Below are 288358 nucleotides of genomic sequence, written 5' to 3'. Positions count from 1 at the left end.
TGACTGAGTTTTACTATCCCCTGTACATTTTTATTGGCCTGCAAAAAACAAAAACAAAACAAACAAATCCTTTATATTTTTAAATATTAACATTTTATTTCACTTCACTTTAATTTTGAAAAATAATTATTAAAAGACTGGTCTAGCACACCCCCTGCCCCTCTTTAAAGTCCCCTCTGCTTGCTGCAGGTATCACGGCGACAGAAAGTGGAATGTCAGCCGTCAACAAGCTGCGCATTTTAAACATGGTATCAAGGGAGTTTTTCCTTCCCACTGTTGCCAAAGTGCTTGCTCATAGGGGGTCATATGATTGTTGGGTTTTTCTCTGTATCTATGAAGCGCCTTGAGGCGACTTATGTTGTGATTTGGCGCTATATAAATAAAATTGAATTGAATTGAATAGAATATCAAGTTAACAGTTCAGCTGCATTTTTTAATGCAACTTCTGCAGCTTTACCAAGGAGGTTTCCTGTATAAAACAAACAATTGTGGATGGAGCAACTACAAAGTTCACTTTTCTTGATGTTGGAGTTTGTTGATTAGGTGGTTTGATGAATCCAGCCAACAAATATCTCCCCATTAACTGCAGCAGACCAATCTCCGCCTCAACCCAGTATCACAGAGAAATGTGTAATAGACACATCTCACTCCCACTTTTTCCCATAAAGGTTTTAATGGTGATTACAGGAATGGTTCTGCATGCTAGGAAAAAAATAAAAAACCTCTTTCTAATACACATGTACCGGTACTTAAAGACTATTTAAATGAAGTAGTTCAAGCTCTGTTGAAGGAAAAGAGACAGAGTCAGTAATTAAAAAATTCAATTCAATCAGGAGGACACATTTGCTAGCTTTTGACCTTCTGTTGGATTCTGGTCTTGGAAGCTGTTGACGAGCTGCCCTCCATGGATCACTCTGCAGGTCATGCCCTCATATGAACCCTTGATCATAATAATAATAATAATAATAATGGATTGAATTTATATAGGGCTTTTCGAGACCCTAAAAGCGCATTACAATTCCACTATTCATTCACTCTCACATTCACACACTGGTGGAGGCAAGCTATAGTTGTAGCCACAGCTGCCTTGGGGCAGACTGACAGACTGTTGACCATGTTGGCTGGGATGCTATAGTATCAGAGGAGTTTCTCGGTCCACACTGTCAAACACAACTATGACGCGTAGCACTGCGGTCTAATCTGTGCTTGATCAATTCTGTCGGAAGCCTGCTTGCTCATCCCACAGTAGCGACCCGATAGAAGACCTTGTCGTTCAAGGTTCAGCAGCTCACTGCTGAACGACATTTCAGACACTGAGATTCACCCTATAGCTGTCAGCGATCATGGTCCTGTATCTTTAACACTAATGCACAAGAATAATACTACGCCAAGAAAAAACTGGAGATTTAATATATCACTACTTAAAGATGAACACTTTATTAAATATTTTAAAAAAGAGTGGACTTCATATTTGGACTATAATGACACTCCCGAAACATCAGCTTCTGTTCTATGGGAAGCAGGGAAAGCTGTGATGAGAGGTAAAATAATTTCTTTCTCATCACATAAAAAGAAAAAAGAAAACAAAAATATTCAGGAATTAGAAAAAAACATCAAATCACTAGAAGAAGCCTACGCGTCCCACCAAGATCAGGAAACATTGAACAAAATACGCAAAACAAAACTAGAATTAAATGAGATAATTGATAAAAAAAAACAAAATTCTTAGTACAAAGACTACGCCTACAAAATTATGAATATGGTAATAAATCCGGTCAATTTCTAGCAAACCAGCTAAAAATAAATAAAGAAAAAACAACTATATGTGCTGTTCAAGATTCATCTGGGAACACAATATATGATCCGATACAAATAAACAACATTTTCAGGGATTTCTATAAAACGTTGTATTCACCACAAATAAACCATCTAAAAAAGAAATTGATCAGTTTTTGGACAACATAACTCTTCCAAAATCATTGGACACTCAAGCAATGGCACTGGATTCACCACTGACACCAGGTGAACTCCAGGAAGCCCTGATAAGTATGCCCAATAATAAGGCTCCAGGTCCAGACGGCTTTCCTGCAGAATTCTACAAAGAATTCTGGTCGATTCTAGCACCAGTTTTCTACAGAACGTTGTTGGAAATTAAAGAAAAGGGCAGACTTCCATCAAATATGAATTCTGCAAACATTAATCTCCTGCTTAAACCAGGCAAAGACCCTGTATATCCCTCAAGCTATCGTCCAATATCCCTTATAAATGTAGACCTTAAAATAATCTGCAAAGCTCTCTCAAAGAGACTGGAGAAAATAACCCCCCTCTTAATTCATCCTGACCAAACTGGTTTCATAAAAGGTAGGCACTCATCAACAAATACACGTAGATTACTTAATTTGATAGACTACTCATACAGTAAAAACCTAGAAACTACAATATTCTCTTTAGACGCAGAAAAAGCATTTGACAGAGTTAACTGGAAATTTCTATTTGCAACTTTACACAAATTTGGTTTTGGATCCTCTTTCATAAACTGGTTAAAAATATTATACAATTCCCCAACAGCTTGTGTTAGAACAAATGACCAGACATCCTCCAGCTTCTGTCTCTTGAGGGGCACCAGGCAGGGATGCCCACTCTCCCCTTCACTGTTTGCAATTTTTATTGAACCCCTAGCAGCAGCAATTAGACAGAATTCAGTAATTAAGGGCATAAAATGCAAGAACGTGGAACATAAAATCAGCCTTTATGTGGATGATGTGTTACTCTTTCTCCAAAATTCACAAACCAATGTCTCTGGGGTGACTGAATTGATAAACTCTTTTGCAAGAATATCAGATTACTCAATTAACTGGTCAAAATCTACAGTTCTACCGATTAATTGCTCCCTCCATAATTCCTCTTCTACACCACTGCAATCGGGAAATATAAAATATTTAGGTATTAATGTTTCTCCCAAGCTTGCAGATCTAACTAAATTAAACCATATCCCAGTTTTAAAGAAGGTAGAAGATGATCTGGCTAGATGGAAATGTCTACCCATATCACTCATGGGAAGGGTTGCCGCTATAAAAATGATGGTCTTACCAAAAATAAATTATTTATTCTCAATGATCCCAACTAAACCGCCACAAGATTGGTTCAGATCTCTAGATTCATGTATGTCCAAATTCCTTTGGAAAAATAAACCCCCACGTATAAGCTTAAAAACACTACAAAAGACCAAGGATAAAGGAGGACTAGAACTGCCTAACTTTCAGTACTACTTCTTAGCCAACAGGCTTCAGTTTATCTCAGGATGGCTAAAACACACCCTCTTAGATGAACCTTGGCTAGATGTAGAACAAGCACTTTGCAATAATCTAGAGATCTCAGACCTACCATTTATCAGCTCAAACATCCAACGACATGAATGCTTTAAAAGCATCAACATCAGCTCTTCTCTGACAGCATGGTGGGAGTTTCTAAAATTGACGGCGTCTTCATTAATCCCATGCAAACGTACACCTATCTGGAACAACCCTGACATATTACAAAACAATAATATGATAAACTTTTCAGATTGGAGTGGTAAAGGAATCAAATATTTAGAACATATACTAGAAGGAACAGAATTTATTTCATTTGACGGACTAGTTACACAATATGGGATCAACAAGAAAAGATTTTTAGAATATCAACAAATTAAATCCATAGTAAAAAAGAAATTTAAACCAGGTCAAGTTGAACTACAAACACCACCAAGTGTGGTTCAATTTCTTACTCTTAAAACCCCCAAATTACTATCCAAAATATACAGAATGCTTTCTAAAACAGATGAATCAATATCACTTCCTATTGCAAAATGGGAAGCGGATTTATCAGTTAACTTAGACCTAAACTTCTGGTCTCAGATTTGCTTAAAAACCTTTCATCTAATTAGAAATCCCAGTCTTCAATTAATTCAATACAAAATATTACATAGAGTGCACTATACAGGTCATCGGATGTTCAAGATGGGCTTTACGTCTACCAACAACTGCTCACACTGCCAAACCAATTCACCGGACAATTATATCCACGCTCTTTGGTTCTGTCCACCAGTTCAGAAGTTTTGGCGCGAGATATGTGAAGACTTATCGAAGTGTCTGAAATGTAACATTCCAACTTCCCCCTTAGTGTGTTTGTTGGGCAGCTTAGATAATGTCACTTCAGAAAAGAATATCGCCCATATGGTTTTCACTGCCCTATGCATAGCCAAGAAAACAGTCCTCATGAACTGGAAAAATAAAAATAATCTTAATTCTAACCAATATAGAAATTATCTATTAGATTACATTAGTCTTGATACAGCCTCTGCCACCACATCAGATCAATTGCTCTGGGCTCCTTTGATCAGCTCCATCACCTAGTGGGGGTGGGGGGTCATAGTTTGGTCCCGCCTTCACTGTTGTGATTGGTGTGGGGGTAGGGACAGGCTTAGGGCGTCGGGGGGTTCCCCGGAGGCATCTTCCTTGGGGGGCTCAACCCGGGGTAGCGGTCATGTCCGGTTAGGGGCTCTGTTGGCTCTCAGGTGACTGTTTCCTCGCGGCTGCGTGCAGCGGGGCTAGGGGAGGGTCTGTGCTGACGGACGTGGGTTACTGACCTGGTAGCCTGGCTGCCCCTGGGTGGGTCCGGGATGGGCGTGAGGTTCTGGGGGCGCTCCGTCTCTGGGCTGGGGCCCGGGCCAGGCCTCGGGGGCTTGGGTCCTGGTTGGTGTGTTGCCGGGGTTGTGGGTGGGTGGGTGCATGGGGGCCCAGCCCTGGAGCAGGGTGCCGCCGGTGCATCGAGCCACCTGGGGGGCTCTTCAACTGGTGGGGAAGATCGTCACATCTTGCAGGAGCTTTCCTCTCCTCAGGGGCTCTCTCTGCAGGAGGGGGAGATACAGGAGAGGTGGAGGAAGATCTCAGCCTGGGTGTTTATTGTCTTATGTAGTCTGGAAGATGAGTGGATGGTGGGGTGGGTGCGGTTTTCTCTGTGGTGGGGTTGGGTGGACTGTCCCGGGCTCTGTGGGGCCGGGAGGCGCTGCTGCGCTGGGCCCCGGTCTGGATGGGCCTGGGCCCCCTTTCCCTGGCGGGTCGCGGAGTATGGGGGTGCCTACTGGGGTCAGCGGGGGAGCTGGCCCCAGGGAGGGGTCACTTGCCCCCCCCCCTCCTTCCTCCCCATCTCCAGCTGCCTCCCTCTTCCCGCTCCACCACAACCACCCACACATGCAGGACCTTGGAGTAGGGGTATGTCACCAGGGGGGTGTCTGTCCCCACGTTGAAGTGAAAATAAAATAAACAATAAAAGGTGAATCAAATGGACCATTACGGCAAGGCTGGGATGGTCAATTTGGTAAAGTAAACCCGTTGGGCATCTTTCTTTGCCTTTAGACAACAATTCTGATGGCAAAAGAGCCAAACGGGACAGGCAAAAAAAAAAAGAAGAAAAAAAAAGAAGACCTTGTCTGTTACTGACAGGAGTGCGATGGCCCTGTAGTTGTTACAGCTGCTGAGGTCACCCTTCTTGGGGTGGTTACTCCTCTTTTTCCCCCAGAGCTTCTAGACGAGTGTATACAGCAACTCCACTGGTGCTTCCAAATCTGCTTTGGTATATCGCCAGGTTCAGCAGCCTTCCTGTTCTTCATTAGGGTGATGGACTTCCTGATCTCTTCTCTGGTTGGTCTGCTGCAGTTAATGGGGAGATATTCGTTGGCTGGATTGATGTCTGGTGGATTTGGTGGTGCAGGTCTCTTCAGGAGATCCTCAAAGTGTTCAGACCATCTTTTCATCTGCTGCACTAGTCCTGTGATGGCCTTTCCCTCCTTGTCCTTGTTCTGGCTTGCTGTGCTTCCCACACAATTTCTTGCTTGTGTCGTAGAGCTGCTTCATGTTATCATTGTATGCTGTCTGTTCAGTGTCAGCTTCTAAGTCCATCTATGTAGTTGTTCTTATCCATCCTAATTAGGGCTGCCACGATTAGTCGACTAGTCACGATTACGTCGACTATCAAAATCATCGACGACTAATTTAATAGTTGACGCGCCGTTTGAAGCTTTGTAAGATCCTAAAAGACGCAGGAATAAGTAGTAGGATTTAAGAGTGTAATAACGGACTGAAACAGAAGATGGCAGCACTGCATGTACAAGGATGCCAGCTGCCGTTAAACCCCGAAGAAGAAGAAGCTGTGTCCCACAATTCATAGCGCAGCCCTGCTCAGTTGTCAACAATGGCGGCAGCTAATTAGTTTTAATATTACTCTTATTATTCTTTCTGGGTCACAAAATAAACGTTTAACGTATTTTCAGGCAAGAATGTAGCTGTGTAAACCTCAAATATCTGCTCAGTTTGTCAAGACACCACATATTTTCAAAAGCGCTCCGACGTTTTCGGAGACGTCTGTTACCCACTAGCTCGATAGCTCACTAGAGCCCGTGAGAACACTGGACTCACGGCAAATCGTTTTCAAACCCACCGCCGTCTTTCGCTACTCAGGTTAAACATGATATATAAGTCACTTAGATAACTTAAAAATGTTATTGTTTGGCTTTTTTCAGTATTTCATTTGTTCCTGAGTAAATCAGTTTGGCTGAGGTTAAAGTTTTTACACAGCTGAGTAAACGTCAAACAGACAACTGATTATCAGAAGTGTGAGATGCTCAAGAATATACTCCGGCGTCCTGTTATATTTTAGATAGCAAGGAGTTTATTAAACTCCACCGAAACAATCTGCAAATTTCATTAAAATTTAATAAACTATCATCTTGTCTTTATTTTTAGTTAGCACATACCTTAAACACTTAAAGCTGTAAGCTAATGATAGTTATATAAGAGCATTTCTTTTTTTCAGATAAGTAGAGACTGTACTGGGGCTTAGATCATTTTAGTAATTGAGTATCTATTATTGCATCAAAAATCGAATAAGAAATACTTTTGTCTTATTAATGAGCAGTAATAAATATTCAAAAGACAAAAAACAGGTCTTTTAAAATGTTTAAATAGTTCACCTCCTCATAAGACCTTAAATATCTCCAAAATATTGTATATAACCAGATGCGTATCTTAATGATCTTAAAGTATGGTATCACTGTATTAGAGCACTAACTTACAAGAGCCAAGATATACCAAATTGAATCAAAAACTGTGACCCCAAAACTGTGCTATGAACAGAACCACAGATTTTGTAAACTGATCCATCCCCAGTAGATGTCAATAATAATAATTATAAATAGTAATTTAGTGTCTCTAAAGTTAGAAATATCCTGTCTCAGAGTGACGCTGAAAAACTAGTTCATGCATTTATTACTTCCAGGCTGGACTACTGCAATTCATTATTATCAGGACGTCCAAAAAACTTGCTGGAAAGCCTTCAGCTAATCCAAAATGCTGCAGCAAGAGTCCTGACAGGGACTAGAAAGAGAGAGCATATTTCTCTTGTTTTGGCTTCCCTTCATTGGCTTCCTGTTAAATCCAGAATTGAATTCAAAATCCTGCTCCTCACATACAAGGTCTTAAATAATCAGGCCCCATCTTATCTTAATGACCTTGTAGTACCATATCACCCTATTAGAGCACTTCGCTCTCGCACTGCAGGCCTACTTGTTGTTCCTAGAGTATTTAAAAGTAGAATGGGAGGGAGAGCCTTCAGTTTTCAGGCCCCTCTTCTGTGGAACCAGCTTCCAGTTTGGATTCGGGAGACAGACACTATCTCTACTTTTAAGATTAGGCTTAAAACTTTCCTTTTTGCTAAAGCATATAGTTAGGGCTGGACCAGGTGACCCTGAATCCTCTCTTAGTTATGCTGCAATAGACGTAGGCTGCCGGGGATTCCCATGATGCATTGGAGTTTTTCCTTTCTTGTCACCTTTATCACGCACTATGTGTTGATAGACCTCTCTGCATTGAATCATATCTGTTATTAACCTCTGTCTCTCTTCCACAGTAGGGCTGGGCCATATTATACCATTCACGGTAATACCGGTATAATGTTAGGCAACGATAGGAAAATGAAATATCGCGATAGAATATGAGTAAAACGCGCATGCGCAGTGCCTTTGTTTTCATACGCACATGGCCGATTGTTGAGTGAAACAGATGAACCAGAATTGGTTTGTAAAAATGGTGCAACTTCAGTGATGTGGAACTGGTTTGGTGTTTGTCCGTCAGATACAGACAAAGCACATTTTTTTGCAGAATGTGCAAGCGGCCATCGTTATTGTCGTATTTGTCGGACTAAGATGCTCTTAAAGCTGGGAGTAATCTGGGTCCTAAACTCCGTCTTTTTCATGTCAAACAACACTGCAGCATCACTGCGAGTTAAAAACTGTCTAAATTCTTTCATCTTTAATAAAAACAATCAGCATTGCTGCTTTACCAGGTGTAACTATGAAGTTTAACTTCCAGGCATCCATGAAAACAAAATTTATTACATTTAACGGAGTTAGAAGTTAGCAGGAAGCTAGCGGAAGTTAGCTCGCTAGTTTCGCTAGTTACCTAAGCATGATATAGCATGTTCTGACTGAGAGATTTCTGAAAAAAAATCAAACGTACAGCTCTGCTATCACTTCCAACATAAATGAAGACAGGAAACTAAACAGCAGTGACGTTTGTAGGGTTACTGAAGTTGGGCTAGTTGGTATATAATGATGTGCTACGTGATCGCTAGCGACACAGCTATGTTAGCATAACATAAACAGTGAAGCTGGAGGACGAACACTAACACTTTTCCACTTATAAAAGTTAACGTAAAGGTTCCTCATGGTTAGAGACAAATGCAATCACATGGCAGGATGCTGTAAACGGACCAAACTTCAGTCAGGAGAACAACTGAGATAATCCATCCACAATACGAGGTTAGTCATTAATATACTGCAACAACATGGGAATAGAGCAGCTGCCAGAGAATTCAACATTAATGAATCAATGGTACAGAAGTGGAGGAAGCAAGAAGAATGAGTTTAATAAAGTTTGATTTATCTGACTGCTTTGTTTCGCTTAATGTGCCTTATAATCCCGTGCACCTTATGGTCCGAAAAATACGTACTGCACACTGCAGTTTAATGTTGCAAATCACCTCTTTTTAACTTCAGTGGATATTATACATGGTTATGCTCAGGATATGTCAGCCCATTTCTACTGGAAATGCCTTTTGGTTAAACTTTCAGCAAGGAATTTGCATTTGCACTGTTACATTTTTATAAAGCTTTAATGTACATAAAAACCAGCTTCTTGTTTAAGTGAAAATAAATGGAAGGTTGTCTTTTTGTGCTAGTAATGTTGTGGAGTTGTATTTTGTCTCGCATCAATTATATCGTCAGTTATATCGTTATCGCAAATTTTCAAATATATATCGTGATAAATATTTTTGGCCATATCGCCCTGCTCTATTCCACAGCATGTCTTTTATCCTGTCTTCCTTCTCTCACCCCAACCGGTTGCAGCAGATGGCCCCGCCCCTCCCTGAGCCTGGTTCTGCCAGAGGTTTCTTCCTGTTAAAAGGGAGTTTTTCCTTCCCACTGTCGCCAAAGTGCTTGCTCATAGGGGGTCATATGATTGTTGGGTTTTTCTCTGTATCTATGAAGCGCCTTGAGGCGACTTTTGTTGTGATTTGGCGCTATATAAATAAAATTGAATTGAACTGAACTGTGTCCAACCAAACAACCCTCAGGACAATGGCTCAGAGTTTTAATGGCCCATGTACATTTTTATTGGCTTGTGAGAAAAAACTTCTATTGCCATATTTTTTAAATCTTGATGCAACTTATTTTACATAAGTCACAAAATAATCTGGGGTATAAACAAACGGCTTACGTAATAAGGACATAAATTTGCTTTTTTTGGTCTCCAGTGAGCTCCTCTGCAAAGGACTGGATTTCTCTTCTACGTCCTAACACTCAAAATTCCAGTGGTGCAATGAGATAAAAAGATGTCACTCAAAAGTTCTCCTCATACAGGACAAGTTACGCATTGATTCGTAGGTTTAACACAAATTACTAACAACAGCCATAACTAAATTATTTATTGTGCGACAATAACTCGACTTCGTTTGTCAACTCTAACTGTGAAATAATAAATAAGCGATCAAGCTAACAAGCTAGTCGGGTAACATAGTGCATCTTCCACACGCCAGCTGCAACCGACCACAGACGTCAGCTATGGTTTTACTGGCCAGCCAACGGTCTGTTATCCCTTGGATCGTTTAAGCGCTTATATCACATACCTCAGTCAATTACACCACCAAAGGCAGCTTCACGTATCACATTCTTGAGAAGACACAGGATTTGCAATAAATGATAATGTTAGCAATCTAACTGGGTTAACCACTTACCGAAACAGGCTAACAGTTGGATGTGAGAGGTTCCCGAAATTTTTCCTCAGTGTTCTGTTTGGTTAGGTCGTTTCACAGCTTTGGAAAAGCTCGCATTGTTAGAAAATTGCCTTATTCATCAAACCAGTGCTAAACACAACCTATTCTGTGCATATCTGCACAACAGTTTTCCAGCTAGCGGTTTCAGGAAGATATCATTGTTCGAAAAGCGGAAAGAACTCGTTCGGATTCGGAGGAGTCGTCGCGGTCTTCTTCTTCTTCTTAATATTTATTGGTTGGCAAGTAGCGAAATTCTTCTTCTTCTTCTTCCCCTGTTTTTTTGGCGGTTGGCAAATAACTTCTAGGTGCAATACCGCCACCTTTTAGATTGGAGTATAGCACAGAATCTATAGTACCGCCAAATACATTTCTTTTTAAAATTCCCGTCTCCTTCAAAAATGTAAAAATATCAGCAAAAACTATATGCCCTGAGTCTCTTTGAAAGTCTCTTTGTTTCTTTTTGTAGTTTATTAGATTTTGGGAACATTTTTTAAAATCTTTTGAAAGCCTTATTCTGTTGTTTAACTGCTAATGTACATTTTTGTGTCCACCATGCAACAAATCCCAAAAGGTTGATTCTTTTCATCTGGGCATAGTGTTTTCAAATCAGAAACCTTGGAATGTTATAGGTGACTGAGTTGATCATACAGACAATTGGTACACCAGGTAAACCATATACAGACTTAGTGTAGATTCCCCTGGTATGAGATGTGGTATGAGATCCAGTCAATAGCAGTTTCTTGTTCTAACTGCTTGAGACAATCTATCACCTTCTTCCTGTAACCACTTCCTGGGTCTCGTTTCAGGGGCTCATAAGTATTTTTGTCACTGAGCAGTGACAACATTTTCTCATGATAATCTTTCTGGTGCACAACCGTGCACCTACCCTTGTCTGCCAGATAATGTTATTGTCATTATAAGTGATGTGAGTGCCTTCCTCCCCTCCATGTTGATGTTGGATGCTGGGGGCTTAGCATTGCTGAAACAGGCTCAAACTTTCGTCTGTAGTCCAACTTACTTACCTGGATGATTGAGCATGTTATTATAGCTATTGTATTTTGATAACTGTTTAGGTATTCAGATAACTATTATTATTTTTTAGACACAGGAGAAGCTTCAATTAGTACACCCAGTTATGGAAAACAAAGTGGGGTAATTGCTGCAGTTTAGAACAGGTTTTTGTGTCCCAAGGAACCCAGGATGTTGTCCGGAGCATAGAGCCATAGAAGGTCTTCAGGAGTGGGCCCATCAATCCAAAAGACCTGAGCCCCTGCAGCAGGTACAGCCTGCTCTGTCCTTTCTTGAGGTAGTCCAGTATCCATGTTGTGAGATGATGGTCCACTTCTGAATTCTCCAGTTTGTCCTTAAGGACTGTGGGAATAATAGTGTTAAAGGCACTGGAGAAATAAAAGAACATGATTCTCACAGTGCTCCCAGCAGTCTCCAGGTGAGAGAGGGAACGATGTAGGAGGAGAGTGACAGCATCATCCACTCCAATGCCAAGTTGGCAGGCAAACTGAAGTTGGTTCAGTGATGAGCTCACCAGGGGCTGAAGCTGAGCCAGGACCAACTGATCCAGGGTCTTCATCAGGTAGGATGTCAGAGCTACTGGCCTGTAGCCTTTGAAGTTCTTGGGACGTGGAGTCTTTAGCACTGGTACAACACAAGAGGTTTTTCCAGAGCTGTTGAACTCTCCCCAGCCTCAGGCTCAGTTCGAAGATGTGCTCCATCACCCCACACAGTTGATCTGCGCAGGACCTGACAACCCTTGAGGTGATGCTATCTGATGCAACACCAAAACCTCCGCCCCAGAGGGCGGACCCTGGGAGCACACCAACAGACACTCTCATGTAACGTGACAAATACACATATTATACAGCTTATATGGCATTCTCTTAAAATTATGCATGTATTAATAAATTAAGCACTTTATTTTCTTTAGCAGGCTTGACGAAATCGATAAATGTACTCACATCTCTTTAATGACTTTTTGGAAGAATTTAAACATACCTTCAATCATCCTTACACAAAGGAGGATGCAGCCAAATGCTTATTAAACTATTCCAGCAACAACACTGCTGAGCTGATGTAGCTGGGAAGGGTCTGATTAACACAATGGAAAAGCGACAGATGCAAATAATGGCATGTTTATATCGTGGCTCGTTGGAGCATTTCCTTGCGGCTTGTCCATCTCCACTAAATGCTGCCTGCAATACTGTGCAGTTAACACTGTCCAATCGATTTCAGTGCAGAACAAAACGAAATGAACTCTTTCACCATAGGCTCCCCCAGCCTTTGAGCCAATTGTCCAATTACTTTTGGTGTCTTTAAAAAAAGGGTGGCACATTTTAAGGACCTGAATCTTCTGAACTCTTCATTCCAGTTTAAAAGTGGATACCCTCAGACGAAAGGTGAGATTCTACATATTATGTCCATGTCAATTATATAACAATAATTGGAATATGTTTCAGTAAACAGGTAAAAAAAACACAGTTTCCAAATATATATGGACCTCATTTTAGGTCGAAGCACATAAAATGCCCTCCCTGACTGTCGGGTATATTTTTTACAATTATAATTATAACTAAATAATAATAATAATAATAATAATAATAATAATAATAATAATAATAATAATAATAATAATAATAATAATAATGTTAGACTTAATCAAATTAAGTCACATGATATTTTCATAAACAGTTATATTTTAATAAAAGCGTAATAAGGATAAAAATGTTGCAAAATATGTCGATGACTGAGGCTTTCTGTGAAAACGAAATCAGTCTTTTTTTTCTTTTATCACGAAGTAACGGAACCGGAAGTATAGCCGGGTTGGTTGTGGGTTGGTTGTTAGGCAGAGCATACCAGGTTGAGTTGGTTTGTATTATGACTTTAATGTGGAACATTAGTCGTGATGAACAGAGTTTCTGACTCTATTATGATTATGCTTGTATAATATGGAGAATGGTGGATGTTTCTTTCCCTTGGTGGATACATCTAAAGGTAAGACGTCGTCTTAAACAAGGGAGGTGCAACCAAATGCTGGTCGCGTTAGCTTAAATGAGCTTGCAAGCTACTAGATTGAACCGCTTCTGGTGAAATATTTTTCCAATCCTGATACTAAAAATAAACCTTTTTGCCACTCTAAGCAGGCGGACTGCGATTTAAAAAAGTATTACTTTGAAGTCAGCCGGCTACGATGGTTAGCAAAAAAGACAATAGCTACATCACCTATCATTAAAAACAGCTACGATGAATCATTACGTGAGGTGCTTGTTGCAGGTATCAAACAGTATCACTTGGCATTACACGCCATAACACATTTCGCTTTAGAGAAGAAGACCCTTAAGCTGTCAGCAAGGACAAACCTGACAATACACTACAGCTTTTCATTAGTTGCAGTTAGCGTCGTCTAGAAGCTCTTTGCAATTACTGGATCTTCTAATGTAAGATTAGGCCCGCCGCATACAATTTGAACTATTCAAAACCTAACAATATGTTATTAATAGTTTGACGTTTGTTTACTAAAGTTACAAAAAATCTTGGTGCTCTGGTCCTGATCCTTTATTGGACGTGTTAACGTTGGTATCTCATTCAACCTAGTTTGAGTGTGTGGTTGTTTTGGCCTGGCTTACAGCTCTTATTTACATGTTGAAATTATCAACATCTTTATGTTCAGTGTTAATATCACGGACATTCAAACTTCAGTTTTTGTTTGTTGGTATCAAAGTTCAAACCCATTTAAAGAGATTATTGGCAAAATGACAATCTTTGTTTTAACTGTTGAGACTTTTAAAGCCTCTTCAGCCAAGCTGAGGGCTATACTGTGAAGCAGGAGTTGGGTAAACTATGTGTGTTCAGTATATTTAGGGTATCTCTCCATTGTCTGGATTCACATATCCTAAAATTGATGATCAGGATAACCGATCACACAAAGCTGGTTATCAAGTCACTGTGTTAACGAAGGGTCTCCCCTGTGCATTCACACGAAATGTGTGGCACTGGCAGACATCTGACCAATCACAAAATAGGCGTTTCAGGAATCTTGTGACTCTTCTTCCATAGAAGATTATCCCTCTGAGTGATACCTATACTTTAGATATGTTATCAAATTGCATTAAAAATCTTTATCATAAAAATATATCAGTAAAATGCATCACTGTTTTTAAAAATGACGAGAAAACTCTTTACTTAATCTGGTGATTTGGCGCAAGCAATAATAATTTTAATTCTACTTAACAGTTTTATCACTGAGTGGGATTTTGCTGCCATTGATGATTTTTAAGGCAGCAGCTGCACATTAGAGCTCTACATCTTTAAAATAGATCCATTTAAACATTAAAGTTTACTGTCCCACATCAAACAGCTAGCTGTGTCCTCAACCTTTGATCGGGTGTAAAACAGCCTGTTTCAGTTTAAGTGTTGTTTTCAATAAAATGCATGCTCAAAAGAAATGTTTTGTCTCACTCCCATCCCTTCTTGTTGCATGTTGAAGCTCTACTTGGAACCTTGTTAAGATCCAACCATGCAAAATATGAAAAAAAAAAACCCCTACTTTTTTTTGCCCATTTTTCAAGTGGTTAAACTTTTGATCTGGACTGCATAAAGAACAAAAACAAAAGATTGTATAAAATACAATATTAGTCCCTTAAAAGCAAATGCTGCCTTGGCAGAGGTTTGCTTCTTGTTTTAGTTTATTGTATTTATTTATTTAAACTGTGAAAGTTGGAAGTTAAAGTGGGCTTTGGGATGTGTGAATTGAGCTTAGTTTTTAAATATATCAGTTTTAAAAGATTGAGCTGAAATCCTACTTCTAGACTGCAACATGTAATAACAATTTCTTTGCTCTCCTTAGGGACTACTTTGCCTACCTTGGACCTGAAAAAATAGTCATCAAAAGATGGAAAAGGTGACACCTCTCTTGTCATCAGTCAGAGCTGTAACACTCTCAAACAGAGACTGATAAGAAAAGAAAAGGAACCCTTTGGCATACAGGCAAGAGGGTGAGAAGATTTCCAAAGCGAAAAGACACACTTAGCCAAACAGAGGAAATGGCATTCTTGGACAATCCGGCCATTATCCTGGCTCACATCAGACAATCTCATGTGACCAGTGATGATACTGGAATGTGTGAAATGGTGCTAATAGATCAGGATGTTGATCTTGAGAAGTGCCAGCTTTCTCTTGTGCCTGGTAGCAGCTTTGGGTCAACTGGGTCAGGCCTCCTGAATGAGGGGGGCAGTAGTGTGACAGACAGTCATCCCTGTGACCTCTCTCAGTCTATGGACATCACCTCCAGCTGGGACTTTGGCATTCGTCGGCGCTCCAACACAGGTAAACTCATCTTCAGACTTTAGCTTGTTAGTTGGGCCAGCTTTCTGTCAGACCTCCCTCCTGTCATTATGGTGGGAGGCAGCCAGAAAGCCTGTTCTGCTGCTGTTTGAAGGGGTTTTGTGTGGCTAATCAGGGCCAGTGGTTTCACTGAGTTAAATTGTGTGCAGCGCATGTGAAAAGCTTGGGATTACACTGTGGTTCATTGTGCATTTAAGTAATTTATATGATGTGACATATTGCATTAAATATGGTTATGGAGATGACAAATGACACAGCAAAATGAATAATCATTGACTATGTGTCACCCAGCTTCCGTGTGCTCCAAAATCAAGTGCCTACTCTATATAAAACCAAATTTCTGCAAACATTTGATGACAAAACCATGATGACAAAAAGTGAGGGAAACCCACTACTTCAGCAAATGTGGAATTTATTTTTACATTTTCAGTTTTCATATTGTTGTTCTTTGTTGGTGTTATTACCATTACTACTGTGGCTCCAGTGGATCATGGGCATGAATGTAATAGTAATTTGGCACTTTTAATAATGTCTTTAAACTTCATTTTTCAGGATGGAATGGTGATTCAGCATACGTTTTTAATGACTTACCTAAAGACTTGTAGCGAGTTTTACATTGTCATGGACTGAGAGGATGTTGACCAATAAAGAAGCTCAACTGAAATTTGTAGCTGCCCACATGCCCAGGTCAAATGTGGAAAATATCGCTATGGTCAGACAAGACAAAGCTTGAACTATTTGGCTTGCAAGCAATTCAGCTCAATTTTATTTATGTAGCACCAGATCGCAACAACAGTTGTCTCAAGGCGCTTAATATTGTAAGGTAAAGACCATCCCAATAATAACTTAGAGTTTTAGGTCAGACTACAATAACCTCAGTTTTTATGTGAATTTGGAAGCAGAAAATCAGGTCATCCAGGTCTTTATGTCTGTAAGAAATTCCTGCAGTTTAAATAATTTATGTATATTATCTGGCTTCATGGATAAATAAAGTTGGGTATCCCTGTGGAACTCCCTAGGTAACTTTAGTGTGTAAAGAAGACTCCATTTGCATTAACAAATTGGAGTCTGTTAGCTATGATTTAAGCCACTGCACTGCAGTACCTTTAATACCTACAGCACGCTCAAATTGCTGTAATATTATATTATGGTCAACAGTATGGAATGCTGCACTGAGGCCTAGGAGGACAAGCACAGAGATGAGTCCACTTTTTGTCCACATTTGTAACCTTCACTGAAGCTGTTTCTGGGTTACTGACCGCTTAAAGGCCTGTCTTACGTACTCAAGTCATAGAGATAGGTTGATTATGTTTAAGCTTAAAGCATTAATTAATGGTAAATAATGCTTCTTTGAGTAGTCTTGTAGGAATGGGGTCTAAAAAGCACAATTTTGGCTGCAGTGCTGAAGAGAAACCTAGGATGGTTCTTCTTCACTCAGTATAGAATAGTAAGATCTTCCAGCTTTACAGAGGGCTTTTTATAGAGCAAAAAACTAATCTTCCAGGCTAAAGGATGATCTTCTAAACGAGTGAGTTGCAATTTCCTCTCCAGCTTATGAGTTATGCTTTAAGGTGTGTATTTGAAAGTAAAAGGATGTGTGTTTTGAGGAGAAAAGATGAGGCTTTTAGACCCAAGAGCACTGTTCCAACAATACTTGTTTTTTTTTTAAAAGTCATTAAAAATATAAACTGTACAATCAGTCCACAGTGGAAAAAGAACAGTCCATCCATTTGGACTGATCTATTTTCTGCTAGGTCTAGGCTACCCCTGCAACCAAGGCCTCCCTTTACCTGACCACCTCCTCTAACTCTTCTGGAAGGAGTATACCAAGACGCTGCCAAGCCAGCTAATCTCTGGGTCATACGTCTCCCTTGGGGCCAGACATGCTTTGGACACCTCCTCTCAGAGCCTTCCAAGAGACCTGAATGCCTGAACAAGCTCAAGTGTCACCTTTCAATGTGGAAGAGCAGCGGCTCCACTGCAAGCCCCTCTCAAGTGGCCAAGCTCTTCAGTCTATATGAAGGCTGAAGCTCTGCTCTGCCATGATTCATGAACAAGATTGTGAGATATTTGAAGCCCTCCACTTGGGGTGGTAATTTATTCCTGTGCAAGAGTGGGCTGAGCAGGGAAAACATTACATAGGCTGTTTTTGTGCTTATGTTTGACTAATGGTGTGTCATCGTATTGCTGTAATGCAAGAATATTCCACTATAATACTGCTACTCCTGGCATCTTGTGGCAATATATTCACACTGCGAATTACATGGCTGCCATCAATGACAATAGCTCATTGGAAAAAAATGACTAAGCTATCCTTAACTTTGTTTGCAGTAATAAATACTGCTGCCTCGAAACTGCTCTCACAGATGAAGTTCTTTCTTTTTTTTTGTTTGTTTGTTTTTTTGACTCAATAGTCTCAGAAACACAATTGCAGTAAATTTCATTGAAATAGTGTGATATAATTTTGAGGCTATATTGCCTACCCGTAGTTTCACAAATTGTGTGTCCGGATATTTTGTCCTGTGTAAGAAGTTTGTTGTGTTGTCCTTATGTGGTTAGAATCACAGTAAAAATTGTGCTAATTTAATACAGGTCCTGTCTAAATGTGCTCTTTAGTGCTCCTGCTAGCCAGTATAAAAGCAATGTATTATATAATTTGAAAAGCCACAGCTAGTGTTGTGGTATAAGCTGAATAAAAAATAAATAAATAAATAAATAAATGAATAGATAAATTTCATATCATGTGTGAAATTTAGTGTGCTACCAAGCACTGAGAAACTGATGGGACAACAATTCTTCCGAACCATGCTTAAGTTCATTTGTCCTTTTTTATATTTTGTTAATTATTCAAATGGATGAGTAACACAAAAAAACAACCCAATAAAAAAGTTTTCACTCTCAGTTTCAAAATTGCTGTATTTCTACTGTTGGAAATTACATTCAGCACTATAAACAAGACCAGAATTTAATAGAATAATTCACCATTTAGATTTGATTATCTTAAAGCACATGCTCTGTTTTTGCTTGCCATTTAATTACTGTTAAGCAATTAAATGGCAAGCACCCATCAGTATTTTACACTCTTAATGCAAAACGATGATGGTGCCCTCCTAACGTATAGAAAGCATCTCTACTTGTGCTTCCAAAACAACTTTGACCCAACAGAAAAAAGGGACTTCGGGGCTGGGGCTGTTCTGCTGAGTCCAGCAATGGAATGCAGGCAGTAGATCTTCTGCATCCCATGGGTGAATGGTTGGGCTTGTTGCTGAATGTCTTAGTTAATCTTAATGGGATATGAGATGAGGACCTCAGGAGTTTTGGAGGGTAGAATGACTCGAAATAATGCTGCGAAGGGTGCTTGGTCTCCAGTGTTGTCTATGCGGGGACATCAGAATCCAAAATTGTTAAAATAATCGATGTAATTAACTTCATTTGACAGTGGTATTCATTTTGTTGCTGATTGGGTCATCAGGGATATCCTCAGCTGAGACTATATGCCATGGAAAAAGACTATCTGGCTTAACAGACCTCTCTAACCCACGAGTCTTGCCACCCACCAGAATACAGACTTGGTTGTGTCATGTTCTTCTATTATCCCTATAATCCTAAAGTTTGGTGTTATAATCTAATCTAATCAGTCATCAATTGAGGGTGTTGGTGTACTATATTGTTTGTTTTGTAAAAATTGTCTATAGTGAGGTTAAAGTGAGTTTGCAACTACTTTCAGAAATTTTATTTGGAAGGAAAAGTTGGTTTTGGTGAAAGAGGGAGTCCAAAGGTAGACATTGTCTCCTTTTGGCTCCCTTGACTTTTGTATTAGGTTTTGTAGAGTGACGGGGATGGTTTTGGGTTGTGGGTCGAAAGCTGCAATCCTCTGAGACTTTCAGCCTTGACACTGGATACTGACCTCTTGTGGCTCTCATCAGGACTTCACCAAGATAGCTGTGACAAACCAGTGGCTGCTGGTAAGACACGGATTAACAACCATGCAAGTTTTATTTTATGCTAGCCCTTTTTGAACTGCTATACTTTTTTGTGTACTCGACTGTATTTAAAGGGTTGTTCATATTATTAAAAAGATTTACATGCCAGATAGTCAGTGTAGCTTCATGAAAACTGGTCTTTTTCTTTAAAGGCTCAATTAGTGGTACTCTATATGGACAAAAGAAGTGAGTCACATCTCTTAATTTTTTAATTCAGGGGTATAAAATTAAGCACCTAGTCATTCTGAAAGCCTTTGACCCATTTCTCTCAAAAATGTTTATTCTAAAGAGCTCACTTAATTGGTTCTCAACATGGTACTGATATATCACCCTTCCAACATTTATTACCACTATTATTGTGGACTGTTGAGCTGCCTTGGCTTACCTTGGACATAAATTGATCTCTACTGTACTAACAACAAAGGAGCTTGCCCTGCACTCATGTTAGACTACCACTCCTTGTTCTTACTACTCAGAAACAGACCACTTACAGAAAGGGACAAACTGTAACTAAGATGGTTACAGTCTGGCCAAAAGTGGCTGAGTCTACCCTTAAGTGCTGTTTTGCCCGTACTGATTAGAATCCGTATCATCACAAAGCTACCCAGGGTTCCCACACAGAAATAGAAGTATATCCCTCTTCAGTATAAAAAGTTGCATAGTCTGTCACAATATAGAACTTAATAGACGTATACCAAAATAAGAAAACTTTGAATAAAGTTTGGATAAAGGATGACGTTTGTCTCTTGCTGATAGACGTACCTTGCATTTAGATTTTGCGGCACTCTAGCCCACAGATGCAGGTACAAAAGAGCACTGCAAAGAAAAACTATACATGACAAATTGATAATGCCCTCCTATAACACAATCACCTACGGAGCCCGTGGCAAAGAATATGTGCAATAACTGATCACATGAGCACAGACAGTTCCCGTATTGTCCATAATGCTTTACTCCCTGATGTATTAAACCATTTCTATGCCAATTTTGACAGACTCAATACAGAGACTCCCATCAAAACCCTGCCACCACCAGATGGCCATGTACCTCTGCCCTCTGAGGTCAGGTCCTCCCTAAACAGAGTGAATTAACACAAAGCTGCTGGCCCTGACGGTATACCAGAACCCGTGATCAGAGCATGTGGCAGTAAGCTGGCTGAGGTGTTTATTAACATCTTTAACTTGTCCTCAAATGCTTACAAGTCGATGAAGGTTAGAAGGGTGGTGGATCAGTTCTCCAGCTAGTCCAGTCTTGGGAAAGATCCTGAATCCCCAAGTTGTCCCCGATGCAGTCATCAGAGTGCGACTGTTAGAAAGTTAAACATTTGTAGATATAAAGGTGTTTGTTTGTTTTTTGGTTGTTGTTTTTTTATTTAACCTCTGTTTAACTAGGAAGATCCCATTTTGATTAAAAACCCTTGAAACCTTTCAAGGGAGACCTGGCCAAGATGGGCAGCAGCAAGTATCACGCAGTTACAAAAATGACACAATCAAACACACACAACAACAACAAAACACACATACACAAAAATGCAAATGAAATTTAATTAAAATGACAAGCAATCTAATTGAAACAGTTGCATGTTATGGATTAAAAACACTTAATGAAAATAATTTTGTCATTTTCCAGTCATTCTGCAGCTCGTTCCAAGCCAAGGGTGCTAAATGGACAAAAGCTCTTTTGCCAAGTTCAGTTTGTGCAAATGGAACAGAAAGCAACAAGTAATCTTATGGACGAAGAGAATAACGACCAGCATGTTTCATTGCAAGGAGGGAACATGTATATAGAAGGCAGCAATCCAGTTATTGCTTTACATCTAAAGCTATATCAATAAGAGTTAAAGGTTCTATCAATGTGTGAGAGACTTGTGGTAAAAAGCTCAGAGTAAAAACGTGCTATAGAAGTAGAAGTAAATTTACTTCACTTTGCCCTTAAACACTACTTAATGATTATAGCTCCGTACCATTACTACCTCTTTCCTTTCTAAGCTGGTAATGAAATTATTTCACCTTGTCCAGCAAATGCAGAGAAAACCCGGTTTTCGTCAACTGCAGAAACTGAACAGGCAACAAGCTTTAAATTCCTTAATCTATGTCATTTTCTATAGATACACCTTCTGTCTAATACAAAAATGTCAATAATCCCTACACTTTCTGAGGAGGTTGAAAAATACCTTGGTAGCATCTCCTACTGCACTGTACAAAGCATTATAACATCTTGTATAACAGTGTTGTATGGTAACTAGGCGACCGTTGGTCAAAGGGCCCTGCAGTGGGTAGTAAAAGCAGCTGAGCAGTGTTAATAGTGTAACTGTCAGCAACTTGTCATCAAAGACATCTAAAAGTGTTGCATCCGACATGAGTGTAACTCTGTCTCTGACCATATTTCGTAAGTATTTTATCAAATGGACTCTATTAAACACACATTCATACACTATATTATACACAATGACTGAATCTGAAACTGTGATATGCCGCCACTTCAGCAATAACAGACTAGCAATAAGTTACTAATCCTATATTTTATATACATCTTATTCTGTATTTTATTGTATGATATTGTAATGCATTTGAATTTCCCTCCTTTTTAAATCTTTTATCTTATTCTGTGTTTTATCTTACTTTGCTTTCTGCACAGTAACATACAACAACATATTGCAAATTTCATTATACTGGCTATGCTTGTTACATGTGTAATAAAATGGTAAAGTCAACTGAATCAAACTTTTGGAGAGCAATGACATCCTCTGTGGTTGGAAATAATGACTGTTCAATGATCTACATTCTATAGAATCAGTTGTTTACAGGAATTTACAATAATTTTCATGATGTGTCGTAAATGATGATCTGTTGTCTGTTTAACTAAGTTTTAGTGACTCTGTTTTTGTATGCAATGAAGTTAATGACCAGCTGTCCTTTCTTTGTAGCCCAAAGACTTGAAAGACTAAGAAAAGAACGACAGAACCAAATCAAATGCAAAAACATTCAGTGGAAAGAGAGGGCGTCCTCCCAGTCAGGTACTGTTCCTAGTCATTTCTAAATACCTTTACTTTTTTAAATTTCACATTTTACAAACTTTGTAACACCATGTTTTACAAACGTTGTTTTTGCTTGTCATTTATATCCCTTAATGTCATTCTGATTACGTAGTTTGCTGAGGATCTGCATGTTCAAATGATTTTGTCTAAAATATGACATCAAATATTCTGTTGCCACAGGGCACAGACCACTTCATTAGTAATATATACTGAAGCATTTATAGAAGAGTATCTTAACATTTTAAGTAATCAAAGACAAAAATCTGTCTTTATTGAACCTGAATCAGTAACTGAACCAGTGAAGTGAATGGCACTTCTATACAGTGGTGTGAAAAAGTGTTTACCTCTTTCCTGATTTCCATTTTTTTTTTGTACGTCACACTTAAATGTTTCAGATCATCAAACAAATAACACAACACAGATAACACAAGTAAACAAAATACAGTTTCTAAATGAATGTGTTTATGGCAGAGTTCTAAGACGAAAACCACTGCTGAGCAAAAGGAACATAAAGACTCGTTTCAGTTTTGCCAGAAAACATCGTGACAATCCCCAAGACCTTTGGCTAAGTGCTCTGTGGACTGACTAGACAAAAGTTGAACTTTTTGGAAGGTGTGTGTCCTATTACAGGGTGGTGGATCAAAAAGTCATACACAGTTTCAGAAAAGGAACATCTTACCAACAGTAAAATATCATGGTGATGTGATGGTCTTGGACTGTCTTGCTGCTTCAGGACCCATAAAACTTGCTGTGGTAAATGAACCATGAATTCTGCTCTCTACCAAAACATCCTGAAGGAGAATGTCTGGCTAATTGTTCCTGAACTCAGGCTGAAGCACAATTAGGTTCTGCAGCAGGACTATGATCTAAAACACAACAGTAAGTCCACCTTGCTGTTGTGAGACTTTGGAGTGGCCTGATTCCAACTGAGATTCGGTGGCCATAAAAAGGCGGTTCATGCTCGAAAACCCTCCAGTGTGGCTTAATTACAACCACTCTGCAAAAATGAGTAAGCCAAAGTTCCTCCACATTGCTGGAAAAAAAATCATTGTCAGTTATTGCAAACATTTGATTGCAGTTGTTGCTGCAAATGCTGTTGTTGTGTGGCCCAAACACTTATTAGGTTTAGGGTGCAATAACTTTTTCACACAGGGCCATGTATGTTTGGAATTGTTCCCCGCTTAATAATAAAAACCTTCATTTAAAAACTGCATTTTGTGTTTACTTTGGTTATCTTTGTCTAAGATTGATATTTGTTTGCTGAGCTGAAACATTTAAGTGTGACAAACATACAAAAAATAGGAAATCGGGAAATGGTCAGATGTTTTTTCACACTGTATCAACACGAGCTGTTTGATAAAATCTCCTTAAATTCTCAGCAAAACCTCTAAGATAATGTGTTTAGATTCAGACACAAAAGCTCTTTAGTTGACAAAACTCCATCAGTATACGTTAACTCTTTTTTTTTTTTCTTTCTTCCTGTTTCTGTGTGTTCTGTCCAGTGGAAGATCTGGGGTCTCTGTTTGAAAAGCGCAACTTTAAAGACAGGCCGCAGACAACTGGAACAAAATCCACTTTGTCACTGAGGCTTGAGCAGTGTCCCCAGCAGCTCAATAATCCCTTCAATGAATACTCTAAATTTGATGGCAAGGTGAATTATTCAACATTTTATTTAGGTTTATTTGGACATTAAATAATAGGATTTGAATCCAGTTTTGTAGAGTGGGGAAAACCTTTGTCTTCAATTTGATTTTCTTCAAGAATTGATAAGCTTTTTCTTTGTATAGGTTTTTCCATATATCATGATAGTCAGGACAGTACTCAATTTTCACTCAATTCAGGTTGAAAATTTTGTTTCTAACTAAATAAGCAGTTATAAATTTTATTGAAGTTATTACCCAAATAATCACAGCACAGTTTCAATCTAATTGTGTATTTATTTCTCCTTTGGCATTTGATGGTAGAATGCCACAGTAGAAATAAATAATTTCATTTGTCTGGTAGGACTTATAGGATCAGCTTTGTGTTTTGAAGTCTGCCTCAAAGGCATATGGTGCTATCAAGCATTCGCAGCAGGTGAATCTGCGCAGCCACAAAATTGACAGACATACGAACGTGCTTGTGCTAATGATCTAATCTGATGACAAAATGTACATCACTTTGACCCATGCTGACTCTAGCAGCCTTGTGGATGTGGAAACTATAACTTGCCTGTTAGTGTTTATTTGAAAAACAATAAGTTAATATTTGTCTACGTTTTGTCTGTTTGTTCGATGTAATGTTTTGTTTTGTTTTTACTGCACAATCCTCTCTTCACTTTTAGGGCCACATCGGCACCACAGCTACAAAAAAGATAGACGTCTACCTATCAATGCAAATGACTCAGGAGAAAGTACATCCAATGACAGTGGTGACCATCGCCAATGCCCGTGTCCATGACCTCATTGGACTTATCTGTTGGCAATACACAAGCGAGGGACGAGAACCCAAACTCAAGTGAGCACAAAATTGCTAAAAAAATAAAACTGCTACATTTCACAGGATGTCTTTTTCTTTGTAACACACTTTTTCTGTCTCTCTATATCCAAATCCTTCCACCGCATATCCAACAGTGAAAATGTGAATGCTTATTGCCTTCACATTGCTGAAGATGATGGCGAGGTAGACACTGACTTCCCTCCGCTAGACTCCAATGAGCCAATACACAAGTTTGGTTTCAGCACTCTGGCCTTGGTGGAGAAATACTCCTCCCCTGGCATCGCTTCCAGGCAGTCACTGTTTGTTAGAATGTAAGTATGAAATGAGTGATATATCACTTATAACAACAAATGGTGGAAAGCTGATAGAGTTGTCTAATTATAGATACTTACATAAGTCTTGCTAGGACTAAGATAATGATTTCCATCTATGAATAAAACTACATTGTTGGGACAGCACAAAATGACATAAACAACCAGTTTGGCTCTGTAGGTTCACAGTCATCCAGGTAATGGTAGCCTTAAGAGCTAAACAGGAAGGCAACTTAGGTTTTTTTTTTGTTTGTTTGTTTGTTTGTTTTGGTTTGGTTTTTGTGAAGACGATTCACCTCTCAAACAAGAGGCTTCTTCAGTTTTAAAAGTTGACAGCCAATATATTTAAACAGTAGTTGGGTTGTCCCATAGGAGGTGATTATTGACCCACTATTAATCATGTGCATAATCACATAAGTTGTGAAAAAAGGCATGGGTCATTAGCATCAGGATTTTGGGTAAAACCACTGTGAGACCTTGCCTTGTCCTGTCATGTGACCTATCAAGGTCACCTAACGCAACTTGAGTTTAGAACAACGGTTAGCATCCCCTTTTTAGCTGTTGGCATGGTGATGTTTTGTTTTTTATTTAGAGATTTAATGACCTTTTCTTCAATTGTGATGTTGGATGGAGATGGTCTTGCACTGGAGAGGATAGCTGAAAGCTTCATCCTGATTTCCTCCGGTTGTTAACAACAGAAACAACAATAAGTATCATTAAACTATGAGGATAACCACTAATTTTCTGTTCACAAATTTATATAAGACTGAGGTTATTGTACTTGGCCCTAAAAGTCTTTGAAATATGGTATCTAACCAGATGCCGACTCTGGATGGCATTACCTCGGCCTCGAGTAATACTGCGAGGAATCTTAGACCCTTTTTTTTTTTTTTTTTTTTTTTTTTTTAAATATGAGCATGTCATTCAATGCTTATATTAATCATGTCTCAGAGTGATGCTGACTTCTTTGAATTCTAAGCTTGACTACTGTAATTTCTTATTATCAGGATGTCCTATAAACTGATGTAAAAATCAGCTAATCCAAAATGCTGCAGTAGGAATACTGGCGGGGACTAAAAAGAGAGAACATATTTTTTCCTGTGTGGGCTTCCCTTCATTGGCTCCCTGTTAAATCCAGAATCAAATTTAAAATCCTTCACCTCATACAAGGTCCTGAGTAAACAGACCCCATCTTAACCTAATATTCTAATCACACCAATTAAGCCCTTTGCTCTCAGACTGCAAACTTGTTGTTCCTAGAGTATTTAAAAGACGAATGGGACGTAGAGTATTAACTTCCAGGCCCCTTTTCTGTGGAATCAGCTTCAAGTTTGTATTTAGGAGATGGACGCCCTGCCTGATTTGGCGCTATATAAATATTTCCAGTATTAAACGATGTTAGGGTGTGGACAAGTAAATTTTTACAGGCTGATTATTTTGTGCTGCATTTAAATAAATATTTGAATATTTGGCAACAGGAAGGCATTTGTATACAACAGTAATACTGTTTAATTGCTAAAAGTAAGGTCTATGATAATAATTTCTCCAAAAACTATTTAAAGTAAAATGTTCCAAATAAGGTAGTTGAGATTAAAAATACATGAGGTGGCTATTCAAAACAAACAACATATTGAAACTTCCTGCTGTTTGCAAATTGAAAGCAGAACACAGTAGATTATTTATTCAGATTACAATCTTGTCTTCGTGTCTTCAGCTTAGCAGTTTGTGCTAGCACAAAAAGCAGTACTCTGATACTCGCATCTTATTGCTATGAAACAATCAGAACCATTAAATGTTGCTTAATGCATTCTTAATTATTTTCTATTTTTCTATTTTAGAAATGCTGCTCATGGTTTTTCTCTAATTCCGGTGGACAATTTGAAGGTGACTATGAAGGAAATTCTCCAGAAAGCTCTCAAGAAGAGGAAAGGTTCACAGAAAGGCTCGGGTAATGATGTTTGCACCATTTATTCCCTTCTCTCTTTAATGCAAGGAAGACGGTGTGCTGTCTTTTTATGATCTGTTAATCATAAAAGTGTGCTGTTTTCCTTGAATTATCCATAAATATAATCCATAAATATAATCTCTTTTGGATACATTGGGCATAATTCTACATCTTTGTATTTTGTGTCTGAAAATAGTTTTTGGCATGTTTTACTATATACCTCACATTGCTAGATAAGGAGTGATTAACCTACAGACTGCCTAGATTGTAACTTGACTTTCCACTCCGAGTGCCTTGTACAGATACAGGCCCTTAGCAAGCAGTGGCAGTTATGAGAGCTGAGTGTCAGCCATTTTCCAGGCACTTCCCAGATGCTGGGAGTCCTCCCTCCTTCTCCTGGGACATCTCTGCTTTCTACTATGAACACACTTTTCATTAAGTTGCAGAATGTTACCAAGTGTGTGTATGTGAGGATAGCATGTCAGTGATGGAAATAACTATCTCTTTTCATCAGCAAGAGTTTTGTTTCTGAGAGACAGTAATTTTATTAACTGTGTTTGATCTAAAGAAGTCAAACCAAAGAAGGTTCACATTACAGGAATTCAGAGGAGACAAAGGGAATGGCTAGAAATTTAATAATACATAGAATATCTTGGCTCTTAAGAGGGAAGTTTGGTGGAGTAGAGCTGCAGTGACCCTAATGACACTGGTCTCTAATTAGTGACAGCAACCAGTGGTTGTAGAGCCTAAAACGTTTCACTTTTGACACATGAATGAATATGCATTTGACAATTTGACACATGAGACACGCAGACTTCAGGAGGAGTTACAGTATCTGATTAGTCCGAAAGTCACGGGCAAAGGAGAATCCCAGATTATTTTGGATATGCTTCTTTTTTTTAAAAAATATATATTTACATATCTACAGTTCCAGTTGTTACCAGTAGCTTTCCTATTAGTTAACATTTCATTCTACTTGAACAACTGCAGCACAGTCAAACAATTAGTCTGGCACTAGTTTGAAAGTAACAACTAAAAACAAGACCCAAGTTGTTGAAAAATAACTTTCTCATAAGAGTTTTGCAATATCAATAAAAGTTGTCAGTGCTGTGTTGATGTAAATACTCTCATTCTCAAACAGGGCCCTTGTATCGTCTCGAGAAGCAGACCGAGCCAAATGTAGCAGTAGACCTGGACTCCTCACTGGAGAGCCAGAGTACCCTGGAATTTTGCCTGGTCAGAGAAAACAGTAAGTGATCTTACAATGACTGTTGTCATGAGACCTCTAGACAGCAAACCTCTTGCATGGACTAAGTAAGGTACATAAAAAAGTTATTATGTTTGGAAAGATAAGTGTCTGGACTTCTTTAAGTTTCTTGACGACATTTCACCTCTTGTCTGAGAAGCTTCTTCAGCTGGCTTCTACACACCTTGGCTTGTGTGATTAGGCAGAGGACCCCAAGAGGGTCCATAACCCTTTTGGGGAAATTTCCAAATAGGGCTTAAAATCTGGGACTCTCCACCAATTGCTCTTAGAACTGAAGAAGCTTCTCGGATGAGAAGACCTCTTCAGGAAACTTAAAGAAGTCCTGACGCATATTCTTGATGCCAGAATATGTCAGGTGTGTTGTACAGCTTGCTTTGTCCTTTCATATGATATAGTACTCTATGTGGTTTCTTTAAAAATAATTACACGGCCAACTTTGACCTTGGGCACTAACAGGAAGGTCGAGGTCAGACGCTTAGCCAACCTAGGTACTCATTATCCCCCAAGTCATACTATACTGTGAATTTTAAAGTCAATTCATGAAAAAATACAAAATGTAAACTGATTTTCTGATTTGGTGTGATCTTGATGTTGACCCAATTTTCACCTAAATTAAAATACCTGGAGTTGGTGTGACCTTGACCCAGTTATTATCAAAATGAAATCAGCTGGAGCTATTATTGGTATCTACCGTCCCACAGAATAAAAAAAATGATATTTTGAAAAATGTGGACGCTAGACTGCAAACAAACAAACTGATTACATATTTCCTTCCTTCTGGAAGAGCAACATCAAACTTTAAGTATAGCCCTTGCCCTTCAGGGGTAGTTGCACTCTCTGAGTGCTCTTGTTTTCTTTCTGTCTTCAGGCTCCAGAGGTGAGGAGAGTTCAGAGGAAGACCCTCCTATTGACATCACCACAGTCCAAGACATGTTGAGCAGTCATCACTACAAGTCCTTCAAGATCAGCATGATCCACAAACTGCGTTTCACCACAGATGTCCAGCTAGGTACAAACTGCTTGATGCACGTTATCCGCTTACAAGTTGTAGTCAGTATTTTTTTAATTAAATTCATTGTGTGCAGCTTACAAAGATTTTTTTTTTTAATGGATTTTTTATGATTATTTATACTTGAAATACAATGGATCCCTATTTCTCCACAAAGAATGATGCATCTCATTTTTAGTGATTTTTGAATAGCAGCTGTATTTTTTTTTTAAACAATGAATTTAAAAAAAAAAGTTTTTTGTTTTTTTAAATTCATTGTTTAAACCTTAATATTAAAACAGTTTTTAAAGAACAGTCGAAACAACTAGAGGTAACAAATAAAAAACAAACAAATGGATTGCAAGAATTTATTGCAATTATGCAATGCGTGGCTACTGCAGCATTCGGCAGCGCCAACAGTGAATGTGTATCATGTATGAAATACATTGACCATCATGTTTTACATATGGGTATCTCATCAGGGATTTCAGGAGAAAAACTGGAGATTGATCCTGTCACCAATCAGAAAGCCAGTACTAAGTTCTGGATTCGGCAGAAACCCATTTCCATTGACTCGGACCACCTTTGTGCTTGTGACCTTGTGGAGGAAAGAAGCCCTAGTGAGTGGAGCACAGAAACATTAGGTCACCCTGCACATGTCAACACACTATTCATGTACTTAAACTTTCGTTACCTTTAAGGTTTATTTTGCTTTTATCCATTTATCTACATCTACACTACTCAAAAATTAAAGGAACACTGAGTTCCTTATCCCAGAAGTCAGTTAAACTTCTGGCATATTGATCCGGTCAATTTAAGTAGCTTACGGGGTTATTGATGCATTTCAGCTGTTTTGGTGTTAATGAAATTAATGAAAGGTGCACTAGAAGGCCAAACCATACTGACATTCTTGGTGACATTCAAATAGTTTCATCTCCTGCTCCTATCCTGCAGTCAGCCCAGAATGGTTGTTGGACAAGTTTGTTGTATCATTTTGGTCTAATGAAACATGTTTTTCCTTTACAGGTCATGCAATATTTAAACTCACTTATCTCAGCAATCATGACTACAAGCCTCTCTACTTTGAGTCTGATGCTGCTACTGTCAATGAAATAGTGCTGAAGGTGAGTTTGAGCTGAATGTCTGTGCTGGAACACATTTCTGTGAGGACAAAGATTTAACAGTTTTGATTTAATACCTGCTAAATATGGCAAAGCAGGAGTGGCAAAAGAGACTAAGCAGATCAGAACAATCTCTGTTATGTTAAAAGAACGAGTGTTTACGCAAGTACAGTTTAATGTACGCATTTCCCTTGATGATTTTCCTTTTGTTGGTCAGCTTTGATTAGATTGCAGTACCCTTCAACTCGTTAAAACAACTGCGTCGTTTTTATTTTTAGATCAGAACGATGGAAAGTAGCTCTGTTCCAATGTGTCACCATCAAATGTGAATGTACACCATGAGTACAAAGAGACTCGCATGTCTGTAGTTGCTGATGTGTGACACTCTTTGCAGAGATGCTGCACACAGGCAGTGCTTCGAAATATCATGTTTCATGATCCAACAGGACAAAACCAAAACTTATATCCTCGTGCAGTCGGTGAAATGGCTCAATGAGGTCCTTGCCAGTGCGCTCGAATGGAACATCCATTAATAGGAAAGGCTAGTTGGTGCTATTTAACATTCTGAGCAGGATGCACACAAGCAGTGCACATCTCTTCAGATACCCAGCCACTAGAATTGGGTCATAATTTGGTCCAAAGTTTTAGCATACCACAATTATTTCCCATCAAAAACTGTTCCTTTTCAGTGCGAGTGTCAGGACTCAGTTGATAAAGTCTGTCCCTTGTCTCTCCTGTATCTTTTGTGCTATGGACACTACATATTCATAGCTCTTGTTAGTACACCTCCAAACATTGCTCTACCAACCTATTAAACCTGGGTCAGTCAACTAGGAGCTATTTCTGTTAATTTTGCCCGTGTTCACCATGGGATATTTGTAAACGTCACCACGTACGCTTCAACCCACTCTGCTTCCGCCAAAGCCCCAGGGCAAACCAGGTTCTGTTAAATCAGCGTCTGTGTACAGCTCGAGTCAGTCAATGCCGGTTGTGTTATACGGCTGACCACATGGATCACCCAACCTCCTCAGGTGGCTGTCTGCATTTCCAACACTCCTGGACTGATGTGTGCGTGGCTTCCTAAGAGCTGGAAGAAGTGCTTGTAACCTGTAGGTTTTGAGGAGTGAAATGCATGAAGGGTTAACGAGAGTGCCGTTTGGTAGCTTGGGTTGGGTTGATGGGGCAGCAGGTAGTTTTCTCTTTGGTGCTGGCGCTGATTCCTGCAACCTTCAGCCTTTTAGCATAGGCAAAGGGTCAGTCCTCTGCTTCCAGCCTAGAGCTGCTGAAGCAAGGGGGAAATAGCTGAACCAGTCCAGCAGATCTGTCCTTGAAAGTAAATGTTTACTATGACTGCCTGTATTCTTTCCATCTTGTTCGTGCCAAAAAATGCTTTTTTGTGACTGTGTGATTGTTGGGATTTGAAGAAATGAGAGCAAATTATGCGCTTTTGTTTTATGCCGCTAGAAACAAAGTGCGTTAAGATACAATTTTAAAATGGATTCTTTGCTAAGTTGTTTTGTGACACTGTTTAATCCCCTGAGTTTGAAACACCTTCAGCTAATACTGAAGACCAGTTATTAAAGAAAGAAAGAAAGAAACAGCAGAAAGTCTGGATCCTTGGAAAGAAGATGTAAAGAAAAAAGGGGTGGCTCAATAATTTTTCACAGTACTGTAGTGCAGTGTTTGAAATGCAAATGAATGCATCACACAAATCTTTTAAGTCAATTCATAATTAATGCCAGTTTTTCCCAATTTTTTTCAGATAAACTACATCTTGGAGTCCCGGGCTAGCACCTCCCGTGCTGATTACTTTGCCCAGAAACAACGAAAACTGAGCCGCCGGACCAGCTTCAGTTTCCAGAAGGAGAAGAAGACTGGGCAATAGACGGGCTCCTCTGCCACCTGTCAGTTCATTCTCTCTATATAGCCTTGTATATGGAGAGCATCAACCTAAATCTACAATCCCTATAAAGAAGACTGGCAGAAATGCGACAAAGATGAAAATGAGAGGAAGAGAGCAATGGTTAGAAAATGGTCCTGTAGGATGTATGTCTGCTTCAGCAGAGCAAGGTGGAAGTTTCTGAAACTTCACCAGTGTCAAGTCATTCTTTTTCTAACATTGAAAAAAAGACTTGTTTTGGCTGTTGTGTTTTTGTCAGGTTTTTTTTTTTTTTTTTAACTTTTTGTTCATTCATTGCCTCTGAATCTAAGCTCTGTCCTCCAGGATGGATATGTAGAGCTTCAACAAGTTGGCAATGTGCACCAAAAAAATCAAAGCTACAGACTGTATTATAGCTTTTGCCCTCCTCGTCTAACAGATTTAACACGATGTGAAAATAAAGGTTTCACATTTTTAATGTATTGTACAGAGATATTTTTTATTTAGGAAATGAAAAGGTGTCTCTGGACTGTGTTGTTGGGTTTATCAGTCTAACATTAAAGCATTTCATTCAGGCATATATTTAAAAAAAAAAAAAAAAGTTTTAATAGCAAATATTCTTCATGCTTTTAGAAGATCAAACACTTTTAGAAATTAAAAAAAAAAATGTTAATTTGAAAGTTTTAAAGGGATAAATGGACTGGTTCTTATCTGTGCACTCAAAGCGCTTCATACAACTTGCCTCATTCATCTGTACAAGCACCTTTTTTCCTCTGATTTTTCTGCTGAAGTGCTTTTTATCTAACATTCAGATACATTCATACTTTGATGGATGCATCAGAGAGCAACTCAGGGTTAGTATTTTGCCCAAGGCTACTTGGCATGCAGGCTGGAGCAGACAAGGATCAAACCACCAACCTTCCGTTTAGTGGATCGCCCGCTCTACCTCCTAAGCCACAGCCACCTCCATATATAAAGATATGACATTTGAATGTCAAACTTTTGATTGCTGGGTTAACTCTTTATCCCTGCTCAATTAACACGGACTGTAAAACAAAGCAACAACTTGCCAGGATAAAAAAATGAAATTCCTTATCAATTCTCATTGCTCCACTTTGAGAACCACCACCGTCTCTAAGCAGGATATCAAAGACATTACATTCTTGCTGAATTCAGGTGTTTATGTTGGAGGTATTTCCCCTCTTTGTTGTGATCAGTGTTCATTACTAAAGTAAAAAAGTTGTTACACATATACAAAGAACATTTCTCTTAAAAGTAATGCAGCACGTTGATTAATTACTCCCAGGAAAAAGACATTCGTTAAACTACCTTTATAACTACTCGTTACATTACTTCAATCTTACTCTGTATAATGATCTTAAACACACTCTCATAATTACCAATTAAGAATATAAACCTACAAACTACAGCCCCACACACCAACACAAATCCCTAGTACAGCTGGTACAGCGTCCACATCACTACAGCCGCAGCACCAACCCGTCTGTTGATCCCCCCTCCCATTAACTCATGAACAAGACCCCGAGATTCTCCTGCACTGGGGGCAGGAATTCATCCCAAACCTGGAGCGGGAAGTCCACCCTTTTCCAGTGAAGGACCATGGCCTCAGGTTTGGAGGCGCTGATTCTTATTCTGACCGCTTCACATTTTGCCGTGAATCGTTTTAGTGCGAGCTAGAGGCGATCACCCGATGAAGGCAACAGAGCTGTGTCATCTGCGAAAAGCAGAGATGACCACCCAAGTGAGAGCCTTCCAGCACTTGACTACGCCTAGAAATTCTCTCCATAAAAATTCCAGCCATGCAGCCCAATTTCAACACTGTTAACAGGAAAAGGCAGAACCAGGCTTGGGGTGGGGCAGCCATCTGCTGCAAATGGGTGAGGGGAGGGAGACGAAGCAAAAGTCACATTGAAGAAATCCAGAGATTAATAATGATTAATCATTAAATGTGTGGTGTATAAACGCATTGTAGAAAAAAAGGTGAGTGAAGTAAAAAGATGAATCATGGGAAACGGCCAGTAGCCTAGCAGCACAACTAAGAGATGATTCAGGCTTACATAATCCAGCCCTAAATATATGGTTTATCAGAAAGAACATTTTTAAGCTTAATCTTAAAAGTATAGAAGTCGTCTGTCACCTGAATCCAAACTTGGAAGCTGGTCTTACAGAAGACTTCAGCCTTCCAGTATCCTAGGAATCACAAAATTCTGTACTGTGAGGTTTTAAGATGGAGCCTGGTTACTCAGGACCGATTTTAAATTTGATTCTGGATTTAACAGGGAGCCACTGAAGAGAAGTCGATATGGGAGAAACATGCTCCTTTCAGTGTTTTTACTATAGTATTTTGGATCAACTGAAGGCTTTTCAGGGAGTTTTTAGGACATCCTGATAATAACAAATTACAATAGTCCAGGATAGATGTAATAAATGCAGGAATTTTTTTTTCAGAATCACTTAAGACTCAATGTTTCTAATTTTAGAGATACTGTGAACGTACAAAACAAGCAGTGTTACATACAGTAAAAGGAGTATTGAACACGTCACCAATTTTCATTATGACAGTTCTCACCAACAAAGGCTCTTTATCAAGTATTAATTACATTTCAGTAAGCGTGTTCAATACTTTTCCCTGTGTAATTTGTCATTATTAGACATAATTTATGGACATTTTTGGTGTGATTACTTTGCATGTGTAGACGTGTTTTGATGCGTTCAATACTTCTTTTACCTGTTGTATTTGTATTTGTATTTGTAATATGTGTATCAAAGGACACATCCTGTTCAAAACTGACTTCCAGGATTCCTCACAGTGCTACTGAAGGCCATCCAGGGTAAGTATCTAGTTAGACACCATGTTTCTAGGATTTTTAGGACCAGGTACCATCTGAATTTAGAAGCAGAGAATTAGAAGTGATTATTAGTGGTAAGACTACAAAGCTGAAGGGATTAGGAACAACAGAAATCAGCCACAAAGTGGTAGACCCTTTAAAAATGGGGTCAGCAGATGCTGAAGTGCATAGTGTGCAGAGGTAACCAACTTTCCATAGTCACTACAGATGAACTCGAGAACAGTTCATAAAGTGCTTTATTAAATGGTTTCCATGAACAAGTAGCTGAATCCAAGCCATACGTCACCAAACATATTGCAAACAAGTGTCGGATGCAGTAAATGGACTGATTCTTATATATTGCTATTCCCGGCGTACTCAAAGCACTCTATACAACATGCCACATACACCAGTACTGTCTTCTGTGCTGTTAAGTGCTTACTGACTATCATTCACACTCTGATAGATGCATCGGAGAGCAACTTGGGGTTAATATCTTGCCCAAGGATATTTGGCATGCAAAATAGGGGGAGACAGGGATCGAACAACCAATCAGTTGATGACCTGCTCTATCTCCTGAGCTACAGCCACCCCAAAGTGTAAAGCATACCACGACTGGACTCTAGATCAGTGAGAGACATTATCCCTGGAGTGAAAAATCATGCTTCTAAGTCTGTCAATCTGATCTGAGTCTGGGTTTGGCAGTCGCCAGGAGAACAGTACTTGTCTGCTGCATAGTGCCAAATGTAAAGTTTGGTGGAGGGGGGATTATTTAGTGGTTTTTTTTCCCCTTTCCTTTTCAGTGGTTCCACTGAAAGGAACTCTTAATGATTCAACATGCTAAGACACTTTGTTAGAACCGTTTGGAAATGGCCACTTCCTGTTCCAACATGCCTGTGCACCAGTGCACAAAGCAACGCCCATAAGACATGGTTCAACAAGTTAGATGTGGAAGGACTTTTGACTGACCTCAACCCAACAGAACACCTTTGGGATGAGTTAAAGTGGAGACTGTAAGCCAGATCTTCATTAGTGTCTGACATCGCAAATATACTTCAGAAAAAACTGTCAACAGTTCCCATAAATACATGGTTGAAACTTTTGTAAAGTCTTCCCAGAAGAGTTGAACCTGCAACACCTACATACGCATTCCAACCAAGTTACCATATTCCCTGCAAATATTAGCAACAGTGTGGTAAAATATAATGCAGATGGCACTGAATGTGTACAAGGTGAGCTGGAAAATGGTAAGCTTAATCATTTTTTGTAATTGTTTGATTTGAAAAAAAAAATCAAACAATCTTGGATTCCATTTTGCCAAGTCAAGTTGATAACCTGTTAAAGGCAGTTTGGTGTCTGCACATCTTGCAGCTTAAGCCTTAAATTCTCTTTTTCGTTTATTGTGGCTGAAATATCTGGATTTGTCGATTAGGTGATAAATTGTAATCTTTGGCTCTCTTCCACAGCGTGTCTTTTGTCCTGTCTTCCTTCTCTCCCTCTTCCCTCCCTGAGCCTGGTTCTGCTGGAGGTTTCTTCCTGTTAAAAGGGAGTTTTTTTCCCCACTGTCACAAAGTGCATGCTCATATGGGGTCATATGAATGTTGGGTTTTTCCAACATTTGTATTATTGTGAGGTCTACCTTACAAAAAGTGGCAGTTAATTCTTCCTTAACTAGGTTCATTAACAAAAACAGGATAACTGATAACAGAATAGCTGATCAGTATATATAGTAGTTATATAATGTGTTACAATCGGCCCAGTTGCTGGCACAAAACGGGAGGTCCTAGAAGCAGACAGAGTGAACTCAGCAATGATTACACAAGTGATTTATTTATTGATGGCAGTGAATAACGACACCTAAACCCTCAACCTAATCTGGTGACAACTATTTACAAGAATCTATGTTCAAAAGGGAATGTGCAGGGCTCCAGGAAGTTTCTCTGGAAACACTGGGGATGTGGGGAAAGCACAAAGGACAGGTTTTTCCAAGGCGGGGAGCACAGAGTCTCTAGGATACAGGGAGAGCAGAGTAAGTGAAGGAAACAAAGGCAGGGAGACCGAAGAGTTAATTAGTAGGTGTTGCTGCTTACTCGTGCTGATCCGAGTGAGTGGTTTTGTGACAGGGAAAGAAGTCCGACCTGTGAGTCCAGTACATTGAAGCAGACGGCAGGCAGAGAGAGTGAAGGTAATCAGTCAAGACTGAGCGGGATCGGTGGCAAATGATGAGGGTTCCCAGCTGCAGGCTGCCAATGGAGTGAGTATTGAAGCAAGCTGTGAGCACAAGGAGAACACAGGTAAGGCCAACGTTGAGACACAGAGATAAGCAGCCTGTTATCACCGTGAGTAGCTGACGGATTGGTGAAGGAGAGTAGACCAGGCCGGGTTTAAATGCAGCCTCCACATTGCAGCTGATTAGTCCCAGGTGCGGGAGATTGCCTGACTCCGCCTCAGGGAGGACCCCGGAAGACAGCTGCCAGCCCCGTTGCCACAACCACTGCAGCACTTAATGAAATGCCAGAGCAATTTCCTAAAATTTTGATATTAAATACTGAAGGATGAAGGGAAATCAATTTAGTAACAGTGTTACTTAGCTGATGGTGAGAGTCAAGTGCAAGAAGAATGTTCTTCACAATTGAGTTTGAGTTTTTGACAGCAGTGTAAAATGATCATTTGATTAATTGTTCAAAATGGAAATATGAACATGAGTAAAATTCCACATCAGGACAGCAGTATCAGCAGAAAAATGGAGATACCTGGAATAGCTGTAGTTTAGCTGAATTTGTGAGCCTTTGAGCAGAGACGTCCAGTTTAAACACTTTGAAGTTCTGGTAGGTTGTCATCTTCACAGCTGAACTCACTTCCTAAATGATAGAGTTGATTAGCTCAATTCAATTTAATTCACTTTTATTTATACAGCGCCAAATCACAACAACAGTTGCTTTATATTGTAAGGTAGATCCTATAATAAAATTCAGCTGTGCTCTCCGGAGTCTATGTGATTGAGGTAAATGGTAAATGAGCGAAACGAGCGTTTCTTTGTGTGCAGACCCTCTGGACTGTTTTCCCTGGTGTTCCCTGAGTGACAAGTGTTTGCGTGGATTCGTGTTTGGAGAGAGATGAGAGTGTTCACCTGGATTTCCCCCGGAGCCCTGCCCCTCTCACCTTTTGTAGATAGCACTGCCCCGCACCTTTTGTATATGCATTCATTGGATATTGTTCATTAATAAATTCTCTTGTGTGCATCAATCCCCGGAGTCCAGCGCGTGAGTCCACCTTGTACACCGTGACATTGACATTCTGCTGGTACATACCGAGGGAACAAGCTATATGATCAGAAAGTTACTGGAATTAACCCAAAGATAATCTGGTTCAAAATTGATCAGTATCCCCTTCAAGACTGTCACTTTTGCTTTCCAGCATGGTTACATTTTGGGGTGTTTTTTTTTTTTTCTTTCTTTCTTTTTTTTGCCTCTGCAATGATCTCAGCAACCTTTAAACTTGATTTTCAATTTGGAGAAATTAACAAATTTGCATGGAGACAAATTTTCAGAAGTAGGGCAGGTGGTGAAGAAGATTGAGTTGGTGTAGTCAAAAACCCATCTTTTCAATTTCCTGTATAGTGGTAGACAATGGCTTGCCGTTATTCTCAGGTTATAAAGACACCAGAACATTAAAACTCCAGTTTTCCCTGGAACCTGCTGATAGATGAGATCTTGAATTTAAGTATATTTTTATTTATTTTTTGCAGTTGTCAAATCTTTGATTATAACTCATATTCTCTACCATTATGCACAGAGTTCACATTCAATCATGTTTAATTAAGGTGTGTAGCCATGTAATGTCATTTTTTAAAGAAATAGGTATATAAAAATAACTTCTCAGTAAAAACTAAAATTACGATATACACCATTTTAAGTGATTACAATTGACAATATTAGATATTAATTAATATTATCATTATTCTTTATAATGTTGTAGTGCGTCATTATATCACAGATAATTTTGGTATGGCGTAATACAATATGTGGCTTTAAACCAGGGGTGTCAAACTGATTTTACATCGTGCGCCACATAGCCCACTTTGATCTTAAGCGGACCGGACCAAGGACACTCGGGATCCCGTTTCTGTCAGTGTAAAGAAGTTGCATATTTAACTGTTTTTCTGTATGAAAAAAGCTGCTGTCAGCACAACTATTTGGACTTAAAATGTAAGAATTAAATGTGTTAATAAATTACAGAAAAAGTTCTGGTTGCTCAACTTTTTTTCAAGATTAACTTAGATTTTTATAGTAGAAAGTAAAAATAAATAAATAAACTTATCTGTTTTTCACAAAGTTAGAGGTTTTATTAGAGATATAGCGAAGCGTTTTATAATTTGTCAGGTTTTGTGAAAGTTGAAAAAGCAGCGGTCGACAACACTACACAACGGTGCGTGACAAGCAAGCGAAAGAAAGCAGAGATTTTTGATGGGAAGGCGGTCCCGAAGCACACTGAGAGATAGAGCTGTCCAGGAAGTTTCGATTAAAAGTAAGAAGGAATTCATCACATTTTTTTCAAAAGTGAAGTGTAGTTTAGGTCTTCTTTTGCTGCTGGTTCACAGAATTTTGGTCAGAGTGACGGAATCCCCATTTTCGGTGAGATGTCGACTTTAACACGTGACGGCATGTCCGGACCCGCGTTTTCTGTTTACATCCCTTTGCGGTATCTGTTTACCCACTCTTTTAGCTTGCATTTAAATCCAGCGCTCCTCCGTTTACGTGGCGTGACGTCTGCCCCCTTCCTTTTTTCACATAATGGTAGAGTCTGACTTTGCAAGTTTGCATTTGATTGGCTGCATGGCGTGCCCATCAAAATAAAGCCAAACTCCTGCCTGCATACATTCTCAGCAGGGCCAACTGCCTTCTGCTGCCCAGCACACCACACACAGCTCTCCTTCCTTCTCCTCTGGGACTCAAGGTGCTGCTTAAATAGGGAAGACATGATTAGAGTGTTGACTGTTGGGCAGCCTCCCCCTGAACCCACTGCCCTGACCCTCCTCCTCCGCAGAGCTAAAAACCACACACTGACATAGAAATGTTTCTTAACATTTACATTTTATCAGCGATTAACAACAATAGTAGGAATGCAGCAGTTACTGTAAAGCTGGCAGCAGCTCACTAAAATTGTGTTGCACATCAGGAGATTTTACCCTGCTAGAATTTCTGGAACAGCTGTGAATTACTGTGAATAAGTCGGCCATCTACCAAACATAAGGTCAGCGGTTTGATCCTCTGCTTCTCCAGTATATATTGAAGTGTTCATGGGGAAAGACAGAACACCAATTTACCCCCCTGTGTATACGTCAGAGTTTGAAGGTGCAGGTGATGAATTAGAAAAAAAAAGAAGCCTTAAAGTGTAAAGACTAAAATACCGTATGAATTTGTGTGTGAATGGATGACTTTATCTTTATCTCAGTTCAGTAAAACTTCAAAAGACTACTCGTCCATTTATTTAAAATAGATTTCAAGAGTACTGTGTCTCTTATAGTATGTTTAAATTATTTAATAACAACACTAACGGGCAAATCAGGAAGGTGCATTGTTGGGGTGGCTGTAGCTCAGGAGGTAGCGCAGGTTGTCTGGCTAATCAAAAGGGTAGTAGTTCAATTCCTGGCTGCTCCATTCTGCATGCCAAATATCCTTGGGCAAGATACTAACCCGATGCATTCACTGGAGTGTAAATATTCAGTAGAAATGAATGCTCGGGTAAACACGTTATATAGGAACCAGTCTATTTACCATTTACGTATGCAAACAGAAAATAGGTTGTATGAATTTCCAGTCCGGGGTTTGTGTTGTAATGTTTAGTATTGGAAAATTGCTTGATTTTATTATCATTTTAGTAATCTTAAGCTTTAGCTCTAACAAGGGTTTTGGTTTTGTGCTGGTTCCTATTGGGACGTTTTTGTTATTCCAGTTATGAGTTTTAGTCCATGTCATATTGTTTAATACCTCCTTTTATTTGAATTATTTTATTTTATCCCATCTTGTGTTTCATCAGATTCCCTGTTTTGCTAATTTATACCACTTGATTATTTTGATATGGAATAATGCAATGCTACTTTAGTAGTGTCCAAGAATAAAAGATATTAAGCTGAAATGAGGAAAACCTGAAAGTGTGACCATTTTTGTCACATTTGTGTGAAACTTACAACTTGAACCCTGCTGGGACTTGCTTGTTGTTGCCATGGTGACTCATGTTGCTGATGAAGTCAAGAGAGGTTTGGTAAAATGAGCTGAAATGAAATTTATTTTGTTTAATGGTTTATATGACTATTTTAGATATCTGCTGATAAACACCAGCAGTGGATGAAAATGTTTAAACTTTGCAATGTTTTACCTGATTCCTGTTTTCTTAAAGCACAGGATGATGTGCTCTCTGAGTCAGTGCTCTTATGCTCTTGTTATTCATTCTCTAACACTTGGCCTAAATTCAGTGTGGACTCATTCACACTCTCTGGTGGGTTTTCTAGAGTACTTGCATTGACTGTGCCCACAGTGCACTGGTGTGTGGCACTAATCTGAAGCTCTGCAGACTTGTCAGACTGCCACTAGTCACAGAAGGTGCTGTGCCTAGCAGCTTAATGCCCAGCCAAAAGAAGAAAGCCTAAACAATTTTACACCACTGCATTACAATCTTACAATGGCATTGGACAGTTTAAACACATGCACAGGAGACACACAAGTCCACATGTAAAGATATTCAACGATTTATTGATTGCTGGGCATGCATGGACTGATGAAGGTCATCTTTTCTTTATCATCTGAGGTTTCATCAGGGAGAGGTTCCGAAAGACAATACAAAACAAAGAAAAGAAATCAGAAAGAGGAGGGGAAAGCACTAAGCTAACAAGTATAAGTAACGCAATGTATTGCTTCGTTTTTTGTTGTGGAGATTTCAGAAATTCTCTTTACTTAAAAATGAAAATGGAGAAAAAGCTTCAGAAGTCTATTCATCCATCTATTTTCTGCCACTTATCCAGTGGCAGCAGTTTAAGCAGCAATATCCAGAGCTCCCTCTCCCCACCTGTGATATTCACCATTTGGCTTCAGCTGTGCCGTCAATGCATTTCCAAGCCAGTCGAGATCTCTTTTATAATCTCATTATTTTGGGCACAAAAGAAGTGGCAGGCCTATGATCTACAGCAGATGAACAGAGTATGAAAATCATCTCCTTAAGAAAGAGAAAATAACCCAATAAAGACCTGAGATGGGGCTAGTTGATGCATCTACTGCTTGATAAAACTTGAAATCGTCTCAGTGAAGGAGTAGCTGTCCAGAAGGGAAATGGGGAGAGAAAAGGCTGTGTTATGCCAAATTACACAAGAAATAGACTGAAGACCAGTGGCAACAGATTGTATGGAGTTAGGATTTCACATTTGATCTTTTGTTCCAAATCATTGTTGGTATGTATGACAATAATGAGGATACACAATGATCTGTAGAACACAGTAGATGAAAGCTCTGTCATAGTTGGTCTGCATTTTTAGCCAGTGGTGTTGGGGGTCTTATCAAAGGTAATCAATTATGAACATAGAAAGGTCCTGTTAGATTTTAATCCACCATGCAATATGATCTGGAAAGTATTTGATTGACATTTTTCAGCATGACAGTGATCCCAACCACAGTGTGAATGCACTAGAAGCATACCTGGGTAGAGAAATAAACCATATTGAAACTAGAGCTATCAACGTTAACGCGCTAATGCGTCATCACAATTAAGTCAATTAAAATTTTTAACGTATTTAACCAATCTGCAGCGCAGAATGGACAAACTTTGGACAAACTGCCCGTTGACAGAGACATTTCAGAGATTTTGAGTCATTCTGCACTCCAGATGGGTTAATTTAGTTAAAAATTTTAACTGTGTCAATGGTGATGACAGATTAATCAGCGTTAATGCGTTAAGGTTAACATAACGTTGAAACATAACAACGAAAAAGTGTGTGCATTTGTATTTGTTTCTATATTCTGATTGCAAAAGCTGTCAGACAGGACAGGATATTATTAAAAATAAATGAATAAAAAAATAAAAAACGCCAGAGAGCCAGAAGCCAAAGAAGCGCTTTGGAGTGCCTTCAAGAAGTCTGGAGAAAGAATCCTGAAAAAAAAAGAAAGACATTACAAGAGCTCACCTAAGACACTCCAGGCTTTGTTGAAGAATAAAGAGTTTGGCTTTTATGTTTGCCGGTTTCAAAAAATTACTGCACCCATTTCCTATTTTCCCAGCTAAATATAAAAAATGGGGCTTGGTTTCAGAATTTTGCACTGCTGTATTGTAGGGAGGAACGTAGATTAACTCTTAAAAAAAAGAAAGAAAGCTAATTGCTAATTAGACATCCTGTTTTTTTCTGAGTTTTGCATGATCTGACAGGGTGGAGTTGCTGGGACGTCCACTCTGAGGATGATTGGAGCAAAAGATATCAAATTTGGATGGATCACTCTAATCAGACCTGTTGCCTCTGATTTTCAGTTCAGTTCTTACACCAGAAATTTCTCCCTGTTTCCCTTCTTTAAGAATGGCTTCTTGGCAGCCACCTTTCCCACTGAGACCATTCAGATTGATCAACTAGTAGATTTTTTTTGACGCCTTCTTGGAAGAAAAATATGAAGTGACAAGGGGTCAAGACTTTTGCACAGTATTGTGTATGTATATGTATCCCTCTTTTGAAGAAAAATTAAGAACTTGACAGTCTGACCTTGCTAAACATAGCAGGTAAGTAAGTGAAATTTATTTATATAGCACTTTTTAAGACACAAATCTGTTACAAGGTGCTTTACTGGGAATCTAAAACAATATTATAATAATCACATGAACAGCTAGACAGCAGTTCCCATTCCATTTATTATATATGATTTATAAATTGACACACTCAGACACTCACATTGAAAGTATAAAAAATACAAGACTACAGAGTTTTCTAGACTTTTTAGTGAGGTCTCTTCTTCATTGCTTTAATATATTATTTTAACTTAAATGACAAAAATGGGAAATTCCTATTTTTCTTAGGATAGTTTTGACAAATCCATTCATCAAGCAAGTTACTATCATTTATGTCATTTTAAAATGATATCAGGGCATAGAAAACAGAATCACATGCAGCCAGCAACTTTTTACTGAATCTATACAGCACATCCTATAAATAAAATTGACTTTCGAATATATGTGCTTCAAGTTTCATTGTACTTTGTATTACAAAATGTAAGGAAAGGTGATATCACAAGGGAAAAACTGAAATGTCAAGGAATGATTAAAGGTTGGGCTGACTTTTGAGCACTAGCTAACTGACAGAGTCATGACTTTTTCAAATACACAGGTCAAAAAAGGGCTTGGCTGAACAATTTTCAAATTGCTGCAACACATGACTGATTCTTTAAAACTGATTTAAAAATGTAATCACTGTGCTGGCAGGCATTTGAGATTTAGATACTACAAAAGCAAAGTCGAGAAATGTTCTACGCTTACAAATAATGAACCAACATGGTTGAAGTGTCTTTCACACACCAGGTGACAGTAGCACCTTTGCGCTCTGGAACGCATTCTTTTCTATAGCTTGCATCGTGCAAGAACAGATTACCATTGCGTCAAGAAAAATGCAGTGCAAGCGTGGCAGCTGTGGAGCACTTCTGCATGCGGTGTAATGGAAATTTGTACAACCAAAAGAAAACACAGAATGATGGGGAAAGGTTACACATTACACATAAAGATCACAAGTGGTTGCAAAATAATAATTTTGTAGTACAGACCCAAGCACAGCACAGCACAAATTTTGAGCCATTCGCTCAACCTAGCAATCAGTGCACAAGCCACTTTCTATGTGAAATGGTTTCATTAAGAAATATTTCTAAAACTTCTGAAAACAATGAGTAATATGTAATGATTCCAGTTTGCTAAAACCAAAATAGGAGGGTGTAAGACACAGATGAATTAAAACTAGTGCAGCACAAATACACAGCTAATGTCTCCTTTAAACATGTATGTACCATATAGCTACTACTCTGGCTCACCTTGCTCTAAGAACAATAACCTGCTCCTGCTGTTTACTCATATAGTTTCATTTATTAATATATCTAAAAAATACATAATTTATCGATATCAGACCATTTTGTATGTGCATGGTTTTGTTTGCTTATTTTTGTTGTAGTAGATAACACTCACTATTCACAGTGCTTAAAACTAAACAGTACAGGCCAACACACAGTGTGGCTGATAGCTGGCACCATTCCAATATCCATTAAAATGTAACTCAAGCCCAATACTGCTCAGCTGATTTTGCAAAGCACCCATGAACAACTACTGAATTGAGCCACTCTTCAAAGTACTGTCTCGGGAAAGAGGAAAATAGTGTTTTTGTAAGTGTAGTATTCCTACCAAAGCAGCATACATACATCAGTTTTTGTTTTAAATCTCACTTCAGAGTTGTCTTATTATGAGTATTTATGCTTCCATTAAAATTTTTTATATTTTAGCTCAGTTGCAGCTATTTTTTTACATATAATATAATATAATATAATATAATAAGAGAAACTACAATTTCTGTAGTTAATTCGTGAAATAACCTTGCATAGGAAAGTTATATAGTTACGAAAATTATAAATAAATTTCATTTTTTCAGCATGGTATTCACTCACAGAAACGGACAATCATTTAAAGAGGCTATAATTCAAAGAATATACAGAACTTGTTAATTTAAATAAAATGAAAACACCAGAATTTTCCTTTGTGCACACCTTAGCAAAAGAAAATGTATCATAAATGATCAGCGTACTAATAATTAAATTTTATTTAAATTAAGTGTGGCTGATAAAAGGTATGTTAAAAAAATGTAAAAAATGTATTTTACTCATTCTGCACCTGACAGGAAGTATTCTGATAAAGATTAATACTGACGAAGTAAACATGAATATATATATTATTTTGATAACAAAATAGTTATCTACAAATGTTTTGTTATTGAGTGGATATATAAATATGTATAACAATATATATGTATTTCTATACATATATATTTACAACTAAAGGTGCACTTAAATAATGTCATCAAGGAGATGTGGGGTGCCTATCCAATCCAACGTCCTGGGCTCTGAAGCAGCCATAATCATGCACATAAACTGTTTACCAGTCCTCTTATCAATAGGATAGATTGTAGTAGGAGTGAATCTTCTGTTACTTTCCACAAACTCACAGAGCTGCTGATACACTTGTGGGTATTCGTGGCGTAAGAAAACCCCTCGAATCCTTAACTCTCGTTGTATATTAATGAAACAAATTTCTCTGGCCTTCCGGCCTTCTTCTCCCTCTTTGTCGAGATCTGCTGTTCCTGGAGGTGGAGTAAGGATCAGTGTTTCCATGTCACTCTCTTGCTTGTGAACCTTTCTCTCTGGGCTAAACGAAGCCAATGCTACTTTTGCATATTTTCTGACAGTTGGAGCTTGGTTCCTTGGTGATGGCCCTTCAGGCAACTGCTCACCTACAGCAATGGATACATTTAAGATGAAACATTCGTTTGGGTCATACTCTTTACCAGCTTCCTGCAGTTCTTTACAGTACTCCCCTAGGTTGTCTTTGAAGCTTTCAAGCTCTCGAAGGGACAAATATGTAGGAGACATAAGTAAACTATCCAGACCATACTGCAAGAAGTTACTAGATGACAAAGGGTTAGGAAAACCAAGGAAGAGAACTCCTCTACCTCGAGAAAGGTAGCCAACTTTGGCAATACGGGAGAAGGCTTTGTGGACTTCAACAGTCTCCCGACAGTGTTTGATGATATGACGGCAAGTGCTACCAATTCTTCCATACAGGCAGCTTTCTTTATGAATATCCCAGTCCTCCCTGCGACAATTTCGAGAGCAGTAATAGGTGTAACAGCTATGGCAGGATTTAAAATAAAGGCAGGCATTGAATAGGGTTTCTGTCCTCCGGCATTTGTTGTTAGAGCACATCATTGTATCATCCTCATCTGGGCTCTGATCAGGGGAACACTCGTCTGCACTCTTCATTACATCACTTGCCCCATCTATATCTCGAAAAGCATCAGGATTCATTCGGATCGAGGTGGGTTGTTTGTCCAGAGGAGCTGCTTCTTCTGTGCCTGTCTTTGAACTCTTTCTGGACAAAGACACTGCTTCTTCCTCATCAATTAACTTCTTTAGTTGGTCCAGAATGTCTTCACTTGCCCTTCTGCTGGGTGGCTTATAGTCAGTCACAAGATCAGCCAGAAGTTCATCAAGTTGTTCAAGACTTTGCTGAAGTGAAGCATTGTCATGTGTCTTCTCTTTGGCTGAGCTTTCAAAGTCCCGATGAATCATTTCTGGACTCTCTGTGCTTCTGGTATCAAGAATGTCCCAACTGGCAGATCGTCCTTCAGCCTTATTAAGGCTACTTGATCGAATGTCATTATCTGTGATTGTTATTTCAGGGGTGACAAACCAGAGTTTACTGGAGCTGCTCTTTGATATCTCTGTTGGGCTTTTGTCAATCAGTGAGTTGTCAGACATTGACAAGGCTGCATAGCGTCTTGGTGAACTAGAGAGATTAACAACCACTGGTTGTGGTTTTTCACCAGCAGATCTCTCGGGCTTTCTGGAGTCAAGAAGATCATCATAACTCTGACCTCGCTGTACAGGAAGAGGCTGTTCTCTTTCCACACGTGAGTTCAGAATATTGTCCCAAGACCTTGAGTAAGATTTGGAATCTGTACCAAATCTTTGAGGTTCAACACATGGGTTGGTATACCACGGAGTCAGTGCAGGCTCTTGTTGTACTCTTGTTGGAGTGACTTGAGATGCATGAGAGGGAGGATTGGTGGTGTAACCAGATGCATCTGAACCATACCAGTCATCTGTTTGTGAATGCATTACTCTAGCATGTCTTCTGCCTTCAGTGTAATATGCCCTAGCTGGGACATGGTGCTCTGGTGGCATTGCATACATCTCACTGGAATAATAAAACCTAGGTGGAGCAGTCTGAATTTGATAAGACCTTGGATCATCCCCATAAAATATTCTTGTTGGAGGTGTCTGTATGATATATGGCCATGGTTCATTTGCTGCATAGGGTTTGGGATACCCTGTCTTCATAGAGTATGAATAGGGCTCCATTTCAGAATAATATGGTCTTGTAGCTACAGCATGCACTATTCGAGTTCTTGGATCTTGCACAAATTGGACTTTTGGAGTATATGCTTGTCCAGGTGTGTAACGTTCATCATGAAAGTAAGAACTTGGTTGAGGAGGAGCAGTAGTAACATATCCCCCTGGGTCATCTGCATAAAAGAACTTAGTTGGCACATTAGGACTAGAGTGAGCTCTGCGTTCTCTGCCATAGAAATCACCTGATGAAGGCATCCTCTGCAAGGAAATCTCCATAGGTTGTACATAACTACTTGGCATGCTACGGGAATATTGATAACTTTGTCGACTTTCTGTAACAAATGAGTCAGTGGGAGTAGGCGTTCTAGAATATGAGAAATGACGTGGCACAGTCAGGCTCCTAGTCCCTGCACTGTGGTGTCTCTGCCAGGGTATGTCCATTTGAGGTGTGGCATTTTTCCGTCCTGAATGATGTAATGTTGCATCATCAGGCTTGATGTCAACCCGACACCTGACATGAGGGCTAGTTGCTGGTTTATCCAGACCTTCATCCTCAAAATTATCAGCAGTGTAGTGAGGAGAATATCGACTACTGTCACCCATTTGTGGCTGCAACTTAATGGGATGTACTTCTTGCATATGAGCCCTGGTTGCTGCATAGGAGGGTTCCCTATGTGGTGATACTTCTGGTCTCCGACGGGAGTCTCTATAATCCCTTTGGAACTCTCTGCCCTTCCTTCCTGAAGATGATGATCCTTCAAGAGACACGGCAGTGAAAGTTGTCTGGACTCGAGGTGCACTTTTTGACCTGGTCCTTCGTTTTTGTTCAGGGACAATTACCTCACTGGCCATATCTGTTGTCACTGGCTGAGGAGTCAACCTGTGACTAAAAATGTCAGGAGCAGAAAAACGGTACCTCTGCCGGTGGCCCAACACATTCCAGGCAACATCTTGGTTGGATGCCTGCCTATCTCCTTTCCTGTATGGAGAATCCATAGGATATTTGTGTGATTTGGGGTACTCCAGTGACTTATAGTCAAAGGTACGGCAGTGTCTCTTATTGTCTTTGCTTTTACCGTCCTCCAGTGTGTTGGAATTTATACTATCACATTGTTTGGAAGATTGTAAGGACTTATAGAGTGAAGAAATGGGGATCACTTTTATGTCTTGATGCACCGTTGATACCAGTATGTCAGGTGGGTCTGTGCGTGTCATCTTAAAGGGATTCCTCTAGTTTTCTCCATCAAGTTGCTTTAATGTTGATGTTGCCTGGAGAAAAACAAAGAATTTCAGTCACATTTTGTACAAACATTAATAACGAAAATTTATATTAAATTCTGCAAACTATTCAGCCTTCTAGGACTGTTGTAGATCAAAACAAGATCAGTACTACAAATTTAGTCGAGCAAAATTGTACCGCTCTAAATCATGGAATTGAAAAAGGTCATCAAATTTTTTCTCCATTTCAAGATTAACTTTCCTTGTGAACAACTTGGAATAGAGTTGCTGCTGACACTGATGCAGCTAGTGAGATGCCACTTAGGCAACTACTTAACTAATAAGATATTGAGGGTGGCAACAATCAGTTGGGGGCAGCAGGGAGGGGGCCCCCGTTATCTTCAATCGAATTTCCCACATTGACTAAAACTTAGCAATCCCCAGACCCAATGCCTAGCTGTACACACACACACACACACACACACACACACACACACACACACAATGCACAAAGACACATATCTATCCACATCGACCCGACCCTCCAAAATGCATATGAACACATGCCCTCCCAGAGCCAACACTGGAATGCAGCCAGCCTGGCCCCAGATCACCAGCCAACCAGTATGGGGTCTAAATAGTGAGTATGACTGTATGAGAACTAGAGTGCTATTAAAACTGAGGGGACAGATGCAAGATGAGCAGGTCACCCACTGCCCATAACACGAAGAACCCGGGACCCATGCAAACAGCTTGCATGGGTCCTGGGCCCACTTTTCTTATTCTCTCTTCTTCTGTACACCAGAGCACCGCTGCTTCAGTTTTCAGGCCCCTCTTCTGTGGAACCAGCTTCCAGTTTGGATTCGGGAGACAGACACTATCTCTACTTTTAAGATTTAAGATTAAAACTTTCCTTTTTGCTAAAGCATATAGTTAGGGCTGGACCAGGTGACCCTGAATCCTCCCTTAGCTATGCTGCAATAGACATAGGCTGCCGGGGGATTCCCATGATGCATTGAGTTTTTCCTTTCCAGTCACCTTTCTCACTCACTATGTATTAACAGACCTCTCTGCATTGAATCATATCTGTTATTAACCTATGTCTCTCTTCCACAGCATGTCTTTTATCCTGTCTTCCTTCTCTCACCCCAACCGGTCGCAGCAGATGGCCGCCCCTCCCTGAGCCTGGTTCTGCCGGAGGTTTCTTCCTGTTAAAAGGGAGTTTTTCCTTCCCACTGTTGCCAAAGTGCTTGCTCATAGGGGGTCATATGATTGTTGGGTTTTTCTCTGTATCTATGAAGCACCTTGAGGCGACTTATGTTGTGATTTGGCGCTATATAAATAAAATTGAATTGAATTGAATGCAGACCACCCCTATGGAACCAGGGGCCTAACCAGAAAATCTGCGACCCCCGCATCAGAGCCCCAGGTTGAGCTCCTGGACCTGCAAAGAAGAGGCAAGCCACCCGGCCTGGGGCCAGCACCCATCTCCAGGCCCCTCCAGGCCCCAGGAATCCGCTAGACACCCATAGCCCTAGAGACCACCCCCAGCCACCTGCAATGCAGGCAGGGAGAGGGCACTACAGTCGACAACTATCACCAACAAAGTAATGTACTTGATCAGTGGGGACCAGAGATAAATAAAAGAAACAAGATGATAACAGTAGATCTATACGTAAAATTCTATATTGAGTTATACAGAATCTGTTTTTTTTAATTATCCTTTCATGATTATAGTTTTAATTAGTGATGTGTAAGGAAGTAAGATGTATATGTGACGTATTTACTTTCCTAGCAAATTCACTTACGTCACCTAAGCTACACAACTACGTGGGGTTGGGATATAGACACTAATTCATATGGATAGGTCCTCATATGGATGGGTCCTGTTCAGCGGTTCTCTGCCAGAACCTATATGACCAGGAACACAAGATCATATAGCATGCATATAGTTATCTGTTGTGTGCATATAGTTATCTGTTGTGTTCACTGTTCAGTGTGTGCATAGTCTGTAAGGCACAGTTGGAGCATCCTTTGTCCTGTGTAGCAGTGGCGGCTGGCCCATAGGGGGCGCTCGGGCTCCGCCCCCCCAAATGTGGAGGAGTAAAAATATATATTTTTAAAAAATTCATCAATGATAGTTTTACTATGTGTGTGCCTATATACAGCCAGGCGTATTTTAACATTTTCACCAGCTGACTCATTAAAGTTCAACCAACAAACGGTGTTTTTCTTCTTCTGGGGCGCTCGTCAAAGCGCCCTTGATATGCAGCGAAATAGCCTATCATTAAATGGTTGCCAGGGGAAAATAATAAATATTTGACCTATCAGCGTCGCTGAATTAAATGGTTTGGGGGCGCTTAAAATTGCGCCCCTGCAGAAAACGTGAAAGCTCACGAGTTCATATGGACAACAGTGTAAAGCTAGCTGTGCTAGGGAAAACTAGCATAGCGGTGCAGCTAGATGATGGACATCGGATTGCTTTAAGAAGGCACAACGAAGAGGTAGATAAAAACCGTCATATTTTATCTAAAATCATCGATTGTATTAAGTTTTGTGGTGCTTTTGAGCTAGCAATGCGGGGACATGATGAAAGTGATTCCTCAGACAATCCAGGGATTTTTAGAGGTTTAGTCGACTTGATGGCATCAATTGATCACGACTTGAGGCAACACCTTGAAAATGCTACTGTATTTAAAGGCACCTCGAAAACAGTCCAGAACGAGATCCTGGATTGCATGTTGGCAGTTCTGAGAGAAAGGATCGTGGAAGAAGTAAAGGCAGCGAAGTTTTTAGCCATTCAAGCTGATGAAACCACTGACATTTCTACACACTGTCAGTTAGTCATGGTGCTAAGATACATTGACCAACGAAACCGTATTCAAGAGCGTTTTTTTGAATTCATCAAGCTACCCAATGCTTGTGCAGATGCAATAGCCAGTGCCTTATCGGAGAGGCTGCGCTTCATCCTCCCCCAGGGACAAGAGAGAAAGTTGATCGCCCAGGCCTACGATGGGGCCGCTGTAATGAGGGGTACCACTGGAGGAGTGCAGCGTAAGATACAGGACATTTATGCTAACGCTCACTACGTACATTGTTATGCCCATCAGTTAAACCTGGTAATGCAACAAGCAACCTCCCACATCCCTCAAATCAGTCACTTTTTTTCCGACATAGCAGGATTCGCTTCTTTTTTTACTAAATCGAGCAAGAGGACTGCAGTGCTTGACGAGGTGGTGGCGCACCGACTTCCAAGTGCATCGGCAACCCGTTGGAACTTCAACAGTCGTGCTGTGAATACAGTGTATGAACATAAAGACGATCTGGTGAGGTGTTTTCAGACCATCCGTAACAGTGAAGGATTTGATGCCCCTACAAAGAGAGATGCCGGTGGTTTCGTGAGAATGCTGGAAGACGAAGCTTTCTGTTTTTTCCTGGCCTTGTTTCACAAGATAATGCCACATGTAGACATGCTGTATAACCACCTACAGAAGAGAAACATCGATTCTGTCACCATCGCAGGGATCACCCAGACATTCATCAGCCGCATGCAGGCTATCAGGTAGGCATAAAAGCATAAATATGTAACCTAGAATAAATGTTAATTATCTATGCATAGATTCTATCAAATTCTATGCATATATTCTGTGTTCTGTGACTTAAATGTTTAATGGAATTCAGATAATTTTGATTTATATCAGCCTTTGAAGTAATTTTATGAAAAATATTTGATTAAGTATATTTGATGAAGTATATTCCCAGTAATGATTTGATGTAGCCTATACCATAGGCTATTTCCTGAAATTATGGCCAGGGCCTTTATTTACTTGCACTGGTTTTCCCCCAGCCATTAAACCAGGTCCGGTTATTAATTAAATCCGGTAATTCCCGGTAATTAGAACACAACCTTTGTTTGGTTTGTGTTTGGTTAATATATCCCTATTCAGTTTTCAGAAGCCATTAATGAAACTTATGTATTGGATCAGGGAGGCACTTCCTAATCTGGTTGTGGATGAGGAGTACAGGGGACCTGTTCAAGACCCACCCACAAAGAGACGGAGAACATTGGGGGAAGACAGGCAACACCATTTGGCACTGGAGGTAAGCACTAGCTGCTTGGTCTGATTTAAATCGGATCATCAGATAAAATCTAATGACGATGCTGTCAGATGTCATTTGATATAGTGGTCATGACTGTTTTGTTTTGTTATGGACAGATTTTTTTTTTCAGAATAATGATTAACATGAGACATGTGCCAAAGTCTTACCACTGAATCTAACTCTTACCAATTATATATTATTGGATAGGTGTGCGACACCATTATGAGCCATGCCAAGGAGAGGTTTTCTTTCACCAAGCACCTTGTCAGCGCCACTCTGTTGCAAGGAGACTTGTTCCAACAACACAGCAAAAATTTTCCAGATGCAGCACTACAAACCACAGTGGAAGCCTATCCCTCATTGGACAAAGCCAGACTTAAAACAGAACTGTCCCTGATCTACGACAACGAGGAGTTTCAGAGTTGTAGTGGTGCGCTGGCGCTCTATCAGGTTCTGATGGAAAACAACCTTCAAGACACATTCACCGAAACTGTAAGTCTTCTTAACATCCTCATCACCACACCAATGACAACATCAGAATCGGAGAGGTGTTTCTCTACTTTAAAGAGGATAAAAACTTTCCTGAGAAACAATATGGCTCAGGATCGGCTCAACGCTCTGGCTATGCTGTCCATAGAGAAAAAACTCACACAAGAACTTCCTGATTTCAACACCAGGGTCATCGAGAAATTTGCCACTCAGAAAGACAGACGAGCAAAGTTCTTGTACAAATAAGAACCCTTAACCATATTTACTCTCTTTCTCCATCCCTCTCTCTTTCTCTCTTTAGCCCACCCCCCCAATCAGTTTACAGTTGTTGTTTTCAATAGTTATTTTTCATTCATTCAAAAAAAAAAAAAAAAATCTGTTCATGTTCATTTTTACAAATCTATACAAATGGCCAGAATATGGTTGTTCATTTTAAATTTAAATTAAAATTGTGTTGTTTGATGTACTCATTAAATGGGTCATTTTAGTCGATATCATAAAAATTGCCCCCCCTGAGATTTTTTTCAGGAGCCGCCACTGCTGTGTAGTGTGTTCTATGTATACTTTTGTATTGTATAAGTTGTAAATTGGTGCTTTTAGTCATTTTGAAGGTGTGTAAGCATATTTGTGTCTTGAAGTTTTGGTCTGGATTGATGGAAAGACTTCGCTCCCACTTTGTGGTTGGAAAGGAAATTGAATCATCATTTTATTAATAATATTTTTGATAACAATTTGGGGGTACAGGTAGGGCTGGGCGATATGGCCTAAAATTCATATCTCGATATTCTTTAGCTGGATGGCGATATACGATATATATCTCGAAATTTTTTAAACCCATAAAGTAAGAACAAAAAGAGTTCTTAGTCAAAGCTGTGTCCCAGATGTTGTTTTTGTGCATAACAAAACGCTCACAATTGTGCAGTCAAAATGTAAGCTAACAGACGCTGAGCATAATAACAAAGCCAGACAGATTTCGCAGCTGCTCTGTTCCCAAGTTCTACTGCGTGACTGACAGCCTTGAGTTTTAAATCCGCTTCGTAACCGTGTCTCTTACAGGTGCCATTTGTGGTCCTTATACGCACACAATACGGTAATATTACGTTGAAGAAGGTATGCATTACTCTGTGAGGCTCCAGACTATGGTAGCCATAATGCTCCAACAATCCATCAAGCGGTGCGGCTTCGTATCTTACCAAAGTCGTACTAAAGCATTTTTGACAGATTGCTACCACATAAAATCGGTTTGCAGTCAGTAAGCACAACCAGAATTCATACATAAGGCACACTGTCGATTTTTGAGAAAATGAAAGGATTTTAGTGTAAGGTTATAGTTCAAAAAATACGGTACACGAGTTTTGTAAGGTAGTTTGTTTCGGGGCAGGAGGCTGGGAGACTTCGCGGTCTGGGATACAGCACTCTTCACACCCTCTTCATTTTGCACTTTATGGCGCTGTTGTAAATAGTGAAAATACTAGTAGTGCTAGCTGCACGGCGTCAACATGTTAATGACGTAACCACTAACCGCAACGCTAACGCGTTGACACTGTGCAGCCCCATGCACGGGGCGATCCACGGTAACTCATTAACGGAGATTTGCCGCGTTAATACAGTTATGGAGTTAACGTCATTTTAACGAGAGTAACGCTGCAGCACTAAAATAGTAATCTCCAAATGTTTTCTTTTTACCGACCAGCTGCTCTTTGATAGCTGCTGTGTCCATCTTGTCGTTACCTGCAGGTGAAGCGATGGGGGAGGGGGAGTTGTGTTCAGTGAAGGAGAGAGGCGAGGCCGAGTAACGCAGCGCAGAGACAAAAGTGGATGAAAGAGAGGCAAACTTGCGGTTCCACTATATTGATATAAATGATATTGTCACATCTCTTATCTCATATAAAAATATATTGATATATTTAAAAACTTGATATCGCCCCGTCCTAGGTACAGGAATGTAATAATTCATAATCAAGTTCAGTTCATTGGGATTAAATCTTTCCTGTTTGATGGATTTCAATTCCTGATATTCAAGAAACTTACTTTTGCTGATGAATTTCTGAAATGAAACAGAGTTTCTATCTTGAATAACATGCAACGGAAATTTGGTATTTCTACACCACCATTGTGTTTTGGCTTTTGTAGAGTTTTAAGACTTATTTGTGGAAATTCTTCCCATGAGAAATATAGGTAAAGTTTTCCAACATGTAAGACCATTTATAGTAGAGGAATATGGTTCAACTGTACCATATCTGAGACCCTGGGAGAAAAATAATTATACCTAAATATCTAAATGTTACCTGACTATAGTGACACAGTGGAGGTGTTCTAAAAATTAAAATTCAGAGGCAACTGTTGATTTGCTCCATTTGATGGAGTAGTTTGATATAGATGAATACTTTTCTATTAATGTGATTGTCCTCAGAAGATAGGTTTGTGTGTTACCAAGGACAAATAATACATCATCAGCATATAAGCTTATCTTACGGTTTGTATTTTCTTTTAATATTTACATTTGTGTCGGACTGCTGCTGATAATGACTCAATGAAAATGACAAAAAAGGAAGTGGCAGAGTGGATAGCCCTGTCTGGTGCCCATTTGTAGATTGATCTTACTTTCCAAAGCTCCAAAGTAAGCAATAATCTATTACATTTATTAGTTTGCATGTGTTAGTGGCTGAGTATCTGCTCCTGATAAAACCTGTTTAGTCAGGGTGTATTATAAATGGAGTGATTTTTTTCTTAATCTTCTTGCAAGGGCTTTGCAAAGTATTCTGTGGTCTAGATTTATGTGTGACATTGGGCAGTAGCTGGATGGTAGTCATTAGTCATCTATCTTTGCATGGTTTAAGAAGTAGACTAATGATGGTAGGGTTCTTAAACTTAAGCTGGTTAAACTTAGAGGTGAGGTGGAGGTGACTTGTACCTCGGCTGCAGAAGAGGATGGGGCAGCATCCTCACCTGGGACAGTGCTAGGGGAGCGGATAGCCATCATTTAATCATCATTTAATTGGGGCTGCTGTAGCTCAGTAGGTAGAACAGGTCACCTAGTAATCAGGAGGTTTTCCAGGAACACCCAGTCAAGTCATAAGCAGAAAGAATAAACAACTGTTGAAACAGACAGGCATAACATTACATGGTTTTGAACTACTAATGCTGCTGAGACCAGTTGGGAACAAGTACAACTTATTGCCAGCAATGTGGACCAAGCTCTCACGACAATGGCTTGTAGTAAATACTCTGTACCCTGAAGGATGTGTTTTATGCCTTCAGGTTCACAAAGCACATGTAGACTGGTTGGGAGAACTCTCTGCAGACTCAAATATCCTCAAGAGGAAAAAGAGCTGGTCCAGTGTTCTACTACCAGGAAAAAGACCACTGAAGCTGATGTTCCAATAGGACAAAATCTCCTTTCTAGTACCTTGGCATTGACCTTCTTAGGGAGGCTGAGTAGTGTGATGCCCCTATAGTTGGAACACTGTTGGTGATCCCCCTTCTTAAAGACAGGAATCACCACCCTGGTTTCCCAAACAAAAGGTTCTGCTCCAGATTTCCACGTGATATCAACCAAGACAGCCCTACAACAAGTAAGGCCTTAAGGAGGTAGATGGCTCCATTCACCTCTGGTTTGTTGGTTACCACCTCAACAGGCACTGTCACAGAGAGCCTGTGAACTTTCAGCACACTGCAGTGTCTTTAATCTATCTGTTGTGTATATTGCTACCACATTACTTTAAAAAAAAATCATCAATGGAGTTGCTAAAAGCTCCACCTGGAAAAACCTCAGGAACTGCCACACCAGTCTGGGTCATTTTGGACTCCTTTTATAGTAAAGTTCCTTGGTGGTTCGATTCCTTGTTCCTCCATACCAAAAATCCTCGGACAAGACACTAACCCCCACCTGCTCTCCAATGCATCCATTGGAGTATGAATGCGTATGAATGTATGTTAGTTAGAAAGCACCGACAAAGCATAGACAACAGTGCTTGTGTGAACGGGTGTGTACGGATGAATGTGGCGTGTTGTATAGAGCGCTTTGAGTACTCCAGGAGATTAGAAAAGCGCTATATAAGAATCAGAATCAGTCAACAAACTGCTCGAAATGCATTGACAGAAACAGTTCAGGTATTTTGAGTAATTCTGCACTCTAGATGCGTCAATTGTGTTAAAAATTTTAATTGCGTTTACCGTGATGGCAGATTAATTTGCGTTAACGCGTTAATTTTGACAGCACTAGTAAAAATACATACTCACATACTCACCCAACATTGAGACACACAGAACGCAGTATACACACTCTGCTCCCAGGTCCAGGCACCAACATGCCCAGAGGGGCAATCTGACCCCAGACCAAGGATATGGTTCCCTTTACTCTGGGGTGGAGACTAGCAGACTGCCCCGGTCCCGCAGCAGCAGGGAAGTCCACCAGCCCAGACACCAACCAGACCTCCTCCTGGCCCCCTGCCCCAGAGAGCAAACAGCGAATGGGGGTGTGAGAAGAGGGAAGAAATTAGCGATGAGGAGGCGAGGAAAGGGGTGGGGGGGAAAGTACCCCCCGCCCTGCAGCCAGCCTTCTCGTTGACCCCCATGGGCACACCTGTTCCCCCAAATCCACCAAGGGCAGAGAGCTCAGGTCCATCGAGACCGGGGCTCACAGCAACAGCACTACCATGGCCCACAGAGCCCACATAGCCCATTCGACCCTACTGCAGAGGAAAACTACACCCACCCCAACATTCAGTCAACTCACAGACTACACCTGCAGAGTGTATTCCACAAGAGCAGAAACCACCTGCAAAAGATGGTAACAACCTCCCCGCCATCTAAAGAGGCCCTAGCTCTACAAATGCACCAAAGGCCCCGCGTCAGTGCCAGGCCCCATTGCATGCACCCATGCACAACTCCGGTGATACACCAACCAGGAACCAGGCCCCCAGGCTAGCCAGAACACCAGCTTGGAAACAAAGCACCCACAGAACCCCAAGTCCCCAAGCCTGGCCCGGACCCGCACTGCAATGTCTGCCAGCATAGACCTCCCCGAGCCCTGCTGCATGCAGCCACCATAAAGACACCACCCAAGAGCCACCAGAGCCCCATCCCAGCCAGCACTACAGCGCCCAGGTCAAGACCCCCAAAAAACCCACTCCTAGAGAACCCCCAGACAGTCTGCTTAGGATTTGCAGAAGGCAGTGAGAGCCATGTGGACTGTGTTCATCTCCATAGTGAAATCATTTAAGTCACTCAGCAAGCAAAGGGGAGGCTGAAATGTTACATTTCAGACATTGATAGTCTTCGCATATCCTGCGCTAAAATGTCTGAAAAAGTGGACAGAAGCAGAGAGCGGGGATATAATTGTCAGGTGTATTGTCTTGACAGTGTGCACAGAAGATGTAAAACCCATCCTGAACATCCGCTGACCTGTATAGTGCACCCTGTGTAGTATTTTATATTGTAGACTGTGATTTCTAATCAAATTAAATGTTTTTAAACATGTCTGAAGAAGAACATGTCAGAAGCTGTTGTCCAAGCTGACTGATAGATCCGCCTCCTATTTCGCAATAAGAACTGATATTGATTCATTTATTTAGGAGTGTCCTGTATATTTTAGACAGTAATTTGAGGGGTTTTGAGATTAAGGAATTATACCACACTTGGTGGTGTTTATAATTTGACTTGATTAGGCTTAAATTTATTTTTTACTATAGATTTAATTTGTTAATATTCTAAAAATCTATTCTTGATAATTCCATATTGTTTAGCTAATCTGTCAAACGGTATAAAGTCTGTTTTTTCGATTATTCATAACTGTTCAAAGTATTTAATTCGTTTACAACTCAAATCTGCAAAGTTTATCATATCATTGTTCTGTAGTATGTCAGGGTTGTTCCAAATGGGTGTTCGAAGACCATGGGATCAATGAAGACTCAGTCATTTTTAGAAACTCCCACCATGCTGTTAGAGAGGAGCTGATATTGATGCTTTTAAAGCAATGAGCTATCATCATTGAACTACCGTTCATTAGCTCAATGATGATTGAGCTAATGAACGGTAGGATTTAAATCTCTACATTTTCCATAGTTCCAGTTCTACATCCACTACTCACTCCACCACACCAATCTTAGAACTGAAGAAGCTTCTCAGATGAGAGGTGAAACATCTTCAAGAAACTAAAAGAAGTCCAGATGTTTTTCTTTCCAAGCTACTTAGACTACCTAGACATTTTTTGTTCTGTACTGTCAAATGTTTGAGGCATGGAAGCCTTGAAAATCTAAATTATAATACAGTATTAAAAACTGAAGTTGTTATACATGTGTACTTGATTTTTTTTTTATTGCGGTATTAAAAAATATATCACATATACCAAAATACTTATAACTACAGAAGAAGGTAAGAAGACTTTTAAACTGATACAGGAATTCTGTTCAGGAGCAGTATATGGGAGGCTGTGTGTGAAACTCCTTCATCAAAGCTTTTCAGTTGTGCCAACACGCCTAACACAGTTTTTGGTTCAGTAAAAACTACTACTTTCATATTAAATATTCAAATGGACAGATCTGACCAAAAGATGACATTGGGAACAGATGAAATATTTCATGGTAAAAAATAAGATGGAAACATAACAGTGAGAATATGGCATATACTTTATACAGCAGTAAGAAATTACAGCAACAGCAAAAAATTATATACTGTAACAGGCTTCAAAATATAAGCCCGTTGTTCCTGGGAAAATTTGATCTTTTGAAAACATCTCCCAGTGATCTTTTTAAAATAACACACTTATCATGATAATTTAATGCTTGCTAAAGAACCAATACCAAGGAAAAGCAACAAGCAGAAGGGATTTGTTTGGGCCAAGAAACACAAGGAATGGACATTAGACCAGTGAAAATCTGTGCTTTGGTCTGATGAGTCCAAATTTGAGATCTTTGGTTCTACCCGCAGTGTCTTTGTGTCTTTGGTCTCTACATGCATAGTTCCTGTCATTAAGTATGAAGGATGAGGTGTGATGGTGTAGGGGTGCTTTGGTGGTGACACTGTTGGGGAATTTATTCAACACCGAAGGGACACTGAACCAGCATGGCTACTAGGGCTGCCACAAACGATTATTTTGATAGTCGACTAGTCACCGATTATTTTTGCGATTAGTCGACTAATCAGATCATCATCCATTTAGACGTAAAACTACAGCTTATTGCACCAGCAGCATCTGCTCTTATATAACTATCATTAGCTTACAGCTTTAAGTGTTTAAGGTCTGTGCTAACTAAAAATAAAGACAAGATGATAGTTTATTGAATTTTAATGAAATTTGCAGATTGTTTCGGTGAAGATTAATAAACTCCTTGCTATCTAAAATATAACAGGACACTGGAGTATATTCTGGAGCATCTCACACTTCTGATAATCAGCTGTCTGCTTGACGTTTATTCAGCTGTGTAAAAACTATAACTTTAATCTCAGACAAACTGATTTACTCAGGAACAAATAAAATACTAAAAAAAAAAGCCGAACAATAACATTTTAAGTTATCTAAGTGACTCATATATATTTAACCTGAGTAGCGAAAGACGGCGGTGGGTTTGAAAACGATTTGCGGGGAGTCCGGTGTTCTCACGGCGCTAGTGAGCCTAGCCCCCGGCTCGCTAACGAGCTAGTGGGTAACAGATGTCTCCGAAAACGTCGGAGCGCTTTTGAAAATATGTGGTGTCCTGATAAACTGAGCAGATATTTGAGGTTTACACAGCTACATTCTCGCCTGAAAATATGTTAAACGTTTATTTTGTGACCCAGAAAGAATAATAAGAGTAACATTAAAACTAACTAGCTGCCGCCATTGTTGGAAACTGCGCTGGGCCGCGCTATGAATTCTGGGACACAGCTGCTTCTTCTTCTTCTTCTTCTTCGGGGTTTAACGGTAGCTGACATCCTTGTACATGCAATGCTGCCATCTTCTGTTTCAGTCCGTTATTACACTCTTAAATCCTGCCACTTATTCCTGCGTCTTTTGTGATCGTACAAAGTTTCAAACGACGCGTCGACTATTAAATCAGTCGTCGACGATTTTGATAGTCGATGTAATCGTGACTAGTCGACAAATCGTGGCAGCCCTAATGGCTACCACAGCATCCTGCAGCAGCGTGCCATCCCATCCCAAACACACCTCCAGCCTGTGTAAGGGCTATTTGACCATGAGGGAGAGTGATGGAATGCTGCATCAGATGGCCTGACCTCCACAGTCATCTGACCTAAACCTAATCGAGAAGGTTTGGGAGGTGATGGACCACAGAAAACAGCCAACAAGATCTTGGAAAACCATTTCATGAAGGACATTGACAGAATGTTAGTGTGCAAAGCAGTAATCAATGCAACGAGTGGCTGTTTTGAATAATATAAAATACAAAACATGTTTTAAGTTATTTCACACTTTTTTGTTTACTACATAATTCCATATGTGCTTCTTCACAGTTTTGATGCCTTCAGTGAGAATCTAAAATGTAAATAGTCATTTAATTAAAGAAAAAACATTAAATGAAAAGGTGTGTCCAAATTTTTGACTGTTAGTGTATGCTCGTATCCAGACAACATCTTTTGCAGGGAAGGAATTGTGTGTTTCAGCAAGATAATGCTAAACCAAATACTATATCAATTACATGTAAAATTCATAGTAGAAGATTTCAGGGCTTTCACCATATGCATGTTCAGTTATGATTCTCTTTTAGATACTAAATCATCACACAAAAAGACATATCTCAGCTTGTCTTGTTGTTGCATGTACGAGGGAAAGGCAATAGCAATGACATCCTAATATAACATTTTTATATCAAGTAAAATTTTAGTCCACGGACAACATGATATGGCATAGCCCTAATGAAAAGCAAAAATCTAACTTCATCCCCTCCCAAACTGAAACAAAATAAAAGTAACTAGGACAAACTTATATGACAGCTGGATGTGTGGTTCATTCATTCTCTGTTTGGATTTTGTATAAAGTGTTTTGTTTTGACGAACATATGAAATTTCAAGACCAAAGTTCAACCCAAGACACACTGTACAGCAGACTTGAAGGCTCCATCTCTTTACTTGTTCTCAATCCAGGTGGAGCAGTCTCTGGTATCTTGTGTGTCAGCCCCATAACTGAACTATTACAAGCAAGCTGATTCCTCACCTCTACAAATGCCCTTTTCTTCTCACTTTCCTGCATCCATTGGCAGACAAATGATGTGTGTAGATGATTGACAGTGTGCTGGATCAATGTTTTTTGCTGCAGTTTCCTCACAATATGTCTATTGTTCTTCTTAGACACCTCTGTATGTGGCCTCTCTGTGGCCACATGCCGACCCTATTGCATTACAGCAGAAATCTGACTTTACTGGTCTACAGTGGTAAAATTATTAGTTTGTATTGACCATTTGATAATGGACCAATTAATATGGGAGGCAATAAAGCAATGATGGGTATTGATGGGTGCAATGATAGGCATTTGCCAGTATTTTTGACATCTGTGTATGAGGGCATACATAGTGCTCAGGGCTAGCACTAGCATTTTTTTTAAATAAAATGAACTCTCGTCTCAGAGCCGTGAATCAAGCGTGAATAAACGTCGCATGGGATCGCTGGGGTAGCTAATACTGCGCAGGCTACTATCCTGATTGCTGCAGCACATCCTGCAGCTCCTGCTGCTGCCTGGAGCCTGAATCCTTAAGAGGATGATGTCAGTGTTCGATGATGGGAACACATTAGCCTATCGTCAGCCAGCAGAAAGCACAAAAAAAAGTAGCCAAATGAATAATACAAAGAACCAATACCCCATCTATGCTCAGAACATGCAATGCTCTGCGAGCTTCGAGTGATTACAAGCAGTTTAATTATTAGACCATAGATCCGAGAACAAGGTGTACGGTCTGCATGTTGTTCGGCCCGTATTACCGTCGCAGTGTTGTGAAATTAAGCAGAGATTTGCGAGGGGGAGACGATCCAAACGTTCCTGCGTGCATAATAGTGGACAGCGCGATACCGTAAATCAAAAGCTGCATCTTACCGCATCAGTTCGGATTCCCAGCTTGTGCTTATCCATTTTCTGTTAGGGACGTGACACGAGGGAGTGTGATAGTGGTTTCTCAGTGACGACATCGAACATGTGCAAAAGGCAAAGCTGCTCCTTATTGGTCAGAATCTTTAGATTTTTTTCCTCCTCCTCCCTACTCGGTAGATTGCTGCGTTACCCTGCTGCAACATCCACACGTATGTCGCCGCAACCCGTGCTCCGTCCCCCCTCCCGCTTTCTCTCTCGCGCTCTCTCCCCCTCCATTGCGCCTGTACCACTGACAGCAACACGCCTGAAACCACCCCTTCCAATGAGGCTGAGTGCCTCAGCCTTTCGCCTGACTGCAATGACCATGTACAAAAGAAGCAAAGCTCTGGCGCACATTTACACCGCGGTTCCAAATTATTATGCAAATGACATTTTTCTCTGATTTTCCTAAATAGTCGATCCAAGTGACAGTCAGCATAATTTTCGAGTCATCAAGCATTAGAGTATAATTGGAATGTTACTGAACAAACATCCCAGTGAAAACGGTATGTTTTTCAAAACTAACACACTAACAAAATGCACTATCCCAAATTATGATGCACAGCAGATGTTTCAAAACATTTCATAGGTTGTAAAGAACTGAAAATGGTAATTTGTTAAATTTGCAGCATTAGGATATCATATTTACTGAAATCAAAAGCCTTTTCAATCAAAAACATCTTAAGAGGTCAAGTTACATATTAACATAGGACCCTTTATTTGATAGCAGTTTCGCAATTCTTGCATCCATGGAACTTGTACGTTTTTTGGAGAGTTTCTGCTTGAATGTCTTTGCAGGATGTCAGAATAGCTTCCCAGAGCTCTTGTTTGGATGTGAACTGCCTCCCACCCTCATAGATCTTTTGCTTGAGAATGCTCCAAAGGTTCTCAATAGGATTGAGGTCAGGGGAGGATGGGGGCCACACCATGAGTTTTTCTCCTTTTATGCCAATAGCAGCCAATGATGCAGAGGTATTCCTTGCAGCATGAGATAGTATTCCTTGCAGCATCCTCATGCATGATGATTTTGTTGCAGAAAGAACGGTCTTTTATATTGTACCATGGAAGAAAGTGGTCGGTCAGAAAGTCCACATACTTTGCAGAGGTCAATTTCACACCTTCAGGGAGCCTAAAGGGGCTGACCAGCTTGGAATCCACATGATTCGGGCCGAAAACATGACTCCACCACGTAATTACTGACATCACAGTCTTGTTGGGACATGGTGGCCATCCAACAACCATCCACTACTCTTCCATCTGGACCATCCAGGGTTGCACAGCACTCATCAGTGAACAAGACTGTTTGAAAACTATTCTTCATGTAGTTCTGGGCCCACTGCAGCCGTTTCTGCTTGTGAGCACTGGTTAGGGGTGGCCGAGTAGAAGGTTTATGCATAACTGCAAGCCTCTGGAGGGTCCTACACCTTGACGTTCGTGGGACTCCAGAGGCACCAGCAGCTTCAAATATCTGTTTGCTGCTTTGTAATGGCCTTTTAGCAGCTGCTCTCTTAATCCAATGTATTTGTCTGGCAGAAACCTTCCTCATTGTGCCTTTATCTGCACGAGCCCATGTCTGCTGTGGCTCAGCCACAAATCTCTTAACAGTACAATAATGTGGAACATCCTCCTTTAGTAGTTTTTCATTTCATTGGGCTCACCTGCCAAGCTAATTATCACAGGTGTCTGAGATTGATTTTAGTAATCCAAAGAGCCCTGAGACACAATGCCATCCATGAGTGTAATTGAAAAATAACATTTTTAATCTTCATAACACTTAAATACAATTTGCATAATAATTTGGAACACAGTTTACATTCACATCAATTAATGAGATTTATTAATTTTCTTGCCATCACCTGTCTGTAATAACAACAGCAGCAACAATTAAGGAGTGCTGTGTTTTTCATCCTTAGCACATTATTTTACCAACAGAAAACTCAAAACCTGTTAATATAAAACGACAAACCTGTTCACGTCTAGATTTTCATGCAGCTATGACCATTTTAGGTTTTAGACTGATGTTTGAACAGTTTATAGACCAACTGATTATATTTTAGCTGCAGTTTAAACTAATTAACTGCACATTAATAACACTTCACAGCACATTTAAGGTTAAAAATACATCATTAGTAGGTATGCATAATTACAGATTGACAGTACAGTTACTAAGAAATTTCTATAGTAACCATAAACTTTTCTTTTCTTCAGAAGGTTACAGGGGTTTTATTATAAACATAGCTAAGCCTTTTTCTAATTTGGCAGAATCTGTGAAAGTGGAAATTTCTTCAGTACTGAATGACACAAAATAGGCTTTCTTGTCAGAGGGCATTTTTGGGAGAGGGAAAACTGCTGCAAGTGCACATTCAGGCCTGTGAGACTCAACTAGACACTCAGACACTGAACCATGGCTCTGTGGTACATGCAGACATTTCTGCAACTCTGCCATTCAAAGAAACTTTTATTTTATGAAATATTCAATAGTGGACTGTGATTTTAGGCTTTTTTAAGGCTGCAATTTTCATTCAGTGTTCTCTTAAAAGCCTTATATTTATGCATTTACTATGAGGTTGAAGGCCTGTTAAAGTTTTAAACCTTTTGTCCTCCACAATGGAAAATGGCTGAAAATAATTTCCCTGCCTCTCTGTGTACCTGGCCTGTACTATTACACTTGATGTCTTCGTAGTGTCTTTCCCCCTTCCTTCTTTCACATAATGATCACAGTCTGTCTTTGCATGTGATTGGCTGCATGGTGTGACCATGAAAATAAAGTCCCAGCCTTGCCTGCATGGATTCTCTGCAGGGCTGAACATTCAGCTCCCGCATACCAACGGGCCATTAATAACTGGCATATGAAATTGTCTCACAGGCGGATATAATTGTGTCATCTGGCTCGCTGGCCATGTGTTTGACACCCCTGGTTAAAAGAAAATGATGAGTATTGCACATTTTGGGTGGGTCTTGCATATAAGTATAATATAATAGCTTTACAATTCAATTTTGTTTAATTTGGCTTCAGCCAGAGGTTCCACACTGTCTGGTTTGTCTCCGCCAGCGTTTTCCACACCATCTGATTTGTCTCTGCTGGAGGTCGTCGTGCCATCTGGTCCAGCTCCATCTCCACCAGACGTCAGCACACCTGCTGGCTCCTCCAGGTCCTGCACGGCCTGCAAGGCCACATCCATCCACCAAGTCATGTGGTCGACCTCAGGACCTGCTTCACCTGCGCCACCGCTGCTTCCCACGCAGTCGGCCTCTGGATCTGTTTCGGCACAGCCCCCTTCCATGTGATCGGCCTCAGGACCTGCTTCACCTGCGCCGCCGCCGCTTCCCACGCAGTCGGCCTCTGGATCTGTTTCGGCACTGCCTTCTTCCATGTGATCGGCCTCTGGAACTGTTTTGGCACAGCCCCCTTCCATGCGGTCTGCCTCCTGAAATTTTGGTTCTTTGTTTTGGACTGTTTTCATTTGTTCTGTGTAAATCTGTTAAATCTGTGCATGTGATAGAAACAGAGAAAGGTAACGATGCACCCGTGTTCCTTGGTTCTGTAGATACAGGTTCAGATCCTTGGTCAGTCCTTACTATCAGAAACCACAAAGTTAGATGTCTCTGTTATCCCAGCCCAGATGTATTACTGCATAAACTAATATGTGACAGAGTTATGTAAAGCAGATAGACCAGGTGGTACTCCACTTGATGTGTTGGGTATGTGAAGAGAAACATTATGCAAAGGTGAACAAGAAATACAAGAAAATGTGTTTATTATGAAAGATTTTCACATAGCGTTGTTAAGCAGGCCAGTAATTGTCAAGGGTGTGCACCTTGTGTGTAGAGCAGACAGCATAGACGTGAATGTGTTGAATGAGAACTACCCAAAGCTGGGTCAGGGACTGGGTTTAATGCAGCAACCTTATACTACTAAGTTGAAACCCAATGCTGTGCCTTTTTCCCTAGCCAAGATGGGTCCCCATCCCTTTGTTAGAAAAAGTGAAACAGGAACTGGAAAGAATGGATTCCATGGAAGTAATCAGCAGAGTCGAAGAACCAACAGGTCACTGTGCCAACAAAAAATGACTCAGTTTGCATTTTATGTTGACGTTACTCACCTCAATGAAGCAGTGTGCAGAAAAAAGTCCTGCCTTTGGTTGAACAGGCACTTGGATCCGTGGCTGGAGCAAAAGTCTTCAGTAAGTTGGATGCAAATAGAGGCTTCTGGCAGGTTCCATTGTCACCAGAGTCAGCACACTACACAACGTTCATTACCCTCTTTGGGCGCTACCTTTTGGAATAGCCTCAGCCCCAGAGGATTGTCAGTGATCCTCTATGGGCTGCTGGGAGTGGTTTGTCACATGGATGACATCCTCATTTGGAAATAGGATCAGCAGGAGCACAATGCCAGACTGCACACAGTGCTCAACAAATTGCAACAAAGAGTTAAAACTGTCTGCAGATGCCTCATTCTATGGACTGGGTGACAAATGGAGACCTGTGGCATACGCATCTTGCTCTTTAACGGAAATGGAGCAGAGGCATGCACAAGTGGAGAAGGAGGCGCTTGGATTAACGTGGGAATGTATGAAAGATTTAAAGATTTCTAATCGGGAGACACTTCTCCTTAGAGAATGACCACAAACCACTCGTCAGCCTGCTAGGAAATCAAGCCCTAACCGAGCTCTCCTCACAGCGGACACACTGTCACACGCACCAGTCAATCAAGCCATAAGCTGTGTACCACATGTGCGCATGCGCCAACCAGCGTGCAGCCTGTTACAGTCGCTCCTGCTTTTCTCTTAGTTTAGCTCTTTTTTCTTACGTATTCTTTTTTTTTTCTGACTTGTATTTTCCTCCATTTTCTATCTCTTACTCAATCATGTGGATTGAGAGAGTTTTTGTTCTTCTGGTGGCCGTGGAACTGTTACTTTTATCATGGAACGGGACCGCGGCACATCTCCTACACGCACGGACTGTTTACTCCAGAGATCAGCTGATCGCCCTGATGCCGGCCGGCTCGCTGGCCAGGCCCGCAGAAGTGCCCGCAGAAGTACCAGCTGAAATTTGGAGGAAAACACATCGGGGATGCAGAGGTCAAGGACAGAAGAGAAGAAAAAAGGTGACGGTGAGACAGCGGAGGCTCGAAGCGAGGAGGAGGTTTAAACCGTGTCTGCCGTCTATCGTGATGGGAAATGTGCGATCGTTGGCAAGTAAAATCGACGAGCTCTCAGCACTGGTACGGAGTCAGAGGGAATACCGAGAGTGTAGCCTGATGTGTTTCACCGAATCATGGCTGCACCAGGTCATTCCCGATGAGAATGCTTCCGTGGAAGGCTTCCACACTGTTCGGGCGGACAGGGACAGCATCGCTAGCGGTAAGCGTAAAGGAGGTGGGCTTGCTGTTTTAGTTAACAACCGGTGGTGTAACCCTGCCAACATAACAATCAAAGAAAGGATTTGTTGCCCGGACACTGAACTGTGTGCTGTTGGACTCAGGCCGTATTATTTACCCAGGGAATTCTCTCACGTCATCTTGGTGGCTGTTTATGTTCCCCCCTCTGCTAACCCCACAGCTGCATGTGACACTATCCACTCTGCCATAGCTCGGCTACAGACTCAGCACCCGAGTGCCTTTATTGTGATCTCGGGTGACTTCAACCATGTATCACTGGACAATACACTACCAACATTCAAACAATATGTGGACTGTCCCACCAGGGGAGAGAAAACTTTAGACTTACTGTATGCTAACGTCAAGGATGCATACAGCTCCTCCTCCCTCCCCCCACTTGGTAGGTCAGATCATAACTTGATTCACCTCACCCCCCGCTATGTGCCAATTGTGAGGAGGGAACCTGTGACCACCAGGACTGTTAGGAGGTGGTCAGAGGAGGCAATAGCGGAACTACAGGGCTGTTTCGAGGTGACCGACTGGGAAACACTCTGTGAGCCTCACGCCGAGGACATCAATGGGCTTACTGAGTGTATCACAGACTACATAACTTTCTGCACCGACTCCATTGTTCCAGCTCAGACTGTTCATTGTTACCCAAATAACAAGCCGTGGGTGACTAAGGACATCAAAGCCCTCCTCAACAACAAGAAGAGGGCTTTCAGAGGGGGCAACAAAGAGGAGGTGAGGAAGGTCCAGGTGTTACTAAAGGACAAGATCAGAGAGGCTAAGGACAATTACAGGAGGAAGCTGGAGTGGAAACTCCAGCAGAACAGCATGAGAGAGGTGTGGAGGGGCATGAAGACCATCACTGGATTCAGGCCAACCAACAGCAGGGGAGCTGAGGGAGGTGAGAATAGAGCCAATGAGTTGAATCTGTTTTTCAATAGATTCGACACCACAGTGTCTGCTCCCACCCCCACAACCTCACCTGCAGTCAGCCTGGAATCCAGAGCCACACCACTGTGCCAGCCTCTCTCTTCACATGTTGCCTCCTGTGAGATTCCTGACACCCCTCCCCCACCCATCACCTTCACTCAATACCAGGTTGAGATGCAAATGAGGAGACTTCACTCAGGCAAGTCTGCTGGACCAGACGGAGTGAGTCCCCTTGTCCTCAAGGCCTGTGCCCCCCAGCTGTGTGGAGTCTTTCATAAACTGTTTATGCTGAGTCTGGGTCTGCAGAGGGTCCCGGTGATGTGGAAGACATCATGCCTCGTCCCTGTACCAAAGACGCCTCGTCCCAGTGGCCCCCAGGATTACAGGCCCGTGGCACTGACCTCCCACATCATGAAGACCCTGGAAAGGCTCATCCTGGACCAGCTGCGACCCATAGTAAGACCACATCTGGATCCCCTTCAGTTCGCTTATCAGCCTCGTCTCGGAACAGAGGACGCCATCATCTACCTGCTCAATCGTGTCTACACCCATCTGGACCAGCCGGCGAGCACTGTGAGGGTCATGTTTTTTGACTTTTCCAGTGCTTTCAACACCATCAGGCCGACCCTCCTGGGTGATAAGTTAGCAGCGATGCAGGTGGATGCTTCTCTGGTGTCCTGGATTGTTGATTACCTGACAGGAAGACCACAATATGTACGTCTCCCACAGTGTGTGTCTGACAAGGTGATTAGCAACACAGGGGCACCACAGGGGACTGTCCTCTCCCCCTTCCTCTTCACCCTCTACACCACAGACTTCAGCCACTGCACAGAGACCTGCCATCTTCAGAAGTTTTCTGATGACTCTGCGGTGGTTGGATGCATCAGCAGGGATGATGAGACAGAGTACCGGGCTGTGGTCGACTCCTTTGTCACGTGGTGTGAGCAGAATCATCTGCAGCTCAACGTGGCAAAGACCAAGGAACTGATCGTGGACTTCAGGAAGACCAGGAAACACTTGACCCCTGTTTCAATCCAGGGGGTCAGTGTTGACATTGTGGAGGACTATAAATACCTTGGAGTACACATTGACAATAAACTGGACTGGGCTAAAAACACCACAGCACTTTACAGGAAGGGCCAGAGTCGTCTCTATTTTTTGAGGCGACTGAGGTCCTTCAACATCTGCCAGAAAATGCTGAGGATTTTCTATGAGTCTGTGGTGGCCAGTGCGATCCTCTATGCTGTTGCATGCTGGGGGAGCAGGCTGAGGGTCGCAGATGCCAACAGACTTAATAAACTGATCCGTAAGGCCAGCAATGTTGTGGGGATGGAGCTGGACTCCCTCAAGGTGGTGTCAGAGAGGCGGATGCTGTCCAAGATAAAGACAATGTTGGATAACACTTCCCACCCACTCCATGACATGTTGGTCAGTCACAGGAGCTCGTTCAGTGAGAGACTGAGATTACCGAAAAGCACCACTGAACGACACAGGAAATCATTCCTGCCTGTGGCCATCTCCCTGTACAACGCATCCACTTAACACACTGTTTGCTGCTACAACTACACATGTTTCTTTTCCAAATATTTATTTATAAGTGACTTATGTATGTATGTATGTATATATATGTATATATTGTACTATTCTTAGTTAGCGTATTGTCTGTCTTGTCTTAATGTTGGTTTAAAATGGAGCACTGTAACAAAAAATAATTTCCCCCAGGGATCAATAAAGTATTCTGATTCTGATTCTGAATTCAGCGTCTGCACGCTTGAAGTACGCGCACTACGCGTACTACGTACGGTGCGTACTATAAGTACGAGAAGTGCGGAAGTGAGAGGCTTGTGAAATGGGACAGTATACGCTTCGTCGCGCTGTTCAGGTTGCCTAGCAACCATGATACTAACCGCGAGACACGTTACATACAGCTTTGTTTGACAGAGATGAAGGAGAAAAATGTTTTGTTAGTCATTCATTTTTGTCATGACATCACTTTGATTAGTTGAGTATCTGAGGCTGAGACCAGAGGACTGTAAAACATGATTGTTGGGCTTCATTTCTGTGCTGAACAGTCATTTAAGATTAGTTAGTAAATAAGAATTAGTTAATGTTGTTCATGAGACTAAAGTCATCTCACTGTGGTAATGTAAATATAATATGGCCACTATTATAGCATTGTCAGATTATTATGATATATATATAAAACAACACCCAGAACGCCCCTGCGGGCGGTTTATCCTTCAAGCTCGGGTCCTCTACCAGAGGCCTGGGAGCTTGAGGGTCCTGCGCAGTATCTTAGCTGTTCCCAGGACTGCGCTCTTCTGGACAGAGATCTCCAATGTTATTCCCGGGATCTGCTGGAGCCACTCGCCTAGCTTGGGAGTCACCGCACCTAGTGCTCCGATTACCACGGGGACCACCGTTACCTTCACCCTCCACATCCTCTCGAGCTCTTCTCTGAGCCCTTGGTATTTCTCCAGCTTCTCGTGTTCCTTCTTCCTGATGTTGCTGTCATTCGGAACCGCTACATCGATCACTACGGCCGTCTTCTTCTGTTTGTCTACCACCACTATATCCGGTTGGTTAGCCACCACCATTTTGTCCGTCTGTATCTGGAAGTCCCACAGGATCTTAGCTCGGTCATTCTCCACCACCCTTGGGGGCATCTCCCATTTTGACCTCGGGACTTCCAGGTTATACTCGGCACAGATGTTCCTGTACACTATGCCGGCCACTTGGTTATGGCGTTCCATGTATGCCTTGCCTGCTAGCATCTTGCACCCTGCTGTTATGTGCTGGATTGTCTCTGGGGCATCTTTACACAGCCTGCACCTGGGGTCTTGCCTGGTGTGATAGACCCCAGCCTCTATGGATCTTGTGCTCAGAGCTTGTTCTTGTGCTGCCATGATTAGTGCCTCTGTGCTGTCTTTCAGTCCAGCTTTGTCCAGCCACTGGTAGGATTTCTGGATATCAGCCACCTCCTCTATCTGCCGGTGGTACATACCGTGCAGGGGCCTGTCCTTCCATGATGGTTCCTCGTCTCCCTCCTCTTTCTTGGGTTTCTGCTGCCTGAGGTATTCACTGAGCACTCGGTCAGTTGGGGCCATCTTCCCAATGTATTCTTGGATGTTCGTTGTCTCATCCTGGACTGTGGTGCTGACACTCACCAGTCCCCGGCCCCCTTCCTTCCGCTTAGCGTACAGCCTCAGGGTGCTGGACTTGGGGTGAAACCCTCCATGCATGGTAAGGAGCTTTCTTGTCTTTATGTCAGTGGCTTCTATCTCCTCCTTTGGCCAGCCTATTACCCCAGCAGGGTACCTGATCACGGGCAGGGCGTACGTGTTGATGGCCCGGATCTTGTTCTTACCATTCAGCTGACTCCTCAGGACTTGCCTGACCCTCTGCAGGTACTTGGTGGTTGCAGCTTTTCTAGCGGCCTCTTCATGGTTCCCATTCGCCTGCGGGATCCCCAGGTACTTGTAACTGTCCTCTATGTCTGCAATGTTGCCTTCTGGTAGTTCAATCCCCTCAGTTCTGACTACCTTCCCTCTCTTTGTTACCATCCGACTACACTTCTCCAGTCCGAACGACATTCCAATTTCATTGCTGTATAGCCTGGTAGTGTGGATCAGTGAATCGATGTCTCGTTCACTCTTGGCATACAGCTTGATGTCATCCATGTACAGGAGGTGGCTGACAACTGCTCCGTTCCGTAGTCGGCAGAGGTGTGGACTCGAGTCACATGACTTGGACTCGAGTCAGACTCGAGTCATTAATTTTATGACTTTAGACTTGACTTGAAAAAATGTTCTAAGACTTGTGACTTGACTTGGACTTTTACACCAATGACTTGGGACTTGAATTGGACTTGAACCGGTTTACTTGAAAAGACTTGATATTTTACCCCAAATATAAAATTTAACATGCATATTATATGGAGATTGAAAATGTGACGTCATTCACGGGTAGAACCGCAAAGGATTCTGGGAACTCGTGGCAAGCGGTACTAGCGCACGCAGGCTTTCAATTAAAATCAGTTATACAGCGATAAAAAGAAACACAAAAATGTCAAGAAGCTGTTGTATTATTAACTGCAATAGCCGGTCGCATGACAGCCACGGGAAGCCGACGGGTAAAGAGATCGGTTGTTATCGGATTACGTCGTTGAAGAGAAATTGTTCGAGCCATGTTTCCGAAGTAACAAAGAGGCGACGGGTGGCCTGGATTGCAGCCATTCAAAGATCAAATATAACGTCCCAGAACACTCCAGCTCACAGGTTAGTCTGCTCCAAGCATTTACACAAAGGTCAGTCTGCTGTTGTAGTTAATGCGTCATTTTTCTTAACATAATTGGTGATATAGGTTACAAGTAAGTCTGGCGCTGAACAGAAATTGTCGCGCTATGCTCCTTTATTTATTGTGCATAAATAGTGAATTGTCCTGACACAATATTGCGTTTCGCTTCTGTTATTATGGTACACTGACAAAAACACGTACTTTTATTCACAGGATAAAACAGGTTTTTTGTATCACTAATTGCCCAGTACGATTACAGCATACAATATTATTGTCACTGCTACATTTCTGTGATGCTACCAGAAATTATTTCCACTACTAATTAATTACCGTTGAGCTCAAAGGTCCTATTAATAAACGGTTAACGAATGTGTATTTATGAAGACGATTTGTGAGACTGGTAAACTTATGATACGTACGATGGTCTTTCGTTCTACACGGTGCATTTCAAGGTCCTGCACCCATCCGTCGGTAAACTGTACCTGGGCTTGTTGCAGTGACCGGAAGTTACTAAACTTCATGAGTGTATGCACTCACTCCAAGAACTGTATAATTATAAATATGCATATAAATATGCTAAGATGAGATAGCTGACTTCATCTAACTAGCAAATGTTTTCCAGGCTACGTTGGTGATACAGTTTTTTTTTAATGTGTATGATATTTTTGTCATGCGATTTTAAAGCTGGTCCTACAACCGCATCCAAGAATAACATGCAGCTTATCTCAGAACTGTCGGTGAAAATTATTCTTGGAGCTAGGTTTAATTGAGCTGCATTTTAAAGAGGTGCAATTTCACAATTTGTGTATATTTTCTAAGTTCACTATTTTGTATGTGTTGAGAAAAACACAGATTTTAAAATTACATGGTCTAATATTTACATTTAGCATAACTGCAACATGCTTTTTTTCGTTTTTTTTTTAAAGACTCGAAAGGACTTGAAATTCAAAGTTTCAGACTTGTGACTTGACTCGGACTTTTACACCAGTGACTTGAGACTCGACTCTGACTTGCCTGACATTACTTGAGACTTGACTTGAGACTTGAGGATAAAGACTTGAGACTTACTTGAGACTTGCAAAACAATGACTTGGTCCCACCTCTGTTAGAAGTTAGCAGGAAGCTAGCAGAAGTTAGCTCGCTAGTTTCGCTAGTTACCTAAGCATGATATAGCATGTTCTGACTGAGAGATTTCTGAAAAAAATCAAACGTACAGCTCTGCTATCACTTCCAACATAAATGAAGACAGGAAACTAAACAGCAGTGACGTTTGTAGGGTTACTGAAGTTGGGCTAGCTGGTATATAATGATGTGCTATGTGATCGCTAGCGACACAGCTATGTTAGCATAACATAAACAGTGAAGCTGGAGGACGAACACTAACACTTTTCCACTTATAAAAGTTAACGTGAAGGTTCTTCATGGTTAGAAACAAATGCAATCGCATGGCAGGATGCTGTAAACGGACCAAACTTCAGTCAGGAGAACAACTGAGATAATCCATCCACAATACGAGGTTAGTCATTAATATACTGCAACAACATGGGAATAGAGCAGCTGCCAGAGAATTCAACATTAATGAATCAATGGTACAGAAGTGGAGGAAGCAAGAAGAATGAGTTTAATAAAGTTTGATTTATCTGACTGCTTTGTTTCGCTTAATGTGCCTTATAATCCCGTGCACCTTATGGTCCGAAAAATGCGTACTGCACACTGCAGTTTAATGTTGCAAAGCACCTCTTTTTAACTTCAGTGGATATTATACGTGGTTATGCTCAGGATATGTCAGCCCATTTCTACTGGAAATGCCTTTTGGTTAAACTTTCAGCAAGGAATTTGCATTTGCACTGTTACATTTTTATAAAGCTTTAATGTACATAAAAACCAGCTTCTTGTTTAAGTGAAAATAAATGGAAGGTTGTCTTTTTGCGCTAGTAATGTTGTGGAGTTGTATTTTGTCTCGCATCAATTATATCGTCGGTTATATCGTTATCGCAAATTTTCAAATATATATCGTGATAAATATTTTTGGCCATATCGCCCTGCTCTATTGGTAATAATAAATTAATTAAAGCAACAAAACAACGTGAAGAGCGTGTTCGGAGCCGAAAGAACCGGCTCTTTATAGTGAGCCAAACCGAAAGAGCCGGTTGTCTAAAAAGAGCCGGAAATCCCATCACTATAAAATGGTACCTGCTCTAATCAGGTTCCAAGCAATCCGACCAGGTACTCAAATATGACATTGTCAGATTACATTCCACCAATTGGCTGGTCAGTGATGTCACTCGATGAATCATGAGAGTGCCTTGTTCAAGAAAATTAAAATTGCCATTTATTAAACCCGGCAACAAGGGAAATGTCTACAAAAACACCGCTGTGATCCCCGAGTCTGACAAAAAGCCACAGACTGAGCAACAGGTCACCTCACCATTCACCTTTGTTGTAGCATTTGTGTCGCATATTAATTACGTCACAGGACATTTAGCCATGTTGCTTTGACAATGACTACACGCATTAGGGGGTACTCAATTGTAATGGAAAACCAGTTGTTCCAAGTTGAGTTGTGGTGAGTCGATCCGGGTAGGTACTAATGGAAAAGGAGCTCAAGATTAAAATGGGGTCTGATTATTCAAGACCTTGTATGTGAGGAGCAGGACTTTAAATTCGATTCTGGATTCAACAGGGAGCCAATAAGCCAATATAGTAGAAATATGCTCTCTCTCTTACTGCAACCTTTGGATCAACTTCTTAGGGAGTTTTTAGGACATCCTGATAATAACAAATTACAGTAGTCCAGCCTAGAATTAATAAATGCATGAACTAGTTTTTCAGCATCACTCTGAGACAGGATGTTTCTAATTTTAAAATAGATTAAAAAAAAGAAATAACAAAACAAACAAGAGGTAAGCCCAGAATTAATCCAACACTTGTTCACAAAGGAGACAAACTGCGGGGGAGGAGCAACTAAACAGAAATTAAGGTAAAGAAATACAGAGACAAGACTGACATCTCACTGGACACACTGAGGACAAAACATAAAGACAGCAGCAGCATGGAAAGCAGTGTCCTTTGGGATGCTGGAGGTGATAGCAGGGATAAAGGGACCCCCAATAGTCTAGCAGTATACTGACAACAGCAACTTGTGATTGCTAAACCTTACCACCCTTAGCAGCAACAACTGCAATCAAGCTTTTGCTACAACAGGAAATGAGACTGTCACAGTGCTGTGGAGGAATTTTGGCCTTCTCATCTTTGTAGAATTATTGTAATTGTAAAAACTGCATTTTGTGTTTACTTGTAATGTCTTTGTCTAATATTAAAATTTGCTTGATGATCTGAAACATTTTAGTGTGACAAACATACAAAAAATAGGAAATAAGGAAGGGGGCAAACGCTTTTCTCATATCACTGTACAAACATGAGTTGGCATCAGGCAGAGTCTCTGGGAATTCCCCAGGCAGAGTGACAGTCTCTGGGAGTGTGAGCTCAGGATCTCAACCAATTTCTGCCAGTGCCCCAAGCAAGACAACAGGCTCAAAAAAGGCCAGTTCAGGAAGTTTCTGGGATAGGCAACTCAGGAAATAAAACTAACTAAATCTAACCTGTGTTGGTCAAGTTACTTGAAAAAAGTAATCAGTAACTAATTACTGATTACTTCCCCCCAAAAGTAATCCTGTTACTTTACTGATTATTTATTTTCAAAAGTAATTAGTTGCTTGGTTACGTAGTTACTTTTTAAAAACATGATTTACAACCTGAATAGGTAATAAAGCAATAGATCTTTCAGCCCAATTCTACTTTCTCTGCACAATCCATCATCTAAAATGTAATTAAGTGAAAAAGTCTCTTTTTAAAACTAGTTTTATTATTTTGAATCTTTTAACTTTATGCATCAAGCAAAAATGAAATTATATGTAACATTCTCTGACTGAAAGAAATTTGTTTAACATTGAAACCTATTTTCTGCATATTTCGGCATATAAAATAAAATAGTTGTTTGTGTTTACACTCACTCTTTCAAATAGATGCAAGTAAAACACAGCAGAAAATAAATAAAATGAAAGACTCAGCGGTCCTGTTGCTCTATTTTCACCTGTTTAGCAGGAGTGGGGCAGGCGGAGGTTTGCCCTGGTGCAGGTGTGCCGCAGCGGTCATGTCAGTGGAAGGATCTGGGAGATTCTCTGTAAATTTCACATTCCCGTGGCAGCGTACTCAGTGCTTGCTTGGAAAGTTTAGGGTTTTTTCGCTATAAAAAGAAGTTTTCTTCCACGCTTTAAACGCTGCATGGTCATACTCTCTCCCACACTCGTTATATTATCCATTTTTGATCTGCACACAGCGGTTGCCACGAACGTCGCACTCGCTTATGTCATTGTCATGAGACATTGAGACAAAACATTAGCTGTGTCCGAATTCAGGGGAAGGATGCTCCGAAGGACGTATTTGGAGGCAATGACGTCACAGCGAAGCAACGAAGGCTGTCCGAATTCAAAGAGTACTCAAAATGTGGCGACAAATGCATCTTACTTTTCCCCGAATTTGAAGATGGCTGTGTCCAAATTCTGGGGAAGGATGCTTCAAATGCCATATTTGGGATCAATGATGTCATAGCAAAGCGGCGAAGGCTGTCCCAATGCAAAGAATACTCAAAATGTGGCGACAAATGCGTCCTACTTTTCCCCAAATTTTATGTAAGTATCCTTCGTGTCCTACCATATCCCAGGATTCATTGCGGGCCATACAGGAGATTTTTTTTCTGATAACGACGGTGGTCAAAGCGGGAGAGGAAAACACTTTCAAATGTAAGTATATGAAAATCTTGTCATAGCGGTTGTGTTGTTAAGCTTTGGGCATCTGCATAGACATGTTTCTTTTCAATTTAAATAACCGTAAACTAGCTTGTATGGTGGGTCCCGCGTTTTGGGCCACTGTGGCGTGGAGGTATAAGAATAAATCAGTTTACACATCATATTCATATGAGTACGGTCCTATTAACCCTCATGCTGTACAGCAGCGGTCCCCAACCTTTTTTTGTGCCACAGACCGGTTTAATGTCAGACACGGACCGGCCTTTAAGGTGTCGCGGAAAAATACACCAAAATAAAATGATACGACCAAGACAAACACTGTGGTATTTTGTAACTATAATAATAAACGCGAATTAACTGTGTCATTGTGTAACTTTATTAGCAGCGTCCTCCTGAAATGCGCCAACATTGAGAGTAACAACCTCCTCTCTGCGCCCCAATGCGCCCCGTTTGCTATGGTAACTTGTAAATATTTCTTTCAAAATAAGACACACAACTACAACACGGGAAAAGACCCAGGGAACGATACAAACCATGAGAAGATGGGCCTGCAGGGGAAAGTCACCCCCTTGCAGGCCAGAAGACATGGGATAACGTTAAAAAATACAAAGTACATATGTGTGTTATCAAGACAATAATTCTTAAGAACAGAAGTTAATAAATGTGCAATTACTAAGAGTTGTTGTGTTGTTTTTATTTGTCCACTGTCATTTTTTTTATTACCTCTGCCTTTAGGATTGCAAGTGATTGCAAGTGCAAGGGTCAGGAGAGAGAGTCAGCGGGAATCTCACTGCTGCTACTTGGCCCTGGTTTGCCCTCATGGATGAGGTGATAGGACGGAGGCCTTCCAAATTAGGCCTCCTGTCCAAATTTCCTCTCTCACTGAGGACACTCCAGAGCCAAGCGCAGCAGTGGGTGACCAAAACAAAAGCGAGGAGGAAGGGAGTGAGCCACCCACAACAGGGAGGAACAGGAGAAGAGACAGGGCTGATGAGCTGCTAGACCTCATCAGAGAGGACATGAGGCAGCAAAGAGAGGCTGAGGAGAGGAGAGCACAGGTGAGCAGGGAGAGGATGGACAGACTGTTTTCACTTCTTGAAAGATTAGGTCCAAAATGAGTTATGCATTATACCATTTATTTATTTTAATATATTTGTTACATTGTTATATGTGTTGCATTAGTTTAAAGGTTTTATGTTATTAATAAATTGATTAAAACAAACAGTAATTGTCACTGAACTCATTTTATTTACAGGTATTTGTAACATGTATGAACATAACACTAACTATGAACAATATTGCATGGATATTTATTTGATAGCAATAGAGTAAATAACAATAACCATTAAACAAGAATATTTCAAATACACCAACAGTATGTAGATGAAAAAACTATATTTACAGTTGTTCACACAGGGTTAACCTGAGTGACCTGTTCCTGGACAGTTTCTTTAACAACTGTAATAGATTACAGGAAGTCTCTGGCAGTGTTGCTGAATCTGCCCGAGCAAGATCAGACGTGGATGGGGTGCTGCAACTGACACCTGCGGTTTGCCTTTTCTGGTGGGTGAGTGGAGAATCACACAGGGTGGTCTGCAAAGAGCTTTAGGATGCTTCCTCCCCCTGTCCACTGCATCGTCCATCCACAGGGTTTGCAGGGCTGGCTCACTCGACGGCTGCCACACCAAGATGCTTTCAGAAATATGCTAGCAGGAGATGGTGGATGCCTTATTACTACTAGAATACTACTTGTAACTCTGTAGTAGACAACAGTTTAATAAAGTGCTATGTAAAAAAAGAAACCAAAAGATTAGATTCTATAAGTTTCAAAGATATTTAGTTTATATATTTTATATAATACAGTACATGTGTAAGAATGACCGGTGTTGTGCCAAAAAATGATCGTCTGCCTAAAACTGATTTCAGGTTTTTGCCCAAAACTGATTGCTCGTATTTAAACTGCTATAAATAACTTGTTGGTCTATAATACGGAAAACATATCAAATGTATCTCTCATTAATGATATCAAGTCACCTTGAGCCACAAGCAACATTCCTGTAACAAGGTAGAAGCTGCAATCAGTTTTTGGCAGTGACTTTTATTTATCCCTTATTTATCCAGTTCACAAACAATCTTGTTGACATTAAAAATAAATTTTTTAAGAGTAAGCTGGCCAGGAGGGCAGCAGACAGTGCAACAAATATATCAACTATACCTACATTATAACCAGAGTTATAAAGATACTTGAAAAACAGGTAATTTTTAAATTATATATATAACCCATTTGTAAACAATATTCACCGAAGTTTTTTTTACCAACATACATGAAGATATTGCACACGGAAATATTGGTAATCAGTTTTTGGCAGGCGAACACTTTTTGGCACACCATCGGCAATAATTCAATTATCCGTGTAATTAGCTAAGTAATTCCTAAATGCGTGTAGATTAAAGGAAATTATTTTACCTGGATATGATTGTCTCTGATGAGCCTAAGGTACAAAACAACCGGGCGACGACAATAAGGTTTTTCTAGCTCCTCGAGAATTAAAAATGTATAAGAAAACGGAGCGACATTTCTGGGTCCATTTTAACGTTTTCGCGCTGTGGCGCTAGCGACCGGAAAAACACCTAAGTAAGGGCGGAGTTCAACGAAGGCTAGAAGGCTGTCCACAGCCAACCTGTTATGTTCTATACTCTTTGTTTGTTCAATAAAGTTTCTATTAAGAAAAGGCTGTCCACAGCCGCTCACTTCCTGACTACCCGTCCGTTGAAGGACACTACCTACATGATGTAGGTAGGTAGTGTCCTTCGGAGCATCCTTCCCCTGAATTCGGACACATCAATTGTCTTTCTTCTACTTGTCAGTGTGGAAAACTAAGAGGCCGGCTCAGACAGACAACACTAAAAAACGCTTTCATTAACAACATAGATCCAGACCTGGCAATGTTTCATTTGCGAAACACAAAACTTTCATTTGCAAACACACTCACACACACTGAAAACATAAAGTTATTGTGGGCCAGTTTATAAGAAAAACAGAAAACTTTAGTTCTGGCTGACTCAGGAACAAAAGAATCAGTTTCTAAACTTTTGGTGCTGAAAACAAAACTCTTTGTTTTCTGGTTTGCTGGCTCTGAGCAAGCATAAAGAGAAAAGTGAATTTCACTCACCACAGAGGTATGTTCAGACAACCCACCATGGACAGACACTGGTGTAGCCACAGACTCAGATGACATCAGGGGTAGGTGAAGCTGAAAGTGTATTTTCATGAGCGGTATGGTCAGTCTTGCTTTTGGAATTGGGTAGAGTATGTGAATTCCTTTCTCGCATGTTCAAGTCTCACATTAAAGACCATGTCAGTTGGGCTAAATGCCATAGAGGAAATAATAGGCCGAAGTCCTCCATTTCTCCAGTTTGCCATCTCCTTGTTGGGCAGTACCGTAATTGAGTTAAGTAGGAGTTACAAGCCTGTGACCTGGGTCTCACCCGGAGTGACAGACAAGTTCAACATTGCTGGAGCAATATGAGTTAAAGAAGAGGCAATTAAACAACTCCTTGGTGGCAGGGCCACTGGGGTGGATGAGTTTCACCCTGAGTTCCTGAAGGTTCTGGTGGATGGTGTGCTGTCTTGGTTGACACACCTCTACAATGTTGCATGGAGATCAGTTACAGTACCTCTGAATTGGCAGACCGGGGTGGTGGTTCCCATCTTTAAGAAGGGGGACTGGAGGGTGTGTTCCAACTATCACAGGAAGGACTCAGCCTCCCTTGGAAAGTCTATGCCAGGGTGCTGGAAAGGAGAGTCCGTCTGTTAGTTGTTAGTAGGAACAATGCAGTTTTCACCCTGATTGTGGAACAATCGACCAGCTCCTTACCCTCTCGAGGGTAGTTGAGGGTGCATGGGAGCTTGCCCAACCAGTCTACATGTGTTTTGTGGACTTAGAGAAGGCATTCGACCATGTCAGAGTGGGGGGTGCGAGGTACTTCAGGAGTATTTGGTGTCTGGTCCATTGCTATGGGCCATTCAATCCTTATATCACTGTTGCAAGAGCTTTGTCTGGACTTGTTTCTGGACTTGTCACCGTGTGGTGGGGCGTGGTCTGTGGTGCCATGCAGACGCACCTACATGGCATCCGCAATCACGCCTGCCGAGTTAAAGACACGGGGATTCAGGGTTGTTGGTGTGTGTAAACCTCCGAACCCATCATGCATCATCCTTGGCACAGTGGTGCCAAAACCAAGGAAGTGGCATGGCGGGTCCACACCTGAACCAGGGAAGGGAGGAGCTGGCCCAGATAGTGGCCGAAATGGCAGCCACCCAGCAGGAGCAGGCGGCGGAGGTGCGCCGCAGGCAGGAAGAACTGCGGGATGAGACCGAGCGACACCTAAGAAGAATGTTGGAGATGGCGGCCCTGCTTCAGGACTGGGCGGCCCCGCTGCCGCCACCCCCACTGGAATGTACTGAGGAATGCGGGAGGTACCTTGGCAGCCGGAGGTGGGGGATGAGGCGCGCGTTAGTCTGCGTCTGCTGGAGCAGGGGGAGCAGCCGGGCAAAGGGCTGGTCCTGCCGGGAGCGCCGGAAGCAGTGGACGAGGCTGCCCCAGCCGGAGATGGCGGAGGTGCCAGTCCCAGGGGAGTCTGCGCAACCTGGGGCCGAGGGCGAGGAGCGAGTCACTCCGGAGCGACATATGCCGGCCCAGCCACCCGTGAGCCGGGGCTCCCGACCATGTCTGCGGTGGTCGGCCTCCGGACGAGCGTTGCCGCCGCCGCTGGGGGCGTGGGCGGCCTCGGATTCAGGGTTGTTGGTCTGTGTAGTGGCAAGGAGTCTGTGCAGCCTGCAGCTGAGAGCTGCAGTCACACTGTGTGAATAAAGTTGGCTCTCAAATCAAACCTCTGGACCCGTCATGCATCATCCTTGCCACACACCGATTCTGTTCATAATTTTTATGGACAGAATTTCTAGGTGTAGCCAATTGGCGGAAGACTTATACTTGGGTGTTTTCAGAATCTCATCTCTGCTTTTCGCAGATGAGTTCTGTTGGCTTAATCAGGCGACAGCCTCCAGCGAATCTGAGGCCATGGTCCTCAGCTGGAAAATGGTGGAGTACCCACTCTGCGTCAGGGAAAAGTTCCTGCCCCCAGTGGAGGAGTTTAAGTATTGAGGGTCTTGTTCACGAGTGATGGGAGAAGGGATCAGGAGATCGACAGATGGATTGGTGCTGTGGCTGCAGTGATGCGTACGCTGTACCGGTCCATCATGGTAAAGAGTGTAAAAACGAAGCACTCAATTTACCAGTCGATCTACGTTCCTAACCTCACCTATGGTCATGAGCTGTGGGTAGTGACAGAAAGAACGAGATTGCAAGTGACGGAAATGAGCTTCCTCCAAAGGGTGGCTGGCTTCTCCCTTAGAGATAGGGTGATGAATTTGGGAGGGGCTCAAAGTAGAGCTGCTGCTCTTCCACATCAAAAGGAGCCAGTTTAGGTGGTTCGGGCATCTGACAAGGACGCCTCCTGGGCGAGGTGTTCCGGGCATGGGGCAGACCTAGGATCCGCAATATCTCTCAGCTGGCCTGGGAACGCCTTGGTGTTCCCCAGGACAAGCTGGAGGAGGTGGCCGGGGAGAAGGAGGTCTGGGCTTCTCTGCTTAGGCTGCTGTCCCCACGACCCAGCCCCGGATAAGCTTTTCTGTTCTCCTGGTGCACTCAATACAACATGGCTCCTTCACCCATACACACAAGCATTATTTTCATCCTTAAGTACTTTCTATTTGAAATTCAGACGCATTCATATTCCAATAGATGAATCAGAGAAAAAATTAGGGTTAGTATCCTATCTATTTGGCATGCAAACTGAAGCAGCCAGGAATGAGCCATCACCTTTGCGATTAGTAGATGACCCATACTACCTCCTAAGCTATGCTAATGACAAAGAACCACCTCCTTGCTCCAAGGAGTTTTCATTGTGCCGGAATAGGAGACCATGCACTACTTCTTGCATTTCAGCTCAGACATTTTCCAGTATTATTAGTTTCATATGATAGACACCATATTTATGGTGTTTACACTTGTTTGTGAAGCTCTGTGAAACATTCACTATTGTTTTGTGATAACAAAATTAATATTTTATTTTAAATGAATAACCTTTGGCATATTTAAGTTAAGCTACCCTGTGGCTTCAACAGGTCAGTGTATTTTTCTTTCTTTAACCCATCTTACAAACTTGTGTCATTTTTCTGAAGATAGCTGAGACTTGTTTGAATCTTGAGGTACTTTCATTTTAATTTATAAACACAAAAATAGTACTCAATAGTACTCAAAAAATATGGCAAAAATAGTACTCTATTTTTTTGTTATTACTTTAGTTATACAAAATACAACTAGTTACTACATGGATTAATCATCCATTTGCTTCTGCTTATCCTTTTTCAGGGTCGCGGGGGGTGCTGGAGCCTTTCCCAGCTGTCTTAGGACGAGAGGCAGGGTACACCCTGGACAGGTCGCCAGTCTGTTGCAGGGCTAACACATATGCACAGACAACCATTCACACTCAAATGCACTCCCACATTCACACCTATGGGCAATTTAGAGTTTCCGATTAACCTATCCCCACTAACTGCACGTCTTTGGACTGTGGGAGAAAACTGGAGAACCCACGCAAACATGGGGAGAACATGCAAACTCCACACAGAAAGACCCCGATCCAATGGTGGAATTGAACTCAATATTCAATTTAATTCAATTTTATTTATATAGTGCCTAATCACAACAACAGTCAGCACAAGGCCCCTAATATTTTAAGGTAAAGACCCTACAATATTATTGCGAAACTTCAACAATTAGATGACTCAATTGATACTTTAATTTTAGATTTACTGTGGTGACAGAAATTTTTATTTCAAGAGTGTGAAAATATTTTCCATCCATCCATCCATTTTCATCCGCTTTGTCCGGGGCCGGGTCGCGGGGGCAGCAGCCTAAGCAAAGAGGCCCAGACCTCCCTCTCCCCAGCCACCTCCTCCAGCTTATCCGGGGGAATACCAAGGCGTTCCCAGGCCAGCTGAGAGATATAATCTCTCCAGCGTGTCCTGGGTCTGCCCCGGGGCCTCCTCCCGGTGGGACATGCCTGGAACACCTCACCCAGGAGGCGCCCAGGGGGCATCCTTGTGAGATGCCCGAACCACCTCAGCTGGCTCCTTTCGATGTGGAGCAGCAGCTGCTCTACTCTGAGCCCCTCCCGGATGGCCGAACTTCTCACCCTATCTCTAAGGGAGAGGCCAGCCACCCTTCGGAGGAAGCTCATTTCTGCCGCTTGTATCCGCGATCTCGTTCTTTCGGTCACTACCCACAGCTCGTGGCCATAGGTGAGGGTAGGGACGTAGATCGACCGGTAAATTGAGAGCTTCGCTTTTACACTCAGCTCCCTCTTCACCAATATTTTACAGATGAAAATTTCAAAATACCAACAATTTTCTCCACATTCTCACTTTTTATTCTACAAGCTCCCACATTTTACAGTACTATCACGTCTTTAAGATAAGATGGGGGCCTGATTATTGAAGACCTTACATGTGAGAAGTATTTCAAGTTATTAAATAAACTTAAACTTTCTAAACGAAATAAACACATACTTATTTACTTGCTTACTCAGATGACATTTTACACAGACACAGATACTAGGTCTCTCTCTCTCTCTCTCTCTCTCTCTCAAACCCACACCTTCACCCCACCCTTTGGCCAGGTTGGGTTACACACATTACACAAGTGATACAGCCTCAGATATCACACTCTTCATAAATTATTATTGCAGAGCCTGTGAGACGTAGGGAGTATGTGGAATTAGCCAGGTAGTTGGCAAGTGAAGTGCTCAGCGTGGATGGAGCAGCAGAATCAGGATGGATATTTCTGCTTTGCCCAACAATAACCACCCTGAGAAATTCCTCCAGCTAGACGTTGGGATGCTGCCAGCCACACACAGCATGTTCCAGGTTGGGGCAGTAATGTCCAGTCAGAAACAATGGCAGAACAGGATTTACTCTCAGGTATGATCTTTGTGACAGTAGTTTGAAATAGCAGAGCAGGAGAGCACAGCATTGTTGTGTCATACTTGGCTTACAAGACACCAAAAACATGAACAAACATTAAGTTATAACATTATAGTACAAATATCTTTTGTTTTTAGCTCTTTAAATTTGCAGTGGAGCTTTTGACAATAAAGCTGACTTTGACTTTGAATTCGAAAGACAACAAACAGCTCCATGTTGAGCATGCATGAGTTTTGGTGGTATGTTTAACACACCTGGGACTGCTTTTTTTTTTTTTTTTTTTAAATCTTGTTAATAATTTTACTTCCTCACTGTGGATGGCTCCTCTGAAAAAGAAAGCCTTTAATTACATGACTCCCTGGTTTAGGCTATCTAACCAGTGTAGCCTACAGCTCCATAGAAAATGTTAAAGCTGGATGGATTGAGAATTCTTCTCTGTCTCCACAGAGGGAGCCAAGGGTAACAACCAAAAGCAGTTCTGTGCCACACCCAGACTGGAGTCCTGTGGTGTTTGTGGACAGATACCTGGAGAAGCACATCACTCCATCCACTCTGAAGACCAACATCAGACAGAACCCTCTGTACATGGATGTAAAATCAGTGATTGAGCAGAATGAGACATCACACCCTTCCTGGACTGTCAAGGACTATGACACTCAAGCAAACCATAGCAATCTTGCAGAATATTTACAAGTAATTTGTGGAAAAGTAAAAAGGTTGTGGAAGATTAACAAGGTTAATGGTTTGGATACACAAAACAGTTGTTAGTGCAGTTGTTTGCTAGGAGGACATGCATATATGTAAACAAAGAACTGTGCATGTATATATATATATGCATATGCATATACAGCGGGTAAAATAAGTATTAAATATGTCACCAATTTTATAAGCAAATATATTTCTAAAAAGGATTTTGACATAAATTGTCATGGCAAGAACCCATCCAATCCAGAAATGCAAAGAAATTAAACAGTTGTCCATAAAGTTATGTGTAATAATGAGAAGTAACACAGGGAAAAAGCATCGAACAAGATACCTGAAATTAATTTAATACTTCGTGTAAGAGCCTCTTTTGGTGATGGCATCTTCAAGATGTTTTCTGTATGGAGAAACTAGTCTCATGCATTCTTCAGCAGTGGAGTCTTGCGTAGTGAGTGTGCATACAGGCCATGGCAGTTAAGTAAATTATTACTTATTGTTTTCTTTAAAACAATTGTACCTGCTGATTCCAGGTCTTTCTGTAGCTCTCCACCAGTGGGCGTTGGCTCTTGGACAACTCTTCTGTTAATTAGAGTCTGAGTTAAAATCTAATGAGAAGCGCTTGGTTGTTGGTTTATGTTGACATGATTCTGGATTATGGCCCCAGCAGTGCTCACTGGAACCTTCATTAGCTTAGAAATACTTCTCTAACTAATGCCATCAGTATGTTTTGCAACAGTAAGATTCCAGTGGTCGAAACAGGCTTGTTGGTTTTACCCATCATGAGATGTTTCTTGATGCTTCTCACTACTGGAGTGGCTGTAGCTCAGGAGGTAGAGCAGGTCATCTGCTAATTGGAAGGTTGGCGGTTTGATCCCTGGCTGCTTCAGTCTGCATAACAAATATTCTTGGGAAAGATGCTCTCTAATGCATCTATAGGATGTTAGATAGAAACAGAATTGCAAAAAAGTGCTTGGACGAATGGAGCAAGTTGTGTTAAGTGCTTTCATTACTATTCCACTTTATTTATGGAAATCTATGGTTTGATTTCTTTGCATGTGATTTCTTTGACATTTAGTGAGAATGTATTGTCAATAACACCTTTAGAAATATATTTACTTACAAAATTGGTGATATGTTCAATACTTATTTTATATATTGTATAGGCACACTAAAGAACCAAAAGAAATAAAGAAGATATGAGCAAGTGAATGCTTAGGGCTCAATTGCTGAGCAAAAATCACTGACTAAGGTCTTCTAATATGATGATTGCCATCTAAACAGTTTTATTCATTTTCCCACAAGTATGCATTTTTGCATATTTGCAGTTGTTGATTTCCAAAAACTCTCTTTGGATCTCATCAAAAAGTCCTTCATTCAATAAAATCCCCACGTTTTGGTGTAAATACCAGTTTTTATTTATACCATTTAACCCTTGGAGCTTCTTTCCAGATGATGTCTGTGATGGTTTAATACTTACACTTTTAGGTGGCTTTGATTATTTTTATATTGTAACAAAATGTGATATATTTCTCTTCACTAGTTTTTCTGACCACTGAAGGACTAAAAGTATTCCTGTCTTGCTAGCATTAGTGTGCCTTCACCCCTGAGTCAATATTTGCTAAGTCACTACTACAGTACTTGTGCCCCCAAAACTTATAGCTTACCAGCTGCACTTTAAATATTAAGGAAAATAAAAAAATGCCGTCATCAAGTGTTGATTTAAAACTTTTTTGTTTCAATTTCAGTAAATAAACATGTTTAGGGGAAGGAACGCTTCTGGGAGAACACTATGATTTGCAGTGGTCATGTATATTTCTGAACAAAATGTATCAGCACACTTTTAGTTGATGTGTAACCATCAAATTATGGCGTTCAACAACCACAAATCTTCAATTTAGGAGTCATTATTTAGCTTACTTTGATGCTGTTTGTGTTGTTGTGTGTAAAGATGCAACATAGAAATGATTTGCCTTTCTATTTCTGTAGTCCATGTTGCCAGAAATCCTAAGATTCAAAAGTGACCAGTGGTACGCTACTCTTGCGATTGTGGCAAATGTTAATGCAGGTTAATGCAACAGTCCCTCGGCCTGTGCAGCACGTTATGTGCCACTATTCTTTGACGGTGCAGCAGCCAGTCTTTTTGGGTGGTAAGCCTTAAACTTTAGAGGTCAGCCTCATTAGCCAGGCATTAGCATTTGCCTTTGTATGTACACAGGCTGCTTGAAAGAAAGCAACAAAAGAACGGGAATCTCATGTAGTCAATGGGCATCTGTTGGCAGAAAAGAATGGTGCATTTTTTTTTTTAATGCACAGGAAATGTTCTTCCTGAGTCTGCTAAAGGGAGCAGATATGTTACAAACACATATTTACTGTATGTCTAACAACAAGAATCTTGGTGCACTTTTTCATACACTGTTTCACATCTTTGTTTTCTTTGTAGGAAGAGGACAAGACTCCTAAAGATCTGGATTTCTGGCTCGAGGATCTCTACACACCGGGATTTGATTCTTTACTGAAGAGGAAAGAAGCAGAGCGCAGAAGAAGACTCTGTAAAATTATCTCTTCAATCATTGTGATTGTTTGTGTACTTCTTCTTTTTGTTGCAGTAGCTGTGGTTCTCCACAAAAACATCTGACTTTCACCCTAATGGCTTCATATCCATAATGGACATGTTTTGGCTACAATCTGTGGGGGTCGTGAATTCAAAGCACATTCTCTAATTAACTGTCAAGTATTTGCTGAAATATACTTTTTAAATTAGTTGAAATGCACTAAAACACACAGTTTTGTGAAGGTTTGCCTGGATCTGCTGGAGGTCTCTTCCTGTTTAAAGTGAGTTCCTCCTTCCCACAAATGCCGATTTCTAATACTGTAGGGTCCATTATCTTGCTATATAGTGATTACAAAAACATAAAATATTTTGGTAAGTACTAATCATGTTAATTTAGGGCAGCAGCAGGATTATATTTATACTGGCTGGTGATCTAATAAATGTGTTATTTAAAAACTGTGAAAGCCCAGGAAGAAAAGATATGATGTAGGAAAATAATTAATATTTGCCCTTGAAATTTAACACTTTGTCTTTATGTGGTGCGGTAGACTGATATAAATAAAGAGTGAGGGTGCACTTATAAAGATGCCCAGCCACAGATGTAACTGCGTACTTGTACATTTCAATCTATAAATGCTTTTCAACTCTTCATCTCAAAGTGTTATCTTTCTTTAAGGTGCAGAAGACAAACGTTTTGTATTTTTCTTCCGAAAGTGCAGGGAACAGATTTGTTTGGGTTAAACAGTTGGCTTTATGCCCTGTGTTGAAATGATAATTATCGAATCCTGACCAATAGGTGTTTGAGCTCTGTTGCCCCATCCATCTTATACCACAGAGCTTTTACGATAAATACAATAAGGATCTTAAAACTATTTTTTTAATTTATTGCTCTCTTCATGTTTTTGTATTTTCACTTTTAGTGTTATTATTTTATACATTAGATTTTTTATATTACATTATGCAAGTTACATGGACCAAAACACTGTAACTGAATAAAAATAGCGATAAGCGGGACAGTGTGCTGAGGGTTTATTATACATTTCTCTACCAAAAAAAACAAATACACTAGCTGTCATTGATTTAGTTGTGCAGAGTTTTTCCTATAATTTGTTGTCTGCTGTAACACAGTATTAGACCTCCATTAACCCCCAACAGCAAATAAACCTAAAATAGTCCCCCCCCCCCCCCCCACCCCACCCTAAGGAGATTTCTTCCTCAGATCAGATCGCTGATTCACTTTAACACTCTAGGAGCTTTATCCATTATGCAAAATTCAGTAAACAATACATAAAACTGAATTAAATAGAAGCCTTGCAAACCACAAATGCAGACTACAGATGTTAATGGTTTCATTTGGTTTATTTATTGCAATAAAGATGTACAAAGTACTGGTAATCATACATGTTAAAATGTTAGAAAAAGCATATCTGTGACTGTTAACAGTATCAAAACATTCCTGCTTCAACCAGCTGGGCCTTACACGTTTGAGTTAAAGCAGGAGAAAACTGGTTTGAGCCGCTTGTCATCATATCTTTTTCTTCATTGAAAGGCTACAGATACAGACTCAAGGAGAAAGACAATTTGCTAAAATCAAAAGGAAACAAACTGCAAAAGAAAAAAAACCATTGACATGCAAATCAAATTACAACCAAAACTCCAAATATTAAAAGACAAAAAAAAAAAAAAAAAGTCTGAACTAAAATAAATACCCTTCCAACATGTTCCATGTGTACATACTATTACGTTTATTTACATGTTAGTTTATACTTACTATAAACTTAGTGATGTCAACCACCAATAGATTTTAGGACCATTTTATCATTTTTGAAATATTAGAATCCACCCTCATGGAACAACATGCCTGCTTTAGGAGGAACAGGGAATATGGCAAAGAATACAAACAATGATTAGGAGAACTCAAATAATGCCTCGACTTACACGTACATATGATTCGATCTGTTGAGGACAATGCAGTAATTTTGTCAGACAGATGTTAGGCTCTATCGAGACAAATGAGGGAAACACCCAAACACCATTAGCTGGCTGGAAAACGTTGATAGGAGGTATTTTTGTTTCGTTTAATGTGACATGAAAAAGAACCCCTCTAATTGATACATGAGTGTTGTGTTTTTTTATATTATGTATGTATGTATATAACTGTGTGTGTATAATTACAGATAGATACAGATATAGATAGATAGATAAGCAAATATAATCTTTTTAAATATACAAATGGTTTAACCCGTGTTCTTGTTTGTAATAATGTTGTTCTGTACCAACAAGAGAACAAGAGTGAATGCCTCACAACACAACAACGAACAGAGATCTGAAAGATACACTCCTTTATTTTGTTATAGTACACAATAGTGCCCCCAAATCCCCATCTCAGCCCACATTGATAATCTCAGATTTATATTGCCCAAAATGCACAGCAAAAAACAAACAAAAAAAAGACCAAAACAAAACAAAAACTGCAGTTTGTTTCACTAATTGTATTGCTTAGCAGTTAGTCTTCAAGAAATTCATTTACATTTGCTCTAATACAGAAATATTCAGTCATACTTCATAATTTGAGTTAAGCATAACTTAGTTTCACTGTTTAAGTTACAGTGCACAGGGATGCACTCAGCTGCAGGAACACCAAATTTTAGATACATTTTGTCTTTTATTTTGAAAAGCAGTGTCAGCTGGATTAGAATGAACACCAGCTGTGGTGTGGACGAATTTTGGTATTTGAGGCTGTTACACAATGTAGGACTGCCTTCGAAATGATCTAACAGTGCTTTCCAAGCCCACACTTTCAACATAACTAAAACTTATTCCGGCTACATTTAGCACTCTGGTGAGTAAGAGTATAGATCTATATAATATGTTTGTACTGAATCCTATCAACAGTCCCTGCAAACATTACACACATGGATTATTAACGTAGTGATAATCCATGTGAACAACAGAGTGGTGGGCAATGGTGCTGCATGAACGCTAATAGCACAATGAAGCCGACAGACAGAACACTATTGTGCTAACTGCAGTATATGCAGGAAACATATGATACATATGACAATGGAAACCAAAAGGTACTACTAGTGTAGTGTACATTCAACTAACCTAAGCACTCTCACATTCTTCTTTGAAATTGCATATAGTAAAGTTTCATTTGCTTCATAGTAGTTTCTCACCCATAATCATAATGAGCCAAAGTCCATGCTGTTTAATTCAAAATAACGAGACCACCCACAATGACTTGTGCATCTCTGCTGTATTTAACAACACAATGCAGAGGCTTCAAAATATCATGACTAATTTTAGGGCAATGCACTTAAAATAATCATCTATGCTAGAACCACTCCAACCAACCCGTTTATGCTCAGCTGTTTTAATAACAACATTTGCAATCTTAACAAAAGCTAACGGGTTACTTTCACTTTACTGTCCATTTTCCCCACAAAACTCAAATGCAATGAGTTTTATGAATTGATTTTAGGCTCAGGGTTATTTTTCTCTGTGACGACACCTGTGACCACTCCCCAAAGTAACAGCTGTACTATTGCATACTGAAGCTAGTTAATCAATATTCTCTACAGTCACAGTAGAACAGGGGATACATGTGACCTCTACAGTACACTACAACTGGAAAATGTCTATGTATGGCTTTTTTTTTGTGATGCCACGTCACCCCTAAAATCAATAGTAATAATTAAGCTAAAAGACAGGGATGTGCCACAAGTGCACACTAAATGAAGTGAGGCTAAATGACTAATGCAGATTAAGATGCATATGCGCTGAGACTTAATAATGGATGAATATCTGCATTTACACACAAACCCTTCAGCCAACATGGCTTAAGAGGGAGCGAGAACTTATGACAATCGTGACAGTATAGTATAGTTCTAGCATTAAGGCAAGGTTTGGACTAGCATCTTGAAGGGTAGAAGAGTTTCTTTACAGCGAAACAACAATACATGTGGCCACAGAACCAAAGAAAGCTGGTAATCGGCAGCTACTAGGGAGAGATTTTATCCACCTGAAAAGGCTAAAGAAAAACCCAGCCTCACATTTTTTTCTGACAGAGACTTTAAGTCTATGCCCACATGCACCCCTCCCCTACAAACTGTGTCTAAAAGATCAAGGATCTTGTTGTGATGAGTATTCAGCAACTTATACGAAGGAAGACTAAAAAGTGAAAAATATAAAAATCAAAGCCCCAAATAAATATTGGTGATTAAGGTCAAAACTGTAAGAGTGTTCAAATTGACACCCTTTATAAAATTCTACTTTAAATCCACCTGCACAGCTAAGAAGGAAATTCTGTTAAAATTGTCAATCTGAATAGAGATTCTAATTCCGTTTCATCCGATTCGACTGGAAGGCACATCCATAAGGCTTTAGAAGGTGTTGCAAAGCATTTTCCCCAACTTGGAAAAAAAACATAACAGGGTGATTATTGCTGGAGCAAACAACATCTGGTCTGATAAACTTAAAATGTATGACATCAATATATTCCACATCATGAACACATCTATATTGTGCATGCCTGCTTTAGAGAGCCTGAGAGAAATCAACTTGAACAAAAATGACACTTTAATGAGGAAATCAGAAGGAACTAGAGCAACGAGAGAATAACCCAGACATCTTGGAATAAAAAGAAAGAAAGGAAAAAGAGTGGGCAACTTTACAACCAGCACCCACCCCAACATAAAATTCCTCCATCACAAAACACGTAGCACTTTTACACAAAAAAATAGCACTTTCATTGGATTCATATTACTCAGCACTGTTTCCATCACTGGCTTGTATTCTGCTATCTCAGGAGTGTATGTGGTGGACCTTTAGACTTTAGCTGTGACTTAAATCACCGGCTTTTCCCCTTTAAGAGTAGAAGGTGAGGACACTCTGGTGGTTGCCACGCACCAGAAGGATGGGAGGCAGATCCTTGGACAACGCCTCCAGCCAGGCCATGTAGAGAGCACTGGACACAGCACCCTTCCTGGCTAATGGGAGGCTTCTGCACAGAGAAAGGCAAAGAAAGAGAGACTGCAATGAAACTATAACCAAAAAGGAGCAATAAGAAAAGTTCTAAAAATCAGGTACTGTTATCTCTACACATAATGGTTTAAGAATTGGCAATTCAAATTAATGAAAGCTCATCACTTCACTGCACATTTAAGGATTAGGTAGAAGCATCACTTATTGAAGCCACTCGTCTTGTGTAGACTGTTTTAAAGTGTCTTTAAGTTAACAAAAGTTAACTTAAACTGAATGTGTATCAACTCTTCTTTATAAAAGTTACAAAACCCACAAAAGGCCTTTTCAGGAAAGAGTGACTAAAAGCCAAATTTATCTGTTATGATCATTATCACCGCCAGCCCAAAGCAAGCTTTCCACCTTCCTTTTCCAATGTGGTTCATCACAGTTTTGCCTGTTGACTTGGTCAAATGTTAATAGTCACTTTCAGCCCGCATTTTTTAGCACTAGTTATCTTGTCATCTGTTATTAGATGGGGTAAATTAATGAGCAAGTGAACAAAGTAGCAGGAAAGATTTGAGCGACCCAAAGATGAGGGTCAAAGCATCTCCACACCAGCAGCCCTTGTGGGATTTTCCCACCTCACTTCTGAAATTGCACAAATAAAACTCATATTAATGAAGATTAATTTATTTTAATTTGTTCAAATTAAATGCTCCATTTTCAAAAAAAGTGAATTTTCATGGTTCGGGCTTTAACAGTCAGTCGAGCTGCTGTTCTTGCTCCTGGTAGCTTCCGACAGCTGCCGTTTGGTGTGAAACTTTGAAGACGACGTAACATCGCTGGCCTCTGAGGCTTACTGAACAAACCGTTTAATAATATGAGAACGCAATCAAACTGTTTATCAGAGGGAAAGCGTGATTTCTAGGACATTTGCGCCCAACATTAGCTTGCATAATGTTAGCTTATAACCAGCTGGTGTTGCTATCAGTAGAAAGAGGTTTGTATGTCTAATCTGCTGACAACGAGTATTTTCATTCAAGTTTTTTCTTTTTTTCTTTTTTAAATTGTCATGTTTTTTTCTCCCCCACTTTGTATTATTGAAACTAAAACACATACGCACCCACCCCCCACACCCACCCAACCCAAGCTTACATAACAATGAGGTTGGCTGTGCTTGAGTGTTCCTTCAGCAGCTCGTTGAGTCTGATCTGCCGATGGGTCTAAAGAGAGACAACCACAGGATCAAGCAATCAGGTATCACGTAACAAGATCATTTTCGCAAGCCACTGCACCACAGACTTCGAGGCAGCAGTGTCGCTCACAGTATAAGCTACACTGAACTGCTTCCACTCCCCCTACAGAACAACTGAATGAGGCTGCAGAGGATCAAAGAATGAATCCCTCTGAACCCTGAAGTCATATGGAACTTTGACTGACTCAAGAATTTCATCTTATGAGATTAAAGACTCATGTAAATGGAATATGCGGGGAAATCTTGTGACCTTGGCACGATATAGCTCCAGCTCGTTGTCAGTGATCCTCCATGGTTCGCTGTTCTTCAGCCTCTCAGCTGCCTCCTGCTCCATATCATCTTCTTTCAGCCGATAAGGCTCAATCATCTCCTCGAAGGCTGCCATGCTGCGTCACAACAGCTTCATGGTTAATCCTCATGTAAAACAGGTAACTACACAAAGCTTTGAGGCAACTGTTGTGATAAGGCACTATATAAATAAAATTGAAATGAACTGAATTTTCAAAATCATCTCACCAAAGAAATGAACAAAAATGGATGTTTTGAATAAAAATGAAATTACTAATTACCAAGTCTCGAGACCCAGGCGGATGTCTGGATCTGGACTGTGATACTTTCTTGAAAAGTCTTCAGATTTATTAATGTTAAGAAAATGTTCCCTTGTTAAAAATCATCATTTGTTCAAACCAAATCAACATTGTCTCAAAGCCACACGTCTTTTCCCACACAGACCACACGAGGGCGCCAGTAATTTGCTTTTCAGCTCAGCTTACTGTCCTCAAACATGCTAAACATTGAATTTCAAATGCTGACATAATTAAAACGGTTAGTTTTCTTTTCTTTATACCGTGCCAAATAGAGCCAACAGTTTCCTCAAGGCACTTTAGATACTGAATGTGTGACATAATACACGTTAACAATTGTGGAGGATGTTCAAAGTGTGAAGCTTAACAAAGTGGACTTACTGCTCCTTCTTGGGCTTGGTGTTGATGTCTCCAAGGACAGTAATGTCCGAAAAGTCTATCCTGAACTTACTCAGCAGAGTAGCCATCCTGTAACAGGAATGTCAAAAACAGAGAGGTAGGATCAATACTATAAATAAGCTGTTAAACAAGACATGTGCAGTCCAAGAAGCTCTGGTTGGATACACGGGAAGCTGCTTTGAATAACTCTGAACACTAGCGGGTGGTACAGGGTTTATAATGTGGAATTCTATCTATGAGAATAATTTCCTTTAGCTTTAGTTTCAAACACTTGGTGCCGGAGAGCATCATCTGCTATCTATGTGTCGTGGGCTACAGGACTACGTGTTCAAGCTCGTTATTATTGTGTTGGCTACGTGACTGTCATGTTTCCAGTGTCAGTGCCAAGCATTTATTCATTTACTTTAACAAATTTGTTTTATTTTTGTCTCAAATCTTTAGTTCAGCTGCTTTCCAGCAGGAGGAGCAGGCAGGACTCCCAGCTTTGGAGGGGAAAAAAAAGTTATGCAGGTTTTACTTTCTGTCTGTTGGTAAGAGATGAAGTTAGACAGGAACATGTTGAAATGTCAGATGTCTGTTGAAACAAACTGTTGATAGTTTTGCAGTCACGCAAACATAAAAGCTTCTACACTCAGCTAATTTCATACGACAAAAGCAGGACAATGAGTGGCACATTCTCCGGCCAATAAAATCGTGTTGACTTCTTTGGCAGGAGGGATGGGGGTAAGGGATAGACTCACATCATCCCCAGAGAATAACTTTTGAGAATGAACTCAATCACATTTTCTTCACTGATTTGAAACTTTACTGGATTCAGACTGACTGTTCAGCGCCTACTAATCTGTCAGCTATGCCCTTTTTGTTCCTGTGTTTTCCCTACTGGCCAGCTCTCTGCCATCAGTTTCATTCAGCTGCTTCTCCAGTCTCTCATTCCACAACAGATGGACTAACTCTAGCACTGGTCTTGAGCTGGCATCGGTATACCTCGTTCTGCACTTGAGATCTGCTGCAACTGAAAATCCAACCACAACCTGTAGCAGTTGTAGAACTGCTTCATGTGTCGAGCGAATCTATTTTTTTTAAGAGGATAACAAAGACAAGTCAGAGGAGGTGGAGTCTGTCTGCAGGATGAGCAATTTTTGTAAGCACACATAATAAATAAGGTATATTTACTAAGATACATGTAATATTAGCACCTACAAAATTCAATCCATTTAAGAAAATGTGGGTATGGCTCCTTTCGAGCACCCACACACTTGCATGCATACACCCACACAGCAAGTACAAAGGCAAATTTATCATTTATATGTAGCAGGTCAGCTTCTTAGATGATTTTTATTAATTTTTATCACTACAAATAATATTTAATAGCTAATATGAGCTTTGTGTGATTGTTTCCCTATTTATGGTCAAAAACATGCAGTGTTGAATGCTGCAGTATACATTATGTGTACATTTTACGTTGTATGCGCTTACATTAACCTGGAGAGATGTCAGCCTTTACAGAAACAGTCAGGGTTAGAACTTTGTGCATATAAAATGCATTTTAAGACATCTCGTTTTTGGATACATCCTTATGTTATAAACAAATGTGTGAGAGTGGTGCTGAAAGGAAAGACATACCTACACTGTGTTTTCTGCTAACTGCACAGCATGTATGGTAAAGCACAGCTTCCTCGTGTCTGCAACAGTGTTAATTTCGTTGACCAATAATTGTTGTCGTAGTTTTTGTCAACGAAAATCTTCTTTTGACAATAACTATGACACTTGTATCAACAAATAAAAATACTGGTGGTGGCCAGTGGTCGCCCTCAGCCTCCTGATAAATGCGCCTATGGTGCAAATTTGTCCTTGTTCAAGTTGTCACGTTCGCTAAATTTTCAGAAAACCTCTGACCCCTGACCTTAAGGCCAAACTCATGAACTTATTATAAATCTATTTAAGATCCTAGGTGACCTCCTTCTCCAATTATGGCATTTACAAGGTTTTCAGAAAACTTGACCCTAAGGTCGAGGTCACTGAGATTCAAACTAGTCTGGATTTTCAGTAGATACACCTATGGTATCAACTTCAAACTCCTACATTGCTTCGTTCTCGAGTTACCACATTCAAAAGCTTGGGTGTCCACTAACCCTGACCCTGCCCGAAAGAAGAGATCCACGTAGAACTAATTAAATTGTATAGACAGGTGAATGAGTTTGAAAGTCATCAAATCATAACTAATCCCCTTGAGCAATAAGGTTAAACGCACACATTTGCTGTGCCCCCAGGAAATGTTACTACTTTTTTCCTAACACACACACACACACACACACACACACACACACTCTCTCTTAGGGGCACCTCTCGTTGGTATAAATCAAAACAAACTTTCACACTTAAATATTATACTGCTATACCTTTATATTTAGTTTCATTTTATTGTATTTACGGGCCCACGCACAAAATACATTAATAAGTTAAAAAGAAAAGGATGCTTTGTGCCAGATTTAGCTACCAACTAACTTCCATCAGCAGTCTGCATTCTAAACCTAGACTAAAACTAGACTTCAGGTGCCTAAATTATGTTTTAGTCAAAAGACTAAAGGCAGAAGAGCACCGGGGCTATTTACAGCTTCCTCTTGTTCTCATCCAATGTTATGAATCCTTTTATGTTTAATAACAATTACATTTAAGTGTAATTAACAATATGACTGAATTTTAAATTCAGTTTATTTACTTAGTGCTGCTTATAACAACAAGTGTCTTTAAATTTTTAAAAGGCAATTAGAAAGAAAGTTATTATTATTATTATTTTAGATAGTTTGGTTTTGTTTACATTTTTTGGAGTGCTGGCTTTTGGTAGTATCGTTTTGATTTCAAAGGCTGAATAAAAGACTTCATAGGGTAGACACTCATTCCTTTGTACAGTACTCTCCAGTCTTGACAAAACTGTCAGCCTGTACAGTACTTACGCTCTGCGGTCGTGATCAATCCTGTTGATCTTGCCTCCAATGAAAACACGGATCTTACATTCCTTCCACCGCTTCTTATTGGTAAGAAGGTAGGGGATCAGCAGAGTCAGACCTAGATGGGAAACATAAAAACAAACCAAACTGCTCAATATACAACTTTTGTGACACAAACATTTAAGATCTGTACACTCTAAAGTCCAAACCTCAGACCTTTGGACTTTCTATAGACCAGCACTCAGTGCTGCAGAAACCGATTCATGATCCCTTTTGCATTAAACAGAGTCAAATTAAATTCAAACAGAAAACAACGTAGTGGCCCTTTTTCCCCTTCTTCTCAGAAACAAAAAACAAAGAAAACCCAACTTGACAAACAAATTTTTCTAGCATGTTTGAGATGAGCAGTTGTTGAATCTGTCACTTCAAAATGCAAATGCAACATGATGCTACCAAAATGAATTCAATCCTGATTTATAATCATTGGGAAGTGTGAAAATGACAGATCCTGTCAGAACATACTGTCTATGTGTTTTTGTGGGTGAGAGTCTGCCTTTGCGTATCAATAGGAATGCAAAACATACCAAATACGGCTTTACTTGTTTCTGCTCATCCCCATGATGCTGTGACAGCACAAAGATAATCAGAACTAGAATCTTCACAGATGTTCTTTTGGGCTTAAAACTACATATTTCAGGCTGAACATTACAGAAAAAGTCAGCAATTTAAATTTAATGCTTTGACACTTAATGTGAAACTTACAGGTGCCAGAATTGTAGAGGCCTGAGTACTTTTAGGATCTACTGCATATGCTGTCAACAGTTGTATCTGCACTTTTTAGTGCCGATGACACTTAATGTCATAATGATGATGATGAGCCAGATCTGAAGTGACACTCATCAGCTGGTGTTAAAAGCCAGAGTTCTCCCGCTGGCCCTGGTCACATCTTTACAGAGGTGGAGCCACTGCAAACTCTTACTTGCATAGAAATGTTTGCCAAGCAACGTATTTTCTTTAAGAACCAGAACGACGAGCGCACAACAACGAGCCCACAGGCTCCGACGGCTATGACTAAGCAGACCGAACCCGGGCCCAGAGACCTGAGATCCAAGAACCCCCCACACCCAAGTACCCAGCCCCAGACACTGAGAACCACCAATGCACCGGTGTGGTGGGCGGTGATGGAGATGGGGGGCCCAAGATGTTCCAAGAGAGGTTGAGTCCAAGACCCAACCTGACACACAGATGTAGACAAAAAGGCACACACAGACACAAGCATGCATGCCCACCCTCATGCACACATATACAAATGCTGAGCACCTGCCCAACGTTTCCATGGGATTAATGAAGACTCAGTCATTTTAGAAACTCCCACCATGCCGTCAGAGAGTATCTGATATTGATGCTTTTAAGCATAACTGTCGTTTGTTGTTTGAGCTAATGAATGGTAGGTCAGAGATATTGTTGCATAGTGGCTGTTTGACATCTAGCCAGGGCCAAGAGGGTGTGTTTTAACCATCCTGAGATGAAATGTAGCCCACTGGCTAAGAAGTAGTGTTGAAAGTTAGGCACATCTAGTCCTCCTTTATCCTTGGTCCTTTATAGGCATGTTTCAGCTAATACATGTGGGTTTATCTCTCCATAAGAATTTGGAAATAGACGATTCAGAGCCTGCAAACTTCAGAGAGAGGTTAATACCAAAATAGTGTACTTTAGTTTATTGAATAATCTGAAACTCTCGAGAAAGAGTCTAGTAATGCAATTACTTCAGAGAGAGTGGATTATGAGTGTCTCATGAATGCTTGGACTTTTTTGTTGCTATGATCTTTTGTTTGGTCTCATGTTGACCACAGAAAGAGACTTACTGTCGCGGTATTGCAACTGACGGTTAGAAAATGGTTAAAACATTGCAATTCATTCAGATTTTTTGAATTCAAAGTAGAAAAAAATATTAATTGGTTGATTTGAATGAGTATACAAGTGCAATTTTACACACTATACGGTTGAAAATAACATTTGTTTATGGAGGTTATTTAAACATATCGTGATATTTATCGTGTATTGTGATTTAGCCCCAAAAATATTGTGATATTAGATTTTCCTCATATCAACCAGCCCTAAAAGTAAATGTGAGTATATTACATGTCCAACTGATGCAGGCCAAAAAAACCCCAAAACTAACCTAAACTTGTACATGGTTCAGTACACAAGTAACCTAATATGTCAATACTTATGAACCTGTTCAGTATGACAGTATTTTAATAACAGACCAAATAGAGAATTTTGAGATCAATAATGGTCGCACAATAATATAACTAACAATCACCTCCATCATCAAACAGCCACCAGACATCCACTGTGCCCTTCCCCTGTTTCTTCTGGAACTGTTGGCTGGCCTCTAGCAGCCTCTGGTCGGACACATTCAGAGGTACTGTCGGGCTCTTCTTGTCTGCGGGGATGCACACCACAACAAAAGACAAAATAAAAGCAAATCTCATTAATAAGGCATAATAAAACTAATAATTTTGTGCTTGGTAGAAGTGTAGCTCAATAGGACACACACATGTCAGTTATGGACATGTATATAAAGAATATACATGCCCATAGCTGAAAATGAAGTATACAGTAGAATTCTGTTTATTGCTTGTAAGTATAGTGTTCTATTATTAGAAAATAAATTCGTTTAATTTTATTATTTAAAAGTTTTAAGTGATATAGGTACAGAATAAAAAAACATTACTACTAAAAACCAAACAAATGGAAGTGTGAAAACAGGAGAGCAGTTTCCATCCTAAGAAGAAAGCTTAAGGCAAATTAGTCAGCTCCAGAATGTGGCAAGAAAAGCAGGTGAGAGACTGAAGACAGCTTGGAGAAAACAGAAATGTTGGAACACAGGCGCACACACACACACACACACACACACACACACACGCGCCTACCTACAGAAAAACAGACTAAGTTAAAGGCAACATCATATACAGTACAGCTTTAGAGTTGGCTCACGCTAGGGACATGAGAAAGAGACATGTTATATCCCACAGCCAGGGACCTAGCAGGCCAGAAAGAAGGAACAGAGGGAAAGGGAGACAGCAGGGTGGCGACAGTATGTTAGTACAAGAGGGATTCAAAATATAGTGCGAAAAAAATGGTGGCAGAAATGAGGAGAGCATAGCAGCAGGAGTTCAGAAAAGATACTAAGATCAAAATGGAAAGAAGGGGAAAGGTTTAAGGCAACTAAATGAAGTGGATCTCCTGCCTTTTTTCAACAGGGGCTGAGTTGTAGCTTTGCCATCATCTTCATCATCTGGGAATTGAGACAAAAGGAGAGAAAACAAAAATTATAGTTAAGGTAAAATGTTACCTTGACATGCGACGTAGCAAGATGGAGTTAAGTACGTCAGGGGATACCAGAGGAAGAATCTAAAGCTGTTTGAGAGGCAGTTAACTGTAACCTCCCACAGTGGGAGACAAACAAACACTGAAATACTCTAGTACTCTCTAATAAACACACGGCTCAACCTTTTCCCTGAGTTCTAGAAATTCCTAATGTCCAACATGAACAAAACCATCAGCAGTGAGCCGAGACTGTCTGGTTACATCAAAGTGGCTTCGAGTGGCCTCGGTAAGGAAACTGCATCGAATGGAAACTTCCTGCCAGGAGTGGATTACCTTAGGATGGAAATGGAATCTGATGAGAGGAGGGAATTCGCCAAAAACTGTACAAATGACAGCACGGGTTCATGCTTTGGCAGCAAATCAAAGGATTACCCAAAGCAACCTTTACCAGACCAGTGTGTTGTTATTTTGTATACCTCAACAATTTCTAATCCAGTTCCCAAAACACTGTTTATCACGCGGATACTTTAGCAAAATAAAGAGCTGATAAAAGTATTGTTAGACAAAAATCTACCGAACAAAAAATACAACATTTGCTATATTTTGTCTCCGAATTCCTACAAAAATTGTGATATTGCTCCGAATCTTTAATGAACAATCAATAAGGTAGTAAAAGCTTAATCATGAACTATTACTAATTAGTTCAACTTTATGTTTTTGCTCTATACTACTACCATCATCTAATACTATAACATATGCCATCTAAGTATCTAATACTTAATATATTTGTGGCAATGAGAACCCAATACCAGTTCAAGGTGCTATACTATATAGCTACAGACTCTCCAATATTAGAAACAATCTAATCAATTCAACAACCCCCTATGAGAGAGCACTTGGTTGTTGAGGTGGGGCAAAAAAAACAAAAAGGAAAAGGCCAAGAGCAGAGCTAGAGTTGGGGGAAAGCAGCCATCTGCCACGACCAGCTGGGGGCTGTGGGGAAAGAGCAAAAGAGCAGACAGATTTTTGTCATCTCTCTTCACTTCTTTAAAGAAAACAAACAAACCAAACAGCTTTCATGAAGCCAGGTTGAAAGTAGCCCAGTGCTCAGGCTGCAACTGGGAACGTTCATTACTCCTCCAATCTGGAAACAATTGTACGCCTGTTTGAGCTGAATTAGTCTCTCTCTCATACGGTAACAGGGGACACACGCACACACAGCCCAAAACATATGCACAGCGGGGAAGCTGGAGCTGTGGGTCTCAGGGCAGTGCATATGTATGCTTGTGTATGCAGAATAAGGAAGGCCACTGAAAGAAGAAAACTTAAATAGTGACATGAGGAATGTAGAAAAACACAAGGCTTGCAATGCAAAACCAAAAATACAAACGCAGACGTCAATGTAAACACTACCGCACCTGGATTACAGAGAAGGATTTTATGTAGTCATACTGATGATAGCTAACCTTTCTGGACTGCTGGGCTGTTCTGGAGGCTGGTGGCCTTAGAGGATGGCTTAGAGGAATCTGCATCAGAGTCTTTGCTGGTGTCTATGGAAACGATCACGTCTTTCATCCCTGATGGCTTTTCCTGCGAGGACAGCGACTCATCTGGCAGAAAATTAAACGGAAGGGGGAATTAGAAATATACATAACAATATACTAAGCTAGTTCACATACATAATTAGTAGGGGTGCAACGATATTCGTATCGATATTGAACCGTTCGATACAGTGCTTTCGGTTCGGTACGCATATGTATCGAACAATACAAAATTTGTAATTTATTTTATCAACTTTACTTCTGACGATGCTGTCTGTGTTGAGCGCTCAGTGAATCTGCGTTCGACTACTCTGCCTAGGGTCGACAGTGCAGCCTAGGCGGAGTAGTCGAACGCAGATTCACTGAGCGCTCAACACAGACAGCATCATCAGAAGGAAGAGCGCAGGGTAAGCTAGCGAGACAGAAGTTAAGCTCTCCTTACAACATGGACCTCCCCCACTCTCATTCAGATCTGGCGTTTGGAATTATTTTGGTTTTCATGTGACGTATGACCCTGAAGGTAAGCGAGTCATGGACTAAAGTAAAACAGTATGTTGGATGTGCCATGCAATGCTCAATTACATGGGTGGGAACTAGTGTGTTAGCGCAGTTAGCTCGTTAACGTGTTGGCCGTCTAGCCCCATGCACGGGGCGATCGGCGGTAGCTCGTTAACGGAGATTTGCCGTGTTGTGGCGTTAAGGTCATTTCAGCGAGATTAACCTGAAAGCACTAGTGGGAACACAACGAATATGACTGCACATTTACGCCGACATCATCCTAGTGCAAAGACAAGTGGAAGCAGAAAAAAAACAAGCAAGCATGCTGCTAACTTTAGCCGAGTCATTTAGACAGCTGTTTAATATGCTGCTGAGAATATAGCCCAGAAAAAGCGGATAGTATAGCTTTTATTTTGGAAAGAGACATTTCTCTGTAATAAACTCTCTTTTCCAAAGATGAGTGATTCCTCAATCAGATACAGGGCTTGCAATATCGCTAGCCCGACGTCCTGGGGCTAGCGATTTTTTCAGTCGGGGTACCAAAATCTATCTCTTCCCTGCCCGTCGGGCTATTGTAGGAAAAATATATGTCAATGCTTTTGCATTCTTTCGGAAATGTAGCTGGGTAATTATGTCATTGGGTGAGCCACTGTCAATATGTGACATATTGAAATCGCGTTTGAATTTGCGCTTGTTTTTTTGCTTTCACTTTGCAATCGCGCGAACTGTGTATAGAGAGCGACAGCACTGATCTGTGAGTGATGATAATTTGTGCACCAATTCCTCTGACATCGTCTTATTAATCGTTAGCTTACTATGCAAACATGACAAGTGAAATCTCCCGCAGCTTAAACATGTGAGAGGTTGATCGCGCAGAGAATCACTGAGCTTATGTGAGTGCGCGTGTAAAAGCAGCAGGATTTATATTTGACTACGATGACCTGGATGACTGAGAACCTTCACAGACAGATATATATTTTAGTTCTGCTGAGCCAAATAAGACAGGTCAGGGTGAAGAAGTGACAGCCAAAGAAAAGCTTACCACAAAACGGAGAAGTTATGACAAATCAGACTATAAGGCAAAAAGAAAGTGCAGCTTTATGGTTTCATGGACAAAAGAATTTCTGTGGCTGCAATATGACGAGCTAAATAACCAGGGCTGCACATAAGTGGTCCACAGGTGCGCATTCGCTGTCAAAATAAAAAACACGCACAAGGGTTAGGGTTAAATTTAAAAACTGTACTTTTGAGTTAAAATATATATTTATAATTTTAATAAATGACAAATTAAAAAGGCATGAACATTTTTTTTGTATCGAAAAAATATCGAACCGTGACACCAAAGTATCGAACCGAACCGAACCGTGAATTTTGTGTATTGTTGCACCCCTAATAATTACTACAGCAATCTTATGACCAGGCTTTTTTAATTTGTGGTAAAATCAAATTATTCCAATTCTTTACATTTATTCACTAAGGTTGCCAACCTGCAAGTTGTTCTTGAAGCAAAAATGTCAAATATTTGTTTGCAGCCACTCAAAGATGTGGATTTGATGAGTTTTTCTGCCACACAATGCATATTGACAGTAAGTATAGACAGTTTATTACACATTGTGTGCCACTGTGCTGGGACTTTTGGTCAGACAAAACCAGATGTCACCTCAGTCTGTGGAAAACTATCATTTTTTCCACTTGTAAGTTTTCATGCTTAGTATTGTGAATGTGAACATTGTATGAACTGATGTGTTCGGTTCCAAACTGGAACGTCAATCAATGCTTGAAAATATCTTAAGACTGATAAGCAGACTGAAGAAGAAGGAAATATAATGAATGCTTATTCTCCTTCTAAGTTGATTTATGTGATGCTATGTGATAATACTGGAAAAACACTCAGCTATATTTAATTAACCTTTATCTGTATGTAATCTGAGCTGATGCTACATATGTACTACAACAGTGTTTTTTTAGAATAAGCTGCTCTGCATGTGTTTGGTACCTTGCCCTTGGATATGGGAGACATCCAGCCCCTCTTTCAGTCGCAGGATAACAGCACCAAACTGGAAGTCAAAGGCATCACTTCAAAGGAAGGGGGAGAAAAAAAAAAGGTTCCCATTAACAGTGGACTGAAGCAATTTGCCCTCAACTAAACAAAGACAGTAAGAAACCCACAGAGTATTTAAGAAAAAAGATAAACAAGCACACAAGAAGACTCAAACATCGTTCTCAATGCCACAGGTTGTAGTATTGTATTGCACTGGACAACATACAATGGAAAATAAAGGGCAAATTTTTAAGCGTATTAGCTTTGATTTTAATACTATCGGACTGAACAATCTGTGACATTCAGCTCTAATGCTATAATCCTCGCATTACAATGAAGAACCCATTCACCTCAAGTCTCACATGACTGCTTTAGAGTTCAACAGGACAACAGATTTCTCATGGACTTGTTTTAATCCAAGGGAGATCAAAAAGATCAAAAACATGACAATTACACTCTATCCCATAATGGCTAGCATGTTTCTACTACTGTTTATGTAAAAAGAAGTTTTTGTATACATTGTATTTGAACATATTTGAATAATATCAGTAATATCAAAAACAACCGATTCTGTTTATCTAGAAGCGTTTTCAGTGGGAGAAACATTTTGTCATCATGTAAATTACTTCAGTCTGAGCTGACTGGAGGTTTCCCAATATTACAAAATGTACATTTGCATAGTCAAAGGAGCTTGCAAAGAAAAGCGTCTGGACTTCTTTAAGTTACTTGAAGACGTTTCACCTCTCATCCGAGAAGCTTCTTCAGTTCCAAGGTCAAATGGTGGAGAGTCCCAGATATAAACCTAGTGGGAGTAACCCCCCACAGAGGGACAAAAGGACCCCCTGATGATCCTCTAATCCCCTGAGCCAAGGTGTGAGTCCCAATCAGCCAGAGTTTCGGGTGAGTTCATTGTGAAACCTGGCCCCACCTTATCATGCGAATTCCTGAGGTCAGATGGCCCAGGATGTGAGTGGGCGTTAAGGCGTCTGGGAAGGGATCTCAAAACTGGATTATAGATGGCAGAGAGTTGGTATCGTAAACACCAACTCTCGGTGGCGGAGGTTTACGACACCAACTCTCTGCCATCTATAATCCAGTTTTGAGATCCCTTCCCAGACGCCTTAACGCCCACTCACATCCTGGGCCATCTGATCTCAGGAATTCGCATGATAAGGTGGGGCCAGGTTTCACAATGAACTCACCCGAAACTCTGGCTGATTGGGACCCACACCCAGTTTCACACCTTGGCTCAGGGGATTAGAGGATCATCAGGGGGTCCTTTTGTCCCTCTGTGGGGGGTTACTCCCACTAGGTTTATATCTGGGACTCTCCACCATTTGACCTTAGAACTGAAGAAGCTTCTCGGATGAGAGGTGAAACGTCTTCAAGTAACTTAAAGAAGTCCAGACGCTTTTCTTTGCAAGCTCCTTTGACTATGATGACCTTGATGACTGAGAACCTTCACAGACGTACATTTGCATAATGACCAAAACTAGCACCACTGACTAACAATGAACCGTGGTCAGGTTCATGATCATTAATATGCAAACTGTCATAAACATTATTCAGTGGCCATTCACAGAGATTTGGGGAATGGCTCCAATCACAAACTTGTAAGAAAGAAAGATGCACCCTAGACATTTGTCAAAGCTGGGAAGACACCTAAAGAATGCTTCAAGCAATCCAGAGTGAAAGACAACTGCTGTATAGAGCACACAGCAGTTGTATAGAAACAGTATGAGACAGCTGAGATGCATTTCCTCTAATCATTGAGTCTCTGTGGTTTTAAAACCCCAAAACATGCTGTGTCAAAAATGGGTCCATCCCAAGGATGGGGTCAAACTGCATAAACAGAGTAACATAGCGTACGCTGTTAAGTGCCAAAAGGATTGCTATGATTTATACATCGGGGAAACCAAACAACCTAAGGGGATTGGGACAACACAGAGGAGCTAACTCATCAGGCCAGGACTCTGCACTTTATTTACACCTAGACGCTCTCAGTGATGAGGATGTACACATCATGGACAGAGATGAACGCTGGTTTGAGCGCGGAGTCAAGGAGGCCATTTACGTGAAAAGGGAAAGACTATCTCTGAAACGAGGAAGGGGCCTAGACATCCAGATGAACAGAATCAACTTTTTGGGAATGAGAGGAGTTGTTAAGGATATCATTAGTTTTTCTGTTGGTAAGCTGTTTTTGCTGCTGTGAGCTACCGTTAGACTCTGTTAGTTGTTATTAGCTGTTGTTAGTGAAATATGTCTGTGAAACTTCTCAGTCATCCAGGTCATCGTAGTCTAAGGAGCTTGGAAAGAAAAGCATCTTACATTAAATTATTTAACTTAAATTTCTTGAAGATGTTTCACCTCTCATCCGAGAAGCTTCTTTAGTTCTAGGAGCAACTGGTGGAGAGTCCAAGATTTTTAAGTCCTATGGGAGTGTACCCCTCATGGATCCTCTACCTAATCACACCAGCCAAGGTGTGAAAACTAGAGAAGGCACGATACCACTTTATGTCCAATACAGATACCGATATCATAAATTTGGATACCTGCCGATACTGATATGAATCCAATATAGTGTGTTTTTTAATCAATAAATCAGTTTTTTTGTTGTTTTTTTTAAATATCTTGCTGCATTTTGTATAAGTTCATACTCAAGTCTTGAGAAAAAGTAAAAGAAAACAAAAAAAAAAACAAACAAACACTAAAGCTATTCTGTTATACCTGTATGCAAAAAAATACACTGCACCCAAAATATTTCATCGTTCAGCAATACTGATCAATCTAATGAACTTAAACCTACTCCATCCTCCCTATTCTGGTATTTTAAAGAGTACTTAGCGGAAATATTAGGAAGAAAGGCAGAAAGAAAGGCAGAAAGGCAGAAAGAAAGACAGAAAGAAAGAAAGACAGAAAGAAAGAAAGACAGAAAGACAGAAAGACAGAAAGACAGAAAGAAAGAAAGAAAGAAAGAAAGAAAGAAAGGTTCCCAAAGGAAAAAGTACTAGCTTACTAGGGTATATTAGACTTACCGTATTTTCACGACCATAAGGCGCACTTAAAAGTCTTAGATTTTCTTCAAAAAGTACGGCGCGCCCTATAGCGCAGTGCGCCCTGTGTGATGTAAGGAGGACGTAGTAGAGAACACCATGAGAACGCTAAAGGGTGAAGTGTGGGCGCAACCCTGAAAATGGCAAAGAGACACGCTTATGAAGCACAGTTTAAACTGAAGGCCATCAGCTACGCGGAGGAACATGGAAATCGAGCAGCGGCGAGAGAATTTAAGATTAACGAATCGATGGTTCGCAAATGGAGGAAGCTAGAAAACAAGCTCCGACAGGTCAAGAAAACGCAGCTGAGTTTCCGCGGACATAAGGCGAGGTGGCCCGAGTTGGAGGAAAGACTCGAGCGGTGGATCATCGAGCAAAGAACGAGCGGGAGAAGCGTTTCGACGGTCACCATTCGGCTAAAAGCAGTTTCACTTTCACTTTTTATGAAACGGTGCCATTTTTCCATCCGGACCAGGACTACGGTAGCGCAGCAACTTCCAGCGGATTATAAGGAAAAGCTGGCCATCTTCCGCTCCTACTGCAGCAAACACATCGGCGACAAAAACATCCAGCCCAGCCACATCACAAACATGGACGAGGTCCCGCTCACTTTTGACATCCCGGTGAGTCACACTGTGGAGAAGAAGGGGACCAGCACGGTAGCGATACGCACAACGGGGCACGAAAAGTCTTCTTTTACTGTTGTGCTTGGCTGCCATGCTAATGGACAGAAACTGCCGCCTATGGTGATTTTTAAGAGAAAGACTTTGCCTAAAGAGAAGTTTCCAGCAGGAATCATCATTAAGGCAAATGTAAAGGGCTGGATGGATGAGGAAATGATGAAAGGGTGGCTGAGGGAGGTGTATGTAAGGAGACCAGGTGGTTTTTTCCACGCATCACCATCGCTGTTGATCTGTGACTCTATGCGTGCCCATCTCACAGCCGATGTGAAAAAACTAGTGAAACAAAGGAACTGTGAGCTTGCTGTCATTCCGGGAGGCCTGACAAAGGAATTCCAACCACTGGACATCGGTGTGAACCGGCCGTTCAAAGTAAGGCTGCGAGCGGCCTGGGAGCGATGGATGACCGATGGAGACCACAGTTTCACCAAGAGTGGAAGGCAGCGCCGGGCGAGTTACGCCACAATTTGCGAATGGATTGTAGATGCTTGGGCTAACATGTCTGCTGGCACTGTTGTTCGAGCTTTCGCAAAAGCCGGCATCATTTCCGAGGAGCCGCACGGCACGGAAAGTGACTCTGACAGTGAAGAAAGTGAACCTGGCATGTTTGATGGAGATTTAGCGCAGCTGTTCAATTCAGACACAGAGGATGAGGACTTCGATGGGTTTGATTGATGATAAAAATGTGAGTACCAAACTTTGTTTTGCTCCTGCTTTATTTTTAAATATGCACACTTGTATGCTTGTGTGTTGTTGATGATGACCATTACTGGTAATAAAAATGTGAGTAAGGTACCGAACTCAGGTTTGCTCCCGCTTTATTTTTAAATACGCATACGGTACTTGTATGCGCCCTATGATCCAGTGCGCCTTATGTGTGTGTTAAATACAGTAATGGCACACATAACTGAGACTGCGCCTTTTAGTACAGTGCGTCTTATGGTCGTGAAAATACGGTAATAGTTACTATATACAGTAATGGACTTCTATACATAAAACTTTGGGTGTAAGATTCAGATAATTATTTATTAAAAGCTAGACATTTTAAATGAGAATAAGAAAAAAAAAGAGTATTTCTTTGTGCCCCCTTTTCCCTGTTCATGCCCTATCGGCCCCCCTGGCATAACTTTGCTAGACCCGCCCCTGCACAGTTACCAGCAGTCAGCTACGTAGAAAAAGATCCTGGTGTAGAAAGTAATATTAAATAAATTCTAAATTCTAACTGATCATTGACCAGTTTCACGATTGAAGTAGCAACAGGAGAGGGAGGGAGAGAGAAAAGGCAGTCGCTCCATCGGTTGTTAAGCTTAATGTGGGAATGCTTTTCAAACATTCAGAGATGAACTTACACACTTGCTTTACTTCCCTCTGGGATCACTTCCTCGGAGATGAAATGCCGGTTTGGTAGCAAGGCTACAAATGCTCAAACAGACCGCCGAGAAGTCTCGCACGCCACCGCTGCTCTATCACGTGAGCACACTGCTCTGACGTGCTAAGGTTATGAGGTGAGTTACGCCATGTCGCAAGTTTTGTGAGGTGCTTTCATGATATTTAATGGATCGGATTACGTTTTTTTTATTTATTTATTTTTATTTCTCTCCGATATCCGATCCAGTAATTTAGGTCAGTATCGGACCGATACGCAATATCGGATCGGTCCATCTCTAGTGAAAATGGGTGTGGGTTACAATCAGCCAAGGTTTCAGGTGAACCCACTGTGAAACCTAGCCCCACCCTATCATGTGATTTCCTGAGGTCAAACAGCCAAGAATGTGAGTGGGTGTTAGTGAAACTTTCTCTGAAGTGGATCCAACATTGCTGGACTCACATTCCTAAAGAATGAACCATCGTACCCTGCGAATGTGTAATCAAACTGTTTAAGGAAAAGTGTGATTTTTACGACACTCGAGCCCAAAATTACCTGGCAAAATGTTAGCTTATAACGAGCTGCTCTAATGGCCCTGCTGACAGCTGAGTTCTATTGGCCTCCACGTTTGGGGTACTAAGAGTTTGGCGACATGCACAAAACAGGATATGTTGTAAGAGAGACATCGTTCCCAGCCACTGAATTCAAATATGGTGAGAGAACTTGGCAGCTTCCAGCATGGACCAATTGTACCTTTTATGTTACCTAGAACCTATACCACTGAAAATTTTATAAATCTGTTAGGGTGAAATATATGAAAAATATAAAACGTACAATAACCTGCATGTGTGTGCATACCATTAAACTACGAAATATTAGTTTATTAGTGTCAACAACAAAATTGTTGAAGCACCTTTTTGATTTAATCACAGCATTCAGTCTTCTTTTGTACACACCTGCCAACAATTACAGAGACCGATTAGCCCTATGTAACATCCAGCTGTCCTAGTAGGAGTTTCCTGACATTTACCGAGTTGCGTACTAAAGAAAAATTCACGGTTTGTAGAACACTTACAAAGCAGGAGGGTATAAAATTTCCACAGCATCGGATGTACCATCGAACACAGTGAAGACTTGTCGAAAGAAGAGAGTGTTTTTTCTTTTATATAATTCTTTTCTTCTCTTATTCTACTTACTGGATCATGCTGATGTAAGTCTCCACATTCATCATGTCCCCATCCCTCCAGTCATTCTTGAAGCCCAGAACAAGGGTGTTTGGCTTGAGGCGGCCAAGACCAGCAGCCTTGATTGGACCAGGAACAGGAATCGCAGATTAATCATTTCTTAAATGTGGCTCATTTCCAAAGAATAAGCAAAACTATGAGTGTGGAGCAGGAAATAAAAACAGTTCAGTCCATACAGTGTTCAGCCTTTCACTTGGGTTATGAGTCCAATCTTAAAGGAGACTCATATTATCCACTCTCAAGTTGGTTACCGATAGCAAATAATGTGTGAATAATTACTTCCAGGCACCTTACTCCTCAGTCCTGAAAATAACCAGTCTCACTTTCACTACAGTAATGCACCTGGGCTACCTTATGCAATTTTATGCCTTTTACTGCAACACCACATCTCTTTTTTTTTTTTTAGCATCAAATAATCATTAGCTTCAACTCACTGTCTTAATCTTAATAACTTGTTGCTATGCTCTTGAGTGTTAATAGTTTTATCCAGATTTTCAGTTATTTCTGTACATACTGTAGATCCCAATATACTTTACATAACTCACCATAATTCACAGGAACACATTTGTTTAAGGAAATGACAGCCTTTTAAAAATTATCTTCCAGTTAGTACTGCTATTTATGTCACAGCGTCTGTGTGAGTCACAGCATGTGTTCTTTTCATTGTATTTTGGGAATAATAGTTAATGTTTCAATCATGGATCTGCATGACTGGTCTAGTCATTGTCAGAAATATTAGTTAGTTAAACTTACCAATAATGTACAACATCATTTACCAGTTCAAGTATTATGCCCCAACCTCTACTACTGATGGCTCGGCCCAACAAACACAAAAAAAAAAAAAGTACTTGAACAATGCTTCCGTGCAAAGAGTTAAGAACAAACACACAACTCTGAATAGAATTTAGTTTTCCTACCTGAAGCAAGTACTGACAGCCTTGTTTTAGGTCCTCAGCAAACACTGGCGTGTAGAAGGCTTTGGTCTCGTTCTTCAGCAGCCAGCGTTGGTAGCGTGCCTGATCTGTGGCAAGCTCTTTGAAGTTTGGTCTTCTATAGCCCTATGGAGACAGGAGGCCAAATTAACAACAGCCTTAAATTTATCAGTGTTGGTATTGTACAACAAATGACCACAAATCTAAGTTTCAAAGATGAAAAGATGCGAATTTCAACAACTTTTGATGTGTGAAAGTTAAACAGAAGAATTTAATGTGCGGCTCAATCACCTGCTCTGAATCTCTGCCTGCATTTGTGACTTTTTCGTTCAGTACTCTGCAGTACTTATTTTTAAAATACAAAAGACCAGGCTATTCCAAATCGTTCACTAGCTTTGTGTGCAACATTAGGGCTGTGCGATATGATGATATATTAAAACGACATATTGTACTCTATCGTTTATTTCATGCTGTCGAAAACTCTTCACTGGAATATGTTTTTCATTGCTTTCTAGAAAAAGGAAAAAAAGTCCCCACCACCATCCAAATAAATAAAAGGACAGATTAAAAAATAGAAATGCACAATGTATCACCAACTGCTGCACCTGCAAGAAAAATAAACATAACACCTGGAACAAACATTGGAAAATGTGCAGGTACATAAATTGATCTTCTATGGTTGTGTGTGCGCATCTGAGGACAGAAAATTGGCTTCCTACTAAACATGTGGGGACCAGCATTCACTTATGGGGACAAAATGCCAGTACCCACGAGTGTGAAGGCGTGTTTGATGCTCAAAATGTGCTTTTAGTGTTAGGGTTAAAATTAGCCTCAACCTTACCATAACCTGAGGTTAGGGTTAAGCATTGGTTTTTTGATGGTTAGAGCAAGGGAACAGGGAAAGCATTATGTCAATTAGATGTCCTCTCCAAGATATGAAAACACCTTATACACATTTCACATTTTTCTCCTGGTTGCCCCTGCATTGGCTCCACATCCTACAGTCTAAGAACCACCGATGCAACCAAATCCAGAGGCTCCCACAGTATATCAAAGTCTTCTTTTATATTGCCTGCTAATCAGTGCTATGTGGTTTAAACAGTTTGGTGAAGAACTGGATGAATCTAGCTAAAAACTGACTTTTAAACAGCAATTTGACAGCTAATTCATCAGTAGCAAAAAACAAAAACAAAAAACAAGCCAAATGACATCTGCTCACCGTGCGAATATGGCCGCAGATCATCATGCCTACATTCTTGGTGAAACTGTGGACCAGATCCAGAAGGGCAGGACGAGAGTTGGGATAACCAGTCATCACCAAACACTGGGGTCTGCAAAAAGACACATATGAGAGAAAACATCCACCAAGTCTGCATCTGCATCATCCTTTACCACATCTATAAAAGCAGAGAAGGGACGCCATATTTTGCCAAGTTTACAGAATTGTTTGATTTTATGCTTTATGTGTAGCCAACTTTTCATTTGACCTTCCCAGTAACCTTTAGTCTTCTTAACACACAAACACCCACACCCATATACAGTCAGACACCAGAAGCAGAGCAATGAACATCAAAGCAAATATGTTAGCATGATAGGATTATTGGACACAATACAGAGGCAAGAACAACTTCAGAGGAACAAAACAAATTCTTGAATTTTGAAGATTCATCCTTTTAAACTACTGCTTGGTTTTCTGCCATGAGAAATGTGCAGTAAATCCACAAAACAATTACTGAGCCAATTTGTTACATGTGCAAGCTTTAAGAGAATGAACACATGCACACAACATGAGGCCGCATATATAAATATACTCAATAAATTTCAATACATTTGAAAATTCATCATCTCCCCCTCCACAAAGTCTCTACTTTTTCCCCATATGATGGTAAATTATTTAAATTGTTTCATGAAACACTAAGGCCAAGTTATTATCATGTCAAATTTTGTTCTTCTCAGGCTGCAAAAATCCAGAGGTGAACGACTGGCTGAAGAACCACAAAGATTGCGACACATGGTGCAACGTCAAAATCACTGCATGGCACTCACAACGATGTGAGCATAAATCGAGCATAGCAGCTGAGCTAAACCTAGCACAACACGACGATAAACAATTGACAGAAGTTTAAAGAGACTCTGGGAATGAAGAAAACCCATCAACTAACATGACGTTGGGGAAAAATAGATTAGAGGATAACATAACCAGATGTCCATAAGCATCCAACCGAGAGCTACCAAGCAATCGCTTTATATGTGGACCGAGCTTGAGTGTTTATCAAGCATGGTGAGTAATAATATTGTGCTTCCATAACTCAGATGCCATCTACACTTGCAGGCAAGAATGGTTCAGCTCAATCACGTTTGTGTTTGGTACCTGAAATTCTTGATGTGGTCCTCCACTCCACTAAGGTGCAGAGTGTGGGTCAGGGCCTGGTGGTAGGTCAAAGCCTGGGTTGATGAGCCCCAGTTCACATCTGGAATGGAGGACACATGCAGGCAGAAACACAGTGGAGTTAGCAAGTGTGTTTATGGGTCAGATTGCTGGACTAAAGGCTACCTGACCCATGTGGTGTTAACGTCAGTGAAAAGGCCTAGTGTATGTGTAGCTGCATGTCAAACTGAGTGTTCTCACAGATGTGTTTAGAACTGTATAGCCAGCTTTTAGTTTAAAGAGCTGCCCCACTCAGATTATGGATTCAAAACCAGAACCTTCTTGGCTGACATCCCAGAAAGTTGATTCTGTTCATCTGGATGTAGCATTTTCAGTTTGAGAAACAATTTGCCTTTCTTCTCTCCTGGATCACTTGGAGCATTCTTTAGGTACATTTAACATATATCAGCTGGGATAGCTACATTTGCTCAGGGCCTTTTTGATATGATGTTCTTCAGCTTCCCTCATGGCTGTGTCTGTAGGGATGGGGCTCAGTCTTTACTGTAGCATCTTACAATGCTGTGATTGCAGCCATTCCCCAACTTCCAACTCTTTGCATATCAATGATCACGAAACTGTCTCACTGTTAGTCAGTGCTGCAAATTTTCATCGTTGTGCAAATGTATAATAATAATTTATAGCCATTAGGGAAATCCGCAGTCAGTCAAGACCGAAGAACTCACTTGGATGAGTAGTGAAACGTTTCTCCCATTGAACACGCAACATCCAGATAAAAAGAATCAATTTTCTGGAATTTCCTTACCTGGATGATTGAGCACAAACCAAGATTCCTTGCTGAAAGGTAAAAACCACTAACCACTACACTACTGTCCACCTGATTTATGAACTTATATTATTTCTGTTTGCAAATTTCACACTAAAGGTAAACCATAAACACCTCAACATTTTTGGAAAAAGCCAGAGATATGTAGAGGTTCCATAAAAGACTGAGGTGTGCAGGGACTTTTAAATTAACCAATCAATTTAATGCAACATATTCCTTATGCAAATGAATTCAATACAATAAAATTGTATTTATACAGCACAAAATCAAAACAACATTTGCCTCAAGGTGCTTTATATTGTAAATTGAGACCTACATTAATACAAGAATACAAAAAAATTACAAAATTCCTATAAGACGCCCTATCAGCAGACACTTGGCGAGAGTGGGAAAGAGAAATTCCTTTTTAAAAAGAAAAATCTTTAACAGAACATGGAGGAGAAACCATAGGCAGGTTAGGGCTAAACACCATACTGTGGACAGAACACTGCTTATTATCAAAATACTTCACAGCATGTTATCTTAAATCATGGTTAACTGTCATCTTACCTTCTCTCTAGTGTCTTGAGACAACTGTCGTTGTGAACTGGTGCTACATTAATAAAACTCAGCTTAACTAAATGACAACCAATATATAATTCTTATATCATATTGGTACTTGGTAATTATTTTACTCCATAAAAAAAGTGAGGAATTTTTGGCCAAATTTGGCGTGCTCTCCAACTCACCTGGCTTCTTGTGACTGACATAGATATACAGAGCCATAACAATGACATTTGTAAGAAGGGCAGCTGCCCAGTTGATGACAAACATCACCCCACAGCAGAGAATGGCTCCAGCAAGGGAAACCCACATGTTGTAGTATTTGAAGCTAGGTCTCCAGCCTGTAACATCGATGTAAATTAGTCACAAAATAGCAAAATACATTTAAAATGCCACACAAACAGTGCTAGTCACATATAAGGTGCAAACAAAAAGTTCCATAACTGCTCCAGCTGGGTATGAACATGGTCGTGTGCATGAAACATGACCTTTGGCAATGACAATGAAAGCTTATGTTATTCTTGTTGTGACTATTTGCATTGGTGCATTTGTAATTCATAACATGAGAGCAAAAGAACCATTGTGTTGAATTCTACGAGCATTTACTTTAAAAGCAACTCAAGATTCTTCATCACTGGTAAGAAGAGTTGGGTCTAGTTATGTTAGACCCCAGAGCAGCCCTTAGTGGGTGGATCTGCAGTCAAAACCAAAGAAGGCTCATCAGGTCAAAAGCAATTCTGACATGGTGAAGGAGATCCAGATGGTACCGCTGAGCACTTCAAGTAAAGCAGTAGGACTGACTGCATCAGTCACTGTATCAGGGTACAAGGTGACAAGGGCTTTTGCTTTTTATTGGAGCAGTCACAAAACTTTTTGATTTCATTTGATACAGTTTAGGTATTATGTGCAAAAATTAGAACTGAAAACTGAATTAAATTCAGTTAAGGCTGAGTAGAAATTCTTTTTCAGACACTTCAGCTGGGAACAAATTAAATAAGACCAGCAATGTGGGAGGTTAAAGAACAGGAAACGTTGAGTCAGCCTCCATTTAAAGAAGCTTATTATAAAACGGTCAATGTTGCTGTTAGAGAGGAGGGATAATGTTTCAGATGGATCTAGGCATATGTTTGGGTTAAAGAATGAGTTGACAGTCTACTAGAAGTTATACGAGACATTAGGGACCATATTCATTCATTGGACAGTACAGTAACTAGAATAGTGGGATTTTAGTGATGGAATACAGTTGGTGTGTGTTTGGTTACACAATGACAGAGTCTTTAAAAAACAGGACATAAAGGGTACATTGACAGTGTCGTTCCTGAGTCTATGAAGGGACTTTAGGAGTCCCAGAAATGAGAAAGTAATTGGCCCTGAACTGAAAGTAATGTTTGTGTTCCAAAGAGAGAAATCTATTACACCATCATACTGTTTCTGTACTCGCTAAATGAGTCATGTACCATTTAGGTCCATGTAATTTTATGACCTGCTGGAGGAATAGGAAAGAGAAAAATAATCTGTACCTGCAGTTCTGCTAAGGCTTTGGTTTGTCTGTGTGTGTGTGTGTGTGTGTGTGTGTGTGTGTGTGTGTGTGTGTGTGTGTGTGTGTGTGTGTGTGTGTGTGTGTGAGAGAGAGAGAGGGATGAGGGGGTGTAGAGAGAGGAGAGGGTGTAGAGAGAGGGGGAAGCAAAGAACTCAATATACGCCATCAATAAATGGTAAATGAACTGATTCGTATATGGAACATTTCTACTCTACATGATCACTGAAAGTGCTTTATACAACTCGCCCCCTGGGCTTTTTTTCCCCCCTATGCAAGTGCTTTCTAACTAACATTCACACATATTCTTATTCCGATGGATACATTGGACAGCAACTTTGAGTCGGTATCTTGCCCAAAAATTGCAAACTGGAGCAGCCAGGGATCGAGCCACTAACCTTCCAGTTAGTAAATGACCTGCTCTACCTCCTGAGCTACAGCCAGACGCATCACTGAATTTGTCATCAGTCTACAAAGTGTGACTTCACCAAAGTTAGTTTAAAAAAAAAAAAAAAAAAAAAAGGAAGAAAAAAAAAAAGAGAACTTTCCCTTATCAGTAGCTGAATCTATTTGTTCAGTTTTGTATGCATTTCTGACACTTTAGTCACTAGAATAGAGAGATGGGTACCAAGGGAGCAGGAGACCATCTTATCCCACCTAAGATTTATGGTTACTAATCTTAACAGGTAACACATCAGATATACCACACACTTTTTCCACAAATACTAAAAGACTGCATCATATAGATGGATTACTGTAGAGAAATAAGAAGTAAAAACAAGAACATGAGTATCAGCCATTTTTGAAAATCTCCCATTCTGGGCAGTTTGAGATTTTTGACTTTAACTGAGGTTCTTCTTTCAGACAAGTGGAGGTAAATAGTCTAAAAACAACTTTCATTTGGCTAGCCCTTTGTGGTTGACAAAGACTAACATTAGAGGAAACAGACATCACCTACCTTCTTGTATAACAGTACTGTCCCAATATAGTTACAACATTAACCTCATCATCACATTTTGGGTTATTTAGACCAAAATACTGAATTTTGCTCTACAAGGGCCTGATATCCACTTACGAGGACATTATACTGCTCCTGTTCTATCAAAATTTTAAACGAATATGCTCATATGTGGCTCTCATTTTTCTTAAAAACAAAAATAAGGCAAAAAAAAAAAAAAATCTGTTAATTCTTTGTTTTTACATTCATCAGGCCCCAATATGTCCAAATATCAAAGAGAGATTAACAATGCATGCAGTGGAAGAGTTTGGGTCTTAGGAGATTAATGACAATATGCTTTCTATATTTATGATCAACTGTCCAAATTGAATTTTCTTTGTCTAAGATGCATCAACTTCTAAGCCTAAATGTATTCAACCACCTAACCTCTGGTATGTCATCAGTGTGAATGACCTCTCTTATGAGACACACATCAGGACAGTCTCATTGAAAACCAGTAACTGGTTTTTAAAAAACACAACATTATACCTAATGACATGAAGGCTTCCTTTTTACAGTCTGGATTAGGATGACAATAACTTCCTCTATTGTCTTAATATGTTGATCAAGAACTTTATTATGCTTAGATTCTCCCATTTCTAAATGTACTGATCTTACCTGGTGAGTTAGCCAGTGATGCATGGAACACGGAGAAGTTGATCAAGGCATATGATGCCAAGAAAAAGTTGGAGATAATGGGTGCAATAGTGTTCAGCTCAGCTGCAAGAAGAAAAGCACCAGTCAACTCAGAAAAGTTAAAAATTTCACCTGTGATTTTATGTCCAGTCAAAAAAACAAACAAACAAAAAAACAAAACAAAACCCTTTGAATAAACACTCAAACTCTCAGGATGAAGACAGTGAACATATCGGCTGCTGCTGACTCCAGCATGTGGTCATGCAGTGCGCCATTACTGTAAAATCTTAAATATTTAGGCATCTAAAAAGGTAAAGTTTTCAACAGCTGTTGTATCAATATTAATTTAGTTCACTGGTCTGTAAAAGTGTTTTTATTAGGAGCTTGCAATAAAACAAACAAACAAAAACTACAGACAAGAGTTATTGTCAAATTTTAGACCAGTTGCCATGTTCATAAAACTGACAACACTTTAGGATGAATTTCAGAGGACAGTAATGACCCTGGTTCTGTATCAGTTCAAGCAAACAAAGAATGAAATGTGGAGCAGAGCAGCTGAATCAGGTGGGTTTCAGGCCTACAGAGGGGGAGGTGCCAATATACAGCTGCAGACTGGGGCTGAGCAGTGTGAGTGCTGGATGAGAGAGGCCCTCCAGGTCCGCTCAAGAGGTCGCAGATGTGGACAAGACGTAAAATGTAACCATTTTACAACAATTTATTACACTGTGTTATCATTATGTGTCTTATTCTATTGTTTGCTGGTTCAATCCTTTTCACATCAAGCCCTCTGTTTCATTATATTTATTTTAGCATAACTAATACTACACGTTATCCAAGGTTCATTTGAAAGTTTTCCATGATGTTCTTCTTCTACAATAATTACAATATTTAGACTCGTCAGGTTTTAAAACCTAAACTCAAATAAAGGGGGTAAAACAAGTATTGAACACATCACCAGTTTTCAAAGTAAATAAAGGTGCTACTGACATGAAATCTCACCAGATATTGGCAACAACCCATCCAATCCAAACATACAAAGAAGACTGTGTGAAAAGAATGGGCCAAAAATCACATCTGAGCCATGCCTACGACTAGCTTTCCCATACAGGAGGCATCTTGAAGCTGTCATCGCCAACAAAGGCTTGGTTTGAAGTATTAAACAAATTTCAGTAAGCGGCTTTAATACTTGGAGATCACACAGGGTTTCTTTGAAAGTGTGGATTGGATGGTTTGTCACCAACACCTGATGAGAACATCGTGTCAATAGCACCTTTAGAAATACATTTACTTATTTATCTATTTTACTTGCTGTATTTTAGAAAGCTGACAACATAACTTTTTTAAGAAATGACTTCTTGGCCATTAGTTCTTCTGTTTCAGCATGGGGTCAAAAGTCTCCCTTTGGTATAGAGTATTTTTCTGGGTATAGATATCGTGATTAAAATTCTAGTATCATGACATCATTCTAAATGTCCCTTAGGCAAGGGCACAGTACAGCATGCACCAACGTGGATTTTTTCTGTTTAGAACAAACACTGCGTGAAAACACCGGTTCTCACAAAAGAGAACAAGGGTTCTGAGAACCACGGTGCTCTTACTTTCCAGCTAATATTTTTGTACGGTTGTATGTGATCAAGTATGAAAAGCAACCAGCGAGCAAGCAATGAGTGAAGCCATACCAATGAGGATAAAGGCCAGACCGATACCGAAGGTCAGGATGTATCCTCGTAGGGGTTCATTGTTCTTGCCGTAGCCTTTGGCAAACATTTGCAGGCCAGGATAGATGTTGTCCTTACACAAAGCCTGCGGAAACAAAAGCCTTTGTGTTGTCTCACTGGAGTTTAAGCTGTTTATAATCAAACGCTATAAGAAAAACTAATTAAATCATTTACATTTTTCCATCACTCAATACTGCAATTTATTATATACAGTACTTTAAAGCTTGGATCTGATCTTACCTGAAAAACTTTAGGTGCACTAACTAAAGAGGCCAGTGCTGAGGATAGAGTGGCAGAGAAGATGCCAGCAGTGATGATGGGCCCAAAACCAGAAACAAGGCTCATAACCTGAACAAAAGATTACATGTAAATTGAAAAGTTAGATGTCTACATTAAAAAAACCATTAACATTCATGTTCTGATAAAGTTGTTTTGTAATATTCATATTCTTTTACACTTATTTGATACCTGGAAGTCCCTATGCAGTCCATAGCGGCAGGTATCCTCATTCTTGCAGGTAGAGAAGTCATAGCCAAATTTGCAGGCAGCAGTGGAGCAGTTTGCCATGAGGTGAGAACTGATTGTGTCATTCACATTTCCACTGGCATCTCTCAAAATACAGGAGCCTAGTTTTTAAAAAGTATTATCCACATATTAGATTTTGTATTTAAAAAGGATGTGACAACCTTGGAAAAATGCAGGTACTATACACCACCTGTTGAAATAGCAACACCCAGGTAGACTATCCCTGTGATTAATATGGCTAGAAGGGTCCCTTTGGGGATGGCCATCTGTGGGTCCTGCAACAACCAACCACAACAACATTTTAAGATTACAATATATAACTGGATACAAGGCTTTAAGATGAGTACATCAAATCCTACAGCCAATTCAACGCTATGAGTTCCGTCTCAACAGCCTTAATCAGTGGAAGCATAGTCATATTCACCTGCACAGTACAATCTACAAAGTAAACCTTTACTTGGTTTGACACTATATCAACATTCATCACATGGTTGCACATGACTTACAGCAAGGTCTCCTGAAATGTTGGCTCCAGCCAGAATACCAGTGGCGGCGGGGAAAAAGATGGCAAACACAGAGAAGAACGTCTCTCCTCGGAAGTCTGGACCCATGTTCTCCCACATTATTGAAGCTGACAGAAAAAAGATCAAAGGCCAACTGTGACACAGCAGTGTAAAAGCCAACATGAGCCCTCAGATTTATGAGGTGTTTCTTATATTATTTTTTAACAAACAAACAAACAAACAAACAAACAAACAAACAAACAAACGTCCTACCATCATAGCCCAAGAATCCCTTAGCTTCCTTTGACTTCATAGGAATGAAGCTTCCAATGAAATAGTTGAAGATGGCTGTGACAAGGACGACGAGTAAGAAGATCTGGGCCTATAGGAAGCAATTAAAACCAGTGTATTAATGTGTAGTAGTTAAATCGACTACACCTGTAGTATATCTGCAGGGTTGTCCGAGTCTCATGTAAACATTGGTCTGGGATGATTTGGTGTCTTCAGTATTTGGGATTGCAATGTACCGATTCCAAGTTACCACAGCCTTCATAGTAAAATTCAGTGCAATTCAGTTTTATTTATATAGCACCAACTTACAACAACTCGTGTCTCAAGATACTTTATGTTGTAAGATAAAGACCCTACACAGCAATAACACAAATATAGCAATAAAACCGTTTTTGGCTGCCATGCTTTGAAAAACTCACTCTAAAAGCTTTCCAGCATCAAGCAAAATTAACAACATTGGAACAGAGGCAAGCACACGGGCACATCATGCACCAACATGGGCTTGTTCAGTTTAGAGGGGGAAAAAAAACCCAAAGGACAAAAAAACAAAACACCCCATCAAGGCAGTATGAGATCACTAGAGTAAGCAGCAACAGAATTACAAACATTTTCCAGCTTTCTAAGTTGCCAAATTTTGGAGTGTAATCCTGTATTGGTTTAGCTTGCGAAACTTGCTAACAGCTTGCCAAGTAAACTGAAGATTTTCGTGTTACCTTCAAATTTTGATTTTTGTGTGGACCCCCCACCTCCCAACACCAACACAATCACACATGCACACAATAAGACCGAACTTAAGTCTTTATAAAAAACAAATTTTACAACCAGTGAGTGTCACTACTTTGGCTACATTCATGTTTTATGTAGTTTCATATAGGTGTAAGTTTCTATGAATTGGGATGTTGTGCATACCTTGGCCTCCCACTCCATTCCTGCTACAGAGATGCCCAGAAGAATGATTATTGTAATGGTGCCAATTATTCTGATATCGTTGACTTCATCTGTCATGACGGCATCCATACCCTGAGATACAATACAAGGACTTGGTAAATTGAATGACAATAATCAGCAAACAGTGTTTTGATATGTGCTTTTCTCTCTCAATGATGCCAGGACAACCCACTCCTGCTGATCACTGATCAGCCATAATTAGCAGCTTTCTTGAATTCAATGTGAAATCCTAATAGACTTACAATCAGAAGTTCCACAACAGTCTCAGCAAAGCCCACCACATACATGGCAACAGCCACTGCATTGGCAAAGGCAAAGATAAGACCAATAGAGCCTCCAAACTCTGGGCCAAGACTTCTTGAAATCAGGTAATATGCTCCACCTGAAAATAGCAGGGAGTGTTAGCAAAAGTTCAGTCATGCAAAGTCAGTCATGCAAAGTCAGTCATTCAGTCAAGTAAAACATACCTCCCCTTACAAATCCATTGGTGGCAATGGCAGAGGTGGAGAGGCCAGTGATGGTTGTCACTACTGTAGCCATGGCGACGATCACACAGGAAAGAGCTGCAGAAGAGACCACATCATGAACTGATTAAAAAAAAAAAAAAGCATAATACTTAACAGTTTTTAGCAGCCCTTCCAATCACTCTCATGTCTCTGTAAAAAGTAACAGGACAAGCCAATGCAGCAACGTCTGTCGCACGTCTCACGTTGTGGTGATATTTCACATCAAAGTGGAAAATGATCAACAAGTGCCAGGAGGCTAGGAATACTGGGCTTAGCTGAGTATGAGCTAGCAGAGAAAAAGTGATGAACACAAAACTGTCAATAAACAAGGGGCAATGAGACATATGCACCTTGCTAGGTTTTCTGGAAAGTAATACTAAATACCGCAAACCTTGTTTCATTTTTTTATCATAACCCTGGTAGATGGCAGCTGCGTTTTTATGTTGGGTTTTTTTGTCTTTTTAAGAACATCTCAGTCATTTTTTTCATTAATCCTTCCTTCAATTACATGAAGCGTGCCAGTGCTGTGTGGTGAAAAACAGCCCCAAACCATGATGTTCAATTTTGGTCCCATCATACCAGACTAGATTCTCCCAGGATTAAACAGACTTGCCTCCATCTTTTTCAGCAAACTTTAAACACACTTCAACATGCCTTTTGCACCATGCAATCAGTGGAGTCTTGCATGGTGAGCAAGCATACAGGCCTTGGTGGTTTAGTGCATTATTGATGGTTTTCTTTGAAACAATTGTAACTATTGATTCTGGCTCAAGTGGTTCTTGGCTCTTGGACAACTCTTCTGATAATTCTTTTCACGCCTCTGTTTGAAATCTTGTGCGGAGCACCTGGTTGTGGCTGGTTTAGGTTGAAATGATGTTCTTTCCACTTTCGCATTTTGGCCTTTAGAAATTCTTCTGGCACGATGCTATCATCACGTTTTACAGTAATAAGGTTACAAACATCTTGAGAGAGCTTATTTTTACCCATCAAAAGATGTTTCTTGTGTGACACCTTCGTTTTTTGGAGAGACCTTTACATAGGCCATCTGCGGGGACTGAACCAGCTGACATTAATTTGCACTAAGTGGCGGGGTTGCTTTCTAAATCATGCTTATTTGAGCTGGAGTCATGACTTTTATGCCTTAGAAATACATTTACTTAGATTGGTAATGTGTTCAATGTTTATTATACCCACTGATCCCCTTTGAGAGAGGCGCTTTAGTGACAGTGGGAAGGACTCCCAGCAGAACCAGGCTCATGGAGGGGTGGCCATTTGCCCAGCAGGGGTAAGGGGTCAGAAGCCAGTAGTGTCCCGGTATCAATACTGAAGTATTAATAAGCCATAAATGTTAAATTGACTAGTGCACATTTTAACAATGGCCATTTAACTATTAGCACAAACAATTATTGTTCGTGGCCAATAATATAAAATTACTTTCAGATGTCTGGTCTAGAGTGTGGAGAACTAAAGTGTGAAATCTGGATCAGAGGAGCCAATTCAGACAGGTTTCGGGTTTGAAGAGCAAAGCTGAAGATATAAGGAGTTGCAGACTGTAAACGTGCAGCAGTGTGAATGCTGAAAAAGCGAGAAAGAGAGAGGGAGATGTCACGGATGTGGAGAAGAAGACGAGCTTAAAACTTTCTACTCTTACAATAATTTATTCATTTGTATTCCTTTAATTACTGTGTGGTCAGTTTGAAAATGCAGGGACTGGTTCAATCTTTTGCAGTAAGTACTCTGTGTTTTTATACATTCTTTATTTGTGTGTGACTAATACTACACTACTATTCATTTCTCCAAATTCATTTTTAGCTTTTCCATAATACTCTACAATCATTATATAATTTATGTATTATTTAATCTTTGTTCATTAGTATGTTTTAAAATACATTTTACCTTCTGTAAACCATCTGTACAAATGAAATCACTTAACGTAATTGTAAATACTTATTTTGTTAAACCAAAGTTATAATTAAAGTTAACATATTCAAGAAATGAAAACAGGTACCGAGTATTTCCTTGGCTATCAGGATCTGGCTTGAAATTCTAGTATCATGCCAACCCTGGCTCTCATTTTAATGCTAATGTGGATGCAAACAGATTCCACATTAAGCACCTTAAAATGTTAATGACCCAATACCAACATTTACATAATAATGTAAATAACCTAATAATGATCCTTATTGCTGTTTTAGAGAGGAGCGGTGCTTCAAAGGACAGTTGCAGATTTCTGTCAGAATCTGCAGATTATACAGTATAAATAAAATGTTCATGTTTCTCCAACGCTGTCTTCCAAACAGTTTCACTGGATGGCCAGGAAGCGTTCGCGATGTCTTATCGGGCGCTGATAATTGGCGTCTGTCTTGTGTCAGTGATGTAAAAGACGGATTTAATGCGACTTGACCGTTCAGACAGCAGTCGCTTTCTAAAACATCGGATATGTATCGGATTCAGTACCACAAACGAAAGTGACCCAGATCGGATTTGAAAATATTGGATTTGTGACGTTCACACTGTCACACCATGATCGGATATGGGTCGCATAGGGTGTAAAAAAAAACAAACAAAAAAAACAAAAAAAAAACAAAAACGATTTGATGCGCTTTCACCTGCAGTGTTGTGAACGTAGCCTTATTATAACTGAAAAAGATGTAGTGAAACACTTGCACCTCTGACTAATCTAGAATAAAAATTATGAAAGATTAGATTAGAAAGATTAAATAAAAATAGAATAAGGACTCTTCTACCATCCAACATTTACTTTTGACAGCTGGGGAAAACTGAGCTCAAACCCCTTTTTACAGGTGACCCCCTTTAAGTTGGACAGCTTTCTACTTACCAATTCCAGACTGGCCCACAATCCAGGACATGCGAATGAAGAGCATTACACCCCAAATGTTCAACATGCAGCGTACCTACAGAGATGAAGAAGTGTTACTGTTGACGCCATTTAAAAAAACAAAAACAAAACACATTTGTCAGTCTATATTAAAGTACAGAAAGTTAAATACTAAACTTTTTTTTTTTTTTAACTTAAAATAATAAATCTCCAAACCTGCACTACGTCACAGACAGTCAATCGCTGTCAATAAAACAAATCTAGTTTTCAATGTTTTTTTTGTTTTTTCCTTTTATACAAATAAAACCAAGTAAAAAACAGTCTCTCTCACTCGGGGGAGGGGGGTCGACTACAAACAACTGGATCTAAAACTGATCATATCATGTTCAAGCTGGTACTAATTCATTACTAATGCCATTACATAAGCACTTGTTCACCATTAGTTATTACAGTAACATATAATGTCAAAGAAAAAGATTTTTAAAAATTTGCTTGTTTGTATGCTTGTTGAAATTTGTACTGCAAAGTTCAACAAGCTTGTTCTTATTTTCACACAGCAATGAATAAGAGCCCTTTTATTTTCATTAAATATAAATAAACTAAGCTACAAAAAAAATATTCTCTGAGTTCAAAAACTGAGCAGATAACATTAAACGTTGAAGTGAAAACAGATTTCTGTTAACCAAGTCTGTGGAAGTTCTTATTCTGACAATGTGATAAACCAAAGATTTTATCGAACACCAGATCTCTTTTCAGTGCTTGTTGCCTGTGACTGCAAAAAACTTCACATTTTGTATACAGAGCTCGCACTGTAAGCAGGTTTTACCCCTCTGGCAGAATGTTATTTAAAAACACTTAAAATTCCTCACATAGACTCCATAAGCAACACCCCTCCCCAGTAGGGATCAGCGAGGATCTCATTTTACAAAGTAAACGTGAAGACAATACTTGAAAAAAAGTTATTAGAAGCCAAGGTTTATATTACAGAGGAAGTAACACTTTCTCATATTAAAACAGAAGTAAGATGACAATATCCAGACACATGAACATGAATAATCCTTTAACCGCTTACTAGATTCAAACATGTCCGTTTTTACCCTCAATGGCTAAAATAACTAGCATAATAATAATAATAATAATAATAATAATAATAAATTGCATTTATATAGCACTTTTCTAGGCACCCAAAGCGCTTTGCAATTTCACTAATCATTCACTTTCACATTCACTCACTAGTGCAGGCAAACCACAGCTGTAGCCACAGCTGCATCGAACCTTCCGGTTACAGATGAGCTTCCCAACCCCCTGAACCACGGTTATGCCACAATTATGCCCAGACAATTATGAATTGGCTGGGCTGGTGAAAGACAATAATAGTAAGTGGACTGCAGATAAAGTACAGAACAGAATGGAAAACGCAGTACAGCCAACTGATGCCCATATTGGACTATAGCAGATACATCAATATTAATTTGTGCTATCTGACATAAGAAAACATTTTCTTAAGAACACAATGCAAACTTCAACTATTTTAGAAATATTTTTGGTTTTTACATGGAATTTGTTATTTTTCATCACTGTCTGCAGGACATGCAGACCATTTCCAAACACAAAGCTACATCTCAGACTCTACAGGCTTCAGTTAAAGCCACAATTAAAGACTGAACAAGGCAAGCTTGTTTGGAACAGTTCCTTGGAGAAAGCCTCTTCTGTCTAACACAACTTGGCAGCTTAGGTTTATAAAGTTGAATTTGCACTAACCACAAGACTCCTTTGGACAACTGTCACTAAAGTGGGCTTTGCACCTTTGTAAAAAATAAAAATGGCATATTACCATAAACCTCTCATTTGTACTGCCAGTCAAGGTGTTGAATTGGTCCATTAAAAGTCCAGCTCACTACCTCATTAAATTACTATGGCAGTACCTTAAAAGTAATGTGCACGAACTAAAGCAATATTGTAAAGAAAACTAGGTCCAACTTTCTCCGCAGCTAAAGTCCTGTCCAAACACATGCATCCTTCCTTCTTTATATTTTGATTTAAAAAACTAACAAACTAGGAAATAAGTGAAACATAAGCACTTAAGCCTGTTTACAACTAACAAGACTGAAGGTCAATATTTGGTAGAGAAAAAAAACCAAACAAACAAAAACAAACACCCACACACAGCATGAACTTCGTCATTTAACTAGTCTTCAGGAACAGTTTTGAAGGGCCAGCTGGGTCCTGTGTCAACACTTTGCTGGATTTATTTTCCTATTTCTTAAAGATATGACTTTCAGTTACTTACTGTTCGTCTATTGAAGATAGTTTTGTAGGGCTGGCACATCTTTTTTGTTATGCACTTTTCCAATTTCCTCAGATTTTTAAGGGCACACTGCACACCATCAGTAGATATTCCAGATTCTCAGCTAGGCTCTTTAGGAATCACCTTGTTTTTATACAACTATTATTTGTTTTGGGGATATTAAAGTGCAGGCAAAAAAATTCTGGCACAACTTCACCTGCTTCCAAGGTGCGTGGAGAGGATGGGAAGAGGGGGGAAAAAAAACAAAAAACAAAAAAAACAAGAGGAGGAACAACTTTATTGACTGACCAACGCGTTTCGGCTTGTGGCCTTCATCAGGGTCAGGGTTGACCTTGATGAAGGCCTAAAATTAGAATTTAAAGTTGGTTCTTTGCTTAGTTGTCTGTTATATGTAGACAAAATTCATTCATCCCCTGGATTAGGTGCCTTTTCTGTGCTTGAATGACTTAAAGGTCAGTGTTAAGTGGCTTAACAGAATGACATACTTAGTTTTTAAATCGCAAGACAGCATATTCACTCTGCACACAAGTAACAAAGCAAAGTAATAATTAAATTTGACTTACCAGCACCCCCTTAATCCAGCCAAACTTGACCACTCCTTTTGACTCAGCTGCTTCTTTAGCAGCGGCCTCCTCCGCTGGTGTAAGTTCATCACCGTTGGCAAAGCCATCCTCAAAGGGTTCCTTAGAAGCACAAAAAATTGAATCAAAGTCAGCAACAAGTAGAAGTAAACGTAATCTAAAGCGAAATGCTGGTGCCTTATTTAAATCTGATGTTTAAGCACAAAATGCAAACAAAGCACATGAAAAGTTAAAACTGAGAAAGTGTTTAAAGTTAGGAACATTTGGAACACATAAATAAAACTGATGCAAGAGTATGTTTCCCACTGTACAGCATGACATTAAACAACATACTACATGCAATGAGGAACAGAATAGACTAATTGCTATAATTTAGACAGGAATGTTTACCTGTTCATCCTTGAAATAAAATTTTAGCTGCTCAACAGTTTGTGGCTTCCTTTACATTTCACAATCTGCCAAATGTTTTCAATATGTAACAGACTGACTGCAGGTCACTATTTTTCTTCTCTGTCATTCTGGGATGTGTTCTAATAAAGGTTTTTGTTGTTTTTAAGGTTTGGACTTTCTGAGCGTTTCTGTTCATTCTGAGTGTCCCAGTCTAAAATTTGTTGAAACACACTGTTGGGACTAAATTGAAAATAAATACATGAAAATGAAGATTTCTCAGTTTGAACATTTGTTGTAATTGTACTATTCTTAATCAAACTTAATAGATTTTAGATTTAAAAACTGCTGCATTCACACATTTTATACAGCATCAAAAGTGGCTCATTTGCTAATAATAATAATAATGCCTCGCAGCAAGACAATCTGAAATTCCAACCCAGACAAGGCCCTTCTTTTGACAGTTTGCAGGCTTCTTTGCAGCACTCTGGTTTCTCCTGCCATCGAAAACATTCTCCAGGTCACCCTTGCAAAAACATTACGAAATAACAAGAGTTTCATTTCCTGCTTAAATCAAAGGCAATTAAAAAAAAAGGAACACTGGCTTACAGACACAGGTCACCTTCTTTACTTTGTGTAGCCGTTAAAAATACTAGAAGCTCCCTTCTGTGCACAACAGTGTCCCACTGGCATCCTCCCTGGGTATACAGTGTATTATATTAACTGCATTGATTGCCTTCTTATTAACCTGAAGTAGAACAAAGGACATCTGCAAGCCAGCCCTCTGCACGTATACTAGTATTTGGGGTAAATTTGTTTATGATTAACAGGAACACAGTGGAAAGTAACTATTATTGGGACTGTCTAAATTATTGGTAGAAACTACTACTTCTTCCGCCTGACAGAGTGAGATGCGAAATACGGCTGTATATTGATGATGACCGTCATCACTGATAGATGTCACTTGTGGAGTTCTTTGGTGCTGCAGAACAGGAGCTATTGTTTTTGATTGTTAATTGAATATTTTAAAATGTAGGTAATGACTTCTTAGGTTTTTGATTTCTTATAGGATATTTCTTTATAATTAAACAATAAAAACAACGAGTCTAATGTCTTGTATTCATTATGAAGGTGCAGTTTGACATACACAACTTTTTATTTTGATTTTCCAAACACATCAAGTTTTTGTACAGAGTATCTGGATCTGATCAGTATCACTAATACCAACCTGAATTTTACTTGGTATTGGGGCAAAAATGTTATCTGTGGTAACGCACATTACTAACTTATACTAAAGCTTTTACTGCATGTCCCCATTCAGTGTTACTGTAGGCCAAGGTTATGCCATCCAGAGTAAGAATCTGATTACAATATTAACAGATATCTAAGATTTTCAGGGCCGAATACAATAACCTCAGTTTTATCTCAATTTAGAAGCAGAAAATTAGAGGTCATCCAGGTCTTTGTGTCTTTAAGACATTCCTGCAGTTTAACTAATTGGTGTGTGTTATCTGGCTTCATGGGTAGATAAAGTTGGTACGATCTCATATCCTTGTGTCAGTGTTGTTCCCATATCATCATAATAAATGTTGTTGAACCTGGAACAACGTTTATTATGATGATGTGGGAACAACACCAACACGAGGATTATCAGATCATCCATAAAGGCATGATCTGATCAAGTTGGGTGTCATCTGCATAGCAGTGAACATGTATGCTATGTCTTCTGATGATACTGCCTAAGGGAAGCATGTATAATGTAAACAGAATTGGTCCTAGCACTGAACCCTGTGGAACTCCATAATCAACCTTAGTGTGTGAAGAGGACTCTCCATTTACATGAACAAATTGGAGTCTATTAGATAGATATGATACAAACCACTGCAGTGCAGTACCTGTAATACCTACAGCATGCTCCAATCACTCTAAAAGGATATGGTCAACAGTATCAAACGCTGCACTAAGGTCTAGCAGGACAAGCACAGAGATGAGTCCACTGTCAGAGGCCATAAGAAGATCATTTGTAACCTTCACTAAAGGGGTTTCTGTGCTGTGATGAGCTCTGAAACCTGACGGAAACTCTTCAAATAAGCCATTCCTCTGCAGATGATCTTTAAGATGTTTGGAGACTACTCTTTCAAGAATTCTTGAGATGGAGGAAGGTTGGAGATGAAGGCTGGCCTATAATTAGCTAAGACAGCTGGGTCAAGAGATGGCCTTTTAAGAAACCGTTTAACTACTGACAGCTTGAAGGTCTGTGGTGCATAGCTGATTATTAGAGACAGGTTTGATTTAAGACTGAAGCATTAATTAATGGTAGCATTTCTTTGAATAGTCTTGTAGGAATGGGGTCTAAAAGACATGTTGATAGTTTGGAGGAAGTAATAACTGAAGTTAACTCAGAAAGATCAATTGGAGAAAAAGACTAAATAAATATCAATGGTACTGAAAGTAGCTGTAGGTAATGGTCTAATAATGGTGTGTATGTTCCAGGTACATATGTTTTTGGGGGACTAAATCTATTAACTTTGTCCTCCTTAAATTGTGAAATTAGGTAAGGAGGAGCCAGTGGGAGAAGCCAATATGCTCTCTTTCTAGTCCCCGTTAGCACTCTCACTGCAGTATTTCATTTCAATGGAAGGCTTTTCATGGAGTTTTTAGGACATTCTGATAATAATGAATTACATTGGCCCAGCCTAGAAGTAACAAATGCTTGAACTAGTATTTCAGTGTCACTCTGAGACAGGATAGTTCCACTTTTAGAGATATTGCAAAAAAAGAAAAAAAGGAAAAAAAAAAAAAAGAAGAAGTACAGACAGCAGTCCTGCATATTTGCTTAATATGCACAATGAAACACATATTCTGGTAAAAAAAAAAAAAAATAACTCCATCATTTCTCAGTGTTACTGGAGGTCAAGGTAATGCCATCCAGAGTAAGAATCTGGTTAGACACAGACGTTTCTAAGATTTTTAGGGTTTAATACAATGCCCTAAGTTTTATCTGAATTTAACAGCAGGTAATTAGAGGCCATCCAGATCTTTATGTCTAGAGCTATGCTCCCTCTTCACAGTCACACAGCTATCATGCTTTCCTGGCTGATGGGACAATCTGCTGGGGTGAGAGCTAATGGTGGCTATGCTAACAACAGCTGCACTGAATACAGGAGCCTGGCTATGAGTTTTTCGCAATAGTGCAGAGCTGGGCCTTCAATTCAGTAATCCTGGTCGCCAGAGCAGTAAACGGACTAGATTATTACAAGAGTAGCTATACACTGAGCAGAAAGGTGCAGGAAGGACAGGTGAAGAAGCCACGCTGGTTGCGAGTTGGCTACAAGCCAAGCGAGAGACTCCCTACAGTCAAAGTGAATAAATACATTTAGTGTCAGTTACAGAGGGTGCACCTTGGATAAAGCACGTGAAGATTACACTTCGTTATCTAGACGTCATCTAAAACGTTTTCATTAAATAGGCTACACAAAAACACCACTGTGCATTGTGACAGGAATATGAAGTGATACTGTACTGCAGAGAACACACGCATGAACAAACGCACACAGAGAGAGAGACGTGTCAGTGGACCGGGTCTGTTACACTGGCTGTATAAATAGGTGTTATAAATTATTCAAGTGAGCTGGGCCTTTGGCACGTGCAGTGCTGAGCTGTGGGAGGGAGGGCCTCAAGATCACTCCACTTGGACCATCTGTCAACATCCCCTCAATGACTCAGCAAAACTGCTACAATCAAGCCATGGCAGCTGGATGGGCTAAAGGCTTCTGATCTGAATTATCATAATTGTATTATTTTACCAGAATTATAAAAGTATTAAGATGATGGATCAATCCATTTTAAAATCTGTGAAACGTAGACAGAAATTGCTCTATAGACACAATTTCTTGTACAACAAAGTTGAAAAGGGACCCAGGCAAAATGGAACTGTGCTGTGGAGAGACCTATCAGAACTTTGAGATGCATTATGGGAATCATGGATGCTCTGTCTCCAGGCTAAAGAGAAGAGCGAGCATCAGGTTTGTTATCAGCACACAGTTTAAAAGCCAGCATCTGTTAATGGTGAAGGATGTCCATTATGAAATGACACTTCATAGTATTTCCTAGAGCTGGGCGATAGAACGATAACGATATGTATTGCGATAGGCCACACCGCTCGAAGAAGACGAAGACGAAGACGAAGAAGAAATCCAAATTAAATAGTGCAGAGCCGAACCAATCACAGCCGCAGCGTCACGTGACTTGTTATGTACAGCACAAGTGCCAAGCCGCACATGTGTATTTGTTTTGGGAAGCAGGCAGCCGCCGTGCCGCCCGGGTAACGGAGGAAATGAGTGTGCCGATTAGAGAAAAATCAACCGAGCGTGACCGAAGATTACCGAAGAGAAAATAGATGGTGGTTCCAATGCCGGAGAGATTGTCGAACGGAAGAGCCATAGAAGTTCCGTAGTGTGAAGGTATTTCGGCTATTTCAAGTCTGACAAAAAGAGTAGCGCGCACTATAAATTGTGCCGAAAGCAAGTCTGGAAATGCAATAAACCGGTGCATGCTCAATCTCTGACTGGAAGCGCTAATTCATCATTCGGCTTTTGTCAGACTAAAGTAACTGTTAAAACTGTTTGAAAAGCTCAGCTATACAACAAGGAGAGATTGAGAATTTCCTTTTAGTTCTCAGTTTATTTGATATTGACAAAAGTTAGTCAGTTTTGTCTGTTCTTCTGTAAAACAAACTAAGATTTATTTTTAGAATTAATATTTTGTTTCTAAGTGGAATTGACAATTTAGTCTGTTTTGTTTGTTCTATTTTGAAACTTAAACGCTTTAGCAGCTGCCTTTTGTGTAGTTTGCAATATTTGCCTTTATTTATCTGAAAAAGTCTCATGTTTCTTTAGTACATCTACCCTGTTGAACTTATTATGGGAAATAAATATTTAAATCAAAACAAGCTGCTGATTATTTCACATTTTACTTGTGAGCAACGGCACATTTAAATCTTACAAATATAGTTATTTGGCTTATATCGTGATAGATATCGTTATTGCCTGAAATGAAAAAAACATATCGTGATATGAAAAAATCTCATATCGCCCAGCTCTAGTATTTCCAAGTATCTACCTTGAAATCAGTCCAAACAATTATCACCATATCCAGGGGGGAAAAAGACAAAACAGGCCATGACAAAGCACCAGCTCTACATGATCCTTTCATTTGAAGCATTTCTTTTCTTACCTATTGTTCTTTATAACAAATCCCACAGGAATACAGTAACCTTTTCAAACTGCAGTGACGATACGCAGCATTAGCTACTGACGCAAGTCTGCATTATGTGCCCCAACACATTTGCAATTTAGTAATGCACCCGCGGCTTTTGGACAAGTGGTTGAGGATACCTTTATGTGGCATTAGGACAGCTTAACAGATCCAAAGGTAAAATAAATCTGCTTCGGGCACATTTTTAAACAGCTGGGCAATATGAAATTGAATTCCTAACTATGGGTGATATCAGGTCATGTTGCTTATGTCATTGCGCTATTACGGACACCATAAATCAGGAGAGCATCTCGTTTGTAGAAAGAGGTCAGACTCTTTCCTGGACACTCTTCATGACGAATGGAAACAAACAACGCCCTTTACTGTTCTACTACAGATTGAAGAAATTCATTTATACATTTACACTTGTCAAAGTTCAAGAATGCATAACTAGTTATTCAGCATCATATTCATGAATGGTAGACATTTGATAACTGTTCACACATGCAGCCCCATCCCCCTCATTTTGACTCATTTTCTGTGTTTGTACTGGAAAAACTGAATGATTCTTACTATACTGAGTAAAAAAAACAAAGGTGGAAAAACTATTTCCAGATCGTACTGCAATGACAAGTTCCAGCTGGTTTCACTTATGTTCCCTGCAGACATTTTCTTCTGTTACTTCTTTGTACAAATGAGAGTTTAGCGTTTGTTTATCTCAAACTCATTCTCAGAGTTCCAATCAAACTTAAGCAAAGACAATACTGCATTGTTCAACTGGTAAAAAATAATTCCAAGCACACTTACAGTTAAAACTAATTTGTGGAAACCTAGCATTGGTCAGACTATATTTCAGTAAAGATGTTCACCATCTTAGAGATTACTTAAAAACACAAATCTGGTGTTAAATGTCTCTTAACAAGCTCCACTTCAACCAGACACTTTCAGCAGCCACGAACAAGCTTCTGACATAATTGTGGCTGGACCACTCCTCTTGGAAGAATTGGTAGAGTTTTATTTAATTGACTTTTTTTCATGGCAGAGAACCAGCCTGTAAACAAAGACCACAAATTTCCAACAGAGTTGAAGTCAGAGCTTTGGGAAGCTCTAAAACTCAGCCTACTTTAGCGATTCCAAAACCACATTTGACGTGCGTTTGGGATTGTTGTCCTGCTGGAACACCAAGTTGTGCAATTTTCAACCCCCTTGTTGTTTTGAGGTGAAGTTAAAGAATCTGGACATACTCTTTCTCAGTTATTCTATCCACATAAAAAGACAGAATATAGACTTACAGTGGGGCAAAAAAGTATTTAGTCAGCCACCGATTGTGCAAGTTCCCCCACTTAAAATGATGACAGAGGTCAGTAATTTGCACCAGAGGTACACTTCAACTGTGAGAGACAGAATGTGAAAAAAAAATCCATGAATCCACATGGTAGGATTTGTAAAGAATTTATTCGTAAATTAGGGTGGAAAATAAGTATTTGGTCACCTCAAACAAGGAAAATCTCTGGCTCTCACAGACCTGTAACGTCTTCTGTAAGAAGCTTTTCTGTCCCCCACTCGTTACCTGTATGAATGGCACCTGTTTGAACTCATCATCTGTATAAAAGACACCTGTCCACAGCCTCAAACAGTCAGACTCCAAACGCCGCCATGGCCAAGACCAAAGAGCTTTCGAAGGACACCAGGAAAAGTATTGTAGACCTGCACCAGACTGGGAAGAGTGAATCTACAATAGGCAAGCAGCTTGGTGTGAAAAAAATCAACTGTGGGAGCAATCATCAGAAAATGGAAGACATACAAGACCACTGATAATCTCCCTCGATCTGGGGCTCCACGCAAGATCTCATCCCGTGGGGTCAAAATGATCATGAGAACGGTGAGCAAAGATCCCAGAACCACACGGGGGGACCTGGTGAATGACCTGCAGAGAGCTGGGACCAAAGTAACAAAGGTCACCATCAGTAACACACTACAACGGCAGGGAATCAAATCCCGCAGTGCCAGACGTGTTCCGCTGCTGAAGCCAGTGCATGTCCAGGCCCGTCTGAAGTTTGCCAGAGAGCACATGGATGATACAGCAGAGGATTGGGAGAATGTCATGTGGTCAGATGAAACCAAAGTAGAACTTTTTGGTATAAACTCAACTCGTCGTGTTTGGAGGAAGAAGAATACTGAGTTGCATCCCAAGAACACCATACCTACTGTGAAGCATGGGGGTGGAAACATCATGCTATGGGGCTGTTTTTCTGCCAAGGGGACAGGACGACTGATCCGTGTTAAGGACAGAATGAATGGGGCCATGTATCGTGAGATTTTGAGCCAAAACCTTCCATCAGTGAGAACTTTGAAGATGAAACGAGGCTGGGTCTTCCAACATGACAATGATCCAAAACACACCGCCCGGGCAACAAAGGAGTGGCTCCGTAAGAAGCATTTGAAAGTCCTGGAGTGGCCTAGCCATTCTCCAGACCTCAACCCCATAGAAAATCCGTGTAGCTCGGCGAAAACATCACTGCTCTCGAGAAGATCTGCATGGAGGAATGGGCCAAAATACCAGCTACTGTGTGTGCAAACCTGGTAAAGACCTATAGTAAACCTTTGACCTCTGTTATTGCCAACAAAGGTTATGTTACAAAGTATTGAGTTGTATTTTTGTTATTGACCAAATACTTATTTTCCACCCTGATTTACGAATAAATTCTTTACAAATCCTACCATGTGGATTCATGGATTTTTTTTTTTTTCACATTCTGTCTCTCACAGTTGAAGTGTACCTCTGGTGCAAATTACTGACCTCTGTCATCATTTTAGGTGGGGGAACTTGCACAATCGGTGGCTGACTAAATACTTTTTTGCCCCACTGTAAATCAACTTATGTGCTATAATGTCCAGCCTATTTGAAGCCAGAAAGGATGCTAAATGGTAAATGGCCTGTATTTGTGTAGTGCTTTACTTAGTCCCTGTGGACCCCAAAGCGCTGAATACTACATTAGTCATCCACCCATTCACACACTGGTGATTGCAAGCTACATTGTAGCCACAACTGCCCTTGGGGGCACTGACAGAGGTGAGGCTGCTGGACACTGGCGCCACTGGGCCCTCTGATCACCACCAGTAGGCAACGGGTGAAGTGTCTTGCCCAAGGACACAACGACCAAGATTGTCGGAGTCGGGGCTCCAACCGGCAACCTTCCGATTACAAGACGAACTGCCAACTCTTGAGCCACGATCGATCGCCCATGCTAGGAAAAAAGCGAACTGTATAAGTTAACAGCCTTCATCAAATCACCACTCTTAAGACTTATGACGTAAGTCCTAAGATGTAAGATTAAATATATATCAGAATTCAAAAGTAGGCTTAGTCTACGTTAAAATGTGACATAGGCACCAATTTATTCTGGCCAGAACATGTTTACCAGAGCCCTGCCCTATAGGCAGGCCTAGGGAGGAAGCTTAAGGCAGAGCCGGACTATAAACTGTGCGGCTCAGTCAGGCAAAGCCTAAAAAGGTGACAAGGGCCCATTCAGAGTTAAGGGAGTTAATATAATTTGATATCTTATTCACAAGTGATGGGAAGGTTTACTTGGACAGGTGGATTGGTATGGCGTCATGGGTCATGTAGGTATTGTGCCAGACTGTCGTTGTGAAGAGAGACAAAAGCAAAGCTTTTGATTTTATCAGTCAGTCAATCTATGACCATGAACTCTGGGTAATGAGTAAGGTCATGAATAGGAGTTTCTCGGCCTTAGAGACAGGGCGGGGAGCTCAGAAATCTAGAGGAATTCTGGCTTAGGAAACTGAAGAGGACCTGGAATGTGGCTGGGAAGATAGACATTTGGAAAACCTTGCTTAGCATAGACCCACCACAACCTGACTTTGGATGAGAGAAAGATAGTTGATAGTGGATGCAAGGCAACAACAATCTTTTTATGTTTGTTTTATGGAATGTTTTCCCTTTCTGAAAAAGTTGCTTTTATTGGATTTTTAAAACTCATTAGATATCCATTAGGGCTCCCACGATTAGTCGACTAGTCACGACTATCAAAATCGTCGACGACTGATTTAATAGTCGACGCATCGTTTGAAGCTTTGTAAGATCACAAAAGACGCAGGAATAAGTAGCAGGATTTAAGAGTGTAATAACGGACTGAAACAGAAGATGGCAGCACTGCATGTACAAGGATGCCAGCTGCCGTTAAACCCCGAAGAAGAAGAAGTAGCTTTGTCCCAGAATTCATAGCACAGCCCAGCTCAGTTTACAACAATGGCGGCAGCTAGTTCGTTTTAATATTACTCTTATTATTCTTTCTGTGTCACAATAAACGTTTAACATATTTTCAGGTGAGAATGTAGCTGTGTAAACCTCAAATATCTGCTCAGTTTATCAAGACACCACATATTTTCAAAAGCGCTCCGACGTTTTCGGAGACGTCTGTTACCCACTAGCTCGATAGCTAGCCGGGGGCAAGGCTCACTAGAGCAGCTGAGAACACCAGACTCACGGCAAATCGTTTTCAAACCCACCGCCGTCTTTCGCTACTCAGGTTAAACATATAGAAGTCACTTAGCTAACTTAAAAATGCTATTGTTTGGCTTTTTTCAGTATTTCATTTGTTCCTGAGTAAATCGGTTTGGCTGAGGTTAAAGTTTTTACACAGCTGAGTAAACGTCAAACAGACGGCTGATTATCAGAAGTGTGAGATGCTCGAGAATATACTCCGGTGTCCCGTTATATTTTAGATAGCAAGGAGTTTATTAAACTTCACTGAAACAATCTGCAAATTTTATTAAAATTTAATAAACTATCATCTTGTCTTTATTTTTAGTTAGCACATACCTTAAACACTTAAAGCTGTAAGCTAATGATAGTTATATAAGAGCAGATGCATGCTGGTGCAATAAGCTGTACGTTTTATGTCCAATGGATGCATGATCTGATTAGTCGATTAATCGCAAAAATAATCGGTGACTAGTCGACTGTCAAAATAATTGTGGCAGCACTAAATCAGTATGAGTCTAATAAATCCTACATCAGCTGGGCTCTAAGAGAATTTATGGTCATTATTTTTATAAGCATGTCTTATCTTATATAAGCAGTAAAAGGAGAAACAGTGTTCATGTGCTCAGTAATGAAAGCTGGAGAAGAAGCTGAAAGCAGTATCACATGCTGGTTGATCTGATATCCTCGTGTTGGTGTTGTTCCCAGATCATCATACTAAATGTTGTTCCAGGATCAACATTGCAAGTGACCAATCAGAATGTTGTGACGTCATACTTTTGCGACTTCGGGAAAAACCGGCGTAAAACAAAAAACTGTACTAAAGCTGCGTGAAACTGCCTCTGTCTGCCGATCAACGAACCCTGACCCTAACCGTAACCCTTTAATAAACAGTAAGCAGAATTGATAACATTGGAATTTCATAAATGCACGAATGGCTTGGCGCGCAAAAGAATAACGTCACAACAATGTGATTGGTCACTTGCAATGTTGAACCTGGAACAACATTTTCATGATGGTCTGGGAACAACACCAACACGAGGATATCAGATCATCCATCACATGCTACGTATTAGGATAGTATGTTGTTGAATTTACTTGCTGGCTCTGTGTTAGGAACAAATTTAATAAGTTTAAGTCACTGCCTTTTAAATTCAGCTCCCCATTCTACTTGCACAAAACAACACAGAATGGGTTAGTGAACAGTTTCTACATGACTGAAACAACACAAAGGCCGTCTCTGCACAACAATGACAAAGCATCAAGAGCTTTGGATGTTTTTGAAAACTGTACCATGATGTGCCACAAATGGTAGTTACACAAAATAAAATTAATTAATTTTGCAGTTTAGGTTTTACAAAACCTAACCTTGTGCACAGTAAAGTTAAAAAACAAACAAACAAAAAAACCCTCTTGTGAATCTTGAAGCACACAGGAAAGATCCTTAAGTAGACCTTTGATTGACAATCTGTATCTTAAGGGGGGGGGGGGGGGGGGGAGGCTACTCTCTCCCACGAAGAGGATTTTACCAAATCATGTAGCAGTGCTGAATTAAGGAGCACATCATAGAATAGGGAACTGCGGTTGGGGTTGTTACTAAAAAAAAAAAAGTTATTATTATACATTACTCATTACTTTCCTTTAAAATAATGCATGTTACATTTGTAAATTGACATGTCACATAATTTCCAGTTAACAATGTAGAACTTGTGGTTACTAGCATAATCCAAGTTCTCTGAAAACAATGTGAGGAATCTCGCACCTCTTGTCATGACCAATGATGGAAGGTCCACCACCACCACCTATGTCCAAGACAGACCAATCACTTCAAGGACACAGTGTCCCCCAACCCTTTTAGAATACTTCCTTGTTGTGGGGCTACGGGGTATTTCTTCCACATGTCCATGAAAGTAGGGGATTGTGCTGTGATATTGCCATCACAATAGCCTTTATTACCTGGCTGGTGCGACACAGCTTGCCAGTATTAGAGGAAGCCCACAAAGAGCTAGTTGCTTCTCATAAACCCCTTAGTACCGCCTAGATAAATGCGTAATGCAAATTCCCTAACGTTAGGCATAAAGGCAACATTAGGGGGCAGGGTCTTCTTACTATAGTTGGGGAAAAATTGCAGACAGATAATGTATAACGATAAAGCATGCAACTCACACATCCTTTTCAATGATGACAAACCGAGGAATACGACAGTTTTGAGTGAAAGAGCCTTTAAGACAACTCACTCCAAGGCTTGAGTGAGTTGCTTAATAGTAGGCCTCAGTCTGTGGACATCATTCACAAATCTCCTTATCAGAGAATGCTGGCCAACTGGTGCATTACCAAAGCCAACATGACTTGCTGAAACTGCAGCTAAATACACTTCAATAGTGGAAAATGTTCCCTCCTTATCTAGAAAAGAGAACTGATAAGGAATCATATTGCTAGCTGTGCACTCTTTTTCAAATACACAACATTTGCCATCATAAAGTGAGCATGTGGCAAAAGAGTTCTTGCACTCCAAATGCTCTCAATCACGATCAGAGGGAGCCCAGATACTTTTAAATTCAGCCTGCTCTGAATGTATGGCGTTATTTTTGTGCCACTATTCTGAGCGCACGTAAAAAAAAATAATAATAATAATTTTGCAGGTGCAAGTGTTGCATTTTGAGAAGAAATTTATTTTGAGCGAATAAAAGCTAAATTTGAGTGATCAAAATTCATTGCTGCATGAATTCTTGCATGAAGCTGTGACTTTCTCGCATGAAAACATTTTTAAAAGTTTATTTTGTGACCCAGAAAGAGTAATATTTCAAACTCCGCCACTCTGTGTTCCTCCGCCACTGCTTTGTTTGAGTTTTGGACCAAATGGATTCTGGGATATTACATTTCGTCATTTCGAGCTGATTGGAGACCAAAACAGCTAATCAGATTTTTTTCATCCAAGTCTGTGATTGGCTGGTTTTGTGGCACAAATATAACTGTGTACAGAAAGAGTTCAGCGCGCACAGGCAGAAATGTTGAGAGTGCAAGCAACACATTACGAGCAAGCGCAAATGCAAAAACTGAGCGAGAAGAGCTGCTATTGTGCGTGTGTGTGGATAATAGCAAACACTGAAATACATTTTTTGCAAGCAGCAATGAATTTTGTTCACTCAAATTTAGCTTTTTTTCGCTCAAAATAAATTTCTTCTCAAAATGCAACACTTGCACCTGCAAATTTTTTTTCGTGCGCTCAGAATAGCGGCACAAAAATAACGCAATATGAATGTGGATGAAAAATCTATCCATGCTACTGAAATACCAGGTCCCTGTGCAAGGGCTCGCAACTGAGCAGATAGGCTAGCCCCGCCATCCATGGCTATGCCAGTAAGGAGCTATTAAAATCATAGACCGTCACTGCTCCGTCACTACTGAAAAGAACAGAGGTCATTGTGATTTTTTTGCATGATGTGAACAGATCTGCGGACGCCTGGCCAAACCTCTCCCACAGGTGGTGGACTATTTCTGGATGGAGTGTCAACACCCTGTAGTTTCCCCTCAGGAGAGCAGAGCCAAATTGATGTTCAAAACACCGGGAATGTGTGTCCCACTTAATGACATGATATGTGCTATCAGGTTGTGACTTTGCAAAGTCACAGAGCGAGTGGCTCCATGACCATTTATATGTGTTGCCATTGTATTGTCTGTCCAGACCAAGACAGGACAAATTTTCAAAAGCAGCAGAAAAAAAACCCAAAAAAAAAAAACAAAACCTCAAAGCCAGAAAAACTGCAGTCAGCTCCAGGTAATTTATATTTACGCACAACGGACCCTAAGGGGCCTGGAGCCTCCCCCATGAAAACAGCCCCCACCCCGTCAACAAACCATCTGTTGTCAGAGTTTTGCCTCGTAATAACTGTACCAAAGGGAACACCAATAATGAACACTGTAGAGTCTCTCCAGTGACTTAGAGCCAGTAAACATTCAGGGAAATTCTCACTATATGGTTCACGTCTCAGGGAGGACACCCAACCCTGAAAATCCCACATCCTCAACAGTCCCTGAGCACCTCACTACAGAAAGGCCTGAAAAGAAAGTTTGAGGCCTAGATATTCTATACTCTGAATGGGAGATGTCACTGGTGCCGAAACCTAGGCCAGATAGGCTGCGTAACAGTACCTGTGTGTTTTTCCTCTGCTTCCTCTTTACTGTAAGTGCATACATAAAATATTCTAAATATGATGAAGAGTCCAAGTCCCGCTCCCAGCTCAATGGCTTTGGAGAGCAGACACTGAAAACGCCACACCACTGAAAGTGGGTGGTTTCATTGCAAACTAGTCTGTAACCCCTGCCAACAATGGTCAAGAACCATGAATGGACTGCACATGCCCACCAATCCTCCATCCGGCCAAGGGGCCCAGGAGGATGGAAGTTCAAAGCCGGGACAGCTGCACTCTCCTTGGGCGACCCAAAAAACCCAAACACGTGTACACGTCTTTCTCTCCTTGAATTGCCCCCACAAAGCATTGAGGAGAGGTGAATAAATTGAAGTGGGGGGCACTGAAGGAACCCGTGCTCCTCCTTGACTGTGTATATGGGTAGAACAAAGATGGCCATTACACAGCTTAGATTAGAACCTGAGAAAGTGTCTGACTCTCTCGATTTATTGAGAGAAGAAGGGAACAGTTAATAAGTACTTGGAGAGGTTAGAGGAGTGATCTCTGTGAGTGCTGCCCACTAAGACCCTGGCAGCCACTACAATTCCTAAGTTGAACATTTTCCTTGTGGATGGTTGGATTGACGGCTTCAAGCAGCAGCAGGTGTGGCAGCAACAGAAGACTTTTTCCCCATTGGTAGGCAATCTACAGACCCTGCTACTCAGGCAGCTGGGAAGTAGGACCGCTGAAGCCTATATTACACTCCCTTACTGGCATATCCACAAAGCCCGGGTAGGCAATGGATAGTGTGGCATGGGTTTATGGGGAAGACAGAGGTCAAAAGTCTTAACCTGCATCTTCCTCCGGTTGTTTTCGCACTGCATAGAAGTTTTTACCTTCTCAAACGATCCCCTAGGCCATTATGGCTGGTACAGAGAATCAATAATAACCTGCTTATCCTGGCAAGGCAGGCTGGAGAGACTGAGTCACAGAGATCGCTCCCCTGCAATGGCCATGCCCATAACGTGGCCACTGTATTGCACCCCTAGAGACCCAGAAAATGAGATCAGCAGCAATACACATCTCCTCCCAAATCGTGGGACTAGCTAGTTTTATAACATGTGGGTATGCAGCAATGCATCAACTTCTCCAAGAAGAATATATTTCCTCAACAAAAATGTATCATTACAGCATAATAGATATTCCTGAAATCAGAAAAACCCACATTTGTGGACTACCTTGATAGCTGTGTCAGTAAATAGTTAAGTAAAATATCCTGGTCTAGAACCACTGAAGAGCTCTTATGATCTTTGCAAGGAAAAATAAGCAAGAAGGGCCCAGGAGCTATTATAAAGGGGTCACTGGATCCCTGTGTCCTTGGCGCGTTTGTCTGTGTTGGATAGACATGGTGGTGGTGGAGCTTCCATGATTAGTCATAATGAGATACAAAGTGAGGTTTGAAAGAGAACTGAGGCTACAGTTCAACAACCCAACAAATCCCTATTCTAATGAGGACAGACATATGAGCCTTCAGCTTTTACGTATAAATACAAAACCAACAACACAAAACAAAGACGAAAACCAACCTAAAGAGACTTTAAAGTGATAGTTTAGAATTATTGTGGTAATGTGTTAGCATGCTGTCTGTAGAGATGCATGTAGAGACCTGCATTTCTGTTGCAGTATTATGCATCAGTTTCTATTCCGACCACAGTTTGTAATTCATCACCCCAAAACTTGATGCAATTTTTTAAAAACATCGATATCTGTACAAACTGTGTGCTGCAGGAAGAAAAGATCGACGCAATCTACAGTTTGGATATGGACATTATTTTTAGCTTTATTGCAGGATGACAGCACAATGTTTGCCATTGCGCTGTCATCCTGCAATAAAAAGTGGAGACTGCTCCAGGAAGAAGAAAAAAAAGAAAAAAAAAAAGATTACACTGTTAACACAACTTCCGGTGTTCGCAAGCACCTGCATGTACAGTATATTGACACTAAGCTAGCAAAGAACTCTGAGTGATGTTAAAGATGAATGAATGCTGACCCCAGCCAAACACTGTGATAAAGAAAGTCGTCATTTGCGGTGAAGCCAGCTGCTGCTGAACTTCAACAGGTAACAAACTGATGTCAGGTTGCAATTGCCGTTTAAAGTTTCATTGTGCTGGTTTTCATCTTTGATTTGTACTGGTGGCTTTGTGTTCATACCTAAATACTAACCGAAAGACCGCATTGCTTGTTAGTCATTTAAGACTTAAGGATATCTCCATAGCTCTGTTCACAGGTACGCTCTGTTCCACATACTATACATATTATACAGTGGTAAGCATCTTCTGAGTCTGATTGATGCTGATGAATGCTCAGGCTGACAGTCCTCCTTGCACAATGATCATTGGCCGAGAGGGCCGATCATATGTCCACTCCCTCAGACATCTCACCATTGTTTGGAGAAACCTCCCACAACTCAGTTCATTATTCTTTTACGGTCCTGAAACGCTCCCAGTGTTGGATTTTCCGCTGTCTGCTGAGGGCCGCTGACGGAATCAAAATGGCCTGTCCTCACAGTGCAGAGACTTTTGTTTTCCCAATTGTGTCAAATTACTATTTAACTCTGGTGTGAGTGTAAAAGAGGTGACGAGTGAGGTAGAGGTAGAGTCCCACAAACAGAGAAGCTTTTGATAAGAGCTGCTTAGCAGTTTAGAGTGTAAGTATCGGTATGTTATCCACTGGAAGAGTTATCCACTGGTTGATAGTTAGCTAGTGACCTGTGACTTGTCACTAGCTAACTAGTGACTAGCTAACTATCAACGAGGCCACTTGTCAGTGGCCTCGTGAGCGGCCACTGACAAGTCACTTGGTCTGTGCAGGGTTGAGCAATAATAAAGATATGTATTATAAAATAAGATCTCCAGCGTACCCAGAGAGAACCCATGGAAACACAGGGAGAACATGTAAGCTCCACACAGAAAAGCCCCAGCCAGATGATGGAGTTGAACTCAGGACCTTCTTGCTCTTGCAAACTTCCGATTAGTAGAGAACTGCTTGAGCTATAGACACTTGTTCTGTCACTGCTAACCAGCTAGCTGTCCTGGGTAACCAGATCCTTAGTGTTAACATAAAACACTTTTTATATATGCCACATTTTCAAAAAGCTGTTCTTTTTGAAACAAAATTATCATTTCACATCACATTTCTTAAACATTCAGACTTTCATAGACACTCACATTCTGAACAATTTTGCTTATTTTTGCACTACTGATGACTAACTGTGCACCACATGGGCTTTGTGTACATCTGTGCATGGAACTAGGCTACCACGAGTAGTTGAATCTTGCAATAGAATGCTAATTAGTCCAACTGTGGGCACATCCTGCCATACGGCTTGCATGTGCACACACAAGGGACAATTTGTAAACACTTGATATAAAAGGGATGTTTGCCAATTTTCCATGATGCTAACCATGATCAAGGGAATAAGATTTTTCTCCTTGTGAAACAAGCTCTAAGTAAGCAAAGGGAGAGGCTGCAAGCACATGAAGTTGACCTCTAAACATCTTTGACCTTTTCATCAAATTGTTTCCTTCTGAACAACATGCACATGTCCCCTCTCTAGAAATATGACACGTTAACTCACAAAGCTCTTTTTGTCCAACTGTCCCCAATTCAAGGTGAATGAAAAGTTATGACCCTTGCTGTTTTCTGAGCAGATTATTGAAGAAAACAGGAAGCAGCATTAATTTCCTGTCAGACACGAGACTAACTGGAGATGTAATGTGAGACCAAACAGCAGGGTTGTTCTGATGACAATGATGTCAAAGTACACGGCATCAGCTTGTTTGTCAAGGCATTTTTTTTTTTTTTGAAAAATCTCATTTCCCGAATGGATAGATCAGACTAATAATGAATTATTAAGAGACTCATAAAAAATTCAAGTTGCCTTGCTATGGCACATCTCCACATATAACTGATACTTGCAACACAGACGTATCTGGGTGTGCAAATTTGTAATGTGTATGAATTATCAATGAACAGAGAACATCAAAGACACCCTGAAAATTGAAGTGAAAAAAAAATGACGTGGGGGCTAGTCCTTTTTGCTGGAATTTCATTGCAACAACTCAAAAAAAAAAAAAAAAAAAAAAAAAGGTACTCAATAGTTTCTATGGCGCCCACACACTTGTATGGCATTCCCGACAATGACAGAGCGGTCTAATGAATAATTAAGTGTCCTGAGGTGACTGTTGTTGTGAAATGAATTGAATTAATGAGACGATGAGTAGTCCAGATCAGCCTAATATTAAAAGTACAGAGGATGTCTGTCTCCCGAATCCAAGCTGGGAGATGGTTCCACAGAAGAGGGGCCTGAAAGCTAAAGTTTCTGCCTCCTATAGTGCTTTTAAATATCCTAGGAACCACAAGAAAGCCATCAGTCTGACAGTGAAGTCCTCTATTGTGGCGATACAGTACTATAAGGTCACAAAGATTAGATGGGGCCTGATTATACAAGACCCTGGTATGCGAGGAGAATTTTATATTCGAGTCTGGATTTAACAGGGAGCTATTTTTCCAAACCATTTCCCCTTTTCCCGACATTAAAATTCACCTCTCATGCTGCTAGTGAGTCCCCAAATCAAGGTGGGGTATGGGCTTTGTGAAGTGCTAAACTTATGTGCTGGGAGTGGCCAGTCAAGCTGTTGTAATACGCCGAGCAGAAACTGCAGACAACAGGAAATGTGGTTATGAAGGTCAATTCTGTTCTGATCCTTGAAGGGAAAAAATTCCACTCCTCTGAAAAGAGGGGGGGGGAAAAAAGAGTGGAATTTTGTTGCACTCCAACAGAGCTGGGGTGATTGAGGTATCTTAGAAAGTAAACTGGAACCCACATTTTTTGTTAATGTCAAAAAACAATTCATGTCCTGATTGGCTAGTTAAACATGGAAATAATGTCTAAACAGACACTAAGAAAACTCTTATTAGCGCGTCTCAGAGTAACTACAGTTTCTGTGACAGCACTGTAAAACACATTGGTTGAAACACGAGTGTCAACTGACAGGGTGAAGTTACATAATAAATTATTTGCAACCTATAAGGACAATATAAGCAGTATAGAGACTGACAAAAGTTTGAGAGTCATGATAAGAAGTATAGAAGTATATATAATAGGATGGTTTTGCAGCACTTGCTTGTTTTTCAAGGACTGTTTTATCATATCTAAACTAAAGCATCAATAGTTACATATTCTCACAGATACATTACCGCCAAAATAAATTCAACGGAATACGCACAGCTACTGCTAATACCGCTATTGTTTTACTCTCAGCTTAATTACTGTACTTGCGTCTCACAAGGGGGTGGGGTCATTGTGCTATTTCTGACATCAGGGTCTATGTGACGCACACGGGAATAAGGAAGAAGCCAGGTCCTCTGCAGACAAAAAGCTCTTTCTCTCTCACGCAGTTGCCAAAAGGCTCTGTGAGAAAGAGACACAGAGAGGGTGTGCACGTGTGCGAGCCAGTGAGCGAGATTGTTACTACAGCTGTAAGACCATCATCTATGGCTGATTCTGAGACAAAAGGACTCCACTGCTTGTCAAATGACACACTAAAAGCCCAGGGGGTCCTTCGCTTCCTGTTTCTGTATACAGCCTGTACAATCTGCAGGGCTGTGAGGTACTAGAAACACAGGAGGGATTTGCTTCAAAAGGGGAAAAAGCTTGTAAGACTTAAACAAGGGTTCCATTGTGCAAATCGACCCTGCAATGTCCCCTGAAAGCAGCAGGCACTTTTACAATGTGTACCTCTCTACTAATCAACAACTTACAATCCCACATTTCATATCCATATAGACTGACAAAACAGCAGCACTTAACTGTAACCCCTTAAGCATTTTATCCACCTTAAGAATATGCAAACTCCTCGCAGAAAGCACCCAGCCTAGTAGCAAATGGTAACTTGGAACCTTTTTTGTTCTGAATAAACAGTCTTAACCGATGCACTACAATGCTGTCACACTTACCCAATTAACAAGGCCACCGGGCAAACAAGCCTTTGACAACTATAACAATACCAATCACAAAATACTAAATAATGCAGCTGATTATTTAATTAAATTGAACTGAAAGTTAAAGGTTCTGCCTGCCATTCTACTTCTAAATATCCTGTAAGCAAGCAGTCTGATAGCAGTTTTCTATCGGTGTGATATCCCATATGGAAAAGATATAAATCTTATAAAGTTTGTATCTGTCTTGTGTGAAACTTGTATGAAAAGCATATAAGAGTGAAAACAGATATAAGATCCCTTGAAAAATTAAATAATGAAACTTGTATGTTTTGGATACTTACTAAAACAATATATGAAAGTAATGAGAAAGTGGCCACTTTCATGAGTAATCACATATAAGTTTTTACTATTTCTTTTCCATATGGGATTGTACTAAGAGGTCTTTAAGACCTCACACATACCTACACACACAGTATACTATCATAATATAATTTAATTATAATACAACATCATTATAACATGTACATAATATGCCTAAATTGCAGGATATTTGAACTTTTGACCTCTACTCTTACTTGGTCTTACTTTGACCTTCTCCGTAGCAACAAATCTGATGATGCAAAATAAGGCTACAGATTTTTTTTTTAAAGATTATTATAATAAACTTTAAAAAATAAATTCTTTTCAGATATGTTGTGGAAGGTACTGCGACTCAGAATTTGACACCTTTGCACATCCTCCATTTGTGCATGACATTGTTGAATTACTTTTGTTTAGTTGTGTAAACATCTATTTATTAAAAAAAAAAAAATGATGTGTGGTCAAGTGATGAAACTAACATGAATAAACATGTGGATCACATGTTCAATCACTTATTCATATCTGGCATCATCACGAGACGTCAGACCTAACTGATTAACTGTGCATGTCTCAGTGTCACAGCATCCCACACCCACATCCTGACTTGGCCTACCTCTGAATAAATTCGGGAAAATCTTTTGAGATTTGATGTGGAACAATCCAGCTGTGCCTTCCAATATAATGGTTTGCATCAAATGTTCTTTATCTCTTTTTTTTTTTAAATCTTGTTACAAAATTAAGAAAGCGTCACATCACAATAATTCACCTACCATATACAGATAGAGATATATCTCTATGCTCACAATGTATGATTGAAAATCATCTAAACAAAGTGCATAGGTGTAAAATTAAACTAAATAGCTTATCCATAGTTTTTTTTAACTGTTGTTTTTGGATTCAGCACATTAAAATCCAGGAGCAATAAGAGGACATGAAAGAAACTGCACATTTTGCAAGTATTGCGGCAAAAATGCCATTAAGACTCGAGTTAAGACTGAACTTATCCTTAACTACTGTCCCAGCTACTCTAAAAGTATAGAGAGCAGTATTTTATGTACAATATTCCAGTCTAATGTCAAACTTCAGCAGCACTGAGTGCGACATCAATATTTAAGCACAGTGTGTTTATGCTCTGCTGCTCTGGACTGAATAAAATCTTCCCTGTCACAGTTTCCCTTCCAGCTCTTCAATATGGACCCATAGCGCAGCGCTATTGAAGGTGCTGTTTTGGAGCTCAACATTACAGGACGGCAACACTTACTTACCTGCCTGTTCCTGACGGCCCATGTCACTAGAGGCTCAAGACTCTCAGTGGAGTTTACTGCCACAGTCAATTACATAAAGACAATGCGTTCAGCTTTCACATAGACACTTTACCAACTTTATAAGAGGACTCATTGATTGCCATGAAAAACAACCAGAAGCAACAATCAATTGGTGGAATTTCCATTCCACATTTCGATCTGGGCGTGCCACACAAACACTGCAAAACACTCAGTGACAGACATGATAAAGTAGTAGCACCAAGGTGACCATGACCTTCAAACTAAAAGAAACCCCATGATATTTAATGTTCAAAGGCTATTTCCAATCTACTGAGCCAAAGAGTGCAGCTTGTATGAATATCAGCCAACCACAGCAGCTAATTAAATTCCATTGTCCATCAGCTGATCATGCATATCTGCTAGCAGCTGTAATTCTGTGGTGTTGAAACATACTTGCCTACTAAATATTTGCCATAAAGTCTCAATATAGCCTGACTGGGGAAGACAATAGAAGCCCTGTTCTAGTTGAAAAAACAAAACCAGCTTTTCAACACTAACTACTTGATGTTTAGATATATATATATTTAAAAAAAAAAAAAAAAAGCGATCAGAACAGACTTTACTTTTCATTAAGTTTCATAAGGTATACAATCGACTGGAGTGGGCAGGCATTGACAAAGGCGTCCTGCTTTAGTTTTGAATGATATACCGGAAAATCAAGTCTCGTGTCAACAGACTTGATTTGGTGCCAGTAATTCGGCACCAAGTAACAATTCTTGACTTGCAAATGTGATGACACTGGTTTGCGCTGAAAGACAGCATAAAGTTAATGCAATTTTCTTTAGACCACGCCAGTTTATAACAAAAGTTGTCTCGAAACACTTTGTAGTAAATAAAGAACTTCTACACGCAATAAAAGTGTAAGAATTCTTCCGTTTTCCTTTATCGCAACATCCAACAATCTAACCTGACCCAGTAAGCAAGGTGACTTCTCACCAGAGCAAAACACAGCATACAAATGTTCTGTTAAGCTATGGACGCAATACAAGATGAGCAATATGGATGAAACTGAAGTGGATATTTTTTTGGAAAAATGTATTTAAAACACTGAGAACCTGGGCTTTGTCATACAAGCTTGGGTCCGTGTTGGAGTTCATTGTGGTTAATGAAAATCAGTTCGTCAGGGTACTGCTGCCAACAGTCACTTTGAAGTTTATCAGAATATAACCTTCACAATAACAGGCTACTCCAGGCCAGTTAGAGGAAAAGGGGGGGAAAACACCACCACAGTTCAGAAATAAAGTTTTTACTTAAAAATGAATTAATACTAGCAACACGAAAGTGCTTTCAGTGCGACTGTCATTTACAAGGGAAACATCTGCCATGTTCTTTAGATATGTTTGTTTCTTAATAACGTAAACAGTGACACAAACCAGCAAACACAGCGGTAGTCTGGGTTCAGTCATTTTGACCTGAACATCTTACAGAGCATCTGTCCGAAGAAGAAAAACAAAAACCACACCACAACAACAAAAACAACTTTATCTGACAGGACTGCTGTGACCTAGATGGAGTACACGGGAAAAGCAGAGGTTCCCATCTACCAATAACACACGTAGAGCGGCATGTGATGATTTAAAGACAATAAACGGAGATTGTAAATACATAAGGTGAACACTCTGACAGTTGGGGTTAATTCCCATTATAATAAGATAAGTTGTAGTCTGATTTCTATATGATTCAACCAGTAGTTTCGGGTGATGCGAGTGGTCTTACCTTGTCCAGCTCATCGTGCAGCTCCGACAGGGTGGGTCTGGTGAGTTTCTCCCCCAGCGGTGCTGCTGTCTGCCGGTAGAAATCGATGTTGGGCACGGCATCGATGGTATTGTGACCAAAAGTTCTCAAGTAATAGGTATTGGTGTGCGTGTCATAGTGATAGTGATGTTGCCCCCCAGTCGACGAATGTAAGCTAGTCTCGCTCATCACCGTGTCTCCGTTCTGCATTCCCTCAGTCGGCGCTGCCTCCGGAGAGTCCACGCTGCCTACCCCAGTCGGATCCGCAAAGTTCACCACCCGAAACCGGCCTTTAGCTTCCTCTCCGCTGACAGCTGGATTGCTACTCGGAGCATCTGGGGCAGCGGCAGAGGCGTCGGAGCTCGGAGTCTTATCATCGGCGGCGCCCGCAGCCTCAGCCACGAGGTCCACTTGGAAACGGCTTTGACTGGGCGTCGGACCGGGTGGCTTCTGCCCCGCATCCGGGGCTAGAAAATCATGGTCCGTCGCAGAGTTCTCCGCCGGAGCGGAAGACACAGAGGATGGTGCTGACATGGTACAGCAAACAGAGATGAACGTGGAAAGCGTGTGGATCAAACGCTTTACTCGGCCACACAATATAATGGATGCGAGCAAAAACCCGGTTGCCACCCGTTACAAAGCGTCTTCCTATTTACAGGAAAAATGAACTCGCTGCTCTGACTGGTTAGAAAAGGCGCAGGATAGCGGCGAGGAAAGGAGGAGTAGTGAGGGTAGCTTGTTAGCACGGTCGGAACAAGACTACAGATTGTAAACTTTCCGTCGCTCTCCTACTTCTTCTTCCACGGTGATAAATCCCAAAACTCACAATTTATCGTCCCTCGCTCGGGGACACAGCACTAGATCCCAGCCACTTATGGTCCTTCTGCTGCCCTGAAAACGATGCTGATATCGACCTTGCCGTAGCTCCTCCTAGACTCCCAGAGATTTCCTTGCTGCTATTTTACACACTTCAGACGGCATCGCCAGAGGGCGGACAACGACTAACAAGAACCTCGCGAGGTGTCAGTGATCGCGTTCCTTTTTAAGAGGGAAGGTAATGTCGCGAGAACATATGACAATACCCAAAGAGTAGGCGTGACGTTGTTTGACCCCTGTGAGATCGGAGAAGAGGGGAGGGGATTTGGGGACGGGCGGGGAAGGGCATAACTGCACCACTATATGTGCCGCTGTTTGTCTGTTTGTCCGTTTGTCTTTGTCAAAGCTCCATCTACGACTTCACAAGTATAGGTTTTGTCTGTTGTACATTGCCTATCTCACTGTAGTATGTGGATGGGATAACGTTTGCCCTTTAGCGGTGTATTGTACCCAGCGTGGCCCAAACCCTTCATGTCCCAAAACATTTTGAGTTTTCTCTGCATTTATGCAGACGCATAGCACAGAACTCTCAGTCAATACATAAGCAGTCTGTGGGCCTCCTTCCTTTCTTGTTCCATATCTCTTAAGCTACCTTTGAGGGGTTTTTAAACTATTTGAATAATATTTTATAAGTTATCAGTACATTTTAGATTTATTATTTTAATATACAATAGTCCGTAGTGGTAATTAGGGTAAGAAGTAATGAACTCTTCATATAACACATCTGTCTGTGAACATTTCATCACATTTCAACCCTTATTTCTCAACATACAGTATTCTACCATTAATTTCTGGTTAAAAACCATTTTGCTTGAAGTGTCAAGCGAGTGCCTTTTTTCATTTTTATTTATTAGGGCATTAACATAAGTTGCACAGGGCTAATAGCAGTATGTTAAAAATGGATTCGATTAAAATGATTATCCCCTCCATGAATTGCTACCGTTTTTGTGATGAAGGGATTTGTGTGTCCCAGGGATCCTAAATTCATCCTGGGTGAGGGACCAGACAAAGAGTGATTCAGAAGATAAACATGAGTGTAACATCAGGGGAGCACGTCATCCTGCCTGGGATAGGGTTACTGGGGCCCAGCCCTGGATCCAGACCTTGCTCCATCGTGCCCAAGGAAGAGCGCCTGGTGGCCAGGCCCCATGGGTTACCTGAGCACTCAAAGCGCTTTATACAACTTGCCCCATTAATACACCCATTAATATAAGCATTTGTGAACACATAGGGACTCACACAGTGATCTGATTGCTTTTTCTTTAGTGTTTATGCACACAGTGCTTCTGATTCGGCACTGATGTTCTCCAAGCGTCCTCAGCTTTCCAGCTGACTGCCCTCACCTGTCGGGCAGATTTTGCTCCATGGTAAGATAAGATAACTCTTTATTGTCATTGCACAGTCATACATAGTACAGTAGTACAATGAAATTGGAAAAACTGTCCTACGTCGGCACTACATATAACACAACACGACACGATATGACACATCACAACGTAACAAACAACACAACACAGTATATTAACTTAGTATAAAAAAGAAGAATAAGTGTATGTGTATTGCACACTGTTATTATTGCACATTAATTATTATTGCACCTTGTTATAAATATAAATATTATTGTTATCGTTTTAAACATTGTTACCTCCCCCTAAAAAGTCCAGGGAGGTATCCAGTCAGGTCAGCTATTTACATTGATCAGGGCTATTGCCCTGTTGTAAAAGCTGTCCTTGAGTCTATTTGTTCGGGACCTCAGCAGCCTGAACCTCCTGCCAGACGGCAGCAGCTTAAACACCCGGTGTCCTGGGTGTGTGCAGTCCCGTAGGATGCTGCGTGCCCTCTTGAGACAGCGAGTGCTGTACAGGTCCTTCAGGGAGGGAAGAGGATGTCCAATGATTTTTTGGGCCATGTTGATGACCCTCTGGAGTGCCTTTCTGTGTGCTGTGGTGCAGCTGGAGGATCTCTCATGCCAAATTGGTCCTGAGTGAGGGACTAGAGTAAGTATTTCAGAAGACCCTTATGAGTACAAGACCAAGGGAACAGTTCACCCTGCCCAGGATAGGGTTACCAGGGCCCCGTCCTAGAGCCAGGCCCGGGGAGGGCGGCCAGTGAGCACCTGATGGCCATGTCTTAGGCCATGGGGCCTGGCTGGGCACACCCTCCTGTAGGCTCACCAGCCGCCAGAGGCACCGAAGCGCTTAGGTGCAGCGTTTGCTGGGTGGCAGCCAAAGACAGAGACCTTTTCAAACCGATCCCTGGTTACCAAGACTGACAACTGCTACATTGAACATCACCTTTCTGCACCTTTTGGTCAGGGAAGGGGTCCTCACTGTCATCTGCGCTTATGCACAGAATGACAGTTCAGGGTACCTGGCCTTCTTGGAATCTCTGAGATTCTTTTAGAGATTTTAACAAAAATCCTTTTTGTAATGTCAAGTTAAGTAACATTTTTTGTAGCTTCTTATATTTGACTTAAAAAAAAAAAGAAAAGAAACAAAAGTGTATAGATACTGTTACAGTTATGTAGAACTTGTCCCTTTCAAGACAACATTAATTAATTTTTAAAAAAAGTCACCTGTAACCTCAGGTAGCTAAAGATAGAACAAACAATACTAACCAGTACTTCATTACCTGTGATCTGTCTGCTGAGTGGTTTGTAGTGATTTAATTAATCACAAATAGTTAAAAACCAGGCAGCCTAAGGCTGTTTTTACTGAGTTTGAGCTTGTGACTGTCTCCAATTTAGAGGATGTGATTCGCCATATTAAGCCCGCAGGTTCCCCCCGGGATCCTATCCCTCCACAATTTTTAAAAGAAATTTTTCCTAGTATAGGGCATTCTGCCCCTGCCATTATTAACAGTAGTCTGTCCTCTTGTGTGGTTCCTGCAACCTTGAAACATGCAGTAGTGCAGCCACTGCTTAAGAAACCTGGTCTTGTTCACACAGTTTTAGCTAATTATAGGCCTATTTCCAAGCTACCTTTACTTTCCAAGGTTTTAGAGAAAACTGTTTTTTGTCAGCTGAAAGATTTTCTAGATAATAATGGCATCCTTAAGATTTTTCAGTCAGGTTTAAAAACACTTCATAGCACAGAATCTGCATTATTAAGGGTCTTTAATGACATCCTTCTGGCATGTGAGTCTGATAACCACATTGTTCTGGTCTTGCTTGACCTAACTGCTGCCTTTGACACAGTAGACCACAGCATCTAATATCTCGATTAGATGATCTAGTGGATATTGGCGGCACTGCATTTAATTGGTTTAGGTCTTATGTGGCAAATAGAACTTTCTCTGATAGCCTTCTCAGTTCCGAATCATCTAATTCTTCAATTTTAGGGCCACTGCTCTTTTTACTGTATTTATTGTCTCTGGGCTCCATCCTTAGAAGGCGTGGGATCTCTTTTCATTGTTATGCTGATGACTGCCAAATGTATTTGCCACTAAAGCAGAAGGTTGGCATCTCCATAAGACCTCTCTTGACATGTCTAGACATTAAAGCTTGGTTGGCTTTAAACCTTTTTAATTTTAATGAAAAGAAAACAGAGGTCTTGGTGTTTAGACCTGATGGTCCCTGTGAGTCCTCCTCTGTTGACTTGGGACCCCTGGAAGTTTATTTTAAACCTGTTATTACTGACCTTGGTTTTAAATTGACAGTGATTTTTAATTGGAAAGAAAATTAGAGCAGTGCAGAAGTCCAGCTTTTATCATTTAAAGCGTCTGGCAAGAGTGAATTCCTTTCTTTCCAGGGAGCACTTTGAAACAGTGGTCCATGCTTTTATTTCTTCCCGTCTGGACTACTGTAACTCACTTTATGTGGGGTTAGTCAGTTGTTGCTCTCACGTCTGCAGCAGGTTAAAAGCAGGTTGTAAAAGAGAGCATATAACCTCTGTGCTGGCCGGCTGCACTGACTACCTATGTCTTTTAGAGTTTTTCTTTTTTTTTTCTTTTTTAAAATTTTTTATGTTTGTTTTTGAATGCTTTCACAATCTTGCCGAGCCTTACCTGTCTGAGCTTCTTCTAAATTATGGAATAACTTGCCCTTGCGCATTAGAGAGGCCCCTTCATTGCCCACTTTTAAAACACGTCTTAAGACCCATTTTTATTCTTTGGCTTTTGTGAGTCATAATAAGTTATTTCATCACAATTACACAGAAACTAACAAACTAATTAATTATTTTATATTTTATATTTATATCTTATGTAATTTTATTATTTAGTTCCAATGTACAGCACTTTGAGTCAGCTGTGGTTGTTTTAAAGTGCTTTATAAATAAAGATGATGATGATAATGATGATGATGATGAACATTTGACATCACAATGGGAACACACAGTGTTATTTAGTATGTAAATAATTCTTATTTGTGTAACAACAAACATCTCCTCTCTGGTTAAGGAGCTGTTGTTTCTGTTACAGAGAGGACTGAGGGCAAGTCTGCCGTCACCTTACTTAGTAGCTACTCATGAGTGAGCATTATTTTTACATCAACAATCCACAAGCAGCCTATTCTGACGTGGGTGTGGGCAGTGACACAACTTGTAGTTAAAAAAAAGTGTTGCAACTTAGTCTCAGTAATATACTTTCAGTGAAATATAAATCAAGAGAATGAACCAACAGCTTGTGATAATTAATAGTAAAATAATGAGCCATTTCATGTCAGTTATAGACTTATGTTACTTATGTATTCTATGATTGTACATATGTGTGTGTGGGTGGCTGTGTATCTGAGCACTCGTCTACAGGCACCTTCAGGCCTGGTGGGTGTGGCCCTGCTAGGGGACTGGCCACACCCGAGACTCCACGAGAGGTGTGGAGTGCCAGACAGCACCCAGCACGGGGAGTGCTGAGACACGGGAGCGGAGAGCACAAACACTGGGAGAAGACACAACACGGGAGTTTGGGGAAAGAACAAGATTCTCTTCATATTATGTCCAAAATGTGTGATGGCGTTTTCTCTAATTTTGTCCAATACATAATTTATGAAATAGTTGTAAGCAGAGCAAAAATGTCCTAATTTAGCAGCTCACTAACGCAGATATCTAATCAGCCAATCACATAATAGCAGTATTTAGGTATGTAGACATAGTTCAGAGTGTTAGATTGAGTTATAAGTAGGAGATGGATGGATAGAATAACTCCAGTAAAACATGCCAATGAAGGTTATTTAAGCAAAGAAATAAAAGCATATACAAGACACTGTTCTAGGGTTCAGCCTGACCTTGTTGTAAGCACTAGGAACACTGCAGTTTAGAGGGTCTGCCTGGAGGCCAGTAGCAGAAGCAAAGCAAGTCGGGAGGCTGGCTGGGTGGCCAGCGATGGAAACAAACCAAATCACGGAGCCAGCTGGGAGGCCATCCGGGAGGCTATGGACAGAACTGCCCTGGAGTGGCCAGGAGTTTGAAGGTAAATATGTTGCAAAGTGTGAGAGCTCGTAGAATAAAAAATGAGAATGTGAATAACAATTTGAACTTGTATTTTGAAATTTCCACTTGTAAAAATGTTTCCTTTCATTTTTTTGCTGTTTCCTGTTTTGTTGTGGTAGTTGTTAAGTACTCATTTCCTGTTTTGTTTTACTAAATTCTAATAAAACATTTTACTAAATCTGTCTGTTCATCATTATTTGTATTTATGATGTCTTTCTGTGTCTCTAATCATTTCTTTTCTTTAAAGCCACACCCTGGTGTTCAAACATTATTTTACAAGAAGAAACAAGAAATGTAATACTTGAAGAGTAATTTGTTTATTTCATCTACACTGTTTGATGGATGAGTAATGTTACCATAACTTTCAAGCTGGAGTGGTGGAGTATAATATATCATCAGTGTTTGGTTTATTTTGTCTATATTTGTGGCCTTTCAGTTAACAGGGTAGTGTGACGTTCAGTGAGGACAGCCTTACTTTATATGCCAAACACACTCAACTTATTCATGGAAAGGTGACTGTTAAGCCCCGTCATGTATGTTTATGTGGAGGGAAATAAATGTCAACATTCTATATGAACATGACATTTTTAAAAATGTCCACAGACTAATGTCATTGTCATGTTAAGTGTAAAATGTCATGTCTAGAGTACATTTTTAGTCTGTTTAGTAGACTAATGTCAACAGACATTTCATGTTTAACATAAATACATGCAATATTTAACTTTTGTAATGTGGGACGTATCATGTCAATAATTTACAGGTTTGAAATGAATGTAGTTCTAGCTGTGGTTAATTAAGTTAGAGCTGGAAATATATTGCGTGGATGGTGAGATAAGTGTAAGCGTGTTTGTATTTGTGTTTGAAATTATTAAACAACAGTTCAAGCTGGCTTGTATTTTGCAAACTCGTGTGATATTAGTTAGACATAAACAAAGGAACTTGGAAAGAAAGACACTTGACTTTTTCATTTCTTAAACCTAAAGGTGGAGAGCACCAGGTAATTAAACCCTGGGGGGGGGGGGGGGGGGGGATCCTTTAAGAGGGTTGTTGATGCACCATCAATCATGTGTGTCAACACATGAGCCAAAGTGTGAAAAGAGGTTTTTTGTAAAACCACTGTAATACCTTGCCTCACTCTATTGAGGTCCCCTCTTGCAAGATGTGAGTGGGGGTTGAGGCGCCTGGGAAGAGATCTAAAAACTCCATTGTAGGTGGCTGATAGCTGGTGTCGTAAGCCACCACCTCTGTCCAATAATGTTTATTTGTAATGGCCTCTTTTACTCCTCTTTCAAACGATCTATCTTTTGGTCCAAAAATGTGACCACTGACATCCTTTAACAAGTGACCTTTATCCTTCAGTTGCAGGATTCACCAATAACGTCTGCAAACTTACGTTGAATCCAGATGAAAGAATAGGGTCATTTCATGTGGTCTCACTCTTTACTTTTATCCCATCAACTAAGGCAGTTTAGAATGTCAGAAATTGACTACATTGTTAGAACTCGGTCTTATCCCCAAGTATTTTACAGCAAGGATTTCTACAGACAAAAGGATGGCTGTGTCATGTTATCTCCAGAATTAACCATTATAGCCAAGTAAAACTCTTAGCTCTTTCAAAGGGGTAGCACTTAGTCCTTGTTACAGATGTGTGAATAGCACCTGCATCAAAATCACTACAAACCAGTGTTAAAACCTCCCAATTCTTTCGATCTTTGGGCTGAAGGAAGGACAATACTCGGTGTATAAATGCTCAATCAACTATCATTTATTCCATACAATTCAACACTTTATGAGCATAAACCATCCAGATGGGGAGACATGCATGCAGAGGGACACAGCAAATCTCCAACTGGTGGAGGGTTACTCAAGCTCTTGTAGCCTCTAGTGGCCCCCACCTAGTCATAAAAAGCCTAAACTTACATACCCTCTAACTCTCAGTGAGCCTGTGTTATGACCTTGGCTCCCTGCCTATCTGCTTCCAACAAGGGGGTGAAGCTCCTGTTGAATGTGCTTTGTGCTCTCTGCACACAGTATTCTCTTCTTAACTCAGCAGTATGAAATGTCATGAAACAGTGTAACTCACTCACAGTAAATCAACAGTATAGGATAATACAAACCTATCTAATGAATCTAATGATTTTCACATTCTTTTGTAATTCAGAAGCATAATGCAAACTAGAACTACAGCTACAAACTAATACTCTCTATAATAAGGAGTATGGTGTGGCTTACAGCAGTATAATGATTCACTCATTTCGATTATAGACATAGGATAGGATAATCTCACAATTCCCCCTTTGATCTCTTTTTAAAGAGATCACCAGTAAATCAGAACTACACTAAACATGAGACAATGTGACCGGTAACATAGAAATACTAAGGGGTTTAATATGCAGGATGACGAGAGGATGGGCAACAGGTGGAAACGCAGCTGGAACAAATCTGTCTAATGAAACAGGGGAAGCAAAACTAAACATCTACACAGGGTAAGAGACTATCACAATAAAACAGGAAACAGACATCGACGACTCAGGTACCATCACAACTATAGTAAAAAACAAAACAAAGCATTAATAACATTAACACTTCAATGGAAAGTCAGAATTTAAGCCCCGTCCCCCAAATGAATAAATAAATAAAATTAAAAAATCGGGTCACGATAGCTGGGGTTTGTTAGTGAAGAAGGTCGAAAAGTTAGGAGTGAGAGTCATTTGGACTGGAACTGGAATTTAGAGTTCCAATTCCAAAAATGCAAATAAAACAAGTGTTGAACGCAACACAACAAATCTCAAAAAAAGTTGAGACAGGATTGTATTTATGAGTGTTTATCATCCCCTCTTCTTTTAATAACACTCCTTAAATGTCTCATAAATGAAGAGGCAAGTCGCTAAACTGTTGATCAAGGAATGCTGTCTGATGTAGGATTCATTCTGCTTTTCTGTATTTCTCTTAAATCAGATTGAGCGGATCGGGGATGATGTGATCAACAGTACAAAAAAATGAGATGCAGAAGTTTTGGACTTACTTTATTGTAGTTTTAACTATATGGCCAATCGGGATGCAGTTTGGAGCATGGAGAAATTATTTTAAACATGAGTTGTTTTAGGACTTTATTCTAAAATTTTTTTATTCATAATAAAAAAAAACCATTGATTTTTATTTTGGAACAATCTACAAGACTCTTTGATCATCCTTCAAGAAAATGGCACACTGTGTTTCTCTGATATCTAATTAACAAATTCAGCTGCTATTGAGTTTTACCTCTCGCTTTCTGCCCAGATGCTCTGCTACACAAAAAACAAGTGGGTTGCCATTACAAACATCATGCAGGTGAAAATATTTTTCCATACACACTCTGAGCAGATGTAAAACCCAGCATTTAACAGCATTACTAACAAGTAACATATCAGAGCTCACTGCATCAACCTGATGGGAAGAACGTGAAAATTTATGATGGAAAAAAAGTGTTTTTTCTAACAGTGACTATTTCAAAATGAATAAAATATATATATTTATAATATATTTATACATACATGCTGGTATTGACAGCAGCCATCGCTAGTGATTTTTAATCTGTATTTTTAGCACCTTATTTTGCCCCCCCCCAAACAAAAAAACAAAACAAAAAACAAATACAAAAACAACCCCTTGTCATTCAAGAGCATAAGACAAACTATAGTTGTACAAAACACTGGAATACAGTAATGAAGTGCAATACTAAGAGTGGTTTTCAGTGTCGGGGTGGAAGAAAACCTGGGCATTAAGTGTCAGTGTGACCTCTCAAAGCGGTGTCAGACTATTAGCACATAGCTGGTCTCTGGAGCCACGGCACCAACCGCCTTCAAGTCATTCAGTTGTGAAATTTAATAAGTAACACAGTTCAAACAACACATTTTTATCAAAGGATGCCAATGCCTCCATCCTGCACTTCACACTGACACATCTGGATAAAACTAAAGTTCTGGACACTACTCTCTGAACGCTGTTTGTGGACTTCTCATCGTTGTACCATCCAAGCTGATGGCCACACATCTGTGCATCAGCACTTCACTTTGCAACTTAACTCTGGGATTTCCAACCAACAGACTCCAGTCTGTTAGGTTAGATAGCCACATTTCCTCTGCCTTGATGTTTAGTATGAGGGTACCACAAGGCTGCATAGTCAATTCACTCCTCTAGTCACTGTTCATTTACAACTACATGAATCAAATAAATTGTGAAGTTTTCAAATGACATCAAGGCTTACAGGAAAGAAGTGGAAAATCTAGATTCTTGTTGGGGGACAAAAGAATCTGACCCTTAACAGCAGAAAGATGAAGGAGCTCATTGAATGAAGCTCACTCGTGTGAGTCTCAGTACCGTACTTCTGTATGATTAGTTTTGGTGATAAGCCATGTCTTGCAGACTTCTGACAGTCCACATTGAATATAGTCCGGTTGGTCATGAAGTCATGAAGTTGTTCAAAAGTCTGCACTGGTCACACTTGTATTGTTCTAGTGAGTGGTTTAACCATGTTAATAACTTGTCTGTATGTTGGAATAAAAAACAGAGATCTGTTCAAATAGTCCGAGATGGGAGAGAGGTGAAGCCTTGAAACCAGTGTTACTATTATTGTGGTCAAGTGTGTTGTTTCCTTGATGGATATGCTAATAAAATTTGGGCAAGGGAGTTTTAAAAAAATGACTCTTTTGTCATCACCCATTACAAAAACTGTCGGGATCGGCCCTCTGTTGTTTACTAATAGTATGTCTGTGAAGGTTCTCAGTCATCCAGGTCATCGTAGTCAAAGGAGCTAGCAAAGAAAAGCGTCTGGACTTCTTTAAGTTGCTTGAAGACGTTTCACCTCTCATCCGAGAAGCTTCTTCAGTTCTAAGGTCAAATGGTGGAGAGTCCCAGATATAAACCTAGTGGGAGTAACCCCCCACAGAGGGACAAAAGGACCCCCTGATGATCCTCTAATCGCCTGAGCCAAGGTGTGAAACTGGGTGTGGGTCCCAATCAGCCAGAGTTTCGGGTGTGTTCATTGTGAAACCTGGCCCCACCTTATCATGCGAATTCCTGAGGTCAGATTCACATTTTGGACAGAGAGGACAGATGGTTTGAAAGAGGAGTGAAAGAAGCCATCTATGTCCACTGTGAGCGACCATCTTTGAACAGAGGCGGGGGTTTACGACACCAACTCTCTGCCATCTATAATCCAGTTTTGAGATCCCTTCCCAGACGCCTTAACGCCCACTCACATCCTGGGCCATCTGATCTCAGGAATTCGCATGATAAGGTGGGGCCAGGTTTCACAACGAACACACCCGAAACTCTGGCTGATTGGGACCCACACCCAGTTTCACACCTTGGCTCAGGCGATTAGAGGATCATCAGGGGGTCCTTTTGTCCCTCTGTGGGGGGTTACTCCCACTAGGTTTATATCTGGGACTCTCCACCATTTGACCTTAGAACTGAAGAAGCTTCCCGGATGAGAGGTGAAACGTCTTCAAGTAATTTAAAGAAGTCCAGACGCTTTTCTTTGCAAGCTCCTTTGACTTTACTAATAGTATTTAGCAAGTAGTCCAAAGCTGCTGTGATGTTAGCATCCAGGGTTAAGTAAGAACAGGAGCCTTTATGACAACTGTAAACTCTCATTGCAGATAGAACTGGCAACACTTAACTGTTACATACTCCAGTGACACCAGTTGTTTTTAATATAAACACAGAGCTCCCCTCCTCTGCTCTTACCGGTGTCCATCACCCTGTCCACTCATTTATGTGCGCTGCACTTGCTGTAACACTGCTTTAGACAGTTAAAAATATTTACTGTACCAAAACTATTCATGAACTAAAAGCTATGTTTAGTGTTGGTTTTCTAGGTTCCTCCAGGTTCATGCATCCCCCGTGTTTTGCAGTCAAGTCACATCTCCATGTCTCAGTTTCAAGTCTGTCTTTGTGAATGTCTCGTTTCCTGTTTTACTTTGATAGTCTTGTGTCCTTTGCTAATGTTTCCAGTTTTGCTTCCTTCCCGTCTCGCTATGTGTAATTTCTCCCAGCTGTGCTCTCCTCTTGTGTCTCATTCCCTTGTTTTCCATCTGTGTATTTAAGCCTTTTTGTCTTCCTCTGTTTGTTGCCGGATTATCTGTGCATCACTTGCTGCATTTTTCCGTGTTCCATGTCTCTACTGTTGGCCAAATGGCGCTTTCTGAAGCACTGAAGCTTGTATTGAAAAACGGTTCATTACGCAAAGCTTTTCAAAAGTCATCTTTGGTGACATCTGGTGGCCAAAAATATGAAACGCAGCTCAAATCTACAACTTAGAATGAACTGCTTCATTATGATTGCCCACACTGAAGAGCTGAATTGACAGCTTCTGTTTGATATCATGTGACAGTTTTTTCTGATATCGTGTTTTAAAGTTTTTTCCAGTTTAGGTTTTTCTAGTTTAGTCATTCTGTTCTTTGCATTTGTTTGTATTTTTCTTGGCCGTCATAAATGCTCACTTTCATTTTAAGTCTGTCACCATCTGTATTTGGGTCCACACTCTCTCCACTCTGCCCAGTTCAACTGAGCCCTTGTCTCATGCCTGCCACAAATATTCAAAATATTACCCAGAAGTTACAATAAACCATATTAAATTGTTGCATTATCTAGTTTAGAGAGCTGCTAACTCTCTTAGAGTGGACCAGCTTCCATGAAGGTCTTTCTGTGAGTCATGCAATGTGCTGACATCCAGTGGCTATGGCATGAACTGCATCACAAAAAGAAAATGTGAAAGAGCTTATTTGATTGTTTATGCGATCACTTTGCTGAGGTAAGGGAGTGACAGGCTCAGGTTATCACTGCTACACTGTTGTCTAATGAGATCGAAGACAAACAACAATGCTCCACCAGCTTGTAGAGTGTTATTAACTCACTATAATTAAGCATTTCTTTTCGCACATGAACTGCAGCCCTGGTAAGAAAAACATAAATTGACTGTTCATGTTCAGGCCATGACCAGGGACATCTACAGGTTGATCTATACAGAAATGCAGAAGAAATGTGTATGGGCATAGACATAGAGAGACAGGTAACTTCATTGTGTTGATTCTGGAATATTCTGGATTACTGCAATAGGACGGGGCTGCACAGCGTCAACGTGTTAGCACGGTTAGCTCGTTAACACGTTGACGCTGTCCAGCCCCATGCACGGGGCCATCTGCCGGTAACTCGTTAACGGAGGTTTGCTGAGTTAATGCAGTTATGGCGTTAACATCATTTTAACAAGATTAACGCTGACAGCACTAACTAAAATCAACCAACTGGCAAAACAAGAGCTGAGGAAATCTAGTATATTTGTCAGTGAGCTTAAAAATCCTATCCATCAAAAAAAAATGTGCTTCCAAAACAATGACAGTAGTCATTTTATACATTTTCTGACAGAAAATCCAGTTGAGGAGTTCCATGAAAAAGAGGGTGCAGGCACAGTGAGATATGATTGGGGAAAAATCTGACCAGAATTACACACAGAATGATGTAAAAAGGTATAATTTATTGTCTGAATTCTTCCAAAATTGCATTTATTATTACTACTAATATCTACAGTGTCATCAAATCCAAAAGATCTGAAGATCTTTTCTAGTTTTCCATTTGAAGTATTTCATTAAGCTTAGTCATTGGATTGCTGTGACATAGTAACACATTCAGGTTCATATTATGTGTCAGATGTTTAATATTCATTAAACATTTTCAAACTCTTGTGCACTATTTAAAACTGTATAGTCACACTCATACTTGTGAGTTCTATAGCTTGTGCTCTCCAGCACTGATGCTCTGGTAGATCGTGTCTGTCAGAGGAATGTAGCTCTTTTGCTTGTAGTCCAACACATAGAGAGGATCAACGACTTTTGAGGGGTTGAAACCACTCTGCACCAGATGGAACTTTTGCTGTTTGAAGGTACTTGTCGTTTCCATGACCTCCTGAGAGGAAAAAACAATCTGAGTTACTTCAGAGTAGCAGGATGTTTAAACTGATTTTAGTAACATATTTTACCTGAAGCCTTATGAAAAGTGGACGAGCGTATCCTGGTAGATCCCTCACTACATGCTCAAACAGCTTCTTTCCATCAAATATGAAGCCCGGTCTTACAATGATTGATGCCATTCCTCCTCTGCCCTCGTGTCCTGTGAACAACATGGATCAATGTTAAGGGATACTGTTTTTCACTGATGCCACATGGACATCCTGCTTGTGTTTAATTGGCTAAGGACAGCAAAAATGTAGCACTTGGCGAAGTAGATATTGTGGATATTTAAAAAAAGAAAACATCTATACTGCAAGTTCTCACAGTCTTAGTAACTGCATTAATAATTAAGCATGGCGACATGATACCTGGTACTTGCACTCCATACACGTTGACTTCTTGGATAAAATCTACCAGCCCAAGAATCTCTGTCACCTCTGTCGTGGATACATTTTCACCCTTCCACCTGAAATTGGGGGGGAAAAAATTAATTGGTAGAAGCATAGTCTGTGTCAGACCAGGCTTTACACTCGTATGGTAACAACCTGTGTTACTGCTGGCATCTGTCCTTTTTAATTTTTTGATTTTTTGTTTAATCCTTATTCAGTGTGGGCCTTTGGCAAGTCTTTCCCAAGGGTAAACTGATCTCTTGTTTTTCCTTGCTTCGTAGGAGTTGCCAGGGCCTTGTCACTGATTCTGTTCATATTTTTTTAAAAGCTAAAGGTAGCCAAATAGTGGATGATTTACACTCTGTTGTTCTCAAGATCTCACATCTGCTTTTTTCTCATAATGTGGTTCAGGTGGCTTCATCAAATGACCTACAGCTTGCCTTCAAGTCTTAACTAGAAAAGAAGTGGACTGACCACACTGGCCAATGACAAGTTACTGCCCCAAGCAGAGGAGTTCAAGTTCACGAATGAACAAGAAAACCAAGCCTACCTCATCATAGAAGCAAGAGAGAGAGATAACTAAAGCCATAGTGGCTCAGACGTCACCTGGATTGATAAGGTCCGTGTCACAAATTGAGGAACCAGGACACACAGATAAGTAGTGGGCTACTGGAAAAAGCAGGTACAAGTGAGCAAGGGATGAGAACAGGGCCTGTTAAATGGACTTCTTATATAGCTCTTATCTACTCTAAGCACTCAAAGCTTTTTACACAACTTACCTCATTCACTAATTCACACAAGCACTTTTTTTCTAAGCTGTTGGAACGCTACTATGCAAGTAACCCCAGCAAAAGTGGTTACATGAAGAGGATGTGGGACCTATGGAATCCTCAATACCCAACATCTAGACTGACGGCAAAACAACTGGTAGCTCAGTGTTCCGACATTCAGAAGCAACTGGTATCACAACTGGACAATGATGAGGTACGACACAAATGCTATGGGAAGAGGGAGCCAGGACATTTCTTTTGGCTGTAGTACTCACGATTGGGCACCAAGCCCAAAAGTACACCTGGTGTGTTGAAGGCACTGAGTGTAAGAACAGCTGACCTGAGCAATAGGATCATGGCTAAGCTGGAAAACTGAACCCCTAGTGGCCAAATACCAGAACTATGTGAAGAACCCTTCGAAGGTCTACTAGAAGATGTGCATGCAGCATCCAACAGTCCCTGCTGCGACCATCACTGAAAGCAGCAGCTGATCTACTGACTGCAGTCACTGAGCATCTGGCTAACTGAAGGCCGGACTGTCCTGTTCGAGGACATCATCAGATAGACCAAGTGGCTGACATCCAGAAATCCTACCAGTGGCTGGACAAAGCTGGACTGAAAGACACTAATCGTGGCAGCGCAGGAACAAGCTCTGAGCACACGATCCATACAGGCTGGGGTCTACCACACCCGGGAAGACTGCAGTTGCAAGCTGTGCAAAGATGCCACTGATGCCACAATCTAGCACCTAACAGCAGGGTGCAAGATGCTAGCAGACAGGGCATACATGGAATGCCATAACCAGGTGGCTTGCATAATACACAGGAACATCTGCGCCTAGTAACTCCCAAGGCTAAATGGGACATGCCCCCATTCAGAATGACTGAGCTAAGATCCTGTGGGACTTCCAGACAGACAAACTGATGATGACTAACCAATATTGAAACGGTGGAGGAAGATGGCTGTAGTGATAGATGTAGCTATACAGAGTAATAAGCTAACTACACTTTCGAGAGGCGCAAGAAGTGTCAAGGGCTGAGAGAGAAACTCAAGAAGAGGTGGAGCGTAAAGGCCACTGTGGCAATCAGAGCACTTATGGCAATGAAGCCTAAGCTGGGCAAGTGGCTTCAACAGATCCCAGGACCAACATCCAAGATCTCTGTCCAGAAGAGCGTAGTCGTAGAAGCAACAAAGATACTGTACAGGACCCTCAAGCTCCCAGGCCTCTGGTAGAAGACCCGAGCTCGAAGGACATGAGCTTGAAGGATCAAGAGCATATGGTCTTGATCCTTCAAGCTCAGGTCTTTTACCAGAGGCTACATAGAAGTCTATATAGAAAATGTATGCAAATCAAATCTAAGAACATCGTAAACATCTTATCTAAGTACCTGAATGTGTCTCCGACTCGGTCTCTAAAGAAAATGAAGCCCTCATGGTCTTCCGCCATGAGATCGCCTGTGTTAAAGTAGGCATCACCCTTGACAAACACATTTCTCATCAGCTTCTTTTCAGTCAGTTCCTTGCTTCCAGCGTAGCCAAAGAATGGGCTAATAGCGCTGACCTTGGAAAGTAAAAGCCCCATCTCACCTAAGAATAACAGAAGTTCAAAATCAATACAAATACTTGTTCAAAACGTTCAAGTTTAAAAGGGAAGAATAAGAAATGAATTTGTATTCCAACCTTACCCTTGTCCACTCGCCGGCAGAAACCATACTGATCTTTCACTGGTTCATCTTTCACAATGTCATACTTCACCAAATCATACTTAAACAGGAGCTACACAAAATGTCAAAAGGAAATAGTGTTATGGTGGGTAACTGATGAACAGAGTAATCAACTATGAGGATTGGAACACCATGTGGATTGAGAGAAGTATCTAAGCAGCTTTAAAGTCCTGAAAAAAAAAATCAATACCTTTTGTAGTCACTGTCAAAAAAACAAAACAAAAAAAACTTTATACATAATTTCTACATCTTAGCAGATGGCATTAACTCACTGTAGACATTAAAATGTGCTAGTTTCAATAAGAATAGCTAATTAGCCCACAGATCTGCTTAATGCTAAATGTCTTTAAGGGCATTTAAACATATACATTTACATTAATATGTAAAGCCAGCACACACCACTTCTAAACAATAGTGCAACAGTGGAAATGGTCTGTAGCACCAAGTTCCTGGAAGTACAGAAAACAGACACTCAGTGATGCAGATCAGAGCTCTTCCTAAGACAGTTCTGCATCGCCTGCACTTCTTTGCAGCGGTTGAGGAGAGCTCACCCACCCTCTCCTATCCTTAACACTTTCTATGTGCATATCTGTTTGCTTGGGAGCTCGCAGTGCCACAAACTGGAAATCTGTAGAGAGGGTGGGGACAGCAGAGAAGATCAATGTGTGTTCACTTTCCCCCATCCAGGACATTCTGCAGAAACGCTATCTGACCAGAGCAAACAAAATCCTACAGAAACCCTCTCATCCCCAACATGGTCTGTTCTCTCTCCTGACATCTCGGAAGAGGTTCTGCAGCATTCGTACCAGAACAGCAAGATTCTGCAGCTTGTACCTTTCCTGCTGTATTCAGAGCCAGGCAGGTATTTTTGTTGTAATGTACAGTGTTGGTGTATAGAAGGAATGACAAAAGTCAGTCAGTCAGTCAAGCTTTTGTTAACCAATAGGTAATGAAACTAAATGCTAAATAATTAATGGATTGGTTCTTACAATTTAGCCCAATGATTTTCACAACTACAGAGGAAATGCTCACATACAAATTATAAACAATATGGAAAACTAGATACAATGAAACTATGAAAACTGTATGAATAAACCCTTGTTTCTTCATATGTTGTTTTTAAGGAGCCAGACTAACATATAACAACCAGTGTTGTGTCTACACTTACACATCCTCAAGAGTAATTAGCTGAAAATTTGAAAACTATTAAAAGAAATTTCAAGAAAGCTTGCCTAAGAGATTTCAGATGTGTTGACGAACAATAGTGTTGATGCCGACTATTGACCTTCAGGTCCATTAGAATTGTAAAAACTCTGCTTTGCTTTGTACATTGTATTTACATGTTTGTATATGTTTCAGTTGACAGCTGGACACATTTAGCATTTTCCTAGCAAAATATAAAGAAACTAGAGAATGCATTTACTAAAGAAAATGCAGTGTGAATTGCTAAAAGCTGAATGACTTGAGCTGAATTGTTGAAATATTTGGGAAAATTGTTGAAGCTGCTAAAACACAATTTTCCTGAAAGCCAAAGTGCAGAACTGTTGAAAGCTGAATCACACAACAATGCAGAAGTGTCACATTTAATCTGCATTTCATGGGAAAAACACAAACAGTACATTGCTAAATATGAAAAATGCCAGCAAAGCATGATGACGTACATGCTCAGCCGAAAGATTAAGGAGAATGATAATACGGAATGTTTTAGGACAAATTAAAATGCGTGTAAAACATTTTGAGTATCTATTAAATAAACATTAGAAACAAAATGACTGATATAAGAAAAGCAGATTTATGGTCAGAAGAATTCAGAATAAATAACAAAGCTCACATACTCTGAATCACTTCAAGACCTCAATCATGTTTTTAAATGTCTAAACTCAAGAATATCACATCAAAAGGTTTAATATTTACTGAGCAAATGTAAGCTGCTCTGTGTGTGTGTGTGTGTGTGTGTGTGTGTGTGTGTGTGTGTGTGTGTGTGTGTCAGGGAGGGTGAGGATGCAACAGAAAATGATGACTGACTATTGAATTGACCTCAAATGTATCTAAATGTATCTAAATGGATTGAATTGGAATTAACAGATTTTCATATTCTGCTTTTGCATTTGTTCTCTGTATTAATTAGCCTTAAGGTTTGTGTTTTCTAGCGCTATCTTGTTTGTCCTAGTTTCTCACTAATAAAAAGTGGCTTCAGGCTTTGCACAGAACAGGTATGATACATAAATATGTAAACTACTCCCCACTTTTAGACAAATAACTGAAGGTACTATTAATAATTTCAATAGAATATTTACTTTTATAGATGGGTCTAAAAGTACATGAGTCTTTGTTTTTGTTTAATACAAGACATTTGATTGACAAGTTATGTGATCAGATGGACATCTATGCCACCTACAAAGACTTACTTTCAAGACTTATATTTTTCAAAGTATATTAAATTAATAAAAAAACAAATATGGTTATTTGCCTTTTATATATACTCATAATACAGCCACTTTATTAGATACATCTGTTCAGCTGCTTATTAACACACATACAGTATGTTAAATGGACAAGTTCCTAGGATAGTGCTTTTCTATCCCACCTGAGAACTCAAAGTGCTTATCTAATCAGCCAATCACACGCCAACAACTCAGTGCATTTATGTTTTTAGGTATAATCAAGATGACAAACTAAAGCTGAAATTGAGCACCAGAATAGTTAAGAAAGGGGATTTAAGTCACTTTTAATGTAGCATAGTTGTTAGTGCCAACAACACAAAAGAGACAACTCGTCAGGCCAGGACTCTACAGTCCATCTACACCTACAGTGTACTCTTACAACGATGAGGATATACACATGGGACAGGGAGGGAAGCTGGTTTGAGCGGGGACAGATGAAAAGGGAAAGACCATCTCTCAATCTCTGAATGGAAGCGGGAGTCATCTTTCAACATCTTACAATGCTGTGATTGCAGCCATTCCCCAACCTTCTGTGAATGGTACTCATGGCCTTGATCAATGGTCAAGGTAATTCGCATTTTAGTGATCTAGAAACTGAATGTAATTAGGGCAGTTATAAAATGTATAAAGAAGGTCCAATCTAATACACTTTATATTAATAGACACTCATTATTCCATAACGTTTTCATAATTGTAGACCAACAAAAGAAATCTAAACAATACATTTTAACTGCATGTTACAGAACTGACACTACTTTTAACCATATGTTTTATAACTTCACTTTTACAACTTCTTTTATAACATTGTGGGTCAAATGAAAAGTCACCTGGACACATCTAAGAATAGCTGAAGTCAGAGATTAGAGCCAAATACATGGATCCACTCTTATGTAAGTCCACTGATTAACAACAGCCAGCATTAATACCTACCAAAGCCACAGTAAAGCAACTTCACTACTCATTCTTCTCCACAGTCACAACAGACTTACAGTACATGTATAACTATGTAAGAAGTTGTTTAATAATCTGACATTAGTATTACATGTATGACATATTCAATGTATGACAAGTTTTTAGTTTGTGTAATATCACCTTGATGAGGGTGCTGTGTATTCTACTGGGTTGAGATGATGCGACAGACTTGACACTGAATAATATCCCATATCCTAAATATATCCTTGGGCTACCTTTGCAATACAGTGTTGGTCATTATTTATTAGCACTGTGAAGTGCTGTCCAATCAGTTTTGAATCTGAACCTGAGCAGGTTCTAAACTACTTGCACAAAGGCGGTTGTTTGATTGTTGGGTTTTTCTCTTTATTATTGTAGTCTTTCCTTTATAATATGACTTTGTAAATAAAGCTGAACTGAATCAGTAAATACTAGCGGCAGTCATGGGTAATCCAGTATGTTAAAGATCATGAAGGAGTTCTCTCCATGCCCGTACTTTTATGTTCCTCTCAATTTGTTAAGTTCATCTTGGTTTCATCAGGCCTTGAGAGAGGACTTTCAGACCTTGAAAATGTATCTTTTCAAGAGTTCTTGAGTTAGATGGTGCAAAGCTGCTTTTCTTAATCACAGAAATAATTATACCATCATGCACTTTAGATTTAGACTGACATTTTGCACTGGAATAATAGTGGCAATTGATTCAGTGAGCTGTTAAAAATGACCATCAACTGTGCCAGGGGTGGTGGGCATTCAGTTCAATTTAGTTTTACTTACATAGCTCCAACTGTAGATGGGGCTGATGAAACTACCTGTGAGCCCATTATCTACATTTTTGAACCTCTGAAAATGTATGTAAATGGCTTTGACTCCTAAAAAGTTAATGCAGTACTTCTGTAAAACTCCTTGAATGAAAGCTGTCTGAACATTAATCCCGTATTGACTGTTTGCTTTAAAATCCATCTGCAGTGGTTTAGAAAGGCAATATTATTAAAATGATCTTTGCCCAACAAATAATAGACCCAACTGTATTCATGGATGGGCAGAAGTGTAGTAAAGCAACAGGGTTATGTGAAGAACATTGTTAAGAAATGTCAACATCCGCTCGCTTACAAAAAAGGGACATTCCGTCCAGAATCTCCTCACAGACCATAAATTTGACTTTTTCTGTTTGACTGAGACGTGGCAACAGCCCAATGACTTTTCGCAGCTCAACAACTCCACTCCTGGGTTTGTTTACACCTGCCAGCCTCGTGAGTCCGGCCGTGGTGGAGGTATCACGGTAATCTATTGCAAGATCTTTCTTTCAATGTCAAAATAACCTTTTCTATGCCCAAGAACCCTTGTACCATTTCTTTTCAGAATTTTAAGAAAACCCATCCTGACACCCTTTCTTTTGCTTTCTCTACTTATTTGCATTTTCATAACCTGCTCACCCAAGAGGACTTGGTTTCCTATTATAACTCTAGTCTCAATAATATTCTAAACTCTGTTGCCACACTCTAAACCAAACCTGTATCATTCCCTCAGTCAGCACCCTGCTGAGAGAGTTTACAGCTGAACTCAGGCTTCTGAAAGCAAAAGGCCGACGGCTTGAACGCCTCTATAATAAGAAAACTGGTCTTACTATTCATAAGGAAATGTTTAATAATCATGTTTTGTATTATAAAGAGTGTATTAATCAAACAATATCTGCTTATTACTCCACCATGGTCTGTGCAAATGATGATTCAACCAAGACACCGTTTTCACTGTTCAACTCTTCTTTCAGGTCACCAGATTTTTACCTGCTCATCCAAGACCTGGTTTGTTCCACGTAGCGCTTCCTTTGCATTTCCACTCCCATCACACTCTTTTTCTGCTTTCCAACTTCCCTCTGTCACTGATATTTCAGAACTCATCTGTAAGTCAAAACCTGGTCAAGGCCTGTTTACCCTCTTTGCTTCCCCTCATATCTGCTATCATTTATTCTTCACTTACTACTGGAACTGTTCCTGCTTCCTTCAAAGTTGCTGCCATCGCCACAATATTGAAAACAAAAACAAAACGCAAAACAAAGCAAAACAAAGCAAAGTCTAGATCCCAATAACTTTGATAATTTTTGTCTTATTTCCAATCTACCATTCCTCTCAAAAATTCTTGAGAAGATAGTTGCCACACAACTCCACTCATACTTAACTAATAATAATCTGTATGAACAGTTCCAGTCTGGTTTTCGCCCCTCCCATAGCACTGAAACAGCGCTTATAAAAATAACCAGTGATCTTCTTATGGCAGCTGACTACAGTTTACTTTCCATTCTTATTCTCCTCGATCTGAGTGCTGCTTTTGACACCATCTCTCACTCCATTCTCCTTAGTAGGTTAGTCTCCATCGGTCTCTCCCATACTCCACTAGCCTGGTTGTGGAGTATGTCTCATCGCACTCCGTTTATTCGACTCAAATCCTTCACCTCTCAGCCCTTTCGTCTGGTCACTGGCATATCAAAGCAACCTGGAATCGTCAGTTTTTACCTCCTCGAGCCATTGCTCGTTGATGCAGTAATTCATTTTATATTTGTAATATTTATATTTAATTTCATATTTGCCTTGAGGCTTAACAACACAAAAAATTAGATTTACTGAGGTTCGACTTAGGGCACTACATGCAATAGTTACTATGACAATAATAACATGAATAATAAAACTCACATGTTTTACACAAGAATTGTGGACAAATTCCAAAGCAGAATCTGTCTTTAGTCTTGTATTAAACAAAAATGTTTTTAATCATTTTATTTGATGTTTCAGTGTTTTAAGACCAGCAAGTAAGACTTTAGACTTATTTAAGAGCTTGATGTCATTAGAAATGCAGCTTCCCTTAATGAGCATTCCTTATAAAGAAATTATTTTGTTATGATGGTGAAGTGAATCTGTGCAGTTCTACTGACATGTCAAATTACTTGACATTATAACATGATTTATTATAATCATTTACTTTTGTCTACCTTCTCTTATGAAAGCACACACCAAGGTAGTGCTCGTTTACTAGAGAGTAGCGTGTAGGCTTGGTCACACACACATGGAATAGCTTATTTCCATGCACTTACCCTGTAAAAGAAGTTGGAGCGGCCTACTGATCCAATCTTGCCAATGTGGTTCATGAAACACAGATTTCCTTCAGTGGAGCCATATACTTCACACATTTTGATTTTCCCAAAGCGACTTTGGAACTCCTGCCACACATCCTGATGCAGCCCATTTCCCACTCCCATCCGCACCTTATGAACTTTATCAAGCTCTGTCTGATGGAGAGAAAAATACAAATACATCAGCACAAGATTTCTGAAAAGTATTACGAAATCATTTATTTAAAAAACTGTTAAGTGGGAAATAATTTCCACTTAATAAATGTCTCTGATTATTACACTGACAGGGTGGCATATAAATAGGAAAAGGCTATGTTATGTAATGTGTTTTAAAGAAATGTTTAAGTGCATGTTCAGTTTATTTCATTTTATTTATACAGCGCCAAATCACAACAACAGTGGGAAGGAAAAACACCCTTTTAACAGGAAGAAACCTCAGGGAGAACCAGATTCTGGGGAGGGGCAGCCATCTGCCCATCTGCCCAGGGAATCTCCCAGCAGCCGACACCTATTGCAGCATAACTAAGGGAGGATTCAGGATCACCTGATCCAGCCCTAACTACATGCTTTAGCAAGAAGGAATGTTTTAAGCCTAATTTTAAAAGTAGAGATAGTGTCTGTCTCCTGAATCCAAACTGGAAGCTGGTTCCACAGAAGAGGGGCCTGAAATCTCAAGGTTCCCCCTCCCATTCTACTTTTAAATACTCGAGGAACAACAAGCCCGCAGTGCGAGAGTGAAGTGCTCTAATGGGGTGATGTGGTACTATAAGGTCATTAAGATAAGACGGGGCCTGATTATTGATATATGAAGGGAAACCAATACAGGAGAAATATGCTCTCTCGTTCTAGTCTCTGTCAGTACTCTTGCTGCAGCATTTTGGATTAACTAAAGGTTTTTCAGGGAGTTTTTAGGACAACCTAATAATAATGAATTACAATAGTCCAGCCTAGAAGTAATAAATCCATGAACTAGTTTTTCCAGCCACTCTGAGACAGGATATTTCTAATTGTAGAGATATTGCACAAATGGAAGAAAGCAGTCCTACATATTTTTTAAGGAGGAAGTAATTACTGAGGTTAACTCAGAAAGCTCAATTGAAGAAAAAGACTAAATGCATTTCAATGGTACTGAAAGCAGCTGTAGATAATGGTCTAATAATGATGGTGCATATGTTCCAGGTACTCATGTTTTAGGGGACTATATCTATTAACTTTGTCCTCCTTACTTAGAATGTGCATTTCTAGGGCATGTTGCAAGGTTTATAATTTACACTGTGTAGAAACACAGTATAAGTGTCACAAATATGACCGCCATAAATAATTAAGAATTGTATAAAGAGGATATACAAATAGGGATATCCTTTGTAGACTAGCTACAGTTAGCTAACTGGTCCTAGTCTAGAGTCCTAGTCTCTATGGAATTTGGAGCCAAATATCCAGTGCGATATGATGACATCTATGGTATTTGCTTAGCTGGTGGTATTTGCTTTGCATAATCAAAGTGCAGAACAGGACATTGAGTAATTAGTATCCATCCTTGTCAGCACATATTTTGTGAAAAGGTTCTTGTGTCTTGTGTACGTTTCATTTACCAATCACTGATGAGGACAGTGGCGGCCAACCTTTCACCCACACAGCCAAATGACACAGAACATGGACAAAGAGGACTTTGAATTCATGAATGGATGAGCTTGGCCCTGACACTGTGTGTGCGTGCATTTCTACATGATGTAAGGAGGGCAGGAACAGTAAACAATGGTCCTGCTTATTTTTCTGTCACAGTTGTGAACAGTATTACTTGAATGACTCAGTGGAGCAGTTACAATGACAACTTCCATTAAAAATAATAAAAGAAAAATACTTATTGACATAAACTCTAACAATAACATAGTAATATTATAAGAACATCTAACAGAACATTTTAGGTACATCTATAATTTTGTCTGCTTCTCTTTATTTAGTCCCTTTGCTCTGTCAACCATTACTATATGCAGATTATCTGGACCCTTTTCTAACCTCATGGTTTAGTAACATATTTAGACGGATGAAAATTGTGATGAGATATTAACAGAAAAAAATGTCTGTGTCATTTCCAGCTGAGCCTAGGTGAGAAGAGCAAGTAATTGTTGCATGCACTTTCTGTATGTCACCCCACGCCAAAGCCAAACATATTGCCAGGAGTGAGAATGCATCTGACACAACATCTGTCCTGCCCTGATCTACTTATATTATCTAGAGCTGTTAAAAAGTTTGAATTTCAAATGACGATGGTTTTACACCATAATGTAACAAGAATAAACTAATTTAGGGTAGTGAGTGGGTCCAGCCAGCAACAGGTTACCTTTGTCTGGTTGCAGAGGTACCTGCAGAGTTCACCAATATACTGGAAAATAGTAACATCATGTTTTCTGCAGTCATTCCAGAACTGAGAGGCTGAGAACTTCTTCTTCAAGACTAAGGTTGCACCTATGGTAGAATAGACAACAATGCAGTTAATAACACTGTTATGGGATGAAATTAGAATGATTCCTCTTTTTAATACATCTGTTAAGCTCTGTTTTATTATACTGGCCCACAGAAAGACAAGTACAAAACATAATGCAGTAGTGACATGCAAACTGGGAGCTGCCTGAGAGCTGAAGTCTCTGCATTCCATTGTACTATCCACAAGAAAGCCTACATCATGACAGTCAAGTGCTCAGTGGGTATAATATGATACTATGAGGTTTTTAAAATAACAGAGTTCGTGATCGTTCTTGATTGGATTTAACATGGAGGCGGCTAAGAGAAGCTAACGTAAGAGACATTAAAGTTCTATTTCTAGTCCCTGTTAGTATTCTCATAGCATTTTGGACCCTCTGAAGGTTGGTACTAGAGGCCAAGGTAATGCCATCAAGATTAAGGATATACTAACCTGATTTTTGGATTGGCTATAGGCCCAACCCTTACCCCCCAAAAATCAGATATCACTGTCAATTCTTTCCTTGGTTAGAAAAAAACCCAAAAACAAACACAACAACAAAAAAAACCCAGCCTTCGCAACATCTAGCCAACCCAATAACACTTTTGAGGACTTCAGTATAAAAGTCTACAATCAACAGACCCCATCATAATTGATTTTTAAGAAAGTTTGCAAATGGTGCAAACCACTGATTCCACTCAATAACAGAAAAACCAGATCAGATTTTGCCCTATAATTTCCTTCTTTTAAATTCAGATAACACTGAGGTCATTTGTACTTGGCCCTAAAAATCTTAGACATATGGGATCTAACCCAATGCTTAGTCTGCATGGCATTGATTTTGATCAGGATATGTGCATATTAACTATCAGGGCATTAGCTTTACCAAGGATTGTTTTCAGAACTTGTCAAGATGTTGATCTCAGAATGTGAAGGATTCAGCATCACTAACTTTGGCATAGATGGAACAGATCCGCAAAGCAGTTAATCATCAATACTATGAAACAACAAACAAAAACTCCTCGAAATTACTCCATAAGCAGAAGAGAATGAACCGACTGATGAATTCAAAAACATACGAGATTACTTTTATGTTCAAACTGCAGAAACAGTTTTCAGTGTACTTAACAACAACAATAATATTCCCATCTGAGAATCTTGCAGCATAAAATAAAGCTGCTTGTTAAAGTGAAACATGAGATCTTCAAAGAGGTTTGGTAGTTACATTGTGCTGAGTAGACAATGTCTGCAGCTCTGAAAAACAGCCAATATTCAATATTCAATGCCAATAGAACCAACTCTCTGAAGCATGGAACTTAAATCATAAAAGCAGCAAAAGCAAGTTGCTGGGTGTCATAAGAACACGTCTCTGTGTAATCTTATCATCTTGAATTATAAAACAGTCCAAGATAAATCTTGCTTACATCCTTAAACAATAATGTCAATAGGGCTCATTTACTAATATTTGCATGGAAACATCTTAACCTGTGCAAAAAGTTCACATGCAAAATTACCATCGATTACCATATCTTTTTTTTCTCACAGCTATACTTACTACAGCAAGTATAGCTATACTGTCAGACCCTAATCGTGAAGGGATTAGCAATGCAGAGATATTTGTAGACCTACCTAGCTCTATAGTTCCACCTACACCAATCAGGGATGCTGCGCTGTGATAGAGTGGCAAGGTGACATAAATTACATCATCTTCAGTTGCCCCAAATGCCCAAAAACCTGCTGCTGCCTTCAGGCTCTGGAGGTGAGAGATCACTGCAGCCTTAGGAAGACCTGTGGGGAAATAACCGCATAACGTTATATTTGGGACGCTACATTTACAAAATAGCAAATAGCATGCTTTTGATTGAATAAGCGGCCATCTGAAGAACAATTCAAGCTTGAATTCTGCATAAATGAAGTGAACACCTTTTTCGGATGCGAAGCTCTCGGTCCAATAATGAAAGAGGAGGGTATACCATAGATGCAATAATGCCAGTCACCAACCTTTCAACCTTTCCCACTCTGTGCTGTCCCTGTTTTAAAAGCCCATCCCTACCTCTGACCTTGAAGTCGAGGTTTCTGAGATTTGAACTGTCTGAGTAAGTAAATGCATCTATGCCGTCAAGTTGAAAATCCTACATTGCCTAGTTCTCGAGTTATGGCACTCACAAACTCGGGTGTCCATGCCACCTGCGTGTCCCGCCAGGGTGGCAGCAATACCTCAACTTTTATGGCTTAAGGGATAGAAATCATTGTCCCCACTGTATAGATGGGACAAACCCTGTGTTGAACCAGTTTCTGTGTTCATGTGACAAAGAAAAACACAATATGACAAAACTATACATAGATAGTTGTACTTTATTAAGCAAACTGTGTAACCTTTCATAGTGCAGGCTGGTAAAAGTAAATTAATGTTAAACTTAGTAACTAGTAAAAACATCCATCAGGCAGTTTGAGCAATGACAAGGAAATTAGGATCATTTGTCCTTCAAAATCTTTTCAGTTCACCAGTATTTCTGGCCTAATTTAAACACAAGCAGCAGTTTATTCTTCAGTATCACATTTATGTTAAGATCATAACTCTGACTCAGCCATTCCAATAAGCCAATCTCTTTTAAACATCAGTATATGGATATCCCCAAATTATTATGTTCCCCTGACTATCCTTCACACATGGGATGATGGAATAATGAGTCTGGTGTGTGGTGTGCACCGGCTTTCTTGCTCCAAACATTTCAATGTTTTCACTAACTTGTTGTGCAACTTTAGATCATGTAAATCACAAATACAGTTTCCATGTCAAATACTGTAGAATGTATGAATGAGTAATTTAAACTGTATTAAAAATGAAAACAGAATTTTATCACCTTCATGCTCCCCCAACCGACACAACCATCCTGCCCAAATACAGGCTTGAGATTTTAGGCTCTCTTTTCTAGGCAACTGCTTCTGATCTCATCCACAATGCTCGACACCAACACATGAAGCGCTTTTTTAATAATATAATATAATATTCTTTGTGAGTACTGAACTGGTCATCACACTTTCATCAGTTTGCTTCTCAAACCCTCAAACCACCCTGCTTATAAACCACTTGCACAGCTATATAACAAGAGTATATCAGATAGAGTAACATTACACTTTACAGACTGCATAAAATAGAACATCCACTCTTCAAGAGTAATTTTATCGAAAACAATGGACAACACCAATACTTCTTAGCCAACAGGCTTCAGTTCATCTCAGAATGGTTAAAACATACCTTCTTAGTTGAGCCCCGGCTAGATGTTGAACAGGCACTATGCAAGGATCTAGAGATTTCAGACCTACCATTTATTAGCTCAAACATCAAAAGACATGAATGCTTTAAAAGTATCAACATCAGCTTTTCTCTGACAGCATGGTGGGAGTTTCTAAAAATAACGGAGTCTTCATTAATCCCATGCAAACGTACACCTATCTGGAATAACCCTGACATATTACAAAACAATAATATGATTAATTTCCCAGAATGGAGTTGTAAAGGAATTAAATACTTAGAACATATATTAGAGGGAACAGAATTTATTCCATTTGACAGACTAGTTGCACAATATGGGATCAACAAGACAAGATTTTTAGAATATCAACAAATTAAATCCATAGTAAAAAAGAAATTTAACCTCAGTCAAGTTGAATTACAAACACCACTAAGTGCGGCACATTTTCTTACTCTTAAATCCCCCAAATTATTATCTAAAATATACAGAACACTTTCTAAATTAGATGAATCCATATCCCTTCCTATTGCAAAGTGGGAAGCAGATTTATCAGTCAGCTTAGACCAAAACTTCTGGTCTCAGATTTGCTTAAAAACCCTTAAATTAATTAAAAATCCCAGTCTGCAATTAATACAATACAAAATACTACATAGAGTGCACTATACAGGTCATCGGATGTTCAAGATGGGCTTTACATCTTCCAACAACTGCTCACACTGTCAAGGCAATACACCAGACAATTACATCCACGCTCTTTGGTTCTGTCCACCAGTGCAAAAGTTTTGGCGCGAGATATGTGAAGACTTATCAAAGTGTCTGAAATGTAACATTCCAACTTCCCCCTTAGTGTGTTTGTTGGGCAGCTTAGATAATGTCACTTCAGAAAAGAATATAGCCCATATGGTTTTCACTGCCCTATGCATAGCCAAGAAAACAGTCCTCATGAACTGGAAAAATAAAAATAATCTTAATTCTAACCAATATAGAAATTATCTATTAGATTACATTAGTCTTGATACAGCCTCTGCCACCACATCAGATCAATTGCTCTGGACTCCTTTTATCAGCTCCATCACCTAGTGGGGGTGGGGGGTCATAGTTTGGTCCCGCCTTCACTGTTGTGATTGGTGTGGGGGTAGGGACAGGCTTAGGGCGTCGGGGGGTTCCCCGGAGGCATCTTCCTTGGGGGGCTCAACCCGGGGTAGCGGTCATATCCGGTTGGGGGCTCTGTTGGCTCTCAGGTGACTGTTTCCTCGCGGCTGTGTGCAGCGGGGCTAGGGGAGGGTCTGTGCTGACGGACGTGGGTTACTGACCTGGTAGCCTGGCTGGCCCTGGGTGGGTCCGGGATGGGCGTGAGGTTCTGGGGGCGCTCCGTCTCTGGGCTGGGGCCCGGGCCGGGCCTCGGGGGCTTGGATCCTGGTTGGTGTGTTGCCGGGGTTGTGGGCGGGTGGGTGCATGGGGGCCCGGCCCTGGAGCAGGGTGCCGCCGGTGCGTCGAACCACCTGGGGGGCTCTTCAACTGGTGGGGGAGATGGTCACATCTTGCAGGAGCTTTCCTCTCTTCAGGAACTCTCTCTGCAGGAGGGGGAGATACAGGAGAGGTGGAGGAAGATCTCAGCCTGGGCGTTTATTGTCTTATGTAGTCTGGAAGATGAGTGGATGGTGGGGTGGGTGCAGTTTTCTCTGTGGTGGGGTTGGGTGGACTGTCCCGGGCTCTGTGGGGCCGGGAGGCGCTGCTGCACTGGGCCCCGGTCTGGATGGGCCTGGGCCCCCTTTCCCTGGCGGGTCGCGGAGTGTGGGAGTGCCTACTGGGGTCAGCGGGGGAGTTGGCCCCAGGGAGGGGTTACCTGCCCCTCCCTTCCTTCCCTCCCCATCTCCAGCTGCCTCCCTCTTCCCGTTCCACCACAACCACCCACACATGCAGGGCCTTGGAGTAGGGGTATGTCACCAGGGTGCAGAGGAGGCTACCCCCCCTCTGTCCCCTTCTGGTTGCCTCTGCCTCAATTTTATCCCACAACTTAGACATTCACATTACTCACACTCTCATTACACATACATATAGGATCTTGGGGGTGGGCACGATACACGGAGTCCAAATTACCATCAGGGTGTACACCCCACCCCTGGCGTCGTTGCCCACCTCTCAATGTTAAATACACATAGACATTGAGGGCTATCAGGAGGGACTATGCGCTTACCTGCTGCTCCTTGGCAGGTAGCTCCATGCCCTCCTGGGTTTTAATTGCACCTTAGAACACACATGCATCAACACTACAATGAGCGGGTGGAGGGAGGTTTGGAGTCTTCTCCCACCCCCATTCTCTGCGGCCTGCTGGAGCGGGAGGGCTAGGTGGAGTTGGCCGTCCGACTGCGGTCTGGAGTGTGGGGCCTCCCTGCTGCTACGGAGTCGGGGTGGTCTGCCTCTCCCCACCGCAGGGAAAAGGGTAACACCACCTGGGTCTGGGTGCAGTTCCCCCCTCCAGGGGCAAGGGTACCTAGACCCGGTTTGTAGAGTACGCTTGGGGAGTGTGATCTTGTGTACAGCGTCTCTTTATGTCTGTCTCCACGTTGGTTGAGTGTGGAGTGAGTGCATATGAGAGCATGAGGGTGGGAATGGATGTTTGTGTCTGTGTGTGCCTGTATGTCTGTGTCTATATGTCAGGCTGGGTATCAGACGCCACCTCTCTGGGGACACCTCAGGCCCTCCAAGGTTTGGAGGCCTATCTCCACCTACCACCACTTCCCCTGCCGGTGGCGGACTCCCTCAGGTGTCGGTGCGTTGGTGGTTCTTTGTGTCCGGGGTAGAGATGGACCGATCCGATATTACGTATCGGTATCGGTCCGATACTGACCTAAATTACTGGATCGGATATCGGAGAAAAATAAAAAATGTAATCCGATCCATTAAATATCACGAAAGCACCTCACAAAACTTGCAACACGCCGTAACTCACCTCAGAAGTTAGCACGTCGGAGCAGTATGCATCACGTGATAGAGCGGCTGTGGCATGCGGGACCTGTAGGTGGTCTGGATAGCATGTGGAGCTTCGCTAGCAACCCGGCATTTCATCTCCGACAAAGTTATCCCCGAGAGAAGTAAAGCAAGTGTGTAAGTCCATCTCTGAATGTTTGTAAAGCATTCCTGCGTTAAGCTTAACAAGCGACTGCCTCTCCTGCTGCTACTTCAATCATGAAACTGCTTAACGATCAGCTGATCGGCTTTTCTGTCGCGAGTCCGTGTCTCTAGTTTGCTTTTGGCCCACTTTGCACCAGAAAGAGGAAACCAGCGGCTGAACAACAGCAGCACGTTTAAGCTTGATCAGCTGTTGTTAGAATGTATTTAATATTACTTTCTACTCGAGGATCTTTTTCTACGTAGCTGACGCTGGTAACTGTGCAGGGGCGGATCTAGCAAAGTTTAGCCAGGGGGGCCGATAGGGCATTAACAGGGAAAAGGGGGCACAAAGACATACTTTTCTTTCTTATTCTCATTTAAAATGTCTAGCTTTTAATAAATAATTATCTGACACTCAAAGTTTTAATTTGATGTAAAATGAATAGAAGTCAATTACTGTATATAGTAACTATTACGTCTAATATATATACCCTAGTAAGCTATAGTACTTTTTCCTTTGGGAAGGTACCATCTGTGCAGTCTGCAATTTTGTTGAAGAAAGATGTTGAATCTATTTAATATTTCTTGAAAAATAATTGATTTCTGTGCATTTTTTTTCACACTGCATCAAATTAAGGTTGATTACGTCGATTAAGCATCATGAGGTGGAGCGTGAGGGGTGGTTCCCTATTTTTTATTTATTTATTTTTGTTGTTGCTGGGAGTTGGAACCCTATTAGTTAGGTTGCTTAATATTTATGCTAAGTACTCTTTAAAATACCAGAATAGGGAGGATGGTGCAGGTTTAAGTTTATTAGATTGATCAGTATTGCTGAACTATGAAATATTTTTTTTTGCATACAGGTATAACAGAATAGCTTTAGTGTAGTTGTTGTTTTAAACTTGAGTATGAACTTATACAAAATGCAGCAAGATATTTAAAAAACAGTTTTGTTGATTAAAAAACATTATATCGGATTCATATCGGTATCGGCAGATATCCAAATTTATGATATCGGTATCGGTATCGGACATAAAAAAGTGGTATCGTGCCATCTCTAGTCCGGGGATGGGCGTCCAGGTACACACCGGCTCACTCCTTGGCGGCCGCTTATCGGGGCCTGGAGCCTGGGGCTCGCTCGGGCCCCTTCGGGGGTGGGGTGCCCCCGGCCTCTCGGCCTGGGGCTCGGTCACTCAGGCACAGCTGGCGGCCGGCGGAGCTCACGGGCGCGTCACTGCAACCCCCCCTGGCTTCTGCTCCGCGGCTGCTGAGTGAACCCTCATCTGGGACTCTCCTCAGCTCTTACTGGAACAGTGGCGCGGCTGCCCCTCTGTTGGTCTTCCTTGGTCTCTTGTGTTCTGGGGGCCTCTGGATGTCTGGAGTTTTGATCTCCTCCATACCTGCTTCACACCCTGGAGGACGGGGCTGTGGCCCCCCCACACTCCCTAGCAGATCGTTACATGGAGAAACCTTTGGAATACAAGCGCGCTGATCCACACAGGTATGCACACGGGTGTTCACTGCTCGTAGACCCAAATTACACCTTTCTTGGCTGCTACTTCGAAGCACATCTGTCCTGCGTGCTGCACAACAACATTGAATATTTAGTATTTACTGCTGTTTACACTTAGCTAGATTAATGCGATGGTGTTGTGTTTAGTATGTTGCTTTATTATTATTTTTTGTCTTTTTTTGCTTGTTTTCTATTCTTCTCTCAACAGGTGATCCAGGAGATTTTTATTTTTTTTCTCCCCCCCTTTCTCACTGTCCCTCTCCCCTTCTGTTTTTCCTTTCCTTCTTCTTTCTTTCTCCCTTTCCTATCTCTCACTCATGTCTGTCCCATCTGTAACATCTGAAAATAAAATATAATAAATAATAAAAACAAAGATCGACCAAATGGACCAATACGGCAATGCCACGATGATCCATTTGGCAAAGTAAATCCATTGGGTATCCTTGTTGGTCTTCAGACAACAATTCTGATGGCTAAAGAACCAAATGGGACAGGCGAGAAGAGAAAAAAAAACAAAAGAAAAAAAACAAAAACAAAACAATGGACAACTGGTACAATTTGTCCCAACATATAAATAAGCACCACTCATTAATTAATAATTGGGGGTCACTGCACCTAGTGCTCCGATTATCCCTGGGACCACTGTTACCTTCACCCTTTACACACTCGAGCTCTTCTCTAAGCCCTTGGTATTTCTTAAGCTTCTCATGTTCCTTATTCCTGATGTTGCTGTCATTCGGTATTCCTACGTCTATCACTACGGCCGTCTTCTTCTGCTTCTTGACCACCATTTTGTCCGTCTGTATCTGGAAGTCCCACGGGATCTTAGCTCGGTCATTCTCGGCCAACCTAGGGGCCGTCTCCCATTTTGATCAATTTCTGTAATGTTGCCTTCTGGTAGTGTGATCCCCCTCAGTTCGGACTACTGTCCCTCTCTTTGTTATCATCTAACTACACTTCTCCAGTCTGAATGACATTCCAATGTCGTTGCTGTATATCCTGGTGGTGTGGATCAGTGAACCGATGTCTCATTTACTCTTGGCACACAGCTTAATGTCATCCATGTAGAGGATTGCTCCATTCACTCTGGCAGTCTTGGCTGACTGTTTGGTCTACCAGTAGCTGGGGTTTTGGGCCTCTGGTACTCTTGCTAATTCCTTTCTGTGCCCCACTCATGTATTGAGCCATGTGCCTGTTCATCTTACTGGACCCTGTTCAGGGAGGTTGCTGTGGTCTGCTCTGAGACCGACTAACCAGTAAGCATTGCCGTTATGGGTTGCGTCCTTATCCCATATGCTCTTCCAGTATTACACTGTCTTCAGCCTTGGTGCTGCTCTTCTCATATTGCTCTGCCAATGAGAGCGCACCTTGGCTGGTGCCGTGGAGAACAGCTGGTTTATTCTCCTGCCTGGTGTACCTCTTCAAGTGGCAGGCCAAGGCTGTGAGTTTTTGCTTGGCAGTTTCCAAAGCCTCTGGTATGGACAGCTTGCTTCTTAGGCACCTTCTTCTGAAGATTCGATAGTTAGCTAACCTCCCTCCGTGCTACTTTGATCTTGGTCTCTAGTCTCCTTCTCCAGGTAGGGTACTGCTTCTCATGGCTGTTCAACTTGTAGTCAAGAATCTCACTGCTGTAGTGTACATCAGATGGTTAGCCTCGGTAATGGTTGCAGCAGGTATTGCCCGTAGCTGTCATGATACGTTGTGTGGCAGGCAGGGGAAGGACCCAAGATGCAGGTTCACAGACACGGAGATAAACTCAAAAAACACAGCTTTATTGCTGGCCACGGGAAGCAATACAGAATAAACTAAAACTGGGAAAACTAACGCATGAACTGTACAAGGAACCGAACCACGGGGAGAATTACACACAACATGAGGGAGAACGCGACGCCGAACAGAGGAAGACGCAGACAGAAATACACAGAGGGTTAACGAGGAAAGTGGGAACACACGGGGAACACAGGTGACACAGATAACCATAACGAGACAGGGCGGGGTGAACATAACGCTGACGGGTACAGGCACAGAGGTTCAGACAGGAGGAGAGAGAGCACGGGAAGAACGCAGACATAACGGGCTAGGGAAAACATAGAATAAAGCACAAAGAGAGACGAGGGCTCATAAATACACAGAGGGGCACACAGGGGGTAAGAGTCACGAAGGGAAAACACATGAGGAACAACGTAACAGATCAACCCAGGAAGCATGGCCTAAATAAAGAACAAAATACAAAAATACATGAAAACTAAGAATACTGGGCCCACATGGCCCAGGACCATGACACCACCCCCCCCTAAAGGGCTGGCTCCTGACAGCCCAAACCCGAGAAACAAAAACAGAAAACAACCCACCCAGGGCGGGAGGCGGGGGACCAGGACGGAGGGACCAGAACGGGAAACAAAACAAACAACAGAAAACACAGGAGCACATGACTGTAGTCAAAATAAAGTTCAGGGGGCCGACCCAGAGCCCACAGGCACAAGAGTTCACGGGTCACACGGTCGGGGGGCCGACCAGGCGGGTGGCACAGGTGACAGAGCTGGTCCGGAGGCCGGCCGTGCGGAAGGCAGCGGCGGCGGCGAAGGAGACGGAGCAGTTCAGGAGGCCGGCCGCGCGGAAGGCAGCGGCGGCGGCGAAGGAGACGACGGAGCAGTTCCGGGGGCCGGCCGCGGGGAAGGCAGGGGCGGCGGCGAAGTAGACGACGGAGCAGTTCAGGGGGCCGGCCGCGCGGAAGGCAGCGGCGGCTCTCCAGTGTCAGGCGTGCTGGCCATGGCCCGGTGGGCACAGGACCAGACGAAGCACAGGCCGAAGCCGCGACAGACGAGGCTGAAGACTCGGAGGCTGCTGCAGCTGACGAAGGCTCGGAGGCTGCTGCAGCTGACGAAGGCTCGGAGGCTGCTGCAGCTGACGAAGGCTCGGAGGCTGCTGCAGCTGACGAAGGCTCGGAGGCTGCTGCAGCTGACGAAGGCTCGGAGGCTGCTGCAGCTGACGAAGGCTCGGAGGCTGCTGCAGCTGACGAAGGCTCGGAGGCTGCTGCAGCTGACGAAGGCTCGGAGGCTGCTGCAGCGGACGAAGGCTCGGAGGCTGCTGCAGCGGACGAAGGCTCGGAGGCTGCTGCAGCGGACGAAGGCTCGGAGGCTGCTGCAGCGGACGAAGGCTCGGAGGCTGCTGCAGCGGACGAAGCACAGGCTGGACCAGGCGTAGCAGAAGGTGGCTGGATGGGCTCCTCGGGCCCTCCAGCTGACGAGGCTTGAGGCTGAACGGGCCCCTCGGACCCTCCAGCTGACGAGGCTTGAGGCTGAACGGGCCCCTCGGACCCTCCAGCGGAGACAGGTGGCCGAACGGGCCCCTCGGACCCTCCAGCGGAGACAGGTGGCCGGACGGGCCCCTCGGACCCTCCAGCGGAGACAGGTGGCCGGACGGGCCCCTCGGACCCTCCAGCGGAGACAGGAGGCTGAACGGGCCCCCCGGGCCCTCCAGCGGAGACAGGAGGCTGAACGGGCCCCTCGGACCCTCCAGCGGAGACAGGAGGCTGAACGGACCCCTCGGGCCCTCCAGCTGGAAGAGACGGCTGAAGCAGAAGGCAGTCTGAGGCGGAGAGAAAGCTCACGCCATTCCTAGAAGGCTGAGAAGCAGCCTGTACAGCTGACGTGGAAGGAAGCTGAACGGGCTCCTCGGGCTCTCCAGCTGGAAGAGATGGCTGAAGCAGAAGGCAGTCCGAGGCGGAGAGAAAGCTCACGCCATTCCTAGAAGACTGAGGAGCAGCCTGTACAGCCGACGTGGAAGGGAGCTGAACGGGCCCCTCGGGCTCTCCAGCTGGAAGAGACGGCTGAAGCAGAAGGCAGTCCGAGGCGGAGAGAAAGCTCACGCCATTCCTAGAAGACTGAGGAGCAGCCTGTACAGCCGACGTGGAAGGGAGCTGAACGGGCCCCTCGGACCCTCCAGCGGAGACAGAAGGCTGAACGGGCCCCTCGGACCCTCCAGCGGAGACAGGAGGCTGAACGGGCCCCTCGGACCCTCCAGCGGAGACAGGAGGCTGAACGGGCCCCTCGGACCCTCCAGCGGAGACAGGTGGCTGAACGGGCCCCTCGGACCCTCCAGCTAACGTGACGTGAAGCGATGGTGTCGCCGCAGGGTGCCGGATAGGCACACCTGGGAGTCCAACAGCAGATGCAGGACAAACAGTTATGTAGGCCCCTGGCTGGACTAGGAGCTGAGGAAACACAGGCTGCTGAGGCACAAACCCAGAGAGAGAGAAAACAGGTAGAAAACAGTCTATAGGGCTTAACATCTTGGCATGAAAAACCGTGAAGTGAACAGTGGTAGGGACCACCAGTTCAGAGCCAGCAATCATTAGGTTCCCAGAGTCTGCATCAGTCCAAGGTGGCTCGCAGGTTACTGGCCCAATCTCAGTAATCCTAGGAGAGGCCAACATAAGCTGGTTGGACTTAACCGATGGTAGTGTGCGGCTCAGAGGAGCTGGTTCAACCATACGGAAAACAAGAATTGCCACTCGATCCACAAAAACAAGGCTTAGATCATCAGGAGCTAACTCCTGAAAAAACAGTAAACACACAGGTATGGACCTAACCAATGTCACCGTGGTAGCATGACTGTGGTGTGTTGGATGGATGTGTTTGTTGGAACCTGCACCCGCAGTGATGACTATATTGAGTGGAGAGACAGATACAGGCAAAACGGTACGTAAACCATTAACTGAAGCAGGTGACACTTCAGGCTGAGAGTGAGTGGTTACAACATTGTTCGAGGCTAAAATCTTATCCAGTGATGAGTTCACAGAGACAGGAGAAAACGGTGTCACATTAACCCTGATCTCAGCCTCCATCTCCTGAGTGGAGGTACTGGTGCAAAACAGTTCAGAATCACCCTGTGTATGACCTTCAGGAAGACAGAATTCATATTGTGACGTTACACAGTCCAGGTTACCATGATCAGCATTTATGTTTTCATCTTGACAGGTTAGAGTGAGTTTATGATCGGCGTTCACCGTTTTCAGTTCATTAAACACAAGAGTAGCAGGGAAAACAGGATCACTAGTCATGTTACACTTTAATCCATGATTTGCCAACTCTGCAATATCCTTGCTTACTGTGGCTTCAGAGGGCCCCGGAGTTGAGAAAACACAGTTCTTGAGGTCAGGCTCAGAAACAGATAGCTCAGACTTGGATGGAACCTCAGACATGGTAAAAGACACAAAAGGAAACACCTTCACCCCACTACTCACACTATTACCCTGAGAATCAGTGGAAGTCTCTTTCAGTCTATGTGTAGATTTTGTGGTCCCTGCAGGATTGAGTGAAGCAGTCATAATCGGCTGAGAAGGACTGTCCCTAGCCTGTGGCTTGGTGAATAGTTCATTGCTAGCCATATCACCGGCTAAGTCTGTAGTTACTTCACATGCCGCCCGCTCAGAGGAAACTTGGCTTGACAGAACAGGTTCACTCACCTCCGAGCATCGGGTGATGCGGTGACGACGCGAACGCCGTTTTTTCTTGGCCGTGGGCCCCGTTAACGCGGAAAGTGGAGCCTCCTGCGGTGACGCAGAGGCTGAGGATGCGAGTGTTGGCGGAGCGTCAGGTGGGAGCTCCTGGCAACTCCGGGGGCCCCCAAAGGCCAGGCGTGTCCCGCGGAAAATCTCACCGTAGTGAGGAGCGAGCCCTGGCTTCCCCCGTTGCTCCTCCTCCAGTTGCGCGCATGCGGCGCTCTGCCGCTCCTCGAGGTCGAAATCCATTACCTCCACAGCCTCCTCGTGTCGTTCAGTGGAGGGCGAGACATGCCGTAGCGATGAGCGACGGCGACGTGAACGCCGCTTCCGTCTTGAAGTGGACGCGGATGGAACTTGGTTTTCTGTGATGACTGGCTCCTCGTCTTCCGACCACATCCGCGCCAGAAAGGAAGCGGGAGAAGAGTAGTCCGATCGAGGCAGCGAGGACGGGCGGCCGGTCCGAGGCGGGGCGGCTGGCGGAAGCTCCTCCTCGGAGATAAGCCAGGGCTTCCAGCGTAGCTCATCCTCCCGATACGCTCGCAACACCTGCTGCCGCTCCTCCTCACCGAAGTCAACAGCCTCGGGCATCTCCGTGCAGGCAGGCGGTGGCGAAGATGCGGAAGCTGATGAAGTGTGAGCCAATGGTGTGTCCGTGGTGAGCCTCACCGTTCCGACTCTGACCGCCACTGGCTCATGAGGCGGCGGGGCAACGGCGCGATGGCACGGCTCTGGTGAAGGTGCACGCCCACCGGGCCGCTGCTGCGGACGGAGTCGGAGAGCGGAGACGAGAAGGTCGCTGACGAGGGGGTGCAGCGTCTCCCATAACCAGGGGAACACAGACACGCACACCCCTACCTGACGGGCGAACTCCTCCCGTTCCTCCTCACTGGAACAGTGCAGCCACTTGTCGCACAGCGACTCCACTGTCCGGACAATCTCCAGTCTTTGTGTCGCTGGGTCCGGCATGCTCGCGTCGTACTGTCGGTCCGCGGAGGGGTTGTGAACTGCTGGGTCCATGTTGTGGTCGCGTTCTTCTGTCATGATACGTTGTGTGGCAGGCAGGGGAAGGACCCAAGATGCAGGTTCACAGACACGGAGATAAACTCAAAAAACACAGCTTTATTGCTGGCCACGGGAAGCAATACAGAATAAACTAAAACTGGGAAAACTAACGCATGAACTGTACAAGGAACCGAACCACGGGGAGAATTACACACAACATGAGGGAGAACGCGACGCCGAACAGAGGAAGACGCAGACAGAAATACACAGAGGGTTAACGAGGAAAGTGGGAACACACGGGGAACACAGGTGACACAGATAACCATAACGAGACAGGGCGGGGTGAACATAACGCTGACGGGTACAGGCACAGAGGTTCAGACAGGAGGAGAGAGAGCACGGGAAGAACGCAGACATAACGGGCTAGGGAAAACATAGAATAAAGCACAAAGAGAGACGAGGGCTCATAAATACACAGAGGGGCACACAGGGGGTAAGAGTCACGAAGGGAAAACACATGAGGAACAACGTAACAGATCAACCCAGGAAGCATGGCCTAAATAAAGAACAAAATACAAAAATACATGAAAACTAAGAATACTGGGCCCACATGGCCCAGGACCATGACACGTAGCTACGCAGGATCCAGGTGTCAAGCTTCGCCATGATCCCATCTCTCAGGTCATTTCCTCTCGCACTCAATGATCCTTCTTCCAGCGCGCTTGGGGCTTGGTACCCAATCTCGGATGCGGGTGACGATACACCCCCCCCCCCCCATGACCTGTCGTCCTGGCTCCCCCTTGCTGTAGCATTTGTGTTGTACCTTGTCAATCTCTAACCATATATATATACACTCACCAGTTGTTCCTGACGTAAAGATGTAGAGTGTAGGAGTTTTGAGAGAAGTGGCAGCATGCAGTGCTGCTGGTACAGGCTTCTCAGATGCAGATTCAAGCTTATCCAGCAGAGAGTGCACCTCCGTGTGTTTGGTCCAGCTCCTCATTGCCCACACCTGGATGTTGTCCGACAGCAGACTGTTTAGGATGCCATCCAGGTCTTCCACTAAGTCTAAGACATAGAGACACTTATATCATAAAAGGTTACCTTGACTTTGCTTACTCCTGTAAACTAAATTGATCCTAAAACTGAAAATTTAGGTTTAGGAAGGTTTGATTGCAAATGTACATGTACAAATGTGTTTTCTCAGTGAGACGTAGAAGCATCTTGCAAACAGGAAGCCAATTATATACCATGACACTTAATCTCACAGAATAAAACGTTTAATTGTAGTTTATGGATCATTATGTGCCTTTTTTTTTTTTTTTACCTACAGTGCAAGTAGTGACTGTAGGTGAAAATGGAACTGCATCAGTGTTTGCAAATATCTTTCTGTATGACTGACCTTAAAATTCCTGCAGGAAGTTTTTGTCAGGTACCTGAACGGAAAGGACTTAAGTCACACATGTAATGGTTTCTTCACAGTGAAGCTGTCTATGTATTCCATTATTCAGAAGACAGAATTATAGAAATAGTAGAAGCAAAACAATATTTCTAATAATTGCAAACATAATTTGTAATTATGTTAGCATAGCAGCCATTTCTTCAGCATAAGAGAAAGTTGGTAATTTGTTTTGTTTTTTTAACCTATACACTACGTGTCATGAATTTAAAGAAAGAAAGAAAGAAAGAAAGAAAGAAAGAAAGAAACAGGAATCCTTGGACACTGCTCGCATAATAGACAGGTTTTTGACGGGGCTCCCACAGAAATGCAAAGCAGAAGGTGAAGCATCGGCAAATATGCTTCCAATAAGAAGATTTTACTGTAAAAACAAAGGCGGGGCCTAGCAAAAAAAAGTCTGGGTTCACAATTTAAAGCTGTTCTACGGCAATGGAGGTTGATCAAGCCTTGAAAGCTGGTGCTGCTGGATTACTAACAACCCCCTCTGTCTGTATAAAAGCAGCGTTGGCACCCACTGTGTGGTACCATACCCGAGTGAGCATCAGCTGAACAGTACTTTACAGCAGAAAGTGGTGTGTTGCTACAAACATGCTGAGATTGTAGAAAGATTGCCAAGGGTGTGCTCAGCTGTTAAAGCTGCCACAAGGTGGCTACTTTGATGTGTCAAAGGTTTAGAATACATTTTGGTATATAAATTGATATAAATTGATTCTCTGATTTATTTTTTAACTCCAACTACTTATTTGTATTTTGCTTTCATTTCAGAATCCAATGAGGCATTAAACTGCACGATTTTCAATAAAAAACTTGAAAAACTGGGGTGTGTAAACTCTAAAAACTAACCACGGTTGTAGTGAGGACAGCATTTCTGACAACATCATGTTTGTCTGGTTGAGCAATCTGTCACTCTGTCACATGATTACGACATGGTTAATCCAATTAAATGTACAAACAGGAAACTTTCAGTGAAACTTAATTTGTATTAAACATATATTTGCTTATCACCAATTTTTTTGATCCATCCATTGAATTTCTGAATAAATTCCATCCCAAAGCAGATTTGTGGATTTGTGGAATGATCTATATTTAAATTGCAGCTAACATTACACAAACTTATAAAAATCTTACAAGGGATCAGCAAGTTACAAGATTTTAATGAGGAGCTATTAAGTTCATCAAATTTTATTTTGTCATCTATTATTCATGTGTTACTCACAGGTGTTGGTTCACTTGTGAGTTCAGGGAAGTAACTAAGTACACTGAGTCAAGTAATATGCATAAGTAGCATTAAGTACATATGATTTTCACTTAAGGCTACTTAAGGGAAAAGTTAATTAATCATGACATCCATAAGTGAAAGTAAGCCAGGTTTGATACCTGCAGTTCAGAACATGAAAGTTGTCAAAGATGTGCCTGACTATCAGAACTGGGAAAAGTTACAATTACACCAAAACTGCATGCACGTTTTAAAACGTATATCTGCCATTAATAAATCCGCACTTTAGTGTTGCGGCTTCATTACTTGGCCAATTAAACTTTAAAGAGGCCTAATATGAAACATTATTCGCAGTACTTGAGAGGTGAAATCCTCACGTGTTTTACACTGCTTAACAAATTCATTAGCTCGCCTGTCGTAAAAACAAAGAAAAGGAAACAAATATTTTACAAATTTGTCCAAACTTGAAACTGAATTCATGTTTTTATACCAAAATTTGAGTAGTCAGAAATGAATCAACCATAACTTCAGGTGCTATTTTTATGTTCAGAAATGCAAGTATATAAATGAAATGTAAAATTCATGAACAATAACAATAATTATATTTTTGCATAAACTATATCATATAATGACTTTTCCTGTGATTGTTTTTGATTTCAGTACGTTTTTACAGGGAATACATTGTAAAGACAGACAAAGCTCTGGTGGAGGGTACCAGGTTACTTGTGGCTGGTGGTATAGCCAGTCAGGAGAAGATAGCCAAGACTGCCCAGTCCCCAGTGTCCACCCTTACCTAACTGGAAAATGTGGTAAAACTGGTAACAGCCAGCATGGGTTCTGAAGATGCAGAAACCCTGGTGGACAGCATACCTGTTTGTTTCTATACTGGCAAATATCTGCTACTTTATTTGTGTAAATTTGCTTCTTATGTAAATCTACAGTGCTTAACAAACGTATTAGATCACTTCTCCTAATAAGAAGAAAACAAATATTTTGGAAATATGTCAAAAACGTGTTTAAAACAACAACAAATTCACATTTTAGACCCGAATTTCAGTCTGCAGAAATTAGTCAAGCATTACAGTCAACCACTAAAACGTTTTTTCCCTGTTCAGGAAAGCAAGTAAAATATAATAATAAATAATAATAATAAATAGTAATAAAATGTAAATAAAATACCATTTAAACTAATGGACGATAGAAATGATATTTTAGCATTAATATATCATTTTGAACTTGTACCTACTAGTGGATTAACTTAATTATAGAAACACACACAAAGCTTACTGGCAGAATAAGCTCCTGTGCTACATTGCAAGGACAAATTTGAGACAAAAATAAAAGATATTGCGTAATATATATAGAGAAAACTATCAATACACAATATTAAAATATCGAGAAAGAATGTTGAGTGCTGTACATGAAGATAAAACTGTTTCTAGAGCCACTGTGGTGTATACCGCTTCAATGAAATGAGACTTTTACCTGAACCAACTATTAGAGTTTTAGCTCCACAGGAGTTAAAGCAGTGCAACAGAGACTTGGACTTGATGTTAGTGTTGAGGAAAGCAACCGAGCAGCCGACCTTCGCTAACCCGAACCAAACGCACAAAAAGTCGGGCTCGTTGTTCATGAGCAAGGCAACGCAGTCTCCTTTCCTCAAGTTGGCTTTCTCCAGGAACACATTTGCCAGTCTATTGCTACGCCGATCAATGTCCCGGTAGGTGTGGACGTTCCCGTCGTAGATTACAAACGGTTTGTCCGGGATGCGCTGTACCTGCTGGAGGAACCTGTCCAGGACCGTGCGCACGCTGGAAGTCAGCTTGAATACCTCCAGTTTCACACCGTATCTGACGACTTTCTGCAGAAAAAGAAGATCTCTCCAAAAGTATGGGAAGCAGAGTTTTTGCAGAACATAAACTGATAAAGCAAGAGCCACGAGAACGGACAGACATCCCAGACACAGAGTCATGCTCACGGCTAAGGACCACGAGAGGAGAGGAATGTCACACTGAAAGGTAGCCACTGCGCGCCCTTCAACGTCCCAGGTAATAAACACGGTGTGGCAAGTGGCGTAACAGGGACCGTCCAGAAATGTCAATTTCCGCAACATAAGAGTAGAAGATCACAAATGCTGCCTTCAAAATAAAAGGTGATTAACTTACAAAACATCACCTGTGGCGGTTTGCTTTTTCAAATGATCTCTCACGCATGCATGGTGTTAGATGGAAAGAAATTAAGATGCATGTGAAGATTGTGAGACAGGAAGCCCTGAATGCATGTGTAAGACCTTGGTGTCAGCAGATATTTTATATTAAAGCACTCTGTTCACAAGTGGCATCCCCATCTTTAATCAGGATTTGTGAACTTCCATCTAAAATCATACCGCCAATAACCAGGATAACTGTTATTTAAATAACTAAAGCTACTGTGCAGTACAAAAGGAAAATATGCTCAAGACAAATGTATTTAGCCTGAAACTGTTCAAGACAGAAGCCCCGAATCGCATTTTATTTTGAAGGGCAAACTTAAATATTTCCTGTTTTACTGCCTACTAAAATCAACATGACCGCGTGTTTGTGGAAGTGAAATCATGTGACAGTTGTTGTGGAGATGAGTGGGAGGGCATGCTGAGCCTCACCCCTTATTTAAAAAGATAATAGAACGACTGTATTCTGGAAGTAAATAGTGAGAAGCGGCTGGTACATTCTGTCTGCAATGATATAGCACAGCTGAAAGTAGTAGGGAAGTAAGGAAACCAAAGACAATGAGTTATTTTGACCTTCCGCTGCAAATAGCCTCATGTGTCTAAACTCCACAATATTGAACAAAACATCAGTTATTTGGTATATTAAGTAAGACCACTTTTAAAAGATATCACTAAATTTAACTACTGTAATCGTCTCCGCGAGAGGTGGATAAAAGAGGCTATGTTAACAGCAGTGTTGGGACTAACCCGTTATTAAGTAACGCGTTACAGTAATTACGTTATTATTGTGGTAACGAGCACGGTAACTAGTTATTATGCCAAAACCGGGAACGCGTTACTCGTTACTGGGATTTAAATAGGCTCGTTATTCGTTACTTCGTGTGGCGGCATCGCGGAGCTTCCACAGATTCAGTAACATTAGCAAGTGGTGGAGGCCAGCAGGTGGATGAAGGAAAAGGGAGGCAGGAGCAGAGACCCGAAGCAGCCGCTGGTCCGAGAGTGTCAGGTGAACTGAACTTCAGGTAAGAAGTTATGACCTGCAGTCCATCTGGGTCAGATATGAACCAAGTTTAGTTGGAGTTTATTTTCGTTATGCTGACTTTTTCGTACTTCGTGCTAGCTAGCATGACGGAGTTTCTATACAGCTGGGTGGTGCTATGTTACTGATGTTGAACTTTATTTTGTTCATAAGGTTAATTATTAGAGTTGCCAACCGTCCCATAAAAAACAGAATCGTCTCGTATTCAGAGAAAATATCATGTATTTCGTATTTAGGTGAAAAGGAACAGTTTGTCCTGGACTTCAGCTACAATGAAAAAGACACAAAGCTGCAGTTATTCTGTGTTTACGCTGCACAGCTGCCTCTTCTTCTCTCATCCTCTCACCCTCTCTCTCTCCTGATTCTACTTCAATCATGAAACTGATCAATGATCAGCTGATCGGCTTTTCTCTCTTGTTTATTTATCGCCCACTTTGCGCCAGAAAGAGGAAACCAGCGGATGTCGCGCTAAACAACAGCTGCACTTTTAAGCTTGATCAGCTGTTGTTAGAATTTATTTAATATTAATTTCTAGTATCAGCTGATGTTTGCTGGAGCCACAGCTGTAAACCTGCTGGTCATGATGTCGGTTTGGTTATGTGATGAGAGGGAAACATGAGGATGAAACCAGGAGATGTCCTTACTGGATCATCAGAGCTGTGATGGAGAAACAGGTTTACCTTTTAGTTAACATGAATGAGTTGAAGGGAAGTTATGAACTGTTTCTGAGAGACAAATAACACCAGGATCCTTTTCTAAGTAGCTGACAGCTGGTAACTGTGCAGGGGCGGGTCTAGCAAAGTGTTGCCAGGGGGCCAGGTAGGGCATTAAAAGGGAAAGTGGGGCACAAAGAAATACTTTCTTATTCTCATTTAAAATGTCTCACTTGTAAAAAAATAATTATCTGAGTCTTGCAACAAACAATTGATAAATTGATACATATATACCATCAGAACAGTGTACATCACTGTCACAACAGTGTTTATTTTTATTCAAAGGCTTTATGATTTTTCCTATAATGGCGGCCGGTCTCTAGTCAAAATGCCCGGGACGATTTTTCTGTCCCAGTCCAGCTCTGTGTGCAGCTCATCTGCAGTCTGGTGTTATCTACATCTTCCTATTCAGAAGGCAGAATTTCCGAGTTCTGAGTACAATCGAAAGCACCTCGACTGCAGTTTTTGTGTTGGATGTAAAAAGCAGGCTAGGATAGAATCAGGCGTGGGATTTCCCTCGTGGAAATGTGCACATTATTTTTTCCTTTCTATTGGTAGGTGGCACAGTGCACTTGTGGCAAGTAAGCAAGCTAGAAGACTGGCAAAGTTATGGAAGCAACACATTAACAAGAGAATTCTGAGTAAAACCAAAGTTACTTTCCCTAGTAACTAGTTACTCTGAAAGTAACGAGTAACTTGAAGTAACTGAGTTACTTTTGATAGAAGTAACTAGTAATGTAACTAAGTTACTAATTTAAAGTAACTTACCCAACACTGGTTAACAGCCTCTCTGATCTATTACTGCACAGCTCAATAGGGAAATTGAGTAGAAAGCCACACTAATGGCCAAATTATCTGTTCAAACTGTAAGAAGACAGAGCTCAGTATTAAGGTAAGCGGCTTAAGCAAAGTTTGCCACTCTGTTTATTTAAAATAACCAGAAATAATTATATGATAGGGTGTTTTTTTCCGTTTTTGTGTGTGCTGCTCCTTCTTGATGATTGCACTGTCCTTGTTAGGTTCACCTCTATTATTAACTGATAATTTCCATATGTTTTTTTGAATTAATCTACATCTTTCATTCCTTTGTGACTTGTCATGTGTCCTGTGTATTCCTAGAATTCAGTTCTCTACCATTTCTTTTCTGGAATTTCTCCTTCTGCTGGTTTCAATCTGTATTATTTGGACCCTTTTGTTATACAGTACTTTGCAAAAGTCTCCGAATTTCTTTAAATTGTGCTAGTAACTAGTAGTGGTGTGATGTGCTGTGTTGAGAAATCCAGGAAGTCTTTTATGTAACGTACAACAAGGATTGCTTCCTTTATAAAAGCGCCCCCAAGCCAGTAGAAGCAAGACAGAATACACTTGTCTGGATAATAGGGAGATAGGTGGAGAAGTGAATTTTCAAAGAGTAAAGATAGTGAAAGTAAATAAGTTTAAATGCCTGAGGTCAGCCATCCAAAACAACACACATTGTACAAGAGAGTAAAGGCATTTTGGAGTGGGTGGAGATTACTGTCAGGGGTAATATGGAAAAGTGGTAGTAACAAAACACAGGAGGCACAGCAGGAGGTAGAAGGGTAGAGGATGTTAAGATTTTCATTGGTACTGAACAAGGATGGATGTGATTAGAAATCAGTATATAACAGGAATAGTAAATATATTGGAGAAAGGATGTTGAATATGAAGCTGCAGACAGGAGGAAAAGAGGAAGACCTCAGAGTAGGTTCGTGGATGTAGTGAAGCAGTACATGCAGATTGTTGGTAAGCTGGCACCACTGATGTGACACCGAATTTCTTCAGGAACTATAACCAGAGGGTGACTCTGGAGGCCAAGGCCACTCAGGTCAAGAGTGGTGTTAGTTTATGGTTACTATGCAGAAATTATCTTCTGTTTAACTTTTGCTATGGTAAAAATATTTACTGTTGTTTGATAGAGCTCTGGGTTTTCCCCAGGAGGCAACCTCTTTAAAGGTTCACCAGCAGTCACATTAAATTAAAATTTCTGTAGCTTAGAAGAATACGAATGAAACAGAGACCAGAGACCTACTTATACAGCCCGAGAGTCACCTTATTTGGGCCCTATCACTATTTAAATGTTTATAATAATAAGAGAGGGGCTAATAATATATTTAGAGAATATTTGTTCATAGTAGTCAAAAACTAACTTTTGATAGTGGATATATTTAAATGTGGAAACATATCATTATCTACAGCCTTATTCTATACATATACATAAAAACATAGATATAGTCCATACATTACTACAAACATACATACATTTAGTGGTCGCCAAGCTTTATCAAAATCGTTGGTTTTTGGACACTGGTTACTTTATAAATCTTTTTTAGTCTAGTCCTTGTGCAGAAGAAAGTTTTTTGTTTGTTTATTGAGTCACTTAACAATGAGCTATGAAACATTCAAAAATGACACCTAACAACAGGTTTTATAAACAGACGGAGGTCAGTAGAGAGACAACAGGGAGTGTCTACAGCCATCAACAAAAACAGTGGAAGATCTGTCATGGATTGGAGGTCCATTTGTTGTTATGTTGGAAACTGAAGCAGTGTCGTTGTAATAATCAATGGAGATATCGAAAGGCAGCCAACATTCAAATGAGAGCTTTACAAATCCTTCGGAAGCCTGGAGAACTACTTCCTGAAGACTACAACTACAAGAAGAAGAATTACAAGAAAGCTATAGTTCAGGCTGTGTTGGAGAAAAAAGGTGGTAATGCCAATGACTGATTTTCAAAATCTGTTTTAACCATGCAAATTAAAGTGTATTAGATGGATTAACCTGATGGATATGGCTGGGCATGTAAGGCAGATCTGCAAATGGGCGACAGGACTGAGCGCGACAAACAAAGTGGCCGCATGATCCCTTTATTAGAAAATTAGGAGACTACTACCCCCCCCCAAAAAAAAAAAAAAAAGGCTGCTTAGACTAGTATACAAATTGTCATGGGCCTCGGTGTGCGGCTGGAATTTTCTATCAGAGTCCTGAGCCTACCTGGAATCCACTCCTGGCCAGTTCCTCTCACCTGGAGCTGAACCCATGTTGGTAGCTGGTTTTCATATTTCAAGCTCTCTTTGTGATTTTCCTTGCTGACCATAATTTTTTTGTGCTACAGTTCCTGGATTCACCTTGTCTCAACCCTCTGGCTTACGCTCCTCTCTCAGACTCAGGATACCAAACCACCATTTTGGAAATCACACTGAGCCTCACCTGCCTGCTGTCCTGCCACCACACTCCATCAGGAACCTCCAGATCCCCGAGCCACGTTACCCAGGTCACGCCACTTCACGCCACATCAAGTTCTGTGTTTCGTTGTGTTTTGTCCTTGCCTCTTAGTCTAACCAATAAATATATTGTAAAACCACCTGCTGTCTCTGTTCTGGGTTTCTGCACCTGAGTCCAGTTTTGGTACTGACCACTCTGTCCTGTGACACAAATTCCCTAAATTTAAGGTTTTCCTACTTAATTTTCAGTTTTTGTTCAGTTTCTTGCTTTTTTAACTGACAGTTTCTCCTGAGAGTACGTGCTCTAACAATTGCCCCAAAAGTTCACTCTTGCTTATCTTTACTAAGATAACAAGAGTGAAATGCACTACAAAACAGCATTAACCTATATTAACCTCTCCAGGCTTCTGAAGGATATCTAAAGATCTCGTTTGAATGTTGTCTGCCTTTCAATGTCTCCATTCGTTATAGTCATAAAATTCTACCTTGTAATTAACTTGGGCATCATCTGGGAAGTTTATGTACTGTCTTCTCAATACACAAATGGCCTTGAACACTCTGTGAAAGACTTTACACGCTGTTGGGTCACTAACTCCACATAAATCCCCAGTTTCTTGGTGAAAGGTGCCATCACCAGTGTGTGAATGTGTGTGTGAATGGGTGAATGACTGAATGTAGTGTAAAGCGCTTTGGGGTCCTATGGGCTAGAAAAGCGCTATACAAATGCAGGCCATTTACATGCCGAAAAACATAAGGTTATGAGCACCTGCAGACTTATTGGAACAGGCAGTCCTCTTTGGTTAACAGATGAAAGACTGGGTTCCAAAAGGGAAATGATCCCCCCAGCATTTACTTTATGCATTCAAAAACAGTCTCAAACTGATGTTTTGTAGTGGGTCACTTCTGTCAGCAAGAATTTGTCTAGCAGGTGGTATTCAGTGACCATCACTGAGATACTCCAAGTAATCCATGTGTCCTCTTCAGCAAACAGCACTAATGTAAAGTTAGACCTGCCTGCTGGGAGCTTTTATTTAAACCTCAATTTATGCCTGTATTAGCTCTAATCCTCCTTCAGGAAACAAGTTTGTTAGTTAGGAAAAGGCTTAGTCTAGTACTGTTTTATACTTTGACTGAGGAAACAGAGTTCTGTTAGTCTGCATTTAAAGGTTGTTTAAATCTAGGACTAACTTTAATCTCTGTCTGGGAAACTCTCCCTTATTGATTAAATTTATACCCGATTATGTTCTGATCAGTATGAATTATGGTTCTGTGTCTACTACAACATTTAGAATCAGAGAGACTTTATTAATCCCAGAGGGAAATTGAGTTGTCATAGCAGCAAATATACAACAAACATCAAGCACTCATATAAAGTGAGTGTAAAAACATAGATTTTGATAGATAAATATTAAGATAAATAGATAAACAGATATAGGTATAAATATACATATAAATTTAAGTATGTGCGCAAATAAATGTCGTGGTGTATAAAAGTGACAGGGTGCATTGATGTGTGATTAATTCTGTTCCACATGTGTGAACCTGACCCAAGTGGATGAATTAAAGAGTGTGATAGCAGATTCTTCATATCATGTGTTTGTGTACACACTTGTATTTACATATCGGAAAATATCGGGCATTAAAGAAATAATATTATATTTTAAATATGCCAAAGCACGGTGATCAAGTCAGTTATCTCCTTAGCTGAAATTTGATTTTGAAGTGGTTTACAGAGTCACATGTGGATTTGCTAATATGTTGGTCAGTCTCTTCAGTCATGCACCAAATGTGTAACTGAAACTCACCCTGCCTTTCTACACAACTTATTTCATTCTGATTGGATCTTGTGTCAAGAGCGGGGTCTGCAGCAGTTTGAGTTTATTTTGTAGTTTTGATTCCTTTTGTTATATTGAAATATGTTAAGTTCATGTGGTATTATTGAAGTTTAGTCTAGTTGTGTTATCACCTATGTCTCTGTGTTTGTGAGGCTTTTCCTGTCTTGTGTGTCAGTCTAACATATGTTTCTTGTCTGTTTCATGTTGTCAAGCTTGTGCTATCATGTCTACCGATTTTTCCATTTTTATTCTGATTTTCCTGTGGCATCATGTTCATTTGTGTCAGCTGTGTCTCCCCAGGTGTTTCCACTTCCCTCATTACCCTCTTGCGTATTTAACCAAACAAGGAAGAAGAAAATGATCAGAGATGTAGTCTATCAGAATAAAAACTAACAAAAATGAACAACTGTCAACAACTGGAGCTTTTATTCTTTCAAGGGAGTGAAAACATCAAATACAAGGTTTCATGCAAGTTCCTCGAACGGTGAACATTCCATAACATATTATTTCCATCATTTCCCTCCTGTTTATGCAATCATGCTTTAAAATAAAGCATGACACAACACACATTATAGATAAAAGTATATATGCATATACAGTCATTTAATCAAGGCTAAGTTGTGTCTCTTCTGATTTTCAATGTGCTCGTCCTAAGTGCTTTACACTTCAGCTACTGCCTTTATGCCTTCATAATCTCTGTTCTCCAGCTCATGATAATACTGGTCCATGTGTGGATTTGGTGATAGGTACGTCTTCGCCACAGCAGTCTCTATCAACCTTTGGGCCTATTTTTATTATGTTTTATCAATCCCACCCTCCTTTGTCTTAAAACTGTCACACAATGACACATTTTCTTCTATTGGCTTCTCAAAAAACAGTGATGAGTCTTTGGGCCGGTCCCCTCAGACACGGGATGCAACAGCACCTGCAACTGCTACAGAGACTAACACAGAACAGATTAGAGTGCTCCATCTCGTCTAATGGATTGTCTGCCCCCTGAGTTTTCAGCTCCTCTGTTAGTGTAGTTAATCCCACCAATGCTCTTGTCATAGATCCATCAGGAGTAGTATTGCTAGGTATGACAGTTCAACAGCTAGATCTGAACATTTTACTTACTCTATTAGCATATCTAATGCCATTCTGTTTTGCCATGTTATCAGAGAGGTTGCTTGCAGCTGTTCTGAAAACCCCTCTACTGTGATTCAAGGATCTTTGTTGATTATAATGAGGTAATTTATCCAATCAACATTTTTATTAATAGTCACTGTAAAAGGCATAACAAGATAAGCTATGGCACATGTACCTTTCCACTCCGCAGGTAGTTTAGCGCGCAGCTTCTTATTCCCACACAGCCACCAAATATCTGCTCTGCCAGTGGCATAGTTTAAAAACCAGCATCCCTTATAGAAATTGGCGTCAGAGGTTATGTTTATGGCAGTGTTGCACCACTCTAGCTTACCCAAGTTCCTACCTTCACCGGCCCTTGTGAAGGAAGTCTAGTTTCCAGACTACATGAGTGCATCAGGAGGGACTTGTGGTTTAACTGCAGGAAATAAATAGTGGTGAGTGTGACAAGCAGTGTCATTAGGCAGTGAGGAGTTTGGGAACAGCTGCAGAACATACTTTAGGCTTTTTGGGTTGTTATTTCTATTAAGTCTAAATGGCACATTGCCGAGGTGTGGTCTTGCTGGAACACAGGGCACACAGGCTGAAACCACAGATTGCTGGGCTGTCTAGAACATCCAATCTTGCTATACATTCTTATCAGAGTAACCAGTTTCTATTTCTAATACTTTCTCTGGATCTTGTTTTTATTTTGTTTTACCTGCCTCAGAGTGTGGTTAGTGGTTAGTTAGTAGTCATGTTTTGGTTAGTGTCAGTAATCTGTGTATTTGTTTCTGAAGCTTCAGGGGCGAGATCAATACTGTTGCTACAGAAAAGAAACCGTTAGTTAAGTCTATCACTGAAAAGCATTCAGATTCTCCGGCACACAGGACAGTATTGTTTAGTGGTTGGAGGCCCTACACTGGCTGCCATCTGTGTGATGGGGGTGCTTTCTTTACAGGAAACAAAGGTGTATTGCACAGGGAATCTGGACACTCTCTTTTTAACCCTGCCTTCCTTAAACCTTCAACTATTGGTTTTATACCTTCTCTTATAAGCTTCTTTTTTTAGTGGGTACTGTCTTTGGTGAGGCCAATAAAATGCTTTGGGGTATGGCTTGAATTATTATTTTTACTGGTTCATTTGTATGGCCTAGGGTCCATTCAAATCAGATTGATTCAAATATACAGAAAGCAGCATTCAGGAAACCAAAAACCAAAAACTGGGTCATGTAAAAGCCAACGGTGAGGTAAATATGATGATTTGGTGAATTTGAGTAAATTAAATGAAGTCTGACGCGTGTCTTTCCACGCCAAGTTGTATGACTTAGTCTCAGTGTGTTTTTCTCATACTTCCTGTTTTATTCTGATAGTCACTTGTCCTGTGTGCATCATGTTCAGATTTGCTTCCCTGTCTCAATTAGATCATGTATATATAATGTCTGCATTTCCTCCTGCTCCTCATCGTTATTTTTCTCTAGCTGCGTGTTCCACCTGTTTGTATATCTGGGGCCCTGCCAGTGAAGTTACAGTGGTCCCTCGCTATAACGCGATTCATCTTTCACGGCCTTTGAGCAATTTTACATGCTTTTTGTGTGTGTGTTGTTTTTTTTTACAGTGCATTATATTCTGTGTCGTGATTGGCTGTAGACCATTGTCAATCAATCTCGTGCTACGGTCCTGTACAGTACAGAATGCGTAAAGCTTGTCAACTTTACATAAATCTTTGATCGCTAGCAGTGTGACTCTGAAGGGCTGTACTGTATGTTTGTAAGTTTTCTCCCCAACAAACACAACAATGTTGATGAAACGTTTTTCACAGTCAAAGGCATCTGTGGGTGCCTTTGGTTTCATTCTGTAATACTGGACTTATTTTTCTACCAAGGTTTGAACTTTGAGAGTTTGAGAGAGTCATGCCTGTCTGAGACAAGTGTATAAAGTGTGTAAAGTTGGCTACTTTGCAGATTTAACCTATCGCGGGTTATTTTTTAGAACGTAACTACCACGATAAACGAGCGACCACTGTATTCATATTTACCAGCAAAATAAAGCTGTTTTGAGCTCAGTCCTGTCTCTGAGTCTCCATATTGGGTCCGCAACTCTGCCTGCCATACACAGCATAACCTAACAGGTGATTTAACTTCCCATATTTCTGTCCGTCACTATGCTTTGAAGTCAGGGAAGGAAAAGACAAATTCATTTTCATTAACATCAAGTAATCCACTGATTTGATTTGATTTGATTTGGTATTTGCCTATAAATGGTTTGTTCTAAAAGAAACTGCTAATAGCTCAGGGCCAGAATCAGGATCATTTTATGATTAGTTTGCCAAAATATAATAAAACTTTCTTTTTTTATGCTGGTAACTATGTCCTATAGGAATAAAACTGCTTGCCACAATTTCACATTTCTGAATAAAAATGGCAAACAAAGCATTTACCTTAATTGTCTTCTGCCAGTATAATTTCACTCAACATGTATCTCTTTGAATGAAGCATATTTAACAGGGTAGATTTTACTTGCCTGTTTAATGAAGTGCTGCTGTTCAGCAGCTTTATGACTCCCTTCATATGTCGTGTCCACTGTAGTGTCCACTGTAGTGTCCACTGGTATACTTCAAGGTGGTTCTAGATCCCAAGCTGTTCTCTGAGTAGAGCCAAACCATATCTAGCTCAACCTCATGCACTAGCTCAGTTTCCTTCTGTGGTGGCAGATTTCTTTTCTCATGCATTAATCACATATTTTAATCATATCACTTTAGAATAGCAAGAGCACTCCTGTCACTTAGTTGTATGCATGTGCACTACAAGTGGGCCTTATGCTCCACACACACAGTGAGGCCATTGTAATGGGAGACATAAAACAGATAGTGAGACGCCTTCTACTTATCAGGGATTTAAATCCTTAGGTGATGGCTAAGCAGAAAACAAGGTCATAATTCTCTCTCTGAGGGAGAAGGTTTTAAGGATGGGACTGAAGATATAGAGATGTTGTTTGTTTGAGAGTGTTCTGGAAAGGTATAAAAGAGTCCAGGGCGGTGTCCATCCTCATAAAAATGTTTGGCGTTTGATCTGAACGATTTCTCCACATTGCAATGTGTTAAAAGTAAAAAATAAAGTTTACATTATTATTATTATTATTATTATTATTATTATTACATTAATACATTAATACATTACTTGTCAGTTGCAGGTTATTGTTAAAATTTCCACAACACTTCCTCGCCAGAAAGGTGTAGTTCCATGTCTCAAGAGCTAATTTCAGCAGCCAAGGATTGGATCACCAGGGCTACTACCTTTGACTGCCGCCTGACTCACAATTTTGTAACCCAGTTTTACACTGTGTGTATGTCATTAATGCTTTTTATAACAAGATGTTTCTGCTAGGGATAAATATAAATAAACACAAATAATTAACTGAATCGTCAGAAACCTTGAAAGCTTTTTAGAGTGACTAGAGATTTGAGACTTTGAGATTCATCATGTGAAGCTACCTGCTGTGGTGACTCCTTGTGTGTAAGGGGTCAACCAAAAGTAACTTTTTCACTGTGACAGCACAATGATGTATTAGTTAGCACTTCACAGCAAGAAGGTTCTGAATTCAAAAAGTCTTTTTATGTAGACTTGGTTGCATGTTTTCCTTGTGCCTGTATGAATTATTTCCAGGTACTCTGACTTCCTCCTAGGAGCCGAAGGACACACATACTTGAATGTTTCACTCTTTGTCAGGAGTGCCATGCTGGTGACTTGTCCACACGGTGACTGCTATGATAGGCTCCAGCTCACTGACTGAAAGTGCAGATGTTTTGTTATAATGTAGATGACATTTTGTAAGGTATAGAAATTAGGGATGTCCGAGCTTAGTAGATTTGCCAAATAATCATTGCTATTGGCACCAGATGTACTAATACTAATCTAATTGTTTTACATTTTAATTGATACCCAATGTTTTTTTAAATAATTTTGTCCTAACCAGATGGAGCATGGCTGGTGAAAAAACAACTTAAATTCGTTAATCTTGGCCTGATCTTTTTATTGACATTGTTATTGCTAGTTCTTTTAAAGGCTAAAAAAATTTAGCTTTCTCTAAAAGTTGCATGGACTTTCCCTTAGCAACAGGGTGAAGAGTTCAGTCACTCAGGACGGACTCTGAGTAGAGTCAAAAGGAGCCAGTACAGGCAGACACCTCCAGGTTTGGCAAGGTGTCCCAACCAATCATGTCCTATTGTAGTGTAAAGCGCTTTGGGGTCCTTAGGGACTAAGTAAAGCGTTATACAAATACAGGCCATTTACCGTTGGCAGGAGGCCCTGGCACAGACCTGGGACTCACTGGAGAGAATATATCTAGCCTTCATGTTTCCCCAGATAATCTGAAGGAGGTGGCGAGGGCGGTCTGGGCTTCCCTGCTTAGGCTGCTGCCCCAACAACCCGAGTTCTGGTAAGCAGAAGAAAATGGATGGATGATTAATCATTTTGTAATATTAGATTTTGATCTTTTATTGAAGTGGATGTCATGAATTTTCAACCAGCGTGCATCGTTAATATTGCACAGCGCAACCCATCACACTTTTCAGTCGCAGTTTATTTGTTTTTCGGATGTTTATTTCAGGCATTTTTCTTTCACTGTAACACGTAATGTTAATGTTGTTAATGCATGATGCGAAGTGCCGTACAGTTAAATGGCATGATCCATTATTGAAGAATCCGATTAATGGTTTAAAATGCCTTTGTTTAGTGAGCTTTTGACATTAAATGGTTTTTAAATTTAGCTTGTCGGTTAGTCAAATTTATTTTAAAGAAATAAAAGCATGAATAATCATGAAGATGTCCAAAAATCTTTTGTATATATTTTGTATATATTTAGCTTGCATATTCTAGCATGCTAAAAAAAAAAAAAAAGCAAAAGAAGGCCAAGGGAAAAGAAAAATGTAATTATTGCCTCAACAACAGCATTAGTCCTCAAGTCTTTAACAATTAAAATGTGTTTATTTTTCAGCTTGTACAGTTTTGTAGTTTATGATTAACAGCAGTAGAAGGACACTATATATCACAGAGATCGTCTAAATTATTGGTATATATGTCTTCTTTCACCTATCATAGTGATGTGCAAACGGGTGTAAAACTGCATCACCACAAACATGTGTTTGCTCACTCAGTTGATGATCAGACAGCCAAGACGTGGTTTGTGACACATCATACACAAGAAAAAGTACATTAAAACACAGAATATGATGATGAGTTTATCATGAGGCGAGCTGAAGGAGAAGTACAGCCTGCTGCTAGGGCAAGACAAACATCAATCGCAGAGTCCTTTGGTGTTGCAGGCAGATACTGTTGCAGAATTTTGGAAAGCGACTTATGTCTAGACTTAGGTTTTTGTGTCTATGTTTAAAAGACGAGAATTCACCACATCCTTAGAATTACAGAATCCCATTTGTTCACATTTTAGCGCACCTAAAGTGGATTATATAGACTATCCTGTATCTTTAAACATATATAGCATACTTACAGTAAAACAGCAACAGCAAGGGGTTATATAACAAATAATAAAATGACAACGCCACTTAGGGGAATTTCACCCCCAAGAACTATAAAGTCTTCTTAAAAACCAGAAAAGGTCGCACAGGTTTAGGGATGCACAACTGAGGCAGATTGGGTCCAATATTGATATGTCTTTAATTAAGCTTATAAAAATAAAAAAAGAATAAGACAATAGAAGTTGACTGTGGTATAGCTTATTCTATAACAGTGTCCTGGATTACATAAAACCATACACTGAACTGGACTTAGGAAGGCCTGAGAATTGCTGGGAATATGTAGTGGCCACCAGCTGCGTAATGACACCAGGTATCCGTACGGCTCGTGGCCCGCACACCTTGACAGTGCCTACAGGGTCCTCTGGCACTTGGTCAGCAGACTGGTGACACTGATGCAGGGCCTCCAAAACTGGCCCTGGTGCCTGGGACACGGAAGGTGAATTAAACAAAGACCCACCATATGCCCCAAACAGCTCTTGATAAGAGCGGTCACATTCATCCCTAAAATGCCAAGAACAGAGGGCATGGCAGCAGGAGTGTCTCTCAGTACAAGGATCCAACAAGAGGACATTTCCTTTCCACACAGGAGTACACTGAGCTCTAAATAACCAATAAAACGAATGGAGAGCCCATTAGCAGCCCAAAGCTGCAACCAATGGCATGAATGAAGGCATTCTTGTCCCCAAGGTGCAAAATGTGTCAAAAAGAAACTCTCTGTGATGGTGGAAACCATAGACCCAGTATCCACCAAGCACGGGACAGTCACCCCATTTATCAAACCATCAATCTCAACAGACAGCAACTTAGGGACTTGGTAGGGACTGCACTACCAAGTCCAATATTGATATGTCTAACCCTAACCCTTTTATAAATTTATAAAAATAAAAAAAGAATAAAACAATAAAAGCTAAGTGTGGTATAGCCTATTCTATAACAATGTCCTGGATTACATAAAACCATACATTGATCTGGACTTAGGAAGTGTGGAAAATAACCCACCACCAAAGGTTCCACGGCTACTGGTGTGTCCTCGCTTCACTGTAATAAAAACACAACACAACACGTTAAAAGTCAAAGAAAAACTCTAAAAGAGCACCAAGTTCGTTGCGCACAGTCAGGAGACAGTGTACATTTTAATAAAACAAGAAACCAGTCACACGCACAACCCTTTAAAACAAAATACAGAATACACAGACTGAATAGCTTGCACCACACGAGTAAATAGTGGCCTGTACTCCGGCTACAGAGACAACTAAAATGTTTCTCAGCTTTGTTATAATTTTCAATTCAGTCACATTTTAAATGCAGGTATTACATTTTCAGGGTTTTTTTATTCCTTGTATGATCACTCTTCATAAGTAAGAAGTCTGATGGCTTGTATACATTATTATGGTATAGTTTGAAATACACTACTTGTGATTTAAATTTTCCAAACACACAGTTTCACACAGCCGATTCCAGCCTGAATTTTACTTGGAATCAGATCGGAAAGGGAAATCAGTAGCCTCTCACATCACTAGTTTCGTAAGCCACGTAAGACGGCGGCAGGCGTCACGCTGGAGCAGACGTGGCAAAGCACCACGTCATCACTGTGGGTCGGCGCTTTATTATTATTTATGGGTGTATTGTGTTAGTACCGCCAGCAGGTGAGTAGTTAAGTTACTTGTTCTGTAGAGATTATCATAATAGTGGCACGTGTCATGCTGAGTCTTTTTTAGAGAATTAGATAAAGATGTGTATGGTACTTTGTCCGTTTTGCTGTTTTTCTTTGGGGTTGTGAGGCACGTGTAAGTTGTGAACAGTCTTAAAAAACGCTACACTGCATTCATTTGGATCTCCTGTCGTTCTGTGGCGTGGCAGACACGGAACAAACCTTGTGTGTCCGCGTCAGACGATATAGATCCGCTTTGTTTCAGAGCACAGCGCTTGCCTCTTCGTGTGCGAAACTTAAGGTTTAACCCTGGGTTTTTGTACTACGAAGGTGGTTCATGTCTTACTGGGGTAAATCGCTGTAGTAGGTTGTGCTGCAAAGCCTGACCTGCAGCAGTCTAGATTCCAGATTAGAAAGGACCATGCGTGAATTCATGGTCTGCTGTTCAATCAGAAAATATGATCACGCTTCCTGGAAGACCTCTGTGGAGACCGTAAGAGGGTCTTCTGTTTGTTTCTGTTGGGATCAAACAATTTTATTACTATATGCTCCTAAAACAGCGCATCTGATAACCTGCTCCCAGCATGTTATCTTCTGAGTTTTGGATTAAAATGCGTTGCAATACAGATTATTTTCTCTGGGAATATGTTTTACATGCGCAGCTTAATGCCCAAGTTTAACAGGGAATCTATGTGGGAACCTATGACGTCACTGTAAACTCCTGACGTACCATGTAACCTGAGGTGCACCTCCCGAGAATGTAATTACACAGTGGGTCAGTGCAGACTGCAGCTGTTATGATTGGTTTGTTCAACGCGCTTGAATCCTTATTTGCATTTCTGGCTACTTTTTCACCACAGTTGTTTTTTTGTTGTTTTTATTTAACAATAAGATAAAATCACTGCCTCAGAATGATCCATCTAAGGACTCACAAATCTACAAAACCAGTCAAAACTTTGGACACACCTTCTCATTTAATATTTTTTAAACTTTATTTTCATGACTATTTGCATTGTAGATTCTCACTGAAGGCACCAAAAAATAAATGGACACATATGGAATTATGTAGTAAACGAAAACTTGTTTTAGGCTCTTCAAAATAGCCTCCCTTTGCTTTGATTACTGCTTTGCACACGCTTGGCGTTCTCTCGATGAGCTTCGTGAGGTCGTCACCTGAAATGGTTTTCCAACAGTCTCGAAGGAGTTCAGAGATACTGAGCACTTGTTGGCCCTTTTGGCTTCACTCTGCGGTCCATCTCATCCCAGACCATCTCAATTTGGAATGGTTGTAATTAGGTTTAGGTCAGGTGATTGTGGAGGCCAGGCCATCTGATGCAGCACTCCATCACTCTCCTTCTTGATCAACTAGCCCTTACACAGGCTGGAGGTGTGTTTGGGGTCATTGTCATGTTGGAAAAATAAATGATCAACTAAATCCATTGGGATGGCGTTTTGCTGCAGTATGCATACTGACATAGGAGGGTGCAGCCATGCTGATTCTGTGTGCACTACACACAGGCATAAATGTAGGCAACAACACTTTTGTTTTCATAGGCTCCTCGAATCCTCAAAGGTTCTCTGCAGAAGTCTAAATCAGGCACAAGTCTACCTTACTTAAGCCAATAAATGAGGCTCAAACTGTGCGATGCATTGTCACAGGAAGGTGCATGTATCAATTTGTTGATTTAGAAAACCGAGGATACCTGTTCAATCAATAAAAAGAAGTTCACAATAATCTGCACTGGACGGCAGGCAGGCCAGTTCAGCACCCTTACTCTTTTAATACAAAGACATGCTCTTGTAATAGATGCAGTGTGTGATTCAGCATTGTCTTGCTTAAATATGCAAGGCCTCGACATCATCTGAATGGGAGCACATGTTTCTTTAAAATCTGTATATACCTTTTAGTATTGATGGAGCTGGTCTACCTGCAAACAACCATGGCATCACCAGTGCAATACTTTAGTTTATATCCACTAACTTAAAGCTGAAAGTCAGTACTAAAATATTGATTGTTTGATAGACAAAAAACATTGGTAGTGTGCAAAAAAAAAAAATAGAAAATTGTGTCTGTGTTCATATACTTATAGATTTAACTTGAGAAATTTCTAAATTTCTTCCTTGGTGTGAAAAAAGGTTTAATAAACATTATTGTCAGTCAAACTTTATGTGCTATAGTTCCCAGAGTGTACATGCAGGAAATGAACAATCGACCGACAAGTTGAACACAATATAATTCATCACAACATCTTATTGCAGCAATTCTGGGCTGAAGTTAAAATAAATACTACAGAGAATATGATGGAAGAAAGTGGGATTGAGACTACACCTCCTGCCAGCCCCACCCCTCTGACTGTGGGTGGCCCAGTCGGAAGCCTGCCCACCACTGCTGGTAAGACATTTGATGTGCAAATCAACATTCCCTTTGCTTGTAGCTTAGCTGAGTCGAGATTTTAAATGTCATTTGCTACAGTTCACATTGTTGATACAAATTCAAGATTGGTAATACGTGTAAATAAATTTTAATTGTGTTGATGTGGACATTATGGATACAACATCTATCAATTTTCTACCACTTATCCAGAGCTGGGTTGCAGGGAAGTAACAATAACAGAGAAGCTCAGCCATGTGGCTCCGCTTAGAAATTCTGTTCATAACAGAATCAATGACAAAGTGCATCCCTGATGAAGTCCAACATCCTCTGGAAACAAGTCCAACTTGTTGCTGGCAATGCTAATTAAGCACTCGCTGTGGTTGTACAGGGACTGAATGGCTTGTAATATTAAAACTGGAAAATTAATATTCAATTAAGACACTCACTTGCAACAGTATTGATACCGATTGTGCTGTCTTTGCCTTCTTCAGCTGGCAAGGCAAGGCAAGGCAAGTTTATTTGTATAGCACAATTCAACAACAAGGTGATTCAAAGTGCTTTACAGAGACATTAGAAACAAGAACAAATAAAAAGCATGATTTAAAATTGATTAAAACAAGGAAATAAACTAACTAACTAATTAACAAACAAACAAACAAACAACAGTATATAAAATCAAAACAGATAAAATCAGAACAGTAGATAAAATCAGTAGTTAAATGTAAGTTTTGAAATTTAAGCTTAAAGTGTGGATTTGGTGCTTTATTCAAATGCAGCTGAGAACAGGTGAGTCTTCAACCTGGATTTAAATAAACTGAGTGTTTCAGCTGATCTGAGGCTTTCTGGGAGTTTGTTCCAGATATAAGGAGCATAAAAGCTGAATGCAGCTTCTCCGTGTCTGGTTCTGACTCTGGGAACTGATAAAAGACCGGATCCAGATGACCTGAGGGATCTGGATGGTTCATACCGGGTCAGGAGGTCACTGATGTATTTTGGTCCTAAACCATTCAGAGCTTTATAGGCCAGCATCAGAACTTTAAAGTCTATCCTCTGACGGACAGGCAGCCAGTGTAAAGACCTCAGAGCTGGACTGATGTGGCACACAACATGACAGCCAAACATGGCTCCTCCTTTCCTCAAAAGCTATAGTAGTTAACATTCATAACTCTAAATAGCAGTTTAGGAGTAAGAAGAGTAAGAAGTAAAACTCTCATTTCAGCAATATCAAAGTATTACACAGTTATCATAAATATTTACCTGTGCGGTGTGAATGTTAATATTAGCAATTTTACTTCTAGCAGTTACCTAATAGCGAGATGTTGCAAGGTAACCCGAGCAGAGAGTCTAGAGAACTAATTCAAGCAAATAAAGAGTGAAATCAGACGGGTTTCAGGCCTAAAGAGCAGAGCTGAGGATATAAAGACCTGCAGAGTGAGAAAATGGCAAGCAGATGAGTAGAGGGAAAGCTCTCTCTGATTGGATGTTTCTCTTTGTTTTTCAGGTCTGTCCACTTCGCTCCCTCTCCCAGGAACAATCAGTTCCCCCTCAGTCTCGACTTCTCTCCCCAGTGTCCCACCACTTCCTGCCTTCAGCAGCCCTCTGGCTGCACCGCTTTCCCTTTCTTCCCAATTTCCCCCCGCCTCAACACTGGCCTCACCTTTCACCAGCAGCTCTCCCGTCCCTCCTGCTGCCTCCTTCTCTTTGCCTCCTCAGGCCTCTTCCATCAGACCTCCTTCTACTGCTTCCAGCATGTTGCCCCCTCCTGTAGGTCCACCTGTATCGAGCTTCTCCGTGGGTGCAGGATATGACATCACACGGGGTCATGCTGGTCGAACCCCACAGACACCGCTGATGCCAACATTTTCCAGTCCTGCTTCTATACCAGGTCAGAGTGAAAAATGTGAAGCTCGGGTGAAATTTTCGAATCTGATAAACACATTTATGCTCTTTTAAAAACTGGAACCAAATCAGTTTGACACCCAGAATACCCACATACTAGCCAACACTAAATATTACTATCAAATTAGATACTCATTTGCAACAGTATTGATACCAACAGAGGCATCTTTGCCTTCTCCAGTTGAAAAACACCTTCACGTTATACCTGAACAGGCAAGCACACCTCGCTTGACTAGCTGTCATTCACAACACTGAACAACCCTTTTGAAAGCAATTTTGGAAGGTCCGTGAAACTCCAGTTTCTACACCACTGGCACTTAACGTTTAGTTAAGTTATCATTAAGGATGCGGCTCGTGGTTATGGCTAATAACAAATCAAAAACATCAATGTGGGAGCAATGCTATCAGAACTGCCCATCTATATTATTATAATGGACCTAAGAACTGTTGTTTCTTATGAAGTCCCAGTAAAGTCAGCGGTCGAGTAGCAAGCCCCAAGTATGACTGGAGGTGCATTGAGTGTGAGAGAAGCTGACCTGAGAGAGAGGATCATGGTGAAGCTGGAAACCTGAACCCTTCATGGCCGATTACCAAGACAAATGTGAAGTACCCTCTGAAAGTCTGCTAGACGATGTGAATGCAGCATTATGGACAATCCATTACTGGGATGATTAGGAAACTAACCAGCCGATCTACATTATGACAGTAGTGATCACAGAGATGTTTGGCCACCAGATGAACAGCCACAAGGAGCAGTGCCCTCCATGGAGAAGGAGACTGGAGGCCAAGATCAAGGCAGTGTGGAAGGAAGTCAGCCAACTATTGGAGCTGCAGAAAGGTGCAATGAGGAAAGGGGTACCCAAGAAGTACAGCAAACTGTCCATACCTGAGGCCTGGGAAACTGCCATGCAAGGACTCACAGCCCTGGCCACATGCTTGAAGAGGTGTTCCAGAGAGATATGAGGCAGAAGAATAAACCAGAAGTTCTCCACAGAACCATCCAAGATGTACTCTAGGTGGCAGGTGACCAATATGAGACGGCACAGAGGCACTAATCATGGCAGCACAGGAACAAGCTTTAAGTACAAGATAGACGCCCGATAGTGTGGTACCACACCTGGGAAGACCTCATGTGCAGGTTTAGGGCCCCTGAGACACATAACAACAGGGTGTTGAAAGCTGAAATGAATGTCCCTTAACTTAGAAGTAAGACATAAGGGTAATAAATCATATTTTTTACAGTAGTCCTCAAACTCACAGCAGATTTCCAGAGCAGAGAAAGATCTAGCGTTGTTAGCTGAATTCCAAGACGACTGTGTAGTTAAAGTCTGTCAGACTACAGAATCAGAGACTGGAGAAGCAACTGCATGGGCTACCGCAGCAGCAACCTCACAATCTAGCCAATAGGGAAGCGCAAAACAGAACAGCAGCAGATGCTCAGAGGACATTCTGTAAACAATTGATTTATTTAAAAAAAAAAGTACAACTTGTTAAAAAATGTTCCATATTTTCAGGTGTGGTGTCCAACCCCATGCTTCAGCAGTCAGTCATTAGAGGAGGATTAGATACTGGATCTTCAATCACGTTCCCGGAGGAACAGGAGGATCCCAGAGTGTCTGGAGACACCAACAGTGGTGGAGGCATCTGGGGCTTTTTTAAGGTAGAATACAAATGTGTGAAAGGGGACTTTTGAAGCTTGATGTTCCCTATAGCTTTTTTGCGATATGGTTGGACATATTTTTCAAACATAAAAAGTCTTTACAATGATGAAGTTCTTCTTTAATTAAAGTTAATAGGAAGAGTTGGTTAAGTGTGGTGTGTGTGTGTATATATATTTTTGGGTAGTCTTATTCTGTGTGTATTGTGTCCCCTCAGGGAGTAGCAGGAAACGCTGTAGTAAAGACAGTCTTAGACAAAACCAAACACTCTGTGGAGTCCATGATCACTACTCTTGATCCTGGCATGGCCCCATACATCAGTAAGTTACCCTGTTTTACCCAATTTAAAAAAAAAATGTACAAAACATTCAAATGTTCTTAATAAATGTTTCTGTGTTGTTCATCCTCAGAGTCTGGTGGGGACATTGACATCGTTGTGACTTCAGATAAGGAGATGAATGTGGGGGCAGTTAGAGATGCTTTCCAGGAGGTTTTTGGGCTGGCCATGGTCACCGGAGAGTCTGGTCAGTCAAACATTGCTCCACAGCCTGTGGGCTATGCCGCCGGTGTCAAGGTCAGTGGACTTCGCTTTTACGTTACTTCATTTCTTTCTCGTTCAACTTTTTTCAAGCATCAAATGTTTGTTTTCCTTGAATAGGTTTTATAGCTTATTTATTTATAAATGACATGGCTTTTAAGACCATCACGTGTGAAGATAAAAATGTATATAAATCATGCAGTGCTAGATTTGTTAAGAGGAAATATTTTGAGAACTGAGTCTTAATATTGTGGGAAAAACGAAACACAAAATAGGTTGCTTCTGAAAAATTGTGTGTAACCTTTTAATCATAATAACTGGATTGCATAGAGAGTTCCACATTTTATGAGTCAAGGCTCATTTTAGTTAATATCTCTACGCACAGTAAAAGAGAAAAATGTTAATTATGATGATGTATTAGTTTATTAAAATATCAGTCTGGTCATTTTTAAGTTTACTTATTTTTTTCTTAGTTCAAAATAAAATGCTGAAATATCCCAGTTACATAAGTATTACTAGTGTCTGAGTTTGTTTCAGTTTAGTTCTTGACAGCACTGATGTTTGCAGCTTCAGTCATACATGTGTGTGTCTGTCTGTCCCTGCGTGTCTGCAGGGGGCTCAGGAGCGCATTGACAGTCTGCGTCGAGCTGGTGTGATCCACGAGAGACAGCCAGTGGTCTCTTTAGAAAACTTCATTGCTGAACTTTTTCCTGACAAGTAAGAAGGTTTTGACTGACTTCTGAAAAGAAAGCACACACATTCTTAGAGGCCTAGCGGACTTTCTATCTCACAAACAGTGCACAGTACTGCTGTAAACAGCTTGGAGCATCCCATAAAAAACAAAAAAATGTGTGGATGCTGGGCTACAACAGTTTTCATCTACAACAGGACAGAAATGCTTTTTGACATTTCTATTCACCTTTCATCTTCCATTATTTACTTTATAATTAGTCATGTGTTGAATAAAATGCAAGCCAAATATTCACATGTTTGATGCAGTTTGATGTTTTTTTGTGGCAACAAACAAAAGCGTTAACATTTAGTTAAAAGCTCTAAAAACAACAACAAAACCTTCTTTTTGTTTCCAGGTGGTTTGACATCGGATGTTTGATCCTCGAGGACCCTGGTCAGAACATTCACATCGAGCTCTTCACTCAGGCGACCCCTGTAGCATTAGAGCACGTCCAGCAGGTATCATTTGGTTTACAAAGGAAGAGCTTTTCTGGTTGAAGTTTAAATATTTAAAAAAAATGTTCAGGAAAAAGAAACTTTTACAATTTATAAAACCAAACAGAAGTAAAACTGTGCGGGTGAGGGTGGCGTGGAGTTTTTTGGCTGTGTATACTGTATGTATGGTTGCTCCTGGGGCCTTGTATCTGTATGTGGAAAAAATGGTGGTCATGGGGAATGTTGAAATGAAGCCCTGCCTGCTTAAAAAGGCCTGTTACCTTCTGTAGTCAAGCTAAACCAACACTGCTTGAGTAAGTATTGTAGGTTTCCCTTAGTTTTTGATTTGTTATACAGTGGTCCCTCGTTATATCGCGGTTCAGTTTTCACGGCCCCGCTGTTTTTTTTTGTTTTGTTTGTTTTTTTGTTTTGTCACAGTGCGTTGTGTTCTGCGTCCTGATCAACTGTAGACCATTTTCAATCAATTACATCGTGCCGTGTCTCCTGTACAGTACAGTTGCGTCCAGCTTGTCAAATTTACATAAATCTTCGCTAGCAGAAGACAACAAACACAAAAGGATTATAAGGAGCATTAAGTGAAACCAAAATGTCCGATAAGTCAAACTTTACTGAACTCATTCTTCTTGCTTCCTCTACTTCCGTACCATTGATTCATTAATGTTGAATTCTCTCGCAGCTGCTCTGTGCCCATGTTCTGGACCTGAAAACAGGGTTTGATCTTTGGTTTCATTCGATGATGCTGGACTTATTTTCGAAGATTTGAAGTTTGAGAGTGTTTAAACAAGAGAGAAACGTGTGAAAATGTCGATCCCCTTTCTGAGAAATGTGTATAAAGTGTGTAGTGAGGGGTTTTACAGCCTTAAACCATCTATAATAATTGTAAAAAATAAAGTTCGCTACTTTGCGGATTTCACCTATCGCGGGTTATTTTTTGAACGTAACACCCGCGATAAACGAGGGAACACTGTACACTCTACTGACAAAAGTATTGGCTTGCCTGGTTTTACACTCAAACAAATTTGAGTAGCATCCCATTGTTTATCCACAGACTTGAATATGTTGTCCGCCCAACCTTTACAGCTGTAATTCTTCTGGGAAGGCTTTCCACAAGGCAGGTAATGTGTTAGTGGGAAGGTCATGAAACTGGCAAACATATCTTGGGATGCTAGAACTAAACCCAACTCCTGAGCAAATAAGAGGGACCCATTGACAAATGTTTTTAAAAGCAATCTTCACGCCTAAGTGTTTGATTTTTATACACCTTAAAGTGATTGGAATCCCTGAATTTAATGATTTGGAAGGGTGAGCAAATACTTTTGGCAATATCCTGTCATGCTGGTAGAAGATAAAGTTTCCCACCTTTTTCAGGCTCTACAGTTTTCTCTTGACTTTTTGTCTTTGAACAAAAAATGTCAGGTTGTACCGTAGAATTATTTTATTCAAAATCTCCCATGTAGAAACCTGCTACAACTCACAGTGTTTTTGTAACCTTCCCCATATAGGCTCAGTCCATGACCCCTCCTGACTACAGCCTGCGCTGGTCAGGTCTGAGTGTTACCGTGGGTGAGGTCCTGGAGCAAAGCCTTCCCAACATCAACAGAACAGACTGGCACCAGGCCATGACAGGCCTAACCCAACGCCAGATGATCCACAGTGCTTCCAAAGCTCTGGCTGGTATCTACAAACAGCAGTTGCTTCCCAGGACTACGTCAGGCTGAGTGCGTCAAGTTTCTGTGACATACTGAGAGGAGGTGGACAGTAAACTAGCTGATGGGACATGAAGGTTCCACGTACCTCCCTCCATCCGTCTGTCCTGCACAACAAAGCCAACTGCACATTTCGTTAAAGATGTTTGTGCCCACAGACGTTTTGCTGGCATTCTCGTGTATTTTAATGGGTTTTACTGAAAATTTAGATTCCATTTTGTTACGATCAAGCTATAATGCATTATGATCCTCTCCATCCTTTTTAAAATGTTTATCAGTATAAGCACATATTAAGGCAAAGTTTAGTGTTTTATTTAGGCATTCTTATTGTTTGTCCCATTTGTACTTTTCTGTACCCTAAGTCCAGTTTAGAGGGAGTAATGCAGCAACTACCTGATGTGATTAGGCTGAGTGCAACATCAAGAAGCCCTACAATATAGGAAAAAATCTTTTTTAGGGGGGAGAATTTTCTACCATGCCCTAGGGCCAGTATTACCAGCTACTCCCTATACAATGTACTAACTGCATGCCAACATTGCAGTTATCAAACATTAATTGTTATGATTTACTTTTATTTGTTGATACAATGCTCAATTAATACAAAAATAAATATATGTGACCATTTAACCCAAACAAAAAAAAAAGAGCCATGTCATTACAACATATCTATACATAAAAATCTTAATTTCACATATTGTTACCTTGATAAGTGTGACCTAAATTAACTTTGTAGCAAACAGCCGACATCTTCCTGATGCTACTGACCTCCATCAGCAGGATAGTACATCCTTCAGCATCACAAAAACTGCTAGTGGATGGCTCAAGGACTGTAGCATGGAGTGTTGAGATTGGCCCAAGCCTTCCCTGATATAAATCCAGTGGAGGGCCACGAGTCATATTTGCAGATTCATTGGATAGCCACCCAATTAGTGAAGTATTTTGATTTCTTGTCCTACATAAAGACCATGACTGACATGAATGCTAATACAAATTTATACATAAAGTGTTTCTGTCCCATGCAGCTAAACCATAACAATGATTTACTTAATTTATTTCTTAGGGCTTCAAGTGGTAAGAAACTGTCAGAAACACTAGATCTAACTTTCTGTCAGTTACAGTTGGGTGTAAAGAATATTCTTATGCATATCTTGTGCTGTGCCTTTTTACATAAATCACTTTTTAATGCTGATTTGGATGCCCCCCTCCTTAACCAAAGGATATATCACTGCTATATAATACTGTGCAGAATTCTTAAGGAACATTGGAGTTTCCTGAGAAGTCCAGCATAACATTCAACTCCAAAAACATTTTTTCTGTTCATTACTGGAAATAAATGACTATCAACAGTCTGGAAGTGTGTTTGGGGTTATTCTCCTGTTGAAAAATAAATGATATCCAACTAAATGCAAACTGGATGGGATGGCGCTGCAGGATGCTGTGGTAGCCGTGCTGATTCAGTGTGTCTTCAATTTTGAATAAATCCCCAACAGCGTCACCAGCAGACCACATTATCACACGTCCTCCACGTGTTTCACGATGGGAACCATGCATGTAGAGACAGTCTATTCACCTTTTCTGCATCACACAAAGACAAGGCAGGTGGAACCGAAGATCTCAAATTTGGACTCATCAGACCAAAGCACAGATTTCCACTGGTCTAATGTCCATTCCTTGTGTTTCTTGGCCCAAACAAATCTCTTCTGCTTGTTGCTTTTACTTAGTAGTGGTTTCTTGCCAGCTAATTGACCACGAAGGCCTGATTTGTGCGATCTCCTCTGACCACTGTGCAGTTTCCACTGAACAGTTGACGTAGAGATAGTTAAAATATCAATACTACAGTCTAAATATCAGGAGAGCAAATCAATATGCTTTCAGATGTGTGGCTACATGTTGTTGGAACTCTGTGTGGCATTTATCTGGGCTCTAATCTGAGGTGCTGTCAACTTGCTATTTCTGAGGCTGGTGACGCAGATTAACTTATTCTCAGCAGCAAAGGTGACTCTTGGCTTTGTTTCCTGGGGCGGTCCTCATGTGAGACAGTTTTGTTGTAGCGCTTGATGGGTTTTTGCAACTGCACTTGGGGACACATTCAAAGGGACACATTCACATTCTCTGCATTATTGTAGAGTCTTTGCCTTGTGAAGACCATTGAGGCAACTGTTGTTGTGATGTGGAGCTATATAAATAAAATTGAACTGAACTGAATACCATCATAATGAAGCCATGATGGCTTCAGGAAGATATGAACAAAGCAGTTATTAGTTGTATTAGTTGCTTTTAAACACAAAAAAGAAACCACCTTGAGGCATTCCAAATAGATTTGACTGGCGGTTCTATCCATACAGTTTTATGTAGTGATGAAACGTGAAATTAACGTATTGGTATTATTGCGTATTGCCCAATGCCCAATCCCAATACCTCAAAGTAGCTGCCCAAGTGCCAGGAGGTGTTTCAGGTTGGGTGCAGGTTGGAAGACTTTGATTAGAAATTTGGAATTAGTGGCTGCTAATTTTATAGCAGAAAAGTTACACTTCACATTTCTTTTGCAAAAAGTTTCCTTTTCAAAATAAATAAATGAAAACGTCAAAGAAGTCACAACCAGGCTACCTTTTTGACATGTTTTTGACATGTGACGTGTATTTTCTCCATAATTTCCTAAAAATGTATTTTTCATTTCAAATTTCTGTTGTCTTTTCGGTTGGATTTCATCCATTTTGAGTTAGTATACTGTTGTTATTATTATTATTATTGCAAAAATCTATTTTTCGTTTATATTAGTGAATTTAAATGTTATTCACACCTAGTTTTGTTAATTTTTAGTGTATTTTCAGTTCACTAAAAATATTTATTTCTATTGTTGTGCAGTATTCACTGTTGTAATACTGCATTCTGCCACTGGGGACAGCTGTCCTTTTCCTCATACATGGAAAGCGTTTCCGTTTCCGGTTCGTTTCAGCACAACAATCGCAATGGCGGCAGCTGGAGAAGCTAACGGAGGAACAGGCAAACTGGAGTTGTATCCTTTATTGTTGTCAATATTTACCACTGAGGTCTATGAAAACTTTAATGATATTTTCTACTAGCGAAGGGCAAAGCGAGGCTTCTTGAAACAACGAAACATTCGAAGTATTTGTGCCGGTAATTGTATCGAGGTTTCGAAATAACCTGAATCTGAATCTGGGCTCTTTCTGTTTGGGTGTGTTAGGTTGACTTTTAAGCTTAATAGGAGTTTGTGTCATCAGGTTTGTTCTACACTGTCAAGCGAAGCTAGAAGCTGGCATAGAGTTTGAAGTTTAAACATTTTTAAATCATCCTCTAAAGAAACTTTCCTTAATTTTATTTACTACTCACCGATGACTATAACTACTGTGGATGTTGTAACATTATGTTTGAGTCTGGAGTTTTGGTTATAGTTAGGGTTGCCAACTCCCTGAAAAATAAATAAGGGACACCTCGTGGCCAGGGCCGGGCGACCCAGTTGTCTTCACCCTTCCCAGTGTGGTGAATTTTCTAGCTCTTTTTTTGTGTGTGAAATTATTTTTTTAACCATTTGACTTGAATTTGATTTAAGTAGATGTGTATTCTTTGTGATATGAACACATGTGAAACAAATGATCATTTAGCCATTTATTTTTAGCTCAAAATGACAACATTAACACAATAAAACAGGTCTCCTTCTTAAACAGAAGCCTGTCATGCTTAACTTTTGAGAATATAAGTAAATCTTTCTTTAACTCTGTCCTGCTTAACTTAAAATAATATAAAACAATAGAAAGAAAAACATTCTTGTAACAGTGCACATTTAGTGCATTTAGTACAATTGGCTTCAGTTGAGGTATTATTTCAGCTTTTCTAATGCTAATCAGCTGCTCCTGTTTGTAAACCCGCTTGTTCCCATGATTACGCATCTTAACTCATCATCATTATTCATCTATGTATTACTTTTATGTATTAGTCATCTATTTGTTGTAATCATCTATCCTTGCAGTTGTTTATTACACAAAATAAATTATATTATCACACTTCTGGCCACATAGCGCTGATATTCACTGCACATGCCCATATTAACTTTTTCCAGCCAGGTGTTTTCCTTTTCCCATTCTTCCCTTTCTCTGAGGGGAACAAACATTGCTGCTCTAATGCTGGGCTTACACCGTGCGGTTTTAGGCCCATTTTGAGCCGATTTTTGAGTGATCGGACCGATTTTGGCCTTCATCGTGCATCGTGTAGTATACGTGGGGTAACGAGAAGTGATTAACACCTCACGACCAGCTCCCGATCAATCAATCGCTCGTGAGGGTCTCACCACAGCCGCTCACACTGCTCGCGTGCAAACACGTAAACGTTGGTGTAAAAGATGGAGCAGCACAGCTGATCTGGACACAAGCGATGGAGGCACAACTTGTAGAACTTTGGAAAGCTCATCCGAGCCTTTTCGATGTGGCATCACAAAATTATCACGACCACAACAACCGTGAAAATAGTTGGATTTACACTGCTGCTCAGTCACAGCTGCCTGATCATGTTTTTCATTAGCAATTTAGCAAAGTTGATGGTGGTGGTGTGTCTGTGTGAGTGTAAGACGGAGAGAGAGAGCGACAGATTTTCTGCTATAACCTTCATTTTATGGACGCACAGTGTGAGCACTCAGGTCGCATCAGAGCATCGGGCGGTATAGTGTGAGACCCTGCATCGTGACCTACCAACTTCTAACCCCTGCGAGTCAATCGTGCAGTTTGAGCAGGAGCTGAATATCGCGACTGAAAAAATCGCACAGTGTTTGCCCAGCTTTAGGTGTACTGTCGTCCGAGACTTGCACCGCAGTGACGGCGTTTGTTTCCCTGTTGGCCATGCTTCTTGTTGTGGTCATCTGTTGTCTTCCGGTATTTTCTCCGCAAGCGACCTTTCCTCGACCAATGAGATGAGCGGTAATCTGAATTGTCATACTCGAATTGTCATAAGTGTGCTGTCAGCTCATTGGTCACAAAGCAGGAGAGGGGCTGGGAATTATGTTTTCAAACAAAGCGTTAATTCCATTAAAAGTTATAGACTACTTTTGATTCTCACTGTATTACGGGACAAAGTGCGCCCCTTATTAGCTCAATACGGGACGTGTACTTTTGTTTCGAAAAACGGGACGATTCCGTATTTTAAGGGACGGTTGGCAACCCTAGTTATAGTGAACCTGCACCTTCCTGTTGTTTAAGAGATATTTGCACAAGAAGAGTCAGTTAGAATAAAGAAAAGGGGTGAAAAAAAATGTTAAGAAATAGGTCGCTTGTAATAAATGGGTGTGTTTTTCAAGCTTTTATTTTTAAAGCATAAATATATTCCTTATGGTGGGGCAGTGTGTCAGTAACAGATTATAGTAAGGATGAAGCCTTTTTAATGCAGCAAATAGCATTTTCCATTGCAAGTAGGGCAAAATGAGAGAACAGAGTCAGAGATGAAAAACCCGGCCTCTTTTATTTTTCTCTTTTGTCTCAGCCATGTCCTCAGTCTTCCTTGACCCTCGTGCAGCTCTCTGGATGTTCCCTTCCCATCATCTCGTGAGGCCACCATCGCTCTGCGGTCGCTCTCCCCAGACAAAGAGCCCCGGAAAGGCGGCATAAGCAAACTGATTACAGTGTCTGGAAGCACGCTTTCTGTGTGAGATTATCTTCCTTGGCTCCTTCATAGCCTGTATCAAACTGAGCCCTAACATCTGTGTCCTTTTTGTACTAAAAATCCTTCGCTGTGTTTCAGGAGGTGGAGCGCTGATGAAGCACGAATCCTCAGAGTGTCTGTGAACTCGTTTCTCGATCATCTATCCCTTGTTATGGAGACCATGGAGATGTTTGGTCCACCTGTTGCCGTATGATGTATAACAAGTGATTCTGGACTCTGTTTTTGATGCTTGGAACTAACTGAGGTCCTACAGACTGGACTGAAGTTTGATTAAGTGAGCTAAAGTCACTGGCACCTTCGAACACAGTAAAAGGTGGTCGATGAAGTGGAACTGAGGGGGAGATCATGACACTGGCTCAGTGCTCAGTTGAATAATTTCTACAGCTGTGATTGAAATAGATTCACAGAATGTATCTGATGGGGGTATAACCATAATAATTCTTTTCAAAAATAAAAATGTATGATTATACAAATATTTAAAACTAACTGAGGTTAGTTTTATTAGTAAGTTCAGTCTTGCTTTATTTGGCTACAGCTTCTAGATGCCTTTTAATTTTGTTTTGCCGGCAATCATAAAGTTACCATTTTGGACAGCTAAAAAGATACTCTCACTGAATGTGTATGTGTTCAGATGAAGACTTCTCATCCAAACAATGAATTAAAAATCTGTCCAGCTATCACTACGTAAACCAGTCCGAGGCTTAGACCATCAAACTGATAGAACTTTATAAAAATGAGAACTTTTTGGCACTTGTTTTCTCACACAGTTACTTTTGAGATCATTTATGTACATGTAAATAAAGAGTTTGATTACTGAAAGTAGTGCTGCAACAATTCAGCAACAAATTCGAATAACTCGATTATTAAAAAAAATTCAACACACATTCTTTGCTCCGATGCTTCATTTAGTAGATGGCTCTGTAGCGTGCCATTGTCACCATGGAAATGTGAGTGTTTTACCCACATTTGCGATTAAAAACATACTTGCAATAGACACTAACTTAGGAGCAAGTTGTGGACCTAAGAGCAGACCACAGTAACCTCCTTGAACAGGGTCCAGTAACCATCACAGTGGCAGATATCTAATAAAGGGTCTCCAGTATGAAGAGTTGGACAGCAGCAGGTCCCGACATGCTTCACGCATACTGACTGAAGAAGCTGATTCCACGAGCATATGGCAGCACAAATGAACCAGCTGCTAATCGTTGAGAAACACCCAGAATTGCTAACTGAAGGTCCCGTCAAACTACAAGCCAATAACCTGCCTGAGCACCACATGGAAACTCCCATCAGGAATCATAGTGGCTAAGATGAACAAGCATATGGCTAAATACATGAGTGGGGAACAGAAGAGAATAGGCAGGAACACCAGAGGAACGAAACACCAGCTACTGACTACAAGACCACCTGTGATTTAGTGCCCCACACCTGGATCCCAGAATGCCTAGAATTGTACAAGATCATTAGGACCCTAAGACCCTTCATCGAGAACTCAATGGGGATGTGGCGTACAACGCTAGGGGCAAACTTCAAGCCCATAGCACTGTAGCTCTGTCCCCACTGCTGTTCTGCTTAGGCCTGAACCCCCTCAAGTCAGATCATTGACAGGAGTGTCTACGGATACTGACTATGGAATGGAGCAATCATCTGCCACCTCCTCCATGTAATAAGCTCAATGCCTTTTATCCATTATCTGCTCCTACATGACGTTTGTGCAATCAGAGTAAACTTCTGTCATGCTACTCTTATCTAATTTTTACTGCACTACCAACTTCTTAACCATGTTTAAAAAGAACAAAATATACATAAAATAAGTACATGTTCTTTAAAAGGAAATACTCCCCAGAGAGTGGCAGCTCTGGAGGTTTGTGATCTGCTACAGCAGCATGACAAAGCAACATTTCCACGTAAGTGCTTTTTGTTTATGCCATGAAATGTGCACCATACATTCACTAATGTAACAGGCAAATAACAGGGCTTCATGTTCTGCTTTCTTAGCAAAAGTGAATTCAAATTTTAGTATCATTTTAATTCAATATTAGTTTCCAAGACATACAACATATACATTCCTGTTTTTGTTATATAACATGAACTTTTCAGAGTGATGGTTAACAGCCCAATAGAAAACTTTATATTCACACTGCTATACACTGTAAGTAAAACTGATTACATAAAACTTCATATAACAGACTCTTTGCATTAAGTCTGTGCTCCTCAGATTCACAGCAGGAGATAATTCATTAAAATCAGTCTTTTTCCATTCATAATCCTCATGTTCATCTAGAACTTGTTTCTCTGTGTGGCCTTAAAAGTCGTCATCATCACATATGTCCAGATACACATCGAAGGCCTCTCGATTGCAGTTTCCATCAGGGGTGAACACATACTTATGGAAGGTCCCGTCCACACATATGGCTGCAGGAGACAAAACAGAACTACAATGACAATTTTCTTTTTTAAAGAAGTTTAAAGAGTTTAGCACTGTGGCTCTACGGCATATGGAGAGAGAGAGAAAAAAAAAAGGCACAATGACACAAATTCTTGTTCTTGTTAAAATATCAGATGCCATATGTAAATACAAGTGAACTCATGCTAAGTGTAAAACATGCGTCCATGGTGCATACAGTGCAGAATGGTCATTATGGGAGTTTTTTTCTGGACTACTTTTTTTTTTTTTTTTTTTTTTTTTAACTTACAGCAAAGGCCGACACACACATGATCCAGGGCTGCAGCTACCGATTGTTTTAGTAATCCAGCAATCCACTGAATATTCAAGCTATAAAGTTTGTTTTTCTTCACATGCCACTATCGTATTTTTTTTTTTTTTAAATAATTGCAGACATGGGTAAAATGTTTGTGTTTACATCCTTAAAACGCATTAAAAACAGCATCAAAGCAAAGAATCTTATGAATTTTGGTAAAACTCCCATCACTATCAAATCCTAACCAATAAAGAAAACGGGATCAGCTGTTTGAGAGTCTATAGGTTGGTGTGCTTCCAGTGTGGCTCTCTCCCCTCCCCATCTTGACTCTCGGGATGTTACACTGTGACCGACTTCTTTTTCAGATTCCCGATAAGCATTATTTCGCCGCACATCTCCTCCTTTATTGTTGAGCCCCAATAGCAGGGTCTCTGGTGCTATGCTACCATGTCCTCACGCCGGAAGTCCCGGCTCTTCCTTCTTTGTTTAGCAGTGAATGAGCCAACCATAACATGCTAGGTGTGAATTTATGGTTATGTCACTGTAACAACCAATGCAGTCATGTTGCTGTGTTGTGTATATGACAAAAGACAACATTTATATTTTGACGTTTCCCTCACCAATGACTGAGTTGACGTTCTTGGAAGTATTCTTTCCAAAAGCACAGATACAGGCACACTCAGCAGGCACAGTAAAGCTGGCCAATGACCATTGGCTGTCCACATACTGACCAATCACAGGACCCACCTTCCCAACACGTGCCAGCCTGTGGGATGAAGAGGAGCAGAGGCGTGAGGATCACGATGGTGTGTGTGTGTGTGTGTGTGTGTGTGTTAAAAGGACTCAATTAGCAGAAAGTGGTCTTACGCAGAGCGACGGTTGAGTTTGGTGTCTTTGAGTGCAAAGATGTGAACTGTGCCTTTGTCACTGGATGCGCACAAGAAGGATGAGTCATGGCTGAAGTTGATGCTGGAAAGAAAAACCACAAGTATCATTTTACAACTGCCAAATGTGATGTAACCGAGCTACAGGCCATTCTGTAGCTCTGTTACATTAAAACCCTCACCTCATATTTCATGACTTTTCCTAAAATCAGTTTATTCATCATGCAGAATAAATATGGAATAAGAAGGCCTTTTTCTTTGTCTTTAATTTCTCTGATCTTGATGGAGGAACAGAATTAATGTATTGTTCTATTGCCAAAAAAAAAAATCCTAGTTTTTAAGATGTAAGATATATATTAGTTTAGACTATTGTAATTCATTTAATTAATTAAAGAAATTACCAGAGAACATAATGTGCCCATTAACACATAATGGGCCAGATTCAGCAACCCCTGTTGATGTTTCAACGTATGGTTAATATCAACTGAAGCTGTGCAGTGGTGATCTTTTTTTGAATGAAATGTGTAGACAGATATTTTTGTAACTGGCTCTATTCATATACATTCATAGGAGTTTTAGGAAGAGGGCATTTATTTATTTATTTTTGATTTATTGGGTGAAGGATCTCTGTAACGCTAAGTGTGCTCCTTGCTGCATGCACTGAGGTCTGATTCTGAGAGGTTTTGAAGACACAGGAACATTGAAATATTCTGGAACATCGGTGCACTACCCATTTACTACTTGAGTGTTTACCAGTAAAGAGTGGCAGGGTCTGTTCCTCTGCGCAGCTCCACCAGTTTGTCCCTGGTCGTTGTGTCGAACAGGCGGATGAGGGTTCCTTTACGAGAGGCTGAAGCTGCCACGCTGCCGGGCTGGTTGAGTGCCACACAGGCAATCTCGCTCTGATGGGCGTTGATAGTAAAAGGGGCAGATGATGTTCCAGGTTTGGTGTTGGACAGGTCCTGAATAAAAAGCAACATGTTAGACTACGACTTTTACGACACAGACATTTTCTTCAGGAGAAATAAAACGTCCTGTTTGTTTGTGACTTACAACCAGCTGCAGGCTGCCACATTTGTGACCTGGGAAGACCAGAAGCTGTTTCTCCAAACTGGGACACAAATCACAAAGACCTGAAAGAAAGAATTCACTGTATTCAAAATGCTAAGCAGGATGTTGCAATGGAAAAACAGCTCTACACAAGTAGTATGATACCTTTGGGGTTATCTCTGGTGTCAAACTCAAAAAGCTTGACAGGGTTGTCTGGAAAACTGTACACATAGATCCTGTTCTTCAGCACAATGATGATCCTAGAGGGAGCAAAGGCAACTATCATTTTGACAGTTCAGTGACAATAAACAGCATGTGTGAGGTGATGTAAAACTCACTTGTCGTGTCTCATGCGGACAGCCAGAACAGGCTTGGTGAAGGTGAATTCCAGCACCAGTTTGTCCTTAGGATCCCGTGACTCCCGAGCATCGTCCCAAATCAACACTGAGACATTGACATTGTTTTGTTAAAAACTTATTTTTCCATCATGTTTTTAAGGTGCACTCACATATCTTGGGTATAGCAAACACCTCTCATAATAATGACTCCCCCACACACACACACACCGGTCAAAGCTGTACAATGCACGTCCTACTTTAAACCAACTCACCAGATATTTCTGAGAATTTAGGATTGACTCCACCTCCAATTATGGCCAGCAGGTTAGAGCGATGCAGCATGGAGCACAGGGCTACACTGCCAACCTGCTCATGGTCTGCAAATGACACAAACACATATTCAAGTCCTTTTTAGGGAAAGGTGCACAAGAACAATGTTTTCCTTGTATTCTCGTTATGAAAGTCATCGTTTTCCCAGCATTTCAGCCACTTGAGGTACCACGAAAAACATTTAAATACACTAATAAAAGTCTGAAAAGTATTAACATCTATAAACACATAACATGTCTGAAATATTCATGAAACATTTGAAAATAATTACCAAAATGTCTTGAAAAATATTGGTAGCATGTCTAGAAATAATGAATGAGCTCTCTCTCAGGCACTGCTCTACATGTGAAAGCCGGGTCAGAGGACTCACCCAGGTGGCCCTTCTCCATCAGCGGCTCCACGTTGTAAATCCTGACCCCCGTCTCCATAGCGCAGCAGAAACAGCCTGGTGATGATTAGAGGACAGAGAAGATTTAAACCTATGAATCATTCTTATTCAGCTTTGGCAAATCTAACATGTTAGCTGCCTGGAGCCGTTTACAGCCCAGTAATAATCCTCCAAACTGAACCAGGTGCTGGGGACATCAGGGGCTTTTTCATTGTGTTGCCTCCATAGTTCTCTGTAATATTCTGGATATTTATAATTGAGCTACTTGTATATATTAAAGTTATTTCTTATATTTTGTAACTTTGTAATCTATTTTATTATCTAATTTAGTTCAGTCTGTTGCTGTTCCTATCGTCTTGGAGCAACTGTAAACACATAATTTCCTTAGGAATTAATAAAGTATTCTGACTCTGATTCAAGTGCTACATGATAGTGCTAGCAACAGCAACAGTAACAGACTCAGACTGATTTTGCTATTATATACTAGTTTAATATATTCTTTCTAAATAATGCTGTTTATCTTCTATATTATCTGCACATGTCCAAAACACGCCTCTCTAACTCTGTCTCCAAACTACTCAACCCACACCTTCCCTCTGATCTACACATTCATCAACATATTGCAATACATTTTCAGTTTAGACAGAAGATAAGTCTCAGCGCTGCCTTGTTGGGGGAAGGCTGTGCTCACCAAGCAGTGACCAGGTCAGAAAATCAGACGATTAACCGGCAAAACAAGTAATCACTGGTAGTTAATGAACGTGTGGATGGATATCAGGAGAATAACTGAAGGTACATATAGATTTTCCTTTATCACACATTTGCCTGGTTCTGTATTTCTTACTAATTCTGTTTTTGTATATGTAATATGTTTAACCACAACCAGCTTAATACATGTAGTTTCTGTCTGGCGGTTAGCTCGTAAATCGTTCTGGGTTTTTCACAGCAGTGTTCAGTTTCATCTATGTGTATTATTCTAATATCATACCCATCCAACCTAATTTACCAAATTTTCAGAGAGCGACTTGTAAGTTAAAAGACATAAGAAATCTTACATGGATTATTTCCGAGACAACTTTATGTTGAAAAGCTCTGAAAAGAATGTAGTTACAGAACAAAGCCATTTCCCTTGAAGGCCTTCCCTTTGTGTAGCCAGAGAACGTGCCACCGTTCTCACACCACTTTCTCTAGTTTCATTGTACCCATTGTTATCTTGTTCTTTTGGGTGTGCATTTTCCCCTTTGACGTTAATATGAATAAAATTTTCGAGCCTCTGTAAATCTGCCAGGTTTCTCCTCAGTAACTCAACTTAGTTTGGTTCTAAAACGTGCACCAACTCAGTTCATGAACAAAGGCAACTTACTTTGGTCCTGATTGAACTGCAGGCTGTTTACTCCTCTCTGCTGGGCCATGGCTCTCAAACAAGCTATTACCGGTAAACTGCAGCAACCTGAGAAAGATGGGACAAAAGAATAGGACGGATCTTCAGCCCACAGTCTTCGTTTTTCTCTGGATGCTTTAAGCTGAGCAACACAAGCTGGCAGAGGCAGCTAGCCACATTAGCAGGAGGCAGAAGCGATCATTTGTTGGTTTTCTCTGGATTTAAATACATATGCAAGTCTTACCATAAGGCGCACACCAAAAACGAGACGAACGATTTCAGGCGCTGATCAAACGTCGACTGAAAACAGAAATATTGCAACACACAGGTTTGTTTTTGTTTTTCAAGGAAGACGTCACCGACACGTGCTTCCGGTTAGGTTCCGCTTCCTGTTAAAAACAAGTAAACAAAAGAATTTCTATTAAACGTTAAAAGACTAATTGCATAATCTGAGTTCATAATTGTAATAAACATATTCATATCAATTATTAGCCAACCAGTTTATTTTCATCAGAATAAGTGGTCCTTCAAACTGGAATACTCACACTGGTTTCTGTGGGGCCTTCTATCTTTTTATACCGGTTGCCAAACACCTTCAGGTGCATTACCGCCACCTTCTGGACTGGAGTGTGGATCAGAACAGCTTTTACACCCATGCTCGTGAGAATATGGGTGTTGCTCTTTAAAACCCAAATATCGCACTATAAACTACATCACCTGTATTCCTTTGTGATATTTCTTTTACCCTTAATTGAAGTCTATTTTTCTAAAATTCAGAAATTGAGTGAGTTCAGTGTGCACATCTGATCATCAAGCCTACCATTTCTTCCCCCAGAAGCCAAAAAAGTGCAAACAATAAAGTCTTAACAAATTCTGGTTAGAGAGAAACAAAGTATTTTGGTTTATTGAACAGTGGAGATGAATCCACCAGATCCTGGCCAGCATATTTTCATAGATGTGTCAGTGATGACAACTAGTTTGTTTGCTGACTGCTAGTGTCATTGTTCAGGTGCTGGAGTAGGCAGATAGAACCACAATGCTAGTAATCTGGTTCTCATAGCCTCCATCGGTGGCACCGAGATCAGACATCATCCCAGTCATGGCTTTCCTTCTCAGTTTGTTTAAGGGAATCTTGGAAAAATGAGAAACAAGCAAAGATTAAAAACAGCATTTTTTTTTAAACTCATTGAGTCTGCATGTATAGAATTACTAGTTAACTTTGACTTTTTAAAAATATAATAAATGGTTGTCTAATAAATGGTTTTAATAAGCTTTTAAATCTCTGGAAGTTAAACTGCTGCTATCATCTTCGTTGTACATCCAAATGCATCCTCAATAATCGAGGCAAGGAAAACCCAGAAAGGACATTCTGGGATCATCAGGTCATCGCTTTTTTTTTTTTTTTTAAATTTTAATTTTGCAAACTCCAGATGAACAGAATCAGCTTTCAAGGGCATCTTTGTTGTCAGTTCAACATCATTTGACTGCCATGTCTCGGTCAGACATCTTTTCTTTGTTTGACATTTTTCCCTCTCTGTAGTTAGTTTGCATCTTTTCAGTCCTTAATTTCTGAGACTTTAGCAGTTTCTTTAACACAGCCCCCCTCTGGCATTTTGTAATCTGTTCATTCAGGTCTTAAAGTCTATATTCTGCCACACTAGTGTTTTGGCCATTTCTGCTGGCTGACTTACATTGTGAGTCTGTTCAGAGTGAGACTTATTATTAGGTCTTTAGTTTCCTTCAGTTATTCTTATACTTGCTATTGAGGCCAGAGCTCAGGTATCTATTCCAGCTTTCAACTGTTGAATGTGGTAAGTAACAAATTACAAAGCCCACCCTATATTTCCTTACAGATTTTCCTTTATGTTGGTATTATATTGGACGGCTTACAGAGTGGTTCAGACTTTAACCAGATGTGCTACAAATTCTGGGTAAACACAAAGGTAACTGCTGATGTCCTTTGCCAATACATTTCATTGGCATATTTTATACAGTTAGGTCCATAAATATTTGTACAGAGAACTTTTTTTTTTCTAATTTTGGATCTGCACACTACCATAATGAATTTTAAATTGAAATGCGGTTGAAGTGCAGACTTTCAGCTTTAATTCAGTGAGTTACATAAAGATTGCATGTACGTAATCCCTTAATTTCAGAGTGCAAAAGTATTTGGACAAATGGAATAACTGAAAATAAAATATTCATATCTAATACTTGGTTGAAAACCCTTTGTTGCCAATGAAAGCCTGAAGTCTTGAACTGATGGGCATCACCAGACGCTGGGTTTCCTCCTTTTTAATGCTCTGCCAGACCTTTACTGCAGCAGCTTTCAGTTTCCGTTTGTGGGCCTGTCTCAGGTTTTCAACAAATGAAATTCATGCTCAATTGGCCATTCAAGAATACGCCACTTATTTGCTTTAATAAACTCCTGGATTGCTTTGGCTGCATGTTTTGGGCCATTATCCATCTGTATAATGAAACACCACCCAATCGATTTGACTACATTTAGCTGGATATGAGCTGACAGCATGTCTATGAACACCTCAGAATTCACTGGGCTGCTTTTGTCCTGTGTCACATCACCAATGAACGCTAGTATCCCAGTGCCACTGGCACCCATGCACGACCAAGCAATGACACTGCCTGTGCCATGTTTTACAGGTGATGTGGTATACCATCATTCTGGTAGAATCTGTCCAAAGAATCCAAATCTTTTTGCATTGCTGAGTTCACTAGTACTTTCCTTCTTTCTCAGGATGTACCAAATTGTACATTTAGCCACTCCTAATATTGTAGCAATTTCTATGATTTTTTTTTTTTTGTTTCCGTTTTCACAGCTTCACCTGCACAGAAAATGTCTTTTACCGCATGGTTCACAGCAAAATCTTCCAAATGCAAGCGCCACATCTCAAATCAACTCTAGGCCTACTATCTTCTTAATCAATAATGGGATAATGAAGGAATTGTCCACACCTGCTCAGGAAATAGCCTTTAAGTCAATTGTCCAATTACTTTTGGTCCCTTTAAAAAAATAAATAGCGTAGCACATGTTAAAGAACTAAAACTTCTAAATCCTTCATCCAATTTGAATGTGGATACCCTCAAATGAAAGCTGAGAGTCTACACATTATGTCCATGTCAACAATATGAATATGTTTTAGTAAACAGGCAAAACCTGTGTCAGTGTCTAAATATATATACATACGGCCCTAACTGTATATATAAATCATATGTACATATAAAATGATTAAAAATGCAAAATGGTTGTCACAAGGAAACTCACTTTTGCCACTTGGAGGGAAAACAAAAGTCCTATATTAGGCTGGGGTGCTCTTTTTAGCTAATGGATCTTTACAACTCACTTGGTTTTGGGTAAGACTTGAATTCAGAGGCATGGCTACTTTGACAGGCAGCTTGGCTGACAACTTTTTGATGGACAATCCCAGACATTTTGTTGGATCACTTTCTCCACATTAGCACCAAACAGCGCCTCGGTGCACCTTGCTAAGATTCCACATGCGATCACTTCGGGTTCCAACAAAAATATGGTGGCCACACTAACTTTAAAGCTTCAAAATGTGGAGACCACAAATGAAATTTATGTGCAGTGAGCAGAGTTGAGAATATACCACAGCTGTAGAGACGTCGAACCCTTTCAATGTCAGTCTTTGTCAGTTTATCTCTCTGTCCCATTTCCTTCACATCTTTCTTTGGGAAGATGGTGGGCAGGCCGGTCGCTGAAAAAAAATCCCTGACACAAGAGTAATCACCTTGAAGTACCACATAACCTTTACAGAGAAACGGTTTGTTATGCATTTGTCATTTTGGGTACTGTACCTTCCATAGTGCATGATGGAGGTAGCGTCATATGGAAGAGAAAAGGTCTCGCCATCTTGCATTCTGAAGTTTTTCTCCATCCCTGAAAGACATGTGATACTTTCCCTGAGTGTAAACAATCAATAACCCCCAAAAAGTTTTGGTAAATGCACAATGTGCAGTAAACTGTGGTGAAGCTCATCTTCCAAGATGAGAGCTGTGTTTGCCTCACACATGTAAACAGGTTCATTTTTTTATGTCAAATAAAGGGAAAGCTGGAGTTTGAAAAACACATACATACAAAACACTTTTTATTATTGTACAAGTTCCAAGCATTATCACCATTTAGCTACCATAGCGTTTAAACAGTACAGATAATATTTGAGGAGAACCCTTACCTGGCATAATGTTGCTGTGAATAACGGTGATGTGCTGTTCACGGTCCATCCTTGTGTGTTCATGGTGGAAACCCAGAGCATGAAGAATCTCATGTGCAATGTTACCTACCATGCACTGGGGCCCAACAAAAACAGGCTGCTCGCCACCCTTTAAGCCCACAAATGACGCACAGCTAGAACAAAACTGCAGGTTAGTGTCCTGTTTGTTTTTTTTTTTTTCTTTTAAATGAGACATCCATCTTTAAACATTAATATCTGAAAAATAAAAAGCAGTTGTTGCTGTACTTAATCTTGCCAGCAGTGAGGAGAGTCTTTTTCTTTTTAAACCAGCGTTATGTGCCTTGGTCAGGGTGCTTAAACTCACTTTCAACTGATCCATTTCCATCCTCACAGTCATGAGCTCTGAGGCATGACTGAAGTACCAAATTCACCATTTTTTCTTTTGTAGACTGACATTGCTGAGTGATTCTCTGTTACGTGATAGCAGTTACTAGATTTAGTGAAGCCTGATATAGGTTCTGAGTATGCTGACCTGCAGTACAGGCCAGAGGTTTCTGCAGCCAGGATGTCATATTGTCATGTTAAGATACAGAAACTGAATATTTCAGAAACCCAATATTTCAGAAACCCAATCAGAACACTAAGTGCTGCAGAAAAAAACCTGGGGTGTTCAGCATACAATCTGAGCTCCAACTGCAGTTCAAACAGAGTTTAGACTGAGCTTCAGAAAACTACATACCCTGTACTGGTTTTGAAGAGCAGGTAGTTTTGCTCGATGGTTCGCTTGTGGAAGGATACACAGGTGTGTTTGGACACCATCTCCATAGCAGAGAGAATATCATCTGTGCGACTAGCTGAAAAACAAAGTGGCAGTAAGACAGACTTCTCAAAGATCCAATGAAATGCACATACTGTGCTTACCTAAATCTGGGCTAATGATATAGGGTATCTCCAGAGTTGGCCAGCTACTGCTCACTGCATTCCTGTCATTCTGCAGAAGAAATGAAATACTTAGAGTGTTCACCGACTGCCTAGTCCACATCACATCTTTGCTCAGTGTTATGAAGCTTAAATGACCTCAATGAACTTTTTCCTACGATTTTCTGGTCTTAACTGCCATGTTCATGCCCTTCTGAATTTGTTTTGTAAATTATGGTTCACATTAGACTCAAAGGAGGCAAGGCCCCACCTTGTTGTTAGTTTCTGTCATTCTGATCATGTTTGGATTCAGAACACTAGAATTATGGTGGCAAAAATGCTCAGCTGGAAGTTTACCACAGGTCCCACTAACATGGCTGTGGTTATGTCCATAATTTACAAAGAGTACGATTCTTGCAAACTTTTTTCCTAAACTCAATGTGCAGACATTTCAAACCAAATTTTGTGTAGAAGTCTGTCTGTGGATCTGTTGCCTCAGTTTTGGCATGTGTTCTCAGGTAACTCACCAACAGCACCATGTCTCCTTCTGCCAAAGCATAGTTTTTGTCCATCAGCTCTAACAGAACGACAAGAGGAGATCAGCATGAAGCTACAAAGTGCTACTACAAAGTTGTATTGTTCAATCACATTCACTTATTTTCTACCATTAGTTCATGTGATAACTTTAAGGTTTCCAGTGCTTGTTTTGAAAAGGTTTGACTATTAACTACAAATGATATCCTAAAAACTTCATAAATAACAGCTGATAAAACATTTATCAGCCACACCCTTGAGGTGCTTCCTAGTTAGCCAAAATGATCTGATCCATTAATAATCAAACTCCATCTAGAAGAATTAACTCAGCCCATATGACTAACTAACACTGAATAAACCTAGGTAGCTTGTGGCTCCTGGTTGCGCACAACTGACTGTGCGCAGTGAGGTACAGCATCATGTATGAAGAAAAAATATGACCAAAACACTGTTAGGGCTCACCTTCTAAAGTTTCTGGGTTTTCCTCCATGTAATGCACCGCCTTGATTAGCCAGTCATCTTTAAGAGCTGTAAAAACACATTTACACAGCATAACGCTCAAGAGTGTTCTGATATTTAAAATACCAGGACACTCATCCCTCCAGGCTTAAACGTGAACACATTATACCTCGTTTGGCTTCTTGTAGAGGACTGCAGTACACTGAAACACAACAGGAGAGAAAAACACCCGCTTGCTTATTTAAAGAGGAAAAATGTAATTTAAAAAAATAATCATGTTAGATGCTGACTTTTTACCATCTTTCAGATATTCTGCACACACAAGAGCAACACAGAGTATTTGCAGCATGTTGTTTAAGGTCAGGACACAAGTGAGGCTTCCAGCTCCTCATCCTCATTAATTGCACTAAATAAAATCAGCTGTGAGCTGATGCTGCTTCCTCCTTCAGTCCTGTGAGGCTCATAGGAGGAGGTTTCACAGTTTTAATAAGGCAATACATAAATACATTTTAATATGCTAGTTTATGGTGTAGGGTTTCACACATCTATTCAAATTTTTCTGTTGTTTTTTTTTTTAAGATATCACCAAATCACAACAACAGTTACCTCAGAGTGTTTTATAGTGAAGGTAAAGGCCCTATAATAATACAGAGAAAACAGAGGAAACCACAACAGTCAGACGGCCCCCTTTTTCCTAATTTATTAATATTTATACTATATTAATATTTTATTATCAGCAGTGGAGAAAGTATAACTTTCCAAATTACACAATACACACACACACACACACACACACACACACACACACATTTATATATATTTAGTTTTTTTAATGTATTTTTTATTTTTTAATTTCTTTATTTTTTATTATTGCGCTCATATGCAGTAATGACTCCACACCAAAGGGTGGCAGACCTGCGCCATACACATGCACACAAATCACCATTAAGAAAAAGAAAGTATTTCCGGTTTAAAAACCAAACACGGGCTGAAGACGTGGGGAGGTAACGCTATTTAGCCGAAGTTTCTTGACATTTGTAAAGACACTTTTATCAAAATGTCGAGCAGACAGGGGGTTTGGTACGTGCTCAGTGGTCGTTGACGATAGAAGAGAATAGGCTGCGGTAGTGATGCATGTTAATGTGTTAATGAGCATGTGGTTCAGCTCTACATGCGCTGGTTTGAAGCTTTGACTGATTTGGAAATGCTACACGTTCACTGCTGCGTTTAAACAACGATGAGCGGTGGAGGGGACATTAGAAACTACGCATCCTCCTTCGAAAACTTTGTACCTTGGACTGATTTGTTTTTGGACTGGCACTTTGTATTGTAAGGTTAAGCCCCAACAGCAATACGGAGAAACCCCAAACATCAGATGGCCCCTATGAGGGGAGGAAGACAGGAAGCAGACATGCAGTGGAAGAGAGCAAGAGATGAATAATAATTCATAATTAAATGCAGAGAGGTGTATTAATGTATGGTTAGTGACGATGCAACCAGTGCATCATGGGAATTCTGGTAAGATACCATATTTCTAATATGTTTATGGCTGAGTACAAAAGTCTTAATTTTCTCTGAAGTGAGGTGACTGATTGGAATCTTTGCTGCTGTTTCATTCATTATGAGGAGACTTGGAATGTTCAGTGTTTCCTCCCTGCTTCATGGTGCTGGGAGAGATCTTCAGTTGCTAGAACTCACAGACTTTAAAATCATACCTCCAACACTGTGATGTTAAAATGTCTGTCATCTCACGTCACAAAACAAAACTGTCTGAAATCTAACAGGACAACACATTTAACACTAGAGCCAGGAGGGATCATTTTAACTCCTACCTGCAATAACAGCAGTAATGATGAAGTTGTTCATTTTCATCTAATTTCTGTTCCAATTTTAAGTGGGATTTGACAATATCAGTATTTAAGATTACTTTATAAGGTTATTATGATCATTTTACAACAGCCTTCATGTCAAAAGGTGTCCAAATAACAAGGGCTACGTAACCAGGTTTACTAGTGGGGCAGCCTATTACTAGTTTAGCATGAATTTCTACGGGGTCAAAATGAGGTAGGGGTGACGCCTACTGTTGCTTTAGAAGTCATGGCTGCTATAATTGCAGCTGACCAATAGATGTTACTGGTAGGATCCATCTTTGAGGGTTTTAAGCTTCAAATCATTTTTCAGTACAACCAGGAAGTAACCTCAAAAGCTTACCAAGGCTTTATTCACCCATCTATATCTGAATGCTTTTATGAAGACGTTTGGAAATATTCCTGTTGATGAAGTGTATGTCACCACGTTTCCTTTGAAATCCTTCTTCTTGTGCTTCAGTGTTTTGTTTGCAGTCATGACGAGGTGGGCGAGAGCTAACAACGTCCACAAACACAAACCAGCGGAGGCCACCCCCTGGAGTCAGCTGAGAACAAGACGACCACCAGGAGCCGGAGGAGGCGACGGTGGCAGCAGCAGCACTGCTGGCGTTAAAGGAGTAGCTGAGAGGAATTCTCTGAGAAAGACACAGCCCAGTGGGTCTGCTATAAAGAAACCCAACGGCAAGAAAAAGCAGTACGTCAGCGAGGATGTAAACGGCTTCCTGGAGTATCTCCAGCAAACGGGGCAGCACCTGGCTAAAAAAAGTCAGGAGGGAGAGCATGAGCTCAGAGAGGAGGTGCAAAATGCTCTAAAGAAGGACAAGAAGAGGGAGGACAGGAGGATAAAAAGACAGACCAATAAGAAGAACAAAATGGTGAGTTGTTGAAAGTCTGAAACATTTTCCCAACTAAGACTTTTGGAAACTCCCAACATGTTCACAGTAGTGAAGTAGTGGTAGTAATAGTAGTAGTTCACAGTTCATTGAATTAGAATACCTACATTTGGTCTGAAAAAATAAAGTAGACACAAAAAGTGAAGAAAATTGTGTTTGGTCCATTATTTCTTTGTTTCAACAATATATAAATCTTATACAACTGGAAAGCTTGTATTTGTAAGGAAATTCCATTTGTGGTTTGAGCTGTAATCGTCTTACATCAGTTTAATGTTGGTAGAGATCCCACATAGTGCTCTCAGTACTCTTGCTGATAGATGGAAAAAAAACCTAAGTTTTATCAGTTTATACATGTAATGTAAACGGAATTGGTCCTAGTAGGGAAACCTGCGGAACTCCACAAGGTTAACTTGCATGAACAAATTGGAGTCTATTAGATATGATATAAACCACTGCAGCGCAGTACCTGTAATACCTACAGCATGTTCTAATACAATGTTATCATCATTTGTAACCTTCACTAAAGCCGTTTCTGTGCTGGGATGAGCTCTGAAACCTGACTGAAACTCTTCAAATAAGCCATTCCTCTGCAGGTGATCTGTTAGCTGTTTAACAACTGCTCTTTCAAGGATTTTTAAGATGACAGGAAGGTTGGAGATTGGCCTATAATTACCTCAGACAGCTGGGTCAAGAGATGGCTTTTTAAGCAGTGGTTTAACTACTGCTACCTTGAAAAACTACAGTACATAGATTAATAGAGATTGGTTCGTCATATTTAAGTTTGAACATTAATTAATGGTAGGACTTCTTTGAGCAGTTATGAACAGCACGCAAAGGTGATCCTACAAGTGTTCTATGGCTTTAAGGTGAGGACTGCAGGCAGGCCATTCTATCCACTCCTGAATTCTGGGGTTAGTCTCTGATAAACCACGCTGTTTGAAGGCAAACATGTTCATGTTGGAGGATGGAGTTCGGTCTTAGACTGTGGAAAGTTAGTTAGCTGGTGAGCTATAGTTCAATAAAGATAGGGCAGGAGTGTGAGATACTGCCACCCGTGGTCATTTGGGGAGCACTGCAGTTGTTGAAATCTGCCACCACAGCCGTGAACATCACACCTGTCAGGAGGCTTCATGGTGGCTACACCTGATCTGGAAGTGACACTTTGTTCTCATTTCTTTAGCCGTAGTTGTCCAGGCTTTCTGAAGCTCCTTCAAAGTTTCAGTTTGGACGTTGGCTGCTTTTTCACTCTGCTTTAGTGTAGTTCGTGTTCCTGGCATTTTGACAGGAATCTATTAAGCCACTTCACACTGACAAACCAGTGTTGTGCCTACATGTAACTTTAGGCACAGCTTTGTTACCAGCAGCTCATCACAAAAACACACCACACTGTTTCTTTAGTTGAATCTATGAAAAAATCCTAGGATAACTAAAATAAGATAAACAAAAACAGTAAATCTCTGTGATCAATTTGGGAAGCTGTGAGTTGACATATAAATATTGAGCTCACACACTTTTCAATGAAAGTGTTCAGTGCGCATCAAACTGGTATATTTTAAAACGTTTTTAGAAGTTGTGATGTTTTTTTAAATCTTCGTGAACTTATAGAAATTCTGTTGACCCCGATGTGATCTATGATGCTCCTCTGAATCCTCACTCACGTGTCTCTTCTCAGTTCTGTTTTAACTGCAGGAAGCCCGGTCACGGGTTGGCAGACTGTCCAGAGGCTGACAGAGATGAGGAGATGGGCCGAGGCATCTGCTTCCGCTGTGGCTCCACTGAACATGAAATCTACAAATGCAAAGCTAAAGTGGACCCTGCTCTGGGTGAGGAATAAACACAGAGACTAACACCTGAACAGCTGTATCAGATTTGCCTGTAACACTGCTGTAACCATGCTGCTTCTCTCAGGTGATTACCCATATGCAAAGTGCTTTATCTGTGGTCAGACTGGACATCTGTCACGATCCTGCCCTGATAATCCCAAAGGACTTTACGCTCAAGGTAAAAAGACAGATATTCATACATCATGTCCTCGATAAGTAATTTCACACTCGCATGAGAGAGGATAGCTGGTTCCATGTTGGCAGTTTACTCAGTCTTTAAGCTACAATGGCAGGAGGTCTTCATCTAACCTTTTAGCTCTCTGAGGTAGTTTTAATCAGAAAGGAGAACATTAGCATTCAAGTGTTTGTGTTTTAAAGCGCCTTGAGGCAACTGTTACTGTGATTTGGTCCTATATAAATAAAATTGACCCAGCATGTTTTTATGCATCTGGTTCCTAAATCTGTAAAGCAGACCTATTGTGCTCATTTCTAGTTTTATATTTGTATTTTTGGAAGCTAGCTTTGCACCATTGAATGTTTAAAATAACCCTTTACGATGACAGAACTGCATCTGCATCTTGTGTTTTGCAGGAGGTTGCTGTCATATTTGTGGCTCAGTGGAACATTTTCAGAAGGACTGTCCAGAGCACCAGACTCCAAGTGAGTACCTTTGGAATTAAACGTTTGCTTTTGGGATTTCAGTGCACCTGAAAAATGATCCATTTTAGATTAGTTTGCAAAATCACTCAGAAGTCTGATATTAATTAGAGAACATCTTTGGCTTAGGAAGCTGAAAATGTAAAGGTCTGTAGGTCTATAACAAATGTGTTTCTAGCCTGTGGTGTGGTGGGTAGCTAGAAATAATGGGAAAGGATTTGGGCAGGGCATGGCTGATGTTTCTTATTCTTTCCCTCTTCATATGCTTCCAGATAATCATGTGACAGTGGGCTGGTTGTCCAACAACATGAGTGCAGACCATGAGGAAGTGCACATTCCAGTAAAGAAAGCCAAACCCAAGCAGCCTAAAGTGGTGAAGTTCTAATCACAGAACTGAGCAGTGCTAATGTGTGTCCCTCGTTGTACTTCTCTGACCCACCTCAGCTTCTGGACTTCATAAATGGACAGGTTACCCACTAACAGGGAATGAAGTCTTGTATACCACTGTATATGAATGAGATCTTTTTAATAAAAAGTTTTCCACAGCTACTTTTGATATGCTATAGTTAAGAATTCTTGTTGCAGGAAGTAGTCATAAGTGGACACAGACTAAGGCCCCTGCAATTTCCCTCAGCATATGGATTGCCCGCTCAAACAGTGGATTGTAAATTAAACAATCAGGATGTGATTGAAGGGAATTTTTATTTCACCAAGAATTTTACAGTCATCCACTGGGTTGTCTTCAGTTGTCCAATTACTTTTGAGCCTCTGAAAATCACAGGGTGTATAAAAATGGCCTAAATGGCTTGTGCAATACCTTTGTTATTAAAGCTGTCATTAAATAAAAAGTCTTTGTACAGCGGCTGTTACTTAAGGACTGTATGTGTGGATGTGGACTCCACTTGCTGCATAATCAGCACATGTGTGGTTGTGATGCTTTGTGGAGCTGCAATGTGGAAGCACGGCCACTCAGAGGCAGTACTAAGTCTTTCTAAGCTTCTGTTATGGACCAGTTAAGCTTTGGCCTGCAAAATGTAGAGAACTTATAGTCAGTAGGCTGCAGGCCTTCCTCTAAAAAATTGTGTCTTTGATTCTCACAGTGCTGAAAGTCCTGTTTTTGTTTTGCATAAAAATCTGGTACAGTGTCAACAACCAACATCTTTTTCTCTTTAAGGGGTGTTTTAAAGCTGCAAGGAAAATTTCCTTCTCATAGGCATAAGGGAATAATGTGATAATATTGCAGTGTGTTTTCAGTTTTCACAGCTCACCAGGGGGGCTTATATGACTGATCAATAAGAATGTCAGCAGTCCGACTTGATAATAAACTGAACCTCAAACATTATACACTGGCAGCTACAGAGAGGAGGCTCACAGGAAGCTTGAGGAATAACAGATCATTTTTTTGGACTTTACTCAAATGTTCACTCCAGACTTTTTCTTTCAAGATGAAGATAAATCTTTGTTTTCAGTGCAACAGCAAGGGCCTGTGTTGCACTGAAAACCTCCCCTGAGAGCACGAAGAAAAGAAATTACATCATTGATGATGCAAAAGGTTTCTTGGAAATCCAGTGCAGTCCTCGGCAGACAAAACTGCTTTAGTTGATGAGAAAAATAGTGGCTATCAATGCTGACCTGATGTAGTGCTGGCCTAGAAAGATCTTTCTTCTTGAGTTTATTTATATTAAAAAGAAAACGCTTTACATATCAGAACATAATAATCATCTACTCAACAATGAATTACAGTACTCCAGCCTAGAAGTAATAAATACATAAACTAGTTTTTCAACATCGGGATGTTTCTAATTTTAGAGATATTGTGCAAATGGAACAAAGCACTCCTACATATCTGTTTAATATGTGCATTGAAGGATATATCCTGGTCAAATACAAGCCCAAGAAAAACATCAGCAATCTAATTACTCTGGAAAGAGTTACAAAGCTCTATCCGAACAATCTAAAGTCCATCATTGTAGCCCAAGAAAAATTCTTCACGAGTGGAAAACAATTAAGACCCAAAGGTCTGACTGTGCAATGTTCAGAGAAACTGCAACAACCCTTCTTGATCTTGGACTCATTACACTACAACTTGCAAAGGTTTGTGCAATTATGACTTCTAAAAGCAACATGTCAGCACAGAATCAGAATACTTTATTAATCCCTAAGGAAATTATGTAAAAGCACAGTGTAGCTTTGCAGAGCTGCATCTAAACAAAACATTAAAAACTTCTGGAACAATAAAACCAAAGAGATGTTTGTCCATAGTAACAGCAGCACGTTTGGAGTAATGGCACAAACACCTCAGACCAGCTGTGAACACAGTGGTGGAGGATGATTTGGGCACCTTGCAGTCACTGAGCGGAGCATGAACCAAAGTTTTCTAGAGTCAAATGTGAGGCCATCTGTATGAAACTGGGTCATCTACAGGGCAGTAAATGCAAGCACAGCAGCAAATCTACAAAAGAATAACTGAAAAAAGAAAGAATCAGTGCTGCAGTGGTCCAGTCAAAGTCCAGACCTCAAACACGCCCGTACGCCTGAAAGGCTGTGATGGGACCTTCATTGAGCTGTGTATGAACAAATGCCCACAAACCTCAATGAAAAGAAGCAACACACTTACATTAAGTAGTGGAGCACAATGATGACATTGACTCGTCCCCATGCAGTTCAGTTCAATATTATTTAAATAGTGACAACAGTTGCCTCAAGTCGTTTTATGTTGTAAAGTAAAAACCCTACAGTAATACACTAATGCACGGTTGAATTGTGGCTCGTGTCTAAGATAATGCAACCACAGTCTTACGTTCATATGCATTAGTCAGTTGTAACTAATCACAATTGTATGTTAAACTGATTTCATGAATTAGATCATAAAGTCCTCTGTTTCTCCATCTTCATCAGCCACATCTCTGCTTTACCTGGATGTGTTGTGTTCCTCTTCTTTCTCTGCCATTTCTGTCACCTATTCACAGCTATGGTTTTGGTTAAACCTGGATCATGCAGTCTGAGTTGGTCTCTCTCTGTGACAATAATGGACTTTAATGCCTCTGTGGAACAGATTTGGCTGGTACTCCACATGTTGTTTATGTTAGGGTTAGGTTAACATCTTGGCTTCACTTCCAAAAGAGTTAATCAAAGAAAAGTCTTACACAGGAAATTATGACAAATGTATATTTGTTTTATATGCTTGCATGTTAATGATAGTATATTTTTCACACAGTTGCTCATAGGAAGGATAGTTTCTGGAAATTGTGACACAGTAAATCATAGCAGAGTGAGTGGGGGAGAGTGGCTCATAAGACCCCCCCCCCCCCCTCCCCCAAACACACACACACAGTCTGCACACAGCTGGATTCTTTCTCATGGAGGCAAGGTGAAACTGCAGCCAGACAGCTCCTGCACTGTGCCAGCTCGCAGCCCACAGTGGAGGATTACACAACTTACCAAAAAGTTTTCATCCACAGGAGAGTGTGCCTTATAACAAAAGCACAGAGGCTTCATTCTCTTATGTCTCCTGGTTCCAATTTCAGAGAAACTGAAAGGGGGCCTTTCCTCCAAGTATTGTTTTTATGATTTTGAATTGCCCAACATCTTGCCTCAGTCCTGTTCTCCTCTGAGCATGCATACATACGTAAATCTTCAGAACCTCAAGGTCATATCCCTAACTACCATAATGATGGCACCATTAAAAGTAATCATACACTACTCTTTTCGATATATTAGCAACATGGCTCAAGCATCGATGGTACAAACAGCTATCAGATGCTAATGGATTTTTGTACATTTTTTTTGTAGTTGTTTTGTGTTTCTTTGCTGTAGTGCTGTGATATTTTGCACTCTGTACTTTTTATGCATTTCTTTGCTGTTGTATTCTTCCTCCTTTGAGTTTCTTTTTATCTATCTTCGTGTCTTATTTTATTTTTTCTGCCTCTTTTGTGTCTTTTTGGAGTCTTTCTGTCTGCTAATAATTGCGTGACTTTTTGATTTTGTGTCTCTTTGTAATCACTTTATATTTTTTTGTGCAGATTGAAGCCAGTGGTCCTTTTTGTCTTTCATTTTAAAGTTAATGCTAACCACTAACACTAACCGTGTTAGTGCAATTCTATGGATAAATGCACGTGAAATTTGTGCTGAATTTATAAGATGGTAAAAAAAAAACATGGGCTAGTAATTATATAGCACTATTCTACTCTGAGTACTCAAAGCCTCATTCACCCAATGACTCACACATTCATACAATAACTTTTTTTCTATACCTTGTCTGACATTCTCACACATTTAGACTCTGATGAATACTTCAGGGACAACTCAGGGTTCAGTATCTTGCCAAAGGACACTTTGACTTGTGAGGAGGAGGCGAGCCACTCTACTCCCACTCTTCCTTAAAATTGAGCTTTAAAACATGTGTTTACTGTTATTAATTTAACCCAACCTATGATCTGTTTCTGACCCAAGTCATGTTCTCCTTCTGTCTGCTCCTTCTAGCATAGAATCTACCTCCATCTCCCCCTATTCCAGCATAATGGCCTCCTTCACTACATCCATGAATCTTTTCTGTTTCTTTGTCTTTTTATGTCTCTCTAACTTTGTCTCCAAACTGCTAAATTGAGGCAGGCAGCCAGTGGAGTGAAGCTAGAACAGGGGTTATATGCTCTCTTTGAAGAGTTCCTGTTAAAAGTCATGCAGTATTTTGTCTCCAGAGGGTTTTGGAGTAGTCACCCAATGTGTTTGTTCAATATTCAGCTCTGTAGCCAGGTGAATCCCCATTGTGTCTTGTAGAAGCTTCTTCACAAAATCCCTCCATTCCTTCAGGAATAGTGAATATTCTTATTCTTTAAAGATCTCCCTTCTTGGTCAAGTAGTTGGTTTTCCTGATATTTCATCATTTTTATCATCTTATACTGTTCCACATTTTGAACAAAATCTTCCATCTTTTCAGTTCGTATCTCAGCCTCAGCTATTTGTCTGACTGATGTTAGTGAATCCTGATTGAAAACCATTTAGCTATTATTTTTAAAGTTTTGTATCGACTCCAGTTAAACTTCCAGTTTCATTTACATTCATTTTAGTTTAATTTTCATTTACATTTGCCATCTTGTGCCATCGGTTCTTAGTGGTGCTTTTTTTGTTTCTTCCCATTGTCACTCCTCTTATAAGTTCAAATATTAACCAAGAGTTTTGAGAACAGCGGTTTAACATGACAAGATATGTGGGATTGGTTACTTTATGCTTTTAATTAATAAAAACATATAACCTTATAATTAACATAATAATTAGTAGATGACCTGCTTAACCCCCTCACATACAGACATCCCAAGTCTTAAAGACAAACTGGAGGACTTCTAATTCTCTGATGTTTAACGGACACAATAAGCACAGTTTTCTTTATAGTTAAATAATTTCAAGCGAATTGAAATGTAGACCTTACCACAAAACAGGGATTTAAGTTTGGTAAGCAGTTATTTCAAGAATAATGGCTTTGAGAGGCTGTCCTTTCACTGATGTTCTTTCTACTATGTTAAAGCACATAGAAGTACACACAAAAGCCCACAACAGCTGTTTTTTTGTAGTGATTTACTAAAAGTGTGATCAGAAGTTCAGAGATGTATGTATGACAGATTTGATTTGGGGGTAACCTGTACAGTTTCAGTTCTGATCTTGACGTTCATAACTACATGAATGGGACTGTGCTAAAAAAAAAAAAAGACAACCATGGTTTCCAAACGGACAGGAAATGAGTGTATGCTAAATCCCTCCCAAAACACTGTCTAATTAAACTTTCATAGCTATAACAAGGTCAGACCCAAATGCTCTCGGTTTAGTATCAGCAAAAGGCTATCCATAAAGTTTTTCTTGCAGTTGGTAATTAAGTTCCTGTGGGACTAAAACTGTTCCAGTAGCAAACTACACAAGGTCAGACACAAATACATCTGAAGCAGTGTACAGTCCAGCCTGATCTCTTTTATTCTTTCAGCCTCAGTGGGATCCATTGTTTTCTTTGCTTTTTTTATTACTTGGCTGCATTTCCTACCCTGAGGTGGAGCCTACTAATGTAACGGGTTCACTGTAACAGTAATCCCTTCCTGTTTATCTATTTGCATTTCCCACAAACCCTTCACACTACACACCCAAAATCACTGGGTTAAAAATGTTCCCAGTTTGGTTCACTGTTTACACACTTTTCTGACAGGATCAGATATAATTTCCTCTGTAACCCACTGTTGAATTGTTGGATGTTGTGAGTAATATATCCCAGAAAGTTGATTCTGTTCATCTGGATGTTGTGTTTTTAGTGGGAGAAACATTTCGTCACTCATTCAAGTGACTTCTTGTGTCAGTGCGCCCCAGGGTGGCTGTGGTTACAATGTAGCTTGCCATCACCAGTGTGTGAATGTGTGTGTGAATGGGTGGATGACTGGATGTGTAAAGTGCTTTGGTGTCCTTAGGGACTAATAAAGCGCTATACAAATACAGGCCATTCTTCACTCTCAGTTGACAGCAGGTTTCCCCAACCTAAACAGTACACTTGCATAATGACCAAAACTAGCATTACTGGCTAACAATGGGTCATGAACTCAGTTTCATAAACAGTAATATGCAAATTGTAATGGCCAATGATCAAGGGCCATGAGTACCACTCACTGAGAGTTGGAGAATGGCTGCAGTCACAGCATTTTAAGATGGTGAAAGGTGTACCCTTACCTTTACCCTGAGATTTGATTTTCACTCAGGTGTCATACACATCCTTGAACCAATGTGCTGAATCAGTGGTATTCCAGGATAGGATAACAGAGCCCTCTCTTCCATTTCCTCTATATACAAATTGGTCACAGTGGGGGAAATTGGGGAACCAATGGCACACCCATGTTTCTGCCTATAGTACTGGTCCTTGTGTGTGAAATATGTGGCATGAAGACACTGGATAAGCTGAAGGAGGTTCTCTGCTTAGGCTACTAGCCTCCACGAACCAGTTGCAGATAAGTGGAAGAAAATGTATGCATGACATAACTGTTTATATCAAATGTGCAGTATTTTTTGGTAATAGTTTAATGAAACAGCTAGATATTCTAACTTGAGGTCTATTATATAGCAAATGCAGAAAAAAATGTTTAAGAAAGTAAATAAGCAGGTGTTCTAAAGGATATGAATGTTTGCTTGCAGGACACCTGGAGAGATGTATAATTTTTTTTTCTTTTTCTTGAGTCTTTAGTGATATTTTCGTAGTTTCCCATCATTCTTACCACACACACACACACACACACACACACACACACACACACACACACACACACACACACACACACACACACACACACCTCATCTGTTTGGTTGCTGGATGTCGCTGGGTGATGACGTACATCCACGTTCCCGGTGCAGCTTGTCAACAAAAACCCAAAACAAATTGGCGGACGCATAAAGGTGCAGCTGAAGCGCTGAAGGTAGGGCATTAATAGATGTGCTGTTCTCATATAGATGTGAAGGAGCGCTTCTACCCTCGTGCTTGTGTTTACAAACAACCCGTGTCTCACTCTGAGCTGAGCTCGCTAGCACTTGCTAGCTGCTTGTTCTTGTCATGTTAGCATACAGTGCAGTCGCGGGATCTGTTCTCAGTGTAAACCTCAAGTTGCCGCCAGTCTTGGGAAAGCAAAGATCGCTGACGCGTTTTAATAGTTGAGACTGAGTTTGCTGCAAGAAGCACCAAGAAGTTTGTTTGATTCGGAAACAGACGTCCAACTGTGAGAAGGAGCGCATTTCTTTTAATCATTCATGGGACAGTTGTTTGGACATACATCCTAATACTTAGAGTGGACTGTGAGAAAACATTAAACGAACGGGATTTTAGTACATATATTAGTCTCCCAAATGTTGCTGCTCAGCACACTTGCTCTGTAACTAGAAATCCTGTTCAACAAAGTCTGAGTTTAAAAATAAACTCCGAGTTGATCACCTCTGAGATGGGCAACTTTGAATTTTCTGTTTGAGAACAGCTGATCAGAGTAAATTTAATCAACTTAGAGTATGTTCACCTTGTTCACCTGCGTGCGTGAGTAAAAGCCGTCGTCAGTGGAGCTCTATATATGTTATTTTATGACGTCTGTTGTCATCATTTACTCAAATTTTCGTTAAGCTAATTATTCAGCTGTAACCTGACAGGAGCGAGATATGGGAGCCTGACGATCTGGAAAAGAGATCAGACACAGTTAGTGTGTCACCTTCTATTTTTAAATTGAGTCGGTTTTGTTAAATTACTGTTGTGTGTTTCATGGAGGAAGCCATAGTGATGCAGTGGTTAGCAGTGTTACCTCACAGCAAGAAGTTCCATACCCTGCTGCGGTCTTTTTGTTTGGAGTTCTTCATATTCTTCCTGTGTCTTTGTGGGCTCTCTTCTACTAATCCAGCTTCCTCCTACAGTACAATGACATCAATGTTACTGTGATTGGTCATTATAAAATGATCATAGGCATGAAAGTGAGTGTAAGTGATTGTTAGCCATTTACAATGGACTGGGCTAAAATACATGTAAAGGGAGTCTGCTCAAGTTTTTATTTTTCCTTTTTCAGTTTGTAAAATTCTGTGTTGATGTTTAAGAGTCGGTGATGTTTAAGGCTTTCCAAGGGTCCAATTCTGTTTGTGATCTTTAAATTAAAATAAATTATAAAGCATAACCGGCCTCTAGTCACATACATAAAATGCGATGTCAATTTTGGCTACTGTATTGGCTAAAGTGGCAACATGGCTAAGTTGAGCTTTTTACAACCATGTTATCATAACTGTGTAACTATGTAACTGCTCTAATGCACTGATACACAGCCTTTAATTAGGTCTAAACACAGGCTGTGTGCAGTGGAGAAGGTTGTTGGATTGATAAACAGCACCATGAAGCCAGACACATGTTTGAGAGCACTGCACCTTTAATTACATCTTTCCAACATCTGCTTCAGTACTAAATGCTTATGTTAATGCTCTGAAGTGTGATGTGCAAAAATAGCAGCACTCTTCCAAATCGAAAAGCAGTCTTGTAGACAGTGTGAGGACAGGTCTCCAGTAGACCCACATGGACTGATTCTTATATTCCGGAGTACTCAAAGCGCTGTACACAACATGCCTCATTCACCCCATTCACGCCCACTCATACAAGCACTTCTAAACACAAGTGCAAACTAACCAACATTCACACGACGCTTGGGGAACTTGGGGTTGTGCCCAAGGATATTTGGGCCCATGCAGACTGGGGAAGCCAAGGATCGAACCACCAACCTTTCAATCAGTAGCTGATCTGCTCCACCACCTGAGCCACCCCTGGCTTGAAAAACCTGTAGAAAGTCAAAGCTTCTGCTGTTTAGATCCTATTGACACAAGCTCGCTTTTAATCATCTTGGCTTGAACTAAACAGTAAATGAGTTTGCTCACTGCTGATGTCTGCCAATTTTTTGTGACAAAAAGAAGGGCTGAATTCCACAACTTCAGAGAAATTAATGTGAAGCTGAGACATCCAGCCATGCCTATGCTTATAGCAACTGACTCTTTTTAGTGAGGTTAATTCATTTCTTTTATTTTGGTTTCTAGTTTTGATGTATTTTTTGTTTCCCTAGGTTGGAATGAAACTAGATACTTATTATTTGGTAATTAGTGAATACCCTTTGATACCTTGTTGTGTCCTAAATGTTATGCAACCATCTACCACGAGATGGAGCATTGTTGTAGGAATTAGACTAGCTGTCGTTTGGATTTTACAAGGAGGATGTCGAACAATTTGCAAATTTGCAAAACCTGTCGTAAAACTATTGCTGTTAAAGGTTGCAGTACAAGAAATTTATTCCACTGAAAAATTACGACTGTTTTTAACTCTGCATGTCAATGTCTCCCCGCATACCAAAGAAAACTTTAAATAAAACCAGCTCTGTTACCTGTGACTGTTCTTCGTCAGTTGTTTTTTTTGGCACTATCCATCTTCATGGATACAAGCAGTGGAAATGAGATTTCTGTGAAAGGTGGATGGGCTTTCCCTTCGTGACAGCGTGAGTTCAGTTAGTCAAGAGAGGCTCAGAGTAGAGCCGCTGCTCCTCTACATCAAAATGAGTCAGCTGAGGTGGGCGCCTCTTGGATAAAGTATTCCAATTAGTCATGTCCTAGTGAGACGAGGCTCCGGAGGAGACCCCTGACTAGACCCAGAGAATATATATACTGGATGGCCTGGGAGTGCTTCGATGTTTCTTTGGATAAGCTGGAGGAGGTCGCTGACAAGTTGAAGGTCTGGGCTTTCCTGCTTGTCTGGGATTTATGGTCCTGTAAATTTATGACCATTATCTGGTCATATTTGGTCATATTATTTGTACATTATTTGGTTGGACAGAGGAGGGGAGAGGTGGTTTTCACCGATGTGAGAAGAGCTGGCATGCAGTCCTTCAAGATCTTGACTGCACAGATGTCCGAGTGACATCTGTTGTCAGATGAAGGCAGTGTACAAAGCAGAGGTGGGACCAAGTCATTGTTTTGCAAGTCTCAAGTAAGTCTCAAGTCTTTATCCTCAAGTCTCAAGTCAAGTCTCAAGTAATGTCAGGCAAGTCAGAGTCGAGTCTCAAGTCACTGGTGTAAAAGTCCGAGTCAAGTCACAAGTCTGAAATTTTGAATTTCAAGTCCTTTCGAGTCTTTAAAAAAAAAAAACGAAAAAATAATGTTGCAGTTATGCTAAATGTAAATATTAGACCATGTAATTTTAAAATCTGTGTTTTTCTCAACACATGACAAAATAGTGAACTTAGAAAATATACACAAATTGTGAAATTGCACCTCTTTAAAATGCAGCTCAATTAAACTTAGCTCCAAGAATAATTTTCACCGACAGTTCTGAGATAAGCTGCATGTTATTCTTGGATGCGGTTGTAGGACTGGCTTTAAAATCGCATGACAAAAATATCATACACATTAAAAAAAACTGTATCACCAACGTAGCCTGGAAAACATTTGCTAGTTAGATGAAGTCAGCTATCTCATCTTAGCATATTTATATGCATATTTATAATCATACGGTTCTTGGAGTGAGTGCATACACTCATGAAGTTTAGTAACTTCAGGTCACTGCAACAAGCCCAGGTACAGTTTACCGACGGATGGGTACAGGACCTTGAAATGCACCGTGTAGAACGAAAGACCATCGTACGTATCATAAGTTTACCAGTCTCACAAATTGTCGTCATAAATACACATTCCTTAACCGTTTATTAATAGGACCTTTGAGCTCAACGGTAATTAATTAGCAGTGGAAATAATTTCTGGTAGCGTTACAGAAATGTAGCAGTGACAACAATATTGTATGCTGTAATCGTACTGGGCAATTAGTGATACAAAAAACCTGTTTTATCCTGTGAATAAAAGTATATGTTTTTGTTAATGTACCATAATAACAGAAGCGAAACGCAATATTGTGTCAGGACAATTTACTATTTATGCACAATAAACAAAGGAGCATAGCGCGACCATTTCTGTTCAGCGTCAGACTTGCTTGTAACCTATATCACCAATTACGTTAAGAAAAATGACGTATTAACTACTAAAAAATACTGACCTTCGTGTAAATGCTTGGAGCAGACTAACCTGTGAGCTGGAGGGTTCTGGGACGTTATATTTGATCTTTGAATGGCTGCAATCCAGGCCATCCGTCGCGTCTTTGTTACTTCGGAAACATGGCTTGAACAATTTCTCTTCAACGACGTAATCCGATAACAACCGATCTCTTTACCCGTCGGCTTCCCGTGGCTGTCATGCGACCGGCTATTGCAGTTAATAATACAACAGCTTCTTGACTTGACATTTTTGTGTTTCTTTTTATCGCTGTGTGACTGATTTTAATTGAAAGCCTGCGTGCGCTACTACCGCTTGCCACGAGTTCCCAGAATCCTTTGCGGTTCTACCCGTGAATGACGTCACATTTTCAATCTCTATATAATATGCATGTTAAATTTTATATTTGGGGTAAAATATCAAGTCTTTTCAAGTAAACCGGTTCAAGTCCAATTCAAGTCCCAAGTCATTGGTGTAAAAGTCCAAGTCAAGTCACAAGTCTTAGAACATTTTTTCAAGTCAAGTCTAAAGTCATAAAATTAATGACTCGAGTCTGACTCGAGTCCAAGTCATGTGACTCGAGTCCACACCTCTGGTACAAAGTATGTGCTACAGCTGGTCTGTGGGCAGCTCTTGCTTACGGTTTTGTTGGTCCGTAAGCCACCCGCAGAAAAGAACGAAGTCATAACATACAAAGAGCTGAATTGAAGCAGAGTGTTAAAAATAATAAGAAGTGTCTGCTGCATCCACTATCTGTGCTTTTCAGTCTTTAAATTGTTGGTCTTAGAAGTTTTTTTGCCATTCTCCTCTTCCCGGGAACTCAGCTATGCGTCATGAAATATTAGATACGTTTACACCGGCAGGACACTGGTGGGACGGGGCACTGGAACATGTGTAAGGCAACATCAAGCATGCCCACAAAACGACACCCATCCCCTACCTGGGACTCTGCTCCTGCTGAAACGCATCCAGTCGTCAGGTCTGCCAATCCCCATGCTAACAGTCTCTAGCTTTTAAAGAGCCAGTTTTAGCTTTAGTTTCAAAAGATTTACATCAATAATGATCAGACCATGGTCATACAGAAAATTACAAATTTACAAAAGCAAAGAAGTAAAAACCATTTTATTTTATTTTCCGAAAAATACTTTGCATTCACGAACCTCTTCGTGGTTTCTTAATTTCTTTATGTGAGAGAATGATGAAGAGTTGCAAAATGAGACAAGCTCACTCTATCTATCTATATTTCTTTATGTCATAAAATAAAATAAATTATTGACCACTTTGACAAGTACAGTTACAGGTCAAGTACAGTGGATAGAAACATTGTCAATTTTTTTTTCTCTAATGAAGAGCACAAGCATGTGGCTGCTCGATGAGGGAATCCAGAAATGCGCTTCAATGAAAAGACAATTACAGACTGGAATCTTTTTTATTTTATTTTATTTTTTTAGGTGGTATGTCCTCTCCACTTAATCCCTTAAAGCTGGCTTGGCCAACTCGAGGCCTCGAGGGCCGGTGTCGTGCAGGTTTTAGATCTCACCCTGGGTCTACACAGCAGGACGCCGGCCCTTTGAGGCCTGGGTTTGGACACCACAGCCTCAAAGGGAAATCAGTACAAAGTTGTTCTGAGTGATCGTCTTTGTCCTGTAATCAAACATTTCTGTCATGCTGACCTCACACGTGGGGCCATTGAAAGGTTTGATGTAATGAAATGATGTTAACCAAATCCAGTAGTAAGTACCTATTAAAGTACTCGGAAAACTTAAGTGATCTTTTAATCAGTTTTTGGTCTGTCTGTCTGCAGGGATGCACACGTCAGTGCGTGAAATTAATCTCTGCTCAGACACCTATTTCCTGCGGGTGGACTGGGAAGGGTGCAACTTTAGTACCGGTTTCCAGTTGCTGCTTACTGATGGACAAGATGCATGGAGAGGGGAAGGTAAAAACAAAAATCACTCAGCATGACTTCACAGTTTATTACCTTATATTATACACTCTTACCTCTTTTACATCACATGCCATTTTTATACACAGTCCTCAGTTTTCAGAGGCTCAAGATAAACTTCAAAGGCTTAAAGTCCTTTGAGATAAATGTTGCCTGGGACATTGGAAATTGGTACCAATTTCACTGAGCAACTGCTGGCAACCTCCAGTAACCACCTGCTAATCATTCCTGAAAATACATTTTTCCTTATCAACCGGTGGTTACCAAATGGTCACTAATGGGCTTCTGGGCCTGTGTGACGGGGCCAAGTTGTTTTCTGCTGTTCTGGTGTAGCTGGCCATTCTGAAAGTTTTTGCTATATCTTTGATAGATGAATTTAGTTTGTTCTTCAGAAAGCTGCTGCACGCTAAGCTGAAAATTAGTTTAGAAAATGCTAAATGCAAAAAATAAAGACAAAGAATGTTTTGTTGCAAGCTCAGTAATTCAGACAAAAATCCTTGATACCATTTATCTAGACCCAAGTGACTTCTTCCGTCTCTACAGTCTGAATCTGAAGAGGGTCAAGAAGTCAGTTGGATGAGTGATGACTAAAAACCAGATGACTAAACCACTGAAAACCGCTGTATTCAGAGGAACTGAATGACCTTTTTGGTTGATTCAGTTCAGAAACTAACGATTCTTGAAATATATGTGAAACTTAAATCAGTAATTTGTAACATACTGATTTGAGGGATAGCTGTAGCTCAGGATGTAGGACAGGTCATCTACTAATGGGAAAGTTGGTGGTTCTGGGATGTACACAGTGCTTAGTAAATGTATTAAATCAACACACAGTGCAACGTTTATACCACAGCAGCCCTGTATTTACAGTAATTATCAAAATCATTCAGGGCCCAAGCACGAAATATGTGAAGGCCTTATTGTAATCACTCCATTCATTATTGTAATTATTAAAGCAAATGAAGGGGCTTTTTGGGGGGTTTAACATATTTAAAAACTCATGAAGTATTGCACACGTGTCAAGTCTGGTGAAAATTTTATTATTATTTTTGTTTCAGACATGGGTGGGGCAAAATGGCTCGGAAAACCCCCCTGCACAGTGAGGAAAAATTACGTCCCCGTGCTGGGTTTCACATAGTTGTATGAAATTTGGTACACGTGTGTAACATGCAAATCCATGGGTCCGATAGACCCATGTCCCAAAGCCAACAGAAAGACCGCCACTTCGAGTTTTGGCACAGCTTTGACCATTTCCAGTTGTTGTACTTTCGAGAACTTCTCCTTGGGGTTTTATCAGATGAACTTCACATTTGGTCAGTCTAAACTGCAGACCTAGGCAATATTGAATTGTAGATCTTTTGAGTTTTTGTCAAAGGGCGTGGCTGTGGCGCCCTGGCAAATTTCAATTATTTGCCATCAAATTTTATTTGCTCTAATTCACGCATACATTGTCCAATCTGGACTAAACGTGTGGCTGCACTTTTTAGCACTGGAGGTTCCAGCCTCAATTCATTAACAGCAACAGATTCTGATGTTGCTAAACTTAAATGTGCCCACTGTACACTTTTTCCCCTCAAAAATCAACACTGTTTCCATCTCATTGAGTAACATGCTGAATTAGCTGCTAGAGGATTTGGGATAATCTTTTTCTTAATTTTAATTTTAGACGTGATTCTCTTTTTATTTATTTTTCCTATACAGTGAGGGGTGAAGTGGTGTGCAATGAGGCAGAGGAACTGGAGATGCCATTGGAAAGATATATCGAGGACGTCGAGCAAGCCTTTACAGGGAGAGAAAACTCCAACACCTACAACTTCACTTTGACACCTAATCCCCCAGGTCACAGTTCCACTTTGACACTGACATATGAGAAGATGCAGAAGGATATCTCAGTAAGTGCTGCATGTCTAACTCATGAATGAGTTAGACCTAATATCTCACTATGACACCCAGATAGCAGTGGGTTAGATAAACAGTGTAGTGTGGTTAAGCTGGCCCATTTTTGGCCCATTTTGAGTCGACTTTTCAGTCGAGCGACGGTTGTGGGATCGGCCCGAGTTTCGCTTTAATCGTGTGTTGTGCATCGTGTAGTATACATGGGGTAACGAGAAGCGATTAACACCTCACGACGAGCTCCCGATCAACAATTGTATGGTTGCAAGAAAATCAAACCTGTTTGAAATCCTGTCGCCCGTCGTGATGGTATCAAAGCAACCTCTCACACTGCACACGCGCAAACACAGAAATGAAAGTGAAAAAGACTTATTTAAATGTCAGCAAGCCTTGTATTTTGACTTTTGCACTACTTTTCTGCAGGTTAAATGAAACTACCATGTTTTCTGGTTGTCATGGTTCCTCAGTGTATTTTTTTGTCTTTTTGTGGTTATTGTGTATCTCTGTAGTGTGCTTATTTTTGTCTCTTTCTTCATATTTTGTGGTTATTTGTTGTAGTTTTATGAATCTTTTTGATTTGTTTCTTGTATTTTCAGTTGCTCTTTGTCATTTGAATCTTTGTTCTTGGTTTGTGGCTTCACATTTAATATCGATTAGTGGCTTTATGAAATATGACCTTTAGTATATTTGCACTGCTGGTGTTTCATATTTCGACAGACGGAGTGATGGTATTTGGCAGTTGACTGAGTAATGCTTCTGTAAAGGTTCACTGTGTGAATACACGTACAAGATTTAGACACAGGGCCTATGTTCTCATCGTAGTTGTGAAAAAAATGGAAATGTTGAGTGCTTCCATAACAGCAAAAGGGAAATGAATCTATGTTGCAATTAAAAAAAAAAAAATGAAAGTACCATGTGTCAGTTTACTGACGTGTGCAGCAATGTGTTATTAGAGGTGACCAAGGCTTTTCTTCCGCAACAGAGAAAAGCCCAGTTATTCATCTGTCATAAGGTTTTGAGTCATAACATGAGCCTTCACTGTAATGTCTCCCTATTTCTGCTCCTGTCAAGCTCTGCTGATTGCCAGCAGAGCCCAGAAATGAGTCTCACACTTGGAAATAGTCAACCACTTCAGGGAGCACCCAACTTTAGTATTTTAGATGGTATCTTTGGACACTGGCTGCATTTTCTCTCCTTTTCACTCCTTCCAGTCCTTGTATCTGACTATTTGCGCACCCAGTTTTATCTGATCTCAGAAGCTGAGCAGGGTCAGATGGGTGAATACCAGGTGCTGTAAGCTATTATGCAGCTGTGGTTTAGGTAGTAGAGCGGGCCGTTTACCATTCCAGCGTTTTGAAGTATTCCTGAGCAAGATACTGAAACCTGAGTTTTGAGTGTGTGAATATTAGATAAGGAGCTTGCGTACAGAAAACAGCATGTGGATGAATGTGTGTGTGATTGGGTGAATGAAGCTTGTAGTAAATTGTGCTTTAAGTGCTCCAGGTAGAAAAGTGCTATGTAAGTATCAGTCCATTTACCATTTCTCAGGAAAATTGTGAATGTGAGGGTGAATGAATGGTGGAATTGTAAAGCGCTTTGACTGTCTAGAAAAGCGCTATATAAATGCAATCCATTATTAATATTATTAGTTGTTAATGGGAATACATCTTAGATTTTTAGTGTTAGACTATTAGGTGGGGGGATAAAGGAGAAATGCAACATTCACTCTTCTTGGTTGTAAATTTGGAGTAAGTGGGGGACCAGTCCTGAAATAAAAGTGTCTAGCTGTTAATTTATGTGAATATGTGAATCAGTGAGTCAGAGTTACAAACAGTACTGTTGCTATGATGACATTGGAAACCTGTTGCTCTCAATATTTTGTGTCCAGCTGGCCTGCTGGTGCCTAAAACCAGTCAACAACATCCAGTTTGATTAGCAGCTTTACAACCTACTGCCCCTCACATAAGCCCTCAGGTAACAGTTGGAGGTAGGCTTATGATGACTAAGAGCACAATACTAACTCAGTGAATACAAGGAGAAGATAACTAGAACGTTTTTCCCAGAGCGTCTTAGAAAAACCATTTTCATTTCAATATGTAATATTTCAGTCACATGTTATTTACTTACCATTTGTAAGAGTTGATGAAGTAATAGCTGGCAAAGGTTAGACACAGAAAAAACAGAAAGTGTGGAAATGCAGGAAGGGATAAATTACTGGTTTGTCTATTCAGTAGAAATTGCAGTTCCTCAAATGTACTGCGAGGAAATAGTGAGTAAATAGTGAAATGTAAAGTCTTCCACTTCAGAGAAGAAAAGATTGTTTGTCACGTAATTCTCCCTTCATACAACCCGAACAAGAGCCGAATTGTGACTGTAACTCACCACAATTGGCTTTGTTGATACTTAAAGTTGCGTTGTGGCTGTGTTGATTGAAACACAGGGGAAAACTATCCTTAAAGAATAAAACACTTTTTATTTCTTTGGTTTGTGCCAGGATTTAAAGATGCTTTTTAATGCTGTGAAGCTGAGTATTTTTACATTGTAGTCTGTGGGTAGTTTACGCTGGCATCAAATGATTAATCCAGGAACTGCGACTTAATTAAAACAGTACGTGGAGGATAGTATATCAGCATTTGGTGTTGATTTTCTGCTGTTTATCTCTCTTATCCAGTCTGGAGACACACAACTATTACTTCCCCCATGAAACACAGTTATTTATGGAGCTGTGGATCACAGGGGTCAGAAGTTAGAGCTGATACCCACATTTGTGCTCCATGTCTTTGTGTGAATGCAAACATGTTTGAGAGAAACGTTTGTTCCCCAGAGGCCACTGATCACTATGCTTGTGATATGAGTGAGATGGCCCATAACCTCAAATTAAGTCTAAACATAGTAGTTAAACTTTAATACTGTCAAATCAGACAGTTTTGGTTAGAGTTTTATTTCATTCTTTAAGTTTTCACTCTCTCTGATAGCCTTTCTTTAGTATTTAACCTCTCAAAATACATTTAGTAGTTCATCAGTAATGAAATACTTGGTAGTAGGGCTGTCATGTTATGATATGGTTATGACAGCCCAAAGATCTTATCAAGAATATCAAATCATCTGTCAGTTATTTTGGATAAATACGTTATGAACATGTGCCAGTAATACAGGTCCATGAGAACACCACAGCTTGGTAGTTGTAGCTCTAAAAACATATATTTAGGTCACAAAGACTGCCTTTACAAAACTAAACAAGTCAGTTTGTTTGGTTGATTTTTCACTCCTTTCTTCCAGTTCAGGCTGGGCTGCGTTCTGCTGAAGGCCGTCCCAGAGCCAGCAGAGGCAGTGAGAAATTTACTGATTCACAGTCTGCAGAGGGGAAATAACCTGCAGCACCACAACCAGAGACTACAGGAGGAGAACGAGAGACTTCGAGGAGAACAGCAACACATCACTGCAGAGTAAGTACATGCATGGATGAACACACATGCATACAAAATCACAGTAAAGTCAACTTTACACCCAAACCACACAAACTGGAAGGTGCGAGTATGTAATCTTGTGCTAGCACATAGTGCACAGAAAATACAGGAATATTTTGGTTAGGGATGGGTACCGGTGTCCGGTGCCATGATGGCACCGGTTCTGACATAAACGGTAGTAACCAGACCGAAAAGCAGCGCACATTTCGGTGCTTTATTTCGGTGCTTTTTTTTCCTGAGCTGTGATACACTTCTAGCCAATCATTTTACGTTTCCGAGGATAGTAGGCGGGTCCAGGTACGTACGTTCTTTTAGAGCAGAGCTACAGATTAAAAATGCCCAAGGCGAAGCGGTCAAAAGTCTGCCTGTACTTCACAGCAAAATATGCAAACTCAGCAGCAACAAGTGCTTTAAGCTGATACTGTGATATTGTCAAAGGAGGTAACACCTCGAATCCGATGAAACACCTGGCGACGCATAGCGTTTTTTTTAAAGTCGAGAAATGCGCCGTATGATAGCTTGCTGCGAGACCTCACATCGAGCGCATCTACTCTGCGTGGGTTGCCTGTTATCTGACCCGGAGTTAGCAATATCCCCCAAAAACCCCGAAGAGGAGAGTCCTGGCCCCTAGCCCTGCCAGTGTAGCAGAAATGATGACGGATGATGATGCAGCAGCAGCCGTTCTTCTCTGCGTGAGTAGCTTAATGTTGTTCGTGTGTCATTTACGTTGAGTAGGCTAACCACGTTATTACATTAATGCAGTAAGGTGAACTAGCAAACACCGTCGTAGTTACATGCAGCTGTCTTCTTGTTTGATGGCAGATACTCCCTTCACCCTGCCAAAAAGGCTAAAAGGACCAAAGAAAAAGTGGAAAACAGTTAAACATGAGAGGTTTTTGGATAAAGTTTGTGTTTTTTCCATTGTTTAAGCACTGCTTCCAGCCAAGAGTGATACCATATATGCCCCATAGCTGCAGAAAAAGCTAACATTGTTATCTTTTTACAAAAAACAGCTGAACATGAGAGGTTTTTGGACCAATTTTGTGTTCTCCATCCTTTAAGCACCGGTTTGAGCACCGTTTGAGCACCGGCACCGTTTCAAAAGTACCGATTTGGCACCGGTATCGGATAAAACCTAAACGATACCCATCCCTAATTTTGGTCCACACCAAAACTGTTGCTTTGTCTTCCTGTCACTGCACACTCTGTTTCAGATGTTTTGTTTTCTATCCGTGGCTCTATATAATGTCATAAAGTGTCAGCATTTTTAATATGATCATCTAGTTTAGTCCATGTTAAATGGACTGTAATTTATGTTTTGTTTTGTTTTTTACTCTCAGCCTTTTACACTAGTAGACTGTACTAAATCCTGAGTCACCATAAACATTATTATATTTGAAGAGGCTGAGTCAGGTTTCAAAATTCATTACAGGATAGAAACAGCTCTAGTACAGGTTACAAATGATCTCCTTAGGAATTAAAAGTCCTCTTCACACACTAAGGATAACAATAGAGTTCCACAGGGTTCCGTGCTAGGACCAATTCTATTTAAAATATACATGCTTCCCTTAGGCAGTATCATCAGAAGGCATGGCATACATTTTCACCAACTTGATCTTTCCATGAAGCCAGATTACACAGACTAATTAGTATATTTGGGTTTGCTAAAGAACTTTTTTGTTTCTGTACATTCAAGACTGAAGCGTTACATTGGTGGTAAGGAAGCCCTGGAGGCAGAGCTTTACTCTCGGTTTGTCCTGGTTCTGAATGAGAAGAAAGCAAAGATCCGCAGTCTACAGCAGGATGTCACAAAACTGGAGGAAATGAGGTGCACTGCTTATACCACATTGACTCTCAAACACTGAAGCTTTTCCAAATGTTTAAAAAGTAGATTTTTAGCTGTGAGTTTTAAGGCAAGCGTTTTTTTAAATGAAATATATGCCATAATTGCTTATTAAACAGGTCAAGGGTATTTTTCCTTAATTACAACATTCCTCTGATTTCTTTGTTGTAAAAGTTATGTTAAGCAGTGAATCATGTATAATGTATGGTTTCTGATACAGGAGTAATGACCAACGAAAGAAAGACTCAGTAAAGTCAGGTCAGACAAGAGGTCAGGATGATGGTGTTGAAGAGGATGATTATGGCGGCAGTACTGATGAGGACCCAGTGGAGACGCAGTCGACTCCAGCCTCCAGTTTGGGTAAGACTGGTGACACTGGGGAAAAAACAATTAAGTACAATTTCGTCAAAACATCAAAACAAATTGCTAAAAATCAAACTGGGAATCATTGTTGGTGAGTTTTTAGCTGCTTTTAAAAAGAGAATCGACTGTTCTCAAGCTCAGAGGAAGAGACTTCGAGAGTCTGGGGTTACAAAAGCTCTGTCTGCTTTAGTTCTCAGCCTTGTATGATGCACAGGCAGCAGGCCCTCAACCTGAACACCCAGAGTGAAAACTGAGTCTGAAGTTACACCAATGTTCTTGAACTGAAGATTTAGCACAAGAGGTAAGAGGACCTAGAGTTTCCATTACCTTAGCCATCAATCTGTCAGGGATACAAAAAACGAATTTCTGTTTTCTCTTCATTAAGTTGGAGAAAATTGTCATCCAAATAACTATTAATAGAGTCTAAGCGCCTATGCGGGATAGATTAGAAGTATCTTGGGGATTAAAAGAGACGTACAACTAAATCTCATCTGTGTAGCAGTGATAAGAAGTGTATTTAAAAAGGCTCAAAGTGTGTAGAAGAGTGTGTAAGTGTGTCACAGATATAACAGAAACAGTAAAGGACCCAGAACAGAACCTTGTGGCACAACGTCAATAAGAAAAGAGGGAGCTGCTCTTAGAAGCTGCCACAGAAAATTAAATAACCAAGTAAACTTAATCTTAATCTCTTAATTAATCTCTTAAATTAATCTCCAAACATTCTTGTTAAACCATTACTTTGAGGAGGTACTTGTGCTCCTTTTGTCATGACCAACTTGTTTTAGTTCATAAATAGATGTCACGATATTTTCCTTGCGAATTTACTGAAAGATTCCTAGCTTTTAATATCATTGATGGTAAGCTTTTCTGGTTTAATGGTAACTAAACAGGTAAAAACCATAATACCACCACAATGTTTTACAGATGTAATTATGCCAAATTCTGTTATTGTCTTTTCTCCAAACTGAACACTTATTTAAAGTAAACATGCTGTTTTGGCCACATCCATCCAGAACATTGTCTCGTGGCTCATCTATGTCATCTTTAGTAAACTGTAGATGAGTAGCAGCGTTCTTTTTGGAGAGCAGTGCTTTCTCCTTCTAGCCCTGCCCTAAACACCAGAGAACCTCAGGGCCTTCAGAGTTACCTTGTCTTCCTTCGTGACCTCCCTGACTCACGTAGAGGGTAATGCCGATCTTCAAGTCATTTCGTTGAATAAAAACAAGGTGCTCACCTGTACTGGATCATCCCATTGATTAAAAGGCCTGACTCTAATTTCTGCTATAAATTTGCTGGTAATCCTACAGGTTTGCATACTTTTTCTCCTCACTCGTATGTATTCCCAGGAAATTTCATTTCTTTTACTGGTTTCAGTTTGTCTACTTTTAGATCTTGCACATATATTATTAAATATAAAAAAAATCATGAAGCCATGTCCATTTTAATCTGAGTCTTACTTACATATTTTTGTGCTTTGGAGTTTGGCGGAGAAGTGCTTTTACCGTTTTTTTGTTTTTTTTTACTTTGCTAGCTGATAGAAAACACCTGCTAAGATGAGTGTGACATGTCACTGAGAGCAGGTCTGAAACACCACTACCTTCACATTTATTGCTCTAAAGTTGGCAAACCAGCAAACGTTGGGCATTTCCACACTTTGACTTGTCAGCTATGGCTTAAAATACATCATTGGGAGCTGTTGTTGTGGGAGCTAAGTGTGTTTGGACTATCAAGAGACTTTGTTTTCCTACTCAGAAACTAACCATGACCTCAGTTAGCAGTTATGCAATGCAGAGTAGTGTGCGTCCATGTAATGACTTCAATAAACACCTTTAAATGTGTGGTGGAAGCAGGGCAGACAGCAGTTCCGGAAGCCTCAGTGTATATCCCCGACTCCATTAATGAGAGGTGAGCCATTATTGAACAGTCATCAGCCTTTCCCTTCCCCAGTGGTCTACTGGTGTTGTTAACCTGCCAGCTAAGAAGCCCTGTTAACTGCCAATCATATTAAAAATGAAACCAATCACAACGTTGTTGTCCCTTCAGGCTGTGTGCTAGCCAACATTAATGCCTTAACCTGAGTCCTACATACAAAACAAATAGAGAAGGTGCCAAAACCCTCAGACCAGTCAGAAGATCGTACTCAGTCTAAAAAGATCAGTTTTGACTTTGGAAGTAACTTGTCTGCTGAATGGAAAGATTGTGTCACAAATATGCTTAATTCAGTGCCAGAACTGTTTTCACAGCATGAGTTATATTTTGGACAGACAGAAAAAGTACACCACCAAATAAAGCTTAGTGAGGAAACGCTTCCAAGAACTACTCGACATTGGAGTGATACGAGAATCTGAATCTCCTTTTGCCGCCCCAATTGTAGTTGTCAGGAAAAAGGACGGGTCTGGTAGTTTGTGCATCAATTAAAGGAGGCTAAACCTCTAAACCATAAAGATGCATACACACTTCCCAATCTAGAGGAAGCATTTTCAGCTCTGGCAGGGTCAAAATGGTTCTCAGTCTTGGATCTCAAGTTCGGATACTATCGGATTGAAATGTTGGAGTCAGACAAGCAGAAAATTGCCTTAATGTATCCCTTTGGGTTCTGGGAATTTAATAAGCATTTCAAAGGCTCATGGAGCGGTGTATGGGTCTGATGAATCGTAAGGAGGTCCTCGTCTTTATTGATGATCTCATTATTTTCTTGTTATCCCTCGAAGAGCATGAGCAGTGTCTGAAGAGAGTCCTGTTGAAATTGAAAAAGTTTGGCTTGAAATTAGCACCCGGCTGAGATATTTAAATATCTCAGTTAAGTACCTCAGCCATATAGCATTAGAGTATGGAGTCGAAACAGATACAGAGAAAATCAAAGCCCTCACAACTTGGCCCATCTCCACCAACTTTAAGGAGCTAAGGATCTTTTTTGGGCTTTGCTGGGTATTAGCGGGGATTCATCCAGGACTACTCTAACATTTTAAGGCCATTAAATGAGCTAACCGCCGGTTACCTACCAATAAAAAAGGGGAAGAAAAGATCCACAAAGCAATAAAGGTCTGTATACCAAAAGAGCCATTTGGCCAGAGATGGACTCACAAATGATCTGTTTGAACGTTTACCTCAGCCCCAGTGTTGGGTTTTGCAGGCCTCAAACTCCCAGTGTAGATGTGAGAGGGCAGCCCCTCTCATGAACATTCAGACAGGTAGTCCCCTTGAGTTACTCTTTATAGTTTATCTATCTATTGAGTCAGAGCAGTCTAACACAAAAGATGTATTAGTTATGATCGATGACTTCACTAAGTTCGCAATGGCTGTCCCTACACCCAATCAATGAGCATGCACTGTTGCAAAAGTCTTCTGGGAAAAGTTTATTGTTCATAACGTTGTCCCAGACAGACTTAAGCGATCAGGGCCCCGATTTTGAATTGAACACAATAAGCAAACTATGCAAGATTGATGGCATGAAAAAGATACGTACAACACTGTATCATCCCAGAGCCAATGCCGTTGAGAGGTTCTATAGGACGCTCCTCCAAATGCTTGGTACTTTGAGTGACAATGAAAAGTTGCATTGGAAAGAATATGTAAAACCTCTAGTACATTGGTTCTCAAACTTTTCACAATGAGTACCACCTCATAAAATATATGGCTCTTAAAGTACCACCTTTATGAACAACATTAAAGTACAATAGTATAGGCCTATTTAACACCATATACAGTTTACACTAGAGATGGACCGATCCGGTATTAAGTATCGGTATCGGTCCGATACTGACCTAAATTACTGGATTGGATATCAGAGAGAAATAAAAAATGCAATCCGATCCATTAAATATCAAAAAAGCACCTCACAAAACTTGCGACATGGCATAACTCGGCTCATAACTGTAGCACGTCGGAGCAGTATGCATCACCTGATAGAGCGGCTGTGGCGTGCGAGACCTGTCGTGGTCTGGTTGAGCATTTGGAGCCTCGCTACCAAATTGGCATTTCATCTCTGAGAAAGTGATCGCAGAGAGAAGTAAAGCAAGTGTGTAAGTTAATCTCTGAATGTTTCTAAAGCATTCCCGCGTTAAGCTGAACAACCGATATATGGAGCAACTGCCTCTTCTCTCCCCTCCCTCTCCTGCTGGTACTTCAATCGTGAAACTGATCAATGATCAGCTGATCGGCTTTTCTGTCGCAAGTCTGTCTCTCTTGCTTGTTTTTGGCCCACTTCACGCCAGAAAGAGGAAACCAGCGGCTGAACAACAGCAGCACGTTTAAGCTTGATAAGCTGTTGTTAGAATTTATTTAATATTACTTTGTACACCAGGATCCTTTTCTACGTAGCTGACGGCTGGTAACTGTGCAGGGGCGGATCTAGCAAAATTTAGCCAGTGGGGCTAACAGGGAAAAGGGGGCACAAAGACATACTTTTCTTTCTTATTCTCATTTAAAATATCTAGCTTTTAATAAATAATTATCTGAATCTTACACCCAAAGTTTTAATCTTATGTAAAACGTATAGAAGTCCATTACTGTATATAGTAACTATTAAGTCTAATATACCCTAGTAAGCTTTACTACTTTTTCCTTTGGGAAGGTACCATCTGTGCAGTCTGCAATTCTGTTGAAGAAAGATGTTGAATCTATTTAATTATTCTTGAAAAAGAATTGATTTCTTTGCATTTTTTTTCACACTGCATCAAATTAAAGTTGATTACGTCGATTAAGCGTCATGAGGTGGAGGGTGGGGGGTGGTTCCTTTTTTTTGCTGGGAGTTTGCAACCCTATTAGTTAGGTTGCTTACTCTTTAAAATACCAGAATAGGGAGGATGGAGAAGGTTTAAGTTCATTAGATTGATCAGTATTGCTGAACTATGAAATATTTTCGGTGCAGTATAGTTTTTGCATACAGGTATAACAGAATAGCTTTAGTGTTTTGTTTTGTTTGTAATTTGAGTTTGAACTTATACAAAATGCAGCAAGATATTAAAAAAACAAAAAAAACAAAAAAAGTTTTATTGATTAAGAAACACTATATTGGATTCATATCGGTATCGGCCAATATCCAAATTTATGATATCGGTATCGGACATAAAAAAGTGGTATCGTGCCATCTCTAGTTTACACAAGACAATTTTACTTCTTTTATGAATGTAATTTTTTTAACTGTCATAAACGGGATGTGACAAGTAATAATAATAACAACTGCACTGCTTTAAAACATTCACAGCAGGTGGGATATCCGGTCTTTAAGTGATGACATATGAACCCTGCTTCCGCGTCCAAACTACTCTAATGATGTGATGCGTTAAGTTCAAAGCTATTATCCAGTTTTGCTTCTCTCCGTGAATGTTTTTTTGTAGAAAGTCAGGGCTTAGAGGTGGTGCCATTTCATGCTACTGTGGTCTCATCTTGAGTGAAATATTTTATCTTTCCATGGTTTATTTGCACTTTTTATGAGTTCACTGTAAGTAAAACATGTCTAACCTTTACTGAAGAAATAGTTTACAATGTTTTGTACTTTATTTTGCTGAAAAACATTTTTATTCAGAATGTTTTTTTAAATTGTAAACATTTAAACTATTGAGATTAACACTGAAGAAGCATTTAAAACCAATGTGAAGATTTTTACATCACTATTTTATTTTCTATTGTAAACAAGATTAATGTTACAAGCAGTACTTTTATGTGCTACCAAATATTGAAGTGTAATTATTTGAAAACTTGGTGTGTCCTATGTCACTGACAGGTCAGGTTTTTGTTTTTGTTTTTTTCGGGGTTTTTTCCCACACCCTTTCGACTTTCAAACCTTTGTTGAAGTCTCATTCATTTCACTGCTTCTGTACATAGCCAAACCTTCTGGTCCAAATCATTTGAGCTCCTTTAAAGGTTTTGATGAAGTAAATTAAGGTGAAGTTAAGTTTTTTTTTAAGTAACTATAGTATTACATAAGCAGCTTCTACCATTGACATTACCCTTCATCAGCCACTAGATTTTTACTCCCAGATGGCATGGATGTAATTAGTGTGCCAAGTATGTAAGTGTAAGTAGTGAACATAAGTTAGCAATAAAGACACTGCAAGAGATTTTTAGGGGACTTTTGCCTTTCATGATTTTTCCACTTTGAAATGGTTTACTTCCAGATTAGATTTCTTTTTTATACGTCAACAATTTTTGGATGCTGTTTTCCTTGTTGGGCTTTCCCTTCCCATCACCAGGCAAAACTTGCACCATTTGTGTTTTTTCTGTTGCCACGACAATGACTCAGATGGCTAGTAGGGAAGGGGGGCGTGAAGGGGTAAAGTGAATTCGTGGAATACTGTAGTGTTGCTGTGTGTCTGCATGGGTCTGTTTTGTGTAGTGTAGAAAGTGCTGCTAAGGTTCAAAATGTGTTACTTAAACATTGGATTAGTTGGTGATCCCATTTAAGGTTGGGAAATATGTGTGTTAGATTCTTTCAGTGGGCTAATCCAATGGGACTAGTAGCAAAAACCACCTGTTCTGCACTTCTTCCAATCCTTCATCCTGTATTTAGTTGTGACTCAAACCATTAACTTACAGATGACATCCACTGAACGTGACACAGTGAAAACAAACACAAATAGAGACTGCATCATTGCTTTTGCAGGGGGGGCAATTAAATGAACATAATATATACAAAAATCCAAAGAACTGGGGTTTATAATGAATCTTTTTTTTAAAAACACATAGATGTAAATAGTTGCTGTATGTGTGACAATGTTTTGTTTAGACTGGCCCCCTGGTTAATGAGGAGATGGTGTCCATACTGTACAAAGATTATCATCAGTATAGTAAGATTGCTCTCATTTTGTTTGACTACTGTTTTTCACTCTCCTGACTCCATGCTCTTCTCAGAATCACCGACTCCGGGACCACTGGATGAAAGCCTGAGTGACCTCACAGATGTGGCCCCGTCTCGCAAACGGCGCTTTCGTCACCTCAGGGCCCCAGAGGCTGCAGTAAAGCGACCAAACCCAGAGACATCTCAGAGAAAAAGGTATGAGTGTCTCTGCGCTGCCTCATTCACATCAAGATCACTGCTGGTTATGCTGCTGTACTTCATTTTGTATTCAGAGTAGCTCCTCCAACTTAACATCGCTGCCTTTATAGTTTCAAACACATCATCTAGGTCTGTTAAAATGTGTTCAGATGTGACAGGGAGGGACAGCTCCACCTGAAATAACACATTTTATATCAATCAACTTGATTGTCATAATTCACACATCTCCCTCTATTGCTGAGGAACTAAAATCAAAACACAAAGAGCTTGATCTGTTTTTTAATTTCCCAGTCCTTTCTGCTGTGTCATATTTTCCTTTCCTTCACATCCATCATCCCTTCTCTTCAGGGGTGGATCCAGAAGGGTGGCATGGGGTGGTATGTGCCACCCTAAAATGATCTCTTTCCACACCAAGTGCACCCTAGTTTTGCATATGACAGTGTTGTTTATTAAAATAAGATAGCATTAACACTTTGAGCGTAGTTACAGTTAACAGTGAACATAAATTCTAAAACTGAATATATTGCATAGTGTCCACCCCCTGCACAATTAACAAGTGGTTCAGCCCATAGCGCAGAATGGCTTTTTGTTTTCAGTAGCATGTGATGCCTATGATTGTGCCAGAGCACATTTTGAACAACACCATGGGAATTTCAGATTTCACACAGGTGGTTGGATGTTACACTCTGGAAATGGAATGAAGGTGAGTGTTACTAACCCTCTGGGGTCCACGGACATGCCACACCTCCAGATCACATGACTGATATAAGCTGACATCAAGCTGCAGCCGCGCAGTCTCAGCCAGTGTTTAAAGTTCTGACTTCAAAGTATACACCGGTGTTTAAATTTTAATGACAGGCCACTAAATCCAGAGTTTTATGATTAGAAAGCATACATAAGCAATGCTTTTTTCTAAATACTATTGTCACGTTTTTTAAAAAGCATTTACTAATGACAGCGCAAAAACAGTAAAGAAAAAAAAATAGCCACCTCTTTCCTATTGGTGGAAAAATGTACCATGTCGACCAATTAAAAAAAAGTCAACACGTGGGATTTGGTTGTTTAGGAAGAGGGGCACGTTTTGGGAGTGACGGCGGAGAGACAGAGCGAGCGAGTGAGTAAGACAGAGAGAGAGAGATATCAATAGCGATTAGATTTGGGAGATTTGTGACGTTGAGCGTGGAGTGTGTAGTTAGTGTGTTGCGTTGTCTTGTGTAGTTAGTCTGTTGTGTAGTCGTTGTTTTGTTTTGTGTCAGTGAGGGCCCTAATGACTTATTGTGACACCTGATTGTTCTCTCAGTTCAGTTAGAGTAGTATTTTTAAATTGTTGTACAAAAGACAGCAGGTGTATTGGTTGCATTTTTAGATAAATATTTGGATATGTTTACAAAATGTGTGCATAAGGTTTCCAAAATGAACAATTTATATTTGCATTTCAAGTTATAAAAATAATTTACTAAACATGTCTGTGGTTTTTACAGTAAAAAAAAAACTACTACTAGGATTTTATTGTCTTTTGTGTGATTTCAGATGAGTTGTGATAATACAGTATGTCAATGAAAAAATAACTGTAAATTTAGACACGTGAAGTTGTGCTGAAAAGAATGATTCCAAGCTAGGCAAACAAATAAAATGAAGCAATTTAAAGGTGAAATACAAATGTAAAATCAAAAGGAGTCAAAAATAGCCAGTTATATTTTGGACCTCAGAGGGTTAACTCAACAAATCATGAAAAATTAGGTGTAAAAGTTTGTTCATGACAGTGCAAATTTCTGACGTTTTGTGGAACAATTTGATTTTTTTCTAACAAAAAAACGGTGTGAAACTCAAGTTAGCTAGTTGAGCTACATATTTATTTATTTATTATACAGGCTATACAGTACATAAAATCAAAATTTGCACGTATTATGTAACTAAAATGTTTAATTATGTGGGCTACAGAAAATAATTAAGTTATAGACTATATTTATGGAAAAATGTGTATACTTACTGCATTTGAATCATTTTAACCATATGTAACCACCTGCATATGTGTTTAGAAAAATAAGGCTTTGATTTTGCCACCCCATTTGTTTTCCTTCTCACCCTAAGAAAATTTCTCTAGATCTGCCCCTGATCTTACCCCTTGGTAGTTACTTTAATAAAAAATATCAAACATTCACTGTAGGGAATCATCTTTATGCTGTGTTATTAAGCCCAGTGTGTAGAGACAACTAAAGGAGGCCCCTACTGCCTTGCTTTTAATTTTTAAGGCACTTTTTTGCACGGAAGCCACATCCTTCTTTTATATACAGTCTATGCAATGTGCAGATTTGGATAAATGTTTGTAACACAAATTTTGGATTAGGATTCAGATATGTGTGTTCACTTTTAAAAGAACGTGCTTTATTTTTACATAAGTGGATAATATTTTTTTTTCATAATCAACCCTTTTAATATCTTGGATATCAGTGAATGCCGTTATTGTCTGGTTTGAAGACAGTTTGGAGTGCGGCTGCTAGGATGGGGTGGGGGATTGTCAAAGGAGGTCTAGCATGTGAAGTGAGGAGCCAAAGAAACAATTGTGCAACTCTCTTCTATTCTCCTCGCTGTTGTTTCTATAGCCCCTCTTTTCAAGCTCAGTCAGACCATCACACTGCTCTGAAAGCCCCATTGCTGCACATCCAAAACCTCTCAATACCATTGCTCTTGTTCCCATTTCGTCCATTTGCCAGCTTCTTTTGGAGGTGTCTGTTTAGAAAATATTCTTAAAAGCATGTCTCAATCTGACATTGTTTCTGTAGCAGTCCCTACCAACAGAGTAAATATACTGTGTCCAGGTTTCTCAGAGTGCCAGTGACTGTAAAACACATGCAGATAAGTGTTGCCATCCATTTAAAGCTGCTGTCAGGATTTGGTACTGCTGCCCATTACCAGCTCTGCCTTCTCTAACAAGAAGCAGCAGTGAGCTAATGTACAGTTGTAGCTGCTGGATGTTTGATCACTGCAGTGGCTGCTAAAACTGCCCCCCTCTGAGCTGGCACACACAGCAGAAAAGAGGCCCTTCTCCTGGTGGTGGCTATTAACCACTGTTACCTCCACAGAGAAGATGGAGACCAGGATGAGGAAAAGTTAACATAGTAAGAGAGCCACATAAACAGAAGCATGGCTGGCAATGTAAAAAAGTGCTCAGCATTTTGGGAAATTCCTTTTTGTGTCACTTAACCTCACTGTGACTCCAGCAGCACCAAGCAGGTGTATAAAAGCAGTCAAGTTTGTATTTAACAAAATATTTATACTTGAATGATATATAGATTAGAGATCAGTGGCTTAACAAAGAACCCATTTATGTCAAATTGGTCAGGTACAAGGACTGAAAATGTGTGATAAAGCAGGCAATGCCAAAAGGAACAATTTTAAAGACCTACAGGAAGCTGGAGAACTGTTGCTCAAGAGCACTTGAGCACAAAAATACAAGAAAGTCTGACTCCTCGGATACAAACTGTGAAGAAGTGAGTTTTTCACAGTACTGCAGGCTAGCAGCTGTTCTGCTCTTTGCAGTAAATATGTATTCCTACAATAAACTAACCAATTCCCATATTCTCTTCTTTACTTCACTAATACACATATTTCTAACCCAAAACTCTTTGTTTGATGAAAGAAGGATTTCTCAGTTCCTCTGAAAATAAAGAGAGGTTTTCAGTTTACTACCCCATCTCCCTCTCCTGATCTTTGAACATGTGGTTGGGATATAATTGTTTGTGTACACAGAGGACTGTTTTCCCATGAAAGGAAACTAAAAGAAAGTTACAGTGAAATCCTTCCTCCCTTTTACACATGGACTGGTTCTGTAAACGATCAAATATCGCTCCAAGCCATCACAGATAATCACTACAAGCCATGGCACTGTGAGGGTCTCACAAGTGTTTTCATTTTGATTTATACTGGGATCAACACAGATTTAATACATTCTTTGTCGTTTGAAAACAGTCTAATTCATATATATATATTTTCTCGATATTTTAGGTTTAAAAAATATGGGGTGGCTGTAGCTCAGGTGGCAGAGCAGAGCAGGTCAGCCACTAATCAGAAGGTCGGTGGTTCGATCCCAGGCTGCCTCCTGGCTGCATGCCAAATATCCTTGGGCAAGATACTAACCCCATGTTCGCCTACTGGTGGTGGTCAGAGGGCCCGGTGGCGCCAGTGTCCGGCAGCCTCGCCTCTGTCAGTGCGCCCCAGGGCAGCTGTGGCTACAGTGTAGCTGCCATCACCAGTGTGTGAATGGGTGGATGACTGAATGTAGTGTGAAGCGCTTTGGGGTCCTTAGGGACTAGAAAAGCGCTATACAAATGCAGGCCATTTACCATTTAAAGCGTCACAGTCTAATTAGCTAATTAATCCAAAACACCTGCATAGTGGGCTTTTAAATGGTCTCTTAGAAGAGGTTGGATGTTCCCAAAGTGCTCTATCAAAGCACATTAATAGAAAGTTACGTGGAAGGGAAAGGTGCACAAGCAGCAGGGATGACCACAGCCTTCAGAGGATTGTCAGGAAAAGGACATTCAAAAGTGTGTGGGACCTTCACAATGAGTGGACTGAGTTAGTACATTAAGAGCCACGGCACACAGACGGATCCTGAACATGGGCTTCAAATGTCGTATTCCTCTTGTCAAGCCGCACCTGAACAACAAACATCAGAAGCATCTTACCTTGGCTAAAGGAAAAAAAGAACTGGTCTGTTGCTGGTCTAAAGTCCTCTTTTCTGATGAGAGCAAATTTTGCATCTCATATGGAAACCAAGTTCCCAGAGTCTGGAGGAAGAGTGGAGAGGCATACAATCCAAGATGCTTGAAGTCCAGCGTAAAGTTTCCACAGTCTGTGTTGATTTGGGGAGCCATGTCATCTGCCGGTGACGGTCTACTATGCTTTATTAAGTCCAGAGTAAGCGCAGCCATCTACCAGGACATTTTGGAGCACTTCATGCTTCCTTCCGCAGACAAGCTTTATGGAAATCCTGACTTCATTTTCCAGCAGGACTTGGCACCTGCTCACACTGCCAAAAGTACCCAAAACCTGGTTCAATGACACTGGGACTACTGTGCTTGGTTGGCCAGCAAACTTGCCTGACCTGAACCTCAGAGAGAATTTATGAGGCATTGCCAACAAAAAGATGAGAGACATGAGGCCGAACAATGCAGAAGAGCTGAAGGCTGCTAATTAAGCAACCTAGTCTTCCAAAGGCTGATAGCATCCATGCCATGCTGCGTTGAGGCAGTAATTCATGCAAAAAGGGGTCCAAACCAAGTACTGCGTACATATGTATGATCATGCTTTTTAGAGGTCCAACAGTTCTCTATTTAAAATCCTTGTTTTATTCATTTCATAAAATGTTCTAATTTTCTGAGATTTTGAAATTGGGGTTTTCATAAGCTGTAAGCCATAATCATCAAAATAAAAAAATAAAGGAATGAGTCTATATCATATTTTAGTTTGAACTTTTAAGTTGAATTATTGAAATAAATGAACTTTTGCACGATATTCTAAATTTTTGAGTTTCACCTGTGTACGTACACACACACACACACACACATAACTCTCAATGGTCATGAGAATTTGCATATTAATAATCAAGGAACTGACCTGCCAGCCCATTGTTCATTCAGTGGTGCTAGTTTCAGTCATTGTGCAAATATAAGATTGGGGAAACCTGCTTTCAGCTGAGGCTGAAGAAGTCACTTGGATGAACATTTCTCCCACTGAAAAAACTATCTCCTGATGAACAGAATCAACGTTTTGGGATATGCACCAGATAAGTTTGATTTTGCTACATAGAGAAATCACATTATAAAACAGCTTTCAGTTTTTGATGTATCGGCTGCCTAATGTGCCTTATCTACAAAGCTGTAGTCTTCAGTGGAAATGCAGAACAAAGGTTTTGGACATTATCCTTGTAAATAAAGTTTCCAGGTGGGAATGCTGCTAAAGTACTTTATAAGGAGTTCATACGCCTATGGCTTTGCCAAAGTTAACCAGTTAGATATAACACGCTCATTAATGGCAGAGGTTGTATGCCCCCACCCTCCCGTCACTCCCACTTTCTTGCTAAGCTAATATATGTTTCTATTCATCAAGATGTAGCACAGAAATGTGGAGACTCTTAAAGCACTAGTGTGACCAGCTGGCCCACATTTGTGTTTTCCTTATCACTTTTTCTCCCTTGATCCCCTCTTGATTTCTTTTCTCTGTTACCCATTGAGCTTTCATGATCCCCTTTTGTCCTCTCTTATCTCCACACTTAAACATCACATGGTGTCACCATGGTTTCTAAAAGGCTGATCATTTAAATTTTGTGAGCCCTTTAAATCTTTTAATGTAGCATAGAACCACTGTTGGTAGTCACACGAAGAAAAGAAAAATTACAAAACCAGTATTTATTGATGAAACTATTTCATGTTTTGGGGTTTGTTTGTTTTTTCTCAGAACCTCACATGAAGATGACCTGCACCACCTGGGTTCAGGTGGCCTGTATATTCATATTCAAATAACCACAAAGAGAAAAATATACAAGAGACACAGAAAGCCGCAGAGTCAAAACCGGAAAGGCATAACAGTGAGAAGAAAGAATCATGACAGACGCAGAAGCAGGAAACTTCTTATGGACAGGGGCGTATCTAGAGAAATTTCTTAGGGTGGGATGGAAATCAAATGGGGTGGCAAATCAAAGCCCCCCCCCTTTTTTTTTTAAACACATATGCAGGCCTGACAACAGGTGTATCACTCCTCCGGTTTTCCACCTCAAGACGGTGTTTTCATTGCAATCTGCTTTTGTGACATTCATTAGTACCCTCACTGACACAAAACAAAACAACGACCACACAACACACTAACTACACACTCCACGCTAAACCACAAATCTCTCACATCTCAAAACTCGCTTTCTCTCTCTCGCTCACTCCTAAAACTTGCCCCTCTTCCTAAACAAAGAAATCCCACCTGTTGCTATTTTTCTATTGGTCGACATAGTACATTTTTTTTCACCAATAGGAGAGAGGTGGCTTCTTTTCTTTCTTTACAGTTTTCGGGCTGTCCTTAGAAAATGCTTTCTCTAGCATTTCTTCCTGCACAAACTTGATGATAGTATTCAGAAAAAAAGCATTGCTTGTGTATGTGTGTGTGTGTGTGTGTGTATATATATAATATAATATAATATAAAAATTGTAAATCTGGGTTTAGTGGCTTGCCATTAAAATTTAAAACTGGTGTTCACTTTGGAGTCTGAACCTTCAAAACAAGCTGAAATAGAGATTCAGGGTGGCTGCAGCTTGTTGCTATGTCAGCTTAAATCAGTCATGTAATGTCAGGTGTGTCGTGTCCTTTGACCCCAGAGTGTTAATAACATTCACCTTCTTTCCATTTCCAAACAACCAACCACTTGTGTGGAATGTGAAATTCCCATGGTGTTGTTCAAAAGGTGCTCTGGCACAGTCATAGGCATCACTTGCTTCTAAAAAAAACCAAAACCCATTTGTTAATGGTGAGTGGGGGGGCACTATGTAATATATTCAGTTTTAGAATTTATATTCAGTGTTAACTGTAGCTACCCTCAAAGTGTTAATGCTATCTTATTATAATAAACAACAACCCCTGAGCAAGGTACCGTCCCTACACACTGCTCCCCGGGCGCCTGCTTAGTGGGCTGCCCACTGCTTCACTGAGTGAATGGGTCAAATGCAGAGAAAAACAAGTAATTTCCCCATGGGGATCAATAAAGTATCCATTATTATTATTATTATTATTATTATTATTGTCATGTGCAAAACTAGGGTAGCACTAGAGGTGGCAAGAGATCATTTTAGGGTGGCACATGCCACCCCATGCCACCCCTCTAGATCTGCCCCTGCTTATGGATTAACTAGTTTAAAGTATAAAATGTAAAAAATATTCATTGCTTGATGAAGCTAAGTTTTAGAGACCTTCAGTGTGACCTTCAACCAAGGCAGCTCACTGTCTGGGCATTATTTCCTTTTAGAGCTCAAATGTGACATGATATTTAAAACCCCTGTGTATCGTTCCCTATGTGCTTGTAGGTAGAACAACAACCGTATGAAACATAGTTTTAAAAAGCTCGATATTGATTTACTACAGCTTTAACCATGTCAGAGGTCAAATGTGACATTATTTGTCAATTTTTCACCAATAAATCATAACATTTAAAATATTGCATACAACAGCTATGATGTATATAGACCAAATGCACGCTTATGCCACAGGAAAAAAAGCCTGCTTTGGGGAGGTAACATCATCAGACTTAAAAACTGGTGGAGAACATGAGCCTCTATGTTGAAATGCACAAAAACAAATAGAAGTAGTGATGTGTTTGATGTAGAACACTTAAAGTAGGGGAATTGCTGGGCCACAGTTACACACACGCACACACACATTGCCCATGTGTTTCTTGTCTTGTGTCCTATAGAGCACATGACATATTTCCTGTTTCAACAGGCAAACGGTCCTGTAAACCAGTCTCATTAGCCCACTGACCTCTTTTCTGTGTGTGTGCATGTGCGTGCGTGTGTGTGTGTGTGTGTGTGTGTGTGGTTGACAGGAATGACTCCCCTGCAGGATCCAGTAAGCATCAGACTCCACGGCTCTCTGCAGATGCTGCAGCAAGTTCTGCAGTGGAAGACCTTTTTGAGGAATTCTGATGTTCCACGTCTGCACCTTATAGACGTAGACAAGACCACAGCAGTGAAATGCCAAGGCATCATATTTTTATTGTGATTGAATGCATCTAGTGCTGTATCTATATGGAAGGATAAAGCACTGCAAAAAAAGGCGTTCAATGGATGCTGATGAGAGAAATGCTTGGTGATTCTTTATAAAGCACTGTAGAGGTTGCTTTTTTTTTTTGTAAAGTACACTAATGACCAATGTTTGGAATAGTAAAAATAATAAACATGTTTTTATCAAAGTTTACATTAGCTCAGGACTTCTTTGAAATGTATTTTTTCTGATATACTTTGCAGGCTACACATCAACAACTAATTTTGATATTTGTGTAAATAAAAAGTGAAAGCAAATAGTTAATGGACTGATTCTTACATAATTTTCTACTCTTCTGGAGCACTTAAGCGAAGCATCTATAAAGCACTTTTAGTGCTTTCTGTCTAACATTCACACTCCGATGGATACATCAGGGTTAATATCTTGCCCCAGGATATTTGGCAAGCCACCAACCTTTTGATTAGCAGAACTGATCTAACTCCTAAGCCACCCGGGCTGTAGCTTAGGACTTGAACAGCCAGGGA

At 40.6% G+C, this 288358-nt stretch overlaps 13 protein-coding genes and 1 long non-coding RNA gene across 20 annotated transcripts in view; 7 read left to right on the top strand and 7 right to left on the bottom strand.

Moving 5' to 3' along the window:
• The window catches only part of mvb12ba (multivesicular body subunit 12Ba), a 27350-nt gene extending 16747 nt beyond the window's left edge, over positions 1-10603 (bottom strand). The window contains exon 1 of the mRNA XM_026172713.2: positions 10330-10603. The gene's annotated coding sequence lies outside the window, so the exon portion shown is untranslated. The remainder of the gene's footprint in view (positions 1-10329) is intronic.
• Positions 10604-13177: 2574 nt separating this feature from the next.
• mapkap1 (MAPK associated protein 1) lies at positions 13178-33210 on the top strand. Its single transcript, XM_026172712.2, has 12 exons — positions 13178-13374; positions 15227-15705; positions 22633-22722; positions 24246-24394; positions 25067-25239; positions 25356-25532; positions 27371-27480; positions 28619-28726; positions 29613-29753; positions 30215-30352; positions 30759-30856; positions 32616-33210. The coding sequence occupies exons 2-12, from the start codon at positions 15423-15425 to the stop codon at positions 32736-32738; spliced, it is 1590 nt and encodes a 529-aa protein (XP_026028497.1). The 5' UTR covers positions 13178-13374; positions 15227-15422; the 3' UTR covers positions 32739-33210.
• Positions 33211-37392: 4182 nt separating this feature from the next.
• On the bottom strand, positions 37393-37852 carry LOC145429663 (uncharacterized). The gene is made up of 2 exons (XR_013909932.1): positions 37672-37852; positions 37393-37589 (listed from the first exon to the last, which is right to left on the bottom strand). It is a non-coding gene; the product is annotated as an uncharacterized LOC145429663 (long non-coding RNA).
• Positions 37853-46268: 8416 nt separating this feature from the next.
• ajm1 (apical junction component 1 homolog) lies at positions 46269-64686 on the bottom strand. Its single transcript, XM_026172711.2, has 2 exons — positions 64547-64686; positions 46269-49980 (listed from the first exon to the last, which is right to left on the bottom strand). The coding sequence occupies exon 2, from the start codon at positions 49924-49926 to the stop codon at positions 46648-46650; it is 3279 nt and encodes a 1092-aa protein (XP_026028496.2). The 5' UTR covers positions 49927-49980; positions 64547-64686; the 3' UTR covers positions 46269-46647.
• LOC113007724 (zinc finger MYM-type protein 1-like) lies at positions 52136-54898 on the top strand. The gene is made up of 3 exons (XM_026144599.2): positions 52136-53491; positions 53916-54030; positions 54238-54898. Exons 1-3 carry the CDS (start codon positions 52275-52277, stop codon positions 54763-54765), a joined length of 1860 nt encoding a protein of 619 aa, XP_026000384.2. The 5' UTR covers positions 52136-52274; the 3' UTR covers positions 54766-54898.
• Positions 64687-87768: 23082 nt separating the features above from the next.
• minar2 (membrane integral NOTCH2 associated receptor 2) lies at positions 87769-91527 on the top strand. The gene is made up of 3 exons (XM_026177114.2): positions 87769-88046; positions 88497-88742; positions 91192-91527. The coding sequence occupies exons 1-3, from the start codon at positions 87900-87902 to the stop codon at positions 91384-91386; spliced, it is 588 nt and encodes a 195-aa protein (XP_026032899.1). The 5' UTR covers positions 87769-87899; the 3' UTR covers positions 91387-91527.
• Positions 91528-95860: 4333 nt separating this feature from the next.
• On the bottom strand, positions 95861-158024 carry slc12a2 (solute carrier family 12 member 2). 2 transcript variants are annotated; one of them, XM_026172708.2, is made up of 27 exons: positions 156970-158024; positions 133271-133390; positions 130400-130475; positions 127522-127617; positions 127297-127436; positions 127016-127126; positions 126089-126197; positions 125819-125943; positions 125503-125587; positions 125256-125413; positions 125028-125135; positions 124749-124872; positions 123052-123153; positions 120085-120240; positions 118516-118615; positions 117364-117475; positions 116130-116270; positions 115165-115271; positions 108825-108904; positions 106256-106399; positions 104710-104757; positions 103780-103902; positions 101460-101571; positions 98488-98574; positions 97773-97908; positions 97423-97490; positions 95861-96307 (listed from the first exon to the last, which is right to left on the bottom strand). In XM_026172708.2, exons 1-27 carry the CDS (start codon positions 157519-157521, stop codon positions 96172-96174), a joined length of 3456 nt encoding a protein of 1151 aa, XP_026028493.2. In that variant the 5' UTR covers positions 157522-158024; the 3' UTR covers positions 95861-96171. The 2 variants fall into 2 exon arrangements, with proteins under 2 accessions (XP_026028493.2, XP_026028494.2); XM_026172709.2 differs by lacking the exon at positions 104710-104757.
• Positions 158025-170785: 12761 nt separating this feature from the next.
• On the bottom strand, positions 170786-202263 carry slc27a6 (solute carrier family 27 member 6). 2 transcript variants are annotated; one of them, XM_026172707.2, is made up of 10 exons: positions 201693-202263; positions 198391-198600; positions 184770-184928; positions 183021-183145; positions 180641-180835; positions 174122-174212; positions 173825-174023; positions 171646-171743; positions 171307-171437; positions 170786-171233 (listed from the first exon to the last, which is right to left on the bottom strand). In XM_026172707.2, the coding sequence occupies exons 1-10, from the start codon at positions 202177-202179 to the stop codon at positions 171057-171059; spliced, it is 1872 nt and encodes a 623-aa protein (XP_026028492.2). In that variant the 5' UTR covers positions 202180-202263; the 3' UTR covers positions 170786-171056. The 2 variants fall into 2 exon arrangements, with proteins under 2 accessions (XP_026028492.2, XP_080160226.1); XM_080304100.1 differs by lacking the exon at positions 198391-198600.
• A 15137-nt stretch (positions 202264-217400) lies between these two features.
• prrc1 (proline-rich coiled-coil 1) lies at positions 217401-228247 on the top strand. 2 transcript variants are annotated; one of them, XM_026172706.2, is made up of 9 exons: positions 217401-217530; positions 219795-219927; positions 221411-221794; positions 223323-223468; positions 223684-223786; positions 223877-224040; positions 224618-224721; positions 225093-225195; positions 226695-228247. In XM_026172706.2, exons 2-9 carry the CDS (start codon positions 219834-219836, stop codon positions 226908-226910), a joined length of 1314 nt encoding a protein of 437 aa, XP_026028491.1. In that variant the 5' UTR covers positions 217401-217530; positions 219795-219833; the 3' UTR covers positions 226911-228247. The 2 variants fall into 2 exon arrangements, with proteins under 2 accessions (XP_026028491.1, XP_080159537.1); XM_080303411.1 differs by having other exon boundaries at positions 217529-217671.
• A 1548-nt stretch (positions 228248-229795) lies between these two features.
• Positions 229796-233449, top strand: lage3 (L antigen family member 3). Its single transcript, XM_026172704.2, has 3 exons — positions 229796-229914; positions 232419-232547; positions 232644-233449. Exons 1-3 carry the CDS (start codon positions 229868-229870, stop codon positions 232756-232758), a joined length of 291 nt encoding a protein of 96 aa, XP_026028489.1. The 5' UTR covers positions 229796-229867; the 3' UTR covers positions 232759-233449.
• A 1124-nt stretch (positions 233450-234573) lies between these two features.
• On the bottom strand, positions 234574-240027 carry wdr45 (WD repeat domain 45). The gene is made up of 11 exons (XM_026172702.2): positions 239883-240027; positions 239621-239707; positions 238240-238314; positions 237812-237916; positions 237540-237645; positions 237367-237461; positions 237205-237284; positions 236905-237113; positions 236135-236236; positions 235888-236033; positions 234574-234980 (listed from the first exon to the last, which is right to left on the bottom strand). The coding sequence occupies exons 2-11, from the start codon at positions 239667-239669 to the stop codon at positions 234871-234873; spliced, it is 1077 nt and encodes a 358-aa protein (XP_026028487.1). The 5' UTR covers positions 239670-239707; positions 239883-240027; the 3' UTR covers positions 234574-234870.
• Positions 240028-240515: 488 nt separating this feature from the next.
• Positions 240516-246225, bottom strand: LOC113025198 (hatching enzyme 1.2). The gene is made up of 10 exons (XM_026172703.2): positions 246061-246225; positions 245933-245965; positions 245767-245832; positions 245298-245347; positions 244774-244843; positions 244592-244706; positions 243853-244025; positions 243476-243557; positions 243268-243389; positions 240516-240769 (listed from the first exon to the last, which is right to left on the bottom strand). Exons 1-10 carry the CDS (start codon positions 246110-246112, stop codon positions 240720-240722), a joined length of 813 nt encoding a protein of 270 aa, XP_026028488.1. The 5' UTR covers positions 246113-246225; the 3' UTR covers positions 240516-240719.
• Positions 246226-246628: 403 nt separating this feature from the next.
• Positions 246629-251866, top strand: zcchc9 (zinc finger, CCHC domain containing 9). Of its 3 annotated transcripts, none has more exons than XM_026172701.2 (6): positions 246629-246767; positions 248092-248506; positions 250197-250347; positions 250433-250525; positions 250939-251007; positions 251277-251866. In XM_026172701.2, exons 1-6 carry the CDS (start codon positions 246652-246654, stop codon positions 251387-251389), a joined length of 957 nt encoding a protein of 318 aa, XP_026028486.2. In that variant the 5' UTR covers positions 246629-246651; the 3' UTR covers positions 251390-251866. The 3 variants fall into 3 exon arrangements, with proteins under 3 accessions (XP_026028486.2, XP_080159536.1, XP_026028485.1); XM_080303410.1 differs by having other exon boundaries at positions 246721-246843; XM_026172700.2 differs by having other exon boundaries at positions 246723-247281.
• A 6434-nt stretch (positions 251867-258300) lies between these two features.
• xrcc4 (X-ray repair complementing 4) lies at positions 258301-288130 on the top strand. 2 transcript variants are annotated; one of them, XM_026172698.2, is made up of 8 exons: positions 258301-258440; positions 264368-264502; positions 266210-266400; positions 269681-269847; positions 271565-271696; positions 271932-272071; positions 278927-279068; positions 287656-288130. In XM_026172698.2, exons 2-8 carry the CDS (start codon positions 264370-264372, stop codon positions 287753-287755), a joined length of 1005 nt encoding a protein of 334 aa, XP_026028483.1. In that variant the 5' UTR covers positions 258301-258440; positions 264368-264369; the 3' UTR covers positions 287756-288130. The 2 variants fall into 2 exon arrangements, with proteins under 2 accessions (XP_026028483.1, XP_026028484.1); XM_026172699.2 differs by lacking the exon at positions 258301-258440 and adding an exon at positions 259179-259201.
• The last annotated feature ends 228 nt before the right edge of the window (positions 288131-288358 follow it).

This window comes from Astatotilapia calliptera, chromosome 7 (assembly GCF_964374335.1).
Source record: "Astatotilapia calliptera chromosome 7, fAstCal68.1, whole genome shotgun sequence".
Classification (NCBI taxonomy): Eukaryota; Metazoa; Chordata; class Actinopteri; order Cichliformes; family Cichlidae; genus Astatotilapia; species Astatotilapia calliptera.
The sequence above is the reverse complement of the archived record's forward strand: the minus strand, read 5'-3'. Positions and strand labels throughout refer to the sequence as shown.

What these genes read in the sequence shown, in the direction of transcription:
- xrcc4 (XM_026172698.2), top strand. Translation starts at nt 264,370, where the DNA reads ATGCACACGTCAGTGCGTGAAATTAATCTCTGCTCAGACACCTATTTC. An exon ending in CAGCAACACATCACTGCAGA is followed by an intron (nt 269,848 to 271,564) that starts GTAAGTACATGC and finishes TGTACATTCAAG; the next exon opens with ACTGAAGCGTTACATTGGTG. An exon ending in GAGACATCTCAGAGAAAAAG is followed by an intron (nt 279,069 to 287,655) that starts GTATGAGTGTCT and finishes TGTGGTTGACAG; the next exon opens with GAATGACTCCCCTGCAGGAT.
- wdr45 (XM_026172702.2), bottom strand. Translation starts at nt 239,669, where the DNA reads ATGGCCCAGCAGAGAGGAGTAAACAGCCTGCAGTTCAATCAGGACCAA. An exon ending in TAAATTCTCAGAAATATCTG is followed by an intron (nt 237,646 to 237,811) that starts GTGAGTTGGTTT and finishes TCAATGTCTCAG; the next exon opens with TGTTGATTTGGGACGATGCT. An exon ending in AAACTCAACCGTCGCTCTGC is followed by an intron (nt 236,034 to 236,134) that starts GTAAGACCACTT and finishes TTCATCCCACAG; the next exon opens with GCTGGCACGTGTTGGGAAGG.
- ajm1 (XM_026172711.2), bottom strand. Translation starts at nt 49,926, where the DNA reads ATGACACGCACAGACCCACCTGACATACTGGTATCAACGGTGCATCAA.
- prrc1 (XM_026172706.2), top strand. Translation starts at nt 219,834, where the DNA reads ATGATGGAAGAAAGTGGGATTGAGACTACACCTCCTGCCAGCCCCACC. An exon ending in TGGCATGGCCCCATACATCA is followed by an intron (nt 223,787 to 223,876) that starts GTAAGTTACCCT and finishes GTTCATCCTCAG; the next exon opens with AGTCTGGTGGGGACATTGAC. An exon ending in GCTATGCCGCCGGTGTCAAG is followed by an intron (nt 224,041 to 224,617) that starts GTCAGTGGACTT and finishes GCGTGTCTGCAG; the next exon opens with GGGGCTCAGGAGCGCATTGA.
- LOC113025198 (XM_026172703.2), bottom strand. Translation starts at nt 246,112, where the DNA reads ATGCTGCAAATACTCTGTGTTGCTCTTGTGTGTGCAGAATATCTGAAA. An exon ending in AAACCCAGAAACTTTAGAAG is followed by an intron (nt 245,348 to 245,766) that starts GTGAGCCCTAAC and finishes TCGTTCTGTTAG; the next exon opens with AGCTGATGGACAAAAACTAT. An exon ending in TCCATCATGCACTATGGAAG is followed by an intron (nt 243,390 to 243,475) that starts GTACAGTACCCA and finishes CTCTTGTGTCAG; the next exon opens with GGATTTTTTTTCAGCGACCG.
- zcchc9 (XM_026172701.2), top strand. Translation starts at nt 246,652, where the DNA reads ATGACTCCACACCAAAGGGTGGCAGACCTGCGCCATACACATGCACAC. An exon ending in CGGGCTGAAGACGTGGGGAG is followed by an intron (nt 246,768 to 248,091) that starts GTAACGCTATTT and finishes CTTGTGCTTCAG; the next exon opens with TGTTTTGTTTGCAGTCATGA. An exon ending in TCCAGAGCACCAGACTCCAA is followed by an intron (nt 251,008 to 251,276) that starts GTGAGTACCTTT and finishes ATATGCTTCCAG; the next exon opens with ATAATCATGTGACAGTGGGC.
- slc12a2 (XM_026172708.2), bottom strand. Translation starts at nt 157,521, where the DNA reads ATGTCAGCACCATCCTCTGTGTCTTCCGCTCCGGCGGAGAACTCTGCG. An exon ending in GGGTGTTGCTATTTCAACAG is followed by an intron (nt 125,414 to 125,502) that starts GTGGTGTATAGT and finishes TTTAAAAACTAG; the next exon opens with GCTCCTGTATTTTGAGAGAT. An exon ending in TGTCAGTCACAAGAAGCCAG is followed by an intron (nt 118,616 to 120,084) that starts GTGAGTTGGAGA and finishes CCTCCATTCCAG; the next exon opens with ATGTGAACTGGGGCTCATCA.
- slc27a6 (XM_026172707.2), bottom strand. Translation starts at nt 202,179, where the DNA reads ATGACTCTGTGTCTGGGATGTCTGTCCGTTCTCGTGGCTCTTGCTTTA. An exon ending in CGAGTCGGAGACACATTCAG is followed by an intron (nt 171,744 to 173,824) that starts GTACTTAGATAA and finishes CCCCAATTTCAG; the next exon opens with GTGGAAGGGTGAAAATGTAT. An exon ending in CACTTTTCATAAGGCTTCAG is followed by an intron (nt 171,234 to 171,306) that starts GTAAAATATGTT and finishes TTTTCCTCTCAG; the next exon opens with GAGGTCATGGAAACGACAAG.
- mapkap1 (XM_026172712.2), top strand. Translation starts at nt 15,423, where the DNA reads ATGGCATTCTTGGACAATCCGGCCATTATCCTGGCTCACATCAGACAA. An exon ending in GGACGAGAACCCAAACTCAA is followed by an intron (nt 25,240 to 25,355) that starts GTGAGCACAAAA and finishes CATATCCAACAG; the next exon opens with TGAAAATGTGAATGCTTATT. An exon ending in CAGTCACTGTTTGTTAGAAT is followed by an intron (nt 25,533 to 27,370) that starts GTAAGTATGAAA and finishes TTTCTATTTTAG; the next exon opens with AAATGCTGCTCATGGTTTTT.
- LOC113007724 (XM_026144599.2), top strand. Translation starts at nt 52,275, where the DNA reads ATGGTTTGGGGGCGCTTAAAATTGCGCCCCTGCAGAAAACGTGAAAGC. An exon ending in AGCCGCATGCAGGCTATCAG is followed by an intron (nt 53,492 to 53,915) that starts GTAGGCATAAAA and finishes GTATTGGATCAG; the next exon opens with GGAGGCACTTCCTAATCTGG. An exon ending in AACACCATTTGGCACTGGAG is followed by an intron (nt 54,031 to 54,237) that starts GTAAGCACTAGC and finishes ATTATTGGATAG; the next exon opens with GTGTGCGACACCATTATGAG.
- minar2 (XM_026177114.2), top strand. Translation starts at nt 87,900, where the DNA reads ATGGATATTTCTGCTTTGCCCAACAATAACCACCCTGAGAAATTCCTC. An exon ending in AGAACAGGATTTACTCTCAG is followed by an intron (nt 88,047 to 88,496) that starts GTATGATCTTTG and finishes CTGTCTCCACAG; the next exon opens with AGGGAGCCAAGGGTAACAAC. An exon ending in ATCTTGCAGAATATTTACAA is followed by an intron (nt 88,743 to 91,191) that starts GTAATTTGTGGA and finishes TTTTCTTTGTAG; the next exon opens with GAAGAGGACAAGACTCCTAA.
- lage3 (XM_026172704.2), top strand. Translation starts at nt 229,868, where the DNA reads ATGGCGGCAGCTGGAGAAGCTAACGGAGGAACAGGCAAACTGGAGTT. An exon ending in GGAACAGGCAAACTGGAGTT is followed by an intron (nt 229,915 to 232,418) that starts GTATCCTTTATT and finishes ACCCTCGTGCAG; the next exon opens with CTCTCTGGATGTTCCCTTCC. An exon ending in TCTGGAAGCACGCTTTCTGT is followed by an intron (nt 232,548 to 232,643) that starts GTGAGATTATCT and finishes GCTGTGTTTCAG; the next exon opens with GAGGTGGAGCGCTGATGAAG.